This window comes from Haemaphysalis longicornis, unplaced genomic scaffold (assembly GCF_048455015.1).
Source record: "Haemaphysalis longicornis isolate Haplotype H1 unplaced genomic scaffold, Haemaphysalis longicornis Haplotype H1 scaffold_10, whole genome shotgun sequence".
In the NCBI taxonomy this organism is placed as follows: Eukaryota; Metazoa; Arthropoda; class Arachnida; order Ixodida; family Ixodidae; genus Haemaphysalis; species Haemaphysalis longicornis.
The window spans coordinates 39,360,629-39,648,986 of NW_027526204.1; the positions used below are offsets into that span (position 1 = coordinate 39,360,629).

General features: G+C 45.4%; 2 protein-coding genes and 1 long non-coding RNA gene across 9 annotated transcripts; all 3 read right to left on the bottom strand.

The window, feature by feature from the left end:
* Nucleotides 1-853: 853 nt before the first annotated feature.
* Nucleotides 854-164,992, bottom strand: LOC144158393 (ATP-binding cassette sub-family C member 2-like). Of its 2 annotated transcripts, none has more exons than XM_077689263.1 (27): nt 164,811-164,992; nt 140,723-140,885; nt 137,770-137,907; nt 135,212-135,352; nt 132,755-132,886; nt 127,183-127,250; nt 125,176-125,292; nt 122,923-123,051; nt 111,334-111,490; nt 108,183-108,440; nt 105,429-105,632; nt 104,315-104,461; nt 89,801-89,894; nt 86,803-86,996; nt 85,312-85,488; nt 80,325-80,492; nt 76,798-76,976; nt 67,355-67,430; nt 57,286-57,493; nt 35,022-35,332; nt 33,742-34,089; nt 23,379-23,480; nt 22,526-22,726; nt 18,950-19,108; nt 5,171-5,337; nt 2,363-2,557; nt 854-1,490 (listed from the first exon to the last, which is right to left on the bottom strand). In XM_077689263.1, the coding sequence occupies exons 2-27, from the start codon at nt 140,876-140,878 to the stop codon at nt 1,328-1,330; spliced, it is 4,389 nt and encodes a 1,462-aa protein (XP_077545389.1). In that variant the 5' UTR covers nt 140,879-140,885; nt 164,811-164,992; the 3' UTR covers nt 854-1,327. The 2 variants fall into 2 exon arrangements, with proteins under 2 accessions (XP_077545389.1, XP_077545388.1); XM_077689262.1 differs by lacking the exon at nt 164,811-164,992 and adding an exon at nt 144,447-144,611.
* Nucleotides 164,993-186,247: 21,255 nt separating this feature from the next.
* LOC144158395 (uncharacterized) lies at nt 186,248-197,403 on the bottom strand. Of its 5 annotated transcripts, XR_013320046.1 has the most exons (12): nt 196,172-196,217; nt 196,024-196,047; nt 194,840-194,857; nt 194,738-194,752; nt 193,921-193,941; nt 192,411-192,434; nt 191,445-191,465; nt 190,619-190,648; nt 190,503-190,517; nt 189,795-189,824; nt 189,306-189,320; nt 186,248-188,494 (listed from the first exon to the last, which is right to left on the bottom strand). It is a non-coding gene; the product is annotated as an uncharacterized LOC144158395 (long non-coding RNA). The 5 variants fall into 5 exon arrangements; XR_013320048.1 differs by lacking the exon at nt 190,503-190,517; XR_013320047.1 differs by lacking the exon at nt 189,306-189,320.
* A 152-nt stretch (nt 197,404-197,555) lies between these two features.
* On the bottom strand, nt 197,556-209,583 carry LOC144158394 (uncharacterized). Of its 2 annotated transcripts, XM_077689264.1 has the most exons (8): nt 209,415-209,580; nt 207,247-207,273; nt 205,002-205,088; nt 202,606-202,647; nt 200,562-200,588; nt 200,397-200,450; nt 199,268-199,300; nt 197,556-197,749 (listed from the first exon to the last, which is right to left on the bottom strand). In XM_077689264.1, the coding sequence occupies exons 1-8, from the start codon at nt 209,479-209,481 to the stop codon at nt 197,571-197,573; spliced, it is 516 nt and encodes a 171-aa protein (XP_077545390.1). In that variant the 5' UTR covers nt 209,482-209,580; the 3' UTR covers nt 197,556-197,570. The 2 variants fall into 2 exon arrangements, with proteins under 2 accessions (XP_077545390.1, XP_077545391.1); XM_077689265.1 differs by lacking the exon at nt 200,397-200,450 and having other exon boundaries at nt 209,415-209,583.
* Between the last annotated feature and the right edge of the window lie 78,775 nt (nt 209,584-288,358).

Sequence of the window (288,358 nt, forward strand, 5' to 3'; positions counted from 1 at the left end):
GTAAATTCCGGAAATATTTCGTGGCACGCTTTATTTGAACATTGCGCCAAAAGTACGCCAAGCGCGAACATGCAATAACCTTCCACCGTTTATAGAGGAAGCGTAGTGCACTTTTTTGATTCGGTAGTTTGCATAGAAAAAGCTATAACGTTAGGCACAAGGTTACTCTTCTTCGTCTACAGACGTCGCAAGGTACCCGCACCTTCCGGTAAAATTGCTTTGGCATCAATTGGCACATTTTTGTACTCAACGCTAAGGTATTTAAAGGTAAACCATTCAAGGTTCATAACACATACCCGCAACATAGTACTAGTCAATACTTACGCCTAGACCTTCAGTTTCAGTGAGTACCAACACGAACGGTTGTGGTATGGACTATAGGTGCCAGCGTTAAGCTAGGAGCAGGAGGATTCTTCGTCTTGTAGCAAACCGCAAGCAAAAAGGCCAATGCCTAATACCGTAATGTGGCTATCCTACGTTGATCTCCCAACTTGTTTACTGCCCATTCAAAATTAGGGTGAGGACAGTTTCGCAATTAGGGGTTTGTGTACACAGACTGCAAAATTGGGTGCTGCTCGTAGGAGTATATCAATAAGGCCGCAATTTTTGTAACACGGCCAATGCTAAATTCTTTCTGTATACTCTTCCTTTTTTGTTTTTTCGACGCGGATAAAAATGTCCCATCAACTTGAAATATCGAATTCTGATGCTGTATCAGGGCCTGTGTACGTTACGACGGAAGCAGCTGCTTTTTCGTTTTGTTGTGGTTTCTCTTTGTAGTGCTTTTAGTAAAGAAAGGGGTTCGCAAAGATCTGTCAACCGATAAAACATTTCCCAGTTTATTATAGAGAAATCGCGATATTTCTTCTCGTACAGAAGCGGGGAGATTAACACTGTTGTATCGTTTGTCCAACCTACGTGGCACATGCGTACCAATTACAGGATAAAAAGGCTTGTGTTTCCACATTAGCGCAGGTTGGGACAAGCTTAATACTCGATGAAGGAATGCCGATTTTCATCATCTTATCAAACTGTGACTAATAGGTGCTCGCAGGTACTAACCACCAGCATTTTGTAGCTGGTGAAGTTTCCGCTGAGCAAATGGAGCGTCACTGTGCTTGGTCGCTGTATAATAGTTTATTTCTTTCAAGTGACAGCACCTTCGCATTCGGAGGTGGGACAGGCCCTCAGTTCAGTGCTTCTTCGGTGGCTGCCAACCTGTGGGCTTAGTCCACCAAGTGTCGCTGATCCCCCTGTTCCCAGGTTTAGGTTTCATTGCTCGAGGGTTTGGGGAGCAGATAGTGTTCGTTGATGCGCTGCTGCGTCGTTACATTTTTGTGGTAGCTTCTGAGCAGTAACTCGCAGCTCTTGCAGTGCCGGACACGATTCCTGCCTTGAGAGCCATGTCGTAGAACGTCGAGCTACTGTTGTTTAGCAGCAGGTCCACTGGGCCATATTCTACCACAGTCCCGTCACCCATCACCAGGATTCTGCGACAATATAACAAAATAAATTCATCGACTTTACGTTTTCCAAGACACTAGAAATCTGTGAATAAGGCGTCATGATGGACTACGCCGTCACCTCTGTTTACATTACTCAGCTAGCTTTCTCGCTGTCATGAAGTCTTTAATGGTGTAGATGAGTGTTTGGGAAAAGGGCCGCTGATTTTTTTTTGTCGAGTGGTTTTGGCTGTTTGAACCAGCATGGATGTTTTCGTTACGCGAGATTTCGTTTCGATTTAATGAGCTGTCCACAACGGGCATTGCTTGTGTAGTACTGTTGCCCTTACCCAGCTTTTTTCAAAAATTTCACCAGAGCCGTTAACATTTAAAAATGGTACATAAACAATGCCTTCAGATTTATGGGTCATGGTTTGCTTCTCCAAGACGCTACACTCCAGGCGACGTATTTGGACCAGAAAATTTTAAATATTTACCCAAAACCTGTGATGCCTACTCGTTTCTCACTTTCACGCGCAATTATTTCCTCTTCGGTGTTTTAGTCATAACATAATTCCATCACTTAAAAAATTAAGAAACATCACTTGATGTACTCGTATGTGGCTCAAATGGCTTTAACACATCTACCTAAGAATGCAGCATTGATTGCGAAGAAAGCGATGACTTTGGTCACTACTAAAGATTTAACCTTGCCATGGAAATAGGTAACAGTGTCACAACGTCATACCTAATGAATGGCCCTTATAACGCTGATTACGTAAAAACGGAAGGTGTTGGGTTGCTTCGCCATCCCCATATCTGGTTTGGCGGGATATAAGCACTAAGAGCTAGCCGTATTTCTATTACGGCACCAGTCATAAGGCTACTATGGCCCAGTGAAGAGACAGAATCGCACTCACCGGTCGTAGTCTAGCACGGTGTGCAGCCTGTGGGCCACGGTGAGCAGTGTGAAGTTGGCGAAGCTCTCCCTCAGCGTGGCCTGTATGAGGCGGTCTGTGTCACCGTCCATCTGCGAGGTGGCCTCGTCCAGCACCAAGATTCGCGACCTTCGAAGAAGGGCTCGGGCGAGGCACACAAGCTGGCGTTGTCCCACACTGGTCATCATTAAAGAAGCAGGGTCGAGCAAAGTTAGTAGAGAAACCTGGCTTTATAAGGAAGTGGCACATATTGGTAAGGAACAAAGTGAAAGCTGCAAGATGTGGCCGTGCAAAACATACATCTATGCCTTAGATTGTTGACATTGGTGAAAGCTTTCGCAGAGAACGCGGGTGGTTCCTGAAAGTTCGTCTTTTCTGGCATGGAAGCGAATTGCTTCCCTTGCCCCAGCCTGAAAGTTGTTCGTGTTTGGGCTCGGACACAGAATCAGTGGAGCTCTACATGTAAAAAATTGCCAAAATTGGAACCCTTCCCCGTTGTACCTCGCCAGCATTATGCCCAGCTTTCCCGCTCGAAATTTCGAATTTCCCGCTTTCCGGCTCGAACCTAGTGGAACCATTGCAGGAAAGTGATATTTCGCATGAAGCAGGGAGTCGACTTGGGCATGAACACTGTGCTTATTCTATCGAGAACTCTAAATATTTTTTGCCTTACTCGCTGTCAAATGTGACCGCCCATTGATTTCAATGGGATAGTTTTTTGGCTCTGGAACATAGTAGAGTTGATCGCAAAACTTTAAGCTGCGCACTACGCCAGCTGTCGCCCTCAGTATTAGCAGCGTCAAAATTCTTTGAATTGCGCTAAATAACTGTACAGTAATTACTTCTGGAAGAATTGCAATGAGCTTGAAAGCTGCGCACACTGTAGGCCGGGGAAAATCCAGACGTTATCGCGAGCTGCGGAAGGCATTTCTACTGAGAAAAGCTATGCAGATATGTGTTAGGGACACTGCGGTGGTATTAACTAGTAAAGAATATTAGTTTTCATGTCTGTAGATTCATTTTTTTCCAGTTGGTCAAAGTGTGCGCGTTCGCGGGAAAAGTTTACAAATGTGGTGTTTTTTTTAACTATGGGCGTTTATGTGCGTTCTGTTTCTTGTTCACCGCCTTTTACTGCAAAGCAGTATATGTCTAACCCCCCCCATGTTTTCATTCCGGTGTCATCGACTTATTCGGCGCCGCTCTGGGGCTCCTCCTCACCACCGCTGACTCCTCTTTCACCGCTATTTTTCCACTCGCCTCCACCAAAGCCCATTCGGCAAGTTGCCCACTCGGTAGCTAACGGCGGTAGTCCGGTTATCAGAAGATTGCTAAAAATAAACAGAAGCACGGGTGGGCGCAAAAAAATGCACTGACGATTACTGCACTCCCTAAAATGAAATTTGTGCGCACTGCTAGCTGTAGTCTTCTCGGTCATGGCGCAATTCTGCTGCGTCTCAGGAAGTGTTCGCCCGCCTGATCAGCGAACGTACTGCGGCGTGCACTACTCTGCTGCTACCTCGCCGTGCGCCGCCGCCGTCAGCCAGCGTGTTGCAAATCGAGTTTGAGCCCGCCGCGCAATTGCCACGTGGTTTGGATTAGCCCCGCACAAGGAAGCACCTCTTGCGCAAACGTCACGTGGTTTGGATTAGCGGAGAACGGAACTGGGGAAGTGTCAGGGGGAGGGCGCTCCTTAGTGGCGCCGCATGAGACATGTGTGAGGGAAAGGCAGTGAGAGAGATGACGCCCTAGCCGCACGTGTCGTACTCCACTTCACCGTTCGCTAGACGCTTCTCTCCGTTTTCTTTCTTTCGTCGCTGCTACGTTCACTCACTCGGTTACGCAGATATAAACAGACGCCGCTCACGCGACGCCCAGGTGACGGCTGCCAAAGGGCTTCCCACTAAACGACGGAAACCCGCCATCGTGGTTTCGGCACAAATTCACTTCGCCAAGTAGCTGCCAATTCCCCTCCGCCCCTCATCCCCCCCCCCCCTCCACCCCTGTAGAAGAGAAAATTCCGCAGTTGTTACGCTGGCTTGAGCCCATATTTCTTTCGCAGCTTGGAAGGCCTTCCGAGCGATATTTTCGCTGGTGTCTTTCACTCCTGAGTATGCGCCATCACCTGTTGCCAGTTTATGAGCGTACGGTTTGCGGGTAGAAAAGGAGGGCGTGCACGCACAGCTGGGCTTCAATGCACTATAGATGAAATTCCGGTTGTGCTGGGGGGAGATGTATGTGTCGAAATTACGTGGCTCAATGCCGTTAGTCGGCTGTCCTCCTTAATCGAGTGGTTCGGGTGTGGGTTGATGCGCTACACAGACATCTTTCACACGCAGTAAGATGCAACGGAGGGGGAAGGAAAACGCACAGCCACATGTTTGTACGCGACCATAGAACTCGAGGGATTCTAGGTTTTAAATAGTTATGGGCTGGATGCATGCCGTTCGTTTGGAGGACGAAGAGCAAGAATTGAAGCATTGGCTCGAACACAAGCGCGAATGGGCGCAAAAACAACGGAAAGCTGCTGGCACCACCGTTACCGCCTCAAGCGCCACGTACCTTCTGTTGCGGCCAGAGAGTCGTGGGGTCGAAACCGGGCGCCGCCTATTTCTTTTTATAGCAGACTGCGCTGACGTCAGCCCAAACGCTGACGGGGCTGAAGAGACGCGCATGCGCAGTAGAGTGCGGATGCCGGAAAACGACAACGACGAGGGAGGGAAAGACACGGCCCCGAGCATGAGATGCTTCGCATCTAATATATTCCCCCAAAATGAGTGGTGGGTGCTTTACCTGAGGTTGCTGCCGCCATCCCCCGTGTCGAGTAGAAGTTTCAGATGCTGCTTGCCCACAAAGTTTGATAGGTGCGCCTGTCCCAGCACCTGCCAAAGCTCGTTGTCTGTATGCTGATTGGTTGTGTCCAGGTTAGCACGCAGAGTACCGCGAACAAGACTTGGATCCTGCGGAAGTGAGAGAAGGGGGTCAAATGCTTGCTACATCAAGAGTTTTTCTTTGAAAATTGCAATGAAAATCTAGCTGTACTTTTGATATAATTTAACGCATATCTGTTGACTTCGTAGATTTGGTTACCCTTCGGCCAAAAACAATTGCCTCCCTCTCTGGTTTTTCTTATAAATTAGATCACAGATTTTGGAGAGTCGGAATATTTGGGTAACGGTTTCTTTACTTGAGATGTTCCCCATTTCTGCTTTTGCCTACCCAGCATGAATTATTTAAGTGCGTTCTCTTCTTCTCCATAGCACAATTATAGACCCATCAGACAGGGTGCTCGGCTGGAAGAGGTTCAAGAAAATTTGTGATTTGCCAAGTGCAAGAAAGTGTAATCCTAGCAGTGAGCCACAACTACAAATAATTTCCTATGTATGTCAGAAACTGATAATACGCATTTTCCAGCAATTCTAGTGGAGTGCCCAAAAGCAAAAGTTACATTCGTCATATTATATTTTCATTGCACTAAGAACCACCTTCCTACGTATTGACAAGATATAAAGCCGTGTACCTTGTTGCTGAAGAAAGTAATACGCATACAATCTATATGGTGCTTCGCTGACCGCACAAGTAGTGCAAACTGTGAGATGTATTAGATAGCAACAAATATACACAGGATATTTAGATTATTGTGTACATATTTTGCGCATCCAGCAAGCGCACGCGTGCATAAACATACAAATAATCATATCACCACATACCCCTCCCATTCCTACGTGAAGGAAACCAGATTGTGGTGTTCAACGCGCCAAAGGTATGTCTTGGCTACAAGGCCCGCCGTATTGAAGAGCCCCGGATTAGTCTGGACAAACTGGGAATATTTCACGTGGGCCGAAGTCTCTACACGGGTGGGGGTGCTTTCGCTTTTCGCCTTTGCCTGAAAAGCAGCCACCGGCAGCCGGGAGCGTGCCCGCCTCCTTGTGCTCAGCAACACAAGCAGGCCTGCTCCAGACCACGTAGCTCCAACTCAAGCTCAACACTCCTCCACCCTGTCTACCCCATCCAATATTAGAGAACCTGCAACTTACGCTCCCACCCGGCAACAAGTATCCTGTGGTGTGGAAATGCCAACAATCCCCGTACTTTGCATCCAATTAAACCCCGTCCCACGTAGGACCAGTGAGTAGAGAGGCTGTTCACCTCGGACCTCTCAACTTAGCGCAGGGACCATTGCATCCCGAACTAGAAGACGCCCCCCCCCCCCCCCGCAGAGCTGCTGCTCTTACCCGCATTCCCCAGTGAGTTTGCAGTTAAAAATTATTAGTCTCTCTCTATTACTCTGTTATCGTCGAAAGAAAAACAGTTCTGCAAGTGCGGTTTCCATAATGAGAGTATGTAATTTGTTTTAGAAAAGCACTGCTTCTACCGCTCGCCGGACCATTATACGCGAAAGGGCAGTGTTCTGGGCATATTCAGTGCACGGAGTTTGATTGTGAACCGTGGGTTAATACAATGTCGCTGTTGTGTGTTTTATATTGTTTGAAGTAACATTGGCACCAATGCTTTCCTAGAGTACAGGGTAAATTGTGGGCACTCGATTCAGTCATTATGAGCGTCAGCGCAGAATATTGTCGCATATTTTCCTGTTCACCTGCAAAGTACATCAACAGACAGTACCCAACTTGCCGCGGTTCGGTAATATCATCGGCAAATTTTTTTTTCTAATTTAGTACTTCTCAGTGTCTCCAACAATGTTGATTGAATTTAAACTCTTGTTTAGTGGACACCACACCTTCACTATTAAAATATCGCTGGCTCCATGGCGCAAAACGTGACAAACTTTAGGGATGAGGGAAATTCTGTGGGATACTTGCATGTTTTTAAGCGAACCATCAGCACCACCGCCTCCAATCATGAAATGTGTGCGATATACTGCAGCCAGCCTTTCTCTGGGGGACGCCAGGATATACCACGTGATGATGTTGAGGGCACTCATTTGTCATTCCGCTTAAGAGCCTCAACCCATGTGTCATGCGCCAGAAGGTAGGTAGCACCCCACTTTTTTGACACCCTACCTGTCATTTAATCCTACCAGTGGCTGTTAATAACCTGTAGTGTGGTTATTTGATAGCAATGTGCACGGTTGACACCTCGGTCATAAACTCATGGGTTAGAAATCCCATCGCGGCAGTTGTAATTAAACTCGGGCAGACAATCGCTTCCTTTTGCTTCAAATGTCGTCTATTGAATATAACCAACCGGAACCCGACCACATAAGAGACACTATCTTTATTCATTTCCTTCCATCACTATCTTAGTCTCCTCGCTCGCTTCCCCCTCCCTGATAAATACAACGAAGGTTTGATTAACTCAATTTTCTACCAATAGCAGTGTTCAGGGCCCCCTGGTGGGAGATTCACTTTATATTGTGCTTAGAAAAGCTCGACCGGGCATGTCTCTGTTGAACTAATGTTATTTCAGTCCTTTGTTTGACACAGTTTAACTCGTTGATTTTCATTTTCTACCGCACAAAACACCTACCACACCTGCTGGTGAGCCCCTGAGTGCCATTATCAGGTTGGCATTTAGCATGTCTCTACTGGCCACGTTCTGGTCGTTTAGAAACTCAAAGTTGTTTTAGAGACTGATTTTAAACTTTTGCGATCTGGTTCTGACAGACACCATAAGGGATTTCTTATTTTTCGCGAGTTTCCTCCTTTCTCTTTTCAGGTACAGACTTAGCTTGCATCTAACCGTCCTATGATCACTGCTCCGAATCTTACCTAGCTCCTCTAGGTCTTCAACGGTACCTGGGTTGCTACTTAAAACCAAGTCAATTTCGTTTTTTGTTTTACCAGCGGGACATTTCTATGTCCAATTCCTATTCTTTCGTTTGCAAAAAAATGTGTTCATCAAACTCAGGTTAATTTTCTTTTTAAATCCCATTATCCTCCTCGACTACTGAGATTGTGTTTTCCAAAGTTTCCCACTGACGTTTTTCCCATTTGCTTCTTACCGACTTTTGAGTTAGTCTTCCATAACAATTGTGAACTGTGTTGTTGCCTTCTTCATTGCTTATCCATCGTCCTCATAGAAGCTCTAGCGGCCTTATCGTCATAGCTGGTTGTGGGCGTATTGGCTAGTCTAGCTTTAACCTGCATCGCTTGTTTAGCCCGATCACAACAGCCGCGGCTTTCTCACTAATGCCAAAAAAAAACTCATCCACGTTTTCTGCTGCTTCTCTGTGTAATACAAATCCCATCGTGTGTTCTTTTCTCTCGTGGGGTTCACTGTGGCACGGCATATTCCGGCTAGTGAGCTCCATGAAGCCGTGTCCTGTCCCTCTAACTTCGAATAAACCTATAATATCCCACCTGGTGTCCGAGAGCTCCTGTAGTAGTACAGCTAAGCTTCCATCGCTAGACAAGTTGCGTGCGTGGAAAATAACCAGGGTCACACAGATTCTTAGCCCCACTGTTGTACTGCTGTTATGACCTCGGCCGTGGTCAGGTGCTCTACAGCTGCTGCGGCTGAGGGCCGAGAGTTTAGTTGGTGAGTCATGGAAGGTGGCGGCTAACTACTACACCAGGATGGAAAGATCCTTCTCTGGTAAGGGAGTACTGTTTGTGTCCCTCAAAGCCTTCTTAGCAAGGTTGCACGTTCCTAGTGTAGCCCCTTAGGTACCTGAGATGGTGGTTACTTTCGGAGCGGGCCCATACCTGCATCCGTTGGGCAGAGGGCGACACGAGAGAGAGAGAGAGAGAGAGAGAGAGAGAGAGAGAGAGAGAGAAAGAGAGAGAGAGAGAGAGAGAGAGAGAGAGAGAGAGAGAGAGAGAGACAGAGAAGTTTCCAGCGAACGACGTTGCCGCTTACGCGTGCAGTTATACACAGCCAGCGTTTGTCGGTTGGGCTTTTCATGCGCGTGGTTCTGAAGGACTAAGCTGAAAGGCCGGCTTACTGATGAAGCGATTACCCGCAAACAGGATATCGCCACCCCTGCCTTAAAGTTCTTCGCCTTGGAACTGCTGTTCGAAAAATACAGGGCCCACACCCATCTATACACGGATGGGTCTGTGACAGCTAGCTCATCGGCTATAGGAATCTGGTTTCCGTCCTCCTGTACCGCCTTCAGCGCAACGCTTAGCCACAGGACGACATCCATGGTCACCGAACTTGCCGCTCTGCGGGCTGCTTTCGCCTACATCATCGAGCAACCAGCACGTCAGTGGGCAATCTTCACGGATTCTCGGGCGGCCCTTCAGTGCTTAAAATCGTACCCGAAAGAACAGCTTGTTTTAGACATCCATGCATTGCACTTACAAGCTCTAAATGCACACCATCATGTAGAGCTTCAGTGGATTCCTGCCCACTGCGGTATAACTGGAAACGTCAAGGCGGACACTGCGGCATCGATGGCGCATTATCTGCACGGGCCAGTGATACCGATACCGTTCTCCAGAAAAGACGCTTCTGCCCTTGCGTCCAAGGCTGCCTGGAGATTTCAGCGATCCATGTGGGCTGATGCGCCGCATAATTACGCGCCGCTTCACTCCATAGACCCGCACGGGACCTTCAGGATGCCTGAAGGACTCTCCAAGCATGACGAAGCGGTTATTCACCGTGTGCGGCTAAATGTCGCTTACACCAATTACTTTCGATTCAAGACGAAACAGGCCGCTTCCCCCTTGTGCACTCTTTGTGACGTGCGCGAGGACTTGAACCACGTGCTATGTGAGTGTACGCGGTATAGAGCCGCCAGAACGTCCCTTTTAGTGTCCTTGGGTCTTCCGCTGTCTAGAGGCCTAACTCTCAGTGACGTGCTAGGCCCTTGGACGAACTCTAAACGAGCATCTCGAGCGACAAAAGCTCTACTGTCTTTCCTGCGAAGCACAGGACTTGATCAGACTTTTTAAACAGGACTCTCTTATTGAGCGCGTCATCTTCATCACAGTCATTATCATCACCTCTTCATCGATTTCATTTTTTTTTAAACATCTGGTGTAGCAAGCTAGGCGCCTTGGCCATGCTAACCTCACCAGTATCATTAAAGACTATTCTCTCTCTCTCTCTGATATCGGTCCGTTGCAAAGCTAAGTCACTGCTATCCTTAAGTGTCTAGCGACAAAAATGGCTAGTTTGAAGCTCAGCTGGCCAAAACGGCCGCTAAAGTTGTATTAGCGTCTATATTTGCCTTTTGATTACTATTCTAGTGCGAAAATCTGTTTATCGCGCGTTCCGCCAACAACGGTCAGCTTTTGGCAGGAATGCGCAAACATAAGGCAACCCTGCACTTCCTAAAGTCCGGCAACGGTCGGACCACGACAGAGGTACAAAGACTCTATTTTCTTACATAACAAGCGATTGCATATCAAGGCAGCCATGCTCGGGCGGTTATGGCAAGTGGTTGTACTTTTCTGTGCGCACTAGGGTTGTCGAGTTATTCAAAATTTAGCTATGCTATCCCTGTCACGCAGGGCCGTATTGGTATTCCTAGCCCGGTATGGGCACGGCGTTTCTGGCGTAAAGCTGAACCTATTTGGAGCTTTTCCCCTACGTAACTTAGTGCCCGAAGATGTGGGAGATCTTCTTTAGCTTTGCGAGTTAGTCTTAGGCCCTTTCCTAGTAAAATATTTCCTTTTCTTAATTTAACACCGCCGCTTTGGCCGGTAAGCTTGTAAATACTGCGGGTCAATTGCTTACTGCGCGTTTCGCCAAGCCTTGTTATCATTCGACCTGTCCTGGTTAGTAAGTGGCTCCGTGATTCAGAGTAATGGTTTACCTATTTCTACTGTTTAAAGGACCCGTCGAGTGAATTATATACTTATTCTGCGATTTCCCACAATCGGCGCCGTGGTTAGGGCTACACTGACTGTTTTGTTTACTTTCGGGATTTCGCTGCAACTTTACGAAAAAGCCCCAGCGACCTCATTTCACGTGTCAAAATATTAGAACAGTCCCCGATAACGCAAGTATGGCCTTTAGTGGCCACCCTGTCATGGAAGGTAGCTAAATTTGTTTTACTAGCCTTGAAATCAGGTTTGACTCAACGGAAGCACCCCCGCACATAACAAGAAAGCGTTCATATCTGTGACGCTATTGGAGCTAGGAGGTTCAAATTTCGTACAAAGGTGCTCTAGAACTTTGTAAAACAGGGATGCAAAATGATTAGAACTTACACGTTAATTTTCGACAAACACTTGAAAATTAGCGCTGCTCCGTCCACCACATACACCAGGACGGAAGTTTCGAGGAAAAGTTTCGGTCTTGGTGGACGGAAAAATAACTAATTAGAGAAATAACCCAGACTCTAAAACTGGAAAACAAACTAAGAAAACGAAGAAAATAATTGCCAGACGTAAGAACATAAAAATTTCCCCGCATTTCCCCGAGGGGAAGAATGTGAAAGTGCGAATGCACGAGTTGAATTTGCGTGGTTCGGTAATGTTCGCGAAAGAGAGATCACACACACACACACACACACACACAACTACAAAGAAAGAAAGATGCATTTATTCACAGACACCTATTTGTGTTGTCGTTGTACTTGATTGCTAGAGCGGATCTCAGCTTTGAAATTTCGTGTCAGTACTCCTTTAAGCAGGTGCATTAGCCCTTCTCACGCCCGATTCTTGGCCAATCCCCCACGTGGGTATGTGCCATGTCAGCGGCCAGGCAGCGCGCGCCCATCTCCCCCCGTTGCCAAGCAAGACGAGGAGAATCCTGGCCAATCCCCCACGTGGGTATGTGCCATGTCAGCGGCCAGGCTGCGCGCGCCCATCTCCACGTGCGCGGACATCGCCGGTGGACGCAGGTTCAGGGTCGCTTAAGAAGTGCATTGCACTTAAAAGTGTTAAGTAGGGCGGATTTAATTTTACTAGCCGAGCTGTCGAAACTGGTTAACAGGAAGGAAAAGAAGGAAGTTCGTGCATGTAACATGGCAGACATGAGGAAACGCTGCAAATAGTGGGAGGCTTGAAAGCAACGAAAAGAACGCTAGCCATTGCCAAAGATAAGATCTATGCACTCAGAGACGAGCTGGGGAGCATGGTGCATAATTTGGATGAGACAGTTAAGGTAGCAGAACAATTCTACACGAGGCTTTATAACCACCACGTTTGATCAGGGGGAACTACTGAGAGTAGAAGGTCAACTTGCGATGTCAACGTTCGAAGACGGAGTAGGAAAGGCTCCCAACCACATCAAATTAAGAAAAGCTGCAGGTGACCCCTGTATAACCATGGATGTTTTGAAAGCGGGAGGATATATTGTGCAGTAGAACCTTGATAAACAAAAGTCGGGTTAAGGGAATTGCCGCCTAAACAAAAGCGTAGCCTGTAAGTTGGTTGGTGTTGTATTCAGATAACGTAAAAAAAAAGTTTCGGTAATCGGAACTAAAATTTCCGTGCTACCATGTATACGCAACTGAAAATCTAACTTCTTGTCAGACCTATTGCCTTGGGCATCAGCTACTGAGGATCCTAATCCTGAATATGAAGTTACAAGGGCTCGAACTAAAAATGATGCATTTTTAGTGCACAGTGTCTAATTTCTGCCAAATAACTTCGAGAATTGTGCGCATGAATCTTATACGCATAAATCTCATCTCCTACAGTCACCTTGAAGTGCTTAGACTTCCACAAAATGGTATTAAAAAGGGGTACGGAAATAAATTTTTACTATTTCCCATCTCTCGCGGTAAACAGAACTTTTCAATAGAAGTAATCTTTGCGGCACCTTGAAGTTCTGTTTGTCGAGAGTCTACTGTACTGGAAAAGCTTGCTGTACTATTTTCGGAATGCTTGAAGACTCAGAAAGAGCCCTTAGCCGCGCAAAACGCCAAATTTATTCTGATTGATAAGAAGGAAGATCCAACAGACTTTAGGAATTACCGACACATCAGCCCGATTTTAGTCGTTTACAACCGTTTTGCCAAACTTATAGTTAGCCACATAGGTGACAGTCTGGATTCCTAGTACCAGAGAGCACACTGGGTTTATGAAAGGGTACTCAACTATGGATCACATTTATGCCTTCCATCGACTGACAGAAGAATTCGCCAGAGTACAGTAAGCTCATTTGCATGGCATTTATAGATTATGGCAAAGCCTTTTATTCTGTTCACACCGGAGCCGTGCTAAAAAAAATTGGCCGCGTAACTGCTCCTTTCGTTGCAAATGCCGTCAAAAGACGATAGTCTTTATCGGCTTTTGCGAAGTAAATGCCTCCCTTCGCTTTCCCGCTCACCTCTCATGTTGTTCCTCTTGCGTCGCGCTCCTCCCAAGGTAAATACGCCAAATGTTTGCTTCAATCATTTTAAACTTCCCGCGCTCCACTGCTCCAAACCGGGTGTCTCGATGCGAATGCTGCCGTACGGTGAAGACGAGCGTTCATCGAGGCGCCCTACTTCAACGTTTATAGAACCGCGTTTCCCCACTCCATGTGCGTTGCAAGAAGAACGTGAAACCTATCTAGTGCAACCTTGCGTAACTGTTTCCGGTTGATTTCTTAAAATGGCGCCAGAAGCTGTAGTGGCGCGGGCGACAGCAGGCGACGGCGGAGTGAATTCTTTTTTTGCAGTTGCTGAAGTATTTATTTTTGCAAAAGTCAAGCATGTTTGATTTTTTATAAAGGAACACTGTAAATATCACTTGTGTATTGATTTGTTGTCTCATAATTGCGTAATGTCTTGTTCTACTTCAACAACGTTGACAAGTATGAGCATTACACCGGACATAGACGGGTATTTTTAGCTCTGACTATATAAGACTATTGCGCAGGCATTGTTTTGCTTTGGCCGGGTGGCTGAATCGAGTCACAGACAGACAGACGAACAGACATACAGACATACAGGGCTCAGGAAAAGATGTTCTAAAAAGAGTGAAACGAATGCCAGTACGTTCATCTGTTAAATCTTTCTTCTTTAAACTTCATAGCGGCACGCTTCCGGTAAAACCCTGGCTGCAGGGAAAAGGACTATATGTACACCCATGGACACTTAACTGTAGACTATGCAAAAAGCTGGAAACAATTGAGCACATCTTTCTGGACTGTTGGGATGCGGTGTTTCGCTGGGACATCCTCCAACGAACCCTGAAAAAAGACTTGCCATTAACGCCTTATGGCATTCGCTTTTTGCCCGTAAACAATGATGGAGGCGTGCCCTATGATATGTTCATGGCACTTAGTCTGCATTCTATGTGGAAAACTCGCATGGCGGTTCAAAATGCCGAAGAGGATGCTCGCACAGTGCGAGAGTACTTCATTGAAAGCGTTGCTTATATAAGAGAAGTTTATCGAGTGATGCCAGAAGAGCCTGAGTGGTTACCCATTCTGGATGTTCTAGCGCAATTTAAGATGTTTTAAGCCACTCCCTTCAGCCGATTGGTGGCTGGAGGTAGTAATTTGTGTACTGAACAGTGCGTGTTGTGTTGTCGCCAAGCAGGCAATAAAGAAAAAAAAAAGACAGACCAAAATTTCTGGGTTTAAGTAGCCCAAGAAAGATTATCGTCTTCACAACACTAGAAAAAGCAGAGAGACATCAGTAAGGTAAGGAATTGGGCTACTTTGTTTTCCATGTTCGTAGAGTGCGCCTGAGGTTACCGGGGACACAGTTTTCAAAGAATACAAACGGACGACATTGTGCTCTTACTGTCCACCTTGTCCGTTTCTGGTGCCGTCCACGTCGCCGTCCGTCGTCGACGTCGTCCGTCGTTCGTGCTTTCGACGTCATCCGTTTGTATTTTTTAATAGGTGTGTTCCTGTTAACCTCAAGCGCAGCGTACGAACATTAGAAGAGACCTACATAAGGCTTCTAAAACACATATATAAAAAAAATACACCATCTTCCCGTGGAGAACCCTGATGAGGATGCGAAGCATCGTGGCGGTTCCGTGTGGTTCCATTGTGTTGCCGTTATGTTGAGTGATCTGGTTTTTACTAGCGCCAGAGGTAATTCCGCGTCCGGGTCCACACCGCTGGCAAAGGCACGCAAGTGCTGTTGTGTTACGGGGAGTAGGCGGTGGTTCTCGAGGCGCCGAAACTCGTCCATCATGTTCTTGTCGTTGTTGTCGCTGTGGTAGAATCGGTAGTCACCGTCAGCTTTGGTGAGGTAAAGGTTGTTGACATTTGTGCACCGGCTGAGAGCAATGTACACGCCCTCCTCTTCACAGCTTTGTCTTCTCGTTCTTCTTCTTCTTCGGCGGTTCCCCTACGGGAAGATGACGACGGTGGTTGAACGCGAACCTATCTGGTGATGGATTCTTTGGTTGGCCAATCCCTAGGGGCATCCTGTCACAATCAGCATCAGAGGCGCTGCGGACGGGGCTGGTTGAACTGCAAGGCGCGTGGCGCTTCCCGCCACAGCTTTCCCACTGGAAATTCAGCATCCCCCTCTAAAGTTTTCAGTTCGTCGTTTCCGTTGACGTTCAGCTTCGCGTGCCTTCGTTGTATCAGTAGCTTCTTGACGTAGTTTCAATGAGTCAAGGACATAAGGCGCGTTCGTAGCACTTGCTCCTGTCCCGGATTTGTAGCGTAGTGGGAAGAGCACCGCGTATCTCCCGTTGCGGCCAGAGAGTCGTGGGATCAAAACCGGGCGCCGCTAACTATTTCTTTTTTTTATAGTGTAGTATCGAGGAGCTGTGGGGGTAAGGAGGAGAGTTGCGCATGCGCTGTGTGAGTGTGGACGGCGCCGCCATCAACGACGAAGGACCAGGCGAGTCTAAGAAATGCTCCGAATTTAAAATAAAGAAGCAGGATAACAATCCTCAAGCAAAGCTATAAATTTCCGATCCGAAAGGGAGTAAGAAAGGGCGACACCATATCGCCAGATCTAATCACAGCATGTCTGGAGGGGGTATTTAGAAATTCTGACAGGAAAAATGTAGTATTAAGGATAAACTGGGAATACTTTAACCATCTCAGGTTTGCGGAACACATAGTCTTGCCGAGTGAGACTGCCGGTCGCATGCAAAAAATGCTGGAAATGAAATTGAAACGACTTTATTTCCATAAAAGAAGTACAATTTATGGAGTATATTTAGGGAAAAAAGTTGCGGGAAGGCAACTCGACTAGACCTAAAATCCAAGTTGAGAGGCAGCATCAGGAAGTAAAATAAGAAAATCAGCAGGAGGAAACAAAATAAAAAAAACACAGCCTTGGGCTAAAAAAATAATATGAATAAACCTAAAGTAGTGAGGAATAAGAAAACGAAACCCTGGAAGAAGTAAAAATATATAACCTCGGGCGGATTGTTAGTGCTGACTCCAACCACGAGAAAGAAATACGGCGCAGAATAGGTATGGATTGAAGAGCACTCGGCTAGCAGTCCCAAATCATGAAACGTAAGCTACCTTTCTCACTCAAAAGGAAAATCTACAACCAGTGCATTCTGCCGGTGATGACATATGGAGCTGAAACTTGGCCCCTTAGTAAGCAACCAGAAAGCACCCTTAGGTGGGCTCAATGGGCCATAGAAAGAATAATATTAGAAATAATTCTCAGGGACAGGAAACGAGCTGCCTGGATAAGGGAACAAACTAGAATAGAAGATATCAAAATTCAAATAAAAAACAAATGGGCTTGAATTGGCCATTTAGCGACACAAACAAAAATAAATTGACTTCGGCTGGCCTTGTAGTAACACAAACCCACAACCGGTGGACAATTAGGCTAACAGGATGGACACCAAGAGATGGGTCTAGGTAAAGGGGAAGGCCATTAGCCCTATGGAGGGATGAAATACGGAAAGTTTCTGGGTAAAACTGTGAACTGAAGCAGCATAGGACAGCAGCAGCTGGATATCAATGCGAGATGACTTCGTCGCGCAGTGAAACTCAGTAGGCTTATGATGATGGTGACGACGACGATAATGATGATCGTACAAACCAATTCAACATGTATAGGACACATAACTGGAACAAAAGTTGGAGTTCATGTCGTGTACACGTACGTGCCATTCGGAGCAGCACCGGTTGCTTTTTACAAAGAAAATGCCGAAAGCAGGAGAATTGCGACTTGCACGTTAGAACACGAAAGGGAGAGGGTTTGACGGAACATTTTTACCTTAAAAACAAATACTGTAGAAAAGATCTGTGCACACTTCATTAGCACAGCTCGCACTAGTGGTGTAAGCCTGAAGAAACTGCACGGCTGGTGGCCCCTCTCCCAATCGTTGGAGGACCGGCTGTTGCAACCTGCCATTTATTTCCGAACTTGCCGCTGAATTTTCAACATGACTCGGACACCCGCACCATTTCGTTCCCCAGGCTTTCACGTCTTTTACAAAGTGTGGACCCCGTTAGCACGCCATGGAACCTGCGGCCAAATGCAAAGCCGACGACCGCGCTACGAACCCAAAGAAAGTGCTGAGCTCCCGGAATGCCATGACACCTGAATGGGATAGACACTGTTATTTTAACGCGAGGCACCTCCGTTCAAATCCGACCTCGGGAAGTGCTTTTGTTCTCTCCAATTGGCTGCACGTGTTATTTTTCCCGTCGCTGCTAACGCCGTACTCTTTGGGCCGGGCATTTTGGTGGCCCTGTGGTTAGGTTACCGGTTTAAGGTGCAAAGGTCATGGCTTCGTTTCCCGGGACACCCTAACCGCATTGTTTGCTTGAGGCTTCGAGATTGTTCTTCGAGAGAGAGTTCTGCCGTTAAAATATCTAAGCGAAATACTGCTTGATGATCAGCCTCTTTTTAAGAGACCAACCATAGCTATCATAAATAACACATTTGGTATGTTAGGCTAAGGCGTAGGGTTTTGTCGTTTTTCTTTTCATTTGGAATGATCCTCCTTGCGTCCAAGCGCGCTAAAACATTCACCCATGCCGGCGAGTACCATAGCCTACCGCGCCTATTTAATATTAACCGATATGTATACAAGAGACAGTCGCTAAAGTACATTTCACTAGCGCAATCGGCCTGAAGGGAAGGCGTCCGCTCTGATGCTTTACGCGTACATTCCCTACGCCTGCTCTCAGATGGCCATACCTCTTGAAAAAGCTAAGCCTGGGTTGTCAAGCGCGTCCAATTCAGACGGGAGATTTATGACCGGCTCATCCGTACGCCGCCATACCAAGATGTTGCCTTACTGTCGACGAATCTCTGGTAGAATATAAATGACAATGAGAGCACGCTTTCAGGAAGATGACAATGACCGATTAAGGCCGGGGCACCACCTGGTCTTGGGGTTTTTAATGTACTCCCAGATGTCACAAAAAATGAAATGGAAACGGCACTGAAAATCTCAGTTCTAGCTATGTACTTTTTCAGCACAGAAATCAAGGCTGGCACACAAGCCGAGAGATCTAGGAAACACGCCATCTTTCTGTAAAAACACTCCCCGTTACAGGAGAACACTCGTATTTTCCGTTATTAAGTTGTATTCTCTTTTATATATGTGTTATGATTCCTTTGCCATCAGTAACGTGTTCGCTTAAGAGCCACGTCTGCAGCTTTAGTTGTTGACGACGGTCCAGCCTAAATATTTTTTAAACTGTATTTTGGCCGGCAGGTTGAATTAAGTGACTTACAAACAGTGAAAGAAAAGTTACCTGTTTCTCATTTAGGTAGCCCTATAGGGCTGGTGCAATTTTCAGGAGTAGTTGAGCTTGTGCAATTACCTGCGGGATCACGGTGATGGCTGTTCGCAGTTTGGGCAGTGGTACAGAGGCAATGTCCACGCCATCGACGAGGATCCGTCCCCCGGTGCTTTTTAGTACACGAAGCAGCGCTAGAACGAGGGATGATTTCCCCGCTCCGGTTCGCCCCACGATGCCAATCTGGTGTTCAGAAGAATGAGGAAGATTTGGACACAGTCGACAATGACGAGTTTTCCCGTCTTGTTTGGCGTAAAAACAACATTGCATTGCGCAGTTACGTTCGCTACGAAGAACTTTTCCCCTAATTACACTCTTTATTCAAACTCGCTTTGTCAGATTCAAAAAAAAAAAAAAAACCACAAGGGCTAGAGCTTTGCGATACAGAAGGAAACAGTAAAACGGGACCCATCACAAAATTTGAGTCTAAGTCTTCTCCCAATCACTGCCTAAGCCATGCGCCGTCATGGTGAATAGTTGTACTTTAAAAAGAAGGTGAAAGAGTTTATTGAGGTGCGTTGGAAAAGTACATAAGTATAAAACGTTAAAGCCGTTCCTCTCAACGCGAAAGCTGACGGAAGTGCAGAGCAGTGTTTTTCCATAACGGTCGATAGCGCCGTTATCCGCTCACTGCTACCACCCAATGAAAATAAAATTTCCCGCCTTCGCAGTGGTCGCGCACTCCCTGCCTGGGACTGCGCCAGCGGGCGTTCTGTTCTTTTTCTGCTTGCTTTTACTCCCGCACGTGCGGGCGTTGCCACGCCACTTTTTTTCGCTTACTAACGTAAAATCAACCCAATAGGCGTTCCTAACTAAATAAACGCGGGCGGTGGCGGTTCATTACGTATATTTTGCCTCAAATGTGCATATGGTTCTTTTTTGTGCTAAGTAACGGTGCAGATGTAGAACAAGCGCCAGCGGATCACGAGTTTCGAACGCTTATGACATTAAACCGCTCGGTGTTCGAAGCCTCTCGGCCGCGACTCCAGCGGCTACAACGGGACGCCCTGTTGCTCTACTTGGGTCCACCGAGCGAGCGACGAAGACAAAGCGAGTGCCTAAACTGCTCTGCACTTAACACACTACAGACAAGGGTCCCAAAGTCAATGACTGTACAGGTACCCTCGAAGAGGTAATACGGAGGTAATAATTACAAAAGCATTAGCAGCAAGAGTGTAACAATAAGAGACGCTCCAAAAAATAATAAAAATAAAAACTTAAACTAAACAGTACTGAAGCACTGTAACCTAGTTCTGGCTACCTGAAAATTCCTTATTATTCGGTTATCCGCGGCATGTATGAAAAGCATTGACGGACTCTGCTTATACTAAACGCAAGCATATTTTCTTAACCGCAGAAAAGCATTGATTCACGTTATACACACAACACCTACGGAGCGTGCTCGTCTCAAGGGCGCAGGAAAAATGGTACAGGTAACAAATAACTCCTCAGAGAAGTGTCCTGATATTTGTTTGCTATTTGCGGCAAATACAATGGGCCGAAAAGTTTATTTACGTTGAAATTTTCTACTTGCAACTCTATGTTCCCCGTATACTATGCCACAAGTAGAAAACAACAAAGAAAGCTTGGGCATAAACTTTGGCGTAGATACTTCCGTTTGCGTCGGATTGAGATATCTTTGTCATAGCGCCAAATCGCGTTATCTTAAGGCGGCCGAGAGCACGGTCATTTTGCGATGATTGACTGTGTTTGGGTAGAAGCTGCGTATTTGCAGACTTCTTAGAATGTTTATTGCCTTGCTTTTGCGGAGAAGAAAAGATACCGTTTAAGCGATACATTTAAATTATTACCGTGAGAAACCCAGGCGACCAAAACCAATCGGCAGAAAGGAATTTAGGCGTTTTCCCGCCATGATAAATGCATTTTCCTGCCAAACCTCACCAAAGTGATTAAAACTCCTTAAAAATTAGTTTCACGTTTTCTAAAGCTATATCATTTTTGAATGAATGCCCAGTGTTTGTTTATTGAAGCGAAAAAAAATAAAAGTAGCCTTCAACGAGTTGGTCCTTAATAAATCAGTTGACTCTAAAAACTTGGAATTCTTCATGTGTTGGTTGTTAACACAAAGCGCCGTGGTTGGTTAGGGCTGTTTCTCAACGGAAACACGCACCGTGGTCCCGACTTTTGTTATTGCCTGTCGTCGGCCCTTGTGCGTTTATTTTTTGCTATTACGTATTAAAATCAAGTCGCCCAACTTTTTATTGTGTTATCGCTCTGTGTTATTTATACTAATCTGTGTAGTGGCTCCTCCGGTCTATTTTCTGTGCTTCGGAAATAAATGAAAAATAAAAATACAAATGTAAAGGTTAAACCCGCATTCCTTGTTCGGAGGCCATAGGTTCCGGTCACAGGGTCCGGTATTCTCCCTATATAAAAAAATAAAAATGGGTTGATTTATTCGTCATAGGAATCGGAAAAATATGAAAGTGTAATGTGCAGCGGAAGCTGCAGCGAAAGGAGGGTGATTTGCGGGTCGGCGACTGTCTTGTGGGTGTGCTTGCCGAGCGACGTCCTGCTAGCGGGTCGCTTCAACAAAGGTGCGATCACCGCGGTCCTGCTCCGTGGCGTGTACGGCAGACGGATGCGATGCGACGACCTAAACTGGTGGAACGTGAGACGTAGAATTACTAGCTAACTAGAAACTAACTAGAAAAACGCGTTCTCTTCCCGCTCGCGTTTCTCTTCGAACGAAATCGCTCAAGTTCGCGCTGTTCGCTCGTCGTCGTCGCTACGACGCAGCTTACGCCAACTGTCGGCACTCGTTAGCGTCATGATGCACTACTTCGGTTCACCTCTCCTAGACGGCAGCCCCATGTTCGTCAATAAAACTTTTTCTGGCGTTTCTCTCGTGTTCGTTATCCTGGCGTCATCTCCGTGACGAATATGACGTCAGTGGAATCTTGGTGTATCGCGGAATAAAACACTTTCGTGTTAATAAAATATTTTTGATGTTATCAGGAGTACGACATTTCAGTAAATGCCCCGTATGACCCATGAATAAGCTGTGAAAGGTATGGTTTCACGCTTTCTATACAAACGCATAAACAGACTCTTGAGGAGGCCTCGAAAAAATTAGCGTGTTAAAACACTTTCGTAACCGAACCATATTAAAAAAAGTTCCCAGTCTAAAGCGTACGCTTCAACACTCCAACCAAAGACGTAGACAGGGCGTTGTTGTTTCACCGTCAGAACGCCCGCAGAAATTTTCTGAGCGCCGCATCCCTCCCTCGCCTTTCCTTTCGCCCTTTTTCGCCTATGCTATTTTGCATACGAGTCGGCATTCCCTAATTAAAAAACAAAAATAGAAGGGGTGCCACTTTATCAAAGCCGAAAAATGACTCAAATTTATTGGAGCGCCAGATATCTTTCATTTTGTGTTGTTTTACGAGCGGCGTGCAACACCCCCGTAAAATTACTCTGGCTACGCCACTGACTTCAACTGTATCGAATACTCTATGACATGATTGGTCATTGGTGGCGCTCGTTGAAAAACAACGCCAAGAACTCCCTCCGGGCAGTTTTAGCCTAAACTGCCAGAACATTTCACTTTGGCATACGTTGAATTTCTTCCTGTCTCACCTTTTCCCTGGGGTAGACGGTGAAGGAAACGTTCTTTAGAGAGTTGTCAAGAACCTGTGGTCTATATGATGCGGAAAAGTTCTGGAACTCGACGCGACCTTCGGTGGGCCAGTCAAGCTGATGCAATGGTAGGGCTGAAGCAGCCTTGGAGCTTGGGCTTAAACCGGAAGTGTTTGTAGTGGGCGCTTTCTCGACTTCTTCCTGCCAAAAAATTGAACTTCAAGAGATCAAAATTGCTTCGCAGCAGCAGCTGTGGTTTGAATTTCCACCTGCCTACATGGATCTTTTGTTTTTCCGCCAACCCAACGTAATGGAGCTGTATCGGGTACGTGGCACAATAACAGTGAGACTGGAAATTTAGTTTACTGACAGCAACACACTGATAGGGTTTCTATTCCCTCACGCACGTAAATTGGGGGGTTGCTGAGGTCTGGATATGCTCGGTCGCACTGCGCGTGAGGACGTGTAATAGCCGCTAGGTCGTTCTGACATTCTTTGGGAAAGCGCCTTTTAATTCAGCCTACAACCTAAAATTAGAAGTAAGCGCTGGAGAAGTTATTGTGCTGGGCGTCGTCTCTTACGTTTCTCCTCTTGCACGTATGCAAATAAAATCTAAAAAAAAATGGTTTTAAGTTTCTGTTGGCGCGGCACGATGCTTGGCCGGAACTGTTTGGAACTAACAGTAACAACAAAATATCTGAGCGGTATTTCCTCGGATTTCTCCGTCACGCAAACTAGAAAGTACGCAAAACTACTTATAATGACCGATGGAATCCACACGCTGCACCAAAACGTTTGGAGCATTTATCATGCAGTGGCGCATCGTGCCAGCACGCTTTCATTGGCGACTCACCTCTTTCGGAAGTTCCGTGAACTCTATGTCTCTCTCTAATGAGACCATGAGCTGCACAATCCCCAGAAATGTGAAGCACAGCATCACCATTGACATTGGTATCTGTAATAAACAGGAGCATGAACTGGTTGTTTTCTCGTACTTTGGCGAGACCTCAAGTTTGTAATTTGTCTGCCCAGAACGTCTTCAGTTTGCAGCTCTATCTCATTGAAACTGTCCTCAAAATTCAATTCTGAATAATACGTAGGAGATGATACCAATATTGCGTGTTCCCAACTCTATAGAATAGTAAAAATAGCCCAGCTTCGCGGACGTAACGTCGCGGACGGTGATCTTAACTGCAAATCCGCCTGGCGGACCCTTATTGCAAGGCCAAGAAGAAAGGCTAAGCCGGGCTTCGAAGAAGTCAAAGCCAGCAGATCGATTTCAGTTTTTCAGTTTGCGCAAGTTTAATTTTTCCGGTTTCCACTGTTTGCGTCATCTACTGAAACCTTTTGTTCATTTTCAACTCTGAACACTTCAATGAGGAGGCACCACAAGCCTTTGTTTTTTGAGGGCAGAGGGGTATATTTATTTGCTATCGCAAAAATTTCGCGGCCACGTATTTTTTCGAAAAAAAACAATGCAGATGCCACTTTTGTATTGATATCTTGCCTGAAATATGCCTACTTTTTGCTCAACAAAGTTGACAAGTTTGTACATTGCCACCAGGTTTAGTCGTTTAGAAATGCTTTGCCTATATAAACGTCTCACTGAAGATTTCTATTAACTTGCTGCTCGTGTGCGCAGCGCTTGCTCTTGCCGTCGTTTGGCCACGCCCTGTCCCCATCGCTGCGCTCACATTCCAAAAATCATCCTATGAATGCCTCGTCTGAGAAGGGCTTCGCTTTCAGATGTCAATAGGGCACACAATTTTGATGCTATAAGTGTGGAGTGAGAGTGTAAACGTCAACAATCGAATGTCCTTAAACACCGTTGCTAAAAAAGGAAATATTTTCAGGTGCTGTCAAAGTTTGAAAGCTGCCTTTACAATCGCTGCATCAGCACGCACCTTGTCACTCGAGCTAACAAAGCAAGGACACATCGCTTGCTTTAGTCACCTAAAGAAAGCCCTTCACTTCAATGCTTTTACTGCATAATTTTTTTTCTGGGGAATAAGACAGTTGTAAAGGCGCGTTTTCTGCCCGCTGCCCGAAATATAATGACGCGTACCTATGGAACACAGCGCGACTACCTGATACTAATAATAATGTTAAGTTGTTCTCCTTCAGCGGCAAGGTAGTTTAGTAAGGTGCTGTCCTCTAAGCGATTCGGCAAAACATTTTACGGGGCTATTTGTGTACCAATGGCCACCGAGTTTGACTTATGGCAGGCCATGCGAAGCATGCCCATTACCAAGTCTCCTGGCCTGGATGGAATACGATTACGAGATCTTGTGTGCAATTTCAGTCATATTAAATTAGTACTACTTTCTATCATTAATGAAACCTTCAGAACGGGTAGAATACCCGAAGGGATGAAGATTACGGTGATACGGCCCCTATTAAAAAAGGGCTCAAGAAAAATTTTTGCAAATTACCGCCCTATAGCCATTCTGAAATCTTTAGCTTGTGTACTTGAGAAGATAGTTTCCAAAAATATGAATTCCTTTTGTCAGAAATACGATCTTTTCAGCTCTCATCAGTTTGGGTTTCGCAGCGGGTTAAGTACTATTCATCTGCTTGAAGAATTCAATGACCGTTTATGTAGTGAAATTGATAAAAATAACCTCGTGATAACATTGTTCATAGACTTGCAAAAAGCATTTGACACAATAGACCACTGTATATTACTTAATAAATTAAATGATTTTGGGTTTAGGGGTCCTTATCTTGCCTTTTTTAAAGATTACTTTTCCAAACGTTTTCAACGCGTCCGGGTAGGTGATTGTTATAGTAAGCCGGTACTAATGAAAACCGGGGTACCCCAAGGGTCAATCCTCGGGCCGCTGTTATTCAATATTTATGTTAATGATCTGGCCAGTATTTCCCTTGAATCCCATGTCTATATGTATGCCGATGATACTGCCGTAGTTTTCCCTTGCACAGCCTACAATGATGGTGGCCGTGTCTTTCAGAGAGACATTTGTACCATTTTAGACTGGCTGACGGATAATCATATCTATATAAATAAATCGAAGACAAATCTTATTTGCTTCCATAGCCCTTATAAGTCTTTTCAATCAGCTTACCCATTACACTTGCACGGCAGTAAATGCAATAACTGTTCTTGTTCCGTGCTAACACTTCAACATAACGTAAAATACTTGGGGTTATATTTTGACGACACACTTAATTGGAGCCTTCACATTGAATACGTTGCCAAACGTCTTAGAGCAGTGTGCGCTTCCTTGTATGCGCTGCGCTCTATTTGCAACACTTCAGTTAAAAAGCTTGTATATAAAAGTTTAGGAGAGTCCATTATCAAATACGGAATTACAATATATGGTCTCGCATCATCCTATAAGCTCAATATTCTGAGCACCATCCTCCATAAAATTGCACACAACCTCGCTTATAGTACAAAGCACCATGGTGAACCAATGGAAGATGTCATGAAACAATTTCATGTTTTACCTGTTCAAAAGCAATTTATGTTTGATGCTTTGTGCAAGCACTTTTATCAAAATGAATTCAAAGTTGTCAATGTTAAAGCTAGGCATTTGAGAAACGTTGAAAAGTTTGTATTGCCACGTGTGTACACTTATTATGGTAAAAGAACCCGTGCCTTTTATGTCCCACATTTATTTAACAGAATTAAAACCGAGCCAGTGGTTAATAATATGAAGCAGGTAAAAACATTTTTGATGTCATTTATTGCGGACATTGAATGAATGCATTGCGCTGTTTTGGATGTACCTAAAAAACCATTGTAACAATTTGAAGTGCGACTGACTGCTAAATGCCTTTCTCTTGTATGTAAGTAAAAAGTACCTTGGCGGTTTTTTTTTCCTGGGCATGGCAGTTGCTCAAGATATTTTCCTTGCGATTGTTGGGCTCCTTGAGCTTTCTACTCACGTTGTGTCCCAATTTGCGCCCTCCTGTGACTGCCCAGCGGCGCACACAAGCCATGCGGCTTATGCGGGCTTGATAATGTTCAGTATTTTGAAATGTGAATAAACATTATTATTATTAAAAAAAACTATTGGTCGGTCGTGTGGAAGAAGGAGTAAATTTTACTTGTACCAACAGTTAGCTAATTTTAGACACATGGCGTGGGGAGGTTTTTTGATCCTGAAGTCCCTGGGCGGTGGGAGCCTAATGCGCTCTTTCTAGATGCTTAGGCTTATCGCTGGAGTCTGGGCTGGCTAGCGTGCCTTCCCATTGTTAAGGCAGGCGCACAGAATAGGGACAAGAGAATGAGTGTAGGAAGCATTGTCCAGTCATTGGGTAGGGTGCACAGTGTTCGGGGAAAAATTCGTAGCTGGCGGAGAAAAAGCAGTGGTATGTGGCATGAGGGAGGGCCCGCGTGGGTATGTGTTCGCTTGAAGGAAGCAGTAGATGCTGGCCTCCTTACTATCTAACATGTCTTTGGCCGGGGGTATAGCGCGCGTTCGAAACGGTAGTGCTAAAGTATATGTTTGTTATATGCACAGAGTTGTAGTCTTTCGACGGCGACGGCGGAGTGCTGGAGGGAAATGCACGGTAGATATTCCCGCGGACCGCTGCGTGCGCCGCCTCATACCCCTCCATACGTGCATTTCCGGTTTTCCAGAGAATGCAGAGGTCAGGAGTATACGAACGGATCGTAGGTTCCAGAAGGCTTACGATGTGATGATGCCGCTGGTGTAACACCGACAAGCAGCTTCAGAGATGGTGAAAATGGTTGTGATATCTGGGGCAGTAGTGGCAGCAACTGCTCCAATTGCTATAGTTATTTTTCTCTCGTACTAGAATCAGATTTGTACATTTCCAGAGTTTAGATCTCTTCTTCGCTGCCTGAAGGGTTTAGCCGCGAAGGTTGGTTTGCAGTGGGGTTTGGCAGCGTCAAGGTACCGTATACCGTTGTGGGTTTACCTGAAGCACATTGCGTTGATGGATCCTTATCTGGCGAAATTTCAGAGTGGAAGTGGGAGATCTTTGCATGTTTATAGGCGTGGCGAATGATGGTGTCGAGTTTTGAATGTCGGTTTTCTGAGAGATGGGTCTGATTTTTACGCGGCTGACTAGTATGGCTTGAATAAGATACACGGGGCCGTTTTCTTTGAGAACTTGCCGACAATGAGTGATACGGTACAGGGGGTAGTGTGGAGGGCAGGTGACGAGGTGACGCGTTTGAGGAGGGTGGCTTTAGTATTTAGTAGATGGACGGGCAAGTGAGGCCTTGTCTTCTGGCCCAGCAATAGGGGGACAGATATTTCGAAGGACAGGAAGCGTTATTTTTTAAGAAGCACTTCTGCTGGACAAGGGGTGGGGAGATTGCCTGTGTACCTATAGGAAAGAAAAGGTCATGAACCGTGCGAGACTGTTTGAAAAGGCTAGCGCAGCTCTACCGGCACTTCAAAAATGTAGTAGCAGCGCTGTATCTTTGTTTGTAGGTTCGTCGGGACGGGAAAGTAGTATGTGGGTAGGTCTGAGTGGTGCGAGCAAGAATTGGCGGTGGCGCCTAGCAGAGTCGGCGACGGCATTCCTTGTTGCCCGTAGGGTGACGAAAGGCAGACAATTACCACTGCTGGTTGCAGGTGTGGTTCATGCCGAAATTCTACCCATGAAACGTCGAATAGATGCTTGTGTCGGTGTTCGTAGATACGTCGCGGCGGTTGCTGAGGTCGCTGCACAGGGTGCACAGCTGGATGGTGTGACGGGAAGTGCGGCAGTGGGTGAAGGTCCCGTAAGCGCGTATGCAGTCAGGGACGCATTTGCCGTCCAAAATAATGGCCGCCGGCCTGGTGGAGCCTAGGAGTCATGCACGCACGATTTGTGCATCGTTCGAGGTGAAAACCTTCGGAAGATGGGCGTTGGTGCTGATCTGTTAAATGCATGCATGTCACCGCAAACAGTGTGGTGTTGAAGTTTCAAGTGGGGCTGGAAGTGGAAGGTCACGTTGTTGAGATAGATGTGAGGTGTGTCTCTAACCGCAAGAACGCAGGCCTGGTTGGCTGTTCTTCATACCTTGAGGGCTTGCCGAGTCACGTTTGTCCAAACGCTTCGCTGCACAAGACCCAACGTGTGACATCTCTCTTCGCGTGACGCCGAGCGTAAATCAAGCGGGGTTATAGGGTGCACCCCGAACTTAAAGCGACCTAAAACGTACCAAATCACCTATATTGACAGCAACAACGGGGCAAATTTAGTTCAGAAACAGGTCGCCAAAAAATTTCAAAGTTCGACCCACTGGGGCTCGAACAAAGGTTGTCAATTCTTGTACCCAGAACTGTACCTAGCGGCCACAGCGCCCGAATGGCGGGCTACTCTTAACAGGAGCTCAATAGAATAGCGCGCGCAATGACATCCCACATGTCGCGTGGGGGCGCTGTGCAGTAAAGCTTTTGGAAACACTTTCGGGTCTGCTGTTTTAGGATGACTAGTTCTCCGAACATGTTTAGTTGGATGTTGGTAAGGCTTTGTAAGTAACTCGTGAATATGCAATTGGTAGAGGCTGAAAGATTCAGAGCAACTTGAGAGCAGTAGACAATTGATAGTTGTCTATCAATTGGTTAATTGACAATTAATAGTTGTCATCTCCGTCAGATGAGGTAGCGTGAGTGGCAGGAAGTGGTGATGTTGGGGAGTTCCGGGATGTGGAACCTTTTCAGTTTTGCGATATGAATTTTTTTTGTTGCCGCGGAGCCCATAGGGAAGATTTTACACCAGCTTTTCGTGGCGAATACCTGCTCAACTTGGTGCTCAGAGAATGTTAGGGGTGTTATTAACGATAGCGTTAGTCTGTGCAGCTTGACATGATACTAAGCTGAAACTCATGGGGGCAGGAGGGGGGACCTAGGAACATACAGCAGAAGGAAAGTATAACTAGAAGTATAAACAAAAGAAGTGTGTTTGCGCTACAAGGTTACACTCGTGTTTTCGTTCAGTCTGCATTGCTTGTACACGTGTGTGCTGTACTACAGGAAGAACGTCGTCCACAATACCTCCAGGCGACGCTACCACGAGGCAAAGTCGCGACAGTCAGTCATATTGTACAAATAGTGGCACCCACATAGAGCATCGCAAGTAACGTGGGTGTTCTAAAACAATAAGTCAGCCTAATACATTCACATCTGCAACTTCCAAACATTGTAGCTGGAATTTAACGTACGGTGCGCAACACCCTTGTCTATAACACCGAGTTCAACTTCAACTGGTTACTTCTCAAAACTGCGGCCTCAAACTTGTCACAAAAGACGTTGAGGTCAAAGTATATTGTCAAGACTTCAGAATGACACAATAGTGTTCCTGAAAAGTTTTTCGCTCGAGGCAAAATAAGGCTATAAGTACAAAACCTGTGTTATAGAAAAGGGTGTAGCCCTCTGCACCCCAAAACATCAGCAATTTCTTCAAGCCTATATATACGTAAGCCCTGCCTTCAAATTCAGTTGGAGGATAAACATCTTTATTTTTGGCAAAGTGAAGTAGTTTTAATTGAGTATTTACGAGGTGAGGTCTTCAGTCCAGATCCCCATATGCTTGCCAGACGCAACTTTCAAGAAGTCAGCGATATTTTTCCGGACTGCACCCAAGGTGCTCCAGCGTGTAAAAGTAGACACTGGCCATGAATGGGATTTTCTAACTATGCTGGTGCCACCCAAAGTAGCAAAGAGCATTACTTGAAATTTATGTGATACAAAGCGTCAGCTACTTCTTTGTAGCCGTATATACACAAGCCCTGGCGCGAAATAAAAACACTACACCTTACGTTTTCGTGCTCTGCCCAAAGATCTCAAGCATTTGAACGTGGGCATGGGGAACGAACATCACGCTCGAACAGAGATTGCACCCCCCCCCCCTAAACTACCAACAGTGCATTTTGAATTTAGTGTTACATAAAGCAATAACTCTTTGTTGCTATTTCCATAAGCCGTGCCCTCGAATTAAATAAGTCAGTCTTAATTTTTCCTCGCTCCGTGCAAAGGGCTAACGCGTGTTTAGCTGGACAGCTGCAACGAGCCGGACGTTTGAAAAAAAGATACCCCCCCCCCCCCCCCCTAAACTACCAAATAGTGTAGCTTCAATTCTGTGTTACACACATCATCGCCTACTTGTTGGCAACTACATATGTGCAAGCCCTGTCTTCAAAGAGCGTCAGAGAGCCTTATTGTTCCGTGCTCCCCAGGGAGTTCCAAGCGAGGGAATATGGAATGTGGGAAATACTGCGACTTCAAAACAAGATGGCGGCAGCCTAACTACAAAAACGTTTACTTGATTTTAAATTAAGGCAAAGCATAATGCCCTTGTTAATGGCCAAATATACGTAAGATCTGCCACAAGAATATTTACTATGCCTAATTTTCCCACATTTCGCCTAAACCGATTGGTTGCGGGGTTTAACGCACCGACGCAACGCAAGCGATGAGGCGCGCGCGACGTAGTGGAGGGCTCCAAATTAATTTGGACCACCTGGGGATCCTTAGCATGCGCCGAAATCTCGTACACATGGGCGTTTTCGCTTTCTGCCTCCATCAGAATAGCAGCCGCCGCGGCCGGGAATCTAAACCGGGTCCTCGTTCTCAGCAGCACGACTTCTAAGCCACTTAGCCACATCGGCGGGTGAATGAGTGTATTCTGCGGCTGGGAGTACGCCTTGGGCACAAATTTCAAAACCCACGGCTACATGATCACTATTGGTTGCATCCAGGATTGTTTCCCACCAAACTACCAGACCTGGTTCTGAAAGAGTCAAGTCCACAGCCGAGCAGGGTTGACCCCTCACGCAAGTTACCGCACCAGAGTTATAGCATGCCAAGTTTTCACCAATCCGTTCCCACAGCGTCCGACCGGATGCATCTGTTCGGAAGTTCCAGCACACGTGGTGAGAGTTGAAGTCCCCTGCTAGCAGGCTGTGCGGTGTACATGAAGCTAGAGCTGAATCCAATGGTCTCGTAGATATTCCCCCAGATAGAAAATATGCATTGGTCACAGACAAGCGAGAAGCATTCGGAAGACACAGGTCCACTCCGAGGATTTCGAAGTCGCTTGTCGATAGCGTGAACGAAATAGACGCCCTCTTGCAAAATGTGGCCAAAATTAATATAAGCAAACCTCCTCCCTTTTTTGGTGATCTGAGCGAAACTACCGGAAGTTACGTACAGCGAAAGATTTTGAAGGAGATAGCTACATATCCAGGAGTAGAATGATATCCGGGGATAGCTTAGAAATTTGCTACGAAAGATCAGGATACGCAGAGATTGCATAGCAACAATTCCATTGTAGGACCCGTATCTTTCCTATGGCAACTCGAGCTCTGAAGAAGCGATGGCCTGTTTCAAGATGTCTCCAGACTTCGAGGTCCGAATTATGCCCTTGTTGCTTTTGCATTTAGGACCCTTGGCTGTTTTAGCATCTGTGGGAGGGAGAGTGTTCTTTTTGTATTGAGAAGTTGCAATACTGAGTTCCATATCAGAAGAGCTATCATCGGAGGAGAGGGGAGCCTGGGGAACATTCGCGATGGAAGCAGGAAGCAGGATACACGCCTGCCACTCACTCGCCGTCGTCGTCCATGGTGTGCCATTGCGCCGTCGGACATTGTCGCCTATGTGCCGTCACATCAGTGATTAATGGATCTTGCTGGCAAACTAAGATTTTCAGTTTCGAATAAGTTGTTTAAACCCTTGTAAAACGCACTTCGGCGGGTGAGTGCGACTGGCTGGGCATTTCATACAACTCGACTTCAGAGTGTCTGTACACAACACTAAACAGTACAGAGTAAACAGTCCACAATGAGCACTTCCGGCACGCCGCCAAGTATCAGTTATTTACAGTCATACGCTACAGGTAATGTATAATTCTAATTTTGAGCAATTGTATACTGTTAATTTTGAACAAGTTATACATGAAGTGGTTTGACGTACTAAACAAACTACATGAAATAGAAAACATCAAGGCAACAGCGTCTTGTATGAAAAAGAACACTGATGGTGTTAGTGTCTTGCGAGAAGTGCCACTATTGGCCTTTTAGAAAACGAAATATTGCTTCGCGCCCAAAATATTCCACTTGATAGACCTAGTTCTTGAGCCCTGCCTCAGCGCTATTCTGCTGGCCGGATAGCAAAGGACGTTGAAAACAACCTGCCTGCTTAGGAAATAAAAATTTGTGTGGGAAACTTCGAATACTTCAAAACAAACCATAGTCCGCTATTACGATATTTCTCGCTTGCCTTCTAGTGCCCATATCTGGCAGCACCCACCATTACTATGTTTTGTGTTCAACATAGAAATATTTTCCATGCGATTAATACATTAGGTAAACATCGCACGTTTCTTTCGTTTAACGCGGTCAAAATGTTTTCCCTGGAACGCTGCTGCAGTGCTGAAACGGCTGTAACTTTCAGTATGGGGACTCCATTGTTAGTGCACACGAACTCCTGTACTCCACAGCTGTAGGAGTGAGAGTTTTTGATGAAGATAGCCTTCCTTGGGCTCCTTGGCCGCGGAATTTTAGGATACTTTTTCTTGGGATCTTTGGAAGCGGAAATTTTGGTCTGTCTGTCTGTCTGTCTGTCGGTCTGTCTCTGTGTCTGTCTTCTGTCTGTCTCTCTGTCGATTGAGCCACCAGGCCAGAGATAATGCGGTTGGTGAACGGGACGTTTGTATAGGAAAAACCATTTCTAGACTATAGGTCTGGTGAAGGTGCTCATATTTGTCAACATTGCCGAACTTTAACGATGACATGAGGCTCTGACCCTCTACGACGCTGTACGCAGCGGCTAGGTACAAATCCTCTTCAACTCATGTGCAGACGCCCAGGATGATATAACAGTGAGTCTTCACGGAAGAGGATGTCATACGCAAACTTATCACGCCGCGACTGTGATCCGCTTTAGAAATATTCGTTCATTAAAGGCTGCAACGGCTGAGACAAGAAAGAAGGTGTAATGAACATGGCTCCTCGGTTGTGCTCTTGAACCAGAATGACAACGCCTTTGGGGGAACCGGCCACCGAAGCATTGCTTCCTAACGGCGCCCTTCTGTTTACGCTGCCTCCTAACCATGACCTCAAGTAATCTAGGGTAGACCGTGTAGGTGCTTCATTTATTCTACAGGTGTAGAATACTTGTAGTGCGTTTTGAATAAATGCTACAACGCGAACATATCTTAAACTAGATATCGACATATGGGCTTCGCTTCGCGAAGATTACTAGGCTTAAGATCATATCAGTCGCCTCACTTACCCCTAGAGAGGAGCTGAGAGCGAGGCCGATGCTGCTGGATTGAGGCACTTGAGCTGCCTCATCCGAGCTCCCGACGGCTACAACAATGAAGACCAGTGTTGCCAGCACCACTGTTTGACTGCAGGCTATGGCGAACGTTCTTGTCAGGCGCTGGCACGCAACTGACGCGAGAGATGCCCGAAGAGTCTCGTTGGCTAGGCCACAGAAACGGCCGTAGAAGCGCTGAGTCATACCGAACACGCGTATGGTGGTCAGCGACTCAACTGTCTCGGTAGTGTGGTGTAGCAGGCGAGAGAAGCTCGTGCTTCGGATAAACCGCATGACGTTCACAGCGTGGATCAGCACTACCTGAAAATGGCGAAAAAATGAACACAGGTTAGGAATGAAGGAATAAATGGATGTCCACATGATAATAAAAAAAGTGGTTAGTATAGCGTAAATTCTGCGAAACTTCATGAATGTATTGGCTAATGCAATTCCAGTAGCTCCGTCCAAGAAAACATACACCGCGTGTTTAACTTAGTTTAATCAGCACTACTGCTTCACTTATCAGTCTTTGTGTAAAGTGGAGCAAATACAACACAACGTTTTCTAGAAAGAGGACCAGTATTGGTTATAAAATTCTTAAATCCTCCAAAAAGCAGTGCAGAAGAAAACACAGAAGAGGTACCTAGCACGCATGGACAGCGGTGAAGCGACATATCTAAAGTGTTGCATTATGTCCAACTCACTTTACTCCGGCTTAGGCTCACCACGAGAGACTTAAATGCAAACTAATTGCTGCAGCACTATCTCCTGGATATTTAAACGCACGCTGTGCAGTCAGGGCAAGAAAAAAACCCATTTACAACTTCCAAGAAAACCGAAACTCACGGTGATACCCTTTGCTATATTGCAGACTATATTCGCTGGCTATAAACTAGTCAGTAGAACAATAGGCTTCATATTTGGCCGATATTGCACTATCTCTGAATAAAATGAAGTAATGTACTTTCAGAATGCAAAATCTACCCGAAAGACCCAAAGGGAAGTTAAGACTTCTCGAAGAACGAAATATTAGAACCCGCCTGAGCTCTCCCGAAAAGGTTCGCGCTGTAGTAAACAATTTGGTACGCCCCATTTTATTACCAAATGTGGCGCGCGACTATAAATCTCTTTTCTGTCCGGTGAGGACTTTTAGCATAACAGTACTCCAGTAACCCGAGGTATCTTCTCTTAATTTGTTTCTTCCTTCGCCCTTAGCGCGTATGAACACCAAGAGATTATCCAAGTCGACGTACCAAGCCTACGACGAACACAATGAACACGAAAACTCCGATGCCAACCACCACGGGGCTCTCGCTTCCGATGACGGCGAGCCGGGATAGCGCCAAGAAACCACTCTGTATTGTCTGACGGCCCAAGCTGGCCATGCGGAAGTCAATATCACTGAGATCCGCAGTGAATCTGTTCAGAATGCGGCCACGTGGAGTGCAGTCGAAGAAGGACATCGGACTGAACAACACGTGTTCCAGCATCTTGTGGTGCAGCACTCTGGACATGCGGTTGATCGCGAACGCCAGAAGCACGTTCCCAGCCAGCCGAGTAGCCACTGCGAATTGAAAGGCGCACGGAAAACTAAGCAACATTTTATACGTTCTCTAACCATATGTACTAAGAACATAAATACAGCAAAAAAAAACCTGCGGCAACAAAATTCACGGAACGGCAAGATCTGGGCCACTGATAATTACCAGCCCGCAGTGCCAGAAGTACGGAGGCAGGAACCAACATTAGAATAATGAGGACGACAGTTGACAGAATCCCGTTGCTTTCCTCGACAGACGTGTTTTTGGCGCTGCTTTACGGCAATGCGTTTAATGGCTAGGGCTCTCTTCGGCAAGAAAAACTCTAACTTCTGTTAGTCCCTGCATCCTCCGGTTCCCCAGAGGTGGCCACAGTAGACGAACCTTGCACACGCCCTCGATGAGCTGCGTGCTTTCAAGCACAAGGCGTTAGATAGCGCGAGCCATTCTTGCGTGCGTATTTGTTCCTTTTTATGTTTCCTTGTATGCTTGCTTGAGAAAAAACTCTGCCGGCCGAGGACGCAAGAACAGCGCCTATCACTTTGCACGGTCTTTGCCGTGAATTTTCGAAGCAGTACAGTTCACCTGGTGCAGTACAGGATGCGCTCTCTCCCCGAATGCAACTACAGTAGGGGGAAAAACAACACGTGATTCCACCCTGTTAAGACTGGTGGCCAGCGAAGGTATTCAGTACGCCATTTCGATCCTAGCCGCTATGGGCGTTGCCTGATAGAGGCAGAAAACGCCCCTGTGCCGAGATTTTTCCCCCTTGAAAGTTCCCGGGAGATAAAAAAATTACACCATCTTCCTGTGGGGAAACCTGATGAGGATGCGAAGCATCATAGGGGTTCCGTGTGGTTCCATTGTGTTGCTGTTATGTTGAGTGCTCAGATGTTTAGTACCACCAGAGGGAATTCCGCGCCCGGGTCCACACCGGGGGCAAAGGCACGCAAGTACTGTTGTGTTACGGTGAGTAGGCGGTGGTTCTGGAGGCGCCGAAATTCGTCCATCATATTCTTGTCGATGTTGTCGTCTCTGTGGTATAATCGGTAGTCTCCGCCAGCGTTTGTGAGGTAAAGGTTGTTGACGTTGGTGAACCGGCTGAAAGCAACGTACACGCCCTCCTCATCACAGCTTGGTCTTCTTCTTCTTCAGCGGTTCCCATACGGGAAGAGGACGACGGTGGTTGAACACGAAGCTATCTCGTGATGATACTTTGGTTGGCCAATCCCTAGGGGCATCCTGCCACAATCATCATCAGAGGCACTGCGGACGGGGCAGGGACGCGGGACATCCCCCGGGCAAGAGATGCTTCGCATCTAAAAATACCCGGAGCCGGCACATGCACTACGGTATTACAGCACGTTCACTACGGGACGCTTTGTACCCCCGTGATACTTCCGCTTGTGAAACTTCTATAAATTGGCTTCAAATTTGGTTACCATTTAAGAAGATGCGGCACTATATAGGAGAAAAGTTAGAGCAAATTTTGTTTCTCTTCAAGGCGGGCATGTTCATAAGAAAGCAACATACGTGCCTACGCGTTTACTCTCAGCACGCTGATCATAAAAATGGTGCGTATTGAAAACTAATCAACAAAAATGCATATCAAAGGAAAGAGACGTATACGCGTCAGGCATAAATATTGATGTTTTGATCTTTCGAATGGTGCCCATGATACACCTATATACTTAATGGGCCCATAAAATTTATGAGACTACAAGCTTGGCATCCAATTCAGGTTTCGGATGGCGTGCGACTGGGGTTGTATCAGCATTCTAATGCCACACACAGCAGGACGTTAGATTTCTAACGCCTCGTGCTATAGATATGACAGACACGTAAAGCTTCAGGAGTTTTCGTTCGCGGACATAAAAATACATGAACCGCTAGCCATATTAGCTGCGTTCAAAATATTGTCTTGTCGCCTCAGTTGCCAGCTTTGTTCCAAATGATTTGCAACATGAGTTTTGTGTTCAGTTATGTGCAGCCTTACCCAACGTCGCACAAGAAATTGATAGCCCATATGCACTCGCAAGTTTAAAGGCAGGCTACACAATATAACGGGCACGGCGCGGCGCTCTACCAATTGTTATTTTTTTGTTTACATCTCTTTAAGATAGCAAACTCATCCTGGCGATTTTTTGGTCGGCTGAAAAAAATGCCTTGACGAACGGGGGATCTTTTTTTCAGATCCCCATGAACTCCTGCGAGTTGGACCATTCGTCAAAACTTCGGAGTAATCTGAACGAAACCAAAGTAAAAAAATTGGCCAACTCAGTTTTCACGATGAGCCCTACTTTCTATCTTAGCGCCATTTTATGCTGACATCTGCTAATCATAAGGAATAAGAAATGAAGATTGTTCTATCGAACCGAGGCCATTAAACCAAATCTCAGTTGTACTGCGAAAGCATTAGGAGCAATTAAAACGCTCTAGGTACTTTTGATCTTCTCGTTATGGCATTCAAAAGCGCGATGTGCTTTTTTAAGTTTCACTCTGCCAGTACTGAGTTCGAGTTTTGCTGCGTGTCAGTTTTTGAAAATTCGAGAATAAATTGATGCGGGTTCTTATTTAGAATTTCGACGTTTGCTTCTTGGTTGAATACCGGAGTAATCGGGACAATATAGGTAAGTGTCTGAAAGCGGGGCGGATTCTTGATCACCTGTCATAACGCATTACTGCAAATGCTCACTCGTAGATTACCAGCATATCTTTTTGTGATCAGTGGCGGGATCAGGTGCTATGGAACGACGCACTCATATACCTATTCTACCTTTTTATTCAGCTGTACTGTTTTTTGCTTTTCCAGTCTTGCAAACATGTTTCGTAACCACATACCCCCTCCCCCATGTATTGCACTGACAGCCACTGAGGGTACTGAAATCAATCAATAAATACGTTTAGGAGCCGCTTCGCGCTTATGACGCCATGTTTTTTCTCAATGAGTGACTGAAGGGTCTAGACATAGAGTATTCGTCGCAAAGGTGTGCGAACTTTACAAATGTGTAAACACTAAACACCTAGAAAGCAAACGTAGGTCGGCTCAACGGGCCATAGAACGAATTATGTTGCGAATAACACTCAGGGACAATAAACGAGCTGCCTTGATCAGATAAATAAGTAAAGTAGATGATATCATAGTTCAAATAAAAAAAGAAATGGACTTGGGCTTGCAATGTAGTGAGATGAACGGAGAACAGGTGGACAATTACAAGTATATTTACGGCTGAGGCACATGATATATTCATTACGCTCCAACATATAATACCAACAAAGACACAATTCATTATATACGCGCACTTATTGAGCGTTGTGGCAGCACTGCATTATGGAAAACCAAGTATGAACATTGTGCTGAACAGGTTAGTTAAAAAGATAATGGCAGCCTACTCATTCAAACAGCTCATAGTCGTGTGTTGGCTGCATGGACACAGTAGCATTCCAGGTAATGAACTCGCAGACAAGAGCGACGCTGTGGCAGCACTCCGCTGTGGCATCGACGTTCAGCAGCTTCCCTATCTTGACTGGAAACGATTCATTCGAAAGGCAATCCGACAACGCTGGCAGCAACACTGGCACACTCAGATAGATAAAACTCTCCACACTATAAAACCCCAATTAGGCAGCTATTGCACAGAAAAACACAACAGAACAACGGAAGTATACATGTGCAGATTACGAATAGGCCATACACACGCTACTTACTCCCACCTTTTTCAGCGAATACCACCGCCAGAATGCGACAGGTGCGGACATCGTCTATCAGTCACACATGTCTTAGTGGAGTGTGGGTACTTCCACAAGGCAAGGAAAAAGAACTTCCGGGAACTCTACACTCACACGATTTCACTTCATCCCTCGATGTTTTTAGCTGATCGACCCTTAATTCCAAGTAAACACCTTTTTGCTTACCTGGAAGTCATTGGATATCAAACCGCATATCATACCACGTGTAACCTCAGGGCGCCTCAAAGTGGGAGCAAGCTATGAGTGTCTATTTATTCTTTACATTCTTACCCTGCCATCCCAATTTCCCCAATTTTATTGTTGCGTTAAATGAGGGGCTGTACACACCCCCACATTAACCTCTTTTAATATCATCATATTTACAGCACCATTCTACTAAAACATCATTCGAAATGATCAACCATTGCGTTGGCGCTCTTTGGCCATCGTTGCTCTTGAGCTCTAAAACAAACAGATACCAGACAGCTGGACAATTGTGGTAACAGAGTGAATACCAAGAGTTGGGTCTAGGAATTCGGGAAGGCCAATAACAGGACGAAGGGATGAAATAAGGAACTTCGGAGGTAAATAGTGGACCCGAGAAACGCAGGACAGGAGTGGGTGGAGGTCACTGGAAGAGGACTTCGTTCTGCAGTGGACCTGAGCAGGCTCATGATGATGATTATAATGATCAATATCATGCCGGCGACAATGACGATGATGATGAACACCATATTTTTTGCGACAACCTTGTCGTCCCCTGGACACTGCCAAAGAGCATCAACACCGTACTTGAACCTCCCTCCCCGACATTTTTGGCACCCACGTGCCTAGAACGTTGACTACGAAAATGAATGGCTGCCTAAATAATACGTTTGACATGAATAGCAGCGTTCTCCATTTTGAAATTTCGTACCTCGATGGATCCACGCTGATGCAAGAATACGAATTCTTAAAACACGTTTGAAAGTAACACGCGATGAAAGTAGGTATGTGCGTGCAAGGAAAATTGCCTACATAGGGAGGCGAAGCTGCAGTTTGCCGGGCGAGGGCAGCGCTGATTCTATAGCGAAGCGGCGTCCTTTTCGTTTCGAGGGAGTCAGGGGAGTCCCTGCCGCCCTTTGTATGTGCTGGGGTAAGTGGATCGTGCGGCCGGCGGCCACATTGTTCGCATTCGAGAGTAGGAAGGTCGGATGTCTCAGGTGGTGCAGGAGGACAGAAATGGGTCCGGAAGTGCGACAGCGTGCACCCAGAGCTGCACGTGCACTTGTCAGACGAGACGGAGCAGGCCGGCGGGCGTCTACTTCCATTCGATACCGCCGAAAAGCCGTCCACCAAACACAGTCATTTCGCGATGTCTGAGGTGCGAAACTAAAAGCCTGTTGCCTGGTCGGCTGTCACAGCAGTAGCAAGAAGACGAAGGATAAGAATCAACTCATGAAATTCTACAGATTCCCTAGAAAAGCTTACGAAAAGGAAATACGGCAAGCATGGATCAGTGCGGTTCGAAGGGCCAAGTAGGTGGCACATTTTTTTTGTACTTCCAAACTTTCAGTTTAAAATTCCGTCTTTGAAAATGCCAACTAGTGTTCTCTAATTGTTTCCCGCTATATGAAGTGAACTTGGGAGTTGTTCAACTGTTGCCGTTCGATGGCGTCCATATATGACGAGCTGATTGCTGTTCGTGAGTTTGTTTTTTATTTTTCTGACATTTAGTAATAGTAATCAAAAGAGCTGTAAACTGCATTGCGACGATAGCGGGGACGTATTTGCCTACATCGTGACTCTCGGAAAGAGGCTCCCTCAAAATTCCTTCAATGACAAACAAAACGGAAATGCGGGTTTGTTCAAGGGTTAGAAATATTTCATTAACGGGAATCGATCACGTCTATATCTAATTTTTTTGTGAACCTCAATGTTCCTGTAATTCACAAAATCCTTATTTATTTATTTATTTATTTATTTATTTATTTATTGAAACACCCTCAAGGCCCAGAGGGCGTTACAGAGGGCGTGGGTAACAGTATTTTATAACACGCAAAGAAAACAAAGCGAATGAAATACAAGAAAAAAAGGAAGAAGCGAAAAGAACAACAATAGAAATAAACTACAAGAAGGATGGATATGTAAAAAAGCAAACAAGCAAACCAAACACAACAGAAAACGAACACTGCAGAAATTGTACAAAAAGTGCTGAGTAATGACATTTTTAAACAATAAAGGGTCTTGAATGGTTACGATGGAAGAGGGTAGGTGGTTCCACAAGTTCTGGGTAAAAAGGTAGCAAATAATTTTGTATGGAAAAAAGGAATGGCAACCTTATGCTGATGATGAATGCGTGATGAGCGGTATGATGGTTCTGAAATAAGGTTTCGCCTCATTGATGAGCTGTGAAATAATATCTTATGAAAAAGGTGAGGTCGTGCCAATTTCCTCCGGACAGTTAAATCTGGTAGTTCAAGGTTAGATTTCATTTGGGATACGCTCGCAGTACGGGAGTAATTAGAACAAATAAAACGAGCTGAACGGTTCTGAACAGATTCTAGCGTAGTGATTAGTGTGTGCTGCAGGGGATCCCAAATTGCTGAAGCGTACTCAAGTTTTGGGCGAATTAGTGACCGGTATAGTAGAATTTTGAGAGACAGCGAAGCATGACAAAAGTTGCGGCGCAAGTAACCCAGCGTTCGATTAGCATTATTACAGATGTAGGCGACTTGTGTGTGTCAAGATAGATTGATTGATTGATTGCGGGGTTTAACGCGCCGACGCAACGCAGGCGATGAGGCGCGCCGTAGTGGAGGGCTCCGGATTAATTTTGACCACCTGGGGATCTTTATCGTGCGCCGAAATCTCGTACACACGGGCGTTTTTGCTTTTCGCCTCCATCAGAAAAGCGGCCGCCGCAGCCGGGAATCGAACCCGCGACCTTGTGCTCAGCAGCGCAACGCCTTAGCCACTGAGCCACCGCGGCGGGTGTGTGTCAAGATAGGTTATTGGTAATGTACACGCCGAGGGACTTATATGAAGAGACATGCTGAGGGGGGGGGCACTGCGTTAATGGTATAAGTACAAGTCGTAGAAATATATCCCCGGGTTATTGTCATGAATTTAGATTTGTTAGAGTTGAGAGTCATAAGCCATTTATTGCACCAGGTGGAGACAGTCTCGAGGTCATCGTGTAGGAGTGTGTTATCTGATTCGGTCGTTATTTCGCGGTAAACGACACAACCATCGGCAAATTGCCATATAGAGGACTTGATACTGTCGGGGAAGTCCTTAATATATATCAGGAAAAGTAAAGGGCCTAGAACGGAACCTTGTGGGACGCTAGATGCTACTTGAGAAAGAGGTGAGTTAGAGTCATTAGTTTTTACAAACTGAATGCGATTAGTCAAAAGCACTCAATCTTTTTATGTATGTTTGGATCGATGTTTAACGTACTAATTTTCAGAAGAAGTCATTTGTGAGGAACTGTGGCAAAAGCTTTTTCAAAGTCAAGAAAAATACAGTGTACAAGTAAGCTGCGCTTTAGAGCTGATGCTATGTCATTGGTAAAATATAGAAGCTGGGTTTCACATGAGTAACGTTTTCGGAATCCGTGCTGGAAGGGAGTGAAGAAAGAGTTAGTTTCCAGAAATGAGACAAGAATTGAGTAAATTATATGTTCTAATAGTTTACAAGAGACACTTGATAAGGAAATTGGCCTGTAATTGAGAGGAGACTCTGCGTTACCCGATTTGTGCAAAGGGACCACCTTCAGGGACCACTTTCCAGTCAAGCGGCAAAGTGGAACACTGAATAGAATAAGAAAAAATTACGGACAAATGAATTGAATACACTTCAGTATTCAAAGTGCGAACACGTGAAGAAAGCACGGGTGGTGAAGAAAAATGCGCTTTGACAAGTTGCACATCTGTCGCCTGGACAACCAAAAGACGGCAGCCGACGACCACCCAAAGAGCACGTTGATCCTGTGAAACCGAAGGGGCACTCGGCCGTTCGACTGGCGCGTAGCAGGCGGCGCCTCTCTAGCAAACGACAAGACAAGCGCCGGTAAAAATTGAACCACTAGCTACTCTACGTGAAAACCGAACTTGCTAGACACGTGCTAACGTGCATGCTTTCATAAATCGAAAGAAACGTTTACCCGGACCACATCGTAGCGTTAGAAATACAGCAAGCCCGCAGCGAAAAAAGCACGCATCAAACCGGCAGCAGCCCCCGCGTGCTCCCGCGGAGAGTAGAGTTCCTCTACATAACTCCCGCAGGGAGCTAAGAGTTGCGCGATCCTTTTCCACGCGCCGCCGTGATGACGTAACTCCGTTTATCCATGCCACGCGGAGAAGCCCCCGCTACGGCTGGGCCGCAGCCGCCGACGCGGGCAGCACGGCGCCTTGCCCAGTAACAGCAACAGCAGCAGCAGCAGCAGCAGCAGCAGCGTGAGCGACATCGCAGGAATCCAGCGTACCCGCGCCACCGACCGAAGCGCCCCCCCCCCCTCCCCCCCCCACGCGGCACCTGAAGTTCAGGAACGCTGGACAAGCCTTACTGCGCATGCGTCAACTATACATCAAAAAACAAAGAAAGCGACCTTTTCTTTTTGCCGGATGTGACATGTCATGGTTAAAAAAATGGCAGTTGTTGTGCGGTTATTTCGCTACGCTCTTCTCGTCGTGGGTGTTTGGCTAGCGATTTTGATGAGGGCGCTGTCAAAGAACTTCTGGAGAGCACTTGCGGCGGTGTGCAACGTGTGATTGGGATGCTGAGTGTGTGCGACTGCCTAATTTGCGCGCAGTACGTTGCGACGGTGACCACGGCCGCTCTGCATCAGTTCTGCCGCTTCGATTTGCGAGAGTGATGGGTGCGTTACCGACGAATGTCTGCGCTGTGTTTTACTAGAGCGCCGTGTTCAGGCCGCTGGGCGTTTCGTCGCCTACGTGCCGTGGCGGGAGGCAGCAACGCCGGTTACACGAGAGCACTGGGACGGCGCATGACCACTCCCATCGTAACCAAGCTAGCCACTGCAAACGATTCTGCGCGCATAAGTTATTTCGCACCAGACTGCTACGTAGACTACAGGGCTGTGTTTTATAATAGAGTTAACGTGTGCTACGTAAGGCATAATTGTGTGCTCGTAGTCGTGAGGCAGACAGGTAATGTTCCCCATTGCGAAGGTGTTGTAATTACCATGCTGAATAATCTGTCTGCTAATCACTTTGTTGGTCTGAAACCTTAACCGAGCTGATAATAGGACATGCAGCCCGGTGGCAGGTAGGGCTGCGCACAACACAAACGTTTTTTGTTTTTGTTTTTGTTACCAGCTGTAGGAACCAAGCCTTAATATTACACATCAAGGCCACAAGTAGTGAATGAGAAAATGTTAACTAGTTCCGCTTAGCCCTGGTGCCAAGAATTTTTCTTTGTGTGGGCCCTCTCAAGTTACCATTTTTAAAATTATCCCTTCTGGGGCACGTTAAAGCTACTATAATACCATGAACTGTTCACGTGTGCTGTTACATGTCGCAGGATAATATTGGACTTCAGTTGGTACTTTTACCAACAGATCTTATGATGTGCAATGCTTTCAAATCCATTTATTCTGTGTTTAGCAAGACTGAGGATTTCTGTGCAGCAATCTTACCACAAATAAGTTATTGCTTGTATAACAGCACAAAAGTACTACGACAATTTAAAACTGAAATTAGGCAGCATGAGGCTTTGGTTGTCACTTTTCTCTCTCCAGCAGTAAAGGCAATGGAAGCTGTGTTTTTTGTTGGTACAAGGAGAGAGAGAGAGAGAACAACTTTTATTAGGAGCATTGATCGGAAGATCATGCGGGAGTGGTTCCCTAATCACCAGGATTCATTGGCCGTCTTGACCATATCTGCCCTCTCCTACTAAGCCTGTTCTCCTACTAAGCCTGTAGTGCTGAGTAATCTCTTGGAATGTAGTGAGTGGGATAGGCTCTACCGTACTCTCTAGGGCCCGGTTGATCGGTACGCGGGCCTGTTGGTGAGCAAATTCGTTGCGCTCTATGGAGGGGTGAGCAGGAGTCCACACAATTTGCACCTTTCGGTTGGGAGATTGACTTGGTAATATTCGATGTGCTAGAGGGGCCACCCATTCCAACTGGCAACTTCGGTACGCTTCTTGAGAGTCTATAATGATTGTACGGGTCTTCGCGAGCGCCAGCGAGGTGGCTAATTCTTTCGCTTCTTTCGTTGAACTTGTTTTTGCAGAAGTACTTGTGACCAGATCAGATCGTGCCTGGTCGTCACTACTGCTATCTTGGCCTTTCGTCCAGGGAGAGCTGCTGCGTCAGTATAGACCGTGTTTTGGTCTGCTCCCTATACCTTGTTCAAGGCTTTAGGTCTTGCGGCCCGCCAGCCTGTGTGGTGAACGGGGTGCATATTCCTGGGTAGAGGATGAAAAGTGGCTTGCGCTCTCCAATGGTCACGAAATTCTGATTCTTGGTTTGCAGTGCCGGAAGCCCTTTTTATTTTCTCGAGGACTTTTCTTCCCATTTCAGTCTTGGCTAGTATTGACTTTCGGCTTGAGAGATGACCTTCCACTAACTCGTCCAGTATATTGTGCAGGCCCATTCTGAGCAGCCTGTGGGTGGACGTGCTCATAGGAATGCTTAGGGTGTGCTTTGTTGCCTTGTGTATGAGGGTGTTAATTTTGTCGCCGTCTTTCTTGCTTAAAATCAAATACGGTATGTAGGTGATTCTCGAGAGCACAGATGCCTGAACAAGGCAAAGGCTGCCTGTTTTTTAGAGTCTCCCTTGTCTATTTGCAACTCTGTGTATCATGTGAAAGACCTGTTCAGTGGTTTTTGTCAGGCGTTGGATCGCGACATTACTTTTACCATCGGCTTGAATGTGGAGGCATTGGCAGGGCAAGATTGTATGTCCCTCCAAGACGACGTAGATGTCTTCGGGTTCCTTTTGTTCCTACAAGGCTGCGCAATCAATAGCTCAGACTTTTGGGGCGAGCAGGTGAGGCCGCACTTTTTCGCATATTGGCTGACGGCATCTGTTGCTTGTTGTGGTGTCTCCTGTATCCCTCCTATCGAGTCCCTGCCCGTTCAGACGATTATATCATCGGCAAAGAGGGCATGGTTTAGGTATACTGGCCGAGGAAGACCAATTAGGGCAATATTTAATAAAAAAGTGGATAAGACAGATCCTTGAGGCGTGCCGCAACTCCTTAGGATTACCGACTGGAGGTGATGTCAGCTATTTTAAGTGTTGCTGTGCGGTCTGAGGGAAAGTCGGTTTTATAGTCGTTAGTCCTCTGACCACACCCTGTGTCGTTGAGGTTCTTTAGGATGGTCTCGTGGGCAACGTTGTCGAACGCTCCTTTTAAGTCCAGAGCTAGTACCACTCCAGGGAGCATTGCATGGCTGGATTAAAACCTCCCCTTTGAGTTGCAGAACATCCTGAGTGTTGAAGTGTTTACGGAAGCTAAACATTGTGTCTGGAATTTGTTTTGGGTTTGACTGGGTACTTTTGCTTGAGTACTAATTCGTTCCATGATCTTCCCCACGTAGGATGTGAGAGAGATTGGTCGCAGGTTTCCGATATGAGGTGACTTGGCAGGTTTCGGGATGAATCTTACTTCCGCTGCCTTCCACTGGACGGGAGTGTCCCTGTGGCCCAAAATTTGTTGAAGTGCTGGAGTAGACTTTCGAGAGCTTGGTCACCTAGGTTGTAATGTAGTTTTAGGTGATGCCGTCCGGCCCCGATGCACTGTTTTCCTTCCTTTCGGCTGTTGCTGATCGTAGTTCATGAAGTTCAATAGGTTGGTCTAGAGTTGGGTTAGGTGTACAGTGCAAGGTGGAAGGTTTGGTCCGTTTTGAGATGTCTGGTCTGTAGGCCTTGTAGAAGCTGATCGGTGCTTCCTCTGTGGGTGTTGAGAGTGCGGGCCATGTTGCAGTTGGTCTCCCATCTTGCTAGTCAAGGGGTCGATGAGATGACGAAGGAGCGTCCAGGTCTTTCGGGTGGACAGGGTCCCCTGCAGGCCATCGCATAGCTTAATCTAATTCTCTTTACACAGTGACATAGCATACTCAGCTTCTTGCTTATTGATCTCCGCAGCTCTTTGTGTAGCTTTCGGTTATGTAGTCGCTTTTTTCATAGTTTCGTAAGGCTACGCCTGGCATCCCAAGCGTGTAGTAGGCGAGAGTCCGCCGAGGGAGTGGACTAGGTGGTTGCGATTGATTGAGTATGCCGTTTGAGGTCTTCCATTGTTTCTGTGACCCAGGTGTCATAGGGTGTCTCCGGATTAATTTCTTTTGCACCTTAAGCCTCCCTAAATCAGTCCCAGTCGACAAGTCTGGCCCAGCCGATATGGGTCTAGTTGCTTTGTCCGTTAATAGTTATTTGAAGGATGTCATGGTCTGAGCCAAGATTGGTGTTCGTATTGTCCCAAGTAACGTCGAGGAACCCAGCCAGTAGTGAGAGGTCTGGAGTTGTGTCGCCGTACTGGTGCCCAGACTGGTGTGGACATGGGGATAGTTTAGTAAAGCAATTTCATTCTGGTCCATGATGCGGGCTAACTGTTGTCCTCGCTTTGAATTGTACTTGTAGCCCCACATCTGATGAGGGGCATTAAAGTCCCGAAGGATGAGAACTGGTTGCTCCGTGGTTAGGTTTAGGATTTCTTTGATGGTGTCTGGTAGGCCGGTCTGTTTAGCGGAAGGTCGGCAATACACCTTCAAGATAAACAGATTGCGTTTTGTGTTGTAGAACGGGAGTGAATTTCAACCAATGTGTACTCACAGCCCTTCTGAGCCGTGAGATGTTGCGTTGCTGCTATATTATTCTTGATAAGGTGGCTCTTGCTCTTTCTCAAGGGTCTGCGTAGGTGATTTAGCCAGGAAGGTGAGTTTTGCCATTGATCTTCTGCAAAGTTATTATATCTGGTTGCGGGTCTAAAGTCCAGATATATTGCTGAAGTTCTCCCATCTTCGCCCTGAACTTATGGCAGTTCCATTGTAGGACTGTCGTCAGGTCTGTTTGATTATTGTGGGGTGCCATCTTGAGAAGAAGTTGGGTTGGGTGTCCAGACAGATATCTGAGTTGGTTTTAGCGTACGGGGTGGCACGGCGGGTTGAGCGTTGAGTTAGCAGAGCTTCGTTTATGTTGGCTTCCCACACGCAAACTCTAGCGGCTTGGTTATGTTTATCCTCCTGATTAGCTTTGGGAATTGCTTCTACGCTCTCAGAGATACGCATGATGGCTTCTTGAAGTTGTTTATTTATATCATGTTGTGCTGTGTTCTGTGCTGAGGTGAGATCTGAGAGCATACCTGTTTCCATGTCTTATTGATGCTGCGACTGATTGTTAGGAAGGGATGGCTGCTCCTCTTGGCCTTCTTAGCCTTTTTGCGCTTGCCGGAAGGGTCGCGTGGTTGCGCCTGCTCCACTGCCTCCAGGCGAGGACAACTTACCTTTTGTATATATATTTAGCGGTGTGTGATTATCAACTTGCTATTTCAATTATTTCAATTGAATACAAGAAGTTAAACTTGGCTGTGAATTGAATAAAATAGTTTTGAATACGAATAGTAAAAGCTGGCTGCGAATTGAATATTTTCAAACCACACTACCTTTGCTTTGGTGTTTCTATTGTGTATAAAACATAACTACATAAAAAAGACAGCTTAGGCACTCAGGACTAGACACATTTCAGGTACTTGTCCTTGACATGCCAAAAATTTAATATAACAGAGAAAATAAAAATACACATGCGAAGCAGTGCAACAAGAATTTTGCATACCTTGCCATAGAGAAATATGGATTCTTCAAAATACTGTGAACACAGTAGGCATATTAAGCATATTTAATATTGTCACGAAGCCAAGGACGACGCAGTTGTCTTGAAGGAGAAGCAAGTTTACTGGGGCGAACTTGTGCTCCCCTAACAACTCAAAAGAATACAGAGGCGGCGAAGCAGCGGTCAACAAAGTGACTTGCGTCGGCGTGCGTCGCAGTACAGTGTACACTGTAGGCGCAGAATCCAATGCCGCGGCGTCTGCTGTGCAGGCTTTTATCTTTCGGCGCGAGAGTTTCTGGAACCGTCGATTTACATCCAGAACATTGTGAATCACAGAAGATTATTCTGGGCTGGCGGCGTTAGGGCGAAACACTCTGCTTATCTGAATGAGATAGCCCGTGCGGCATAAAAATAAAGAATGGAACACGCGCTTCGCATGGGACATAGATAACAGATCCGGGCGCGACCGGGCATTGAAAACAAACAATAAATAAACAAACCCGTATATGGTTCGCGGCAATATGATTGGCAGCAGTCCCCCCGCCCACCCCTCAATCATTGAGAGGAGGCTGGGCATGAGACCTCACCAACAAGCCAGCAATGACACTTGATTTCTCACTCGTGCTATTATATATACAGGAAACCTATTTGTAATCATAAATTTTGCTCTCGTAGTGTTGCAATTGACCTAATATACACCGCAGTTAGCAAACACTTGTGTCACGTGTACGGATGGTGGGGTGGTCTTAACCAGCTCGGAGCAATGGACACAGGGAAGCCGTTGACTTGTTTAACAATATACATTTAATGCACACACAAAAAACACTCAGGCACAGCACTCAATATTTAAACTACACACAAACGATAAACACTCACATCGCTAACTAACAATCCCAACATACAATTCAACTCTAACCCAAAGGTCTCTACAATATAAAGTTCTGCACAACTCGTCCAAATCAAGTTATTCTATCACCCTCAAGGTGATCTCACTAAACCACAACTCCCTAGTTGTGTCCTAAGACTGCGTCCCTATTGGACTGGCTTACCCCGGTCGTCGGCGCTGACGTGTCGCACCCTTGCGTGGCCGTGACTCGGTGGTAGCCTCCCTCGTCTCGCTTCTTCGGTGCCGGCGTTCGATGCGCGCGGTCACTCGTTGGACGGCGTGGGTTCCGCGCGTTCTCACTTCTTTCCTCTGTGGCTACCCCCTGGTAGCCGCTCTCGCTGGAGGTCCTTGATGCCGGCGTTCGACGCGCGCGGTCATCCCTTCGGCGGCGTGCTTCCTCGGTGGCCTCCCCCTGGTAGCCGCTGCCGCTCGAGGTCTCAGGTAGGCTTGGCACAAACGTAGCCTTTCGGGGCCGTCGATACGAACCTCGACGGAGCGCGGACGCTGGCCGCTGGTGCCCGACCGATGCCGCTGGGGCCACGAAGACACACCTTCGTGGTGCACCTAGGATGAGGGTGCCGATGCGAAGTCGGCCCGCTCCCGCCCAGGTTCGGATGGCGTGGTCGATGGCCTGGCCGCGTCCCCCTGGCTCGTTCGTTAAAGCGCACGTGCTCCGGCCGCCTCCTGGTTTCTTCGGTTTCTTGCCTCCCTTTGTCTTGCCTCCCCTGATTGGCCGACCAGTGCGCTGCCACCTTTGCCCATGATTCCTTGGTGCGTCGGCGCTGGCACTTACTGATTGCCGCTTTCATGGCGCGCCCTTCAAAATTCTCGTTCCTTTGTTCGTTTCTTATATTTTTGGGGGGTTTTGATGCGTCCTCCTCTCAGGGGGTGCCCTGACACATGACAACTTGTTTGGTGCAAGGCTTCTACATTGGGCTTTTGGCACGGCTTCGGAGTCATGCAGAAAAACCAACCCGTAAGGTATTACTATGTAGTGAAGCTTGCAAGTCTTGCGAAAAAGCAAACATTCGTTGCTCAACCACTTGTAAATTTCAGATACGTGTTTGAAACAGAGCTGCAAATCAAATATCAAAAACTATTCACAAAGTATTCTAAGTGTGAATGTTCACACACCTTCAAATATACAGCCTGGTCACTTCAGTAGAAGTGTATATTAAGTGTATACAAATAATTTCATGAATTAAAGTTTAAAGTGCCGTAAGGTGTTCATTATTCAAGTTTGACGCATTTCTATAAAATCATTGATAAGCATTGGCTGCAGTCAATTGGATAGCTAACCCCTCCGTCTTGCGTGTACTATCCCCTTACTCCCTTTACAGGGTGGGCATTCATAACGGCACGAGTTCAGTAATATGTTGCGTTGTAGTATGCTTCGGTTTGTAGGCATCTGTATATCGTCTTTGGCCTTAGAGGTCGGTGAGCGAATCTGGCGGGTCTTTTCTGCTTTCTACGAAACCCTGGCTAGTACATTTGAGGGCAGCAGTGCATACCGCCTCATTCCCTTGTAGTTTAACAAGGTGTGATGTCCAGATGAGGTAGATGATCGCTAGCTTTTGTATGCGTCATAGTGTATTTGAGGTGTGCCGCATCCTTGTTGATAGTGGAGACAGGGTTACTGGGAAGCATGGTGATAGAGGTGAGTGTGGCAGGCATCAAGGGTTTCTTATGAGTCATTAATGGCAGACGTCCCTGGGTTCTGTGCCTAAATATGCATCAAAACAGTGAACTGAATGAAGATAGCTACGCAGGCTAGTTGGGACTTCATCGTGTAAATTTTGGTCAAATGTCAAGCATGCCTCAAGGAAAGGAGTAAAAAGCTTCTTCAAGGAAGCTTCATTTCCCTCTGAGAGTGATTACAAAGTAAACAAAACCCTCATGTGACACTGCTTTAACACCACATGTAAAAAGCAATTACAGCTGCGGCGCACTTCACACTAATCATTGAGTAATCTGCAGTGCATCTGTCTCCCATCTTTATCACATAAGCCTCAAAGATTTCTCGTTCCTGTTTTGTGCCATACAACTTCAGCACTCTCGTCATGTGAAATTCTGGCATGCAGCTACCTGGCGTGCATTGAGTCTTGGAGTGGAGCACCAAATCGGTTTCTGTTCCAGTTGTCAGCAATGCGGCAAGCTCCCACCAGCGCCTGTTAGGGCAGCGCCTTTTCTGCCCTATGTACCACAACATAGATTGAAATCCGAAAAACAAAGCACGTGACTTTCAGTACATGCCGTGCATCATGGTGACGGGCTGTGTAGCCACAGTAGGAACAAGTTACAAGAATTAGTGTCCAATCGTTTCTATGCAAATAGCATTTGACAGTGTTTATTTGGCCCAGTGCCGCATTTGGTGCGAGGTTTCGCTACGGATATCAAACTTTGTCGCTGTGTAGGATCAAGCAGAACACGACGAAGGCTGCTAGCAGAAGCACAAACGGGCACCAAATATGGTAGTGGGCGAAATCAATATTTTCACAGGCGGAACGGTGCCCTCTCAAAACCCACGTGCAAGTTGCTCTTACTGGAAGTACACAATAGCTTCGATAAACTGCACAAAGCTTATCATCACTCCCTCACCTCCCGCCTCAACCACCTACCAGACGACACACCCTTGAACTCCTCGGATGTCCAGTACCGACCAAAGAACAGCTAAAACGTGTGCCCCTCCACATCCGTCAACACATTTGTGCAGCTCGCATGCCGCGATATATGCATCAATACGCTCGTCAGGAAAGTAACACCCTGGAAACCAACGAATCTAGCGTGGATAATTAAAAACTTTTGATTTCTGCGCGCCAAGAGCCCTTTGCATTGATTTAATAAGAATATGCAGCAGGACCATGACCTCCTGAATATAATGTTCCGGAGCTCATGAGAGCACGCAGCGATTACAAGACACGGGTTTCGACGAACCAAAGCGACGCGCAGAAATCACCTTTCTAGGTCTCAATAGTCTTTTCTTGTTATTTCTTAGTCAACGACCGTGTGGTGTGCGACAAGAGTTTCGTGCGAACGATCGTTCGCGGCTGGTCACGATAGCAGCGCCGTTTCAAGACATACGCGCACTCGCACGTCAGGAACAAAGCGCCCAGCGTCCTCAACAAGCTTGGTGTTCTAATAAAACGCAGAGTGGAAGTTTGTCGCGAGCGCACTCATCACTTCCGCAAATCAAGGCGGCAGAACTGATGCAGAACGCCCGTGTTCGCCGTCGTAACGCACTACGCGCAAATTAGACGGCTGCGCACACTCAGCGTCCCAAGCACACGCTGCACATCACCATGAGTGCTCTCCAGAAGTTCTTCGAGAGCGCCCTTATCACAATCGCAAGCCGAACACCTATGCACCGCTGCAACGGCAGACAAAAATCACGGCGAAAAGAGCGCAGTGAGGTACCCGCAGTACCCGTACAACACGTGCCATTTTTTCTAAAACCGTGACGTCGCATCCGGCAAAAAAAGGTTGCTTTTTTGTTTTCTGATGTCTAGTTGGCGCATGCGTAGTAGGGCTCGTCCACCGTTCCTGAACGTCCGGTCCGCGCGTCGGCCGCCGTCGGAAGCGTGGCGGCACGGCTCCTACACGCGCAACGGGCGGCGCTCCCGCTGCAATCCGGATAAAAAGATGGCGGGCGGTCGCGCAACTCTTAGCTCCCTCCGGGAGCTATATAGAGGAACTCTAGCGGAGGGGAGAGTGCAGCGTCCTCCGGCGATCTTTCCGTAGCCAATAACGACCATCCGCACCACTCACTCCAAAAGTAGCTACACTTCCTTCTCCTTACTGACTCTCAAAAGAAACTCGTTACTCTACATTAAAATAACCGCCCCTGACAACACTCCTGCAGATTTTTGTTTAACTAATTTTAACCTACTGTATTAACCACTTCAAATTGACTTTTGTTAAAGGTGTCTATACATTAAGGGGGTGCTCGATCCAAAGCTTCCCCTTATGTTTTTGCGCTTTGTAGCCTTAGTATCACTGCTGTGAAGTGCCCAAAATAACAGCCCTTTGGTCTTGAGGAATTCAGTGTTAAGTAGGCGTAACCGCTTTTCACACAATCGAAGCATGCACAGGCAAAGTGATTTCGATTTCGGGGCATCGGTAGATGCACCTAAATGAGAGATTTCGTTCAGCGATTCCGTCATAGTGAGGTTTGAAGTGGCGTTATTTGTATTTTATGCGTTGTTGTCTGGATGTGACGGAGTACCATTATTTTTCAGTGCAAAGCCTTCTACCTTTATGTATTTTAGCACCCACGTTTTAAGGTACAGAAAAACGTTTGTACAAAAAATATTTAGGTTATGCTGCTGCACCTTCAAGCCACGCGGCGGAAGCCGGCATAGGAAAGCCGCACCGCCCAAACAAAGTACTATCTTGATAACAGTTGGAGTGAACATGGGAGCGCGTATCCTTCCGTGCGCGGGAGCCTCCTGGTGGCGCTCCGGGTAGCCTGGCACGCATGCGCAGTTCGTTTGCAACGAGGTTATGTGATGCGCGTGCGAAGTTACCTGGAACGCCGACGGGTTGCTCCCGCGCACGGAATGACACGCGCTCCCATGTTCACCCCAACTGTGATCAAGATAGTACGGCACGGCCGCACGTGCAATGCGAGTCCCCTTGACCGGACAAGGTAACGCAGGAGGTGAACACGACGCGTCTGGTGATGGCAAGCCAGCAGAACGAGCTCAGGAGTGGTCTGTCGAAGACCTAGTCAAGTGAGGACGGGTGCAACAACAAAGTTGAACATCAGGTCAAGGGATGATCCAAATAGGGGTTTGCCATCGCGTTATTGGAGGGTTTGAGCATCCCTTGTAACTTTTAAGGCGAAAGCCTGAAATGCACAATATTATAGCAAAAAACCGCCATTGCAATTTTTATCTGTAAACAGAAATAAAAACCACATTGCAGTCTTTATGGGATTTTATCCTGGACCTACTGGTTCGGAGCCGAGCTCTCAAAAATCGTTGTCACCGCATGTTGACAGCCGTGTTACAAAATTTATTGTATTCCTTTTTTCGTGGCACACTCTCACTTGGCAAATGGCAACGAATCGGGAATTTTAGTAGCTGATTGATTTGATTCATTGCAGGGTTTAATGGGCCGACGCAAAGCTGGAGATGAGGTGCGCTGTAGTGGAGGGCTCCGGATTAATTTCGACCACCTGCGGATCCTTAACGTGTGCGGAAATCTTGTACACACGGGCGCTTTCGCTTTTCGCCTACACCAGAGAACAGCCACCGAAGCCGGGAATCGAACCCGCGTCCTCGTGCTCAGCAGCACAACGCCTTAGCCACTGAGCCACCGCGGCGGGTAACACTAAGGGGCTGATGTGCCCGCTTAACAAAACTATGAATAGAAAAAGTAAAAGTGATAGAATAGTACTTCCGGCATGACACGAGAACGTGATGGCATGTGTCTAAAACAAGGGCACACAATCCGCGGAGAACACAGATTATAGAGAATCAATGGGTAGACCAGTCCGCTTTGTTATGTTTTTCACGCCAAAAGGGGAAAAACAGACAGGAATAAAGAAAAGCAAACATGGTGTTTCAGTAACCAAGCCTGTTGTAGTAATTCGCGGAAGAGGACAAAAAATGCAAGAGCAAATAAAGAAGCACAGATGCAATTTAGCATTTCAGAAGTCATTGACAACTACACACGGCTTTTCGCCTTCCAAGCACTTCAGGGTAATTAAGTGCCCCGCAGAATTTTCACTCACATTTAAAATGACTAGAAATGCGTTACTAGTTCTTTAAACGTAGGTTTCTTAAAGGTGTTGTGCCACCAAATTTGTTGCTTGTGCATTCTTTGTTGCAAACGTTTTATAATTCGTTAGAAAGCATGATACATGCTCTCACACGCACATATTCTGAGTGAAAAATTTATTATCGCACGATTCATGTGAACAGGATTCGGTTTCGGTTTCTGGGCGCCGATTCAAGCAGTGACGTCACAGTGTTTCGAGGAGGCTCTGCCACGGCGGCGCTGCGGTACGTTGCGACTTTACTCCGGCGTCTGCTCCCCCACATACCTGCTTCACCACGGAAGTAAACACGCCGACTCGTCACGTCAAGCCGCGACAGCTCCGACGCGGATTCTTTGTCTGCATCCTCGGATGCAGACAAATGAAAACCATGGATTTGCAAACCATAAAAATGCTAAAAAACGCTAAAAAAAAAAAAAGCTGCCCCCGCCGCGAATCGAACCGGCAACGTTGACCGGATGGGCGGAACGCGCGAGACCACTGAGCCAGCGAACAAACGATTCCACTCCGCGATATAGCCGGTGTACTAGATGGAGGCCCATCCTTGGAGTCGTACGTCGGTGTTTACTAGCTAATTTACAGAATTCCTGGCTTGTAAACTCACATTTTTTTAAATACCGCTTGCGCAGCAAGGTTCCGCGAAGCCCCCGCGACAGCTTATCGCCATCAACTCTGCTCTTCTGCGAAAGCGCTCGCAAAAATAAGTGTGCCCGGCTGCGACTGCGATTTTGCACTGAAGGGATAGTGCTTGCCGTAGTTTGGTTTTATGTTTTACGTTAAAAACCTTTGCCGATACTGATCTCTTATTACCCAAATTAATTTACGTAACTGTTCTTCTGCACGAAACTGACCTTATATTTTCTACAGGCGAGCCGATCGCACACGCATTCCGGGGTAGCGGCGTCGCCGAAGAGCACGGCCGAAGCGTCGAACGCCAAAATACGGATCGCATTAGCGCTAGTGTTGAGTTGTATGGGCTTCATGGAACTTACTGCGTTTATTACCCTCCAGAAACTAACAAAATAGAGCCGCGTTCATTGCGGCACGAATGTTGTCGGGGCGCAGTTTTCGCTTCTCGGTCGATTGACGACGCGTCGTGCGACCAGTCAGGCGACCGGTTTTGTTGGCGTCTTCGGTCGGCGAGTCAGTCACACTACGGCGACTTTCCATCGGCCGACGTGTTTGTGTCGCCGTCGGCGTGATGTGACAACGCGGTCTGGCAATTCGGCAGTTGGCCGATGTTTTAACAGTTTTAACGACTCGTCGGCGTCGCGTCGTCGTCGCCGTCGTATCGGTATAGTGTGTCGATACGACCAAGCGACCAAACAAACTGTGGTAACTGGAGTTCACGTTCACGTCGCTCGAGTCGCTAGCGTTGTATGACGTCACAAACTTTGCTGCGCTGGCAATTCACTGACGTCATGGTTAGTGGCGCTAGCGATGGGTCCCGATTTCCAGAAGAGCATTTAGGTAATTTTTAGAAGTGAATTAAAATATATATTAAGCGCTTGCTGTACCCAGCACTTCGTGTTGAGGGTCGTTGCATGCAGAGGAAGCCTACAGCAGGCTTTTTACAGACTTAAAATTTGGTGGCACAACACCTTTAAGACGTACCTTTAGTGTCGATTCGCCGTTAAAATTGAGTAAAGAGGAATCACGCGTTTATCGAAACCCACCACGTACATTTCGACGTCGCAGTTTTATGGAAGGGTCCAAGAATAAATGCAACTAATCGACAAAATTAGTTTTCGTGTTATCTTTTTCGCGCTCAAATTCGCAATAAAGACATTTGGTAACAATGCTCACCGGCTCCTAGAGTAAGCGCAGCAAGTCCGTACATCCAGATTGGGTCAAACGGGCTATGTCCACTCAATGGGTTGCTGGAGTCCGTCCACTGTTTGATCCAGACCAGTTGGCAGGATGTGGCTATGGCGCTTGCTGCTAGGCAGATCACACCCGGCCAAAGGCATGCACCGCACATCTTTGCAGTCGTCCAGAGCACTTCCCTAGTACCCTGCGAGGATATCCGGATATGTGAATAACTTCACTGGGTAATTAGAGACTTGAAGCAACGAATTTTCGGGTCATAATATCTGGTTAGCCAAGTGTGTTTTTTGTATCTGTCACAACAGAGACCATTTTCTGCGCTTCGAAGGTGGGAATAATCCTTCCTCGAACTTCCCCTCATGAGCCCCTCTGGTTCCCTTTATCTGGTGCGGTTCCCGTGGGCCACAAACAGTCAACAACGTTGCAGAATGCACTCCGAATCTTCTTAGGCTTTTCTTGTAGGTAGCATTTTCATCAACTTGCTTATATAACAGCATACTTAAAGCATTGCAACAAAAAAAATTACGCCCACCTCCCCTCGCGGGAACCCTGTGTAGATGCGACGCATCGTGGGTTTCCCTCGGTGCTTCCGTTGGGTTGATTCTCCCATCGCGTGAAACGGGCCGTGAACGCGTACGATGCATTTCCGTCTACTACGGAGTTGCCGCGAGGGGAGGTGGGCGTAATTTGTTGTTGTTAGTCTCCATTCAAAGCAGCGTTGGACATCGGAGCACCGGCGCTGGAACGACGGAGCGGAGCGGCGCAGGTACCGCGTTTTATACTGCCGCATAACGGTGAGGGGAATGAGAGAGAGCAGCGCATGCGCATGCGTTAATCGAGCGCTAGCCCACGCCGACGCACAGCTGGCATTGCGAGGAGCGAGCGCTAACCCGCAGATAACGCTGCGGTGAGAGCGGTGGAGAATGGGGGAGGGCGCGGACAACGACGACGCCGGATGAATGGAAGGATGCATGCATGCATGGACAAGGCGGGTGAATGAGATGCGTTGTATTTAAAAATGCTTTCGCATCTGTTGACACTACAGAGCGGCGCGCATTCGTAGAGCTGGCTTCAAATATTTCTCGATATCTCATTAAAAAGCAATCTGTCCTGATGACGCGGGGTAAATCCGCATAACCTCGTGTCTTTGCGGATTGAGATTGTTAAGCACCTTACTACTTGTGGATGCGCCAGTAATTTCAACTCTATGGTTCTGCTGCACAACGCGCATGTTGATAGCGGGATGTACTACAGTAGCCGACCGATTTCTCGGACCCAGGGGGGAACGAAAAATAGTCCGAATAAAAGAGCAGTCCCAACTATCCGCGAGACGCAAAAGCTAACTTTATTTCAGTTAAACAGCACTGAAGAAGTGGCGAATGGGTCTTTGGCTTAAACGCCTCCTTCGTGTGAGAACGTGTACTTGCATCTCTGCAAGCGTCACGTTTTCTGCGTAAACATTGACAACAATGCCAAAGCGTTGGCAATCTCTTGCGTTGGTGATTGCGGACGTTCGAGACCGTCTTCATCAGAATCAGAGTTGCTTTGCGGTAGCGCGGTCACTTTGCGCACGATTTCTTCGTCCGTCACCTGTGCTCAACACTATGCTGCTGTCCCATGCAGCAAACTCTCGAAATGTCGCCCAAGGTCAAAGGTTGCTACCCCAGTGGGAGTAAAGCCAATCTCTATTCAATCCGGAGCTAGCCTAGTGGTTAGGATTCAAAATGGCATCGTCCTTTAGTGGCACCATAGCTCTGTCCAAAAAATGTTTTTCAGAAAAATCTTAATTTTGGATATATTTATCCGAAATACCCATTGTTTTTATACATTCCTCCTGAAGAGCAACGGGGGGGTCCTCGGGAAATTCTGGAATATCCAGCAAGTCCGAATTTTTGCAGTCCGAAAAAACGGTCGGCTACTGTATACCTTCAATTCCTTCCACCAAATACATTAGAGAGGAAACCAAAAGCTTGGAATGGCGAGAAACTATTTGTATGCTTCTAAGCTTCAAGCGAGTTCTGTTAGACTCAAAAACTTCTCGGAAACCGGCTGTTTTTCTCCTGACGTAATTGTTGCAACTTGAACGCGCGCCTCCAATCCACCTCAGACACCGGGTGCGATTAGAACCCACTTCTTTAATTGCCGTGTCATTATGCAAGTTACGCCACAGCGCGGTCCTCCTAAAAAGCGGGAACGATTAACCCCGCCACTTTCAGTAGTCAGAACCTTTTTCCTCTCCAAAGGACATGTGACGGATTCGTAATTCTCAAGTCAGAATACAAACCCAGTCATAAATCATTCATACTCTTTTGCACAGCTTATACAGATTGTGTTGAGTTGTTATAGGATAATTGTTTTTCGATGATAATTATCCATGTCAAGCCCTTCGTCTGCACTGTATCTTCAACGTACCGACGAAATGCTTTTATTTCACCGGAAGCAACCAATATTCTTGAAAGCAGGTGAGCTGTACGGCCTTCCAAAGATTGTTCTTGATATCCTACGACATGCTCCTCGAGCACCATTGCACACTTTATGAAGTTAGTTGACACTTATTGACAGTTTATGTCAAGGTGCATGCTCCCTGTGCGCATTCTGCGATTTCTTTGCAACCAGAGACATTTGCTGCCTGCACTGCCTCGCTTGCATTGTTTGGACGCATAAAGGCGTCTTATAGGGAAACTTGGTAGGGAGGCTTTTCTTCGCAAAACACGATGCATCAGCGGTAATGCACCTCTTTTGGTTCATTGAAACAAAGCAGGAATAGTGCAATCCGCCACATAACATCTGTTTTATTGCCGCCGTTTGACTTGAATGTAAAGTCCAAACTTCTCAGACAGTTCCTTCCACTAAAAAAATCCGTGGACCATGACCTACGGCTAAATGCGACCGACACTACCACTACCCACCCCGTTAGGTTAGAAACACGTACAAGGAATGGAACATAATTGTTTTGTAGACTGTTGTACGTATTTAATTGTAATGATAGTGGTCTCATTTTAATATTCAGTATCCCGCAACCTATCCTGGACCAAAAGTAAGATACCACCAGCCTCCAATCCTACGCCGCTGTCGGATTTGTCTTCTGGCGACCCTCTTTGTCAGAATGAGATTCGCAGAACATTTTTCTCTTCCCCCTCCGCCGCAACAGAATTAAAATTTTCGGTGTTTTAAGTTATGAAGTGACAGCTGAGCTAGAAGGGACGCTGTGGGGCACCAGGATAGTTTTGACTATCTGGGACTCTTACAGGTTCCGGCCAAGTGATTTCATGCTGCCATTAGAAAAACAGCCGCCGCGGCCGAGGTCAACCCTGCGTACTTGGGCAACACCAAGGCCACAAAAAGTAAAGTGGCGTACCCCAGGCGGCGAAGAAAGTGTGTCCCAAGACCGGCCCGTCTATGGCCGCTTTCGGGCATGTCCGGCCAGCATCCAGGTTCTGGCCGCCACTGATCATACGATGAGCGGGCAACATTCCGCAGCCAGCGCTTCGGTATTTCTCCGGCCACCCGTGTTCAGACGCACAACGGCAGCTACCCGGCTGCCAGATATTCAGTTCAGTTTCGGCTGCCGATGTTGAGAAATTCCCCGCATTTCCCCGAGGAGAAGAATGTGAAAGTGCGAATGCAGGAGTTGAATTTGCGCGGTTCGGTAATGTTCGCGAAAGAGAGATCACACACACACACACAACTACAAAGAAAGAAAGATGCATTTATTCACAGACACCTATTTGTGTTGTCGTTGTACTTGATTGCTAGAGCGGATCTCAGCTTTGAAATTTCGTGTCAGTACTCCTTTAAGCGGGTGCATTAGCCCTTCTCACGCCCGATTCCTGGCCAATCCCCCACGTGGGTATGTGCCATGCACAGACACCTACCTATTTGTGTTGTCGTTGTACTTGATTGCTAGAGCGGATCTCAGCTTTGAAATTTCGTGTCAGTACTCCTTTAAGCGGGTGCATTAGCCCTTCTCACGCCCGATTCCTGGCCAATCGCCCTAAGTGGGTATGTGCTAAAGAAATTAGGAACTCTTCTTGGCCAATCACCCTAAGTGGGTATGTGGTGCGGACGGACGGACGGCGGTGGACGCGTGATTCAGATTACTTGGCCAATCGCCCTAAGTGGGTATGTGCTAAAGAAATTAGGAACTCTTCTTGGCCAATCGCCCTAAGTGGGTATGTGGTGCGGACGGACGGACGGCGGTGGACGCGTGATTCAGGGTCGCTTAAGAAGTGCATTCGCACTTAAAAAAGAACGGCCGAGGTACGGCTTCAGGGAATCCGTTTTTTCTTCGGGAAGCAATGTTCAGCCGAAGCACGGCAATCGACCAGCCACGTAATATCCGTATTTTTGTGGTAGTTCGTGTTCGAAAGGATACCGGCCGGAGCGCGACTGCCTCGCATTCGCTTTTTCAGTGGTGAACCGTGCATCCGGCGGCAGAATATTCGTTTTCTTCGGGCAACCGGTGTTATACAGGAGACCGGCCGACGCACGGCACCAGAATGCACATTTTTCATTCGGTTCACGGTCCTCGGCCGAATTACGGCAAGCGAACGGCCCAGAATTTTTGGCAACCGGTGTTCAAGAGGAGGCCAGCCTACGTAAGGTCTAAGGTTATACGACATTCTTTCGGTAAGCGGCGTACAGCCGAACAACGGCACTGGTCTGGGCGCCGAGAATTCATGCACAGACGTGTTTGGAAGGAGACCCGCCGGTGTAGGACCAGTTTTTCCCTGGGTGAAGAAAGAGCCGTTAGGGTGCCGAATGACGCAGACGCGCTTTTTATCCGCTTGGTGTTTCTACGTTTTAAATTAACGAACTTCGTTTGTGAAACGGTAATGAGTGTTCTTGGTGAACAAGCAAGGTGCAAGGACTCATTACCAGGGAACCTTTTAGGCCATCGGAATGCCATTTATTGCCACAAGAGGACTGTGCCACACCGACGGGTGAGCTAAGCCTCGCCAGCCATAGCAGCTTTGACGCCTCACCCACCGGCTTTGTCGACGCATCAGCTCGGGCTATTGGCCCCATCAAGAAATGGAGACCATTGGCTAAATCGACCCGGCAGAGATGTTCGACCCGAGGTGGCGGTGGTTCACCAGAATAAGTGGCCTTAAAGGGAGTCGAGCAAGCGCCCGCCACGCAGGAGCTCAGCCGGCGCCATGTCAAGTACTCCCCACCAAAGAAAGGCAAGGGCGCGCAAAAGCGCAAGTTTGCGGCTATTATTCTTACAAAATACTGCGAAAAACAATGTTGCACAATTTTGCTGGTGATAAAGCACAAAAGCGCAAGTTTGCGGCTATTATTCTTACAAAATACTGGGAAAAACAATGGTGCACAATTTTGTTGGACTTCCTGCCCTTCTTCATGCGATTTCATGGCTGTCTATTTAGAAACACGTGTTATTTTAAATTTGCCATAACAACCGAGCTTTGTGAATGACGAAGCCTGGATGTTAATTTAGTTGCGGTGTTTGAAGGTGAGCTTAGCTACACTTCAGAAATGACTCATTTGTTTAAACATAATCTCCAGCATCCTAGCAAACACGGATTTCATCGGGGTTTTCTTGCTCAGCAAAGCTGGTTGAGTTCACGCACGATTTGGCTCTAGCAATAGAGAAGCGTAAAGTAGCTGACGATATTTTTTGTACTGCAAAAAAGCATTTGCAGGTGTTCCATATCAGCTGCTGATTAGTACATTGCGGGCTATAAACTGAATGGTTCGGTCATTGCATGGATAGCCGAGTATATTTCTCTAAGACAGCATTCGGTCGCCCTCAATGGTTGTTCGTCCGGATATGTTCCCGTGACCTCAGGAATAAGTTTCGGGCCTTCTTTTGTTTCTGTTATATATAAATGTTATTACTATTGGCCTCAACTCTTTGTTCATAATGTTCGCCAATGACTCTGTAGTTTACAGGACTATAGCGAATGAACGTGATTCCGAATACCTGCAGCATGATACTAATTTAATAACATCCTGGTGTGGTGATACAGAAAATTCGTTTAATGTTAAAAAGTTTGTTAACTTCACCTTTACAAAAAAACCTTCCATTCCATCTGAATACATTTATCGTAACATACACTGCTTTAAGAACGGCCGGGATTATAAATAACTATAGAGTTTATATGACGAGAGGTTAGGGGTTAAATAGAAGCCTACGCATTCGAACTTGAACAATAAAATATTTTTTTGTTTTATTCGTTGCAGTATGATAGGTTTGCTGTATGAATACTAGCATTGCTATGGTAATGGTTTTAAAAAAATTTTGAAACTCTAGTCTTACGCCTTTCCTTGGGTGACAAGAGAGGGATACAAATGCCGCCACCTGAAGCAAGGCGTCATTCGCAACGCGTCTAGAATTTTTTTACCGTGGTACGACATTAGAGGAAAATTAAGTTATTTTGGGCTATTAAGTGTTGTGCACGTAACTCATGAAAACAACATAAAAAATTGAAAATGAAAGCACTTGTTCGATCACCCCTAGGATCAGCCCTGTGAAAGATCATCAGAAAAGTTGATCTAGTAGAAAATTTTCTTGCAAGAAAAATGGGCAAATACTGGACATACATTTTGTGTGAAGGAAATTATATTGAATGCTCTGCAGTTTTTGTGGAGTACCAAAACGCTTCGTAAAGACATTCCCGCCGGTTTTATATACAACAAAACTGGTCAAGCAAATGCTTTAAAAATAGGTGATTTAGTCAGAACATGAAAGTACTCAGGAAGATTGTGCTAAATGAAATTTCCTAAAAGCGCCACTTTCATCTTAGTGAAATTCAATACCCCCCCCCCCCCTTTTTTTTTCCCTGTTATTGCAGGTAATCCGCCCCACAGAAGATATCAGGACATAGATAATACATCTATTCCAGGTCTACAAAGAACCGAATATTTTGTGTATTCGACAGTAAAAGAGCCACAGCAATAAAAGGAACGACGATTTGTGAGCATTGTTTAATAAATGAGTTTTGGTGTCAATTGACCCTGATAATTAAGCACTGAAGGCTAGACGGCTGTTGGTTGCGCGTGGGCTCACATTGATGTGGCTGCATTGGACCCAAAATTCTGGGTTTGTGATCCTGCGCAGCGCGACTGAGGCATCTGCTTCGCGACATGCAGTGACCGGCCTCAGTACAAATGACGTACTGTGGCTGAACTCCAATGCCCTTAGCACGGCCGTATTTCCGGCAACTTCAGCCCGGCTGGATGCCGACGACCGCATCTCGGCTGTCATCCAGTGGCCGTACTTCGGACGTACACGGGTGGCTTTGGAATGACCGGAGGCCTACAGCTGGAATCTGGCCGTATGAACGTAAGCCGGTCGACTGGCCGACGGACAGTGTGTCCGTTGGACAGCCATGGGAGTACGGCCGTATACGGCCAAAAGGCCCACATTTGGACACGGGCCGAACATGGCTGCCAGAAAAAGGCCGGACAGAAAATCACCGGCCAGAGTACACCGGCTTGATTTAGGCCGAACAGTCCTGTGCAGCCTGGGACGTTTCTTCTTCCGCCTTATTGGTGAAGCATATTACAAACGGGAAAAGAAACGATGTTTTTCACTAAAGATTGGTATTTCTCTTTCATTGACTGTTCGAGGAAAAACTGCGTTATTCATTGTGATTCAGGGTTCTGGTTATTTACCTGTTACAGGAAGAAATCAACTGAATGCGAAATTTGCGCCGCAACCTATATATCTCCGGGTGGTCGAGAACACTACGGAGCCTACGAATCATAACCTATGTGTTCATTCGATTCGTAAAACTTTTAATATTTCTTTCTCTATGGTGTTTCATTCCTCGTTGTTTTAGATGCGACTGCATCTCATTCACTCGCCTTGTCCCTGCATCCGGCGCCGGCGTTGCTGTCCGTGTCCGCCCCTCCCCCATTCTCCTCGTCGCGTGAGCTGCGCTCTCCGCCGCTCACCCGCTCTCCTCTCCGATAGCGAACACTCTCTCGCGAGGGGCATTGGATTGGATTCGAATGGATTGGCTTGGCTTGGCTTGGCTTGGCTTGGCTTGGATTGGATTGGATTGGATTAAAGTGGATTGTGTTGGATTGTGTTGCGTCATAGCCCCGGTAGACGCACTGGCGCCGACGCGTCCCCTCACCGTTATGCGCGCTATAAAACGCGGTGCCTGCGCCGCTCCACTTCATCGTTCCAGCGCCGTTCCTCCGCTGTCCAACGCTGCAACGTCAACCCCCTATGCGTCGCATCTACACAGGGGTTCCCACGAGGGGAGGTGGGAGTTTTTTTCCGATTGACCTGCCTATGGGTGCCTCTATTTTCCCCACGCTGTCTTGTCACACACACGGAAACAGTCATGTGCACAAGGGAGTCTTCTTTCTCTTGGGCTGTGAACAACGCCAAAAGGAATGAGTTAAAATGCTCGGGTTTACGAGTACGTCCAGGAGAGTTTTCTATAGCAGACCATCAAAAACGCAATGACATTTATACTATCACGCTCTTTTGTCATCATGTGTTAAAAACGCGTTACTGGATCCGAGACACATGGTCTTTTGTAGTTGCTTCTTCTCTAAGAAAGTGATCGCATGACCGCGATAGCGTGAAGCGTCAACCATTTGGCACATTTCCAAGTACATCGGTGTACCTGCTGCAAACAATATTGTGAATTGACGTGGTCAGCAATACTTCAGCGCCGGCAACGTGTAACAGAATGCTAGGCTTGGTTTTTAAAAAGGCGCTGAACTAACCATTGAGCACCTCCAAGAGATAATAACGCAGCAGTAAATATATTTACAAAGCCATGAAAATTATGCGTATAGTGCATGGGCAGGTGTTGGTACATTTTGCGAATGATGTCTAGTGAAAACAATACGACACCAATAATATTTCTGCCAAATTTTAAGTCATGTCTGTACATTAAACAGCTACATCACGGCGTTCATTTCGGGAATTGTTGTCGGTAAAATGACAAGATAAATCTCATCCGCTCACTTTACACTTCCAATCGGCAATCTTCCCTTAACCCTTCATATACGGCCAAACACTGCCGTAATATTTGTTGCGGGTTCAGGAATATTTGGTTTATAATTTGAAAAGTTATGCTACTACCCGTTGTCTGTAACTTTTCCCTGAAGTTGTTTAAACCATTAGTGGTGTTGATTGTTTGACTGTAGGGTTTAACTCGCATACGCAACGCAGGCGATGAGGCGTTCCGTAGTGGAGGGCTCCGGATTAATTTGGACCACCTGGGGATCTTTAACGTGCGTTGAAATCTCTTACACATGGGCGTTTTTGCTTTTCGCCTCCAACAGAAAAGCGGCCGCCGCGGCCGAGAATCGAACCTGCGACCCCATGCTCAGCAGCGCAACGCCTTAGCCACTCAGCCAACGCGGTGGGTCATTTGTGGTTTTGTATGCGGGGTGATATTACGTTGTCCTTCCTGTTCGCTCAAGACAAATTTGTGTATGTTTAATCTAATTTACTTATGCGCAACATACTTTTTCGTCTGTATGGAAAAACTGAACCAGGTCACATTGCTGAGCTCATCTGGACACTTCAGATGGGAACTGTTGGTGTCGAGTTTGCAAGGACCTTTCGTGCTCATGGCTGTGTTTGGCACCCCTCAGTAAGCACATATTCCATAATGAGAGCACGCGCCTCCTAGGACCGTCCTATGGCAAGCACAGTTGATGCTAGGAAGGTAAAGGTGCTACTTGCTGGTCGGATCAAGTCTGCTGAATTGGGCGCATGCCTGAGTCAGCTGACTTGCATTCTGAAGAGCGAAGGTCTTTACTATCAGTATATTTGGTTATCCCCAAATAATGCGGCTTAGGTGAAAGCAATACTTATTTACGTGATTTTCACGCAAGGGTGGGTAAAGGGAAGTCCCAACCAGAAATGTGATCTCCTCTGAAGTTCACACATCTCTACTCGGAGGAATATAAATGAAAAGTACCGCTTTTTACAACTATGTGTGGCCGAAAGAGTAAGCGGAAAAACATCCTCATCACGTTAAAAGCTATGATGTTTGAAGAAAAGATGGTATTTCGAACGGATTTTTGAAGAATAATTTTTCTCTCTTACCTTAGTTGAAACGCTTTTTTCTTCTTTGACCGTCACACCTTTGCTGGGGTCGTTGTCGGCGCAAAAGGTGTCCGTACTAAAAAATATTACATGTAAATCAGAACGGCCATTTTGAACCAGAAATCAGAAACATTCAACGTTGTGCATCATGCAAGCCCATGTGCTGCAAGCAAACAGGAGTAAAGTTGTGAATTTGTGCGAGGGTAAAGAATAAAAGCTATATGCCTAATGCAAAAACACAGCCGTGGGAACAATTTAACGTTGCTTAAACTAGGATCCGGTAGAAAATGGGAGAGAAACGTTCCAGGAAAATTCACCTTTTTATCGAACCATGGGATATTAGCACAATGAAATACGTTGTGGTTATGCAGGAAATATCACGTGACATTTTTAACACGCTTTTCGCCGCTGTTAAATGCGGAGGTGCAACAATCTCCCTCCTGAAGGGAGAGACCAGAAATCGGCCGCTTACTTCGCTGAACGGCTCTTAGGTGTTCTTATCTATGTTTTTGGACATGTTTTTCTCACATAATTGTTCGTCGTTTTTTCTTTTGTAATAGCACCCGTAAGCATCCACCCTAAAATTTCAAACCTAACTTGTATACCTGGCGGCAAAGTGCATGCCATCCTACCCACATGCACGTCTGCTTAAAGTGATACTGAAGTGATTTGTAAACATTGCGGCATTAGTAGTGCAAATTCTAGTCCGGATTCCCCGGGCCCGGTTTCTACCACTGTGGGTGCGTTTACGTGAACTTATTTAGTAGAAAAATCAACTCGAAAATGCTATCCTTTTCTCTGCATCCTCGCCCATTTTGTGTCGCGTTTCCATGTGACGTCGGGAAAAAATGATTTGGCCCTGACTGCGTTACTACACGGCTCGCCGACCTTCCGACATAGTCAATCGGCCCAGCGTTTATTCCGCCAGCCGGCGACGGGTCGCCGCAATTCGTTCGCTCAGTTGAAACTAAGCCACGACACTTTTCGGAACGGAAGAACGTGCCTCTGTTTCGTTTGTTAGCTTCTACACTGTGTCAAGCCCCAGGTCCAGGTCACTCCACACAAGCGCTGCACAAGCGCACAGGTGACGCTTCACTGACTGGTACGCTATTAGAAAAGTCTAAGGCGAATTGAAGGCGAGGGAAGAGTCAGCGAAGGTAATTTAGGTACCAAGGAAATAAAATCAACCGAACGTTTTACCGTACAGCGTAAAACTGGAGTGCAGGAAACACTTTTTGCGATGGTTGAACAAGAACAGCGGTTCGTGGCACGACCATACATCTGCGAACGCTTTTCCACCTAAGAAATACAATTGCTGGACGGGAGATATTGTGGGAATTTCGGGGACGCTTCTTGCCCGAGCGCTATACAACAAAAAGTCACCTAAGCGGCTTGAAATGCTAAAACTCAGTAGTATTATAAACTGCTTATACATTATATACCTCATATTTCCATCTCTTGCAGCGCTGATACGTGGTCGAGGGGTTTGGACCGCTAAGTGTGTTATTTTGGAAGTCGCGAGTTCGAACCCCAAGAGTACATCCTTTTTTTTTTCAAGTTGATTTCGTGTTCGGCCGATGTTTTTGATACTGAATTCACCCTTTTAGGTTTTAGGGCCGTAGCATTCCTTGCTCCAAAAGCGAGTTCCCAGAACGCTCGCAGATTGACACTTGCGCGCTGGCGGGTTCTTATTGGCGTGCTGTTTCCATAATTACTGACATAAGTAGTGACACCGGCAAGAATCAGAAGACCCTTGGCCCGGTGCGAACACGATTTTTACGATACAGGCATGGGTGAGGCAAGTTTTAAAAATGGGGGGAAAAGCGCATGGCATTTCAGCGTCTGCGAGCCGCGGCGGGCGTTCATCTACTGCGTAGGCCTCGGCTAGTGATTGCTACGACTCCAAGCAGTCCTGGTAGGCTTATCCGAGGCATTTTACAGCCGACAATATGACAGAAGCGTGGTATGAGATATAGAAAATGCCCAACCAATGATAACGTTGGATGCGAAGCATGTTGTTTCACAGAACGGAAATCCAAAATTGTTTGAAGGCTTATCTTGGACACCGTCTAATCACGTAGCACGTTTACGTGACGTCACAGTTGTCAGTTAATACAGCCGCCACAAACTGCGCCTGATAATTTTTCTTCTTTCAGGCTTTATAAAATAAATACCGCCATATCAGATGGATAAACGATGAAAAGTGTTTTCAGTTGAGTCAGTCTACCAAGTGCAAGCAAAAACGGGAGCTTGACAAATTCTCTTCAGTGTTCCCTTTAAAAGGACGTGGGGCAATGTTTGAATGAACAATTCACCCAGAAGCAGCAGCTTGGTTGTATTTTTTTTTCTCTCCTCGCCTACCTCTAAGACGATCGTATTAGCCCGCTGTCCGGCTGCTGTATAGATTTTTCGGCCCGTCAAGTTGAAATGGACAAATGTTTTCCCCATGTCTGTCCAAAAACTTTGTTATATGCCTAATGGGAAATGAAGGCACTTCAAGGCTCTGGCAATAGTGATATTGTGCCTTCTGCACGCGTGCTAGACGGGAGTCCCTCAGTGCTTACACCACCGGGTTCATCGTAAACGTATGTGTTTCTTGGTGTTGCGCGGCGGGGCCATAGCGGGGTATGCCTTTTCGAAATATATATATATATATATATATATATATATATATATATATATATATATATATATATATAACACAGAAATAAGGGTTGGCAGTCGAGAAAACCTCGGAAAGCAAAGGGGAGGATGTGGTAGATCATTGAAACAGATTAAGAATTTGGAAAGAAAGAAAGAAAGTGAAGAAAAAATGCCCGCCAGGTGGGATCCGAACCCACGACCTCCAGCTGGTCGACCACTCTGGACATGTCGTAGACACTCGAGTCACGACCCGGGGGTTAAAAAGAAGGTCCCCTTCACCCCGATTAGTCCGAATGGCGCTGGCTACCACCCCCAAGCACAGGAAACAAATCTACCTAACATAAATACCCCAGAAAGTGAATAGGAAAATCGCCCCGCCGGTAGCGTAGTGGTTATCGCACCAGACCGGTATTCTGGAGGTCGTGGGTTCGGATCCCACCTGGCGGGCATTTTTTCTTCACTTTCTTTCTTTCTTTCCAAATTCTTAATCTGTTTCAATGATCTACCACATCCTCCCCTTTGCTTTCCGAGGTTTTCTCGACTGCCAACCCTTATTTCTGTGTTATTTTCAACGAGCCCCTCATTTCTTATTCTGATTCGCTACATATATATATATACATATATATATGAGATGACGCCCGGATGGCTGCGCCGCTCCTCCCTGGCGTCTCAATAGAAATACACGAGGCGATGTCTCAGTAGACGAACCAGCGGCCTTCTTTTACTTCTCTTTCTCTTTCCCCCTTTTACTCCACGAACTGATAAGAATTCTATCGTCTTGCTACCGATGATGGCCTTGTTTCTTGTTACTGAATCTGCCGCTTGAAAATCACGCACATCCACTATCAAAGAACCCAAGCGAAATGCATATCAATGCCAATAATTTTCGACAACTGCTCAAAAACATTTATGTCGCTTCTGTACATTTTATTCTTCAAAACCCTTGTACGTTTTTACAATATGGACCCCTACCTACGGCAACTTTACAAATTATTTATTCCTAAATGCATTGCTTGTGTTTATTGTTTTGTGTTCTGTCTTGGTATCGTTATTTTTTGTATAGTTATGCCCTACTGAAACGTTCCGTATATACCAAATAATGGGAGTATGGAGTTTACACGGTGTATAGCGCACCGAGTCGCAACTGAAGAATATATTATTTCCACTTACACCATACCTCGGCTATACTGTGCTCCACTGACTCACACTCACACAGAAAAATATATGTTTCCTCACGAACTTACTCACACTCATGCTCACCAGTCGCCCTCTCTACTCGCATTCACTTGTACTCACGCTCACTGCGCGCCCTCCACCACCCGCACCCACTCTCGCTCACCCACCGCTCTCGTCATCACCACTCGCACTCACTCGTGCTCACGCTCACAACCCGTCGTCTCCCATCGCATGCGAGTGTGTGCATCACACCCTCCAAGAGTCATGAAACCGAACAGTATTAGTGCACTACGGCGTCAGAATGCAATACAAACCATGTCCCCAAATCAACACGGTACCCTGGAAGGGTGCCCAATAGCAGGATCTCAGTGACGACATATTTCCGGAGAGTGGGGCTCGCACTCACTCGCGCTCATATTTGCCAGTCCAAAACGATGGTGAGGCTCACTCACCACTCCCTCATGAGTGGTGAGTGAGGTGTGGGTGACTGTACTTGGTAGTGAGCCTGCCGACCTGTGACACACAGTGGGATCAACTGATTTTGCACAATTCGAACGTTGAACTGGTTTTGTTTTTGTATATCCAGTAAATGGTCAAATGGGGCGCCGTATGTGTTTCGTGGATTCCGAATTTATACGGACAACGGTTTTTCGTTCCTGGCAGTCGTATAAAAGGAACGAAGTGTGTCGTATGTTATAACAATGTGTTAATTCTGTATAACAATGTATACCAATGTGTTCCTTAAAAATGACTCTCGTATTTACCGGCCTTCTGTGAAGCTTCATGAGAGCTTCGTGTTCCTATATTTCCGTGTATACGTAACGTTTCAGGGGAGTGTGAGAGCAGCGTGAAAAAGAAATAATGTTTATTTTGTTTGTGCATTTTATCATTGTCTCATTGCTCATTTATCTGTTTTTTCTTCCTTTAGAAATTTCCTTCGTGAAATGATCCCTGTTCAAAATTTTATAAAGCAAAACTACGCTGACTCCGCTAATTCTGCTTTTTTGGGCGCATGCAGCCTGTCAATTGTTTTAGCTCGTTCACAGGTTTCCTTCGTGCTCTGAATTGTACTTCGAGTAGTTATCCATTTTTCTTTTGTCTTCATTCTCACATGAGAGCAGTGTATCACGCTCGCAGTTTTCAATTAATGTTTACATTTTCCTAGATTTTATATTTTGTTTTGGCAAATCATGTGACTAATGAACTGAAATAACCCTATGATAAAAAATACGTGCGTGCACTCGACCAATTCTGCATTTTTGAGCAGATGCAGGCCGCTACGGGGTACGAGCTGGGGGGTAAGTGGCAAAAAATAGGCATGGTAAAGGGACACTGCAGTGCATTTTTCAAGCTCCCTGTTTTGCTTGAACTTCGTAGACTGGCTCAAATTAACACACTTGTCATCGTTTATGAGTTTGATATTTCGGTAAATATTTTGTAAAGCCCGAAAGAACAAAAACTTCCATGTGCGGTTTGCGGCGGCTGCACAAACTAGAGGCGGCGACTTCCAGAGAACGTGCACCGTGATTGGACTATCTCCAGGATTAGCATTCGAACAAGTTTCGGTTTCGGTTCTGTAAAACAACATGCTTGACATCCGACGGTATCGTTGGATGGATCGTCACACCGCGCTTCTGCTATGTTGTCGGCTCTTAAATGCCTAAGACAAGCCTCCCAGGACGGCTTGAAATCGTAGAAATCACTAGCCGAGGCCTACGCAGTGGATGAACACCCTCCGCGTCACCGGATTCACTCAAATGCCATGCGCTTTCTCCCCATAATTGGAGATTGACTCAGTCATGCCTGTTTCGTAAAAAGCGTCTTCGCACCCGGCGAAGGGTTTGCTGATTCTGGCCTGTGTCTACTGCCGCGAGCAGTCGGGGCTTATGGCAACAGCATGCCAAAGCGAATTCGCTAGCGCGTCAGTGTCAGTCTGCGCGCCTTCTGCGAACTAGCTCGGGGAGCAGGGAATGTTATGGACCAACAATGGTGACCTCAGTATATAAAATGTTGGCCGAAAACGAAAAAATCAACTTAACACCGAAAAGGAATGTACGCTAGGGGATTCCAACTTGCGTCTTTCAAAATAACATACCTAGCACCCCACACCACTCGGCCACAAGCCAGCGCTGCTCGTATTGGAAAAGTAAGGTATATAACCTACAACTAGTTTACACTATTATTTAGTTTTAGCATTGCAAGCAGCTTAGGTGACTATTTGTTGTATAGAGCTCGTGTAGAAAGCGTCCCCCGAAATTCCGCAATATCTCACGTCTACCAATTGCATTTCTTAGACGGAAAGGCGTTCGCAGATGTATGGTCGTGCTGCTGAACTCTGTGCTTTTTCACCCAGCGATGCTTCCTGCTCCTTAGTTTTCCGCTGTGTGGTAAAAGTTCCAGTTGATTTTATTTCCTTAGTACCTACATTGACTTCCCTGACTCTTCTCCCGCCTTCAAGTGGTCTTAGAGGTTTGCGTATCAGTCAGCGAAGCATCGCATATGCGTCTGTGCAGCGCTTTTGTGGAGCGACCTTGACTTGGAGCTAGATACAGTGTACAAACTAACCAAGTAAAGAAAGGCACATTCTTCCATTCACAAACGTGTCCTGGCTTTGTTTCAACTCAGCGAACGAATTGCGACGACCGTCGGCGGCCGCCGGACTAAACGCTCGGAGGCGAGCCGTGCAGTAGCGCAGTCAAGCAAGATATCTCCTCCTGGCATCACACGAAAACGCCACAGAAAATGTGCGAGGATGCAGAGAGGAGGACATCCTTTTCGAATTGATTTTTCTACTAAATAAATTCACGTAAACGTGCTCAAAGTGGTCGAAACATGGTCTATAGACTCCGGACTACAATTTTCGCTAGTAATCCCGCAATGTTGACAAATCACTTCAGTGTCCTTTACAGAGTACTGATAATGAGCCCATGTGAATCAATTGACAGAAGAGGCATTTTTTGCACTGACATTCTTCCACTGCATTTTTTTCTGCCGTCTTTGAGGAACGCGCTATATATAAAAAAAACTAGTAGCCGAATATATAGTTTACTAGTGGTAACTAAACTCGGATAATTGAAACTTTCGGTTAATTAACACAAATATCAAAATTTTGGTTGGCTTGCGATATTTTGAATGTGTTTTAAAGCTGCCTAAATGCAACTGCTAAATTTTTTAAATTTGGTTAATACGTTCTTCTTGGTCCTGGGTGAAAAATATCATTTGCATTTGTCCGCTCTAGTTGCGTGTTTGTTTGCTTGTAATACTAGTAGCCACAAATAAAGCCTGTATACACATATACACTTGTCAAAGTGAAACTGCGCACGCCAAGAATCGCGTGTGAATTTAGGAAAAAAAAAAAAGCTATAGATTCTCATGCAAAAACAAAGCAGCCATCAATTCGTGATTCTGGTTTCAAAATGGGAATAGCACTTCTCTATTTTGGGGTGATGTTGGGTTACTAAATATATGTGAATTTTCAATTGCAACACCAGGTGGTATGTTGCCCAAAGTCATGTATATGCGGACTTCTTATACTTCAAACAACATCCTTGCGTCCCTTCAAGTTAAAATCATCGGGAGTCTACTGTACTGAAATTTATTATTGCACCACGCTTAATAGGAGCCAGCCGAGAACAGAGAGAGGAATTGTTTGTTGCCTTTGTAACGGCTACAGATTTACGAGTATTGCTGTAAGACATGTGTCAGCAGCGAAGCTAATTGCTGAAAACTAGAATGAGGCATAACGCAAAAAAGATGATTAAGATGGACACAGTAGTAACCTTGTTTGTTTCTGTAAGAATTTACAAGTAAAGAATAGGTCCGAAGAACCAAAAAGATGGTTCGCTCTGGATACGCATAAAGCCTGTAGCTATATCGATATCAGATTTTACAAGTAATACTACGGAGGTATGCTGCTAGAAACTTCGCAAAGTTGAGCTAAAGGTGCAGTTCCTGGATCTTACCATAGGGCAGCGTTCGTCAAACGAAAGCGGACCCTAGGAGAAAATATCCGGCTGGGTTTCCGCTATTCAGATAGCGCCAAGTAATTTGATTTTCACAGGAGGTTAGGCATGCCGCTTTTTTTTCTGCTCTGCGCCCGCAAGCCACCCACGTTACTCAAGGACATTAAAATGGCCGCACAAGGCGTGTGCTACCAAAAAACATGGTACGTGGTGTGTGAATCGTGCAAACATAGTAGCTCACTTGCTTGTGCTTCCATGTGAACGAGTTACATTTGTCAAACCGGCCCCTGTTTAGATGACGCCTAAGGGAGCACACCTGTCAATCAAAACCAAAAACGTTGGTGTCTTTCCAAGACTGCATGGTGTGGGCACCGTCGCCATATCAGCCGCCCTTGATCCTACCACGTGTGCGGCGAGGGAGCCCTGAGAAGGTGGCCCATAAACATTATTCATAGGAATCGGGGGCACTCTCCCAAGTAAACTCGCATAGCGGTTGGCGGGAAACAAGTTTCGATTTCTAGATACTTCTGTGGCTTGACCGACGTACTCACTTTGGGGCTCCTGCGATGAGATGCTCCTTTAGTCCTGTTCCTACTGCAGTAAACTGTAATGTGGGCCTGTGCCCATCCTGCATATACGTTTGACTGCGGTAAGTGCTTTCAAGAGACAAAGACGAACGGCGGGGAACATCTATAAGCCAGGGAACTTACACAAGTCGTTCGTCTTCGTCTCTATTGAGCGCTGAGCGCAATCAGACCGACAGAAATCAGTACCAACCGGTACTCCTTTTACCGTTCCTATCTTCTGCTTAGCTCTGCCTAATAAGCTACATTCTCCGTTTTACCTGCAGCCGAAACTACACAAGCAATGTTCTGCGCTTCGTAGAATTTTAGACGGAGCCGCGGTAAAATCTTTCCTCATCGCGAAGATTCAAACCCTGGTAATCGCTAGGCTGCATAGAGCCGTCATGAGAAATAGTATAGCGCTGAGTGTTCATGTTTCCGCCTACAAGGTTCTGCGATTCAATTTTGTAGCAGCGCAAGTTATTCTGCTAGTTAGCGTAAAGTGACGCGTTCTTCGGTTCAACTAGCAGATTTGGAACGTCGCTGTTGTCGAGACGGGAGTGTCACTGGGTTTCTTTTTCTTACAACAATAGATGACACTGACCTCCTCCTTCGTGCGGGGCGGAGCCCTGGAAACGTTCCACACTTAGTGCATTAATTTCCTTCTCTGCGCTTGCAGCGGGAGTATCAACAGCCCGTTGGACAAACGGAACTCATTTGCAACGCGCCGCAACATGATTCAGACTGTGAATGTGTGCTTGCTCAAAGACCGTAGGCAAGCGTGCGACCGGTGGAGCTCCAAGCGGAACAACCCATTAAGAGTAAGGCCCTAATGCACGGTGCTTCGGCATCAAAGGCGAAGTAGTCAGCGTGCCGATGGAAGTGTACCACCGGGTCACGACCCTTAGGTGACGTTCTCGACTACGCAGAAATCTACCCACACCCCAAAAGCATGCAAGTGATGAAGACAGAGTACGAACAAAATAGTAAAGCTTTGCTTCACATCGATTCCTACCTCTGCACTTGACCCGCCCTTTTTTTGTTACATAGGGAACAAGAAAACTGTGTCGCTGAACCCTTAGGTATTCTCTCTCGTCACCTTTGTTCCCCTGCAGCGGACGTCGTACTTGTCAGCCCTAGCTGCAACGTGGTTGGGGCCCTTTTGTCGTTGAGAAGCTCCGAGAAGCGGCTGTAGGAGACTCCGGTTTTTCCGCACATCAGGTAGATAAGATCGCACTCCTTGAGCAGGTGTCCTTGATTTGTCACAAGAAGCCGTGTCTGCAATTGCCAACAAAGCGCACTTTACCCCGACGTCTACACAAACGCTTTTATTAAACGTGGTGTGCTACGCGGGAGTGACATGCAAATTCGCCGCATCCATTAGATGGTGGGCACGGCTTTTGGCGATAACGGATAGCAGAAAATGGAACAACTGGCCCTCTTCTCTTTTTCCGGATCAAAAGAGGCGTAGCATTCCTCAGCGCAATGTTGTTGCCGGTCTTAGATGATTTGTAAAGTTGAGAAGGCTTCGACTGCGCACTCGTCTATGTTGCGGGACTTCAGATGTGTAGAGCTAAACTGGGCGTTCGTAGCTTTACTATTGGTCTTGGAAAGCCGAGCGATTTATGATTCTTTAAATATAGAAGAATTAGAAGGTAGATACAGTCAAAACGTGATCTAACGAAACCCGTACCTTACGATTTTCTTGATCCAAACAACAAATAGGGATTCCCCCGCAGGTGCTGCCTACACGGCTCAATGCTTTGATAAACTCGAACTAGCGAAACAGATTCATCGCCATTAAAAATTTATCGAAATGTTTCGAGAAACAGACACACCTACAAAAGAAACAATTGCGAACTTGATTCTCGCGAACGCAATAAGGAATATTGCGCCACGCCAGGAAAAGAAGTCGCCATTAACTTTCGTTTTTATGGAGCTCTGCCTAACAAACTGAGAAGTTCCGGTCTCCAATCGTTTCCCACCTAACCAATATAGTTTTATTGTTATTATTTTCCCAGCGGACGTTTACGAATTGCTAAATTATCGGCAGGTCAGTGCTGCTGCCGCCGCAATTCTGATCTAATCGCAGCTGCTGGGATACACCTCCCTTTTTACGTCGAAGTTATGGAACTAACTTCTTGTCTGATGGCAGTCCCGATATAACGGAGTAATCCATTTAGTGAAACAATTTGCAGTTATAGGTAACTTAGATCAAGTTTTAGTTGTAACACTAGCCTTGGTTTTGAGAATAAAATTAGGCAGATTTATTTGTACGAAGGAACGCTTAGGTAACAGAGGACCTGAAAAGTAGACATGCCAAGGCACAGAGGACCCCTGTCACTTAGATAAACACGGCATTCAGATAAACACAGTTGCACGCGTTAGTTACCATTGTTGACCAGAATGAAGCAAACTTAATGTGTTATAGACTTTTCTCCTTGCAGCGGCAGTAAATTCAGTTGGAGGTTGCAAGCGCCCCTTTATAGCTGAAACTGACTTGAAAGAGGCATAGTGTGGCGTCTTTGCAACGCCGAGGTGTACGGATATTCATATAGCGCGATAAATTCTAAAGTAGGTTGTAGGAATGATCATAGTACGGAATTTATTGGCCTCTGTGCCCTGCACTCATACGATTGAATTGACATGCGCTGTAGTTATCCAACGTTCGTTCATATGGCTGTGCTTCCGTCGGTTAATCGTGACTGTTTCTTCGTCGGCCTTAGAAACATGTTTCATTCTTTTTTTTTCTTCCCTAGACTTTTCTCTCGATCTACACTCTCTCTCCAAGCCTGCGTCGTAAGCAGCTATACCCCACGACTGAGTAGAATTATATCCTCAAAGCTTTACCGATATTACTCTGTTTGGAATGAATAGACAATCTGCGTCTACTTCTACGTACTGTTACGGCTCAGCGCGTCGCTATTCTGATGATGATGATGATGATGATCATGATTGCTATTGGTTTCCCCTTTGTAGCGGGGTGATGACGTGTCATTTTATCAAAAAGAACTAATATACTTATGTTTTATACTCTTGGTTTAATACTAGCGCTGCTTAGTGCAGGCACAGAAAACGTATTAAGCACAAAATACTGTTTTTTCCCGGTTATAGGTGGTTACTGTCCTAGGCAATATTCCCTTCTCTGCTTTTCGTGCACTAGCATTCTAATTTTCTTTTCGGGGCCTCGACAGCCATAAAGGTAACTTCCTCTGTGCTATACTTAAATCCTAGGGCTTCTGGTAGCCGAATTTTTCCCTCATGTATATTTGGATGGATACCTTCGCATTCTAACACTATGTGCCTCAGAGTTTCTCTTTCTGTTCTGTCACTTTATGTCATAGATTCTATTCGCGCATACTGCAAGTTTCGTGCAGTGCTCCCGTGCGTTGTGGCAGGGCCTACACTCTGCATGCGCACCGGCCGCGCGGCGGTAGGCGGTGAGTTAAGCCGTTGTAGCTACAAAACACGAAGCCAACGGCTATTTATGTAAAAACATTTCCTTCAAAGCGGACGCCGCAGCCGAGATCTTCTCTCTCTTTTCTCGCAGACTCTCAGACTCAATAGGCGTCGCTACTGTCGGCCTCCGTACTCGGAGTGCTTTGTACGTCTGTACTGTTTTCGGCATCTGTGCACAGAAGCCCTGGGAAATCCGCGCGTCCGGCCCTGCTACTGCGCATAAAACCGCCCTCTCGGTGGATAGTTCGTTTCGTTTTGCAGCAGCGAATCCATGCGTTCGCTCTGTTCGAGCATTGCTGTAAGCTCGCCCGAAATAGTATTGTTCCAGAATTGCTTCGGGTCATTTCTCGTCCTGAAGGAAAATAGTTAAGTTTGCCGTCGGCATCTTGTCAACGTCAAAGCAGCAACCTTTGCTGGTCGCTCACCACCACGCAAAAACCCATGATGGACGCGACGGAGCCCGGTTCGGGGACGCCTTCCCAAAAATGTAACAATTGTCGCGCTGTGCGTTCAGAGAGCGAGTGCGATCGCTTTTATCTCACGATTTTCTGTGGCTCACGTAGTATTAACGTCAGCATGATTCAGCTATTCCCGGTATTGGCTTCTCTCGCGATTTTTGGTGTTCCCCTGTCAACAACGCACACAGTACAGAACGTCCTGTGGGACGTCGGTTCATTTGCAGCTTTGGAATTTATATATTATGGAAAGATTTCTTGGTAGCTTCACAATTTCTGCGGTAGGGTGAGACGTGCCTTGGTGCAAACGGCCGCAGTGTGAATTTAAATAATATGGCTCGTTTTTTGGCCACTGCACCTAACAGCGGACATAAACTACATCAGCGAAATGTCTGTAAATCATACAAAGCCTTGGGTATTATGTTATAAGCGGATAACACAGCGCAAGTTGTTTCTTGGCTGCAGTATTTGCAGTTTTGTTTGTGGGCTGTAAAAAAACAAATTGGGTCAGGTGACGGCTTCAGCTCGGAGTCTTCTCCATGACCATTATTACTTTCGGAAAGTACCAATTATTCCGCACATATAACAATAACCGTCTTTGGGTTCAAGTAGTTACCAAAAATTCGAATTTTGCTGTCATGGCACATGCTTTTATGGTGGTCTCTAAACTATCTCATCGCTGTAAAGGGGTAATGAGGGCGCAGTTACATACCTTGTCTTTAAGCAGCCCTTTGTTACCGATGAGCCTTGCGTAAACTCTGGAACCAACGGTCGTATCCAGGGCACTCAGCGGATCGTCCAGGACGTATATGCTGCACTCGTGGTAGGCCGCCCTTGCGAGGGACACGCGCTGCTTCTGACCCCCGCTCAAGTTGTGGCCCTGTGGTGTGGTGAGAGTGCTTCTTCTTAAAACAAACATCCTTTGACATCCTGGCTTTTCATATGCCGCAGCTGACATGCCACTTTCACCGTCATCGTTCGTACCATTGCAGTACACCGAAAAAAAACATCCGAAGTACGTGCTCGCGTCGCTACAACTGTCGTCGAAAGATGATAGTCTTTTCACGCCTTTGCCACGTATTGACCTCTGCTGTTTCATCCGCCTCCCCTTACCCGCTCTTCTCTTCCTCTCACGTTGTACTGTATATAGGTTTCATGAATTGAATTCTCTGGTGTTTGCATTCCTGCCGCGCCATCTGTTAGGACTGTTCGGAGTTGGCGCTGAAGGCCCGAGCATGATCCACAGGCACCAGCCTTTTCTTCTCTTTTGTAAAGAAAACATTGTTTTCAACCAATTTTTTTTTGCTTTGGTATCGCAAAAATCGAGCCTGCCTACATTTTAATTAAAAACGCAGGAAGTGACAGTTATGTATCAGGGCTTCTATCCAAAGGACCTAAATACAATCTTTTTTTCCGAACAATGGCGACAAATATGAAACATGTTTCTACATTCAGTGGATTAAAAGTGTTTTGGCTCTAAAACGTATCGCTCAAAACTTATTTTACTTTGGCGGGCGCCTGAATCGATGGACGGAGAGAGACAGACAGACATAAAAGGAACAAAATTTTCGCCTTTCAGTTGCCCAAGAAAGGCTATCACGGGTACAAATCGAAGCGAAAACGGTATTGCCGTCTGTAGCGGCTGTCATGCGCTTCAAGACGCGAGACAAGCCCAGCGAGCAAATAACGCGGTCCATTTTGAGTGAAGGGCTTGCACTGCCCGCGTTAATAAAGGGACAACGGATGTGTCAGCCCTCTGTAAGCTAATCCGAGTCGAGAGTTTAGGCGACGTGGTTGTCTTGTCTTTTCTTTAAGAAATGATCCAGCGAATCTAAGTGGGCAATTTCGGGGGAGGTGACTTGAATTGCATTGAATTTACGTCGTGCCTTTGAACCGAAAGGGTAATAGCGGCCCAGAATCACTCTCTCGCTGTAGACGTTGGGCTATGTTTTGGAGGCGTGCGGTGAAGCCTTACGATGAGCAAGACGAAGGGCGCAGTGCTAATGCTTCCGTTACTGTACAAGCCTACAGACGAGCCTAACTTAAGCATAACTTAATTTAACCTAACTTAACACGCCTAACGAAAGGCTCAGGCCTGGCAATACCCAACAGTTTCTAACCAATATGTAGCTGAACACGGCAAGAAGTACATTTGAACAACCTTACTAACGGCTCCGCTGTGCGGCCGTTTGTTGGTATATCAAATCAAACTCCTTTTCTTAAAACTACATTTTTTCCACAAGTTCCTTATGAGTAGACACTACAAAAACGCCCGATTTTTTTTAAAAACTAGGGATGGATACGTGCCCTGTCATCCTCTTTGTTTTTCTCTGTGTTTTATTGAGGAAGCAGTTCTATGTAGCTCTTCCCTGTAATCTGATAGTTCGTCAGTGGTCCAGCACATCATGACGCGTAATTACTCGTGGAACTATAAAAAATGTAGTGGCCTTTTTATGCGAGAACCGTTGATCACAAACCTATCCTCTGCCTTATGTTCGTAAGAAGCCACACGACGGGTTCCCAAAATGAACGACGGCCTTGTTCTTCGCACGAATAACCGGTCCGTACGCGGAATAGCGCCAGCGCCCATGGCGTTATATGAAAGCGAGATTCGCTCAATTTTTGTGACGTTGTGGCGCAGGATGAAGGTGAGTGCGCAGTGGCACGTTTGTTTGACTTGTGATTCCTTCAAAGAGAAAGCAGGCATGCATGACAAGAGGGGCGTTATACGTAAACACATACCTCCACAAACGAAGTGTATGTTGAGAAATTAGCCGCTGGAAAAAATTCTTCCGGTGATACGGAAGATGCAAATGCAATGTTGCGTTTTTTTTCTGCCACTTATCATTATGACTAAACCTTCTCCATTTGTTATTTCAAAAGCTTCTCGGTAGGTATATTCTTTTTAGTGACTTTTTTCTAGTGTTACTGCAAGTATATGTATTCTCATAAAGACATAAATATAATAGACATACAACTAACTTCCCCACAAAGTTTTCATGAGAGCGGTGGTATATTGGGGTTTCTCGGGTGTATTTGTGCGATTTTGCAGTGTACCTAAGTATGCTGCTGCTGCTGCTGATAGTACAAACGCGCTGATTTGGCCTTATAAACCACGCATTGACAACTTCGTTCATGTGGTCAGAATACCGAAGCCGCGCGAAGCAGTGTGCGAAGTTTGAGTTAGAACAAAGCTTGATATCGATTATGCAGGTCCTTTGTGTACTTGCTTGCACAAAGCAATTGAGTTGTCAGCCAGCCACAACGCGTGTCAAGGAGGTAAACTAAGCGCGATCGAAAACACAGCAAAATCTGCATCGTTTTGCCTCCGTCCTTGTCCTTGTAGCGCTCGTTTTTGTAACCCGTATCCACTCGTAATGTTTTTGTCAGTACTAAGAAGCTTCTCGACGACTGTACTACAACAGTCCCAATTTTGTGGTGCTCTGAGTGTGACAACGTCCGAAAAATGTTTCTTGATGTGTGCCGAAAGCTTTCATAATTTTATATGTGCTTCACCTATTGATGCAGCAATGATGTCAGTTGCAGCGCAATCAGAGGTATCTTCCTTAGAATACCGCAGCTCGTGGAACTGTGGGCAGAGGACCCGAGGAGGCATCATAGCTATAAGTACAACTGCCCCGGCAGCGATCACACTTAACGTATGTAAAACTCCGGGAGTTTGCAAACACAATGAATCTCTGCAACAGTTCTTATTGGCCGATCTAAACTCCTTTGATAATAAGAGAATCAGCCCACAAGCTTTATTCCGGTTATTTTTTATTTATATGCTTATTGTCAACCCCTTATGTCAGTACAAAAGTTCGGTTCCTATGTTAGGCACAGTTCGTGCTGTGAAAAAGTTTCCTATATGACTACGAAACCGTGCGGGTGTTGTTCCTGGAATAAAATTTCTAGAGTAAGTATCTGGTTACTCAGCTTGCTTTTCTCTCTGCAGAGCGGCGCACTACTTCCCGTGATTTGCAGATAGAGACTTGGGCTCTCTGTTTTTCACCATGTTAGCGTTGTTGAAACGGTATCGTCTCACGTTCGCCTGCTTTTTGTGCGGAAAGGAATGCGGCCCAGCTAGTACTGTTATTGGGAATGGGGGCCTCATTTGATTTCGACCCACAGGCGTAAGCCACACCCTCAAACGCCGCCAGAAGATACATCAAGCCACTACAGAATCACCGAAGCATGGTGGAAACATGTGGAGTGCATTGCGCCCAATTGAATGCAGACAGCTCAATCGAATGCAAGTACCCCAGCGTAATATCTTCACCTCCCTTCAACAGTAGCCAGAGATACATGGTCTGTGGAGTTTCTGAGCTTGTACCTCCTTTAGGAGATCAGAGCTGCGCGTACATTCGGCATTTTGAGATCCAAGTTCATGAAGGAAAGCCTACCCTCCGACTAACCAGTGAAACTTCTTCGGACTCCCCTGCGCAAGATCTCACACATCAGCGGAAAAATGAAGCCTTCAGTTTTACTTACATCGCTTTTCGCTCACTCATCGTAAAGTGGCGATGAAGACGCCAACAAAACTTTCGCTTTGATGGAGTGGCCACGCGCTCATAAACAGTGGATTGGGTCCTTTCTCGTATTCGTCCTTTGCGCAGTTACATCTTAACAGGGGACCCTTAAAAAAACTACCAAAAAATACCGAGCGCTCGTGAGCGAGTGCCTCGAAACGATCGCTGAGCGTACCCACCACGTGGGGTGGCTTTACCAAAAAAACACTGCCGAAAACCCGACCAGTGAGAAAAAGCCAAGCGCGTGCGAGCGCGTGCCTCGCAGCGACCTCCGAGTCCCCGGCTCGCACAGTGGCTTTAGCAAAACAAATACTCAAGCGCAAATACTTAAAGATGAAAAGACAGACTGCTTGGGAGACGCAAGCGCGACCGGTGCATTCCCTAGAAGCCATTATGGCTGATTGGAGACATGGCAACGAGTGTGCCCGTCCTTTCCGAGGCGACTTGCAGATGCCGCCACGGCTGCCTGGAGTCGATGGCGAAGAGCTGCTGGAAGTCTACAATGCTACGGATTGCTTCACATCCATCAGTCTCCGCGAAGAAGACGACACCTCTTCGTTGCATATGACGACGATTACTAGCACCACAACTAGGCAAGTAAACAATGATAGTGATACCTAACTTTCGTTCCGGCAATGCTTACCTACAACAGCTTCACTATTGAATTCTTGCGCGTGAGTGCAATTTTCTGTGAATTATTTTACACCATGAACTCGTTTGAACTCGCCCAACTGTCTTTGATTCTAGCCTCCCCGCTGTATGAGATAAATGTGTTTCATAAATACCGATTGCATGACCGCGCCTGATGTGTGAAACAAGAATATTTTTTTTCTTGGAAGGCTAGCCGGGGTAGCCCCCTCTTGATTCGAGGGTTATTTCTAAAGGTCGCTTGAAGTAGCATGTTCTTGTCTCTTTTGCCTGGAAAACACTTCGTGGGTAAATAATGTTTTGGAAGAACTTTGAACGAACATAACCAATCGAAGAGGCGCGGGGCCTCATCATTCAGATATTGCACGCACTGTCGAAACTATAACACCCGGAGAAGTGTTCCCCATACTATGTGCAAGATAATTCGAAACCCTCTTGCCACAAGAACGAGACTCTTCATCTAGCAAGACTCGTCTACATAGCTTCTTACACTCGTTTAGTAGGCAATGTAAGCTCGCTCACCTTCTCACCAATCTCCGTCATGTCACCGGCCGGGAGCGTGGCGATGTCTTTTAACAGTTCGCAAGCATCGAGTACTCGTCTGTACAGCCCCGGGTCGTATCGTTTTCCAAAAAGGATGTTGTCACGCAGCGTGGCGTTGAACACTGTCGCTACTTGAGGCACGTAGCCGATGCTTCCCTGTGGGTACAAATAATTTTAATGCTTCGTCAAAGTTTCACACAATGAAGAGCAGGGCATGGAAAATTTGGCTTGGCTTAGTAACGTTTCCGAGTCAACACCCCGGAGACGGGAGTTTTGTTGTTTTTTTCTACGTATTTTGTTCGAGGGTACGCAAGTTTGTGGCGAATGATTTGCGCGAAACTCCTTTGCTGATACTGGCAATTACGTAATTGGCTTCGCACGATGCTGTGTAGCGCTGAATTATTGGAAATAAAATTGACGCTATGGGCTTCAAATTTCACTTCTGTGCGATTTCGCCCAGGAATGCAACCGGGTTTAGACAGCCTTGTCGTAGGAGAAAATATAAACATGAGTAAAACCGGAGGAGTGCTAAGTCAAAATATTCAAAGCGCCCTCTTTAACGGTAGGCACTAAAGTTTTAGTCGAGGTAGGTGAACATGACTCTCTTGGATAAGCATTCAGTTATGATCACTTTAACGAACGAAAATATTGAGCAAACAGTCCTGCGTATTCTACGGTACGCAGGCAGGGTCCCTCTGACAAAAATAATGTATGCAACCACTACGTAGTTCCAGTGATGACGAATTCTGCACAATGTTTTGGGAAATTCCAACGAACCTGAAAGACAACTTAGTTCGGCAAAACAAACCAGATACAGGTAGCGCTTGAGGACAGCGAGAAACTGGCTTGAATAAAGCCGAAAACTTAGATTGACGATGCCGTAGCTAAAATCGATATTAAGAAGTGCACTTGAGCCCGACTGGCATTGCGGCGAACTTACACTTGTACCCAGAAGTTCACCGGCTTCGAACGGCCCGGAAGTCAAGACCGCAAATGCAGAAATATGGTAACTCGTGGTGGGGGTTAAGAAAAAAATCTGATGCAAATAATGATTTCCGATTGCTTAAAGCAGAGTTGTTAGAAGTCAACAGGGGAGGCCTTAAATCTGCGGCGGACATACAAACAGGCATGCGATCATGATAGAGGAGGATATCTCGAGATCAAAATAGCAAGAACCAGAAGTTACCTATGAAGCGCGCCAGAGAACACAGCTGTCATGAATGGCGATGGGATTGGTCACCGACTCTGTCATAATGCTCGTAGCTAAACACCAAGGGGTAGGCAAACAGCATAGACATGCACGCATCCAGCCTTTCAAACACATGCAAAGGGACCTGTAAAACGAAACTTTTACGTCATATGTTGCTGCGCCGGTTTTGAAAAATCTACTCTATGTGGTAAATCATACGCATAAAGGACGCGGTGCAGTGACGTATTGAGAAAATATGAATTAGTGCGTTCGGCACTCACACGGATGCGGAACGTGCCGTCAGTACGGTGTAAGTCTCCCAAGATGGCGGCGAGTAGCGTGGATTTGCCGCTTCCCACAAAACCGACAATTGCCACAAGAGAGCCTGAAGGCACCCTGAGATTTATTCCTTTGAGGGCCGGAGCGCCATCAGCATTCGACCTCGTGAATGTGCAATCTTGCATGAACACTTCACCTGGACAGAAATACAGGTTAATTACAACAGACGAACTATAGTGTATCAAGTGACACGGTTTTTGTTGTGTTTAGGGGACTCGAAGTCGGGCTATAGCCTGCCTGAAATGTCTAAATGAACCATTACTTTGATGATGCTTATTATTAGCTGAAAGTTGTAATATTTGTATCAAAATATAAAAACCCCTAGTTTGAGGTTCAAGCAAAATTGAAATAACTATTTAAAATTTGCTGTAGTATAAAACCACTAAACGCTTCACTCTGTAGCGACAACTGTGAAGTTGAAAGCACATACTGAAAAGCCCATTTGTTCAAACGTTATGTAATCGGACGTGAGAAATTACATCCTTTCGTTGCTGGTCTGCGTCTGTCGTATTTGTGCCGCAACACGAGCTTTCTGACTCGGTCAAGGTGGTCTTCCAAGTGTATTTACCAGGGAAAGGAGCACGCGTACTTTGAAAATAGAAGCGATATTACAAGACTAAACTTAGAAATGTCAAGATTAGCGGTTACCTAAGGAGCGCTTTGAGAGACCGCATGGTGTAGAACTTTATTTAATGTGTATTTATTGATTCTGCAGGCCAGGATGCTGGCCCTTCCAGGAAGGGCAATGATAACAAACCAGTAATGTATAAACAGCGCACAAACATGTTACGACTGGGTGCAAATGCTAGCCTTAATACAACAATCACAACAGATGAACAGCACGGATGAATTCACAGTGGTAAAAAGTGCCGTGCCCCAACAAGAAGCTGTGACAACATAAAAAGCAAGGCAATGTTATACAAAGTAAAATGTTGCCGTAACAATCATTTAGATTAGCCTAATTAGCGAATCTTGAGCGTCGTTTCTCGATTTTAAAAACTGAAGGGAGATAGAAATTCACTCGTCGAGAGTACGCACATAAAAGCTCTTCTTCCTTAGATTTTGTTTTGTCAAATATTGGCGCAAGGGAGAAGCAGTGTCAAGGTAATGTTCTTCCTGGAATAAGTGTCCTTTCGTTCTACTTTTATCCTTAATTCTTTTGTAGGCATTGTCAATGCTTTTTACTTTTTTGATGTGAGGTATCTTTTATTTCAATTTATCGTTGTTACATCGAAGGCTTATGATAAAAGCTGCATAGAAGCTGCTTGACAAGCCCGTCAGCCCAATTCAAACGTCAGCAGCAGACGGCAAAAATGCATGCTGTACAGGTTTTACAGTAATAAACACAAAACACACCAAAGTATCGCATTCCTATTGCGATAACAAAGACATGCAAAGTAAAAAAATATATATATGCACGCTAACAACTAAACAAAGAAACGATATTGTATTCGAAAAACATGAGAATGCTACAGGAAAATCATATTTTTGCTGAGAAAAAAGACAAACAAGAAAAAGAGAAACGACGAGGCACATACTGAAACATACAAAATGCAAATAGTGTCAGTTTCCAAAAAAATGCACCTGTAAACAAAAAGTGATAAAGAAGTATACATATGAGCTACTGCATACAACAGAACCGGAATAAGCACTTCAAGAAAAATGGTTACACCAATCAGGGCATTACGCACAGTGAGATGTATAATGCATTAAAACGTTACACATAGGAAAAACAGTAATGCTAATTATTGAAGGCCCGAAAAATTGGAGTAGCAAAGAAGAGAAAGAATTAGAGGAAGGCCCGCAACGAAGTGTTTTGCAAGGCCGCATTGATGGGTGCTAGCTTGCTTACTTACTTTACTAGCTAGCTTACTTTATTTGCTCAGCCCAATTTTGGTAACGTGCGTGCTGCAGCTAGTGCGAGAACACTGGAATTGTTGACGATAACACTTAAGGACATAAAGGAGGAACTAACTTCAGAACTAGTGGGGTAAACAGGTAAACAGTCATAAAGTGAGAAACGCCCGCCAAATCAGTGAACGCTACTTTGGAGGAGGTTAAGAAAAATTCGTAGGGCAGTACAATCTCAAGAATGCAATTCACCCTTCATGGCCGTCCATCTGGCTGAACAGATTATAGTGAATTAAGAAATTAAGACTGTCTGTTGACAACACGGTCCGTGTTTATTTTTACTGAAACATTTTGGCATATCTAAAAATATTGCAGGCTACTTCGGATACAGGAAGCTCTGTCAAAGGTTGCAGCACTGAATTTAGAGGGATGTAACTTGATCTGCAGCTTTACTGGGGGTGCGTTTAGATTACTTCAATTTATGTCTGTCCACGCTAAATAAATGATAAATTATGTACCCTAAAGCCGAGCAATTGAGATAATGAAGTCAGGTCTTCTTTGCTTTTCATATAAAGCAGGTGCTATAACGACAGTATGGCAGGTTTGAGCCCGGGCAGTATTTAAACAAATGTCGTTCAATGAATGTTCGTTTTGGTGGGCTGCACATATAGGCTCTATGTACCAGGCAAGTATCCAGGAAAAGAAAGGGCAGCAGTGACTCAGAACACCACCAATACTAGCGTAGCAAATAATTGTTTTGAAAAGTTTTGTGCAACAAAATTTCTTAACCTTGTTCGTGAAAACTGTAATGCTTAGTTCTTTACCACAAACAAGAGCTTGCTAAATTTATCCTCTTTTATTGGGGACCGAGCTCGCCATTTATCAGCGGTTTATTGAAATACTTTTCAGATCAGTGTGTTTAGGTCACGCTACATACAGTTATAACCGCTGTCGTAACCATCTACAAAAAACTAACCCTGGGGGAAACTCCAGAAGGCACTGCCGAACCTCTCAGCGAAAAAATGAGCGTTATCACGTTTTGGCAATAGCTAAATAGGTGACACAGAAAAATCGACTTGGCACACGTACCTTTTTTAGTGGAAGGATCAGTCATTGAGGATTTGGTTTCGACAGCTTCCTCAGCTGTACACAGGGTTATTATTTTGTTGGCTGATACTCCCATCTAGCAGAGAGTAAGCAAACCATTCAGGAACAAGCACAGTCAATTAGCGACTACACGTTTCACGGGGCACTTACGTCCGCTTAAAGGGGCCCTGAAAAGCGTTTTGAGCACACCAAATGAACCAGCGCAATCATTAGGTTGGGTGGTCAAGGTCATCTGGGCCAAGTATAACATTTGTAAGCGCAGCGGAAAGCTCACTCTTTCTTTGCAAAGTATGTTCCCGCGTTAACACCCTTTCTTGCATTTTTTGGGGGGTCTGCCATCGTCCCGCATTTGCATGATCGATTCTTTCATGTGCGTCCCGAAGCAAAAATCTTGCAATTGGACTGCAACCAACGCTTCTGCCCTTCGCTTTGGCGACAGTTCGTTTCCCGGACTTGCGTGCAGCATACTCGTGCGCAACCAGAAACGCCTGTAGAAATTATAACCTCAGTTAAGAGCGGAACAGGAGATATTTCAGGTTTGTAAGGTTATAAAGAATCAATATCGGCCAAAGGTTTTAGCGAAAAGCGTAAAGCAAAAGCACGGCGAGCACTACATCCGCATGGCGAAACAGCAGTCGCCGCCGACACAGTGTTGTTGCTGGATTTCAGCTACAGCGGGAACTTTTTGGAACCTTACTGCGACTGTTACTCAAAAAAGTTAAGTTAACCAGCCAGAAATTCTCGGAATCAGGTAGACAACGTTGATGGGACACCGACGATGGGTCTCAATGTAGTATAGAAGTTATTTTCAATCTCCAGTTATTTTGTGGCGCTATGGCCGAAAGCCTTCCGCCTGCCCAATCAAAGTGGCGGGTTGAAATCGCGGCACAGTGTTGCTTTATCATTTTTTTCTGCCTTCTAAGTAGCGTGGTCTGACAATCCTGTTTGTGAATTGAAAACAAAACTTGATGGTTGAACTGTGGACCTACCATGCAATGTCAATGGATCGTTGAGGTTACGTATATAAAAACAGGCAATTGTACTTTGCGGGGACAAAATACTTATGAGTGTATTTTGTTAACTCGGTATGTCTTTATAGAGAGAAACATAGTTTCCTCCCACCGACTTCAGCAAGACGCAAGGTAGGCTTGCGGTGGGGGGGGGGGGGGTTAGAGCGGGACGGCAAATACAGTGCCACGGCCTGCCACCAAACCCTCCGCATATGGGAATTGGCAACACTCAGCAACTGAAAATTGAACGAACATCCTTTGCATAGGGTAAAGGAGCTTGAGGACATCAGGAGAAAAGGCGAAGATGGGATAATTTTTTTGTGCAGTCTCATGCACAGTCGAACATAGAGGCAGGTGCACACGGCCTCACAACTCGCAGTACTCTTTCGACACCACTCGTAATATCTTCACGGTGTACTTGTCTAGTAGTTTATGAACACAGGGTCGCGTAAGATTTTCTCGGAGAGTAATTGGGAAGGAAGGAAATGGAATGCACGACCCAACCCCAAAAAAAGTCCCTGTCCCGTACCGTGCAACCAATCATCTGTTTTTTTGGGGGGGGGGGTTATATATGTTTAGAAAGGCGACATGAAGGACTTGAAAAATTACAGGCCGATCAGCTTACTGTCAGTCGTCTACAAGGTATTTACCAAGGTAATCGCTAACCGAATCTCTGCAACCTTAGATTTCAGTCAACCTAAAGACCAAGCAGGGTTCCGTAAAGGTTATTCAACAATGGACCACATTAACACGATCAATCAGGTGATAGAGAAGTGCGCTGAGTATACTGAACCCCTATGTACAGCCTTCATAGAATATGAGAAAGCATTTGACTCGGTCGAAACCCTAGCAGTCATTCAGGCATTACGGAACCAGGGGGTAGATGAGCATTATGTAAGAATACTAGAGGATATCTACAATGGGTCTACAGCTACCATCATCCTCCATAGGGAGAGCAGTAAAATACCTATAAGGAAGGGTGTCAGACAAGGAGACACAATCTCTACAATGTTATTCACAGCATGCTTACAAGAAGTATTCAGAACGTCGGATTGGGAACAGGTGGGAGTAGGGGTTAATGGAGAATACCTCAGTAACCTCAGATTTGCTGATGACGTTGCCTTGCTAAGTAACTGGGGGAGGAATTGCAAAGCATGCTTTCCGCACTGGGCGAACAGAGTAGAACTGTGGGCCTGAAAATTAATATGCAGAAAACTAAAGTAATGATCAATAACCTCGGGACAGCACAGCAGTTTGAGATAGGTGACGAGGCAGTGGAAGTGGTAAGCGAATATATCTACTTAGGACAAGTTGTGACCCCAGATCCCAACCATGAGGCAGATATAATTAGAAGGATCAGAATGGGGTGGTGTGCATATGGCAGACATTCTCAGATAATGAATAGCAGCCTACCATTGCCGCTGAAGAAGAAAGTGTATGACAGCTACATCTTACCGGTACTCAGCTACGGGGCAGAAACGTGGAGGCTCACTAAGAGGGTTCAACTTAAATTGAGAACGACTCAGCGGGCAATGGAGCGGAAAATGATCGGTGTAACATTAAGGGACAAGAATAGAGCGGAGTGGGTCAGGGAGCAAACTGGTGTTAAAGACATATTAGTAGAAATTAAGAAGAAGAAATGGACGTGGGCAGGGCATGTAATGCGAAGGCAAGATAACCGCTGGTCATTAAGGGTAACAGAGTGGATCCCTAGAGAAGGCAAGCGTTGCAGGGGGCGGCAGAAAGTTAGATGGGCGGATGAGATCAAGAAGTTTGCGGGGATAAATTGGTCACCGTTGGCACAGGACCGAGGTAATTGGAGAATAATGGGAGAGGCCTTTGCCCTGCAGTGGGCGTAGATAGGCTGGTGATGATGATGATATATGTTTAGAAGCAATCCGAATAACGAAATATAACACCTCAACTGCCTGTGTGCGCTAGTGCATGGCGTCACCACAACACGACCAAGTTCGACATTGGCGCAAACGAGCGGCCAATTAAGCAATGTATAAACCAACGTCAGTTCGGAATGCACGTACGTGCTCACTCTAACGAAAGTTGATGTGATTTTTTAGTCATTCGCTCAGATGTTTAACGCTCACATATGTATCAAGACAAGTCGTCACTACGAACGCGTGGCGACAGGATCGTGCTCTTTTCGCGCGATCTTTCGGAGTGGTGTGGAAACTTAAACGTCCCGCCCCGCTCCTTGCATCAGCTTTTCCAGCCGTGAGCAGAATGCAAGATTCAGATGCGAAATGATAAAAAAGCTGCCCAAACGGAACGCAAAAAGTCAGATGGCCCTGCCCCCGAGCGATGCTGCGCCAAAAAATATCGCAGTTGCAGACACCGCCCGCAAGCGGATGATCTTGCATACGTAACCGAGAACCGAGGCATAATGGGCAGTCCCGCACGCGCGGGGCGAGGAGATGGACGAAGCGAGGAAGAATCGCGGCGTGGGCGAATACCCGATGTTTTGATTTCCAATAACTTCACTAATACGCATCAGTTTAAAAAAAATTCTTGAGGAGGTTGATTTAGGACATTGATTTACCAGAAAATGCCAGCACCCATGTGTCGGGAACCCTCTTAACTCCTTTTAAGGCGTTAAGTTCTTTGAAGGCGAGAGCTACCGTATTGTTCTGACGGGCCCCTTTTAACAACACGCGAACCTGTCTAAAGCGCAGCTACGCTTTTTTACCGTCGTTAGTGAACCATGTTACCGCGCCTAATATATTGTAATCCACTTTAATTTGTTGCTTTGCATCTAGTTCAGCTTGTTATTGTCATTCCACCATAATCTATTCGTATCCAACGTTGTCAGAGATGGAGAGGTATTGCCTGGGTTTGTGATTTTTATTTCATAGGTCCCAGTTTAATATTTTCGAACATATGGCCTCAGATATAGTATCAGCAACATCAGGAGTGCCTTAGGGCTTTGTGCTTGGGTTCTTGGTATTTTTCATGCAGAATAATGCTATTCCCACTAATCAAAATAAATATATTGCTATTTTCAGATGAATGAATTGATAAAAGGAAACCGCAACACCAGCACTCACTTCACAAATCCCTTCGTACGATTATATGATCTGTGTACTTTTTTCTAGTACCCAGAGGTATATAAACAAAGCAGAAACAGTATAAAGCAAGGCCATACAAGTTTCCAGAACAAATTTAAACGTACAGTCTCCCCCACAAATCTTCCTGATCTTTCTAGGCTTCTTACGTGAGAACCACAAGCGAAACAGGCACTTCTAAACTGTTCACTAACTCCTGCATAATTATTAAAAAATGGACATGCCAAAGTACTTTTCTATTTACTGGAACGGAGTACCTGGCACAACAAAAAACCTTTAGTAGAGTATATACATCTACAACAGAGTCTATGAAGTACTCTGTTTTTCAGACTGTCATTTGCGAATGAGCTATGTTAACGCCTTTCACAACGAGAACCGAAGTAGCGCGTGGTTTTGCAGCAAAAATTGGAAACACCTCTTAGCATCTTTTAACGGCCCCTGCTACTACTGAATCTCTAAAACCTGAACATGTGTGTAGTGGTGAAAGTTATGTTCCTAAATTAAATATTGTATCAGGAAACTAACCTCTACTTGTGCTTTCTGCATTATGTATATGATGCAATTCGATATTGTTGGAAGTACAAAGTTGATGCTATTCAGTTTAGACAGTTTTTCATGACTGACGTGCTAACGGTTTTTGCATTTGTATACTGTGGCCAACATCTAAGGTCTCAGAGCAGACTGCCGTTAATAGAAATGAATTTATTATTATTAACAAATAAGTTAATAAACAAATAAATACTTCGCCGCAATCTATCCAACTTTGCTTTTATTTGGGATAATCTACACCTGAATTCAAGGATATTGTCACAAACTCGGGCGTACGACGTCTAAAAGTACCTTATAAATTTTCCATTTCATTGTACAGCGCCTAATTCTTCTTGCAGTCGTTCGATTCATTCAGTTCGGTTCCATTCGCCCCTAGACAATATGGAGCTTTCTCGAACGAAGAGACGGTAACACGATCACTCGCCGTCTCGCCGGCGAGAAAAACAACAAAAACAAAACCTCCGCCACTCCGGTTTCGTCGAAGCTTCCAGTACTTTCGAGGAGCTGCGCGTGGCCTTGCCAGTGCTTAAGAGCGTCGATGATTCTAGAAGGGAGAAGAGGGAAGTTATTCACTGACGGCGGCGGGCGAATTGTGTGTTGTGCTCTCCCTCTCCGCACCGGCGCGCCTATAAAAAGGGTAGCCGCGCCTAAGCAAACCAGCTACGTTTGGACGTCGTGATTGACAACGGCACCTGCCAGTTTGTACATCACACCATCGGCGCCCCGCGCCCTGGAGGACTCCAACGTACTCCCGGGCCTCGAAGCACCGTGATCGTCTCGGACGGCCTGGCCTACAGCGAAGCCACGCTTCCCAGGTAGCCGAATCGCCTCCGACAGCGGTGCATCGTCCGGCCCGGTCGGTGAATATGCTGGGACTCCGTCTCTCATATGCATCGAACTGTTCGTTTCTTTTTTAGTTATCTGCTCCGATTCGTAATATTCATTTGTTAGCGCTCCTGTTTGTATAATTTTGTCGAATTGGACTGTTTCTTGTATTTGAATTCCATCTAAGTTGTCTGTAATTATCGATCCGTTACCTCGTGCTTGTGTTTGTAACTTGCCTGTCTAAATATAAGTCTTTGTGCTGTTTTCCGATCAAGACTCTTGCTCATTCTTGCCGCTCTAGTCGGCGAAAGCCGCACATCAGACGGCCACCCCCTTTGTCACCTGTGCCCTGTAGATTCGGTGGGGTTTGTTGGCTCTTTTGAGTCGACTCCCCATATCTTCTGACAGTGCACCCTAATTTAAGGAAGCGGGTGACAATTTCTGGCGTCCGCGACAGGACGTCTGATGTGAGCGGTAGGGAGGAGAAAGAGCCTGGAACATTTTTGGCATAGGTTGCTACTGCCTTTATAAGCGGGTGCTCTTGTTCACTTTCTCTGCGTAGGCATACCTAGCTAGAGGCTAGGGTATTGTGACTAGATTGCGATACCTTTGCAATCATGGATTTAGAGAAAATCGTAGCGTTGGGCTGCAAGCTAGGCCTGTCAGGGGCCGAACTACGAAAGTGGGTTGCGCAGAAAGAAAAAGAAAAAAACGAGAAAGCTGAGAGAGCAAGACAGGCAGCACGAGAAGAAGCTGAGAGGGCTGAAAGAGAAAGGGAGAAAGAATTTCAGAGACAACTTCAGTTGGAGCGAGAGAAAGCGGAGCGACAAGAGAAATCCCGCCAGGCAGAGGCAGAAATGGAGCGAGTTAAAGCGGAGCGCGAAGAGAAAGCACGCAAAGCTGAACTCGAGATTCTAAAAAGGCGACTCGAGATACAACGGTTGAAGGCGGAATCCTCATCAGATGAGGAAAATGCGAGAGAAGGGTATAGTGGCCTAAGTGCTAACTCTGAATCGATAAAGGAACGCCCGGGTATCTCTAGAAGCAAACAGGCGTCATCCGCGATCCGCAAGGAGGAAACCCCTCCAGAATTGTGCGAAAGTGCACCACTTCAGACCTGGAAGGACGATGATCCTACAGGTGATGAGGAGCTTGAGGATGAAGATAACATCCCGGTTGTAGATGCCATCACGACGTCGGGGCCGAACCCTCTAGACGAAGGGGTACCCGATATTACGGGGAGAGTGCCCGAGAAAACCCTTGTCTTTCCGAAAGACACGGGTGGTTGCACGTTCGTTGTGCAGGAAGACCCAGTTCGAGACTACGAATTCGCTGGGCAGACTAGCGTCGCTTTCGAAACTGACAGCTCGAGGAGCAAAGAGAGTGACTCTAAGGTCAAGTTTGAAACCCCCGTGCGAAGTGGAGCCGCACTCCGCGGAGGGAACTCGCCGTACATAGGCGTCGGCGACGATCCAGTGACTTCAGCGGTGGGAGAGAAACCACCCGCTGTTTCGAAAGAAGAACCCCGATTCGATGCCTTGGATCGAGGCGAAGCCTTGCCCGTCGCAACTCGAGCACCGGCAAAACCGAGGCCAGCACGGTTCCGGCTCTCAAAATCTGCGGCCCCTGCGACGGTGCCGCTTAGAAGAGAAAGGAGTGCCGAAGGGCCTGTAAAAAGCAAGTCAATGAAAACCGGCCTCCCAAAACTCGGCAAGCAGCTGAGCTGCCGAAACAAAGAGTGCAGGTTTGGGCTCAAGAGTAAGAGAAAACATCTCTACTGCCATTTGTCCCGACGGACAGGTGGGAAGAAGCGCCAAGCCGTTATTAGCCACTCGCTCGTTCACCAGGTGAAGGACCAGGCAGTGAAACATTTTCGTCAGCCCGGTATCACGGCGGTCACGGAAGAGTTCGTCGTTTCGCGCGACCTTTGGGAAATAACTTCTCCGCAGAGAAGAATTCCGCAGGCCGAGTTATGCAAGCGCCCAATAGACACGGGCTAAGCATGAAGAATGCAAATTTAGATATGCACGTGGGATATGAGTGGAATTGTGTAAGACAGAGTTGTATTTTCACGTAGAGTACTGTATACTTGAACGCTGTATTCATTGTTTCTCTGTCGTACTGCACGCGAAACTTGTACTTATTTTGTCACTCTGGCTGTACAGTGTATATTCACGTACAAGTCCCGTTTTGCGTAAACTTTACTTTCTCTGTTAACAGTACACTTGTTGTGTATTATTGACGTTACTAGTGGTGACATTCGTGAACTTTGCGGTTGCATGTTATTGTTTGTGAACAACATATTAGTTACGTTTCTTATGAGTTCCATTGCACCAGTGTATTGTATGTATTTCTGTGTACTGACGTACACTCACTGTATTTGAGACTACGAGACCTTCGCACTGGAGCGCACGATGTATTTTCATGGGTTTCGCACTTGTAATGACTACTGGCAAGACATTTATTATGGGCACTGGCTTAATTCGAATGCCAGAACTTTATTGTTCTCAAACTTATGAATTGTCCCTAGGATGTGTATTTGTTGAGAAATCTGCGCCAAACCGCTGTTCTGTACGCGAATTCTGTACCTGTCATTATTCTTATGAAGAAAATTGGGCTGTACTTGATTTTGGGTTAGTAGGCACAGCCTCTTTTGTTCACTAAGTGTGAACGACGCCTACGCACGACTTTGTAAGTTTTGGGAATATTATTGCATATTATTCTGAAACTGGGGGGCTGTGTCACAAACTCGGGCGTACGACGTCTAAAAGTACCTTATAAATTTTCCATTTCATTGTACAGCGCCTAATTCTTCTTCCAGTCGTTCGATTCATTCAGTTCGGTTCCATTCGCCCCTAGACAATGTGGAGCTTTCTCGAACGAAGAGACGGTAACACGATCACTCGCCGTCTCGCCGGCGAGAAAAACAACAAAAACAAAACCTCCGCCGCTCCGGTTTCGTCGAAGCTTCCAGTACTTTCGAGGAGGTGCGCGTGGCCTTGCCAGTGCTTAAGAGCGTCGATGATTCTAGAAGGGAGAAGAGGGAAGTTATTCACTGACGGCGGCAGGCGAATTGTGTGTTGTGCTCTCCCTCTCCGCACCGGCGCGCCTATAAAAAGAGTATCCACGCCTAAGCAAACCAGCTACGTTTGGACGTCGTGATTGACAACGGCACCTGCCAGTTTGTACATCACACCATCGGCGACCCGCGCCCTGGAGGACTCCAACGTACTCCCGGGCCTCGAAGCACCGTGGTCGTCTCGGACGGCCTGGCCTACAGCGAAGCCACGTTTCCCAGGTAGCCGAATCGCCTCCGACAGCGGTGCATCGTCCGGCCCGGTCGGTGAATATGCTGGGACTCCGTCTCTCATATGCATCGAACTGTTCGTTTCTTTTTTAGTTATCTGCTCCGATTCGTAATATTCATTTGTTAGCGCTCCTGTTTGTATAATTTTGTCGAATTGGACTGTTTCTTGTATTTGAATTCCATCTAAGATGTCTGTAATTATCGATCCGTTACCTCGTGCTTGCGTTTGTAACTTGCCTGTCTAAATATAAGTCTTTGTGCTGTTTTCCGATCAAGACTCTTGCTCATTCTTGCCGCTCTAGTCGGCGAAAGCCGCACATCAGACGGCCACCCCCTTTCTCACCTGTGCCCTGTAGATTCGGTGGGGTTTGTTGGCTCTCTTGAGTCGACTCCCCATATCTTCTGACAGTGCACCCTAATTTAAGGAAGTGGGTGACAGATATACACCTATATCCTCATTTATCATAATTCAACTAAACCCAGCATTTCTATAGCTATTATGCACTGTAAATCAAGAGTTTATTATTATTGAGCTCATTTTACCTGTTGCCTACTTAATCCATTTTATTTCGATTTAATGCCACTAAAATCTAACCTTTTTTATAATTGTTATCAATCACTAATCAATAGGTATTATGCTTGGTCATCGATGTTCATGCAGACTGCTGGCCGGCTTTGGCACGCTTCCGGCATTCTTGTTTTTTTGTACCGTTTGTGTCGATGCCGGGTTATTCAATATCACAACCCAATGACCTTTTATAACACATCAAACATAGAGGGCGTATCGGGCCCTTGTATCGCATGTTCCCTGCGCTTTGGCTCCTAATCATTCTAAGAATGTGGCAGTGCACTTCTATGCAATAGCACTAATTCTTACGGGGACCGCCTTGGTACCTAAATGTTAACAAGTTGGTTTTAAGTTGGTGTATAGAGAACGCACAACGTAGGTATGCTTAGCATCGTTGTGGACCATCATAATAAAGGCCTGTCAAATGTGCAGTACCAAAGCTTATTCCCTCTTAATTTATATCGACGCTTCTTTCCTTCCTGATTCCTGAAACTGAACTTCTTGTTGAACAAATTCGCTGATCTCAGCTCTGCACTTGCCCTCTCGCCTGAAGAGTTTCCTCGTGTCGTTCCTATTACAATTACCAGGCAGCTAATTCACTTCAAATTATGCAATATTCTTGATCCTTGCATCGTTTCTCACAGAAGCTCTAAATTGCGCTTTTGTTTAGAGAATTGTAATGTAAATGCATCCAAGGACTGGCATCTTTGATTTAAAATACCCAATTACGATTCGTTATTGCGTGTAGACACAGCCATATAGGTACAACAGAGAATGCGGAAAACCTAGAAACCCGAACTCACCCCAGCGAATCTTAACTTGTTCTTTGCAAGGTAAACACCTAGGCTCACCATGTTGTGTGGCAATGCCGCAAATAATACGCAGACAAACCAATTTCAGACCTAAAATTGAATGCGTGGAGCACTTCTAAACAAGAGGGGGTGGGGGCGCAGTAGTTAATCGGTTTTTCTTGTTTCTGGCAGTCCGGTCCAGTAATAATGCGCGATCCTATATGATGATACTGCTACTATGACTCGAGACCTCACCGGTTTAATTAAATGGCGATAAGTCCAGGAAAAAAGTATTTCGTGCAAAACGTTTCCTTTTTATTTTGCGCAGATGTATACTAGGCTGCGCGCCACAGTAGCGGTAGCCTGTCTGCATTCGTGCAGACCAGCGACAAAATGCTAGCAACAAAAGGGAGCAGGTGTTTCAGAGATGATACACGTCTCTCAAACTTCAGTGGAAGTCCAAGAAGTCTATCGAGCAAAAAAATCTATGGATGACAAAATGCTGGGCAATACCTGCACTAAACTGTGCGTTCACTAAAGCAGCTTGTATAGGGAATCTGCTGCTACACGGGGGCCCGCCACGGTGGCTCAGTAGTAAGGCACTGTGCCGCTGAGTCCAAGGATGCGAGATCAACTCCCGGCCAAGGCGGGCGCTTTTCTGATGGAGGCGAAAAGCGAAAACGCTTATGTGTTCGATATTTCTGTGCAGGTTAAATTAATCCGGAGCCCTCCACTACAGCGTCCCTCATCGCCTGTGTTGCGTCGGCGCGTCAAACCTTATAAGCAACCTACAACATGGGGATGCAGTTCGACACGCCACAGTGGACTGGATCATAGAGATGTACAGCAGTCCGTGGAATCAGTGTATCAACAATGACGGAGCCTTTCGCAATATCGGGTACCAATTCTTAAGTTGTCAGCTGTGCAAATGAGATCTGAATTCGAAATTGAGATCGAAGTCGGCAATTTCGTTACGACCACCCTTTCGAAACTAGCACAATAACTAATTGAGCATTTGGTTTAGGTGCATGTGGAGTTTTACTCATGTTTCCCACTAGCAGCACCGCATTAAAACAATACAGTTTTTTTTAAATAAAAATTTCCAACAGGAGCTACCAATTTGTAGGCCAATTTCATCTCAAAAACCTGTTCACAAAATAGATAAAGCAGTGCTGACATCACCAGCCACGTTCTCGACAAATCCTTAGGACGCCACATGGCCTAACGCGAGCGGAACCTTCTGGCTTAAGATACTCCGAAAACATGAGTATGCAATTTCAGTGTTGCCTCAAATTCTCTTTGATCAAGCTCCTAATGCGCTAATCATAGCTTGTTCTTACACTTCCTTCCCTTTGATTCGCGGCTGACTTTCTGTATCATAAAACTTGAATTTTTAAAAATCAATCTTAACTTTTTGAATTCCGTTGATAAACATTTATAGTGCTGGAATGAAGTTGAAAGATTTATCAAAAGCTACAAACTAAACAGGACAAGGTTGTATTTTGTTTTCATTGTACGTATAAAGAAGCATAAACTAAAGTATTAGGATCCCAATCGGTGTAGTAGTGCGTAAAATAACGTTCACGTTTTTGCGAATGGGTTTGGGGGAATATTGAGGAAATCATGTGAAACAAAATACGCACGTCACTATTTGTGGTCAAACCAGGCCACCTCGGGGGCACAATACGGGGGTACATCCCGTGTAACATGATTCCATCGGTTATAAGAAAATATTTCTAGAATTGTCTGGTTATGGGGCTAAAAAGCTGGGGGTTTTTTATGTCGGTTGGTACAATTTGCACAAATCAATCCGTAACACAATAGAGGTACGGGCCGCTACTGCAAACAGCCACAAGTATACATAATTTTATATAACAACATCCAGCCGAACGCCTGAGACGCTTTGCTTTTACATCGCGTTCTTGGTGGGATTCGCCCTCTCGCCGGTTGAGAAGATTTGCTAGGCCAACTGCTTCCGCCTTACGCTTTTGAATGACTTCGATCTGTCACCTACTCTTTTCACCCCTGGTCGTTCCTATTACCAGGTGTGGGCAGTTTATGACGATAGCAGACTGCGCTCCCGGCCGGCCCGCTCGTTCCGTTGCATATTTCCGCTCACTGACTTAATCTGCTGCGTACTGGCGTAGGTCGCTCCCTTTCGTTACTGCAGAGTTTAGGCGTGTTTTATGCTGTGTCGTCCGTACGGAGCGCTTCAAAAACAAGCTGTCTAAAAGTTTCTAGGCTAGTGCACACGCCGACGCGAGCTAATTGAGTTTGGGCTACGTGGACCTTTATTTCAGAATTATTGGTCAAGCCCAAAGCACGTCTTGAGGAAATAATAAGGACAGCAAAGAGGTACTGATAAAATCTGGGTACTGAAATTGTACGGCGAAAAACAAGAGCGTTAGATTTTCGAGGACAACGTAATAAGAAAGGTGGGTGATAGATTATAAGCAAGCCTTTGTGGACCTATAGTCCAGAGAATAAGATTAAGTAGATGGTTAATGTAAACTGCGTTGCGGTTGTCGTCGGGTTTGAAACTAGTGTCACATGGTGCTGTTCGTTGCTTAGTATTAAGCGCCTCTTCCCTGTTCTTGACACTTTACCCATTTTCCCACGAGAAAGTCGTAGCTACCGCGCATAGACACCTTGATTCAGCCTATTTATTGGTGCCGCATGCCAACTATTACCCGAAACGTGTACTAGTGCGCCGATTAGAGAAAGCTTTCTCAGTGCTCGTCAGCTTCGACATGGGTTGGAGTGGTCGGCTGTCTTCAACACGTGTTGACCTTAGTTACACCACTGAGCAAAAGTGTTCTAAGATCATTTTTGGGATCCTTAGTAATGCACTGGCATTGACACGTACAGTGCGCAACACACTGAGTTCAACTTGAACTGGTTACCTCCCAAAACTGCAGACTCAAACTTATCACAACGAACGGTTATGTCAAAATACATGGTCAAGACTTCGTAATGACACAATTGTTTCCTTCAAATGTTTTTCGGCCGAGGCAAAATAAGGCTTTAAGTACAAAACCTGTGTTATAAACAAGGCTGTTGCCCTGTGTACACCTTACTCTCGCTCCCGACCCACCACGCTTACTCCATGGCTGAGGTGTTGCGCTGCTGAACCTAAGGTTGCAGGTTTTATACAGGCTGCTGTGATCGTTTAGGGGCGAAAATCAAAAACGCCCAAGTGTCTAGATTTTGGCACACGTTAAAGATCTTCAGGTGGTGAAGATTGAGCCGGAGCCCTTCAATACGGCACACGCCATCGCCCAATTGTTTCTTAAGCGCGTTATAACCTACAATTTTATACTCTTGCTCCAGGAGTCCGCAATTGAACCTTTCAGGCACGCTGTTGAAGTATTGATTCCGTTCACAGCACAAAGTATGCGTGGCAGTGTTCCGCAGTCTTAGAGCACTTGCGGCGGCACTGAGTGTTTAGCGTATCTTACGTTGTTGACTTTTCAGGCAGCTGCAACTCTTGTCACAATTGAAAATGTTGTTTCCTTTTTTGCCATCACCCAAGTGCTAATGCAGCCAACATTGCATCGGACACGCTACAATTCCAGACAACGCCGACGACTGTGCTTGATGTCATCCCCCTTCTGACTCCGCCAATCTGCAGCCGTGTGTCATCCCGTGAACAACAAAAGTTTTTGCTAACACGTTCTTATTAGTGCTCACGCAATGATAAATTGGCGCTGATTTCGCGCGAAGGCTGGCGATTCCGAAATCGTAAACACCGGCTGCAACTGTCATGGCTGGAAGCTATTTTGTGCAGGGTTATCATTTGCGACCCCAATGATATGTTTTTGACGGAGGAGCTGTGCAACCCTGATTCTGTTTGATCGTGCGGTCCAGAAAGGGAGATGTTTAACGTGTACGTACGAGATCAGCCCTCTGGCACGATGGTAAACAGCACGAAAGCGGTACCAGCGCCGAAATAAAAGAAGCGTGCACATGAGCACTCGTTAGTACTCAAGATGACTGGGTGTTTCGAAACTGTGTAGCATTCTTCAGCCCGGTACTACAACGTATGATGCGACGTCGTGATTTAAATATTAGACCAAAATCAACAATTGAGCCACTTTTACTATTCATCAGTCTTCTGCAACTCAATGGCTTTAAGCTTCCCAGGAGAAAAAGAAACTTCTTTTTCGCTGGCGCCGCGGAGCCACCGCGAAGGGCTGCACATTTGTGGACAGGGAGGACGAGTTCTGGGTTATACTTCAACTGCCGTGAAGTTTTCTTTTATAGTAAGTTTTTCCGTACGAACTCACGCACGCACCTAAAAACATCCGCTACTTGGTGGTGTAAAGCTCAAGGTGCTGCCTAGGCATACATTTTGAATGCCAGTACTTACCGCATTCGCTGTTCTCATCAGCACATTGAGGTTGGCGCAAAAGGATTCAATAAACGAAAGCAGGTACACGCTTGAAAAAGATTCAGACGCAGATAGGATTCTCGTTGGATTCACGAGTGCCAGTGTCCCGTACATCACGATGATCAACTGTAAAACAGCGCATGCCTTTTGAAGCAGCCAGTGCTAAAATTGAGAGAGCAAAATGTCTTTCCCAGCGGAAGGATCCCTGAACCGCAACAGCTATGACTTAAAAAGTGAGTGGTGCTTTGGAAGTTGATACACGTTTCTACCACTCCGGTGTGGTAGCAGTTCTGGAAAGCATAGGATTTTATTTGCTGGTGCTACGTGGTTTAACGTTTAGCTATCTGAAGGCACTGGTGCAGTAATTTTTTTATCAACTACGATAGTATGTGTTTTGCAATAGTTGCGGTCTGTACCGGGCATTGAAAATTTCTTCTTTGAAGCCTCAAAGTCAGCAGCCGACAATCGTGCTATTAATAACTCAGTGCTGTCTAGCCTGCGTCCTAATCAAAAGCACAGCAAACGGAAAGCTGGAGAGTGAAAAATGAATTCGTTATTTGCTAGTCTCTAGAAAGTTCGGCCGACCATCTGTTACCGTTGACTCAATGCTCTGGCAACTGGTATCGCAGCTGTGACGACAAATACTATATGAAGGGTTAGTTAGACCTCCTCCACTGCACACAGTAAAAGTACAGCAGTACGCGATTACTGCACGGCCTTAATAACAGGTTTCGCAGAAAGAAAAGTCAAGAGTGAGAACAATGTAGACGGAAGTATAGTTACCCGCTGGCGTTGAAACAAGCGCAAAACTGCGTTGAATTAATTTATTCTGAGGAATTTAGCGTGAACCTAATTAGCTAAAAGCGTCGAGTGATTTTTGTTGCACCTTTCGCTTCTGCAGTTAAGTATTCTTTTATGAGAAGATTCAGTCATGGGACAGTCGTTATGAATGTTTGTGTTTGTTGTTGGGTCAGAACTTCGACAATACACAATTCAAGTTTTATGTTTACGCTGAAGTAAGTTAAGTTTACTGAATGTGTAAGCGGCTAGTATTGGGAATTTTTTTGAAAATGAAAACATTCAGGTGCGTTACCAGTGAGCTGACGGCACTGTAAAAGGCTTCAAGAGTCCCGCTGACAACGTTCACTTTCAGCACATATCTGAGCTCTTGTTCTCTATTTTGCTTCAGGCTCTCCAGGTGGTTCACTTCCCAGGCGTACATTTTTACCGTGCGTATGCAATTAAGAAGATCTAGCATCCGGTTCAGTCGTTCATCTCGCATCTCCATGCTCCGCTTCTGCGCAAGGTTAAACAACAAGCAAAATACATATAAAAACTTAGATTTTCAGGGCTCGCGTAAAAACAGCACTTGTGCTTGTTTGATAACTTTGGCACCGCTATCTCGCGCTTTATTTTCGACACACGCAAGTTTTTTTTCCCGCGAGCATAACCAAGGAACAAAAGTTGTGAACTGAAAATATACTTTCAAATATTTTTGACAGGATACGGGGTTTAACACACGGACGCTACCCCTGGGATATAAGGTGAGCCGTTCTAGAGGGCTGCGGATTGATTTTGACCACCTTAGTATATAAACGTGCGAGGACGTCTCGGCACGCGGGCGCTTTTGCTTTACGCCTACATCAGAAAAGTGGCCACCGTTGCCGGCAAAGAACCCGTGTCCTTGTGTTCAGCATAACGCAGTAAGGCTGACCTCTGGGGTAGTTGGTTCAGCATGGTTTCGTTGGTTCAACAGGTATCGTGTACCATATTCTTCTTCATGTGGAAAGTGCTAAGTAGGCCAGAGCGGCCGATGCCTAAATGACCGCTTGCCGGAACACGATTGCAATGTGAAATGGGGGCTGACAGGGCACTTGGCAGCGCATTGTCGGAATCACAAGTGCGTACCGAAGTTTCAAGTGTGTACGGTGTTGAGCAGAAGTGACAATTAGACCACAAGAGAGATAATCGAAGGAGAAGAGATTGTACGGTTGGGGGACGACTGCACCAGTGTTCCTCCAATCTCATTAATGGCAAAGGAAATGGCTTATTTACACGAGGCACGTGTTGGCACTGGACGGGAACGGCGGGCACATAAAGTGTAGTGCATTTATTATCTTGTTTATCTTGTTTATCTTGTTTATCTGCTTTTATGCTGTAGTGTCACTATATCTTAAATGTGTAAATGTTTCCCGTGTCAATAAAGTATCAGTTCGAAGTCAGCGCTGCGTATGTCCCTTACTTATCCTTGTGTGTTGCTTAATTGAGCTGTAAATTTAACAGCATAACGCCTTAGCCACTTGCCTACCGCAGCAAAACTTTTAAATATTTTAATACACAATTTTAAATGAAAGCACGAACTGGCTACCCAAGTTGGAATGAATTGTCAGATATAGTGGAGGAGAAAAGCAGAAATTCACATTGTTCAAAACTTGAGACGTAACAAAATCATTCGTCCTTAAAAAAGCGATAAATAGCAACTAGGCTTAAGATAAATAATGCGGATGCTTTAGATAATATTTTAGGCGCATATTGTAATAATTGTGGAATAAATGAAATATATGTAACCTGGATAACTCTGTAGAAAGTTGAATGCTGTTCTTGGTGTTGGCTGTTTTTTATGTAAAAATTTGTTTTTGTCGAAAGACTATTTTGTTTCCCCTATTTCAGTTATTTTTATTTGCTGTTAACCTCCTGTAGTTTTGCTGGAGCGCGTTCAGCGGGAACACTGAATAAATAAAGGAATCAATGATAACTTCCATATTACAGAATCTTCCCACTCGTTGGCACAATGCACTTGTCTACAGCGTTTCTAATTTGGCTCTACCTGCAGATGTCCAAAGGATTTTGACATTGTTTTGTGTTACAGTTTAAGTTCTTTCGCTGATAGCGTTCGAGTGTCAACTGGACAAAGGTATAAAGCGAGCCCTTCCTAGAGAGTGGGTAATGCTTCTACAAGGCAGAAATTATTGAAGAATTCTATTACCCCCGATTGTTGCATCATGCGGCGCTTTCAACAAAATGTTCACAGCTTTAGGCACGTAGTTACTCGTCACCATAGCTCTGTCATTTATCAACAACTTGTATCCCTGCTTTAGGAATCACGAAAAAATAGAAATAAGGTGATGACTTTGGTTTGGAACTTTGTTGATTGCTGGATATTTTTGTTGTTTTATTTCGTAAAAAGATTGTGTTCATTGCTGTGGAAAGCTGATGCTCCTGTGTTTATTGACGACTTCTTAAATTATAGTGCGTAAAAATACATTTTACATCGAATAAACTTAGCAAGAAATTTTAAACGCCTGCAATCCATGTGGGATTTCTTTCCAAATGTGTATGCATACGAACTCTGTCAACTTCAACTTGTTATATTTGTTCTGGTCAGTTTGCTGTTCGACTGTGCTGTGCTATCCGCTGCCCCTTATTCACGATTCAGTGGTGCTATTCTGTGTGTGGACATCCTTCTGTTAAAAAAAGTTCCTTAAGTGGGAAGAGCGCTGGGTTTTCTTCAATTTTCCGCACGATGTCGGTACGACGAGCTTGAACTTCACATATCCCTTTGTGCCTCGTTTTACGAGAAAAACACATTAAATTAACACTGCCTCCTGTGTAATCGTTCCTAAAGATTTTTCTTAAGTTCAGTAACCCTAAACACGTAGAAGCGCACCATTAGCTACACAGCTAGGTGCAGAACCTAACGGAAGGTGGATTCGTTATGTCTGGGCTATAAATTTTATAAGCGTCGTGCCTACATTCTGGGTATGCCTGTTTAGGGTGACCTCAGCGGCATTAAATGCACGCAGATTTGCTGTATAAGAGCAAATTTCTACAACTAACCCCTACTCACCTGCATAGTGTGGTATCCTGCGACTGCAATGCAGAAGCCAGTCAGAGCTAGCAACACTAGCGACCCACATCCCAGCCCCGGCCAGAGACCCACACGTAGAGTCAGCATGTAGAGCACGAGTGGCATGGTAAGTAGCCCGGCAACAGGCACCAAGACAAGCTGGGCACAAAAACCAAGGGTGGTGCAGTCCACGCCCATTACGGACACGATGTAACCCGTGGTTATTGAAGCGCGCGCTGCTACAGAGTACGCCATCACCTGCGTATACAGCAAAAAGACATGAGAAAAGACAGAGAAAAAGTTGTTGAGCGGAGCTTGTAGAAGTATTTGCACATCCTTCAGACCAGGGCATTACTACGAATTTCTTTGTTAATATTTGTAACACTTTCAGCTCTTTCGTGGACAAATGTAGCCTTGCCGTCTCGAATGCAACCAAATTACACGTGCTGTCGTCGTCAATGTGGTATCTTTACATTCAATATTCCTGTTTTCCCCAACACAACCTTCTCAATAACCTTCTTGAATCTGGTTTTTCCGGATATACCCTGCGCTGAAGCACTTTTTTTTCTATAAAGCCAAACCACTGTCTGGCCACTGTGAACCTATATTTTGAGCCCTACTGCACTTGGTTTACCATGTGCGGAATGCCTTTCCCGTAAGTTGTTATTATCGAATAAATGATTTTCAAACCGTGACGATTTGCTTCAGTCTTTTCTGGGCTCAGGCTCAGCACCATGGTCTCTCCCTCACAGTACAAAACATAAAAAAACATCGCATTCATACACTCTTTTGCGCAAGCACGAGTGTGAAGTGGTTAAAAGCAAAACGAGAAAACCAGAGCAGCTTGATATGTTTTAACGAAGTATTTTGCCCAGGTAGACATCTACTTTTCTCCTATGATCTATCATTAAACGGTAGCTGCGGAAAAGACGGCTTTCGGTGCCCTTGCATTACAAAACATGCTCCAATATGCATTGAACGGTCACAGTGATAGTATAAATTTCTCTGCCTTCATATGGTTCCGGAATAGGCCCACAACTGAAAGCTTCCTTCTTTAGGCGTGAAGGTCTTCACGCCTAAGAATTTTGTTAGTAAAAAAATTTTTAGGCGTCAACCTCTGGATTATGACGAACGTGGGATACCTGGTTTTGATGTATCCGTATACCCGAGGTATGTTGCTTGAGGTAACCGAATGTTCTGCTCTTGAGCTACCTAGTAAAGATGTGCGGTTATTCCCAGATACCTCCATACGGGCTCGTTTGTCGATTCTACTTATACAACCTGTGGAAAATATATGTTCTCGGAGCAGAGATTTGAACACGATTTGGTGCGTATTTCCTGTTTTTGCTCTATCTGAGACATCTTTTCGCATATTTGAATCAACAAATGCTGATATAGTTGATACATGGCCTATTATAACCATGTGTACAATCTTACGGGGTCAATAGCCAACACATAATTTTCCAATGCCATAATGAGGGCATAAAGACAATAGAGTATTTGCTTAAGTATTTTGCCGGAGGAAAATATAAGAATTGGCTTTGAAACCTCAAAGCAAAGTTGCTGCGCATGCGTGGTTTTTTGAAGTTCAACGCAAGGTGAAAAAAAATGCACGATGTCGTTTTCTTGTACTAAACTAGTGAACTTAAACTGGACCCTTCTCTGTGAATATTTTTTAAATAACTACCTTGCAAACATATCATCCTTTCTAGGTTTATCCAGATACTCATCCCCGTAACTTAATACCTTCTCAACCCCGCAGAAAGCCTGAGTTGCAGCACGAAGTTAAATTTACAAAGAAACCAATTGCCTACAGCTGTTGGAATCCTTGATCCACTACGCACAGCAGACACCAAAAAAGAGCAGTCTTCAATCAGCCTTTCAAAGGTTCATCACACACAAAACCAGCAGAAGCACACTTGACTGCTCCATCCTAAAGACGTTTCGGAGCTTACTTAGTGAAAAAATAGTCGCTCTGCTGAGAATCTTCTGGTTAACGCAGAGAGCACTGCAACAGCACTCGAACAATGCTCTAAAAACACCAACTCTTACTTTTAATCTGTCTTTACTTTTGAATCTGACCACAACACATCCACTTTGCCAACATTACAAGATAGAAAAATTACCCTATCAAAATAAAACAGAATGCATCATAAAACTGACGAATAACATACAGCAGTGTAGTGCTCCCGGCCCTGACGATATGCCTGCTAAAACAAAGTTACAAACGTGCGTTGGAGGCGATTTCTCAAATTATTTTCACTTAGTGTATGTTTCGAGGCAATAATCCCAACGATGGCAAAAACAGCATAGCAGTGCCAGTATTCGAAACCAGCAAGAAAGGTTGCCAATCTAACTATCCCGCCATCGCACCAACCTGCATCGCGTTCAAGCTACTATGGCAAAACGTTTGTTCACACACCGAAGCTCACTTCGATAATTTCAACTTCTTCTTTTAACCCCAGAACAAATTCTCTTGTGGTATTTTGTGTGAAGCGCAACTTCTCAATATGACTACAGACCTTAATCCTAATCCCGACTCTTCTTTCTACGGCGATGTTACTTTTATAGAGTTTTCAAAAGCAGTCTTCAGCGTCCCTCACAAAAGAACATTAGAAAGCTTTCGTGCCCCTGCCTGCATCCGCTGTTTGCCGGCTAACGAGCCTGTTTATCTATGATTTTGAAATAAACGCGGCACTGTGAGTTATCAAACTGACAAACCACCATAAACTATAGTAAACGCCTGAACAAATCCAAGCACGTCTACCTTCAACGCGGGTTGCCTTTAAGTATATTCCAAGGTAGTGCGCTGTAGTCCAAGGTACTTTATTTAGCACTTTTTAGAAGAGAAGCGTCTGAAGAGAAGTGTTGACGCATTAGGACACTTACAGCACTGGCAAGCTTCAGTAAAATTGAAATCGGCTGAGGATGTTAATAGCACAGCAGGGCTGTTCATGCAACGCTGTTCTCATTTTTTTAGTTTTTAGAATCTCAGCATTATGCCTTGACAAAACAGATTTCTTCATTTCTAGTACGAGAACGTCCTCTTCCCCTCATCAAATGGTGAGCCGAAGTACTCTAAGGGAAAGTACGCGTAGTTAGGCAATGCAATACAAAAATTTTTTGATGCACGGTGCAAGCACTACCTTACCTTTTTCATAACTGCTCCTTGACAGAGTACTTGAACTCGCTCAGCAAAACGTTGGCAGCAGTGGTTCATGTAGCACATGAAGGCTGCTTCCCCAACGCATGTCAGCGCAAAGAGAAGCACCATGGGCGCCATACTAGAAGTTCCGGCGATCAGTGCCCTACAAAAGTGTTCACACCTCTTAAACATCACTGCTCACCTGCAGCTTGGCCGGGTGCATATCAGGCATTTTTTTCAAATCGCAGCAGGACTGCACACCAGTTAATTGTGCCTTTTTATGAATGTGTACAAGCAGATCAGTCCAAACAGCTTCTCTGGGTAACCTGTTCACATACGAATCGTACGGCTCACCAATTTTTCTTCCATGTACAAAGACAACGAAGGTTATGATGTTATTATGAGGTCATGGTGATCAGCTAATAAACAACCAATCTATCCACGGTACGGTGAGTTCTGGTTCACTCGCTATGCCCATGCCCTCCATGCCCCTACACATCTTTCGACGTTTCCAGTATGACCGACGCCAACGAAAAAGAATAAACAGTTGTCACGACCCTTACAACATCCATAGAAACAACCCAATAGGCTGCTATCGCCATATTCACCACAATTTGCGAAGAATATACAGTTATACTAAACGATGAGCAAGTTGCATGCCGCGAATTTTTGATCGTACCAGTATCCATGCAAGAATTGGCTGCTCTAAAACACATTAAAACAAATCACAAAACTACAGATCTTATGGTCACCTGGGCACGAATCACCCAAGCAAATGAGTCTGTACACGCCGCTTCCCGCGTCCATACACACCGGGTCCTTTCCAAATAGAGATTTGACTTACAAGATGAAGGCGTTTCAAGCCTACGCCATCGCGATAATACATCGACATGCTGACCAACTACTAGCACGGGTGCCAACAATACCCGTCGCCCCAACCACACCTCACCGGAACCGAAGCTGCCAGAACCCACCCCCTTCCAATACTGTGCTCGACTCCATATACCCAATTTATACACCGCCTATTGATAATACTTGATAATTGATTCGTCCGCAGCCACCGCGACCGAGGCAGCTGACGTCTCTGAGACTGCGCAGCTCGGCACGACATCGGCGCGGGATAAAAGTGGACTGTGCTGCGGCGACGGGACCAGTTCGGCAGCGGTGCTTCTAGAGCGAACAACTGAAGTAGCCTTGCTGTATTTTTCACGCAGCTTCCTCTGACCCATGCATCGCCGTTCCTGATACGAGCATCCCGTCGACTGGAGCACCTTTCGTCCGCAGCCACCGCGACCGAGGCAGCTGACGTCTCTGAGACTGCGCAGCTCGGCACGACATCGGCGCGGGATAAAAGTGGACTGTGCTGCGGCGACGGGACCAGTTCGGCAGCGGTGCTTCTAGAGCGAACAACTGAAGTAGCCTTGCTGTATTTTTCACGCAGGTGAGCTTCCTTTTCTGGTAAAAAAAAATATATTGCCTGCTGCACCGCTGCCGAACACTTCAAGTGCCCCTTCTTTTTTGCTTTGTTGTTGTTCGCTTGTTACTTTTTTGATGACATTTTGATTTAACCATGCCAAAGGGGAACAACGAGATGGCAAAGCTGTTGGAAGAGTTTAAGAGTGAACTCCGTCAGGATATTCGCACTCTTACGGAGAGCGTTAAATATTGCTCAGATACATGTGACGGTGTAAATGAAATCCAAAAGGACATGAAGGAGCTGAAGCTGGAAATCAGGAGGCTTGTCGATAAAAACCTTGATCTCGAAAAGCAAAACAAGAACCTTCGTGACCGGTTAGACGAACTTGAACAACACCACAGGCTAAACAATCTTGAAATTAAAGGGCTGCCTGTAGATTGCGACGAAGTAGAAATTGTGAAAGAGATTGGCAAAAAGTTAGGGGAGGAAATTGTCGATACTGACATCGACATCTGCCACAGGGTTGACATACCGCACTCGAAAGACAGAAATGTAATTGTTCGTTTCACACGTAGAAGCAAGCGCAACGCGGTACTTGCCAAGGCAAGAAAAATGCGCCTAACTACCGAAGCCCTTGGCTTTGAAGGAGCGAGTAAGCCGGTATTCCTGAATGAACACCTGACCCAGAAGAATAAGCGATTGCTCGGGGCGGCTATCGCAAAAAAGAAATCAGTTGCCTGGAAGTTTGTCTGGACCAGCAATGGAAAAGTTTTGGCACGCCGAGGCGAATCGACGCCGATTCTGCGCATTTCCACGATGTCCGATGTCGAACGCATGAATGCGCAATCGCCTGCGGCATCTTTATCAGAATGATAGCGCCGAGCACGTCAACCTCTCATGCATTCAGTTAAACTGTTCGCCTTGAAACTTTATTATTTTTTCTCGCACAGTTTGCAGCGAGTTCATGAGTAGTACCAGGTTTGATTTCGATAGCTTCAATGAATTAATAGCTAACAATAAATGGTCACGCAAGTCTGTGTCGTTATTTCACTTAAATGCTAGAAGCCTCCGTAACAAAGGTGAACAACTTGATGTTTATTTCGAGCAACTGTCTCTAAAATTTGATTTTTTGTGCTTTACGGAAACCTGGTACGCAGATGCCAGCGATGTGTATTTGTTTGATGGCTATTCCCATGTCGGCTTGTTTAGAGCAGAAAAGCGAGGTGGTGGTGTTTCAGTTTACGCCAAAGCTGGGTTAAAATGTGACCGAATAGATGAGTATTCTGCCATCACTAGTGATTTTGAAGTGATCACGATACGCTGCTGTAGCGTTTGTATAGTGCTCATGTACAGGCCCCCGTCTGGCAAAGTAGGACATTTTCTAGACTATTTGGATAAAACATTAGCCCATGTATCTTCTTCAGGTCTATGTGCGATACTTGTAGGTGACGTAAATATTGATCTATTAGCACGTAGTAATGCCCAATGTGAATTTTTTTCGACTGTGTACTGTTATGATTTTCAAAATCTTGTGAATTGTGCTACTAGAGTCACTGCAACATCCGAAACTTTACTTGATGTTTGTTTTACGAACTATCGTACTGGAAGAGTGATTTCTGGTGGGCTTTGTGCGGACGTGAGTGACCACTTGGCTGTGTTTTGTGCTCTAGAAATTCATGTTGGTAGAACGAAAGCACCTACTTACAAAACAAGGGTAATAAATGATACTACTGTAGAAGCGTTTGTGGAACATGTTAGACAGGCAGATTGGTCCGATGTTATGAACGAGGAGAGTTCGAGTACAAGCTTCACAATGTTCTATAGTAAAATTAAAGACTTATACTATAAGGCTTTTCCGGAGTATTCTCTGCGGAAACACAAAAAAGCGAGAAAGCCTTGGATATGTGCCACACTTTATAAGAAAATTCAAGAAAGAAATCGTTTATTTCAGCTTTGCCTGAAGCTCAGAGATGATACCAAATTTAAGGAATTTCGAGCTCTTCGTAATAAAGTAAATGCGGAAATAAAAAGAGCGAGGGATATGTACTACCGGCGTAAGTTTGAACAAGTTGATCAACCACATAAATTTTGGAGAGTCTTCAATGAGTTAAGCAATAAAAAACCGAGTCACGTTTTTTCCAGATTTTTTAGATATAAATGGTGAGCCTGTTTCCGGAACTAAACTGTGTGAGCGCTTGAATGAGCATTTCGTCTCTTGTGTTACAAGTCGGAAAAAATCTTGCCTAGTAGCTCCTGACCCAATCAAATATCTAAAACCGGGTTCGTCAGGTACAATTTTCATTTCCCCGACTGATGAGCCTGAAATTATGACTACTATCCTTTCATTGAAAACTAGCAGTGCTGCTGGTCCAGATGGTATAAAAGCGTGGCCAATCAAGTTAATCGCCCCCTTCATAGCAGTACCTTTGGCTCACGTATGCAATCGTGTGTTTCATGATGGTCTATATCCCAGTGAGCTTAAAATTGGTCGGGTAACCGTAGTGCACAAGGGTGGGGCAAAAAATGATTTCAACAACTACCGGCCAATTTCCGTCTTAAGCATTTTTTCAAAGGTTTTCGAATCATTAATTCTTAAAAGATTCACCGATTATGTAAACCGCTTAAAAATAATTACACCAAAACAATTCGGCTTTGTAAAGGGAAAGTCTACGAAACTGGCCCTACTTACAATCAAGGAAAAGCTTATTGAAAACATCGAAAAAAAGATTTACACAATTGGAATATTCCTTGATATAAAAAAGGCATTTGATTCCGTAAATCACCGTATATTATTGAAAAAGTTAGACAGCTATGGAATAAGGGGAAATGCGCATAGCCTCATTGAAAGTTATCTTAATAATCGTAAACAGTATGTAATGCTCGGTGAATATGCATCACAATATCAAAATATCACGAAAGGTGTCCCACAGGGTTCCATTTTAGGACCTCTCCTTTTTTTACTATATATAAATGACATACGCAATATACCGCAAACGCAAGATATTATACTATATGCCGACGACACTAACGTGTTTTTTACTGGTGATAACATGGGAGATCTTGAAATAGTAGCGAACGATTGGCTTAAGGAACTCTCCGCTTGGCTATTGACAAATGATCTGGAGCTAAATACAAAAAAAACCAAGTGCGTAATTTTCAGAGCTAGAAACACTCCTTTAGATAAGAATCCTGAACTCTATTTTTCAAATGAAGGTATTAAATCTGTGAACAGTATCAAATTTCTTGGCGTATATTTTGATGAATTTCTTACGTGGAACGAGCATACTAATCAACTATTACTGAAGCTATCTAAGGTTACTGGCGCACTATGGAAACTCCGTGATAAAATTCCCAAGAGTTTCAGACTAACTGTGTAATATGCAATGTTCCAATCACAATTAAATTACTGCCTTTTAGTCTGGGGCTTAACAAATCGTTCTAATATTTTAAAGCTAACCATAACGCAGAAAAAAGCTATTCGGGCTCTAGAAAATCTAGGTTCCCGACAGAGTACCAGACAGTTCAGAGAAGCACATGAAATACTCAATATACAACAGCTACATATGTACAACTTAGCATTATATGTCTATAAGGAAATGCGCATAAATCGTCATGAATTTCAGCAAACATATCTATCAATGAACGATAGTTTTCAATTCAGAAAAATAAACTACAGGTTACCCCGTATTAGAACAAACTATGGCTTAAAGACCATGCACTATCTCATTCCTAAATTCCTAAATGATAATGCAGATATCGGTGAGATTATCGAAACATGTCCTCCAAATTCCTTTAAACGAATATTACGAGAATACTGTTTTGCAAGATCTCTATTTTGACTTATTTTATAAGTAAATTTAGCTATTGGCATCCTGTGTTGTATATGTACCTCTCTTTTTTTTGTATAAATAATTCCCATTGAAGTTCCGTTCTTTGTAAGTTTATATATATGTTATTTTGTGATGATATGTTGTGTTATGCTCACACTGTTACGCGAAGTGTTGCGAGTACTTGAAAATTTGTTGTTTTTTTGTTTGCTCGGTTACCAGTTGTACTGAATTTTTATTTTTTTTTCTCTCGTCTTGTAACTTTGTACAGCTGCTGATGTCTCAAAGGGAGCAGGGACCCAGTCAGGTACTTCTGTGTACCTTTTGTCCCCGTACCCTTAGTCTTTGTTTATGAAAAATAAAGAGTTTTTACATTTTACATTGAAATACTGCCCCCACCTTAGCTACCTAGACCATCTGGTACGGGGTGTGAACAAACCCCGTCTTTTGCTCTAATTATCAATCCAGGTACGCGCAGTGGGTAGCACAGCTGACCTGAGTGTGTGTGTGTCTGTGTTGAGCATAGCTGCTATGGTAACGCTGAATTTTTGATAACCTTAAACGAGAATAACCTTAAAACGAGCTGAATTTTTGATCGATAACCTTAAACGAGAATTGCGGAAGGAGATAAGGGAACTGAAAAACAGCGTTGAATTTGTAAGTAAGGAGTACGATAAGCTCAAGAAGGAATGTCTTGGTGTAAAAACGGAAAACGTGGCACTGAAAGCCTCCCAAGAAAAAATGGCACAAGAACTCGAATGCTTGAGACGCACTGTACGCGAAAGCAACATGCGTCTTACCGCTCAAGAACAATACTCTAGGGGAAAAAATGTGGAAATCAAGGGAATTCCACAAGAGACGCATGAAAACCTTGTGGACGTGCTTGCCAAGGTCGGGGCTGCTCTTGAGATACCCATCAAGGCTGACGATATAGAGGTTTGTCCCGAGTTCCTACACGGCAAAATGCTACTAACGCAAATGAAGGTGATGGTTCGGAACAGAATATTGTAATAGTCTTCAAACACCAGACCAAACGGGATGCAGTCATGTTGAAAGCACGGACAATTAGGATCGCAACCGATGAACTGGGGTACGCCGTAAAACGACATGTGTATGTGAACGAACATCTTTGCCCACAACTGAAGAAACTGCTCGGCATGACTATTGCAAGGAAGCGAGAACTGAACTGGCACTACGCATGGGCAATCGGTGGAAAAGTATATGCCCGGCAGGCGGAAAAGTCACCCGCCATCCAGATTACTTGCGAAGCTGACCTGGCAAAGATGCGCAGTGCCATTCCCGCCACTTAGCGCATATGTAATCAGCAGTACAGCCACAGCCATTGTTTTCTAAGATGGCAGTCCCTAACGATATTACGCAACCTCTCGATGGTAGCTATTTAGCGTTTCTACACTGCAACGCGCAGTCCGCTCGAAACAAATGTGACGCGTGAACGACGCTCTTCAGTGAAATATGCTGCCCATTTCAAGTGATAATGATAACGGAGACGTGGTACACGTGTGAAGAGGAAGTGCTAAGACTTCCAGGCTCCCGAACATATTTCTTAAACAGATTAAATTGGCGTGGTGGTGGTGTGCTTCAGTTGGTGTCTGACGAAATTGCTTGTAGCATTGTCACAGACTTTTCAGTAGTAACACCAGACGTCGAAGTTCTAACACTAGCATACAAGAATCGTCTGTTTGTTAACATTTACCGTCCACAGGACGGAAAAATTGATAAGTTCATTGACTTTTTGGAACAGATACTCAGCCACGTAAGCTCTGAAAACCTCGATGTTATTATAGGTGGAGACTTCAATATCAAGATACTCAAGAACACTGCCACAACCCGGGGATTTGAGCTTTGCCTGAAATCGTTCTGTTGCGAAAATTTAATAAAAGAACCTACGCCCATAAGCGGCGACTCTCAAAGCCTTCTAGATTTATTTGTTACAAACAACCAGACTAAGCGAAAAATCTGGCACAATTATTACTGACCTAAGTGATCACCTTCCGATTTACATGTTCTACAAGCATTCTGTAAAGTATGTAAGTTCTGCAGGTCCTCCTCAGTCACACAGTGTACAAGATATCACTTCAAAAACTCTAGCTGCCTTCCGAAATCAAATTGAATGTACTGACTGGCGCCCTGTATTCCAATGCACTAGCTCTGACAGTTCCTATGACATGTTCATAGATATAATGAAAAAAACTTACCATAATTGCTTTAAGTGGAAAACTAATAAAACGTCAAAAAAGATACGGAAACCATGGCTTACCAATGACTGCCTTAAAATGATACAAAAAAGGGACTCTCAATATTGTAGGTTATTAAAATCTAAGACCCCCAGTGATCTTACAGCATTTAAAAAGTACAGGAACTATGTTACAAAATGTCTGCGTAATGCGAAGAATGCCTATTTTGAGGACATGTTCAGTGGCTCTAAATTTCGAAGTGCATAGTGTGGCGTGAGATCAATAAGCTCTTAAACAATGGTATCTCTCAAGACGACGATATCCAAATAACGCTTGAAAATAAAACATATTCTGGAAAGGAGCTAGCGGACAAGTTCAACAACTATTTCACAAATTTAGTGTCTGGAGTTTCAAACGTTTGCGGCGACATAGACAAGAGTACTTTCGGCCCACCCAATGCAAATATGGCTTTCTTTGAGGCTATAACCCCAGGTGAAATTTACTCAACCTTCATGTCCCTAAAAAACACTAACGCAAGAGACATTGATGAGCTTCAAATAAAGCCAATCAAATTTGTTATTGATCTTTTGGTGCCGGTCCTCTCGCACACATTCAACCTTTGCTTATCCACAGGCCAATTTCCGCAGAACATGCAGCTTGCAAAAGTCAGTGTTCTGTTTAAGTCTGGCGACAGAAATGAATTTTCAAATTATCGGCCTATCTCTATACTCCCTGTAATATCTAAGAGACTAGAAAAAGTTATATGCAGAAGAATAACATCTTTTTGTGAAATGTTCTCCATCATATCGCCACAACAATTTGGTTTCCGCAGGGGGATGTCAACAGAACTAGCATTACTAACGCAAAAAGAATTGATACTGAACGGGTTTGAAAACAAAAATGTGACGTTAAGCATTTTTATTGATTTGTCAAAAGCGTTCGACCGTATAAATCACGAAACTTTATTTTGTAAGCTGGAACATTACGGTTTCCGAGGCGTCCCACTAGATCTCATTAAATCGCATTTAAAATATCGAAAACAATGGGTATTGCTAACCACAGCACGATCGTCTATACTAAATGTGAGAGCAGGGCTGCCACAGGGTAGTATATTGGGGCCCGTTCTATTCAACATTTACATAAATGATATAACAAGAATTGATGAACACGCTCAATATGTAGTATACGCAGACGACACTAGCCTTTTTTTCCAGTCAGACAGTATTACCGAACTCGCGAATTCAGCCAACACAGCTTTACGTAAGCTTCTTTCGTGGAGCATTGAAAACTCGCTCCAAATTAATGTTAAGAAAACGAAGGCAATATTGTTTTCCCCTCTGCAAAAGGTAATCGATCGTAACGTTGAAATAAAATTTGGATCTGAGAAAATTGAACTTGCAAAGGAAGTCAGGACATTAGGGGTAATTTTCAATCAAAATTTAACTTGGGATGCACACTTCGAACGGGCTGCTGTAAACCTGGCTAGGGCTTGTGGCGTACTTTCCAGGTTCAGGCAGGCAATGCCACCGAAAGTGAAGCTTTGCATTTACAACGCAATTTTCTCTTCCCATTTAAGTTATTGCAACCTTGTTTGGGGGCATGCACCTCAAACCCATATTCAGAGGTTGTTTTTATTCCAGAAAAGAGCAATTCGTCATATTGCGAACGTTGAATATAGGGACCACATGAAAGAGCTGTTTGCCGCCTTCAATGTTGTTCCTGTCACGCAAATGTACAAAATACAACAAATACCTAAATCTTAACAACAACTGCTTCTTCAAATTATGCAATCTCCGGACACCCGCCCAAGTCCGTTATGATATAAGACAAAAAGAGAATTGGCTTGTACCCTTTTCCAGAACAAACCACGGTATGCGCCGAATAGAGTATGCTATGCCTAGTTTTTTAAGCTACCTAGAAAACATGAACGTTAATAGAAATACTCGTTCTAAGCGTAAGTGGAAAAAATATTTTATCAACTTCCCATTGACTGTGTCCTAAATTGCCGACACTTGTACATTTATAATATGCCGACGTGTATGTACTGTTCATTTGCTCATTTTTATCGCACATGTGTTTGTATGTATCCACCGTTTTATTTTCGATTGTATTCTTGTTCTTGCATACCCGCACATCAAGTTTGTGTTTTAGGACAAACCAAAAGGTATCATGTTTTAAATATGTGTTAAGTGTATGTTATGAAAGTGTATGATGAGGTTCCCTCTCGCTGTTTCCGATGACAATTGTGGGGCAGAAACCCCGTCAAGCTACTTTTTGTGGCTTTTTGTTTCTGTCCTGGAATTGTTTTTATGAATGTAAAAATAATGCTGAATAAACTGAATTGAATTTTTTTTTTAATGTGCCGCGTTCCCGTGAGGCTACTCCGCGGTCTCAGAACTCTGTTTAACTTGAAGCGAACATTTCCTCGGGTATACTTAAACATTTCTTTTTATACGGAAGTACTGAACTTGATTGCGACTCCAATTCTCACCATACCTTTTTTCTTATTTTTCCATATGTCTTTATTTCCTTCTTACTTTTCTTTTTCTTTTCTAGTTTTATTCGTTTTCACTCGTTTCAGTTTTCACTTGACGTAGCATGTCATGCTCCTTGCTTGACAAGCCTCGTCAGTATCAATAAACCATTCTCTCTCTCTCTCTCTCTCTCTCTCTCTCTCTCTCTCTCTCTCTCTCTCTCTCTCTCTGAACAGGCCTGCTCCGACCTCTCCTCACAGCGTAGCCTAGTGGAGAGGGCCCGGGTGGCCACCGCAGATCAGGGTTTCCAAAAAAAAAAAAAGAATCCACCCCCCGGGCGGGTGGCCAGGCTTCAGCCTATGAGGGTTGCGTTAATAAAGTTTATTCCTCGCCATCTATTTCATACTGAAAACCGGACTATATTTACACCTATATTGATTTAATGTAGTGTTTATAACGCGCCGACGCAACGCAGGTGATGAGGCGCGCCGTAGTGTAGGGCTCCGGAATAATTTTGACCTACTGGGGATCTTCACGTGCGCCGAAATCTCGTACAGACGGGCGTTTTTGCTTTTCGCCTCCACTAAACCTAGATCATACAGCATCTGTGGCTTTTATGGTTACAGAACAATTACTTGAACACTGTCTGTGCACAGAGTTTCTGAGCCGTTTCTTTTCCTTCCATACTTAGGTTGTCACATTGTTGCTCCCATAGTCCCCATTTCGCCGTCGCGGACAACGGTAGTGGTTCGAACACGACATTTCTTCTTAACATTCTCTTGCATGAATTCTTAGCGGATATGTTTCCTAATGCGCCAGTTAAACTCTGTTTTTAGCTGTTCAAGCAGTAACCTTCTTTTATTCAGGGAATTAATAGACATCGAATTGTAGGCAGATGTCCGTTTTGCTTCCTGCGCTCCTATAGTCAGATTTTGACAATCAACCAATAATGAGAGCTCAAGCAGAGCTTTTATGGTGATTGTATAATGCCCAGAAATACCTATAGAGGCGTTTATGATAAATGTTCCTAAATGCATATAAATGCCCATTTTCAATATCAGCGCCTTTATGAAGACTATCTCTCCTCAAGTTTTCCTTTCGACTGCGGTTTCATTATATTATAATAAGCAATGTTTTTCGTTCTGGGCAATACAAACTACAACACGAGTGCGGACAGGAGGAAAAAAGGTGTCCTTTGCAGCTTGAGCACCCCTTGCGACGCAGTTTACCAGGACACTAAGGGTGAGACATTGTTTAAAATGATACCTTCTGGAAGGAGATGAGGTTACACCTAAAATCGTTCGGAACGCTGCAATGATCCCTTCTAAAAAGAAACGCCGGTTGTAATGCTATTAGGGACATTTCTCTAACAACTGGTTAGCAGGCGCTGCGCGATCGGCATATACTTTAGGTATATGTGACAGAAGGTAGCACGAAGGCGAATACACAGGAAAAAACACATACTGGTGAGCTGGTGGTGCGCGCTGGGAGTTTCGCTAGCGGAAAAGGTAATAAAGTCCTCTTTTTGGCCTTCGTCGGCCTTTTCAATTAAAACGGCGACACAAACAGCCCTGAACAACTTGTAGGCACGAGTCGTCACATCCTGGGAACTTGCCCAATCCGGTGGAATTTTAAGTGAACTGATAGTGATGTCTTGTTAAAAGCGAGGCTAGCATACTTACCCCAGAACGGGTGCCCTGGAGATCATGCAGAGATTCAAGGCCAAGCAAGTGGCTATCACCCAAAAAAAGTCGGCCCACAGTACACTTAAAAGGGCGCAGATGAAGCGCTGCTTGCTTCCAGAATAAGGCCTGCGTCGGTAAAATAAAAATACATTTCTGTCTATATGTGGCGCCAAATACCCACAGAGTAATGTCGTACGTACGCACATGGTAGCACAACATGGGAGATTGGTGTGCGGGTGTGAAGCATTCACCTCCTCAAAGTCACCTTACCACGCCGCCGCCATGATACTGCTTGCGCATACACCATCCTCTCGATAGCACAGACCGCCCCAAAGTCATTGCTCCGCAGCGTACCTAGGCGATGTTTACGACACTGACTGCGACCAAAAGCCCACTTCATTCAACTAATATCATTTTTGCATACACGGTGATGTGAATTTCCCTGTCTAGCGACGGAAATGGACCTCTACCATCTCTTTCAGTCGAGGCTTGCACGGCGATGGTTTCATTTGCTTTTCGTGACCAAGAACTAATTATCTTTTAAGCGCGGAGGCTTTTGTAGAGCGAGGCGTTGGTAAAAAAACTTCTCGGAATGCGTAGTGCTGCCACGCGGTTCACTGTTAGAGCTTGCTGTTCCCGACGGCTAGAATTTCAGTTTCAGTTCGACCCGCAAGCTTAACGTTAGATCAGTGAAATATGCGTCTTTGGTATAGAATATTTACTAATTCCACTGTTTTCAACAAGAAAACATGATTTAGTCCTCGTGGCATAAGGTTCATCTTTTGTATATTCATTTTAGTCAAATAAGTTAGCAATAGGCCTGATATGTGAGATTAGTGGTCAACACAGAAGTGTAAACGTGTATTTATATCTCTCAGGGATGACGGGTGCCTACTCTAAATAGAAACAGAATATGCTGTTTGACCTAAATTCCCCGTCAGCTCTATGTGGTGGCTTCTCTAGATATTCACCTTTACAGAGCAGAATAGCGCAGGAGTTTATAGCATACATGCTTAATATACGTTCCAAAACATGTCACGTGCCCAGCACCTTCGGTGAAATCCTAACGCAAGTTCGCAAACAACTCTTCCTTAACAAATTGGTGTTTCTATATTTTAAGTGTGATGCAAGCTTAAGACTTCTTAACCGTTTGATGCCTAATTCGCGTTAGCGTCACTCCTGGACGCTAGCTGGGTTCCTAAGACTGCTGCTCCGGACATCTACACCCGTTGTAAAGAGAAATGACTGACGTTACCCCTCGGAAGGCTCTTGCAGCATACTCTTCATACTGAACCATCATCTATCTTTTGATTATTTTGATGATGATGAATAAAATGTTTAGGCTTATATTAGCAGAACGCACCAAATGTAGGCTGCTCGCTTGGGGTGAATGCCTTTCAAAGATAAACTGTGGGGTATATTGTTCTGGTGGCTTTCGAAGTGGTTGTGTGGACAGTATTACAAGGGCAATACCGCAGAACATTGCCCGCAACCAGCGATAGGGAATAAAAAAATCGTCTATAACTAATAATAAAGAACTTGTTATGCCTCTTTCATTTGACCAACGTAAATCTCCTTGTGACACGGTCGTTCCGCACCGTGCCTAGAAATGATGCAGTGTACCAGTTGATTATCAAGGGTGATCCGCGCAGGGGCAACGCGCAGTCTCTTAATCACAGTTTCTATTGTTGTATGTCTTCGAGAAAATGTCCTTCTTCAATTGGACCAAATACCCCACATGTGCCGACCCCAACGGTTGTCGTTCTTGAAATCCGTTGCTAAGCCGACTTATGCCGAATTTATACTGGGTTGTCGCCGTTGCAAAGCGATTGGGATGTTATATTTTGTTTTATCTAGGAGCCTGCACTAATGTTCACACGAGTTTTACGCGAAGTGCTTACGCTAATGGCTGTGCCGGTGTACTGTCGGGTCACAAGATATGTGTCCCACGCAGGGGCTTGAAACCTCCTACTAGCCATACAATTCCCAACACAACCAATTTTTCCTCCCTGATGTCTAACACGAATAAAAAATTTCATCCTACCACTTGAAAAAAAGTTAAGGGGGCCGAGTTTATATTTTTTTTAATGAAAGTTCCTGTTTTTTTATGTTTACAGTTATTCATGGCTTCAAATGCCATATAAAGCATTTGCTCGCCACTACCTTTTGAATTGCAAATTTTAAAGAGTTCCCAGACCTAACACCAGGACTGTTGCTTAACCATGGCTGCCTCCAAAATGGTACACCTACCGTTTTCCATATTTCCGGTATAGCTTCCGGACCATTCGTGCGCATTGAATGTGGAGGCTGGGCTTTACGAAGAGGCGAATGTCGGCTGGGGAACCGATGAAGATGTTTTTAAGGTTTCTGAAAGAAAACGTAATTTTTATTCTAGACAAACGTTTGATTATACGCATGCATATAATTAATTTATATAAGTGTGAATTTTACGCTACGGATTTGTTGTGGCTTGGGCAAGCAGAAATGGGCGACCGGTAGAACGCGAAAATATTTTTAAGCTCTTGGTGATTTTTACTAGAGTGCTTGTAAGTACTGTGAACATCACTCCGTAAGTAACAATGTATTAACACGAGGGACATAAAAGCTTCGTTAATCAAAGCAAGTGACTTGAGGGCACGCATGTGACAATTCAATAATGTGGGTTGCTGAAGCAACAAATTACGCCGAAAAAGTAGGCAAAAAGCATGTTAATAAACTTCTTGATGAGGTCGCGAACTGCACATTAGGCACACTTGAGGCCTTATCGTTCACGACAAACCGGCACCTCGCTTCTTCTCATCGCCCTCCACAATTTTAGCTGAAACAGATATTGCTGAATGGGTTTAGCACGGAGATGAACCTGAACGCAACCTTTCAAGTTGTTTTTATAACCTAGAGCCATTTTGTGACCGCACTACCCTGAGAGAGCGTAGTCTAGGATCCTAGTTGCGGGAGTTTGCTGAACTGTTTCAGTGTGGGCATTCAACCACGTAAGGGCTTCCAACGCAATATGGAAGAGAGGAACAACGCAGCACAGACGAAACACAAGAAGAAGAAAGTGACAACAATGATCACTAGTGTTTCGCCGGTGTTGCGCTGTTCCCCTCTTTGAGATTATGCACCAACTCCCCCAAATATTATTCATGCCTGCATTGAACACAGTGCGAAAAATTCCAGCAGGTGAGACCCTTCTCAAAATGAATCAACGTTAATAATAAAAAACTGCAACAAACTTTGTTAAACAACAGAATAGGGAAACAAATTATCAGCAAGCAAGGGGCAAACATCGTACTTGCCTCTGCAATAATGTGGCGGCACTTCAATACCCGGCTGAGTGAGATTATTATTTTTCGTAGAACCCATGACCCAGATGCATATGTATTGCTTGGAATCTCTTACATCTAAAAAAACTTGCAGTGATTCCGTGAGAGGTACTTCAGTGACTACCATTGATACTTTGCCCTAATGGGTTGTTGTGTTCATGTAACCGGCATTGATATTGCGAGGATTGTCACTTTTTCTAGGTAGAGCAGCATGTTTCGTTTGTCCAGTTTTTAGGTCGAAGACGTCAACGCAATCCCCGGGTCTAGAGCCAAACAGCTTGACTAGTTCAGCAGTTCTGTTTCCGACTCCCATGCCGGAAGCTCTTGATTCCAATGTCATCGAGATGAAACTTTTTTGTAATTTTGCTTCTAGCTGAAAGAATGTATTTTTATTAGCACTTCACCATCTCTGATTTGACGAGCAGCTTCTTTGTTATGATTTCCCGCTTCATTTGACACTAGCGGTTTCTAGCTGACCGTTTTCGACGGTTCGCTACGGTGCAGGCGACCAGCACAGTGCCACCGGGGCCAATGCCATTTGCGGCAAACCGCGCCACGCATGCGCAATATCGCTTTCGTCTGCTAGCAGAGCGAAGCGGACCGGAAAAAATGGTGCCTAAAACCTTCTAGCCACTGCTTTTGCAAAATATGATTTAAATGAGGACCCGCAAGCGCCCTGCACTGCGTTAAAGGCACAGAGGAGGCGTTCCTGATAACTGACGTACATCTCCTACCGCCGTTTCGGTCATCACAGTCAAATTCATGTATTTCGTTATTATAACTGATGACTTTACGCTCTGTGCCCAAGCAGGGGCCTGACACAAGTGTCAAAATAGAGGGAAAGGTAGAGAATTTGTGGTAAAACTTGGATCCATGAGTATTAATCAGACAAAGGAACCACCGCCATGACCAATGCGAAACCTATATGGCTCACCTGTGTACAGGAGCACAGAAAAAAACGGCCAAAGGTGACCACGACTCTTCTTCTCCGGTGTACTTGAACTGTCAGAAATAAAACCGGGCAACATCAATAAAGTGGTTACTGGGACTCCTCCACAGAGAGATGTGGAGGAGTCCCAGAACACGCACACGCACATGCTCACACACACGAGCACGCGCGCAAACACAAACACACACGCACCCGCACGCACTCACGCACTCACGCACACGCACACACACACGCGCTCGCTCGCACGCTCGCACGCACGGGCACACACACTCATTCACACTCACACTCACACTCACACACACACAAACACGCGCGCATGGGCATGCGCACAACACGCAAACGCGCACACATACACATACACACACACACAAACACACACACACATAAACACACACACACACATACATAAACATCATCAGTACCATACCGAGGGAAGCAATGCGCGGACCCGACTTCCCGCCGCGCAATTAAACTTGTGATACTAAGGCAGCTATGGACTGGCTGAAAGAGAAACGGGCTGCTAGTTGAGACCAAGCAACAACAATTCTGAACGAGGCGACGACGCAATCTAGAGCGGCGCCACTGACAGAAAGCCGTTCATGGAGGTCTTGGACAATCGTCGCAAGCCTCGAAGATCTGTGCTGATATGGAGAACGCGATTCTTGTCAAGATCTAGAAAGGGCCGACGAGCCTCCGGCCCACTGCAATTAGCGGAGACTTGAGGCTCTGAATCGCCTCGATTACCACATCGAGTACCTCAGCGCTGGCAGCAAGGTGATGGGTGGCGGCTCCTCGATCGCGATCAATACGCCACTTGGACTAACGACGGCTACGTCTCAGATATTGACACCTTGTTTCTCAATGCTCACCTCGACACCTTTTCTGTGGACGTGTGTCAATGCAAGTCGTTGTGGGAGCTATTTAAAAGGGGAGTCCACATAAACGAGACTCACCGGACAACTCACGAATTTTTCTACCTTCACAACTACCTGCAGCGCAAGCGGCAGCTTCCATTGCCGGACTTCCAACAACTGGGGCGTGCTATGAGGGTTCTACATAATAAAACAGCACAAAGGGCAAGACACAATATTAAACGTGCAACGACCCTTTTTATTCACCAAAAAATTCTATTAAAAGAAACTGCGATATATATGGAGAAATGTGGTAGGAGACCGAAATTTAAATGGAGCAACCTGGCAGGAGCGCGAAATTTATATTGAGCAATCTGACCTGAGGAGAAATCTGGCAACACGGCTGCTCACCACAGCTTCACCGGGCCTGGATTGCGAGCAGATACCCGCAACAACGCTCAAGTGAAGTTTCGGGGGCGTTCGCAATTTACCAATAGTGAAGCATGCTTGTGTTAGCATGCCATCATGCGCACTTTATTCAAAAGAGACAACCTATTTAGGTAGCCTGGCTGTCGTCTGTAAAACCTCTAAGTAGCAATGTTATTCCTACCATACTGTTTTTTTCTTGTTTCTTATTACACGCCCTTAAATCCCATATATGTATTTGGCTGTTCTTTTCGCTAAAATTTAGTGGACAGTAAGCGTCCCTCCTTATCTCTGTTTAATTGTGGCGTGTCCTTCACGCTATTTTATTCATGAATCTATAATGGCGCCAAGTTTGGTGCTCGTGTTCAGTTCTACACAGCTGCTCAAAGAGAGGTTAGGGACCAATGGTCGTATTATACAGCGGCATTTCCGAATGCTTCGAGAACTACAGGACGACACACCTCCATCGGATACAAAGGAGCTCGGCAGGCTTTAAGACTGCGTCCATGTGAACGTCCGCTGCCTCAACATTCTGAATATCACGGCGAGCAGGTTCTTGGCGATGTTATGCAATGACTTTCGTCTTGAAGTTTTGCCGGATGAGACCGTCGTAGCTTTTCACCGACTCTTCCGCCGCGACGAGAAAGTACCGTGCACGGCATATTGCCTTTCTGGGAAAGAAAAATGGATCGCCTACCGCACACTAGAGCAACGCTTGCGGTACACGCAGATGACGCTCGAGGCAAGAGACCGATGTGCTTCAGTACAAACTACTGCGGATTAAAGCGACCTTGATGGCTAATTGACATCAGTGTTACATGACTCGCAAATGCCTGAACGTATCGAGTGCGTTTTCAGCTAATTGGAAAAACACACCACCGAGGCATGCAGAGCTTTATTGAGCATCGCAGACAAAAAGAACCGGCTTGCACAGCAGAATTGATATTTCTGAATGCACGATTGTGAGCCGTCGATGAAAGGACTTACGCTGAAATATATCGTCCAGGATACGCAAGGGCAGACATGTGACTATCATGTGTAACCCAGTCTACAAGACAAGGCGAAATGACACAAAAATTTAAACCACCTGCGATTTTGCAGTGCGAAAGCAGGCCACCAAGTCCTCGTTTGCCGCCTTCACGAGTTTTATTCCTTACGAAATTCGTTCGAATGACGCAAGCTATATACGACGCATTTTAACAGTGGCAGCCCTTGAACATTTATCAAGGAAGACCTCGCGGTGAACTTAGGTTTAAACGTCGCGGGAGAGACGAGCCTAGCTGTCAGTTTGTTTGCGTCGGTCGTGCAATCTCAAATACGAAGGTACAAAATGGTTAATCGGCGACTTGACAGTCATTTCGACAACTCACAGTAAGAGATCAAGGCGTTCACCATAGCCACAATTTGTCCAAACGTCGCGGTTAAGGATGTAAACGCTGCTTTTGCTGCACGAGTAAGAAAGTGACACCTTCGGCTCGCAGACGAGAGCACGGTTCCAGAGATTTGCGAGGAGCCAGGCAAAATGGTTCTTGTAGGCTGTAACCAATGCGGAGGATAGAGACCGGGGACAGGGTTCGTTTAAACAAAGTCTGCAGTTTAGTTGCTCTAAAAGCTACGTTTGGGTGGACTCCGCAATGTCCAGCTAAGAATCATACTAAGATATCTACCTCCCAGCAAGACGAGACTGGCGTTCTCCAGACTCAAGATCTTTGAAGAGCGGACACTGATGCTAGCATTCGTAACGCTTGCATCAGGAACGTGGACATGACCCACAACAAACCTGTGGGGGCACTTCTGGAACGGCTGTGTTCGGTGCAAGATAACGAAAAAGACACTCAAGAGGAATTCGGAGTAGGAACGGGTATTCAAGGCTTTAAAGCCAGTGTTTCGGAAAACCCATACATACGTGAGGGCGTCCAGTCACAAAACCTTCGACAGAGGTCAGACTAGAGTGCATCTATCGAGCGGGAGAGTCACACATTTGGGCGGTCCTGGTCAAGGGATCCAGAGGTCAAGCTTCACGAGCCGTTAGAAGATGACGCTCGAAAGTAGAGACTAAAAGATTCAAACAGCCTTAAGGACGGTCGCAGAGACAATCTGCTCGGAGCCGCCCTATATATTGTGTTTTCATACAGAAGAATGGTTTTCGCCGGTAGCTTTTTCTCAGATTTTTATGTTTTATCCGCAACCGCTTTGTGGTCATGAGTATTTTGCGAATTGTAAAGGAAGATGCATCTCCTGGAACTTAACGCACCAGTATCATCATATCTGCATTGTTCTCATTCGTCGCCATTAAAGGGGTTCGATGGCGGGTCTCGAGGCTCTGTATTCTGTCTGCTCCACTTTTACTAGTTTTGCGTCCCGCGACACCCGTTTCAGTACACTGCGAGATTAGTTAGGCCTGCTGAGCGTTGGCCTGCGCCATATACTTGACTAATCGAAATCAGGTGTTGGTGGTACTTCATATGATCGTGCCAACAGCCACAACAGCTCCGCCAGGCAATCTGTCTTAGTGGGAGACGACATTTTTTTCGAAAATGTCCGAGAACCAGGCTGAGCTACCAATTGTCCTCCACAAACAACTCTTCAAGGCACGGCGGGGGGCGCGTAAAATAAAACACCAACTGTGCACACTGCCACGATTGCGAAATCCAGTGCCCCAGACATCTGAAACCGCCTCGTCATATAACAATCGTTCTCCGGCTGTGGAGCTGTCTCGTGCTAGCCTTGCTGACCCTGACTGTACTTGCGAACCGTATTCAACACCAAGTGGGTTTTCCACCAAACGGCAAAAACAGTGTGCGTGCAAGCCAGCTTCATTGTTGTCTCCACCGTGCTTTAAGCACGAGCTCCAAATATGATAATATTGTACACCCTCAAATCCAAGGAAAAAGGTGTAACGTGACGACACACGTGCCGGAGCGAGAGAAAAAGTCCACAGGCGTTATCTCAATTATCAGAGACGCAGCAAAGAATCGCCCGCAAAGCATCTCCAACTGCGGCCTCCAACTGCATTTTCCCGACTTTCCCGGACTCATGGTCTCAACACAACCAACATGATGCAGATCGCAACTCCACGTTTCATGTGGGGTTGAATACCGCGCTTCTGCATACCTTTGTGAACCTATGGGCAATTGTACGGAACCCTGACCACAATCTGGAGCATCTGCCAGAGACAGGCTCTTTGGCTTTGGCCAAAAGTGATCACAAAATATGCCGGGTGGGGTGCGATCCACAGCTTGCGGGAGCAACAATGAATGCCGAGGTGAATCGTCTGTGGGAGAAACCATATGTGTCCGGTTTCTAGCATTGAGTTCGGCTCCGCAATACCTATACCAAGGTAAGCTCCACTTGCTAAATAACGACCGATACCGCTACTACCCCGACAAGGGAAGCCGAAACCAGTTAAGCAAGTTGTTGAAGAGAAATAACATTGAGCCGACCTGGCCACATTGAGCAATGCCCCTGACACCACGAATGGCAGGCAGCACGTGGGCAGCCTTCACTTGCCTATTCCTGCTCAGACGTACAGTAACTCAGTCCGACGTAACTTCTGCAAATCTCATTGCAGGCGTTTTTGAGAATGACACATTATTGGGCCTGAACTCATTTCACTTAAATCTTAACACTCAAACCGCTACCACTAGAAAGCATGTCTATCAAAGCCTACACGCTAAAGGCGATTGTCATTCCGAACAAAGTAGCAATCCAGGATCTTCAGGAACGAAACACACGATGCACGCGCAACGCAATGAAAAAATGTCCGCTTTTTTCGTCTTCTTTGGAGCCGTAATACAAAGCAGGTAGTCTTCGTCCCCACGTAGCTTTTTCTTAATTGTAATAAAACACAAGCAGGCTGAAGCTATCTGAAGCTTCAGTAAGCTGAAGTTTACTGAAGCTATCATCAACGGTAGACCTGGCTGCGTGGTACTTGATAGATTACCAATAGGAAGCTAAGAGATATAGGTTACAACTTTGGATGTTCGCCTTTTAATTACTATAAAATGCACAGAAGTTCCGGTGGTTAGCAAGACGGTTGCGCTTTTAAATGGGATTTAACTACTTGCTGCACCTGCGTCGCATGCCTAAACGCGATTGTCTACGTATGGCCACTGGCACCCACATAAAGAAGGTGGCGACCATCCCAAAGATGTGTTAGGGCTTTTTCTGTTTGAGCCGCTAGAAGTGAGCTAAAACATTTTGAAATGCCAACATTGAGCTTAGTCGTTGTTGGGGAGCTCCTTACTGGATGTGAAAAAGACTGCAGAATCTCTTCGTACCATTTTTGAGCTGCGGCTGTACACAAGGGTATCTCTCAGGCTGAAGATAATCATGTTCCCAGTTGCAAGAAGCAAGGCCACGGTGTTGAGGATGAAAAGGCTTCTCTTGAAGTCGTCGCCAACCTCGAATATCTATAAAAGAGACGACCAGTTGTTCGCCACTGTTAACGATAAAACTGTTCGTTGAGAGGCCTAAGCATGCCGAACATAAGTGCTGGTAACCACCGTTAATCCTTGTCTTGAACATGTCACTAAGCGAGTTGTGATTCCAGCCGAACAGTTTACTGGTTAATTGGTGATTGAAACGCAATGTCAATACACCGTGAAATAGGCACCTAACCTTATTACGGCCTCATACAAAGTAGACATATTGTTTCGCATAATTTATTTATATTTTAGTTTTTTGTTTCATATTTTAGGTGTATTGAATCGCACAAAAACTGAAACCGCGATCGTCGGGATTTATTCAGCGGTAATTTGGTACTGGGCCAGAAGGGCATACAACTTTTACGACTTTCTACGTGGCAAATGGCCTCTCGTCGCTGTCGATCACATTCCTGTTTTGTGGCCAGCATATAGGAAAGTGTGGGTCTAAACTTAAGACTGCCAAGAGTAATATTCTTCTGAGAGTTCAGCGATTCCAAAGCGTTCTTATCGAACTCCGTAAAAGTGAATTACTATGTAAGGCTTCACGTCTCTACAAAAATATAAATGACGAAGTTTGCGCATTTTTTTCCAATCGTGTAACTAAAAAAAGTGGTTGAACAAATTTTTATAGAGCAAAAGAAACAATAAAAGCAAAAAAGAGAGTGGCGTGACCAAAATAAGGACACCCATATTATACACCGGCCTCCTCTGAATAATGCGAAAAAAAAGCCGGAGATGAAACAGCAGAGAAATTGATTGAAAAGTTCAACCGTGCGACTCCCTAAATTTTCACTAAATTGCGTTAATGGCGTAGTGACGCATTTAAACACTATGAGAGCATAACTGAAGTGTATGTTTGCCAGAAAAAAAAAACAATTTCAACTGAAACAAAGCTTAGAGTAATGAAATTACTAACTTTCTTGCTCTTTACCACGTTAGGGCAATATGAAGTACCAAATAAAGTAACCAAACCTAAAATAAATAAGAGAAATAAATTCCCAAAAGTTAAACATTTTGTGTATGCACAACATGCATAAATGTCGACGTTTATATGTGAATTGTTATAACTGTCAATGTGCATCTCTTGTAAAAGAAATATGACGCGCCAATTCGTCCAATACGGCAGAATGCACCCCACGGCGTAGAGAGACTAAGAAAAGTGCTCCAAATTTGCGACTGTACAAAATCTGCCTGCATAAAAAACGAGCAGTGAAATCTTCACAGTTAAAAACTCACCGTGACTATTTTCAGCATTTCTATAGATTTTTTTTTGCATAAGCTGTAACCTCATCCTTTAAAGGGGCATTACAGACAAAACAAGTTTGGTTCATTCAAAAGATTGCCGCGTTAGAATCATACTGAGACTACTTTTAACGCACACTTCACTCAAATAGGCTATATAATTAGGAAAGAAGGGAATGGCTATGCGACCTACTAGTTCATTTCGCGCCACAGAATCTATGATGTCAAATGCGCAGCTGTGCGATTGGCTATGGTCGGAAAAAGCAAATTCAAATTAGCCAGGGCTTATAGGCTTGCCCTACAAGATATTCGCGCTTAAATGTAATGCCTATTCATTTTGTAGCAGTAAGAATCGTGGCGTAAACAATGAAAGTTGCGAAAATACAGGCAAACGAAGAAGTGCCGGTGCGCACTGCTGTTGGTACTGGGCGGACTAGGCTTGTTTTAACTGCACAGCAGTCAGCAGCTTTCGAGTTGTCTTACACGACGCTGGACGAGTGGCGTAGGCGACGGTGTCTTACGTGACCCTGTTTGTCGGGCATACCTCATGTTTCACGAAACGATTACTTTGTACCGTAACAAATACGAGCCAGTGCAAATGTGGTTAAAAACAAAGCAAGGGCGGCCAACGGTACGCAGCTCAATATGGCAGCGTCATCTGGGAGGACTGACGGTAAGCGTGGCTGCAGAACGTAATGACGCACTGGAAGTTTGTTTCAATACCGGCCCTTCTGACTTCATGGCCGACGTGACGAAAATACGATTTGGCGCGAGAATCAAAATTGACTAATTTCTCCGTGAATACGGTATCGTTTGCTGTCGTACAAGCGCTCGGGCCACTGTACAACACAAAATTTTTCATTTTGCGGGTTAATTTGGTAAATAACCTGAGTTAGACTGCAAAGAAACCCGTTGCAAAGCAGCGCCATTATTTCTCCGGTGCTTCGCTGTCATTATCTTGACTACGGCCATTGGTCGTGTAAGTTCAACGCTATTCTTTTATACTACCGGGGAGATAAAGGTCTTTAGAGGACACAGTTTGGGAAAGGAATATTGAAAGTTGCTCACCATGTCACCAGAAAGTTGGCTTCGAGAGGTAAAAAGGTCCATTGCGGAAGCCGTGAATATCAGGCACAAGACAAAAAGGAAGAATGACGAGGTGTACTGGGCTTTAAAAAAGCGATGTATGGACAATACGGTGGTGGTCGCCTGGTGTAAAGAATAAATATGATCGGGAAGTAAACACACCCGTTAATCGCATGGTAAAAGTTTTAACCCCACATATTTCCACTGCTTTCTTAAATCGGAGTCGAAACATGAATAAATAAACCGATCCAATGACGGTTCCAAGACAGTGACTACTATTTCCTGTTCTGCGATTCACGATGCCAATTTGTTGAGTTAAAAGCAGTGAATATTAAATAGAATGTTGTCGTTAAATGCCTCATTATTATTGGTAGGGCGCGGCTTTTGCTTGCAGAACTAGTGAGAAGCTTTGTTTACTGTTTCCATGCTACGTACAACACATTACAAACAGGAAAGCTCAGTTTACAAGAAACAATCCACTTCCTTGTAGTGTTGCGACGTATAGGAATGTATTGGAAATGTTCCTGCTGCAGGAAGCCACAGTGCTTTACAGTGCTCACGGCACAAAATGATGGTGTCGTGGGTTAACGTATTGCCACTATCACCATAAAATTTGTTGTTTGATCTTCTATACACTTAGGAGTTGCCACATTTCCGGTCACAGCAATGCCACTGATTCTATGTAATCACAGCCACAATTGTTTGTCTCCACGTGTAAACCTGGCCAAAACTTTTACTGAAAGCGAAAGGCGAAACAACTATATAACCCCGCTGTTTCAATGATCAATAAAAACACTGCACACTTTAAATAACGAGGTTTTTGTAGCAGAGTCACATCTAATAAATGTTCATTTGACGACAAGCTTATACGGCACCTTTTTTCAAACATGTCGTGTACGTTGCTTCTTAGGTGATTTCTTTTCAATACGCTTATCTCCGCATTGGTTTTGTCTTCTTCAGACTGTTTTTTGAGGTCACACTGTACGAAGTGTTCAGGTGTAATCTCGAAGCTTTGCTCTCTGGGATTTCTTACACTAGAATTTGTTTTTGCATATACGCACACCTTTACGCACACATACGCAATGCTTTTCGTTGGAATAAACTGTTTGAATGTTGTCAACCGTTGGTCTGTTCATGAAACGCTCTGTATAAAGAAAGAAACGAAAACTCGGCCGCCCGTTAAGCCGTTTTTCTTCTTCTGAGTTTTGTACGAGGTTTTTTAGGTGGCAGTGCATGTTCTGACTTCAGCTGCGCAACGACATTTGCTTTATACTGTATGATTGCGTAGTTAGTTTAAATAATGCTCACTCCCGCCTTTTACGAAAATAAACCTGTATGCTGGTTTCGTAGGCCCAGTAGGGTTGATATTCTGTAAGAATTCTTTTCCTTGCTGTCGTCAAATTACGTATTAAAAAAATACAAAGAGAAAAACAAAAACCGTCACCTTTTAAGAAGCTTTCATATTAACCTCCACGCTTTACACCGCTAGGGAATCTAGTTGGTTAAACATTTATTTCAGTCTTAAAACTTGTTAAACAAAAATTAGCCTAATTGAGCACAACTACAGAATTTCCTGCGGCGGTGCAATTGCCCAACTAGAAAAGAGAGTATGTGCCGCGACTGTATTGGCGTTTTTGAGCTAACGTAAATGACATTGACTGGTCAGCATGCGCTTCAAATATTCCGATGTGTGCCTTTCATATTGCACATTTATGTGAACGTGCGGAACCTATCTGCGAAATACTAGTGCAATGCATTTTAAACGTGTCTTTTTGATTGTTTTATACCTAAGATGCTGGGTGCATAATATTGAAAATACAGGAGAGAGATATATATGGTCCCACACATTACGTGAAGGACACGGGGTGAACCCCGTATTTGGGGCTCAGGCAAAAACCCTGAAACTACGGATGTGGGGCATGTATCGAAGTAGCTTTAATTTGGACATATTTTCTTGAGTTAGGGAGCGAAAGGCAAAGGGAACTGAACAAAAGGTACCAATATTTGCAATTGTTTATACGGTCGACAAAACCAATAATATTGTTCCAACGTCCCTCTCCACAGTAGGGGGAACTCTAGAATTCGCTCGTATTGCAATATGATGAGTATCAAATACCAATGCCAAAAGTTTGTAAATCAAGAGAATCTTTCTGCTTCCCGCTCAAGTGGTCGCTGGGTGGGCGTAAAACACTTTACTCTTCACTGTGTCTTTAAGACTTCAAATATTGCGCGAAAGTTTCAAGAGAATAAAATAAAAAAACAGCGTCAAACATCAGGTCAACTCTGTTATAAGTTATCAGGCACGCGACATGTGTAGATGCAGTTTAGAAGTGCTTCAAGCGTCTACTTCCAACTAAAAAAAAAGGCCGAAATAAAATGATTTTGGTAAAAGTCTTCCCGGTGATCTGACAATGCCAGGACGAAGTTGGCATCACGAGATATTCATTAATCACACGCCAATTGATACGGTTGCAAAGATTATGAGCTGAATACAAGAGAGACGTATCAAACCCGTAACTACAGTAAATTGTCATGCTTACGACAGCAATGGCGGCGAAAAAATCGGTAATAGCGGCATCCCGCAAGGCTGCTCTTTCCCAGGCAACGTCTCTAACTTGTAACCGCAAAGCACCATAAGCCTTGCCGCTGTAGAGGACGACCATGACTAGGGTTAACACCTGCAAGAAAGAGCAAAAAATCACGTCGGACGAACTTTATTCGCAACACGAACAAGCAAATCAGCTTTGCACTTGCTTCAGTTTTGTCCAGGGGTATTCCAGTGATAAAATTCTGAATACGTGAGCTAATGTTACTGTTGTGTTAATTAATTGTAGCATTAGTTGGTGCAGTTGGAGGCATTTTGTGTTTGGGAGGGGCGAAAGGGCAGCTGACGGACAATGAACGCAGCTTTGACAATTATTCCTCCCAAAAATGCAAATAAATAATTTGTCCAAAAATGAGCTCGTTGCTTTGATAACCCTAAATTGTGCTGGTCAAGGCGTTACATGCCCTTTACGTAAACTTGTGTACGCCTGCATTTCTGTTCCGACTGTTGGTCTCGTGGAATAAAAATAACTACGGGCAAATTTTCATAGGGGTGAGTATGATACTCTTATAGCCAAAAGGCCATGTCCCCACGCGCAGTTTATAGAGCTCATGATGATTCACATTGAACATGACTCGTGTAATTTAAGTAACACGTACAGCAAATACGGTTTTCTGTCATCGGGCGACCGTTTTCTCTGCACGAGTCTTTATGACGTTGCTTCTAGACCAACTTAAACTGTTCAGTCACTTATGAATGCAGACCTGCTATGGTTAACTATTGTATCGCACCCATGGGCTTTCCGTAAAGAGCTATTTGCTTCTGCCTATAATTTGAATGGTTATATCGCAACAATCTTCCAGATCAGAATTCGTGCAGATGTTTGATTCCATACCCTCCACACAGCACTCAACAGTCGAGCCTTCGTGCACGTAGATGAATATATGCGGGTTACCCACGCTCCGGAGGCAAGACTGTGTTCGTACACAACAAAGTTTTAATGCTTGAGGCTTACAATGGGGAAATAACATGGTCAAAACAATAAGCTAGATTCTGTAGGTCTCCTGGGCGCCGAATCAAATATTTGGTTTGTCCTAATGCATTCTAAATCTTGTTTTTTGTATGTGAAATGCCATGACTGTAAGATAATGACGCTGATTTGTACTTTTGGTTCTTCTTAAATCGGTGGGCCAGCACTTTGTGAAGAATCACAAGTTATGAATCACCGCCAGCTGGCTATATATTTTGTTTCTTTACTTGCTTCTTGGCGGTTTTCATTGGTCTGAATTTGTGAAAAGCCATTAATTTTTTTGTGAATGTATCGCTGTATACAGGTGCATTAGCTAGGAGTTTCATAGGAAAATACTGATTGTGTGACATATAAAAATATGTGAAGGAATAGCAGGTAAGTTGGCTACTGCCAATAAAACAAACATTCATTTCGGCAGAGACAAAAAACCATATACAAATCGCTAGCAGGATTGAACTGCAAAAGGCTGCGAGTGATCTATTTCTTAAAATTGAGATTTTCTGCACCATCTCTACACAACCGTTGAGCTTGGAAATATTCTGCCTGATTAGGAATGTTCAACAAGGGCTTTCTTAGGACATAATAATCACAAATATAGCCTCTGGGGTTGGGGCTAAAACACACTACGTTCTGCCATGAACCAATGTGTAAGTCGATAAGCCAGGGTGGCGTGTTGTACACTTTCCGCCTTGAGATCATTACACACTGCCGGGGCCGACTGAAATGTTGTGAGAGAGCGGCAGACGAATTTATGCTTAGCTTGAAAATATTGGTACACGATTCTGCTCGCACTTAAGCAAAACTTTTACAATTATGAAAGCTGTGCTAGCTAGCTTACTAGCAGACTTTATACAGGGTGACCCAGCTAACATGCTCCAAAATTTTAAAAACGAGCAATGGCCTTACTCGAAGGAAACGTAGTGCATAATGTTTCAGTACTGTGGAGAAGGGCAAAGTAATTTTTTTGTTAATGAGGCTTCACTAAATAATTGTAATTAATTATCTAACTGAAGAATTACTGTCCTAATCCCTGAAGTGTTAATGAGGCATTTGTAGGTACCCACGAGGGGCATCTAACTGCGGTATTTTCAGCGACGAACTAATTGCGTACTCATTCATTCTGACCGATAAAGAAAACCCGCCAAATGCGAATAATACCACGTGACGGCGCTTCCGCCCGCATTGTAAAACAGCGAGCCCGAATAAGCTGACTAAAAGCAACTCCTTCGCCAGTAACCCGCCCGAAGAGACAGCGCATCACCTTGATAATGGCAAGCATGGAAGGAGAAGCAACAGCAAGATTCGCGGGGTGCATGTGCAGATAAGGCACAAACTCGGTCACGATTTCTTCTGTTTCGTTTGTTTATTTCATTCTTGCTACCTCAGAGGCAGCCTGTTTGAGGGCATTGCTTTACGATGCGCGCGGAGCCTCTGTCACGTGGTATTTTTCATATTTCCCAGGTTTTCTTTATAAGTCAGAATTAATGTGTACGCGATTAGTTCATCGCTGAAAATACCGCAGTTAGATGCCCCTTGCGGGTACCTACAAGTGCCCCTTAAACACTTTAGTGATTAGGACAGTACTTCGCGAGTTAGAAAATTAATTACAATTAAATAGGTAAGTCACACTAACGAAAAAATGCTGCCCGCTTCTCCACAGTACTGCAAAAATTATGCACTCGGTTTTCTTTGAGTAAGGCCATTACTATTTTCTAAAATCTTGGTGCATGATAGCTGGGACACCCTGTATATTTTGTGAAGTGTAGAAGGTAGAAGACCATAGATGCCTTAAAAAATAAATGCTAAACCGCTATAAATGTCAGACCAGCGCTCAATTCTAATCGTTTTGAATACTGCCTCTTCCGTCCACTTGGCGCTGTTTTATGAAATAAAAAAAATTTAATCTAGAAACTCTTACCAGATGAGCAACGTCCAATAACGTGAGAGCACGTGTCCGGCCACAGATCTTTGTTTTTCTTTGTTTTAATTCTGGCCAGCCGAAGAATATCAGCGTCGCTAGGGCCGCTGCCTTCAGGACTGCAGATGCATTTGTCGAATTCAGCTCCATGGGCATTTTGTTTCTGAATAAAACAAAAAAATGTCACGCTTAGCACAAGTAAACCTGGTTATCACCAGCAAAAGGTTACAGAAAATTTAGGCTACTGGATGCTTGGATTCATCCTGTAGCTTCCACTGGAGTCCACACTCAGATAGCGCAGCGGGTGCACCATCGATAGCTTGGCAGTGTGAGCAAGCACCGGCAACGCACCATTCACACTCGTCTATTCACGTGGTACCGCAACACAGAGTCTTCGTGGAGCACAGCTTCAATACCTCCCCGCATCAAATTACGCGGGGTGATGTTACACCGACCACACTTGTGCCCTGGCTGTTCAAAACCACTGTGACGAGACGAACAACTTTGCGACATGTGGCGTAGTACAGCAGTCGCTCAAGAAACCTACCCGGCCCCTCGGGCAGAGTGTCTGTTGGACTCTGGGCAATTATGGTGTCTTGGACCTCTTAGCACAAACAAATTCAACACAACACTTGCAACCATTTATTTGGGGCTTGCTCCGGTTTATTATAGCAGTTTCCATCATTCAGAGTGTTGACATTGCAGTAATATTCGACAGTGTACGTAACAGTACTCGTTATTACCGTGTATTTCATCAATGTCTTTACTCAGGAAAACCAATTGATTTCTCACTGCAGCCTGCTGATCAAGGAACCCCGTTAAGCACAGCCAGAACCTAACAAAAATCGCCGACATGTGTGTTTTGTTCAATCCTTAAAACTCATAGTAATCCCCCTAGCTTACACTGCCAATCAGTAGCTCATATTTTAATGCTCCTCAATTGCTATCAACATTGATTTCAGATCTAAGTTTAGTAGAGTATAATCTCTGCCGTTTGACAGGTTTCAATGGAGCAGGCTCACTCTCAGTGCTGGCGAATTTATGTTATGCGCCTAGTCTTGCGAAAGGGTGAAAGCGTAGGCGAGTGGGCGATTCGTTGTAGACGCGACTTAAAAATGCAAGAACAGAAGACTGAAGGAAAGACACTCTGCTCACGCGGCCTGTGAGAACATGAGAACAGGCAGTGAATTAAATTCGGAATAAACCGGTAATTGGTACTCAAATGTGAACAGGTGATAAGGCTTCCATTCAGATGTAGTGCTGGCATGTTGGGGACATTGACTTCCCCTTTTAAATGCAGAGCATTTCAGTAACTCACGATGTCACCCGCGTAGACGTCCGTAGTCCGCATCGCCCCCCCCCCCCCTACACTATATCAAAAAATAATACTTACCGGCGCCAGGTTTCGATCACACGACTCTGCGGGCGGAACGCAAGGTACATGGTGCTCTACCCACTGCGCCACAAAGCCGACACAGAATGGAAGCTTACGAACGCGTCTTATATCCTTGACTCATTCAACCGTCGGCCACACGTGCGCCCTCTCCCCCCGCGTCCTCCTCGCCTTTTCTCCGCTCGGAACACCCTCTCTCGCCGCGTTGGTTTCGCGCTGAGCAACAGTCGGTTCGCGCGCAAGAACAGGTGGGGGCGCTCGTATCACGCTCTCTCGCCGCGGTCGGTTCGCGCTTAAACCACATATGTCGTTCGCGCGCGCTCCGGTCGCTAACATCTGTGGCGCGATCGTGACGTCAACATCACGCGTTCGTGTGGTGGCGCGATGTCGGCGCTATAACACTCTCGCGAGGGGAATTGGATTCGATTCGATTGGATTGGCTTGGCTTGGCTTGGTTTGGATTTGGATTGTATTGGATTAAAGTGGATTGTGTTGGATTGTGTTGCGTCATAGCCGCACCACGTTGCGTCATAGCCACTCCACGCTGCGTCATAGCCGCAGCAGGGGGTTCACGGCACGTTTCACGTTTCACCATCGACTTCATCGACAATGTCTACGCTGGAAGACAACAATTACAACAACAACAACCAATGCGTAATCCATACGACTTGCAGGCGCGCCCCCCGCGGAAATGCTCTGCATTTGATCGTGCCCCTCGCGAGGGGGATGTTTCGGTCACCGTACCCTTAGTGAGTTGTAATGCGTCAAGACGCGATTGAAGGGCTGACGTAACTGATTTTTAAACTACGTCGAGTTTCCTCACCTCTGTGCCCTACCTGTACAGTTCGCGAAGACCTGAAACACGTTCTCTGCGCATGTCCTCGCTACGAACTTGAGCGTACCACGGCAAAGCTTTCTCTGGGCCTGCCCGCGTCCGCCCAGATCTCTTCGAGTCACCTCCTTGGGCCCTGGCTTACAACCGGCATGGCAAGTCGCGCAACAATAGTGCTCCTAACGTTCCTCCGGAGCACTGGACTTGTCAGTGAGCTATGAACTCTCAGGCAAATGAATAAATCGCCTGATTGTGTGTGTGCTTTTTGTGTGCGTCTGTGTATTTGAGTATTCATGTGTAAGTGAGAGTTTTCATTAATCTTCATCACACCTTCACCCCCATTTGGTGTAGCAAGTCGGGCGCCCCGCCTGGCTGACCTCACTTGTTCATAAAGATGTTTCTCCCTCTCTCACAATCACCTCGCCAAAAAAATACAAACAAAATAAATACAAAATAATGTCAAAATAAAAAGAAAATACTTTTACGAAATTTTTGTGCTTGTCTAACCTCTTTGTTCGCATGTCTTCCCAGATTGTTCTCTGCTCTTTTCGCACCAACATTCTAACCTTCTTTTACTAACCTTTACTGCTGTCCAGTTCACTTTGCCGCTAACCTTAAAGCCAAGGGTTTCCGCAAGCTGGATGGCTCCATCACTGAGGACTGGACGGATACTTTTGCACTCCGTTACAATATGTCGCATGGTTTCTGGCTCATTTCCGCAGCCTGCGCATAGTTCTTCCTGTGCCGGCTCTCGGATAAGCGTTTTCGTGCCTTTGAGTTTACGCTTGGCGCGTATAACATTTGGAGGTGTAGAGATCGACTGGTAGTGTTAGCACTGAGATATGCAAGGCGTAGTGTCATGGTGTGGCTTTGGCACGAGGTTTTCTATTCAGTCTTCACCTCGCGAGAGTGCCTGGGAATAGAATAGCTGTCGCACCAATACAAGAAAACTGGCCGCGTTACCGCCTGTTCTATAAATAACAGCGCAGGATTCAGGACCATAACATTTGTTCTAAAGCCGTAGCGCATGTCCGGCATGAAAACAGACCCTGCACGAGGGTGTTTCTATCAAAACAAAAGTTCATGGTCAATACGTTGGGTTTTCTGAACGACAACACAGCTGGACTACAATACACGCCACCGTATTTGTCATTCCACAGTTGCATTGTGTACCACGACCCACAGACAATCCGCGACCAAGGCGCAGTATTCAACTTCCAGCGCTGTAACGATGCACTGGACGTAGTAACCTGGCGGGACCACCTACCGCCATGAAAAAATTATCTAGTGAAACATGACCAGAGGCACATATTCCTGATACTTTGGTACCTTTTTGTAGAGAGTGGTTTGAGTTAAGAGTGCATTGATTCTGAGATTGGATTAGTGTTCGTTCTTGGCGTTTATCGGGGCTTTACCGAACGTTGCAACCTCATAAAATCCGCACGAGCCCTTGCGAACTCCTTAGAAATATGTATTTATGCCACGTCATCGTTACATACCTTGTGTCGAAGCTTGTTCCGGAATTTCGGATGATCGGATATTGAAAACCAATTAGCTAATTCAGTTTAACGCATTTAAATAGAAATTTTGTAGACCCGCGATGCCACATCCAGAGCTTCACAAACCCAACATCATCGGGCTCTTTTCCCTGTTTCCGTTCTTCCACTAGGCTCCCTTACCAATCATAAAAAATCTCGCGGCGCGTGCATTGGATATTTGCTAAATTTTAAAAACAGCACCACACTTGTTTTATTTCTCTGCATATGCTCTTTGTCGAACAGCTGGCACAAGTGGGGAACTATGAAGATGCGCTCATTGTTTTCCTTTCCTTTCAGTTCATATGCAGTGCCAATCTGCGTCACTTCCGTATTTGCCTTAGTTCAAGCGTTCTTTTCTGTTGTGACTAGTCGTACCAGAACAACTTATTTTCAAAAGGTCTGCTTCTGGCCCAGCCGATGAAGCAGAACTAGCAAAGCAAATTACTAACTAAATCACAAAGAATGTCTGAAAAACCCAAAGCAGTACCTAGGAATTCCGTCATCAGCACTTGCAGCTCATGTCGGCAGTAATCATATCAGAGAGCAACTTTTCGCATGCTGCCACTGCACCTCCCGCACACGACGACGCTTCGTAGCTCGCGCAGCTGCTTTCATTTCTATTGTTGCTACCGTTGACATCTTATAGGGCAATTTCGCAGTGACTGAACGCTGTTTTCGGGCTACGAGTAATTATTATTTGACCCACTAAATCATATATCTAGCAGGGAACCAGTCCTCTTGCTCCCTCTTTTGCATTAAAGCCTGATGTTCCCAAGCTTGTGTGATTAGACGACCAAAATGATTTCGCTTTGTAAACGGCGAAGACAATCTTAATTGCCAAGACCCCTTCATATTATTTGGTATTGCTCTGTCTGCAAAGCGACAACTGAGTCAACAACGTAACAGACCATAGTGAATGTTGGCTCGGAACAACTTACCAACAGCTGATACTGGAACAAACACCGCAAGCACAGCTACAAAGACTTCGGAGGCATTGCACGTGTATGGGCGCATCTGGCACTGATTGAATAAAAATCTCAAGTAACCAACCCCCCAACTGCTTGCAAAACGTGTAGCAAAAAGTGCTAATTTTGCGGTAATAAAAACGCGATGCTGGCAGTCAGTGAGTACTGCTCAAGGCAACCACGTATAACAGCGAACTCGATCCTCGGTCACTTTGAAGTGGTTATAAAGTTGTCTCGAGTGTACAATCACCATCAGTGACCCTTCGAACACGGGTACAGTCACGGACAAGCTAAATGCGAATCCAAAAAAAATAAAAACTTGAACACACCTATTGGAAAAGTACTGTTGATTGAAGGCGCAAGGGCATACGTTTGGTCTATTTGGAATGGCACATTTCCCAACTTTGTTATTATAACTAGGCAATGCGTCAATTAGACGTGCATGCGGAGAAATTGCGCTTATTGTGTGTTTTGGTTCATATTTCAGTGTTCGCATTGAATTTGTTCATGACTGAAGAAAGGTTTTCCCGCTGTAATTATTCTAGTCCGTAGGAGGTAAGATTGGCCCTATTGTTAATCCGAAAGGAATAGTTTATTAGACAGGTTTAAAATCCCAAGTTACCGTCAGCGTAACCAGTGATTGACATACAAAATGACGTCGAGGGTAAGGGGAATATAATAAAGTAACAATGTTAAAAAGAAAAGGCGACCAAAGCTGTGCCATGGGATTGCATTGTGGCCTCCGACTTGAAAACTTACGTTTAAGAATTGCATTAAAACATAAAGGGGAAGTATGGGCGTGTTAGTTATACAAGAAGAAAAGTACGTATAGGCTAATAGCGTTTAGGTTTTCATAACATTAGCGTCGGGTGCGACTTCTCAGTGATGTAACAGAGAGAAAAAGAGAAAATAACTTTATCCTGTGATGGCCAGTACTCCTAGACGTTGGCCAAGAGCCCTACGGCTATAACATCCTCTTCGACAAGACGAGTGGCCCAGGCTTGATCTTCTAAATTAGAGCTGAACAGACAAAAAATATCAGAAGCCACTACACTCTGTGTTGGTGTATATCCAGCGAAGAGGTACCACATCAAATCAGATTGAAGAAGTACACAAGCATTTATTTTATTTGGCGGACCCGAAGGGTAGTGACGATGGCTCGGCGATCTGCGCCGTGCACTCATTCACTTAGTTGATGCGGCACGGACCGAAGATTTGTGTTGGCAGGGAGCACCGCCAAGTAAAGCCGCGGACGGCGCGGTCAGCTCGTCGTTTTCCCATGTCTTAACGTACGCCCGTGTTCCAGACCTTCCGTGCGTTATCATGCAAAAAGATTCCAGCGTAAAACCAAACTCTGCGCCAATGGAACATGTGACATCATTTGAGACTACGCCATTCACTCAAGACTCCGCCTGAACCAGGCTCCGAGCTGAAGTGCCTGATTCTGACGCAAGTTATATATGCATGTAGAGTCATGGAAAAATGAAACCCGATCACAAAAACAAAACCCAGAACACAAATAGCGCGATTTCTTCCCATTCAAGGCAAATTCACGCGTGGACTAATTTAATTAGAGTAACTAAGTTTGGAAATTAGTCTTTTGAAATATACGAGTAGCGGGTCATTATTGGGATTCCACGAAGAGTATTTTTCTGTATGGCCTGTTCTAGTTATTTTTTTGTGTTCGCCTTTTGTTTGTCTATGACCATACAAGATGAAGATTGGTCCGGCCGGCTGGTTGCCATAACCGTTCTGCAAATTTTCCGCGTTGTTGTATTTGCTGCGGTTTCAGTGCCATCCTCCATCGCACTTTGTACTCCTAACCTTCCAGCGATCACCAGGAGGTGGTCTCACCGCATCAAGAGGCTGTGAGGTGACGCGCTCGTTTCGACGCAAGCGCGGGCACATGACCGTGCCGGGATCGCCCTCATCCTGACGTGGCGAAGAAAAAGAAGCGGCAAGTCACACGAGGGGAGGACGTGGACCAATGAGAGGCTGCCACAACCCAAGAGCTAGGGATGCCAGCGGAGAACAGAGCAGAACGTGTGGTGGAGTAGAAGAGGAAGGTTCGAGGAGAGCCGTGTCCAGGCGAGAGGTCGAGAGCGCGCCGCGTTTCTGGGACCCGAGCTCTCGAGAGATCTACCTGACGCCCTGCCTCACTGCGGCCCCTGTTCGGTCCTCCGGAGTCCTGTCCCGCGGCAGGCGCAAGAAGCCACGGCGTGCCTCGTTCATAGCCCGCTGTTTCCTCAGCGTCGACACTTGCCTGCTTCCCGCGGCCTGCTGCCGCTGGGTAACTGTTCGTGACCGGGTGTCGAGAACTATAGTAAGACGGGTTGAACTCGGCGAGAACCTTGCACGCCGGACGCAGCCATCGGACCCCGTCGCGCCCCACAGCGCTCTGCATCGCATCACATCGCCGCATCGAGCACCGACCCCCTGACAACACCGCTCAGTCATGAGGAACTTTTTGTATGACCATTTATTGCCACTATTTATTTATTTATTTATTTATTTATTTATTTATTTATTTATTTATTTATTTATTTATTTATTTATTTATTTATTTATTACAATACTATCCAGGCTTCGGAGGGCGTTACGGAGAGGAGTGGGTAAGGTTTATACCAAGTTTACAATGGCCGTCTTGAACGATGATGGGTCAGGGTTGCTGGCGATGGAGGCGGGAAGGTGGTTCCAGTCGGTGGCTGTCCTTGGTAAGAATGAATTGAAGTGCACGTTTGTTCTAGAGCTCGGCACGCTAACTTTAAATCTGTGATCAATACGTTCGGAGATATAAGCAGGTGGTGAGAGAAGGTCGTGTTTAATATCAGGATTGGTGAAGTAGATTTTGTGGAAGAGGCAGATGCGAGATACTTTTCTTCTGATAGATAGGTCAGGAAGCCCAAGGTTAGATTTAATAATGGATACGCTAGCGGTGCGGGAGTAGTTAGAAACAATAAAACGAGCTGACCGGGTTTGGATCGATTCAATTATTTTTACATTGTGTATTTCGTGGTGTGTGAGGTCTTTAGCTTGTTCTGCCATTGTTTCGTTTTCAGCTGGTCCTTCGTCTGCGTCGTGCGGCATATAAGAATACATGTTCACCCATATCTCTTCCAAGCGCCCTCGCCCATTTTTTGCGCTCTGGCAAGTCCTAGTCGCCCCTGAATTCTTGAAAAAAAAACCTGCGAGGGATTTCCTCCTCACAGAGGCTAGCTTGGACCAGTGATCGGTCCCTGAGGATGAGCGGGTTACCGCCATCACCTGTGCTTTATGCCGAAATAATGAAAAACCTCGACTGAAGCGTGCCGCACCAGCCTCCACCTGTTGTGCCATGCGACTCCTCTGTGGACCTGCCGTGCTCGCCAGCCCCGAAAAAGCGTGCCGTCGACCATGCTCCCTAGGACTCTGCTAGTTCTGGTGATGACGTGGTTGAAATGGACCATTTGCCATTCACGGCTGTCACGTACAAGATAAAGCGAACCGCCGGAATCCCGACTGCGTTTCAACCGATAGCAGCAGGATGCTCGTTCTGGAATGTCAACCCCGACCTCTTGCTTTAGAGGTCGTGGGCACCGCACAGAAAAAAGTCCTAGCGTATCGGTTGAACATGGACGGCCGCCCTATGGTCACCGTAATGAACTCTTACTGCTTGGAGCCGTCTTCTCTAGCTCTCCAGCTTTGCTGGTATAATCATTGACGCTCGTGTACCACAACCCTTCACAAGCCATAAGCCCTTATTATTATAACTGTGGTTTGCCTGAAACTGTTAAACAAATCTTATTAGAGTGTCCGGCATACAGCCAGGAAAGGAGCCACCTCGCCAAGAAGATCGAGTGCATCAAAAATGGACGCATATCATTGAAAGCTTTTTTTGGATTGTAGTCATCTTCATCATTCCAAAAAAAAAGTATTAGATGCAGTTTTTAATTATTTACACGACATCGGCGTCGGGAGACAATCCTCAACCTGTGGGATCACCTGGACTTTTACGCAATCCACAAAGCCCTCCATGTTGCCTTATTTTTGCCTTTCCCCTCTTTTTCGCCAGCTTCTTTTAGGGCCTTTATTCCCTTCACCCCATCCCCGCAGAGTAGCATGTAGGCGAACAGACCCCAGCAAACCTCTCTGCTTTCTTCTAATAAAGAGCTCTCCCTCTCTACACACTTTCAGTTAGGCTTTGGGGCGTTAAACCAGTGTGGGGCAGCAACATGGCGTACGCTTTTTAGGACGTGTCCATAAATATTTTTTTAGTACATTCTTGCGTACTCTAATTAGTGCTGTCCTACCTGTTAAACAATTGTGAATTACCCCAGTTGCTATTGCACGTCACTATCCGAGCCAAGCAATATGTCACGGGTACGAGATTTCTTTCTTAAGGCCAATGCCTTAGCAATTCCTTTGTATCTTCCATTTTCGAACTTAGGGTAAAAAGATCTCTCAGTTATTACTACATACACGTCGTACGGTTTTTCTCAGCCATACCAAAGCAATGTTTTGAAGCAAGAACAGGCAGTGCACTGCGTACTTGTTATATTCAGCACTCAAATAGGCCGGACTATGCAGCAATTACTCAGCGTGGCAGGTGAGGCGAATGCGACGCCCAAGAATAAATAGCATATAGCCTAGAAAGGCGATGTAGCGATCCACCTTATTTGGGTTTCACGAAGTATGAGGAATTCCTGTTGCACATTTCATCTAATTTGTGGGTCTAACTGCTAGCTGAGCGCGTTCACACGGGTAGAAAAGACTCTCGGCTCGCAACAGAATGGGAAACACAGGAGGTTAAATTTTCGAGCTCTCCGAAATCAGGCCTCTCTAACAAAACATCACGCGCGTACCAAGGACGCTATATCGCCGTATTCACCGCCACCTGCTTCGGAGCCATCCGGGTTCACCTTGGATGGTCATTTCTTTGTTATATGCCTGTTGAAATGGAGCCACCGTAGCCACTGGGAAATGTACGAGGCCATAAGCGCTTTCAACCGTTTCACCGCCGCTCTCGCGTTCGGGCATGCGCTCGGGAGTTGGCGCTGCCATTTTGAAAGCTGCGTTCTCCTCGCGTCGTGGTCCCGCGAGAGTGAACCAGACACGTTCACGGATACCCGCTCGTAGCCGTTGCGTGATTACACACGCCTTCCCGAGGTGGATGCGTAGCGTTGTACGCATAGGCAGGCTCCACACGCATTTCTGCGACGTAGGTCCTTCTGTAGCGTACACCGAACTAAAAGGCTTTATTAAACACAACAGTCTTCTCGGGCTTCTTCAGCGCCAAAAATTGTTCTCTGTCTGTCTGTCTGTCTGTCCGTCGCTCTGTCTGTCCGTCTGTACGTCTGTCTGTCCGTCTCGCCGTCCGTCTGTCTGTCTGTCTGTCTGTCTGTCTGTCTGTCTGTCTGTCGGTCCATATGAACGGGCCCCAACTAACGGTTAAAAGAATTTTTAACGACACCTTTACATGAGCAAAACATTTTCGAAATCCTAAACCTGGTTGCAGTGTTAATATTTGTGAATACAAGTCGGGCAAAAAGAAAACTGTAGGGATATATTAGCCAAGATCTAAATACATAACTAGGTGTATTTTCAGTGCTCTTTTAATAAAAAACCCTGTCTGCCAGAGTTTGCGACCGCAAATAAAATTTACGCCTTAGAATGCGTTTAATCAATAGTAAAAAACGCTCGCGCGCGACACTAGCGCTCCTGGCGGCACTCCAAGTCCGACAGTTGCGAAAGGTTCTAGAAGATGGCGCACGAGCAGAGAAAACACTAAAATTCAATTGAAGACAGCAAACCTCCACTGTATTTATTGTCGGACGAGCGTGAGGGGACCGGTGCAGCGTGAGATATTTGCGAGGGAGAAAAAAGAGGAATGTACGTGGCAGAGGCAGGAGGCGACTGTCGTCTTTCGACGACATTTGCACCGCAGTGAACAGATATGGGCCAATTTTTAAAAGCCCTTCGCGAGGAATCTGGGCAAGTACATGATGACAGTAACACACATTCTGGTGATGTTTATTGTTACGCGTTTACATAGGCAAACGCCTGATGTCTACCGCCAGCTCCCTGCTTGTTCACGTGGTTACATAGCTCAGAAGTGTGTTGGTTGCCCTCATTTACCTTGTTTACATATTACCTTGTTACATGTTACATGTTTACTTTGTTAGCGATTACTTTGTTACATATTGAACAAAACTGAAGAAGGGGGAGGAGAGGGGGGGGGGCAAGAAGCAGATGTTACCCACTACTTCGGTAAAAAGTTGCAACTAGACTGTGCCGTGGCAAACCAGTTTTCGCAAGAGTAGAGGCTATTACCACACACCCAGAAGCAGTACGCGCCTAATGACATCGGCTCAATTTCGAAGCCCGTAAGGTTTTAATACGCACAGTAGGTGAGACCGATGCTAAAATTCTCGCTTACGAAATCCTTAAAAAGGCGCTCACAGGGTTACCAAACTAGCCAACGGCTTCATAGCATACTGCCGTTTTCTTCTTGCTGATAGTTCTTCCTAAGATGTTCCAGGAGTGTTGGAAACTCATCTGAAGCTGTACCAACCAAACGCAGCGTCCCACCATAGTGGAAACCTCACCTATTCTCCTGACTCTTGCTCATAGTCTCTTTACACTCGAAACAAATATGTAAGTGCGCAGAAAGAAATGCACCTTTTGCAGACATTTTTTTATTCTTATAAACACGTTCATAAAAGAGGAGCTGCACGTGTGGGGTATAAAATTGTACATCAACATCCGGTCTACCGTACGTGAGGCTAGACAGACAGGTCTCGAAACGGGCACAAAGTCTGTTGCCACTCGAGCTGCAGGTTAAGGTAAAGGAGTGTGCCGGGGTAGAAAGTTTCAGATATTTGCAACTGTCTCGCGACCCGTATTTCTGCCGCCGACCTGTGTGGCTCTACTCACCGAAGCATCAGTAGCAGGTGACGAAGAGGCTCCACATGGTCTAGCTTAGCATTTTAGTGCGAACACTGTATTGGACAACCCCACACGATTTCGCCTAAACTCACTCGCTCGTGGAAGGCTCATTTGCGACGCCTCATCCAAACAATCTAACCGGGTAAATACCCTGACACACTGAAGTTATGTCTAGTGCATTTGTAATCCACTGCCAGTTTCAAGCACTCGCGGAAGTTCCACGGCTTCCGCACTAATACAGATTTGCATCTTTAAAGAAGCTTCATGGGCTAGACACAATTATCATCGCGCGTAGATTGCCAAGATTCGTGTCAAAGACTTTGGATTCGGCAGTGTAGTTAAACTGTGGCGGTTGAGCATTGTTTAGTGCGCACCGCGAGAACTTTGATCATGTTTTGACGGCCTACACTATGATTATGAAACACTTTTTTAAAATGACCGGTAGCCAACGTGCGTGTCGAAATGACAAGATGCGCCTGTGAAACTTCGAAATTACACGCTGGTGCCCACGAAATTATCCGCCGAAAGAGGCAATTGATTCCCGCTTCTCACTAGAAGAATTTGCTATTAGGTTTTTGTATCTTTGCTTAACACAGGCGGCATTTGTCTGCGTGACGGAAACAGGTGACCGGCTGAAGGACTTCTACAAATCAAAAATTACGCTGTAGAGGGAAAACAGTGCATAATTAGCCGCTTTTGTCATCTGCAAATTAATCTTTTTGTTTTTAGGAGACGCTGCAGCTCACCAGAGAGAGAGCAGCTTTCTTTACATGGATAGATTCTATGCACGTCTAGTGGCCGATCAATAATTCTCTCAATCCATTGCCCCAATTGTAACAAGAAATCATCGCATACCTCAGCCTAAATCAGATTGCCCTACAGGGGCCACTCCGGTGGTCGTTGCTGAGCAGCTTCCATCGAGTCTAATAAGGTTTTATGTTGGGCTAGTTGGTCCACTTAATGGGATGTACAGTAATGTACAAATGAGCCACGAATACGAAAATATGAACCAAGCACTAAAATGGCGTAATTTTTGTGGTACAAGGGAAATTGTCGCGTGGCCTCATGACAGTAACAAACATTGAAAATGTGTCTGCCCAAATAGACAACTAGCTAGCCATTATTTTAGCTCCACTATCCATATTCTTTGATTATGGTTGACATTTTTGTGTTTTCATTACCTTTGTGTATAACTGTGCAGCGCCACATAATACGAAGAACAGTAACCATGCACAAGGACAGCGAACTAGCTTTCTACTACTAGTTTATTGATGAGAGCACTGCGAACATCAAGCTATAAAAAGAAGCAAACCAAGCGACACGGACAAAAGCAACTAAAAGTAAAGTTCATACACCACAACAAGTCGGAGACAGACGCATCGGTCGAGCATCGATTGCTTTATGGCCGAGATTGCAGATTTGCAAGTCCGTGGCTCGTGAAAGGGACGATAACAGCTTGTAGTGGTGTATCAAATTTACTTTTCCTTGCTTTGATTTGTGTCGCTTGGTTTGTTTATTTTGGTGTACCTCGATGTGATAAGTAAGTGCTTTCTTCAATAACCTAGTAGTTGATAGTTAGCAGCTTGTCCTTGTGCCTCCTTAAAGACCTTAATCTTATGTTGCGCTGTACATACCCTTAGCTTATATGCAGTTCGTAAAATCAGCTGAATTTGTTTTGTGAAGACCCGCAACACCAGCAGACCAGAAGGCCCCAATTCTTCGAAATATTCCGCCCCAGATGGCGCATATAAACGCATACCACCACAAATGCAAACCTCGAATCTCATCACCAGCCAGTTTGTGAGAACCTTGCATCTAGACATAAGGTAGGTATTCGAAGATCAATATCAGAAGAAGGGTCTAATGGTGGACAAATATTTTCAGTAAAAAAAGGCGTAGGCGCCTACTGCCACCATCTGAGTATATGTGTTCGTCGCATCCAAAGTTTTTGACTTCTCTGGCAACCATCCCGTTCGCTATCGTTGTGGGCTGGAAACGTGCAGTGAGCAATGATTACCCGAATAAAAGATTTGTACAATTTTCTCTTGTGTTTTGTGGCTATAGAATACATGCTGAGCCCCCGAAGAGACAATAATATCAAATTCGCAATGATGCAAAGTGCTACCACCGACGCTATGATTATTCTTCAGCTTAGAATGTTAACGCCTACTACCGGTCATTTATAGTCTCTTCAACAGTTTTCTAAACTAAAGAAACACGGGAAAACCCTGCGCGGTAACTCAGGTAAATGGCTGGCGGAAAGACGGCACAATGATTATTTATTGTGGCATGCACCGAAGATTGGTGTTAGCAAAGGGCGCCACCACCCTAGGTTGACGGGCCGGCCAGACAGCCTTCGTCGCATGTCATAACGCTCACCCGTGCTCCAAACCTGCCGTGCATTATCGTGCGATGAAGTGTACGGCGTACAAATCAAAACCCGCATCAGAGGAACACGTGGGACCACCCAAGAACGCCATTCACTCAAGACTCCGCCCGAATCTGTTTTCGAGCTGAGTTCCATATCTAACGCTTTGCATATGATGTATATGTCTATTAGGCACTTTTAAATTGTCTTTTTGGGTGTTAACCCATTGCATTTCGTAAAACGTAGTGTACGCTCACCACGACCTGCCCTTGCATATTTTTAATGTAAAGTTCTTTGTATTACCTGGCAACTTGCTTTACCTCTTAAATAATTGCCAAGTACCCAAGTTGTTATTGCACGTCCATATCCAAGCAAAGCAATATGTGACTGGTAAGCGAGTTTTTTTATTCAAGACAAAGGCGTTAGCCATGGTTTTATCAGAAATTTTTGAACAAGGAACAAACGTAACCTCCTACCTTTATTCATTCTTAGAGGGAGACACCACATACCCGTCGTGAGTATTTTGCTCAACGACCCCACACCAATGTTTTGAAGCAGAAACAGGCACACTCTTTTTATTGGGTATCGCAATAAGCCTGACTATGCAACAATTACTGGCCGTAAAATAGCTAGTTGGGCAAGTTGGTACGCAAAAGACAAGATACAAAAGAAAGGGACACAGGACCAAGGCAGGCAGTGCTTGTCCTGTGTTCCTTAATTCTTTATCTGGTCTTTTGCGCTATCGTTCTACCATGAACTCTTGAGCATGGAATGTGACCCGAACACGACGCGGAAAATTAAATAGCGGATATCTTGGCAAGTATATACACCGATTCACACCACCCGGGTGTCTCAACTCCACAGATGATGAGGCAATCCTATTGCTAACTTGCTCTACTTTATGGGGCTCCAATACTAGCCGAGCATGGTGACACGGTTAGCACAACACTGTCTGCTTGCACCCGAAGGTTCCACAACGGGACAGGTCCTCCACAGACAAAACACCAGTCGCGTATTACCTCCGTCACATGCCCCTGTTCACCGCCACCTGCTTCGAAAGCAATCCGGGTTGACCTTGGATGTTCATTTGTATGTTGTATGCCTGTTTGAATAAACGGCCGTCACTAGTGGGAAATGCACATGGCGGACGTGCATTCAATCGGACCAGCATCGCTGTCGCCTTCAAGTTTGCGTTCGGAAACTGGTGCTGCCATTTTGAAAGCAGCCTTCCCCCGGGCCGAGATCTACCAATAGTAGGCCACAAATGTTCGCGGATACACTCTCCTAGCTGTTGCGTGCCTACAACCACATCGCCAAGGTGGATGCATAGCATGCTGCGCACAAGCATCCTACACTTACATCAGTCCGTCCATCCGCATCCTCCACCCGCATAATCTGTCCGTCTGTAGCATACGCACGCGTAACCAAAATCCTTAAACACGATTGCCTTTGTAGGGCCAGTTCAACGTGAGAATATTAGTCTGTCTGTCTGTCTGTCTGTCTGTCTGCCCGTCCGTTCGTCCGTCCGTCCGTCCTCCGGTATGTCCCTTGGACCAGCAACCCGGCCAAAGGTGAAAAGAGTTATCGGGGGCAACGTCTACATCAACGTAAAACATTTCGAAACCCCTAAATCTCGTGAAAATCTTTGTATATGTCCACATTGTTGAGCAAAAAAAAACATAAGGACATGAAAGGCAAAACTTCGATTAATAGGTTAATTTTATTGGGTATGTGAACTAAACATACATGATGGCTTGGTTTTCGTAATAGGAAATAAAAATGACGCATTAAAAAATGTTTTGATCGAAAAATACAAAAAGCCCTCGACAGCGACACCAGCCTTCGTTGCGGCATCCCAAGGTTCCCAACAGTAACAAAAGCAGCTACTAGATGGCGAAGGAGCAATACAACGCGGTAAAGACTTTTTGATTTCAGAAAACCTCTACCGCATCTCTTCTTGGAGTAGAGTGAGGTGAGGGGAAGAGCGTGAAAGGTGACCGGGAGAGAGAAAAGAATTACATGGCAGGGGCGATAGACGCGCGACAATATCATTCCCAGTCTAAAAACACAACAGGAATTTCTGTCGCACAACAGAAATTTCTGTCGCACGACCGGGATTTCTGTTGGGACTACAGGATGGTCTGTCGTGCGACAGGAATTTCTGCAGTACAACTACAGAAAATCTGTCGTAAGACAGGCATTTCTGTCGCACGACAGGAATTTCTGTTGGGACTACAGGGTGGCCTGTCGTGCGACAGGAATTTCTGTAGTACAACTACATAAAATATGTCGTACGACAGGCATTTCTGTCGCACAACAGGAATTTCTGTTGGGAATGCAGGAGGGTCTGTTGTGAGACAGGAATCTCTGCAGAATGACGACAGAATGTCTGTCGTACCACAGAAATTTATGTAGTACAACAGACATATCTATCATGCGACAGACATTCTGTAGTCCCCACTACAAAAACCTTTGTAATAGAACTACAAAATGTCTGTCGCATGAGACATTTCTACTGTACTACAGAACTTTCTATTGAGCAACACTCTGTAGGCGCTACACAAACTTCTGTTGGCCCACAGACTGTCCTTCAGCCACTACATTCAGCATTCCATGATTACTATGATTATCTGCTATACGACAGATCATTTTGCAGTCCCAGCAGATTTTTATAGTGTGAAAGAGAGTTTTAGATTCATTGCAAAAGTGTCACATGACCGACCGTTCAGTATTGCTACAAAATCGCTTGCTTACCCTGTCGGAAAACCCCGCGTTTTCCAGCATTAGGAGAACGATGGAATAGGCCGGAAAGAACGGAATACACAGAAAACATCCCCCTCGCGAGGGGCACGATCAAATGCAGAGCATTTCTACGGGGGGGCGCGCCTGCAAGTCGTATGGATTACGTATTGGTTGTTGTTGTTGTAATTGTTGTCTTCCAGCGTAGACATTGTCGATGAAGTCGATGGTGAAACGTGCCGTGAACCCCCTGCCGCGGCTATGACGCAACGTGGAGCGGCTATGACGCAACGTGGCGCGGCTATGACGCAACACAATCCAACACAATCCACTTTAATCCAATCCAATTCAAATCCAAGCCAATCCATCCAATCCAATCGAATCCAATCCAATGCCCCTCGCGAGAGAGTGTTATAGCGCCGAAATCGCCACCACGCGAACGCGTGATGCTGACGTCACGACCACGCCACAGATGTTAGCGACCGCAGCGCGCGCGAACGACATATGTGGTTTAAGCGCGAACCGACCGCGGCGAGAGAGCGCAATGCGAGCGCCCCACCTGTTCTTGCGCGTGAACGTAACGCGGCGAGAGAGGGTGTTGCGCACGTCCCCACCTGTTGTGCGCCCGAACCGAACGCGGCGAGAGAGGGCGTTGCGAGCGGAGAGAAGGCGAGGAGGACGCGGGGGAGAGGGCGCACCTCTGGCCGACGGTTGAATTAGTCAAGGATATAAGGCACGTTCGTAACCTTCCGTTCTGTGTCGGGTTTGTGGCTCAGTTGGTAGAGTACCGTACACCTTGCGTTCCGCCCGCAGAGTCGTAGGATCGAAACCTGGCGCCGGCAAGTGTTTATATAGTGTAGGGGGAGCGATGCGGACGCGGACTACGGACGCCAACGCGGGTGACATCGTGAGTTACTAAAATGCTCTGCATTTAAAAACGCCGCGCTGAACGACAGCAACGCGGGGAGGTTGCTGGAGAGCATCGAATAACACGGGGACATTGCCTTTGGGGACAGGGCTTCAGCCAGGGCGGACGGGATAGCACGAACTGGATAGTGCGGGGTAGCATGGTGCCGCTGCTTGGCTGGACACGGGAATGCCGCGCGCCGGTTAAGGGGTGGACTGGTTGTACTCCAGCACCGCGATCGGCCATCATGCTCCGAAACTTGGTGTTTGCGGCCAGTGCGGTGCCACGAAATCCCACTTTTTTAGCGTCCGCTGCACGGAAACAATGCTGCGTGCGAGTGACGGTCATCTGGTTCAATTGCATTGCAAGCGTCTGTTGTAATGAACGTTTGTTGCATTGCTGCCATTAGCATTCCGGCCGTGTTTGAAATAACCTTCACTACAAATTTGCAATTAACAACGCAACTTAGCACAAATCACACTAATGTTGGAGCATCTAAGCGCAGCCCCATAATCAAAGAAATGGATACATACAGAACTTCGCAAATTCCTTGGGTTCTTTGAGTGAATTGCAATTGCATATATTGTACTGTGGACAATCCTTGATAAAAGAATCAGGCAACAAGGCTAGCCCGTCGGCAAAACGGATGCATAAAGGGCAAGCAAGACGCGCTTTTTGAAGACGTGGTGTAATAATTGCTGTGCACATTCTGACATGTATTTCTGGGTGTCTTTGAGAGCCCCATTGTTTCGATCTGCGTGCTGTTTTTTTAGCGAGCAATTTGTTTATTTTAACGCGAGCCATGTTCCCAATCAAGCCTAAATAGTTAAAATAGGATTTGAAAACCACAAACCAGTTGTCGCTACCTGTGTGAAAAGAAAAAGAAACCACGCCAGTGAACCTGTTGCATTACCAAGATGTGTTAAAAAAAGAATAAATGTAGAAAGAAAGAAAACACGCCTTCGCTTTACCCCTGCCCTTCGGAGGAAGTTCGGGGAAGCATCGTCAACACTGAAGGCATGTCGCGCGACAGCACTCGCGGGTAGGGTGCCTCGATGCCCACCCTACTCGCAGGGCGGGGAGACCACAATAAGATGAAATGAGAAGGGTAAGGAGGGGTCGCAAAACAAGTTCTCGTGTTCGGCCGGTTCCCTCCTTACCCTTCCTTTGTTCCCTCCTGCTTTTCGTCTTTCGGTCAACATTTGGCGGTGGCTGCGTGGCTGAGTGGCTCGTTCAGATTTCACATCGGCGCTGTGCCTAGTTGAAGTTACGCGTAACTATTTGTTTGTAAAAACGTGCATCTTATGTCTCCGCGAAGTGTCAGCAGCAACATTTGAAGCTTCAAAAGCTGTGGTACAAGAAAAATCAGTGGTCCGGATTTCAAGCATCTCGAAGTGAGGACTTCTCTATCGACGACTAACCATGGTGCTTGGGATTATTGGCTCTTTGATGCGAGTGAATGCGACGAATCTCGCATTCAGTGTGATTTGGAATACGTGCGATGTGCTTCGACAATCGACTGAACTTGCAATTATCCCTGCGTGACTTCGGCAGGTATCGTGCGTGCGTACTCTTCGAGATAGTGCAGCACCACAAAAACGTGCGGTTTTCGCCACAGGATACCCTTCCACGCCTTTCTGTGCGAATGCATTGTCAACGGATCAAGGTTCACCAAGGCAAGCATTCCAGTTAAAGATTGACTTTCCATTGTAATTTTATCACGTTCTCGCACGTTTTGCAGTATAAAAGAAATATTTCTTCACTTGTGTTTTAATGGCCCTAACTGATATAACGAACAAATTTTCGAACGGTTATTGTCGATGCTCGTTTAATATTTTTTTTCTATCCGGGAGAATAAATTTGCTTTTATGAACAGATTGAGTGTCATTGACGGAACATGATGACGGGACGCGATTTGGCCCTTCTTCCGAAGCACGGCCACATCAGCTGAAAAGTGCCCAAATGAGTCTGGGTAAATGTTGTAGCGCTACTGAGGTTTTCCTGAAGGAATGACTTCTGTATTTCTTGTTAACAGCTACGCGGGTTTGTAATTACACGGCTATTAAAGAAAAAGGCCTAGCGCGAGCATCGGCCACGCTATTTGCTGGAGGCGGCGTGGTCTCCGGCGTGTTCCAGCGTTACGTTCCAGCGGCGGCCGGATCCACGAGTTTTCGCGTCCGACGTGTACCAGCATCCAGGTTCCCGTGAGTTTGCAGCAGGCGCAGTTTCGCATGACGTGCGGTTGAAAGCTGTTTTCTACCAAAAGAAATTGTAGTCGGTAGTTAATCCTGTCCTGTAGTCTGTAGTAAATCCTGCCCTGTAGTCTGTAGTAAATCCTGTACTGTAGTCTGTATAAATCCTGTTCTGTAGTCTGTAGTAAATCCTGTCATGTCGGTTTTCCTAGTAAATCCTGTCATGTCTCGAATTTCAACTCGTTTTGCATAAGACATTTACTTCCCGTGATGTTTTTTTTTATTAAGTACCCGAAGTATGCAGGATATGCATAACAATTTTAATAAAAATATGACCAACAAACATAAGCATTTGGGGTCATCTTTCCTTTCTGGTACAAGCTTAAAATTTTCTTCAGTGAATAACTCATTTCAGAAAGCTGTACCAAAAGGCAATGTAAGCAATGCAACAAGTGGTACGTTCATGCAAGCAATTCAAAAGTTTGATGTTACGAAGACTGCACATGCCTGATCACTGTCCGAAAAATAAGCAGTTTGCGGTGCTTATCCAGTTTATTTTCCTGTTTTTACAAGACTGTTCCTGGGCACTGCCATGGCATCACTTGCCATGGCTTCACTTTTTGTCATGGAGAGGCTTGTACTGCCCTCTAATGTTGCTGATACACCAAACAAATAATTTTTAATTCATTGCCAAATATAAAAACAAAATATGGCGCGTTATTTGTATGCTCCATGATCGTGCTGACTTGTGAACGGTCAGAACTATAACTTCTTTTGGTAGAAAACAGCATTCAACCGCACGTCATGCGAAACTGCGCCTGCTGCAAATTCACGGGAACCTGGACGCTGGTACACGTCGGACGCGAAAACTCGTGGATCCGGCAGCCGCTGGAACGTAACGCTGGAACACGACGGAGACCACGCCGCCTCCAGCAAATGGCGTGGCCGATGCTCGCTCTAGGCCTTTTTCTTTAATAGCCGTGTAATTACAAACCCGCGTAGCTGTTAACAAGAAATACAGAAGTCATTCCTTCAAAGAAACCTCAGTAGCGCTAAAACATTTACCCAGACTCATTTGGGCACTTTTCAGCTGATGTGGCCGTGCTTCGGAAGCAGGGCCAAATCGCGTCCCATCACCGCGTTCCGTCAATGACGCTCAATCTGTTCATAAAAGCAAATTTATTCTCCCGAATAGAAAAAAAAATATTAAACTAGCATCGACAATAACCGTTCGAAAATTTGTTCGTTATATCAGTTAGGGCCATTAAAACACAAGTGAAGAAATATTTCTTTTATACTGCAAAACGTGCGAGAACGTGATAAAATTACAATGGAAAGTCAATCTTTAACTCGAATGCTTGCCTTGGTGAACCTTGATCCGTTGACAATGCATTCGCACAGAAAGGCGTGGAAGGGTATCCTGTGGCGAAAACCGCACGTCTTTGTGGTGCTGCACTATCTCGAAGAGTACGCACGCACGATACCTGCCGAAGTCACGCAGGGATCCTTGCAAGTTGAGTCGATTGTCGAAGCACATCGCACGTATTCCAAATCACACTGAATGCGAGATTCGTCGCATTCACTCGCATCAAAGAGCCAATAATCCCAAGCTCCACGGTTAGTCGTCGATAGAGGAGTCCTCACTTCGAGATGCTTGAAATCCGGACCACTGATTTTGCTTTTACCACAGCTTCTGAAGCTTCAAATGTTGCTGCTGACACTTCGCGGAGACATAAGATGCACGTTTTTACAAACAAATAGTTACGCGTAACTTCAACTAGGCACAGCGCCGATGTGAAATCTGAACGAGCCACGCAGCCTCCGCCAAATTTTTACCGAAAGACGAAAAGCAGGAGGGAACAAAGGAAGCGTAAGTACGGAACCGGCCGAACACGAGAACTTGTTTTGCGACCCCTTCTTACCCTTCTCATTTCTTCTTATCGTGGTCTCCCCGCCCTGCGAGTAGGGTGCGCATCGAGGCACCCTACCCGCGAGTGCTGTCGCGCGACATGCCTTCAGTGTTGACGATGCTTCCCTGAACTTCCTCCGAAGGGCCGGGGTAGAGCGAAGGTGTGTTTTCTTTCATTCTACATTTATTCTTTTTTTAACACATCTTGGTAATGCAACAGGTTCACTGCGGCGGTTTCTTTTTCTTTTCACACAGGTAGCGACAACTGGTTTGTGGTTTTCAAATCCTATTTTAACTATTTAGGCTTGATTGGGAACATGGCTCGCGTTAAAATAAACAAATTGCTCGCTAAAAAAAACAGCACGCAGATTGAAACAATGGGGCTCTCAAAGACACCCAGAAATACATGTCAGAATGTGCACTGCAATTATTACACCACGTCTTCAAAAAGCGCGTCTTGCTTGCCCTTTATGCGTCCGTTTTGCAGACGGGCTAGCCTTGTTGCCTGATTCTTTTATCAAGGATTGTCCACAGTACAATATATGCAATTGCAATTCACTCAAAGAACCCAAGGAATTTGCGAAGTTCTTTATGTATCCATTTCTTTGATTATGGGGCTACGCTTAGATGCGCCAACATTAGTATGATTTGTGCTATGTTGCGTTGTTAATTGCAAATTTGTAGTGAAGGTTATTTCAAACACGGCCGGAATGCTAATGGCAGCAATGCAACAAACGTTCATTACAACAGACGCTTGCAATGCCATTGAACCAGATGACCGTCACTCGCCCGCAGCATTATTTCCGTGCAGCGCATGCTAAATTAGTGGGATTTTGTGGCACCGCACGGGCCGCAAACACCAAGTTTCGGAGCATCAGAGCCGATCGCGCCGCTGGAGTGCAACCAGTCCACCCCTTAACCGGCGCGCGGCATTCCCGTGTCCAGCCAAGCAGCGGCACCATGCTATCCCGTACTATCCCGTTCGTGCTATCCCGTTCGCCCTGGCTTAAACCCTGTCCCCAAAGGCAATGTCCCCGTGTTATTCGATGCTCTCCAGCAACCTCCCCGCGTTGCTGTCGTTCAGCGCGGCGTTTTTCTGTGTATTCCGTTCTTTCCGGCCTATTCCATCGCTCTCCTAATGCTGGAAAACGCGGGGTTTTCCGACAGGGTAAGCAAGAGATTTTGTAGCAATACTGAACGGTCTGTCATGTGACACTTTTGCAATGAATCTAAAACTCTCTTTCTCACTATAAAAATCTGCTGGGACTACAAAATGATCTGTCGTATGGCAGATAATCATAGTAATCACGGAATGCTGAATGTAGTGGCTGAAGGACAGTCTGTGGGCCAACAGAAGTTTGTGTAGCGCCTACAGAGTGTTGCTCAATAGAAAGTTCTGTAGTACAGTAGAAATGTCTCATGCGACAGACATTTTGTAGTTCTATTACAAAGGTTTTTGTAGTGGGGACTACAGAATGTCTGTCGCATGATAGATATGTCTGTTGTACTACATAAATTTCTGTCATACGACAAACATTCTGTCGTCATTCTGCAGAGATTCCTGTCTCACAACAGACCCTTCTCCATTCCCAACAGAAATTCCTGTTGTGCGACAGAAATGCCTGTCGTACGACCGATTTTATGTAGTTGTACTACAGAAATTCCTGTCGCACGACAGGCCACCCTGTAGTCCCAACAGAAATTCCTGTCGTGCGACAGAAATGCCTGTCTTACGACAGATTTTCTGTAGTTGTACTACAGAAATTCCTGTCGCACGACAGACCATCCTGTAGTTCCAACAGAAATCCCTGTCGTGCGACAGAAATTTCTGTTGTGCGACAATAATTCCTGTTGTGTTTTTCGACTGGGCGAGCGCAACACGCGGATGTTACCTATTGCATTGGTAAAAAGTTGCATTTGGACTTGGCAAACCATTTTATGCAAGATTAGAGGCTAGTACCCCATGTACTACCGGCGTCACATAAAACGCGAACACGAAAATTTGAGCCTCAATGCACAAATAGCGCGGTTTCTTTCCATGCAAGCCAAAATGACGCGTGGTTTAGTTACAAAAACAAAGTTGTGGAAAGTGGATTTTTAAATATACCAATAGCTCTAGGAACTCTACGAACAATATTTTCAATTTTGCTCAAAACTGGTTCATATTTTCGTGTTCGCGTTTCATTTGATGCCGATAGTACAGACGCACTAAGCGGATAATCGCCTACATTCAAATGCGGAGGCCGCAAGATTTCATTATGCAAAATAGGTAAGACCTGCGCTGAAATTGTGGTGTATGAATTCTTTAAAAAGACACTCACAGGTCGCCAAAAAGTGCCAACTGCTCCTTAGTTTCCTTCCGTCGTCTTTTTCCCGGTGGCTCTACTTAATGGGTTCCAGAAACGTTGGACACTCATCTGTAAATCCGTACTGAACATACGCAACGACACACTATAGTCGAAACCTCAACTACTTTCCTCGCATTTGTTCTAGTCTCTTTACACTCGCAACAAAAAGGCAGGTGTGCGGAATTGAAACCACTTTTTACAGAAGCTGTTTTTTTTCTAAAAAGCGTGTCCATGAAAGGGGCTGCACGTGTAGGCAATAATATGGTACGTCATTCTCCGGCCTACCACACGTGAGGCTGCAAAGAGAGGGCTCGAACGGGAGCCGGCCCTGTTGAAATGCCAGCTGCAGGGTCAGGCCAAGGACTGCGCAAGGGTAGAAACTTTCCGATACTTGCAACTCTGTCTACTTCTACCCGCCTCGGAGCAGTGTGACTCTGCTTATGGGAGCATCCGTAGTAGTGAATAAATAAGCTTCGAAAGCCACACATTCTAGGTTAGCATTTTTAGTGGGCAGACACTATCAGCGCTGACACAATTTCGCGTAATCTCGCTCGCTCGTTGAAGCCTCATTCGTGACGTCTTATTCGTGAAGCCTCCTTATTTCCCGGTTTAAAAGAGGCTCTCGCAAAGGCTGATGCGACACGGCATCAGAGGGTCACGCGGTATGCTATTGTACGATGTTCGTCCTGGCGTCACGCTTTGAGATCAACGTCGGCACCCGGTACCAGCAGCTCGGCAAGTCATCAGCATGGCCTTGTTTTGCATGTAGTATGACACCAGTTGAAGGTCACGTGCAGTTTGAAGTTTTCCCAATAGTCGCACTTAAATGTCTAACATTTTATCTCTGTACCGCTTAAAATATAGCCCTAATGCTCATTCTAGTTTAAGCTCAGCCTACCGGTTAATGTCGCAAGGCCTCAGGACACAACGTTTGGCATAAGTTCCGGCGCTTTCCAGAAAGTTGCTACTGGTAATTTACCGCAGTGGTAAATTACCGCTGCACTTTATCAAAAGAAATGTATGCTGCCGCTAAGCACGTAGCCACAGACGCTGGCACTCCAGGTTTATGGTAGAGCATGCAACAAGCAATCAATGAATTATCTATGGCACACACGCTTCCGAAGTGGCAAAAAGAAATTGTGTCCCTGAAGGAATTCTGGGTTCCCAATGTCAGCCTTATTTGGGTGCTATAAAGCCGCCAAGTAGACCGTACCCCGCGGAAAGCCTGGCTTAAGATTTGTCCGCAGCAATTTATACTGCTTTCACTCAATATTTTGTCATTCTCGCAGCGAAAATATCGATAATTTTTAATATGAGCAATGCTTGCCTGCCGTAAATTCTTTTGCATATCCAAATGCCCAAATATCATCACCGGAGTTTGAATCCGTTTTACTTTCTTCTTTTTAGAGCGAAAACTCAACTATGCCAAGTCTCCAAAGATACATTTATCGTGCGGCAATGCCCTTGAGCCGCCGGAGCGCAAGTGTAGTAATGCGGTGTCATGCCACGTGACTAGGAAAGGGCTCTCCGGATGCTTTTCATGTGGTTTGGTTGCTTCATCTTGTCATGGATTGCACGCTGGCACCATAGCGCAAGTTTGTTTAGAGTGAGCGAACTTTCATGAAACACTGTGTTGTGGGTATCCTACGCAATGTCATGCCAAAATCACGTCATAACTAGGTTGACACGTCTTTAACCTCACCAATTCTTTACACAAAAGGAGCGGTAAATATTGATAATTTACTATGAGTTGCAACACATTATCAAAAAGCCGCGTTTTCTAAGCTCAGCTTTTGTCGGTAATTTCGATGTGAGTGCAGTTATCTACCACCAATGCCGTTATTCTTACAAAAAAAGGGAAACAATTATGAGCGTTGATCCCGAAACACGAGATGGCACATAACAGTGAACAACAAAAGTAAAAAGTAATTGTCTTGATCTGCAATCATCGTGACGAAAGGTGATGAATTTTTGCCGCGTCCTTTGCCTGACGGGCACATAATGTGCTCGCAATAAGAAGTTTTTGTAACGCCATGCCTATGAAACATTAGCGTTCAATAAATTCAAGCAGATCGACACAGTGCAACAGTTGATAAAGAGAACACGCTGAAAAACATTTCGCAAAACCCAAGCTTAGCCTCCTTCACGAGGACTACCCATGGCGGTTATGTCACATCCGTTATACCAAGATCGCTTTTTTGGCGTACCGTACTTTCGCCTCCAATTATATGTGCCACGTCACGAGAGGTCGGTTTTCATCAAGTTTCGCTTAGGCGTTTTGCTGTTCAGTGACTACCGGCAGCGCAGGGAGTGCTAACTAGCATTGTCGTTTCGGAATTCGAGTTCGCAGCAGAGCAAAAATAACATATTCCGTGTCCTTAAAGCCAGGTGTTCTTTCCGTTTGAACAAGCATACGAACTGCGCAGTTGGTCGGAAATCGAATCCGCGGTAGTGACGACACGGCGGGGGATGGCGTGTGTCGCGTGTATAAATACTTTAGAGTCAACAGGAATTGTGAAACTCTCCGCCTCCGCTCGTCTCCCCACTTAACGCCTGGGTGGTTTCAAGTGCCAAGGGCACGGCTTTTGCGGCGGGCTTTTGGAATGTATCTTGAAAGCATGAAGTATGTTTGTGGAACCAAGAGTGGGCGATAAGAGTGATACGTTAGTTTACGGGAATATTGCGAACCCGCAGAGGGGGGGAAAAACACAAGGCTAAGCAAAAAGTATATAAAACAAGCAAGCACAACAACATTATTAACACCAAAAAACACACACTGAAAGCAGCAGTGCGAACTCGGAATAAGCATGGCGACGGTAAAGTTCTTCGATATCCTCCCAATTGGCAGTGAGCTGACAGAAAGGAAACCACCTGTAATGATACTAAATTGAGTGCTATGGTTTTTGACGTCACGGAGGACATCTTGCGTTAGAGAACCCTTATCCGGAATCCGGAAGCTGAAAATAAAAAAAGTACTCTGCGGAAGACAATCTGAAACAACGAGACATATTCTAATCAAGTGCAAAGGTACCAAATCAGTCCTCAACATTCAGCTTCAGGTGGCTCTGCAGCTTAAGGGTGAAGATGGAAATTTGAAAGCCACTAAACTTTGTGAAGGCATTTATACTGAGGTTGAAAAAAAAGCCTGGAAGAAGTGATAAATTCTTATACAAATCATAAACAGAAGCTTAAAAGTGTGATATACAATCATTTATTTAATGTCTGAACATGAGATGAATTTAACTGCTGCAGCTTTGCCAGTAAGGTTCATTTACACTCCTACCCGACTACAAGAGGAAAGTCATTATCATCAACATCATCATCATCAACATCGATGTCTTTATAATTACCACTTCAAAGCACTCACCTTTCACCGGTCGGTTGTTCCCCCCTCCCCCCACTTAATATTTGCGGACAACATTGTGAAAAGCTGGCAAGACACTGTTTATGTTGGGTCTCGTGTCCACTGCTGCTTAGTACGAGCGTGCGCGTGAAATAATATTGCTACGGAAAAACCGGCACGTCTGGGCAAGGCGCAATGCCTAATGAGGTGAATTTAACTCGGCCAATGGCACAGACCACACCAATAAATATCATGGTTTGCCAGTTGATCTGTCGATACAGAAAAAGAGAGAGGATAGAAGTGCCAAGTGAACTTCATTATTCTTTACTAAGGAAGCAAGGGAGGAACAGGCCTTGTACATATCCGCGCTATCACCGATTATGTGACTTACTTGTATTTGTGGCGTCGTCCTACAAAGATCGTTGGTGCAGGGCATTGAATTTTTTGCGTGTGCAGTGTCGTCGGTGTAAGAGATTTATTTGTTGTGGGATACGGTAGCTCGTAATTTATTCGGAGGTTTTCAATTCCATAGGTCCAATCTCCGACCGAACAAAAGATGCTCCATAGACCAACAATTCTTCGCCTGTTTTCAAATTCGCAGTGCTTTACCTTGACACAGAAATTGCAGGCCAAGGCAAACTCTCATAGCTCAGTAACAAGACCTGCGCTACAAAAACAAACTTTCTCCTCAAATACGCCAGCTCGCGCACCTACGCCAACACACCTACGGTCATAAAGGGTTCAAGCCCGGTACAACAATGCCGCGCTTATAAGAGCAGCTAGTATCCTTTTACGGCCATGGCGTTAGAGAAAGGGTTTTTTATAATATCTTCTAAAACATTTCCTAAGTACACGCTTACGAAAAAGATGCTGCAATAACGTGCAAATTTTCCCAAGCACTTCCAATCCAATCACCCAATACGATCCAATCACTTGTTAAACCACTTATTAAACTATAGGGAATGAATATTGGCTCGAAATTACGATACTCCCTAATGCTATAATTGGGCGCAGCTGTTTAGCTGTTTTGACCGTGCAAAATAATGTTTAGCCAAAGAATTTTATTACGACATATTTCTATGGTTAAAGAAACCTTGTCTTTGCAGTGGCTGACGAAGAACCTGCGCCGGTTGCCTCGCTCATTATTCAGCACTCACTCGGTGTTCTGGCGTCGGTGGGGCTGGGCCTCCGTTCTGGCAGCTCGTTTAGCTGCAGCGGCTGAAGAAGCCCACGATTGATTGCTTCACTAGCAGTTGAGAACTCTCTCCTGAGGCTGCAGTGCACTGAGGCTGCACTGACTCGTGGTGTCTCTCGGCGGCCGCTATGGTGAGCCTCTGCGTCGACGTGAAGGGCCTCTCAGGAAGGGACCGCGAACTGAGTCTTAAGCGAACGCACATCATCGTCACGCGCACGCCCCTTTCACGTTTACGCCAAGCGTCGCGCAGTCGAGCACAGCATACCGCCCCCCCCCCCCCTCCCCCAGCACACTTTCGAAGAAGCGTCCCGCGCCGCCACGGAGAACCACCCTCCCTTCCCAATTTCGCGACAGCCTCCTTCTTTGCTTGCTTTCACTCTTCGGTCTTGCCATCGTTATCTCAGTAACGACGACGGCGACGCGGCCCTGGCCAGCGACGGCCGCCGAAGGGCTCGCCCTAAAAAGTATCAATGTTAGAATTATGAAACTTGCCCTCTACAAGTCTTAATCCGGAATTTATTTTTGCCTGGGTTCGATTGATTGATTGATTGATTGATTGTAGGGTTTAACGCGCCGACGCAACGCAGGCGATGAGGCGCGCCGTAGTGGAGGGCTCCGGATTAATTTTGACCACCAGGGGATCTTTAAAGTGCGCCGAAATCTCGTACACACGGGCGTTTTTGCTTTTCGCCTCCATTAGAACAGCGGCCGCCGCGGCTGGGAAACGAACCCGCGACCTCGTGCTCAGCAGCGCAACGCCTTAGCCAGTGAGCCACCGCGGCGGGTGGCTCAGTGCCTGGGTTCCCTCTCATGGTTACTGTATTTCTGGGCCACGTCCAATTCGTATTGTTTGGCGTATATACTATTAGCTTAAAATAAGTTCTCGCAAAGTGAACCTCACGGCTTGCGAAACCACGTCTAACACGTTGTATGTCAAAGTTGAAGCTCTGCTTGATGGCCTCCGATCTTACAGGTGAAATGACAGGCGGTATCCATTCGCATTCGCACTTCGTTGAACCACGGCCTCCGCGATCGGCTGCCGGCGGCGCGCCATTGCTCCGGCCGTCCCATTCGGCCGGAGAGAGCGTAATTTCGAAGGGGCCGTTTCGGCGCTTTCCGCCGCACCGCGGCGCGCGGAGCCGATGGTTGAAAGCAACAGCCGTCCGTGCTGCGTCGGTCCGGGAAATGGCTTTTGACAGGTTTTGCGCTCCATATGGCAAAAATAAACGGCCATAGCTAGTTTTAGGAATGGAAAGTAATATTAAAGCACCTGGTGATGCCTTTATGTCAGCTACGGTGGCGAGAAGACGGGGTTATTTCACATGCGCTGTCCCGCACTACGCTCCACAGAACCGACTATGCCTTTCCGATAATACCGCGGTAGCGAAAATTCCCGCGTTTAAATGATGTTCAGATCAGAAACAGGTATTGCTATTTCTTATGCTGGCGTACGGTCTTAATTCAATTCTGTACAGCCAAGGCTATTAACTTGAGACAACAGGTGGCCGCAGTTTTTTCTGGCATTCGAATCAATCTTTATAGGTCGTAATACCGGTTGAGACTGAAAAACGCTGGAAGTGAATTATGTTGAGGGATTCCTGAGCGACGTCGTAATCTCCGTGGCACATCTGCGTTATGCTATTACGTTTTCGTTTTCAGCGGCAGCAAACGGAGCTTAACTTCCATGTACTCCGTTTTTATTTCGTTCTTAAAGGTATCTCGGTGCCTACTGGGAAGCGCAATAAGCACTGTGAGTGGTTTGAATACCTAAAATACATGAACTTTTCGTTACTGATTTCAGGTCTAATCTGAGAAGTAACTTAGCTTTTATATGTTTGGTTTGAATGTTAGCAATTTCTGTTCACCCTAAACAGTTACCTACCACAGCGCACAAGCGAGTCCAGGGGCCGCATGGCTTTTTTACATCATCACTGCGAAAGCATTAAATACTCAATTACGCAAAAATATGGAGTTGGGGGTCAGTGCGAGCGAGATATGGTTCCAAAAATTACACGCCTCGCAAAGAAAATAAAATGGAAGAAAACACGGTGTATTTGGATCAGGAAATGAAATTCGGAGCCGACGGAGTGCCAACTGTCAAACACGCAATACGCCTGCAAAATGGCCAGTGAGTGCGCTGTGGCCTTAAAGACCGGTACTCAGGTCCACAGTTCTCAGCGGGAGCTGTGAAACGCGGGCGACCACGGGAGAGAGAGGGGGGGGGGGGGGGGGGGCTCGCAAGAAGATGCAAACGAACAAAAAATTAGGCAAGGCGTACAAAGACGCAAGTTCTCGCTGCCGCTAGAACGATTCCTAATCGACGCCTCCTCAACCGTTACGACACGTAGATTATACGCCAGATGTATCCCTGTGATGACTAAGACATTATCGAAATAGGAGGTGACACAACCGCGACGGACCTACAGTGAGGATCGCACAGCTTATAATAAAATGCATTCGCATTCCTGCAAATAAGCAAAGTGTCTCTGTGAACGTTTTTAAGGGGTAGTGTTACAGGCTAGGTTCCGATCAGTAGCTGCGAACGTCGACAGGGTGCGTAGAAAAAGTCGCGTTGACAGCATCTGTCTTGCGGCAAAGCCAGCTTTCTGGCGTTTGCTCTGTATATGTCGATCTCATCTCGGTCCTAAAAAAATCATAAAGAAATTGGTCGCCAGGGTGGTTGCATCATTACGCTGTGCTTTATTTAATTGTCATAATTAGTTTACAGTGACGTTATAAATGTTACAAAAATCCTGTCTGCTCTACATGGCCCTGTGGAGAGTGTATGGATACAAAAAACGGCTGTAACTTTTGTTTTATCAAAACTATCGCGAAACAAATACGACAATTATTAGCGGAAACGACTCGAACATTACGCCAGGTTTTATCTGCTTTTCACCACTAAGTAGTTCACAGCTGAAGTTCGAATTCCCGTCTGCAGTTAATACATTTACGTAAGGGAAACGAACAGCTTCATATGGTTGTCCAGTTTCATTAAACAAATTAACTATGGAGTATACCGTATACGTTCAATCACAAGTTACAAATAATGTTTGTTTCATGCCCTTCTTCGATTGCACCCTGCTGGTCTGGCCGCTGGTCAGATTTCACACAGAACGGCAGTAAATTTTTTTTTTATATATACGCAGTATTTTTATTCACAAATGTAGGATCTCAAAGCGTGTGCCTGACACAAGCAGAAAATATTTCAGTGCGGTAAAAAATTTCATATATATGCTTATAATTTCAAATCACGTTGCAGTGCCCTGGACGTTAGTTTCTTGCGAGATGGGTCCTGGTAGGTGACCGTTGCAACAACATGGAACGCCAACTGCAAACTCGTTCTCATCACCCCAAATAACTATTTATAATAGCTCTATAAATGACCTCCGAGAAAGTACTGCGTACCACTCCGCATGCTCGCTCCACGCTTGAAACATGGTCAACCTTTCGTTGATCGCTGGCCCACTTTAGCTCCATTTAAATAAGTTTCTCTAAGCTGCTGAGACAAGCCGACTTCATAAAATCATTGTCAAGTCTTATTTCATCTAAACAAAACTCCCGCAGGGGAGCCAAGAGGAATTACGACAGCCAAGACACCCCGCCGCGCAATCTCCGCCAAGCCATTCAGAGGAGCCGGTGCAAGCGGCCGAACCATCGGCTAACACCGCCACCTCACGGCACATTGCGGAGTGAGCCGCATTACATTTTTTTGCTGGGGGACGCGCCGAATGGGACGGCCCGAGCAACGGCGCGCCGCCGGCAGCCGATCGCGGAGGCCGTGGTTGAACGCTCCTGTTGGAGCTCCAATGAGTGACCGTCGGTTTCGGTGGGCATAGCGTGATGGCGCTACAAACGTCAAACCGGCGAATTCCAGCTTTGCGTTCACATAGCCACGCAAAGAGGACATACAGAGGGAACGTAGTTTGGTGCTTGCCTCATTGCTTGTTTCTTTATATTCACAACTAAGTTACATACTTAGGTCTCAGTACGCGTGTTTAGCATATGTTTCTATGTTAAAGGCCTAATTTCAAGCATGCGCAATAGAGCTGCAGTGGTGTTACTGATCCGTACTCGACCGGCTGCCGCCGGCGTTTCGATCAATGTTCATCATCGATTCACATACCGCATGCAGATACTTCATAATTTGTCGCATCTCTCAACCCGCCCTGTACATTCATCGTCAAGTAAAAAGAGTACCAGTACCTAATATCATCTGATCACCCCGCCACCAATCCATCCCAGGGAACGAAGCGGTACACACCACTACCCGTGCTCATAGACACCGCGCCGTTACCTCAGGGGGAGAAAACAACGAACGAACTACCTCAAAGCTAGCACCAATCCACACATACACCGAAGTCTTAGCGCACTACAAAAACGACCGCCGTCGCTTCCCACCACCTCATTCACAATTAACACGCAACGAAGAAACTACTTTCCGGTGCCTAGAAACTAATTCGCATCCCCATGCCACCCTACTAACACTATGCACCCCACCCAATACCCTGGCACCGTAACGTCTTCCCTGTTGCTGGCACCCTACTCCAGGTGGAATGGAGTGCCAACAGACCCCCAGCTCCGAGCTTTCGGACCATCGCCGATTGGTGGAACGGGCGCAGACGGCCACCCAGCACCAAGGCATCTTCGAATGAGGATGCCTCTCACTGGGTGGAGGCCCTGTGAAGTTCCTCCTGCTCACCAGTAAATGAATGTTTTTTTCTCTCTCGGTCTCTCATTAAGACCCGGTTTTACAAAAATGTTCTTCAAATCAAATATTGTTTCTTTTTTTGCGCAGTCAGCAGTTATGTCTGCTGTCGCTAGGTTTCTCCATATGTTCTACGAAAGAGTGAGCTAATGCTTTCACAATATTATACCAACATTTCAAAGGGCAACCCCCATTGACAAACGCGCTATAAAGCTTTCCTTTACTCGCTTCCACAATGGAACTCCTGTTTTTCAAGCCTCAGTGCTCCTTGCTTTCTTATTCGGAAAGTAGTACGGCGAAGTTTAGTTGGCCTCAGGGGTGGTGCAGGTCGCATCGAAAACGCACTGCAGAAAAGTCGACTTTTGATGACGACGAAGATTATCTTGGGTGAAGTGAAAGAAAAAATGCTACCCGTGGTCGGAATGAAACCTGGGTCGCCCGCGTTATGAAGGTGACGTCTTTCGGATTGCGCCCTTATTTTTTTCTTTATTGACTTTTTTCGCTCACAATACAAGTCCCGGATAGATTGAAACCATCGGCAGATGTTCGGCTGACGAAAAAACGTAAACATCAAGCGTACGCAGTTCTAGAATAGGTAGCGATTTCAGATCCGGCGTCTACAAACTTGCGCACTTTAACGTGCAAACTAATACGTCGTACGAAATATCTGAGCGCAGTCAGGCCATGAGAGTCACCATGACGCACCGCCATCCTTGACCTCCAAATGGTGTGCAAGCCTAGAGCCATGATGAGGTCATATGGCACACTGTTGTCACTAGATATGTAAAGAAATCGTATACCTGGTGGCGAAACCGGCAGGCCTATATTAAAAGTTCCCTGCTACACATCCCACAAAAAGATGGCGTCCCAGCAATAACTGTGCCATTCCACATGGTCGAAGCAGCTTGGCTTTGGAGAAGTGCGTCGGTGCGCAAAATTAAACAGAAAAATTATGCCCCCCGCAGCCTAACACCGATGATGGTTCAACGCGAAGCATTCTTTTTACGAGATGAAATGGCGCAGGGTCAAAGTCAAGGCCACTGCAATCGGGTTTCCAAACTTCATGCGAGTCAAAGCCCAAGCGCATACTACAACCAAGTTATACCCTATGAGAAAGCTTTGCGTTAAGCCATCGTCGTGGTTTTGCGGAGGGGTGCGTAATTATTCTGAACGTGATTTTCCTTTACTGCTTTGTCGCTTTGGTTTGTTTCAGGAACGATTGTGGCAGTTGAGCAGATGGAGAGGGAAGAAAGGGATGGCTGCTTTAAAGAAGCAGTCTATCTGAAACTAATTTAATGCATGATAGTCTAATATCAGCAATTTGTGGTAGCTGTGATATTTTTTTAAGCGGCACGTTGCGCCTGTCCCAAGCCACTCGAATCTTGCGCGGAAGTAATGCATAACACTTCGTGTAAATAGATGGACGTGGACGTATGGCGAGAAAGAACTCGCTCCCACCAAGCCAGGAAAGCAGGTTTGACCATGTCTTTGCGTATCCAGATCTACGGAAGCTGTGACGGCCTTCTATGTTTAGTAAGCCGCAGCTCGGGGATGGGTAGGTGATTGGACCCTTCGGGTAGGTGGATAGCATTGGTAGGTGTGTAGACACTAGATTCTGGCAACGATTTATGCTCCGCAATGTCATGTGTGGCGGGTAATATAGCCCCAAAAGCAAGGATATAGAAATGACGTTGTATCCAATGATTTGCAACTTTCTAACACCAGTTTTCTAGGATAAATTAGAAGTGAAATAATATATTTTGGGGAAATTCAATATCAGTTATTGAAGCTCGAGATAAATTTTAGGTTTGTTGTCAAGGCATCATGAAGGCATGTATTTCATGTTTTTTCGCTATAGCTTTCAGAGTTTTAAGCCTTCTGTCATTGTTGGAAAATTTTACCGCTTTGTAATTGTTTGCGAAAACTGTTTTCGTTAAACATATCGATTTCGCTTGTATTTCTAACTACTTTGAATAGCACTAGTCTTGTAAATGTTTCAACGTAGGCTGGCAAAAGGGGCCAACACACAACAGTTCGATAAACTAAAAGATTTTCCGAATAAGTGGTTAGTATAAGTAGTAAGTATAAGTAAATAGTTAGTACAAGTATTTAGTATACCCTGCATGTCAAAATGAATTTAAAACGCACACCTTCATCTCAAACAGAAAAAAGTTTTATTTCAAAAAACATGACATAGATATTCCAAAACACTTTGTAGAAAGAACTAGCATGCAAAAGTAGTTCTGACAGAAAAAAATACATCCAGGATACCTCAACCTTCCATGAGTTGTAAGTGCGAATGCGTGCTTGTCCCTTGTAATGTCGGAAATTGCTGAGTGCTCATTATAGCGCGGTGCTGCCTGTACACATTTGTAGTATTGCCGTGTGGTACGTTGGTCAGTTTTACAAACATACAGGCGCATGTTACGCTTCAGAGTACTTACTCCAGTATTGACTGTACATTGGTATGATTTCGACAGTATCTCCGGGCTTTAAAGTGCGTTTTTTACGGGTTCGATACTGTAACACCTCTGAAGAGATGTATTCCTCCGATGTCTTCTTTTGAAGTCACTATATCATCATGGATCTAAGGGTGCAACTTCAGGCTCCATTCTGGCACGACTGACAGGCACTGCTGCTTAGCATTCACCAGGCTCGCGTTAGACTAATAACAGCAGAATGCACTGCGCATAGCATAGATACCGTCGCTATGGAACCCTTCGTTGCTCAGCAGTGCACGGATTTTTGGGTTGCGAACTTGCATAGCGCATTGGTTAATACATCTATGCGTGCCTGTGCTATGCCTGGTACATAATGGGCGGTAAGGTATGTGCTATCTCATGTGGTTGTTTGCACGTCTTTGCTGAATGGGATTTGGCTTAGGTTGGGAGCTTCCGACGGCGCTTGTTACTCTCATTTGATATTCCCCAGTTTAACGAAAAGGGGATTGACGAAACGGCTGCATTCTTCCAATTGCAGCAGTCATCATCCAAGACGAAGACGAAGTGTAGCTCTGTTCTGCCAGCTTACTCGTCTTACTTTTTCATTTCCCTCTCGGTTAGACTACTGACCACGGATCTTAAGTCTTCAACATTACCTTGTTCACGATGGTGGGCGCGACACCGCAAGGGTTGCTGCCTTTCTTTCTACCAATCTAAAATACGTTCCCGCTTCCAGTTCCTGGAGGGTTTCATGCCACCCGAGTTGCTGTGCGAACCGACTTTCTGTCACCTTCTGGATACCCATAAGGACCCCCATCCGCGAAGTTAAATTTCAAAGGTGAATCGGTCAGCCGATAGTAGAAGATCGCTGATTCGACAAAGCGACGAATGGCTCAAACGGTGACTCGCTGGCTCGTTGGCCGACGGCACATAGTCGACGACGGCCTACTCCAAGTAAACTAAAAATGTACAATATGTACACTTTATTTACACTACCTATTTACAACATTCAAGGCTCATGATCGCATAAAAGAGGTGGGCAAGGCCCGCGCCCAGCGGGGTCGCAGCTCTCCACTTTCCTCTCCTGTTCCTCTCTATCCGTCCCCAAAAACCTCAAACTCCTCGGTTTTACCAACAATACCCCGCCCACAAAGGGACGTCACAACTTGAGAGTGAGAAGGGTTCATTATTAGCCCACACTAGACCACTGAGTGGCCACCGTGACAAACAAAGCTAGGTGGCTTCAAAATAGTCACGTGAACCACCTCTCTCCCTCTTATACCGAACCATAAGGTATTCCGCAAAACACAAAAATAACAGAAATGACAACCAACCAACTAAAAGCAGATCTAACGGCGGGAAAAGGCTCTCGGATATTGTCGATACCATGCGCGCCTATGTTAGTGCACCACGCCGCCCAAATTCCTTTCCTTTGTAGAAACGTTGAGCGCCTAACAAAGCCTGGTCGCCTACCTAATGACGCATCCCATCCGCCAAGTCGCCAGGTTAAGACGTGTGACGAACTGAAACTTCGCCCAGTGCTGAAAGTGAAACTTTGAGCAGTGCAACTGTGACAGACAGAACGTCTGGTGACCTCTCCCCATGTTTGACCCAAGGTTTGACCCTTTGACAGACCTTCAGCTCCCGTCTGCTTCGGGGACTCTCGTGGCGGTAATCGCGGTCGTTAAAATGTCAACGGTCCCCCTCCGCCGGCTTCTCAAACGAACGCAAGGAAATCTTCCTTCGAAAGTTTACATCGCTTTCAGCTATTATGGGGTGACAGACGCGTTTGTATGCGTCGTATCCGGGCCCGCTCGCCGGGTGGATACAAAAGCGCGGCAATTGCCAAAGAACCCTCCCCAAGTCAACTCGGCCGGCGTGAAAACAAACACTGTACAGGTAAACCAGCCAACCACAGCGAAACATATCTAGTTGCCGGGCAGTTTTAATTAAAAAGTGAAAGACCTAATTTTAACACGCGACGACCATGCTTTCGATGTACTAGCTTCAAAGTCTCAAGCCAACTCTTGCATGACCAGCTCGGCTAATGTGCAAGCTACACAGTGAGGACGTGTTCTGTGACATACGTTTGTCTTCTACATCTTCTACAGTCATCTACAATCATGCCGAGCTCGAAATGGGTGATTAAAACGATATTTTTGGATTCCTGCTTCCTTCAAAGCGCGGTCGTAGCACAAACCGCTCGCAACTTGCTTTTCACTGACAACCACTTGTAAGGGCCTCAAAGCAGAACCTAACCATCAATATTAAGCCAGTGAATGGCAAGAACGCATGCAGAAAATAAAATCTCAGGAGGGAACGTCACGTGACAATCGTGAACGCTAGTCATAAAAAATAAAAAGGAAAACCTCCTGGGAGCTCCCCTATCACACGACAGGCAAGCGGTAGTTCTTTGGGCCTCATGCGGCCGTCCGCCCGGGCTGCGTGTGTGCGTTTGTCCGTTCGGTTGCCGGGCCGTCCGGGTATTCAGATTTCGGCGACGACTCGCTGTCCATGCGTTATGCGCAGAGCTGCCTGCAACGCGAAAAGCATAGCGGGCTGATCATGTGGGCAAGTTGTCAGACGGGGAGACATAAAACATCTTTATTTATTGAGCTTTCGGATCCGTCGAAGTTCGCAGCGCAATCGAAGTGTTGTGTGCCGCCGCCGTGCAAAAGTGGGGATGACAGAGTATGACCTCAGTGCCTCACATTTTATAAACCCAAGCGCACCACACTATCTTGGTTCTGATCATTTTATCTTTTCAACTTTGTCGCTGAGGCCCCATTCTAGGTAATTCACGGTTTATTGTGAAGGCTACTCAGACCAGAACTCACCACGGTCTCTCCCAGGTATAATCTAGCCTTCGCTTTCCCCATATACCTCTAGCACGGATTGTATAGTCCTAGGACAATTAGCCCGCGTACTGTCTGCGACGTGAGGTGTAAAATGATCCGCCCTTCCCGTGTAATCCCCCCCCCAATCAGTAGTTCTACAACCTTTCCTTTCCAATGCATGCGCACTGGAGGAGACAGCAACGCACCACAAACCTCATCGCGACAATTTTGGAACTTGCAACGTGCCACCATGCCGGAGCACCGGTAAAGCGAACGTATGCAAATACGCACGCGAGCGGAAGCACCCAGAAGCGGTTTACCAGAAGCAAGGATTTTAAATGCAGAGCATTTCTTAGCCTCGCCTCTTCCTGCGTCGGACGGCGTCCACAGCTCCGCGTCCGCAGCAGGTGCGCCTCTCCTGCTTCCCTCCTCTCTCTCAACAGCAGCTGGCGCGCGCATGCGTCGTAGTCAGCCCGTTTGCTCCGTCGCGGTCTCGGTGTAACAGGTGCGTGATAGTAGTGCGGTGGGGCGTGGAAGGGCGCGCGCTGCTTCCGCAAGCGCGCTCTCCTCCCCGTACTGCTTTCCCTCTACAGCGCGCGCTGAAAATATCAAGCGGCTAGCGGTCGCTCGTGCTTCAGTCACTGCGTTGCTCCTTCCTTCCTTGGTTTACGCTCGCTCCACCCTAACGCGACTTTACTCTCCTTTCTCTACCCCAAACCAACACCAACGCAACTACGACCCAACTACCCACCCTAACGCGACTTTACGCGGCGTTAACGACCCCCAATGCTCTGCATTTACCCGTGTTCCCCTCGCGGGAAGGCGCGGGATTTTTTTTCACCACCTCTCAGCTGATAGAACACTAGTTACAGCCCTATGATGTAAAGAGAAGGTGCTCCGATAAGTTCCAGCAGAATTCCAGGCACAATCGTCACAGAATGTCAGGCAAACACCACACAGCCGTACGCCGCTCCGTGCTTGTGAATGTTTGCGGCCGCGCGTTCGAGCAAGGCCGGTCGTGGTTCTAGCGATAAACGTCAGAAGTCAAATTTGGCTGGCACATCGTGAGAATGCATCTATAGCATATGATCTACGTCGCGTGTCGCTTCAAATAGCGACACTACCTCCACTCATACGAGGGTGGGAGCTCAACGCTGGCGAAAAATCTCGTACGGCCCCTATCGGTGACGCCCCTCGGCTCCACCTCCAGCGGCAGCCAGCCGGAGCCGGAGCCACTAAATGCTACCGCGGGCCTGATAGGGGGGGATCTTCTTCCATGGTGCATCGCGCGGGAGGAGCGCGAGGAGAGGAGAATGCGGCATCAGAGGAGATTGGCTTGCAAAGCTGGGCCACCTGACGTCACGCTCCCTCCTAAAACTTTCCGTCCTGCTTGAACAAGCGCCATCAACCATTTGAACCCGCTAACATTCTAAGGTGCCTTTGAGAAAGCTCTACCGGACAGTGTAGTTAGGGTTATACCCAATCACTACAAAAACCTCCTTGCTTTGGACACACCAAATGCTGTCGTTACGGAATGCTTGTTTAAAGTATCGACTATAGGGGCATTCCTGTTAGGGCTTATGAAACCCGCCCCAAGTGTGGAGTTGGGGTGATCAAGGAAGTTCCCGTAGACATGTAAAATTCTGAAATCCTTGAAGCAATGCGGTAGAGAGTCCCTGCTACGCCAGCTCGGCGCTTAAGAGAAAAATTTAAGAATGGGCGCATTATGTTCTGTACAGAGACCACTTCGGAACATATAATCTTGGGCTATACCCGGTACCAAGTGCACGAGTACAACAACAATCCCCGACAGGGCGCCAAGCGAAAGTGTTACGGTGTTGTGGCCGTCGTCTACAGGCTTTCGCAGCGAAGTTGCGGTACGGATAATGACCGTGCTTCCTTCGTGAATGAGGACCTCCGCTGCCCAAATCATGTACGGACGCTTGAACAGAAAGATTGTCATTGCTTTGTGCGGCAAAAGGTGAAAGCCATCTACAAGCTGAATATCTCAGAAAACATGGTGCAAAAGCAGCATTTCGAAAACCGCGTGATTTTCTCCGCAAGGATGCGTCAGCTGCTGCTAGAAAGGTGAGCAAGCAGACTATAGTCAACGCCATGCCTCCAAAGCTAGATGTTGGTTGTAGATATCAGGCTGAACAATACTATATGTGTGATGCCATCAATTCTTGGGCATTGTCATTGATAGGTAAATGCCGTGGACAGATCATATTCGGTGCCTGAAAAACAACCTACTGTCTACAGTAACTGCGTGGGTTGATTCGCTGCTGCGGCTCTACGAGGCACTATTTATTGGTCTGCTTCGCCACAGCCTCCCTGCCTTGAGTGCACTGCCTAAGAGCAGCGTCAAGCAACTACAGGCTCTACAGGCACAAGCTCTGCGTATTTGCCTGAAACTCTCTAAGTGCACTACAACGAACGTAAGGTTTTGTAAATCGAGGTGCCTCTCGCGCACTGTACCATAAGACAAGAAAATACCCGTGTTTGCCTCCGCCATGTTGGCTGTTTGTTTGTCCATCCTTTGGCCAATAGCTCCACTACTCATGTTCAGTAATTCCTGCCTTATAGTGTGAGCGCCCTATTAAGCCAGAGTTAACGCCTTGGCAGTTTTTGACGTGGCCCTCAAGATGCACGCCTATATATCAGGCCGGATAAGAGTTGTTAGTTTCGGTAGCCGAAATGTTGCTCAAGGAACAGACCCGCCGCTGTGGCTCAGTGGATAAGGCGTTGCGCTGCTGAGCACTAGGTCGCGGGTTCGATTCCCAAACACGGCGGCTGTTCTTCTGATTAAGGCGAAGAGCAAAAATGCCCTGTGTACGACATTTCGGCGCCCTTTAAAGATCCTCAGGTGGCCAAAATAATCCGGAGACCCCCCCCCCCCCGCCCCCTCCACCCCCCGTCGCCTGCGTTGCGTCGGCGTGTTAATCAATGCGCAAGGAACAGAAAAAAGGTGGCAATGGCGAGATCGCGGCAACACCCATAGGAAAGCAAGAAACTTTCCTACAATTTCAAAAAGATAGCCGAGCGGTCGAAGGTAAGGGTGGTCTTTTCGGCTCCAAACAAAATGGGCAAGCTGTGCAGGTTGACACATCCTAGCCTTCGTACTGAATCGACGTGCAACAAAAAACACAAAAACCACTTCGCTGCATGCCGAGAGGCCTTGTTTGCAGCCTTCCGTTGGAATGTGGGAAAATGTACATAGGCCAAAGAGGGCGGTGCCTCAATGATCGTCTCCGTGAGCACAGGAATACCGTAAAGAACAACACCGAGGAATGGCTTGCGTCACACTGCAAGCAGCTTGGTTGCAAGCTCGTATTCGAAAAGTGCGCAGTTGTTGCCAAGCAAAAGATCCAGCTAACGCAAGAGATACTGGAAGCTCATATGATAACAAAAGCTGATTATTAGTGCGTTAGTACTGCGTCTGTCGTCTCACCAAAAAGAGTGATTTTTCGAGTTGTGTGTGACATGATAAAGTGGTACTATGACGTGGGCCAGCGTTCATGTATCTATATGAGGCATTTTTTTCGAAATGAGCCGGATCCAGAAACCGAAACTGAGTTGGATAAAGCTGAAGTGATAAGAAAAACTCGGCAACTTCACCCTAAAAAAGTGGTCGCAAGAAAATAGTTGAGATAACGCCCTGAAAGCGCGTACGGAGATCGTACTTCGTATAAAAATTAACCAGATCCTGCTGTTTAACTGATGAAAATGAGCTTAATGCATTTCCCCAATGGTAGCTTGGTTTTCGGGTTGAGTGTTCAGATTGTTTCATGGGTGTTTCCGGAAGTTTTTTTTTTTTTTTTCGTTGCCGGACGGGCTTATTATGAATTCATATAGCAATCACGAGATCTGCGAATGCTTTGTCCGCAGATGCCAACGACGAATTTAACGGAAGAAATTGAAAGAGATGAGAAACGACAGTTTCATTTTGTCCCCAACGTTCCAGCGAAATAACTCTGGTTTTGTTTATTTGTTTTTATTCCCATATTTACCATTTCAGTGCTTTACTAAACAGCGGCCGCTTACAAGCACTGTCAAATCCCCCCACCCGCTCTTTCTGAGAGTACGAACCACTTCATTCAGGCGGACAAATAAAATACGAGCCGCTTTCCTGTGAAACGTATTGGAAATTCATGACGAAGCAATGGAGAGTTTACTTGCTTTGTTATGCGTTGTGGCGTGCCCAAGATAAGTATCTTAAGAAAAAACTCAAAAAGAGCAGCTAATGGTGAAAAGAGGACACACCTGCCCTCCATGTATATTTCTACTGATCTTGATGCCCTGTTGCATATGTTTTTAATGTCTTTTCCACCAAAACTCAATCGCACAATGGTTAAATGTCAATGTAAGTAAAGTTTTTATACGAATGCCGCATCAACTTTAGTGTTTCAATTCAATACGAGCAAAATCCAAACTTTTCACACCAACATTGCTCAAATTTTTGGTATATTGCCTAATTACTTGTGGCCATCAACTTCATCCAGCTGACATGTAAAATATATCATGTAATAGTTTTGACGACGCTGCATTTGGGTGCGTTAACAAGCTTCCGTTTGTTTTTCAAATTCGCGTTAAGTGGACATGGCTCATTTCGAAAAAACGCCTCATATGTGTATTCTTCTGCTAATAAAACTGTTGGAAGTAGCGCCTTGAATGTGTCGACTCGCTTGTCCTTTTGTCCTAGCGCTTCAATTCATTGAAAAGGGGCCAAGAAACACCACAGTCATGTGTCTTGTGGGTGGCTTAATGGAGTTCTTAGGAAGACGTAAGGTCAGGTTGAAATATTGAATGGCAGAAGTAGTAAAAAAAATTACGCCATCTTTCCGTAGGGGAACTCTGAGTAGTATGCGAAGAAGCTATGGGGTCGATTCAAATGCCGATTAGTTTTTAGTTCGTCGTTTCCGTTAGGTTGAGGTACGTTGTTACTGTTATAGTTACCGTTTGGTTTCCATGGTAAATACCAAACTTTTCACTTACCAGAACTACGAAATGGGAAATTGCGTTCACCCCATGGCTGCCTCGCATACTACTTAGGGTTCCGTTACGGGAAGATGGTGTAACGTTATTTAAGGGGGGGGGGTGTTAGAGTGGAGAGGCATTAAATAGAGAGGGAGAGAGACACATTGTACGTGGTATGAGTTTGTCTTTATTTAGGCGTTATCATCATTATGTTCAACGTGGGTGACGTCGAGCTGTGGTTGGCGTTCCGCTTTGATCATGACCGCCTTATGGTCTGTGAAATGTAAAGTCAAGGGCTGTTGTTGTGGATGAACCCTAAAGTTGCTGAAGATGAGGTCGATGCACGTTCCCCGAATGGTTGTGGGCTGCTTGTAATGGGCTGTGGGCTGCTCGCACGGCCCGCCGAGACTCGCCGACGCACGCCGCCGCCGACGACGATGAAACGTCGACGGCGCGTGAAGCGTGCTCGTCTCGTGCCGGCCCAAGAAGGCACCGGCAACACTGTCGCTCCAGGAGCCATTAAAGGGTAAGACACTACCGGGCGTTCAGCAAGCCGAGCATGCGCAGTGGGGGTGTGGACGCCACACGGCAGAGGGACAATGAGATGCTTCGCATCTAAAAAGTGGTAGTTTATTGGAGCAAATGGAAAAGGGAAGAAGGTGGTGGTTAAGCGTCTCTTGTCCACGATGTCTCTTAATCAGGCCGACTTGATGGCTGGAGAAACCAAGGCTGTCTGGCGTGCCAGGTCCGGGCTGGTCAGCTCAGTATTCGAGTGCTCCGGAGTGGGGAATGGGGGGGTGGGGGTTAGGGGAGTAGTAATAGGAGTTTACCAGGTGGGATGTGGTGCGTGGGGTGTCGCGCTGTTGGCATTGAAGGGGGAAGATAGTGGGCGCAATCTCGTGAAGGATTACGTGATGGTAGAAGGTACCTGTCTGGAGGCGACGATAGATGATGGCTTTCTGGTTGGTTACCGTGGGGTGTGTAAGGGATATACGGATCGGGTAAGTGTGCAGTGAGATACAATAGCGTTGTACGCATTATCGAGGGAAACTCGAAGGTCGGGCGCGTTCGTGCGAGGAGGTGGGAGCCCCTCATCGTCGGTGGAGAATTATCCGGAGTGTACAGCTCCGGCTATGTTTTCCTTAAACCTAGCCTAAGTTTTTAAAGTTGAGCTGAATATTGCGCCACGTGTATTGAAAAAAAATGCAGCATTTTAAATGAACGAAATTGTATCTAAGTTATATGGTGCATTTGAAGTAAAAAGCTTCGCTAATATTTCAGCTCTGAATGGCTGCGTGACCCTGGTCAAGCTTTATTATTTATTCAAGCTTCATTATTTAGTCGAACGGAAACTGAAGCGGAACGAAAAAAATTTCTCTGAACCCTAACTGTAACCAAACCGATATGTTTCCTTGTTCGGCACACCGGCGGTAACCTAACGAACTCTGGAATGAGAACAGTGGCGTACACGCTTTTCCTGTAAGTTTATGGTCGGTTTAGTGGCTTACGCAATGGGCGGCTCATTATGACTGCTAGAAGGAATTAATGTATTCGTCGAGCCATGTTGATGGTCTTCGAAGGTTACACGTGACTACCAGATTTGGGGGGAGACGTGTTTTTTTGTAAAAATTGTTGTCGGCAGAAAAATCGGTTAGTAAGTTTTTATCTAGGAATGAATACCTGTAGCTTCAACTATTTTTTGTTTTAAAAACTGTACAATAAAATGTATATTGGTGGCCGTGTAATGCGCACACCGTGTGTAAAATCAATGCCCCTATCACTGTCAAATGTCCTGCATACAAATTGTTTGAGTGAACTCTTACATCTATTAAGATGATAGCCAAATAACACACGTCACCGGGACAAAAAAATTTAAGCCTATGTCTAATGAGAGAGAGATTGGGGCGTATTTCAGAAACAGTTTCGGCGTAAAACATTTTATTGTTTGCACACGATTCAAAATAACTATTATTGTCATGCAATCCAGCAGGTCTTCCAGTTTCAGAAGGTTCACCGACCGTAAGGCTGAAAGGCAAGGGCAGAATGATTAGGAGGAAAGAAGACAGGAGAGGCTTTGACGTCTGGTCTACTAAAACCGGTAACGGCATTTTCTTCCGGGCCCTATTTTGCGTATATTTTAGTCACAACTGCCACCTCCGCGACTTTTGCTCGCTCCACTGTGGTCTGCTCCGTCTGACCTTGTCCACCATTGTGTATCGGCGGGGCCTCACAGTGATGTAGCAACCTGCTGCTCGGGCCTTCTCCGCGGTGGCTACATCACGCTTGCCAGTAACCAATCAGAGAGGCTGAAAAAGCCACGTGACTTTTTTCACACCCCTCCCAATGCCTCAGTGGCCAGCTGGGCCTCTCCTCAACTTTTTCATTCCTGCGCCAAATACTAAGAATGCTGAATGTTTTATGGTGCAGTCTGTTGCATAGTAGTGTGATTTTGCACGGGTACTATATCGTGTACCAGTGGACTAACAATTGTAACTACGAAAGTTGCAATACCTAGGTTTTGCGACTCAATAGAGGAGATTTGGTTCAAACGTTTTCATGCAAGGCGTTCTCTTTTTTCTTTTTTTGTGGGACACGCCATGGATATTTATTCATACCATTAATATCTTTATATTCGTACAAGAGAAATTATCAACACCGAAATAATTTAATAGAATTTAATGATACTATTCAGCAGGGTTCACCAAAGTTGCAGTTTTTTATGACCTCAAATAAGCTATTATGCAGAGCTTCTATGTTTTCGTATAGAAATGTTGATTGCATTTTATTCACATAAGAGAAATACATTCCAGAACGCCACTTGTTGTGCAGCCTTTTTGTAAAAATTGTTGAGAGAAAAATTTTGTAAGCGGCATTAACGTTTATAACACTAACACTTTTAACACGCCTAACCCGGCTCCTGTGATTGATTCGTATTCGAGTTTTTTAAGCAAAACTTGTGTTGACTGGCTTGTGTAGCCAAGCGCTTGATGGTGTTCCAAGATCCAAGGTGCTCAAAAACCGTTTCTCGTGGTCGGAATCAAAGCTAGGTCCTTGTGTTATGAAGGCGGCGTCTATCAGATTGACCTGAAAACGGCATTTGTTTGCAAAGCCTGGCGCTGCGTCATTGCCAAGGGCTTGGGCGTTTCTAGGCAGCACTGCACACTGGGGGACCAGCGGCTAATTTGAAATGGGTGCGCTGCAGACTCATACCCCTGTCTACCGCCGCGCTGTTGCCACGGGCACTGCCGTTGACTGGCAGCGCTGCGTGCCGGGAGACGAGCGGGTGATTTGAATGTTGCCGAGATACTACAGCGTGACAGCAGACGCGTGAACGGAAGTGAATTTGTATGTGTTAGGTGATTATATGATGTGAAGTGATTCTTTATCCGGTGTGTGTCTGTGGTATGGTTTTCGTTTTGGATCGGGTTAAGCCCAGCCAGTGGGTTGGGTGGTGTTTGGCTGCGTTCGGTAAGAGGTTGCGTTGGGGTTGACTGGTTGGGTTTCGGTAAGCGTTGGTTTGGTTTATACTGACTTGCTAGAAGTTTCTCGCGCGCCCTAGTTTTCTTTAGGGGAGGGGTTGGTTAGTTTTTATAAAGAAATTTACTTACCCTAGGTTCTGTGAAAAAATAACGCGCATCCAAAGTTGATTAAACATATTTTTTTTATATTTCGTCACTGATTTTTGTAATCAAAAACATTTTTCACAGAATAAAGAGCACAATTTTTTGCCCATGCAATATTGATTACACACACATACATATCTTTTTTATATTTCGTCACTGATTTTCGTAATCTAAAACTCTTTGCATATAATAGGGAGCACAATTTCTTGCCCATGCAGGACGCTAAAAAGGTATTGTCATTTGGGTGTTTTTTTTTACAGCTTTACATTTGAACAACAGCGCTTAAACGGAACAAGAGATTGACAGGACAGCGCGCTGTCCTTAGTGCTCTGTCCTGTCAATCTCTTGTCCCGTTTAAGCGCAAGCGCTGTTGTTCAATTTTGAAGTATGTACCAACAAGCCGGCACTACCACGCTTTTCCACAGCTGCCAAGGCGTCTGCTTGACTACTTATTTGTAACAAGAAAAACTATGATAGTCATACCAGCATGCCACACAGAGGATACTCACGGTGGTGTCCGTGCTTTGGGGGATCTGTTAGGACAAGTAAAAAAGCTAGGCTTCAATTACAGCGAAGTAGCTGTACATCTCTTCGGCAAAGTAGGTATAATTCTTTAGAATATTTTATTTATGGGATGCGAAATTTCTTTTTTATGCCCCTTGGTATATTTGCAACCACCTTTCACGTGTGGAGTTCAATCTAAAGCACCATATGTATAATAAGTTCTGGTAAAAATAGGTGATAAACGAAGTTTGTCTGCGCTCCGTGCAACATTAGGAACGTTTTAGACATTGTACCTTACATTGTTGTGCAATTTGATGAAATAAAAAGAGCTTTGACGGGAACCTTTATTTTGGTGATACAATCGCGCCGTGCTACCAAGGTAACCATCGCAACTCATTCTGGAAATGTAACATGTGCAAAATATATGTTATCGGCAACAGATAAAGAAATGTGATCAAATTAGGTAAGTCATTCTGTCTCGCACTTCAATTTACGTAGCGGTAACATCTCCATTGTTTTTCCTCTGTGCTATTTATAATGATTGTTGCACCGGACATGACAGGTGTTTGTGCTTTCTGCTGCAATTATATTGTTTGATAGAAAGCAAAATATGCAACCCATTCTTGTTTCTTAAAAAATGTTGTATAGCTGAAAAAGGAGTACTTAACTCCAACGCGAGATTGATTATTCCCGTAAAGAGCTTAGAATATTATTGCAACGAAACATGCCGGAAATGGGCGTCTGTTTTACGTTCCCGGATTATTGCATTTTCAACGCGCAGTAAACTGAATTTCAACAACATTTTAAAAATGAGGTGTGCTCAAGCGTGTGTCAACTTACGGTGGTAGACGGGACCTGAAGAAAAAAAGACATGGATATGAGGGCGTTGCTTGTTATGCGTTACCAGCTAAGGAACATTTTGTATGTATCTAAAAGTCCGTTATTTTATGGGGAGCTCCAGAACTTTTATGTAGCCCACATGCAAATACAGCCCCAAAAATGGAAACATGAACATCTTGGGAGCACTATCCAGGCCTCGCCATTTTAACACATCAACCAATTTTTTAAGGAGTATAATCTCCACAGCACAGGGCGCTTTTCTTGTTTAAAGAATGCGATTGTATTGACAAAGGTTCGCAGGACATATTTTGAAACGAAGCATCTTTTTTTTCGCACGTAAACGGTGTAACGATAGCCACTCAACTAACCATCGCCGCAATATTATCCGCATACGTCTCTCGCGTTTTCAGAAGGAATTTCTGGGGAGGTAAGCATCCAATACTTTCAAGAGGTAACTGCTGAAGAGTTTTACATCAAAGTATAACTTACGTGGTGGAGGGGCGTGATACACGCGAGGCTCTGAAATTGCAAAGGACGTTTTTGAACGTCAGGTATTTTGGGTCAAACAGGCGTGTGTCTTATCCTGAAGGTATGCCGCCGGGTTCGTACAACTAACGTACTTCTGCAACAACAGCTATACTTTGTGACAGTTACACCTGTACTCATTGTGACAGTTATACCAGCAACAGTTATAACTGTGCGCATTATATGTCCATGGTTGGAAAAGCGCTTATTTTGTGACATAAGGGACAAACGTAGAGCGAAGAAAACCAGACAGAACGAATGAAGCGCCTCATTCGTTCTGTCTGGTTTTCTTCGCTCTACGTTTGTCCCTTGTGTCACAAAATAAGCGCTTTTCCAACCATGTACCGATACCAACTAGCCCAACAACAAGCCTTACTGAGCATTATATGTCCCTGTCTTAAAATCTGCTTTGGCTACGGTTCTACCTGTGGGCTCCCAACTGTGCAATCTAAGCAGTATCAAACTTGAATTCTTCGATCTATCGAGGCACCAGGCTCCGGCGTTATGCTTCTAACTAAGAAAGCCCGATATTTCCCAAGAGTCTACGTTGCAATATCACAAAGAAATATCGCGCGAGACGTATTTCTTGCGGATAACTTTTCCCCATGTTACGATAACCGTTCAGACAACTGTATACGTATCTATAAAGTGTTCAAGTCAGTTTCTACTTACGCTGGTATACAGGACCTGCGGAAGAAAAGTGAATGGGTGTGGGAGCATTGTGCCTTGTGTAATAAATGATTAGGAACATTCAGTTTGATTATGAGATGGTAGGACTAGAAACTCACGTGGTGGTGGTGCATGGTAGACTGGTTGTTCTGAAACATCAAAGCGAGGACGTGCGGTTCGGAACTAATATTCAAGAAAACATGAATTGGTTCACCTGTAAGCTGAAGACGGTGGAGAAGCATGCCTCCGTAACATTTATTTGATGACCATTTGTTTTTCGATTGATAAGAAAGTTTAACACGCCGATGCTACACAGGCGATAAGGTGCGCCTTTGTGGGGGCTTTGGAATAATTATTACCACCAAGGAATATTTAACGTGCGCCGAAATCTCAGACGAACGGGTGTTTCCGCTTTCGCCGCCGTCATAAAAGCAGCCGCCGCGGCGGGGAATAGAACCCGCGTCCTTGGGCTCTGCACCATCATGCCCTAGCTACTGCGGAACATTTCTCATTTTATAAATTTGTAGCCCTTCCTTTATTCCTGAGCAAACAACTTCACACGAATTGCTAAAAGATACGGTGCCTGCATATCTCTTGATGGCAGAGTTTTAAAACAAGAATTGGGGTTTTGTTTCCGACGTATCCAACCACTTCATATTCTTTACAGACGTGAGATTTTGGAGATACTTATGGGGTCAGGGCGAAATGTATGCTCTAAAATAGCACGTTTCCCCCTTGATGCGTTGCAATAACATTGAAATTGGTATGTGTTTCTAAGCGTAATTATTGAGGAGTAGGAAATAAGTAGGGACGTAAAAGTGAACGCGAGTTCTTGAGGTACGCCAAGGATAATGGCCCAACCGCTACATTTAGTTATTCGGTAGCCAAACTTTAGGGCACCATTCCAGGTTCCTTTCAAATTCAAAGACTAGGTGCGGTACTTACGAACGTATACCGGGTAGGGCACTGGAAAATAGAAAGAAGCAAGTCAACCCGAGATGTACATGTTATAAGCCGTGATCAGCGGCGCAGCTGTTGTGACAAGCATGTGAAGGCGCCTTGAAGGCGCGTGCAATGAGGCTAAAGTGTCATTGCGCAACAATGGGCTTGTCTTCTTAGTGAGCACTTTTCTACATTATTGCAGACTCACTTTGTAAAGCAACACTTACGGACCACCGCACGTACCGCATCTTTAAGAGAGAATATCATCCAGCAAGAAAGAACCAAACTCGCATCAAATATCTTGAGCGACAATAAATACATTCTGATGTGCCTTAACAGCCCGTACTATTGTACAATTATAGAAAAATAAAACAAAAAAACATCAGGTATTCGCTTTGGTCTAATCACCAAATTAGAAACCTCAGCTCAACATGGTGTGACGTTTTTCTTTTACTCTGATTCGACTAAAAAAGAGTTCCCTCGTTTATGACGTGGTATCTCGTATTTCTACACTTAATGTCGCGGTTCTTGAATTAATAAAAGGAGGGGCGTTTTCGGTGAAATGCGTAGTTTTGCAGCAATCATCAGTGCCGTTCTTTTTGATGACGCATTTGCGTATTTGACACGTATATTAAGCCTTTACAAAGCTTTCGGCATGATCCCGGAGTTCAGAGAAAAGTACTATTTTCACAGTCTTAACTGAAACACATTTTGCAGGTACCGGTTGAACAACACTTGCTGATCGAGTTTTTGAGGTTAGGAACAATCTGAAAATAACTTTATACACCGGGACCAATGTAGGTGAAAGTAAAATCCCATTGCCTCTACAAAAATTCACAATTTTCTGCCTTCAGGCATTCGTTTTTTAGCGCCCCATGTTTTGCTTCTCTGGTGCCATTTTGCTCTGGTGAGGTTTAAATATTCGTATGGCAAAATGGCAAAATGGGATATGTAAAACGAACTGCTCACCTTTGTGATGCACAGGCACTTTATCTGAAAATATGGCGTAGTAGAACGCATGAAACGTGTGAGATAAACCGCAGGCAAGGAAATTGCAGAATTGGAAGTATTTGTTTTTTACAGATGGTGAAGTACTTTGCGGTGACTGGATTTGGTGGCAAAGGCTAGAAATTATTCATTATTCTTAAACGACATGTCATACCACGTCTTTGTTACGATCTTTTGTGTTACGTTGTTCCTGCACTGCGTCGTGTTCACCATTCCTGACAATCCCATTAGTACTATCCTGATAAGTTGAATAACATGCGCGTTGTTTTCAGCGCATGCTGCGCTCCCTGGCGAAGGGCCGTGTATGCACCGCAGGCATAAGGCTGGGAAAGACCTCTGGTGTCTTATTCTTACTGCGCAGGCATAGCTCCCGGCTTATAATGCGGATCGTATACTTAAAATCACGCGCGCCGTTGTTCGTATTTCACTTTATGCCGATAGTACAAGTGCAAGCGTATCTCTGGAGAAGATGTAGCTTCGACTACGCTCTTTTTTAAGATATACCGTGAAACAAACGGTGAGATGTAAAGAGGCGCAAATTGTAGTAAAACTAAAGATAAGAAAACAAAACAGCTGTAACTGATTACTTCAGGTCATGCCCACTACATTCTTCTGGTCTGGGACTACGACCTAAATTATATTTGGTGGACGTGGTCGAAATACCCAAACATGTACACCTACTGAAAAGGGGAAAAAAGACGGAAATAGCGACAAGGATTGAGCAGAGTGCACAGGTCTGTAAAGACAAAACAGCGAACGTATATTTTTGAGGTTTATTTGTAGGACAAAAAAGATATATATAACCTATTGCGTAAAAGGGGACGTCATGAGTCATTATTGATTTTTTTTCTTTTCAGATAACTGGCTGCTTTGTCCGCGGCTACCGCTCTTTTTTCTCTCTCAGGTATTCCTATTGGATCGCATGGTTCTATCTCTGCTTGTCCAAATAGCGTCCGCGCTCACTACCTTGAGCAGTTCTGAAGGAAATCGAGCGTTCTTTTCTATCGAAAGATGCAGGTACACAAATCATCACCGCCTTAAAACTTAGTGCGCGCATATAGATAACATTTTGTTTCGAAACAGTGTGTAAAATGGCTCATGGTTGTCATAATAACATATCTCGACATGTCTAAAGTATAAGAACCAACACCCCAATCCCCTACCCTTAAATTGGTTGACGATTGCCGCATCCCCATTTTACGGACTGTTTGGGTGAAAGCACAATGATCTAGGACCCCCCACGTTTGGTCTCGTTGAAGTAGTTACCTAAAATGATATTTTGTTTTTCTTAGTGAATATGCGCCGCGTGCCGTCTACTCATAGGCATAATAATGCTCTACAAAATTATGAGGAACCATTACTTGCAGTTCCATAACAAGGATATCATTCGGAATCGTGCCGTCATTTATTTGAAAATATTCACAACTTTGTACGCGTCAACCAAAATAAAATACATGTTTTGTTTACGTACGAATACGGTCCTGGTACACCGCTGCAAAAAAAAGAATAAGGCATCAATTTATAGCCTCAGGATGTACGTGATGCTGAGAAAAAATTGTCACGTGAAAGTATGGCGGCGCAAGTGCCGTGTCGCATAAATATGATTAATGCCACTAAACAGAACCGCCACAAATCCATCCTTCACCTAGTTCTTCAGGTCTGCCAACGTAAGTGCCATACAATACTGGCTTTCTTGGGGATGTCTCAGCGATCGTGAATTTTGGACAGCAGTGAAAGCCCAAACGGATTGTCAAATACTTTTTTCTATAAATCAGAACATATACCATTATAAATAAAGGTAGCAGTTATGCGCGAAACCCAAGTGTTCATCAGCTCTTGATTGCACTCGAGACTGGTCAGGTATGTAAAAAACTGTAGCGCAATAAAAATTTTGCTTTGATTAGAGGTTCTTTTAAAACAGCCACTATTGATTAACGGTAAGGTTGCAAGAGCGTGACTAAAGAAAGACTGATTTGAATGAAAACTTCATTTACATGATGCACCTTCTTTGGTGTAGTAATTTTGCCCGAATGTGAATACCAGTGGAAGTGGCAGGCATTTATTTAAAGTTTACCTGCAATATATATCGTAAACAGTATATCTGAGGATAGGAAACAGGTCTGCACAACTTAACAATGCTTTCGTTAGACAATTGTTCGCATTGCTATCAAAAACACTAATCTTGTTGGAGGGCCATCGACTAGCATTACGTAGTTGTCAACTGCCGGCAATGCTGTGTGTATGCACTACAACATAAAGACAACATTGAATAAAAAGTTGATACTCACGGTAGTACACGGGCACTGTCGGAAAGAAAAGAAAGTTGATATGTTCAAACCCCTATGATGTACAAGAAAATTTGCAAAAGATATTTCAAAAACGACACTTACCCTTAACCACTTCTTTCTCTGAAATGGCGAGATCAAAGTAGCAAACGCGTTATTGCATTATTAATCCAAGCAAGCAAGAAAAGGGTCACTGCGCTCATACTGCAAAAGGTGCCTTTTGCTACTCGCGGTCCCTAACTTTTCCCACCATCCTGCTGAAACAAGTATTTTATTTAAAAATTGCTTTATTACGTAAGCCTAAATTTTCATTTAAAACGTGCATTTAACTTACGTGTGTGCTTTGGAACCAACTATTGATTAAAATTTTTAGTAGTGTTAGCAACATGACCGCAGTCTTAAGTTTTTTGCCAAGAATGAGTAAAAAGTTTCTTGGAGCATATACCATTTCCTAAACGCACCAAAGAAAGCTCAGCTTGCATTTAGCCTTCAGCACCAACAGGTGTTAGAAACAGCAACTTATGGGTGTAAAGCGACGAAGTTGGATAGTTGGTGGCCGCCAGCTTGTAGGATTATATCACCTAGAACAACTTCTGTGCACATGTGCCTTGAGAATATCACAGGAGCGACCACACCTACTACAAAGAGGGAGCTCAAGCTTTCCATTCTAATGTAAAATTATATATCTAAATACCACGAAGACACGCGGGACGCTTTTTGTTTCCGGCTGACAGCGCAAAAATTATACGTCCTGTAAACACAACGCTGTGTGTTCTTTGCTGTATGGGCACCCGTAAATGCGAGAATTCAGTCTTACTTATGCCGTCAAGCCTGTTTGTAATAATTGAATTCAGCATTCGTTTTATGCACGGAGATAATTGTGTGAAGTCATTGCGTTGTCTGTATCAATTCTTGGTTAAGTGATAGATTACTAGCAGGCCCAGTATACTATCAAGTTTTAAAAGCTGATTAGTGATTTACATCACATGTCTTTAGGTTATGTACGACTTTGGTGATTTCCACCCAGACAGGACTTACCTCAATATTGCAGTTCAACAAAACGTTTAAATTCAGGAACAATTATAGGAATCGAGCCCATTTTTTCACTTTCCGAAATTGTTCCCAATTCACTTCTGCACAAACAATCTTCTATGCAATATTTCATCAAAGATAACAAGCTTCATTTAGTGAAAGAAATGAGTCAACGTCATGTCACTTCGTTTCATTTTATTTATTTTTGTTCTAGAGAACCAAAGGCATTACATCCGTAAGTCAGTATGTGGACTTACTCTGGTGTGGCTTTTGGTTTACAACTGAAAGGAATAAAAAGGCAGTAAGATCGCAGGAATGTAAAACAATGTGTGGGGCATCAAACCGATGATCGAATAAACGGTTCTACGATTGAACCACATAATTTTAGTTGGTGATAAGTGTTACCTTTGATGTGGAGATCTGAAAGGAACGTCATTGTACATGATTATCCAACGTGCTTATATTTATAAAATGAATGTATGCGTTTAGAAGAAGAGAGGTGAAACTCACTTATTGGGCGAACTGAAATACAAAGAAAGAAGAAACGAGCGGTATAATTTCCAGGTATGTACATTCAAAGCAACGTTTATCTATTCAGCAAGCAGCATGCTCAGCTTTGTTCTGAAAATAGTGTATGCTGTGGAATCTCACGGTTGTCGCCTTAAAACCACTCTTCTAAAATCCCACAAGTTTTAGTGGGCTCGGATCGTGTTTTATCCTTGCAGCCCATCTGCCACCATAAGAGCTACAAGGTATCGCGTTTACCGTTTAGTATCACGCCGGCATTTTCTGCGTTTCAAAAGTGGAATTCAACCTTTTATGTTTTTTTACGCCAGTTTGTATCCAGCACTATTGTGGCCCAAACTTACACGAAAGAAAGTGCCCCGCACGCGAAGCTAGGTGATTTAAAACGAACGGAACAGTAATCGCCATCATTTTTTTTGTTGCTCCACACTAACAAGTTCCAAATCAGCATCTCCTAGTATATTACGGCCGAAGCGCTTTCCCCAAAAACTTCTTTTTGTGCGTGTTGCTGAACACATTAGTTGTAGTTTATAGTATGATCGTTATTGCGGTCGGCCTCGTCACTCCAATGTCAAAGTTCTTCGTGACTAGCCTGTACAAATAGGGATATATAAGTGAATAAATAGCACAGGGCGCTACTACTAGTGGAACAATGCCGAACGGCGACCGCAGAGGCGAATTAGTGACGGAAGAGTGTGTAAGAACGGGGCAGAAGAGTTACCGGAGGGCCAGGAAAAGTTTCTACATGCGTGCACTGCAGAAAAAAAACACATTGAAGCGAATGCCAAGGTGTGCAGCGGCTATGACAATGGGCCAGAGCGTCACCCCATCGCAAATTTCTGACGTCTGTATTCAGCAACTCGTAATAATTTTGCCCTCACATCACAAACTTGTTTCCTTACATAGTTACCCTGTCAGCGGTCGCACCACACTCCGCTGAAATCTATATGTGCTGCACAACACACGACCCACTAGCCACAGCGATCGCCTCAAGGTTGTTGCCTCCAGGTGTCGCAAAATAAGAACGCCAAAATTTCGCACCATGCGCTATTGTCGTCGGTTATAATTACGAGGCCATACTCAACTTTGTTATTTTTATGAATTACCCAATGTTTGGTATTTTAGAACGCCTTTGGACTTTTTCATTCTTTGGGTGAATCCCGCAGGGTGAACGTGCCTTTTTTCACAGGCGACGTCTATACCGATAATATTTCAATTGGGCTAGGAATACTTTCAGTGGTGATCAAACAATGCTGTTACGTTTGTTGTGTTTGATCTTTCACATCCTTCTTTTAAATGTGTGTTCCTGCGTAGTAATCGCCTGATAAACAATTTTTTTCTCGCATGAGTTTGCGTCTGCCAAAAAAAGAAGACTGCCACACTCACCTTTCTTTTCTTTTGGAGGTTGGTAGTACACAGGTCGCCGGTACTCTTGGTACGATGTGTGGACGTGCTTGGCTGAAGCAAATGAATTGTTATTGCCAATGTTCCTTGCGAAATTTTCAAATGCTCTTTTGGTTGGCCTGGCAAAAGTAGCGCTATATTTGAATTTACTTAGGCGCACTTGTAGACAGCACGCTGTTGGCCACGTTCGTGGCTATGCCAATTGTTACAATAGCTCCAAAAATATACCTTTCCTTGTACGGTCTTCCATTCTAATATTTGTGTACGATCACAAAAACATTTGACTTGACGTTTTATTTACGCCTATTCCTTTGGAATTAGGTAATTGCTTTATTCGTTGTAAAATTTCCTGCCAAATACTCCATACACTGCTCCCATTAGCCGGTTAGCTGGAAGAACGCTTATGTTTAGACAAGAACTAACAGGACGCCCAATTTTTCAGTAGCACCCACTAATTGCGCAGGTTTAAAGACAAACAAAAGTCTACCGGTACCAAAATATAGCTGAGCGAAGCTTTTATAAAACAATACGTGCTATACTTCTTTCCCTATGAAACCCATTTCCTCCGGAATATATTTAATCAGTAAAATTCCGTTCACACTCTGCGTAATTTATTGGAATTATTGTGTACAACGAGCAAGTCTGGCATCAATCTTTATGGGACTTGTTTGTTATAGCCTTTAAACTTTATCCAATCTTGTTGGATCCGGACAAAACATCGTATAATTTTTTTTCCCGCTTGTGGTCATTTGTGTTTAGGGTTCACGATCGTAGCATGCACTCAAGAAATCATCCCTGACATTGCTCAACGTCATAAACACCATTCAAAATTCTCAACCCACCTGAGAAAAAATAGGCGGAGGTCGGCCTCAAAAAAAAAAAGCGCTGTCATTTAAAGTGAAAGGTGCTTTAAAGGTGTTCAACTTCATTGCCCACAATGGCTTGCATACTGACCATCAGCCAGTCGTCCAGTAAAAGCGCAGGTTTGAAAGAGAATTAAGGATTTGCTTTTAAGGCCCGAAGTGCCCGAACTGCAATGGCTTCCAGCAAATATTTGCTAATTCATAAGTTTTTAAAACTTGCCATCAGATTACGAGAAATTGGACAGTGTCTGATAGCGCTTCCCCCCTCCTCTGACAAAGACAAAAATGTGCATCACACGCAGCCTGACTGGTACTGCGATGGCCACTTCTACAGAGTTCACATCGCCTTGTAAAATGCTCAGCATCTGCGATGCCTCGTGTCACCTTCATCCGGCCGCCCCGTAACAATAATAAACTGCATTTATCCGATATTTTCGCGTGACTGGTAAGGTTAGTCGAAGTGAACAATCCTCTATTACTCTTTTCCTTTTTAGGTTCACCTGCTTTCGTCACACACATTCAGGCTCAGAAAGGTGCCTGTTGTTATCAATCCAAGTACAAGAATAAAGAGAACACACGCACTATGGAAGTAGCATTTAGCATACATTGGCCCAGTATTTATTGCGACCTGTCTTTATTGCGACAAAGAAAGGCTGCGAGCTGCGCTTCAGGTTAGCTTCCGAAGAGAGGGGAAAAGTTTAATACACACTTTTCCTCGGTCGTGATGGAACGTAGTAATCATCTGCGGAAAGAAAGTTGAACATTATCACACTGTGCAATTTTCACAGTACGGAAATAGCAGCTAGACCTTCTCACCAGCCGCATTAAGCACGCTTTCCTCAAGTATAAAAAGCTTTTAAACAAGAAGGCTCGACAAACACCTTTCAAAATTCCTATTATCGACTTTATATTTAGTTCTTAGCTGTTTCCACGGTTACTACTCAACACAAACATATTTTTTACTATTTCGCGAGTAACCTGTAATATGTTTCTGCTAAGTCTAGTTACCACATAGAAATGAACAGTTCGTTGTGAGCAATCAACCTGCAAAATTTCTCCTAATCTTTGCCTTTTACAGCGAGGGCAAGGAATGCGCGTTACCCATTAAGAAATCTCGGATACGAAATCAAAGTAACGCCAATTTTTTAAGTCCCTTTTTTATTTAGGCTGGCGCAGCGCGCCACGAGGCTTCCGTGCCCATGCTACAACGCAGCTGTTTAACGGTGGCATGAACAGAGCAAAAAAATTCGCTTGAGGCGCTCTTTTACATCCTAAGCTTTTTTATCCTAATTTTTTATCCTAAGCTTTTGGCGATGAGTGTTTGGAGTGGTGCACTTTTTCAGGCTACAGACAGGAATGCCCGCAACAATTTTTTCGCTGTCGGAATAAACGCGGTTTAAACTTTAGCACAAACACATTGAATAACGGCTTCCCATTAGGGGTATTGTTAAAAACTCGCATCGGGCGATATCGAGAACCTCACATCACATCGAGTGCCCGAAGAATTCACTTTTTCGCCTCCGTAGAGTGAACGCCAACCATTGGTAATGTTCAAAGCTTTGATCTGTCGCTCAGTTGTTGGAGGTATCAGCTTATATACCGCGGTAGCTAAGAAATATTGATAGCTAAATCCTTCTAAATTTGTTTCAAAGCAGTTTTACTTTGTTTGACTTGACATATGCTTTACCGAACTGGAACAAACATGCCTAACAGGTACTGGGAAGACGTTCTGTAAATAGTTTGGCCAAAAGACCCTGTTCCGATTTGTAGACAGTTAGAAAAACAGCATTTGCGTCAGGCACGAGTGTAGCGCGAAAGAGAGTAATCTCCGTAGTCACCGTAATCTCCGTAGTCGTAGCTGTAGTATGGCCGGGGTCTCTCGATAAAGTGCACTGGATCGAACAAGGACGAAATTTATATACAATGAGCATTCTGCTTGTAAAATCCTGCGCAGCAACATCCATGTAAAATATCCCGTAAAACTAAAAAGTGTTTCTGCTCACCTTGTTGCTTCTTGTGATGCTTTGACTCTGCAAAAGACCAAGGTGCGGGAAACATTATTGCACTTGCCTTAAAAGTGTCTCACCTTCCTTACCCCTCAATCTGTTTGTGGTTTCTGGTCACAGACACGGCAACAGACATGCTGCTACAGTGAAAAAACAATTGCCTAGCTTGCTACGTACGGCTATTGTTGGGCGTTACAGACGGTGTTTCAAACTTTACGTAAGAAACAATTTTTGCCACCCTTATGATGTAGAAATTACCCACTTGTTTACTTTCGAAAATACAAGCCGCAATTCTAGCGAGTCCACCTTCCACAAAAAAATGGGCAATATACTTCAAGCAGTGGGACTCTTAAGTGAGAATTTAAAGTGTAAAAGGTCCATTGTTTATTTTTGCATCATTATTATGGGCTGTGTGGTCAATATCAGTAAGTTGCCGATAATTTTTGTACTGTTTTGGCTGTACTGATGTTGGGCACTACGCTTAGACACCAGACTTTTCATACGGTTTACTGCATGCAGTCCACTGCTTTGCAAAGATGAGCGTTCAGTTGAGCTACCGTGGCATTAGAGTGCCCGCAAGTTTACACTAAAATTACGTGTCCGGATCAATTCGCTTTATTAGACTGCTACTAAAGTACTAATATACCAGATGCAGTAGCCACCAAACGTGACAGCTGAGGAAGAGCTTTTCTTTTACATCGCCTTAGTCAGAAAAAATCATTTGGTAAGAGCCATAAAAACCCGGATACGCGAGTTAATCGTAACAGGTTCCAAAAAGTATTTTAAAGGCGATAACACGAACAACTGCTTCCTCACAACACTTTAATGTTGTTACAGAGCACAGAGCTCCTGCTGAATATTTCACAAATTCTTTCATAAACTCTATGCCGTTCTTGTATTCATCTAGATAGGAACTATTAGGGCAGACATTTGGTTTTTCTGCATTTGATGTTCAAACAGTAAGAAAGAAATTCGACATGAAGCACACTGCCGGCGTCCTGTGATATTACTTCTCAACAAAAGCCATTCCTAGCTTGGAATAAGTGCCGAAACTGCCGTCAGAGTTTAGGTGGATTTGCATGCAATAAATAAATAATCAATGCGGCAAAGCTTCCCTTTGTATTCACTAGCGTACTAATTTTTGTATTGTATTCGACTGCACCTATTTGACTAATGGAATAAACCATCAAACGTAAAACTTTTTGCTTCGGATAACCTAGCTGATTTATTCAAGCAATAAGCTCCTCGGCCAAAGATAAATCATAAGGCGCACTGTTTAATACAAGTAGGCTTGCGCATCAATTCATTGTTGCTTTTCTAGAAAAACTTGATATTGGCGCTTTTCACTTGTTTTTGTCGCATAAAAAAGCAAATATATGTTTGACATGCTTTATTGTAGGGGCTGAAAGGTAAAATGTCAGCCAGTTTTTTGTACAGAACTATTTTTTGTTGAATTACTCAACCTAATTTTCTTCTTCAAAGATATTACAACCCAAACACAATCTACACTGTTAAAACTTATATTTTCTCTGCCAAACAGCATCAGAAACGTATTAGGCGTAGTTCTAGAACAATACGATAAAGCAAAGCTAGAGGTACATTTACGATTGCAATGTCACGTTTATTGGCGATGGTTGGTGCTGGTCGGCAACGGCCAATCACATGTTTTGTGTTTTAAAGGCACTTGGCGGAAAATTGGCTGGCGTGTCACCACTGTTTGATGTGTTGTCCTTTATATTGTGAATATCATTCTATTGTAAAAAGACTGGTAATATATTTTAGGGACAAAACCGTTGTTAGAATTATTCCTTGTATTACGCTTTCTGGCCGATTTGACGTAATCATAAATTATTGCAACTACAATGCAGGCATTTTTAACACTCTAGTTCTATTTTTTACCTTGCTGTTGCTTTAAAACATATTTGTTCATGCTGCCCATCTCTTTAGTCCTTTTCTTATCACTTTTATGGTATTTTATGAGGATTATAAGTTTATTAGGTTTGTACGGGGTGCACATCACACAAATGTTCCTTTCACTCACTTTTTGAATGCGACACGTGCACAGGATACTCCACGTAATTACCTGCAAAAAATAATTGCGAAGGTACTGCAGTAACGCAATTCAAATGTTCCTCGATGGAAAGAGAATACATTGAAATAAACCATAAATAAAACTACGGTAAAGAAATTGCGACCGTAGTTGACAGTGTTATTCACGCCACCGATAGAGGCCGCCGAGATACGTTGTGGCTCCCAGCAAGTCATTAAACAAAGGATAATATCCGGATGATTTTGTGAAAAAGAAATGTCCAGGGAATTGGTCCGCCTTTTCATTTTCTTGGAGCGCTATTTCTTGGCTGCCAGGGAAAAAATTAGCCGAAATTGTAATTTTTAAAGAAAAGTGCTGCCCACAAGAAAAGGAAAGATGGTAATTTTTTATTCGTGAAGGCACGGGACTAAAAATCAGGCTAAAGTAACTCTAAAAACAAACAGCAGTTTTCGAAGAAAATACTAAGAACCAGTTTTTGTTTATTTCTTCCAAGATTAAAAATTGTAGTGCCAAAATTGTATTTGGTGAATGCGATGCAAATATTACTGAACGAAGACATTTCTAAGGCTTCTTTCTAGTGAAGACATTAATGTCTTCAGAAACCAGTGTATTCTTGTAAGACCGCAAATCATACCCAGAAACGCGTGCTTACAAAGCAAGTAGTTTACCATGGCGGTAACGTTCTTTGAATTTACATCATCAACGCTGCCTCAAGTACGCGGAGTGGCACACAGACAACTTAGTTCTAGTTGTCTTTTAATGAAGGATAACATACATAAAGAGGATTGCTTTAAGAGCAATAAAATGTTGTTTAGCAATAAAAACCTAATGACAGGAGAAAAATCACATCTGTCAGATTACCAAACAATGACTAGGATAGCGCTCGCGTCGTCAGGTGCTTTAGTTATTAGTCGGGTTAACAGTGCAAACATATGAACGCTGGTCGTATCGTCCTTGATAATGTTATTAACTCCCAAATTATCAACAAAATCCGTCCGGAACCAGTAAAATCAGCAAACCATGTCGGGTTTTACACTTGATGTTAATAGCTACGTTGGATTCTCAAATGAGTGGCGTACGAGACAGTAATCGCTTGCAACCGTTAATTCGAAACCACAATGTTCAGTAATTTCTGTAAAAGGTTCCTCGGGGCCCCTCTGCGAGGTTTCAGGCCAAAAGCATTACGTCTTCCCGCTTGTTATACCTCAGGTAGAATTATTCATTCCTCGATGGCATGTGCGCCTCCCTCTTCGCTTTTCCTTTTCACCTTTTGGCGTGAATTACTTCGACAAGCAGACTAGCGGGAGTTCACGCCAGGGCTTCCACAGAATTACAGCTCTCAGCGCCGTTGCGTTCCCCTGTCACCCGCTGTCATGTCAGCTCTGCATGCACCAGGCTATCTCTTGTCTTGCAGCTGCAAAGTGCCGAGGTAGTTCGGGAGTGATCCGCGCCTACGATGCAGGCGCAAGTTACAGCGTAGGCTTCAGCGGGTTACAAGATACCCAGTTTCAGCCCGGGTTACGCGGTAAACACGTAGGCACGGGTTTAGTTTTTGTTTTAGGTGACGCACATTTTCACTTTTTATAACGGGCGGCGTTTTCTCCACTCGCTGACAACAACAGCGCTGGTGCTTTCCACAAAGGGATACGTGAGGCAGAAGCCCTGAAACTCCCCGGTCGTTCTGTCAGTGGGAACCAATGAATGCAGTGGCTGAATAATTACTAACGAAACGTTGTTATTAATGGCAACGAATGTTTCGGGAAGGAGAGGCAACGTTGAAGTTCAGCCCGGTGCACTCTGGACACAGTATCATTGCATAAGCTTTTTTACAACTGCAACTCCTTACGAATGCTTAGGGAGGTTTATTTCAGGATGACCTACGAACGTCGATCTCGGGCCGTTAACTGTACTTAACTGCATTAAGCAGTTAAGGTAGTTAAGTCTAGTTTGCGTAAGGTAAACACTGGAAGCAAAAACACGTAAGTAAAAACATGTTTGTTTAAATTGCACAGCTGTACCAAAGAACGGCAAAATAAGCCAAGTGAAAATAGACCAAAATAGCGTACGGTGAACTACTGTTTTCTTCACTCCGGCTCGCCCACAAGTACCACACTTTCGCTAGCTCGTAATAAAAAATGTTTGCGTATATTCCCTCACTACCTTCAGAAACGTGGCCAATTTATTGTGTACCGGAGCAATTATCAGTCTGTGATAGGGCATTATTACCTTCGTTCAACAGTTTCCTCGAACAAAGCTGTCATTACAATTCATAAAATTCCACAAAAAATTACGTTAACACCGCAATCATAAAAATGCATTGAAAAGGTCATCGTTGAAAAGGTCTATATAGAAACTGAAAACTAACGCTTCAAATGTGTGGTACTTACTGTACGACGGTGCATAGTCGTACGAAGGTCGGCGGACTGGGTAATCGTAGACTGGTTGTCGCTGCGGGTATGACTCGACCAGCACAACTGCAAATTTCCAAATAATTTAAAGTGATTGAGACGGAAGCTGGGCGCTTCTCTGAATGAAATGTCCTACCAGCCGTTTGTTTTGCAATCTGGAGGATATTTGCAATAAACTAAAGGACGAATTCGCCTTTGCTTCAAAAACTTTACGTTTGAAAACAATCAAAACGGAAAAGGTGAAGAGCCACCCCTAAAGTCTGATTTGCAAGCTGCGCGGTGTTCGTTGAGCCTGTAGCTTAAGGGCATTTCGTAGTATTGTTAAGCGACATCAGCATTCTTCTTAATTAAATCAATAAATTTCAGGTTTTGTTAATGCATTTTATGCCCACAGCAATCAAAGCGTAACTTGCTCGTTTTACTTTCTACTGTCTTTTTCGCTACTATACTATGCGGTTTACACAGCTGCGTAAGTGTGACATGTTAAATATTTTTGTGATGAATAGATTCCTCGGAGAACTTTCTATAATTTATTTTTACCAGCTGAAATCTTTTGATCAGGCTACCTCAAAAGGCACTTTTGTAGTTTAATTGTAATATTGTTATGCGTGTATGTCGACTTTTGACTAGGGGTATGATGTTTCGAGCAACGACAACCACGAAACTTCTCCCTTTGCCATTGTGTGCTGGCTAGTTGCCCGCGAAAAATCAGTTTACGGTCCAAGCAATTGATTAGTGTTAAGGGTTAATGCTGAATTATTTTAAACGTTTTAAAAATTCAATGTTCCTTCATAAAACGTCCCGTAGATGCGGAATTAATCGAATACAACGGTTTTACTAATAATGACACGCTGCAGGAATAAAAACACGGATACGGGTCCGAAACTTATGAAAAGAATGTAGAGCATTGCCCTAAAAACCTCACGCCCGTTTTATCTCTCTACAACCGCCAGAAACGTCAAATCATGGTCGTATGAATTTCCTTTAAATGGATCATATGAAACACATACAAAAAACGTCGTGCTCTGGTGCCGTATCCCGCGCTTTAATTGAAACATAAAAACCAGCACTGTTTTAAACGTTTATATCCCCACAACTCACTTGAGTACTTCGTTTTTGGAAAAATTAGGTACATTAGTTACGCCTGGGAGCGTAATACTCCATGTCAATTTGGTATTCTCATAATGGGGAGTTTTAGCTTACCGTAACGTGTTAACGGTAGCGTCTAGTGTGATTACGGATGTTGACTGCGTGTGCGCGAGCACGTAACGCGAACGGTAACTTACAGGCGCAGCTATTACTGTCGCCACCGTGTTTCCTGAAAAGACCGAGTTTCCTGCCACCGAGATTCCTTGCGTCTTGGTTACAGTAAAGGCTTTGCGCTCGACGCCTAATGCTTGGTGCAGCCAATAAATTTACCTGTGTTTATGATGTTTACAACGTTATTGTATCTCGATGAAGCTCAGGAGTACGACAAACGTCGAATTTTCGGCGATGGGTGGGCAATATGGCCACCCCTACTTGCGCAAAGCCCCGCTCAACTCAAATAATTGGGACAATTTACTGAGCCTGCAAAGCATCTCAAAAATTGCACTGGACGGGCAAATGTAGGTCCTTGAGTGAAATCAGAATATATCTTATTTATTTTGAGGCTAGATATTTAGCGTTGCAGGCTATTCAAGGTCAACGTTATCTGATGCCAAATATGCCCAGAATATGGCGGCACCGCCATCATGTTATCAGTTTTCACGCTGCGCGGGTGTTGTCTGCAATATAAGGAAAATGAATAACTGTACTTTGAATGTATAATAAAAAAGCCACAGGTTCAAGCTATATTAAACGAATGTGAATAGTTCTGAGCAACAAAGATTTGTGTCATTTATTTTAGACTGATTCGCCATATGTCGGCACGCCCATTATGGCAGCCGGTAAGCAGGACTACGGAAACTGCAAACGGTCTGCAAAAACATGCCTACCGTTTTCTGCGGTGACCGGAAACTTCGCCTTCCGGTGACACAGTACACAATTACGTAAAGACTTTAACGGTATACTGAAGCTCCATAATCAACATATACGGGACTTTTCACAAGGATTCTCATTTCTTCGTACAAGTTATGGTTTTTCGAAGTAATGATCTCCTCGGATGTAATTATTCACATGAACCCCAAACAACCTTTCATAATAACGTTGTGAGTGGGGGATAATAAAATGTTTACTGTAATACCTTCTTGGCCCTTGGACTTGCCGCCTTCTGCAAAGAAAATAAGGCATTCAAGGTTATTCTACTTATTATCGTCTAGACTGATTTTTATATAACCAACCAGAGCACAGTGCGGAGCTGGTTAACATCCTTACTTCATCAAAACTGAGCACGATAAGATACAAAGAATACAACGGCACCCTAGGGTAAAATTAGGTCGGATTCACAAACTGATTAAACAAAAAAAAATGTTTAACATTAGGCGTACCATCTTTAACCAATGTCAGGATATAAGCTGCGTTATTATTTCTTTCTCTTACAAATTAAAAGCACAATTTAACAATAATGATAGAATATTTATGTGGATCAGAATATCAAAGGTTTCCTATTAAATGAGAACCGAGAACTAGGAACAATGTGCGTAAAGCGGGTTTTGTGTCGAGAAAAAATTGCCTGTGCTATTTCTGAACTTTTTAAAATTTATAGTATTGAACCCAATTTTCCGGAAACAATTTTAATAATGTAAGTAAGCCCTAAAGAACAGAAAGTTTGGGCCTCCAGTCACCATAATAATACTTGTCGTACCAGTCACCTGTCGCAACTTATGTCTTGGCAATAGTACAGTTTAAATAGTACACCTGCTTAAAATACACCTCAGACTCCTCAAAATTGGAGCTATTTAATACCCATTCAGTATGTACTCAGCCTGTCATTTCCTACGAAGTCTATCTGCATATTTGATCATCGTCATAGGCACCATCATTATTATCATTATCGCCGTATTTTCTCAATTTGTTTTAAACGCAGGGAGACGGCATCTCCAATACATGTCCTACCCATCCTATCTTGCCCCGTCAAAGCTTCTTTCTTGCCATCGCGGCTTGTCATCTTATTCATTCATCGTGTAATCTATTTTCTCCTCATTTTACGTCTTTTCCTGTAGCCATTTCGTTACATGAATAATCCATCGAGTGCAGCTTGTCATGTCCTAGAGGTTTTGGGCCAAAGTACCAGCCACGCATACGCAATACTTAGTTTCACTATTTCTGGGCACTTAGCCACGCATATCCCTGTAGCCTCAATTTATTTCTTTTAGAAAGTTACCGGGTGAGTGATAAATGACCAGAACAAAAATTGTGAGAGTGCACGGTGCACTCCCACAAATATTTTTTTTGTTGTAGTCTCGTTTCTTACTATTCTTTTTTTGGAGAAACGTCCCGCACCGACCAGCTTATCTCAGTTTATTTGTCCAAAGACAAAATTTTGGTGACCGTTCCTAGTGGCTAGCTCAGTGATCCAAGCTTCTAGTACAATCGTATCAACCTTCTCATATTGCGTATACTTCGTGAGGAATTTTTATTTCGCTATTTTATATTTATGATCTCAGGAATATACGCAGTGCGAATCCCGTTCACAAATAGTATACCTTTGAAATGAATGTTATTTTGCTATGGCATACATATAAACGTTATTCTGCAATTGAAGCTGAATGCTAAAACTACACTGTGATTTGCAGCGCACGCTGACTCTCGACACGCGAGCGCTAAGGCTTCAACTATTATCTGGCAAATCTTCCCCGTTTCTACAATCAATTCTGTGACATTGTGCTCAGTATCGCTAAAAACAACCAATTGCAAATTGTGGCTGTTAAATCGCAAGCATCTGGGTGCATTCTAGGCTTCATCCTGCACGAACACTGAAAACATAGGCGTGTGTACTACAGTGTCATGCACTGATGTTGAATCTGGAAGCTCTCATAGTAAAAATAATCTGAAATTCTATTCGAAGAACGGATAGCATTTATCGCAGCCACACGAATGCCTCTTTTTCCTCCGAATTGAAACAAATACGACGACTCGTCGAACTGACCTTTGATTCCTTTAATGGTCAAAGTAAAATATTTCTCTGCAGGTTAAAAGGGGAAAACTGTGGGCGGCTAAAAACGCAGGTATTAGTTTTCGAGAAAACTAGGAAAAACGTAGCGAGCTTATCTTCCGAAAGTGCCTGTACTAACAATGGCCTTTCTAGAACAGTTGCGAATTTTGCGTGCTAGCTGACAGTAGATAACAACACTCCAGAATTGCTTCATTAAGTGCAATTTTTCTGCTTCCCCTTTACATTGCCAACAAGAAGCTCTGTTATCAAAATTTTACAATAGCCTACAACTTTCCTAGCTTTAACCACGCACTTACTGTTCTTGTGAGCCGTCGCCAACACGGCCACGGCGGCCACGATCGTCACGGTCAACAGGAGCTTCATCGCGGCCGTAAGTGTCCGTCCTTGCTTCCACAACTGTCTTCCGCTGCTGTTACGGTCGAACAGTTGCGATCCACTGAACACGCTCGGGTTTGTACTCCGGAAGGGGCTCCTTTTAAACTCCTCGCGATCCTTCAGGACAGAATCCCTTGTGGACCCGAAACAAAAGCAGGGCTCGGTGGCGTCGGGAGACTTACGACCGCCGGGCAGCAGTCTGTGCGACGTGTGCAGCCATTGTTTCGGTGAACCAACAGCGCTTGTTGAGCCTGGTGCTTTGCGTTAGTTACATCTCGGCTAGGTTACCCGTGGAGAACGAACACAATGAAACCACAGTAAAACAAATGTGGGGTCAGTGGCATGCCCTTGGCTGCTTTCGGCCGGCCACCAGGAAACCATTCGTTCCAGAAGACACTATAACGCTTCCCTTGTTGTTTCAAAATGCAAATGTTTTAAAACGAAACAAAATCTAGCGTTTGGAGATTGGTGTTAGTTTTTGCTCTTAGATTTGGTTCTATAATCACCTGCGACACCCAAAAAATTTCAATGACCAGAACTGAAGCTACTACTTGAGGCTGGCAGTTCTGAGAAGCTCCCATTGACTGTGGTGGAAGAAAACTGTGCTGCCTTCTGCAGTTTCACAATATCAAATCGGAATCTTAAGATGTGCTGAAAATTGGAACAGAGGTAGCAAATTGTGCTTCTAGTTCTCTTTGGGTGAAAGCCGATGCGAATAGTCCGGTATATATACACTTTATTGGTCACGGGATGATGGAAAGTAATCAGCAGCTTCTGTCTAGGTCACCGCTGAGGGTTTTAATAATGTGAGCCGCAAGTTACCGTTGCTCTTGGAGATTCGCCGCAACAGCGAGCTACTCTCTGATGTAAATGTGGGATTGTGCAAAGTTGTGGCGGCAGTCCCAAAGAGGGTGGTCCTGTGTGAATGAAGTGAAGGGTACCCAGTGGGACAGGGGCGCGTGGCGAGCATTGAAATAAATGGATCCGTGCGGGTATTGTGTAATGTAGAAATTTTCGCCGGCCAAATAAATTCTTGCTCGCGACGGGTAACACCAACGTGGTATTGTGAGGGTAAGAGGCTTTTCATTACGGAGGAGAATGTAGACGGCTTTACCGACATGTGTTGGCCGACATTCTCTCTGCGAGGAGGGGGAGAAGGAAGGAGAGAGTTGGTTAGTAGTAAGGGGAAGGGTAGCAGGGAGAAGCAGAAAAAAGTGTCGACGGAGTGGTGTTTGAGGGCATGGACTAGAACGCAAACAGTCTCCACTAAGCGAATACCAATACTGTCTTGGCGATGTCAGTGTCCTCAATGTAGTGACATGGAACCACTAGGAGTTTCCGCTAAGATGAGGCAGACCGCCACGGTCAAAGTATCAGGCCTAGCGCAATAGGTTCAGGGTGAATCTTTCAGTCCTCTAAAGCAAACGGCACTTTCTTTCGGTGCAAGCGCAGCTTTTTATTCGTAAATGTTCAACGGTATCCAGGGGGTCACAGTTGTCGCAACATGAAATTGATGTCCTGGCCATGCGGTGTAACTATGGGTTCATGATGCTGCATTAAGCCGCAGTTGATGCAGCAAATTGTACATTCGGTGGAATAGTCGTTCTGGCAGCCTAATTTTTGCGCGTTGGTCAATGCAGCATAGAAACTTACGATGATCCCCCAGCAGGGATTAATAAAATGTTTGTATCAACATAATGCCTTTTTCATAGCTGATGCTTGAATTTTTGTGAAGAAAATCTTTTTGCTCCTCACTTTCGGGTCCCAGCGATCAGCGTCATCCGCTGTCTGGTTTCTCATTGTGTCCGGAGCCACTGAACGGTTACACTATGGCCAGTGATATTTGCAAGAAGACACAGATAGTTGACATCGCGATTTGTGTTTTCTTAAATGCCCATGTACTTAGTACTTCTCAGTTTGTAGAGGGCGGTTGTTTAGAACATGCGAATGATCCACTGCACCAGTGGCTAGCGAGACATGTACCGAATGGCTCCTTTGATCCCACAAAGCTGATCTAACGTCGACGAAGTCGCTCACGCATGCCAATTTGACACCGGTCTGTTAACTTACGGAGAAAATTCCTGACTTGCAGGATTGCACTGCTGCTGACCCATATTCGGGAATAGAGGCACTTGAGAGTGAACTTGGCTAATTTGCGTGTCACCTCAAGTAGGGCAATTCTTGGCGCTCGCTGTTTTAGAAACAATCTCAGGAACGAAACCTTTTATTCCCAGAGCCGCTCTGTCCAGGGCGAGAGCTTGAGAGACATTATCTGCGGTGCTTTATTTCATAACTGAGGCACTAATTGTAGTTATTCGTTGTACGAAGTTACAGTTTTGTCTTGATCTGCTATGTGGGCAGCAAAAATGGTTGTTGCATGTCACCTGTGCTTGAAATGGAAGCGTAGTGTTTTTGTAGCCGTAACATGTCCAAGGCCGCGCACCCATCACCCGCAATGGTCACACAACATGATGAACCACAGGCCGTGGCACGTCCTAAGCCAATTGTTCCTTGCTCTTCCAGCGGCCTTTTGCTCGTCGCGGGCAGTAACTGCAGTGAGGGAATGCTGTAGCGCAATAGCCGCCAACTTAAGCCCTGAAAATGTGCACCGGGCTGCAAAAATTATTACTGCCTCACAGAGATATTCAAAATTTTTTGTAATAGTGTGGATATTCATGTGCGTCATCCTTTACCTTTCGACGTCAGGAGAGCTTCTTTCTACTATGATACCAAGGTATCTTTTGGTCCTTAGATAATTCAGAGGATGGCTACTGATGACTAGAAGATATCGATGTATGCTTTATGGTAAATGCCAATCCAGCACATTTTTGTCAGGAAACCAAAGCCCGGGAAATTACCACATGAACTTCGTAACTTGCGCCCAATTGCCTTGACATCTACGCTGCGCAAGCTGTTAGAGCGGATGCTTGCCACGCGTCTTCAGTGGTGGCTTGATACTTTTCAGTGGTATCGCCCGGCGCAAATCGGATTCAGGCCTCATCTTGGTACTCAGGATGGCTTGGAATACCTGTAATCTATGATTTTGGTTGGATGCCATTCTCGCCGTGTGAGGACTGTGCTAGCTATGGACATATGCATGGCGTATGACAATGTTAACCATGCTGCCATCTTAGAGGTACTAAGTTGTCTCCGCCTCCCAGACAAAGTCTGTGTCTTTGTCCGGCAGTTACTACAACACCGCTCTTTTTCCGTACGCATCAACGATGGACGTTTCGGCTACTTTACACCACTGCGCGGTGTGCCACAAGGGTCTGTTCTGTCTCCGTTACTTTTTAACATCGTCTTGTTGCCGCTAGCCTGGCACCTGGCCACTATTCAAGACCTGTATTTCCTCATGTACGCGGATGACATCACTGTATGGTCAGTCCATCCAGACCTGCCATGACAAGCCGAGTGCCTCCAGCAAGCGTTAACAGACTGCCAGAAATAATGCGAGTATGTGGGCCTCACCCTCTCTCAAGAGAAGACTGCTGCACTTACAGTCGCGAACGCTTCGGGCTGTCGCTCCCTTGCAGTATCGCCGATAGTCCTACAACTGAATGGTACCACCATTCCCATTGTCGGACACCTTCAGGTTCTGGGCTTACAGATATCGGCTTTAGGGTCGGCAGCTCAGTGGATACGATCTGATCGACAGAAAGCCGGACAACTGCTCCACCTTGTTCACCACATCTCCCAGAAGTCTGGCGGGGCATGCTGGATGATGACTCGTCTTCTCCTAGTGCGTTCTGTACTACAGCCAAGGCTCGTGTACCAGGAAAAGTTCCAGCACGTGACGCAAGGGGACTGGAACCGGCTTGAGGCTATTAAGAGGGCCGCCATGCGCACTATTACTGGACTCCCCCGCCCAACACCAATTCCCCATCTCCAAGCATAAGCCCAGCTAAACACGCTTGATGAACTCATTCATCAGCGTCATTCCGCACGCCTGCTGAAACGTGGATTGTTTCCAGAGGCAGCAGCTCTCGCCGCGTACATGGGCCAGCCGCCGAATACGATGCCATCCTTTTCCTCCACAAGGCCGCCCGGGCTGTTCCATCAGGTGACGGACAACAAGCCTCTGACAAGGCTACACCCCCGTACCTCGGGCCTTTACCAGCCTCCAGATGCCGTCTATGTTCCTGACTGGACGCCTGAGACGCAACCGCTGGTTGTCCAGGCTTTTGTGGACGCCGGGGCATACGACTGCTTCGTCACCACGGCATTGACGCGTCCCTCCTACCCTGCCCTAAGACAAAGCTGCGCGTATGAGTCACTCCGTGCACTCCCAAGCCTGCTAGCAGGCGTTTGCATCGACTTTGACTACTGGGGACAAGCTGGAACTTTACACAGACTCAACGACAGCGATTCGGGATTTGCGTCGCGTTGCGCGTTGCACAAGCCTGGCCGCACGCATTCACGAGAATATGGACACTTATCCATGCCCTGTCCGCGTTTCATGGATTCGCCGGGACACGCTTCCTGCCCACACTGTGGCATATCGCGCCTGCCACCGAAAAGACCTACCACGGCCACTACCACTACTTCGAGTATCCAGCCTAGAAGAACTGCTGGTGGAAAAAGAGAACCTCCGCCGCGCCACGCGTGCTTTACTTCCACGGCATGGAACTGACCTCCCCAGTAGGCTCGCTCGCTGGGAGGAGGCCTTGCTGCGGAGGCTTCGAGTTGGGGTGGCGTTATCCCCAGTAGTTACTCACGCTTGGCCTGCCCTATACCACGCTCCGTTTGCGAACACCTGCCCCTTCTGTGTGACTCCTGCGCCAGAAGCTGACGTTGAACACCTGTTGTGGACTTGTTCAGGTCGTAGAAACGCCAGAACCCAACACCTCTGAGGCACAAGGCTCCATCCTGAGAGACCCCCCGATCTTAACCGTTGGATATGGGGACCCCAGTACCGGTCTCTTCTTGGCTTTCTGTGCGCAACTGGTGCAATGTTGTACCTATAAACCTCTCTGTTATGCCGAAGGGCAATCTATCGCATTAAAAAAACATCAAGTCGCTCAGGCGTTAGGTGTGCAGTTAATTTTGTACCCGCGTTATAAAGCTTCTGTTTCAGCAGCGGATGGGATGTGGACGCACTGTCCGAGTAGATATCATCCGCATTCAAAGCTCTCTTGACGCGACCGGGCGATCGCACTTCAGGCATAGAGTTTCATACAAATAACTAGAGGGGAAACTAGCGCTAGTGTCAACGCGAACATGGCAGCGGCGCTTGCGCTCCAGTGGGAATGATGGGTAGTTCTGGAACTGGACTGCGTAGGATCGAAACGGGCCTATGGCCTGGCAAATGGTGTTTTTTGAAAAAAAAAATCTTATTGCCCGGTTCTTCGTTCGTAAATGACATGACAAACAAGGAAGATAGTGACCAAAAACTGGTTTTGTACGAAAGAAAACCGCGCGTTTAAATAAACAGCAGACGCGTAGTTGAGGAGGTTTGTGGAGCAGGTTTGCCCTTTGCCGCCAACTACAGCAGAACTCGGACTTCTTTAAAAACTATTTGTAAAAGTTTCGGCGCTTGCAGTTTGTAATACTAAGAAAAGTTTTGTGCTTATAAAAAAAAGCAACCGATTACCTTTGGAGAAGTTATTCTTGCCTGAATTAGTGACATTCATCAAGATGCGTTCGTACCACCCGCCGGTGCTGCTGTTCTGCGCCGCAGGAGCTGGCGTTCGCATGAAAGGTGTGGCTGTTCGAAGCGACTCGCAACCGTCGTCAGCTTTGACAATACATTGCTCCGCCGAATGAGCAGCACCGCAACTCCTTATTCGCAGACAACTTCGCCGCACAGAGCGCCGTCATTTGTGTTTTCGTGCTCGCTGTGCGGCAATCAATTGGTAACCAACCAAATTCGCAACTTTGGCTATAAAACATTCCACTCAGGGTGGCGGCAGTGCACTCGAGGCATGCGGTTCAAGGAGAAACACATTTTTGATCGCTTTTCCCAACACCCCGAGTAGGCAAACGCGTTCATGTAAATCAAAAACGAAAACGAAACTGTCTGCAATTCATAGCAACTTCTACAAGCCATCGAGCGCCAATCCGAATCCAGAACTACCCATCACGTCCATTGAGGCGTACGATCGCAGCGCCAGATTCCTCTCTAGTTGTTATTGTATGAAACTCTATGACTTAAGGTGCATAAGTATGAGAATAATAGCAACGGACTGAAGACAGCTCCTTGAGGCAGCACTCTTTATGAATCCTTGGAACGTCGGCTCAAAACATCGAAGTGAACGTCCTTCATTAAGGCAGCTTAAAATTCAAGAATATGGCCTTGCCACTGACTCAACAGCGATTAGCTATGTCAGGATATCATCGTGATAAAAAGAGCCAATTCTTACTTGATGCCCTAAGGTAGTTCATTCAGGATTTGTCCAGAATTTACTTCTTCAAAGGACAGCTATGTTGTCAATAGCCTTTCGGTTCAGCGGACATTAATTTGAGGTAGGTGAGGCTTTTCATTCCGGCAAACCCATTCATCATTTCGCAGATAATGATTTCCCATTTTTATACAAGAAGTCAACGCCGCCTTTTGCGTCATCAAGAAATTCCTGTTGTGAGAAAAGTCCTTCCGAGGGTATTTCCTTTCCAGTCCACCCCACACCACAGATTCCAAATTGTGCAGTATTACAAAGATACCTGGTTGCATAGTGCAGTTGCTTCCGTGTGGGATATAGCGAATGATATCCCCATCCAAAAGCCTCGAAAACCACGGAAGTGCAATGACTCATTTTTAGCGATCCCTTTACTCAGCTGTGTAGGAAAATCAACGACGATCAATTGGTTGAACAGTCGACTAGTCAAAAGTTAAGCGGCGTTTACAGTATGGGGATTGATCTAAAAATCAGAGCAACGACTGGGTAAAAGCGGATCTTCATGGAGCGTTGAGGAGGGTTTAAGATGAATAAAAATAAAATGCTGAAACTGCCACCCTTCTTTGTCAATTCTTTTTCCGCAGGCTTGTGAGTACCTAGGTGAACCGAGAGTCACGGCGCCTCTCTATTAAAGCCCGGCATTTTCATCGACGCGGCCATGCGATACCAGAGTGCACGTATCTAACGCCGGTCCAGTTTCGTTCATTGCAATGGCTGCTAACTAGGATAAAAAAATCAAGCGTCACAAAGGAATGCTGTCGCCGTTGTTCGTCCATTTCTCCGAAACATACGTGTGCATTTTTATTGACCTTTATGCAATATTCATCAATATCACTAGTCGGCGTACTTTTGTGTGAAACTAACTGTAATGTACCCTCGCACCCAGACGAAATTCCGCCTCACTCTCCACTTCCTTATCCTGTGCGATGAGTGTTTCCAGAAATTAATCACCCAGATCCCCATCGTAACTTTAAAGGGAAGCTGAAGCGCTTTCCAAAAAAACGGAGTTAGATTAACAGTTATATAGTTTCTTGCGCGGCGATTTCGAATATCACATTGAAATTTATCGTACATGAGTCCAAGTGGCATTTATCTTGCAAAAAGCGCGGCCCCATTTGAAAGACGTGCGCTTTTCCTCTTTTGGCGCCCCTGATTGGTTGCGCCCGTCATGACGTCAAAGGAGGACACCCTTCGGCCGAGCGGGTTGTCGTAAGCATTGCGAACGATCGCACGGTTACCTTCGCGCAATTTAGCTTGCAGTTTAATTTTCGCACATGACTGGAAGTTTGTTTTATAATTTCCCGTGCTGTTGGTTGAATTATCTTGGAGCTTAAATTTGCTTTACACGACAGAGAACCCCAAAGCAGTGACTGTGACGTCGACTAGTGGGTTCCATCAAAATATTTTTGAATTAGGCAACCAGCATGGGGGGATTTTATACCTTATGTTAATAATAATTACTGCCTTAACTGTTTCTTATTATACACAAAACCATTTATGCCGAAGATTAATGGCCGTTTTATAAACAATCTACCAGCGAAAAGCACGTACGTGCACTGCGCGAAAAAATAGCGTTCATGCGCTGTAAACGTATATGCGAGACACATCTTGCCGGTACACGCATAAACCAACAAGCAGACTCTGCTTCCGCATTTCCTTTGTTCGTTGTCGACCACCCCAGCCCCGTTACTCATCTCCGTACACAGACGCACACGCGCGCGCCATTTCGGCAGCGGCGCTACGGCGCCTCCGCGATTGCTAGCTGCACTTCGATGAGTGGCGTCTTACTGCTTCACATGCATTTATTCTGAAAACACTGCAGCATACTAGTGGCTGCTCAGCATTATTGGCTGTAGTAGGGCTTGATTTTCGCTTGTGCGTTGCGCATTATGCTACAATATTACGGCCACCTCGTTATAATTAATAGACCAGTCGGACAAGGCAGTTACGTTGTAGTTACCTTACTTTAGGTAACAATCACCAAACGTTTGTGATAATGAATCTTTGGCCTGTTTCAGCATTTCTAGATTTAAGCATTTACCGCGCTAGTCGGACAGAGGCCGTATATTTACTCTTCGCTCGTAATTTTTTTTAGTATCATCATTATATATATCACCGACTATCACTGGAGCACACTTGAGGTTCAGTGACAACAAGTGCTTGCCAGGTTATAGTATGCAGCCACACGGAATCTTGGGCAAAAAATTAGGCCCCCGCAGTCAACACAAATTATGGCACGGTGGTGGTTCGGAGTGGTGTTTTTTTTTTATATTCCAGACAAACATCACCTTATCGTGACATGTATACTTGCAAAATAAGTAATCTGGTTGTCTTGGTTCTTTTACTTTGTAGGAATACTGTTTACCTCTTAGCCGGGAGAGAACTTCTATCAGGATTGACCCTTTGTTTTAGTTTCGCCAAAAAAATGTTTTTTTGAACACTGTCCTGAGCCCATAGAGAAAGAAAACCGACGCGTTTAGCGAAAGATGTATTTCCTAAACAAATGTGACTTGGTTTCTGGAATAGAACGAAACATCCCCGGCCAAAGTACAGCAGTATTCCCCATCCTTCCTAAATCTAGAATCTAATGTGAACATTCGCGTCCGTCGCATAAAAAAAAACCCGCATTGGAGTGGTTTACAAAGTATTTAACGTAGAGTACTATATTCTCTGTCATCAAGCACAGCCATCTCGGCTGTCGCTTCCGTGTGTTTTTTTTTATTAAATTGTCGCTTCCGTATGTTATCAAGCATCCCGGCGTGGCATTATTCTGCTTATGAATACGGCATAATAACGTATGCCTCGTTTGGCGTTCGTGCATACTTTTTTAACACGAAAATTGTACAAATGAGTGCTATCAACCACAACAACAACAAGTATCATTCCCAAGGAAACACAGCGAAAAGAGCATGGCCGAGGCGGCCGATCCGGCCGGAAGTCCAGGTATGACGTTTTTCAGCCGGTTTTCGCCCGCGCTCTTTGGTCTTCCGGCATCGCGCGGCGAGATGGGGGCGGGGCATCGGGCCACTTTTGTTTGCTCATTGCGCCGCTTCTATTGCGTGTATTGCGAAAATATTTCGTACACATGAACTATTCAATGTGTACTTGCTGCTAGTCAACTTCTCTTTTAATTCTAAAACCGCTTCACCTTTCCTTTAACTGCTGTACCGTCTATTTTAAGAACCACTTGAAGTTCACATAACCTGCAAAACCCACAACCGGGCCCCCCGCTCCTTGCGCCTTAACAGGTCCGCGTCTTTGCCTTTAGATTACCATGTGGTCGGCAATGCGGAACGGCTGATACTACAAGCTAGGATTGTGGTCGGCAAAGAGAAAATTCGCGCATTGGAGACCGACGCCTTCTTCGCCCGTCGTCGCCTGAAATACCAGCACCCCAACGAGCTCACGCGTATCCAGCGGACCATGAACAAGAACAGAGCTCCAGCACCAGAGAAGGGGGCTTTCTCATGACGATGAGCTGCCCAGCTTTTTCGCTTTACAGTTCGTGAAAAGCTGGACGCATAGAAATGACATTATGGCGAACTTCTCACCATACAGGCCACGTAGAGATGAGGGAAGCGTTCTCAAGCGAACCTTGAGTTTCAACCTAGGACCGGCACCGGACAAGAAAAAGCTCTTATGTACCATTGAGAATGCTATCAGCCTTTTCCAAAACACTCGCCGCGAAGAGGCCTGTACCCGCGTGGTTGGAGTCTTTAGAGCCGTTCAGCGCGGACTTTCCTGCTCAGCGTTGTCCTGAAGGGAACGCGAAGCAATCAGGAGCCTTTTTAGCAGCCGAAAAGCCGCAGATAGTGTTCCACTTGGTAAAGCCGAAAACGGGCGGAAGACGCTGCTTCTTCTCGAAGACAATAATATGTATGTCCTCTTCAAAAAGGACCCAAAGCTGAAGTCGGAAAGACATTTTAAAAAGCTGCTGCCTCCTGTATTAATGGCCGTTTATCTTAACCACGAAGCGCTCTGCTACAAGCTGCTCAGACACGGCAGATCCGCACCCGCCTTGCATAGTTTGCCAAACATTCATAAGCCAAGCGTTAAATTGCGCCCCAGTGTCGACTACACGCGGTCGACCATGCAGAACCTGTTTAAATTCCTGCCATGGCTTCACTCGTCGTTCACTCATGTGCGCAATTCATTTGATTTTGTGAGCAGACTCATAGCACCGTAATCGAGAAAGACAATTTGATGGTGTCATGCGACGTGAAGTTCCTGTGAACACCGCTGCTTCCGAGGGTGACGAAACGTTGCCCCGAAAATCCCCTATATGTGCAGCGGACCGGCGAAGCCTCTTAAATGTATGCCTAAATAAAACGTATTTTGTGTTGACGGACTACTTCTACAAACAAAACACGAGACCACCATGGGCGCGGCTCTTTCGTTGACGGCGGCTTACCTCACCATAAAAGCGCTAGAAGACCGGGTGTTATCCCCTTTTGCCACCTCCCGGAAATTGTTCCTCCGCTACGCAGACGATTGCTTCATCGTTCGAAAAGGCGCGGTATGCAAGTTCCTCTCCCCCGTGAACAGTTAGGAGACGCCATTCAGTTCACTTTAAAAGAGGAGGTGGATAGGAAACTTCCTTTCTTTGACGTCTTGTTTTCAAGGCGGGCCAGGAGCTAACGTTCAGTGTGTAACGAAAGGATACGCACACAGGTCGCTACCTGAACTTCAGCTCTGCCCACCCCCCGCCTAGAATAGGGATGGTCTTGAGATTGACCTCAAAGCCCGAGATTGAGCTCAAAGCCCAAGCGAGCGGCTGTGAACACGGCAAAGGTACGGCACGAGCTCCCCACGGCGGACACCCTAAGCACTTACCTAATCAGCGTAACAGAACGCCAGCTGTTACGACGAAGACAACCGGGCGTCTCTTCTCCCCCCTTGCGCCTAAAAAAGAAGCTCATGTTCCATACATTTCGGTAGCAAACGAATGTCAGGCACGTGTCCAGCTGGAGTATAACGTACAGGTGGCAAACGCTCCAGCCATAAAGATGCGCCATTCGTTGGTGCAGCGAAGGACGCTTGTCGAAGGAGCGTTTACCAGGAATTTTCTGCAAAATACCTTCGACAGACTGCAATGGTGTTTATATCTTGGTATCCCGATAATCCAAGCAACAACTGCAGCGCGATGGTCGTGACGTTAGGAATAAGAGCGTCCGGCACAACGATTTAGCGGAACACGAGCTCATGAATGACCACACGATTCATTGGGAATGCACGAATCGCCGCGACGGGAAAAATGACAAAATCACGCCTATATCTGGAGTCAGTAATCATTCAGACCACATCTAACACAGTAAATCGCAACGACGAAAACATAAATTAGGTCTACGCTTGCTCTTAGCGGCGGTCACTCAACCCTATTAAAGTTAACTATATCTGGTGTTTTCTTCATTGTATATTTCTTTTCTTATATTTCTTTCCTTCAGGAAATGTCTTCATTGTAAAAGGAAATATATATTTCCTTTTGGATGAAGTTATAGTTTACAAACGTACCCGCCGCAGTGGCCCAGTGGCTACGGCGTGGTGCTCCTAAGCCCAAGGACACGGGTTCTATTCCCGGCCGTGGCGGCCCCTTTTCTAATGGCGGCGAAAATAAAAAATGGCCGAGTGTTCGATATTTCGGTGAACTTTGAAGATTCCAAGGTGGTCAAAATTAATGCGGATCTCTCCACTACAGCGCGCCTCATCGCCTGTTAGCGTCGGTGCGTTGAAACACTCAAGCAGTCAAGTGTATGCAAACGCGCAGGGCACGCGCAGTGACGCGAATGCCTTCCCCGTCGAGGAAGACACAATAATTGCTAGCTAAAAGGCCTTCTGCTGCTGACGCTCTGGTTGCGCTGTACGGGCCGTAAACGCGGAGCTGTTCGTCAAAAATGGTCATCTAAAAGCCTCTATTGCGACATTATCTGGTCGCGCTCGCGCACCAACCGCCATGGGCCGCTTCCCTTCCTCTATATTCTTGCTGCGTGTCCTCGAGTAAGGTCTGCAAGTAAAAAGAGTTTCCTTATCGCCTCGCGGTAGCCTACATAAACGCAAGACGCTCAAGCCATAGAGTTTCTTACTATGTAGAGAGCAATGTGGTGCCAGCGTCTATGTGGCTCACATCAAGGCCGTCTGTGTCGTCATGGGTCGCCTTCACAATAGACTCTCGATAAACGGAACTTCAAGGGGCCGGAAAAATTAGTTCCGTAAAACAGGAGTTCCGTTTACTGAGAGAGATGTTCTAAGGTGCAAATTTACGTGCGTACACACTTCTAAGGGCATTTCATAGAACTCTAACCACTAGAAAGTGACTGTAGCTGATAGTTTTCAGAAAGCAAGAAAACTACAAGAAGCGTAAGCACAGAATTCACAAAGTTGATTTGGCAATGATGAGTCGCTGTGCAAAAAAAAAAATGCGTCAATTATTTTTTTTGAGTCCTGGCAACTGCATCTTCACGGAGGCTAGAGGCATCAACTTCGCGAGTGCTTACGAGCCACCGAATTTAGAAGACGGCAACGCGGTAATGGAGGACGAATAGCACAACGATGGCACGAACGAGGCGACAGGAGGTGAGCCCTGTAGCCTCGGCGTCTAGAATCGAGACCGAATGACTGGAACAAGAACTGCGATGTTGCATTCGTTGCGCTGACACGGCTAACCACTTCCGAGACGTGGATAACGAGGCCAACAAGGCTAAAAAACCATGCAGGAAGAAAAAAACAAGAATGAAACAGCCGGAACCGTAAAAAGGTGATTCTCATGCCAATGGATTTCACCAGAAGTTACATTTCTGGTTCCGTTTGCACGGTGGAGCAGAAATTTTAGTTCCGATTACCGGCAGTTTTTTTACGTTATCTGAATACAAAATCAACCAAATTCCAGGCAACTGTTTCGTTTAAGCGGCAATTCCATTTAAGCGATTTCCGTTTATCGAGATTTTACTGTATACCATGCGCTCGCCTTAATTTCATTACTGACGCCCGTGTGTGCGAGATTCCGGCGCACGTTAAAGATCCCCAGGCGGTAAAAATTAATCCGGAGCCCTCCAATACCCCGCGCCTCATCGCCTGCGTTGCGTCGGCGCGTTAAACAATACAATCAATCACTTTCATCACTGGCTAAAATTGAAACGTTTAGTGGCTGTATATTTGAACACAGTGCCACAAAAACCCAAATAATGGTGCGTATTATATAACTGGAAAATAAACAGGCGGTTTTAAAGGTAAGAAAAAAGGAAGCAAAGCATATTTTTGCCGGAATGGTCGTGCCTATTATTCTGCAGGTCAATCTGGTAGTTTACAGCAATGTTAATATTTTTAGAGAAACTCAATAAAGACTCTCATTTTATTTTTTACCATTAAATAAAATATTAAGTTGTTTCAAAACCCATAAAAATGTTTTTCAGCATGCCTATGAAAGCGTCGCTTTCGTGGTGAACCGGTAACAAAACTTGCCGCTGAGCGAGTCGCTTCATACTTGAAGAAAAGGGAAAATTTGCGTTAAACCATCGTGAGCGAAGACAAGATATGGGCGGCCGCAGCCTCCGTTATCTGTCGTATCTGGTATTCATCGAAGTACATTTGGTTTCTTTTTTTTTGTTCGTCAGCTATAACTTTCGCGGCGGCATATTACCCGCTCAGTCATACGTTTCTTTGACTCCGGCATGACCAACGTGAGGTACGATCACGTACTACCTGCTCTGTTACCGAACGCGCAGTTGCAACGGCTCACTGCTACCACAGGACAGGGAGCATTATTACTGCTTTGTAGCTTGTTGACGTGTGAATAGATAGTAAACAAAGAAAATCCTAAAAAAATTGCCCCCACCTCCCCGAAGGGAATCGTGAGGAAGTGCGAATGCATTTCTTGCGCCGAGAGTACACGGCGTAGTAATTCTGCCATCGCCTTGAGAGGCGCAGTACCGGCGAGGGGGAGCTGTCAGGCGAGGGGAGAGGCGCGCGCCGAAGGTGAGTGCAAACCTAACGGGGGGAGAGGCGCGCCAGCTGCAGAGCATGTGACGTCACGACGCGAGGAGAGGGGGAGCAGACGCAAAGGCGCCAGCGCGCGGTCACGTGGGAGTGTGACGTCACGGCGCGAGGAGCGGTGCGGGAGCCGGCGCGGGCGCGCGCAGCCACGGCGCGGGAGGCGGAGCGCGCGCGGGTCACGTGGGGTGTGACGTCGCTGCGCCGTTGCTACAGACGCTCCTCTCCGCTCCTCGCGCCGTTGCTAGGGGAGAGGAGGAGGAGCGCGGATGACGGCGGATTCAGGCTCACTTATAAAGTGCATCGCACTTAAAAACGCTGAATAATCCAACTGTCATGCGCAGCCCAAGACAGAAGGATGGGCCCTCCCATAACGCCCCATGACGACAATGATTCCCAGGTGCTGTTTCCTCTCTAGTATACTTACTAAAACCTCTATGGCTCCAGCGTTTAAGTTATCCGCGGACGCTATTGCTTGCTGCCATGCACGCTCGCTGCGCCGAACAACTCTCGCTCGATTCGGGATGGCAAACGAGCGCCTGTAACTTTTGTTATAGCAAGAGCGCCATGGGCAGCACTGGGCGACCCCTTTGTTCTTCATTGTCGTCAAATCTGGCGAGGCCGCTTCAAGGCGCTGGCAGAAAGTACCACAGTTTATTCAGAACATCGGTGCCTGGCACTGAATATTCTAACTGAATCATCCCCGGCGAAGAATACCTCCAGCTCTGCCGAAAGAGTGAGACGCATCCAAGTATAGCGATGAAAAAAAACAGAGAAAGACTTTGCCTAATCGGTGCCGCCCTCACTACCGGTGGAAAGGTTAAAACGAGTTAAGGCGGCTATGTTTACCTTTTTTATGTATTCAAATATACAGTTTTTTGGAAACCTTCTCACATAGTTAGAACAGTCAGTCTTCTTTTCGGCTACCTCGAACAGAAGGTCATGGAGGCTTCATTAAACCCATGAATTTTTGTGACAAAGATGAGTCGCAATAGCAATTTGGATCATCGACAAGTGTGCAAAGGACAGCGAACGCAAATGACAGCGCAGGCACTCATATCTGAGCATGTTCGAAAATATGACCGTCCTTTTTTACCACGACCCCTTCCATCTGTAAAATTTTGAACTCTAAAGTGTTGACGCCATCACTTTCTGCAAATTCCTGTGTATTGTGCCTAAGGGATAAGGGGGCACCTGCAGCACCAGAAGATTACTGCTCTGAATCTTTGAGTGAGGTGTGAAACAGAGGTTTATGGCCTAAGGACAATGAGCAGCTGCGTCGAAATATCGCATCAGGGAGTATCACAATCGCCAGCCAATTTTTTTTATCATTTTGCTTATGAAATCCGCGCTCCACTCATGGCTGTAAAAGCTGATGGAAGGAATAGGGCGGGGCTTAACACACTTCCAGAACAGCCCAATGATCACGCGAAGAAACAAAGACCCTATCACTACACGTTCGCGGCGTCGACACGTCTTGGTACGTATGGGAGTCTAAAATATGTAAGTGAATGACTAAAGAATCACCTAAAGATTTGTCTGAGTGAACGCGTACATGCGTTCGTAACCGACTTTGGTTAATATATAGCTTAATTGGCCGGTAGTTGGGGCCAATGGCGGGCTTCGTCATGCTGTGGGGACGTCATGCACGCGCGTGCATAAGCAGTTGTACGTACAGTTGCACCTGGTTATCACGAAGTTGACAAAAGTTCCCAATTTTTCGTTACATGCAGGTTATGAGTTTAGGCTTGTGTGAAGGTAGCAGAAGTGAAATCATAATGCTAGTCATCAGTGACCTTCGTGAACTCACCCTTGAAGGATTTATTTCGCAGCGGAAAAATGCCTCATTTGCGCATGCTGTTTTCACACAAGCTTAGATACTACATGGCACTCTAAATAAGCAAGGTCACTCCCCCCCCGTATTTACAAACGCAACTTAAGTATCACTTTTGCCTTTTAGCATTTTCCGTTGTCCTAATCCCCTCCAAATAGCAAAGGTAGCTTGAAAGGGCGCCTTTTCACGAACTCGATGCTCTTTTCTGCCCTTAAACCGGTGAGAGGATGCTAGCCGGGAGACTGTACCGTATGGCGACTTTCGTCTTTCTCGCCGGTGGAAACGGCGTTTAAAATTGCGCGCTTGTCTTGAAAAGGCAAACAAATTTGTTTTCTGGTAGCACTACTCAACACTCACGAATCGACACCAAAGATAACAGAGGGGACGCACACGGGCTAAAGGCCGACAAGCAGGCCTAGCACCTAACCATCACGCACTCGCACGTGGAAACGCCCTGTAGGTCCCGATGTGGGTGAAATTCGCTCAATCAGTGCATCTCTACCCACAATTATTCTGAAAAAGAGCAAAAAATCATGATTTATCAGCGTGGCGAATTCGATAGATCAGGGTTAACCGTCGCAAAGTCTTCGTTATCTAGAGCTCGCAAACACATGGGCTTCAATGGGGCTAGCAATAAGGAGAAGAAGGAGGAAAAACTTTATCCCATTCGTTGAGTGCAGTCACTCCAGACTAGTGAGGGGTGTCCTCAGTCAAGTACTCCCTTGCTGAAGCCGGCCTTCCGTGCCCTATTCACCAGCCGAAGCTGGGAGCAGGGATCAGAGCTCGTCAACGCCGCTAGCCACGGTGAAGGGGTAGGGTTGGGATTGAGAGGGAGGTCTGGGATGTTCGGGCATGCCCACACTATGTGGTATAGTGTTCCTGGTGTGGTGCAGAAGATGCACTGAGGGGAGTATTGGGTGGGAAATATTTTGTGCCAAAGCGTGTTGTGGGGGAAGGTGTTATTTTGGAGCTGGCAAAGCATAACTCCCTCCTCTTTCGTGAGTTGCTTATGTGGGGGAAAAAAGTGTTGGTGGGATTGTCGGTAGTGAGACAGGATGTCGTTGTATGTTAGCAGGGGTTGGGGCGTATAGTTAGTGGGGGTGGTTGGCAGAGGGTTGTGGCTGTCTGCAATGGCCCGGTGTACTGCTTCTCGAACCGCAGTATGTGCCGCTTCATTGTCGACTATGCCTGAATGACTTGGTGCCCAGATAATGCAGAGAGCAGGTAGGTAAGCCTTGTTTTCGAGAATAGGGAGGGCTGCTGGGGAGAGAGTGCCGTGCAGGAAGTTGCGACAAGCCTCTTGAGAATCTGTCAGTAGGGTAACGTAGTCGCTCTGTGTTGTGGTGGCTGCCATGGCTATTGCTGCTTCCTCTGCAATAGCTGTGTCCATGGTGAGGACAGTGGCTGTGGCTATGGTCTGAAGTTTATTATTGACCACTGAAATCGCAAAGGCGTTTTTGGTTACGTTGGGAGAGGCATCTGTGTACAGCACATCCTTTTGATTTTGAAATTGTGTGTACAGCACATCCTTTTGATTTTGAAATTGTGCCTGAAGATAGTTTGCGCGGGCCATTCGTCTTCCAATGTGATTGGTAGGGTGCATATTTCTAGGAATTGGGGTAACGCGGATGTGTTTTCATATACACAGTGGAACACGTATTCTGCATCTCGAGACCGGAGGCAATGAATATCCGAGGCGCACCAGGGTCGCGCGTCCAGCATTAGCGAGTTGGAGCCGTTGGAGTTGTGAAGTGCGTTGCGCCTCACAGAGCTCTTCCCAGGTGTTCTGTAAGCCCCGTTGCAACAGCTTGGCGTTCGATGTGCGTGTAGAAAGTCCGAGGGCCGTCTTGCATCTTTGTCGGATAAGAATACTTAGCTTTCGCCGTTCGGCTGGCTTGAGGGACAATTAAGGCGTACTGTACGTAATACGGCTGATAAGCAAGGCCTGAATGAGTAGGATGAGCTCTGGTCCCTTCAGTCCGGTCCGCTTGTGCGTGATACGGCGAATTAATTGGGTTAGCTGAGTCATGGTGCGTTGAAGTTGTAGGATTGTAGTTGAGCATGATTCGTTGGAAGTGGGTAACAGTTGGAAGAGAAAAGTTTTGTTGAATATAGAGTTTAGGGTCTGGTACTGGAGAGATTCTTCTGTCCTTCGTACGCTGTTGAAGGGTAAGGAGGGCCGATTTTTCAGGTGCGCATGTAAGACCGCGTTCCTGTAAGTATTTGCATGTGCAATCAACAGCTATTTCTAGGGCTTCTTGCTGGTCTCCAATGAATCCTGTGGTTTTCCATAAAGTTATGTCATCTGCGTACAAAGCATGGTTCTGGTCGGGTATGCTAGAGATGTGCGTAGATAGATCTTTGATAGCGATGTTGAAAAGGAGTGCGGAAATGACAGACCCCTGTGGGGTACCACGTGGAATAGCGGTAAACGCAGGTGAGCGTAGTTGTCCAAGTACCACTGTCGCAGTCCGCTCACTTAGAAACTATTTAACGTAGTTGTAGGTGTTCGAACCGGGGTTGAGTGTGGCGAGGCCGTGTAGGATGACGTCGTGAGTGATATTATCGAAGGCTCCTTTGATATCTATAGCAAGAATGCAGTAATTGTGGTTTTTGGGAATAGGAAGGATGATGTCTTCCTTTATTCGAAGTAGAATGTATTGAGTGGAAAGGTGTGGTCTAAACCGTACATGGTATTTGGCAGTAATGCGCTGTGTTCTATATAGTCAGTCAATCGAGTGTGAACCAAATGTTCCATGAGGTTACCGACGCCCGAGGTGAGAGAAATAGGACGCAGGTTTGAAAGGGAGACGGATTTCTGAGGTTTTGGAATAAGTGTTCTGTCGGCATGGCGCCACTTTGGTGGGATAGTGCCGCGGAATTGGAAAACTTCGTCAAATTTAGGAATTTGTTACATAGAGGTTTGTTAAATCCAGGTTTAACTGTTTTCCTTTCCGTTATTCCTTTCGGTGCTAAACCTTTATAACCGCAGCAAAAACAATCCAAAGGGTTGCTTGGTACGGAATGGGGACTATTTTTAGAGTGTTTCGGGCATTGCATTTCCCCCCCCCCCTCTGCTTTCCGGGAAACTTCTACGTCACCCTGCGTTTATCAACTACTTCAAATGTACATTACACCGTAACCGATATTACGAGCGGTATGGGAGGGGTAGCGTGAGTTTCGGGGCCGCGCGTGCCTGCCTCGTTAGGTGACTGTGCATATGATTACATGAAGCAATTATTCCACCCTTGCTCTTTCAATAAACTCTGTTTGTTCATTTTGGTGTCTGCTCAGTGGGGCCAATTGTGGTATGCGGAGGCTTTGGATTCCTGCCGTGGCCCTATATCCCCCTTCTCCTCGACCCCACCACCCAAGCCTTCCTTGTGTCTCGTTTAAGAGGATGGGCGGAAACAATGTTTACTCTTTATAAAGAAATACCCATTTTTGCAAAATGCACCATCAGTATTTCGCCCTCTGAAAGTACAACTGCCTTTTCATACATACAGAACACGATCGAGTTTAACACTGAGCAAATCCTTCGTATGACTCAACCAATGCGTTGTCGCTTGAATGGTAGTTCCACAGCTCGACCAAAAAGTTTTGTTTTCAATACGCGAATGCGATACGCAAACCATACCACTTCAAAGCCAGGAAAAAAAGAAAGAGCGACAACCTGCCGGGATCTGAACCGTTCATAGCGTTCAGCGGGGCAGGAAGGGCTAATTAACCAAAGCTGCCTCCGCTCTCTTTCACGCTGAGAAGACAAATCTTCTCTTCGGCGGAAGTGCGATAAAAAGCCGTCCAACTGCAAGATTTCTCCTTCGTGACGCACGTGAGAGAATCGATGACTTACGTGCGGGAAGATGGCGGAGCCCCAAAAGAAGCAGGAAAGGCTGGGAAGGCGGCAACAAACTTTGCAACCAAAGTGTGTGCTTTCCGCTGCACGTAAAAATCTTACGCTTGGTACAGATGACGTTGAACAACTAACCGAACGATTGCGCTAGTTCGTTTAGTGTGCCCAAAATGTTGTTCAGGGCCCCTTCAAGGAGCTATCTATAACACACCACAGCTACAAACTCTTGCGGACAAAAGTTATCTCAATGGTGCGTACAGCAGTGACATAATAAGAACGGGAGTACGGGGTGGTCAACGCACCGGTAGTAAGCTGATGACCCCTAATAGTTACACAGTGAAGCACATGGCTGGCGTTTCTGGAAAGGTATGGTCGAGTGGCTGATACGTTTCCCGTTATCGAACGCGCCTTATTTCCTCCTTTAAAGCCGAAGAAAAAAGGTCGCATACAGGGATCTTTCAAGGAGGAAAAAACCAGGCGTAGAAACAAAAGCACGCATTTTGATTTCACAGAAGACTATCGCCGTTCCTTGCCACTTGGAATTTTCTTTACAAGAGGATAATTCGTAGCACTTCAAAAAAATTCTGCGCTATGCATGCGAAAAAGTGTTATTGAGGCAGGCTTGCCTGAAATACTTGCCCCCTCTAACAGCGCCCTCAAGTTTGACCTTTCACAGACGACTGCTTTCGTGAAAGGGGCAAGCGAGGTCATGTGTCTTAGCCTTGTGTTTGAAGACATTGCCTTCACATTAGGTGAATAATAATGGCAACGTCCGCCTCCGCGAAAATGGCGTGTCTTTTGGCATTCGGAATGCAACATTTACACTTCACTTTGTTCAAAGAAGGTATGCTGTGTTCCTGCCTACTGAAGCAAATATTTTTTTTTAGATATGCTATCACGCTTAGCTAGTACAGGCCTAATATTTGAACAACGCCACTGTTCACACATCATCACATTTGCGGTGCCAACTTTATGGCCTTTACTTGTCCAGAACCACTAAACAAAACGCAGAATATGTTTCACCAATCGTAAGTTTTTGCGGAATACCTTCAGTGTGTTCCTGATGTTTGCGTTTATTTTATCCCTCCGCAGATTTTCACAGTCGATTGAGAAAGATAATGAAGCTATTAAGATGGTCAGCTTGCATTGTTTGATTATTTGGGCAGTGAATATTTTTACGGGTACTTCAGAGCACAGCAAAGCACAACACAAATATAATGTTCAAGGGTGTTCATGGCTTTGGTGTAAAGCGCGGCTTTAGTGCGTTGCGCTGGGGAGTGAAGACCGAGTTGTGGCAGATGTGATTTGTGATGACTGTGAGTGTATCTTATAGACGCTAAAGGAAAAATCCATTATTTCTTGGTGATACCTAATTCCAATTGGAGTACGACGAAGAATTGTCTGCATGTCAACGTCAAATGAAGGAAATAAAATCATTTACAGCTGCATATCCTCAACATAAAATTTTAAGATTTTATGGTATAAATAGGGGTTCACCTAATTCATTTATCAAATTAGTGGGTGCCAAGTTAATGGGGATAAAATCAGTGTTTGAAAAATCCTTAAATACTGCCGTCTTGGATCAGCCGGGGGTAGAATGTTTTTGGTTGTTTTACTTTTTCATTCGCTTGTTTTAGATTTCTTTTGCCCGGGATGTGGTAATACGAACTTTGTTTAGAGTTTATAAGTTTCTTTAGAATTTTTATTTATTTAGCCTCCTAAATGTGTCGTCAGCAGCGGTGAAAAACTCGTGTTTGTTTCGGCCTCTGTTACCGGCGCTTTTTGGTTGATATAGTAACTGTTAAAGTTCTTTACAATTTTAATTACGTTTTGCACAGTAGCCAACAAGGACGTGTCACTTGTAGAAACGTCTCTTGTCTTTTGCTAGTGATACGGCCAATATATATATCAGTCAATGATGGCAATAACTCGCATATGTGGCTGGCCTTTAGGCGTGTCAGTTTAACACACACCTTATTCGCACTAAATGAAGTCATCAAGTTCTTTCCAAGGATCATGCCGCATACTATCAAAATGAACTACAGAAAAGTGAGAGAAATAAACAAAACAAAATTGCTTGCAAATGCTATTGACTTTAGAATGTTGTTTACGAACGAGTGGAAGCATGTTAAAAATCACCCGCAAACGATTTCAAAATCCTCAATGAAAGGCCGAGGAAATACGTTCGGATATTTGTTACGGTGAACCACCTTTTTTAAAAGCTACCGTGTGCACGAGGAAAAAGTTGCAGAAGTGTACCACTGAAAACAGCGCGAATCAAAAAGGTAGTCATATTTCGTGGGGAAGAAATAAATGCTACGACAAACACGGCCGCGATCATCAACCGGCTGCCATTTTCCCGAATGCTTGCAGAATTTATGAATATTGATAACAGTAGAGCTTCGAACTACTTTTGTAGCTTCCCACTGGGCGCAGGGTTATCAGGGAGCATGTGTAGCTGCAACAGACTAAAAAAGGTCGGTTGTAGGCGTGTCCTCTTTAAGTAAGACCTTAGGCAGCTTTATTTTTAAACACGTTAGGACCCCTTCTTTTCCAGATGTGCACCTTATAGCGCAGAGCCACGCACTGCTCTGTAGTTATATTTAAACTACAATGAATGTCAAGTGCAATTTCTTTATGGTTACAGCAGTGCTGTGTTTGGAATTCTCGAGTGGTGAGTTAGCCATGCCTTCGCACGCATATCTAGCTTTTATACCTTCTAATAAAATCAGGTGCCCCTCCGCCTACAGACGACGATGATTGAACGCAAAGCTTTTTTTTTCAGTTTTCTTGGTTGACGTCTACCTTTTTACTTTGACTCGCATACTGACTGGACTTTGACTAGCAGACCTTTGAAGTTGACCCGTATGCAGTGTGGGGTTGACCGTAGCGTCCTTCGCCTTGAACTTGTGCCATTCGGTTTTGCACGAACAAATCTCCGCGTTCAACCATCATTGTAGTTAGACAGCAAGCAACATAAAATTCATGTTTAATTTCTTCCGTCCATTCAACCCTCTCCAAATTCAAACTGTTTCCCGCGTGCCGGAAATGCGTCTATGCTGGAGAACTCCGGCTGACGCATCTGTATTTGAGGCAACTAGTCATCCCGTTATTACAGCCTTTTGCGAAGTGAATCTTGTTGATGTTCTCCTCGGTATTATTGTTTCTGATATATTTTTCTCAGAAACATATTTGTGGGGATTCATGCATGAGATGTGTTCTTGCGTCAGATTGTTGCTGGCTTGCTCCACCGAATATTAATTTACGGTGCCTCGCAAGACGATTTAAAGACAGATAATATCAATGCAATTTTCCGCACTCCTCCGTAAATCTCTTTAGGATGGTATACCCGGGCATGATGTGCCTAAGCGAGTTTGTAAAATACCTCTTTCTTTTTGTACAAAATCTATCTCTTTCAAGGTTCATATGGAAACCTTGCCCGTTAAAACATGGCTGCGTAGATGGGCATTCGTGTATCCTGCTAATTATCGCGTTTGCGATGCTCCGGAAACAACTTAACACTATTTCATTTACTGCGAAGACGTTGTATTGTTCTGGGAAGGGCTTCAACGAACGCTGCAAAAGTAATTTATATTACGACTCCACAGGGCGCGATACCAAGTTCGGTGCAATGATTTGTCTTATAACCATTTTTTTACGGCTCAACACAGTTTATGAAAAACGCTTATGTGAGACAAAAACGCCGAAATGAGGATGTCTTTCTAGTTGCACATTAGTCATATTTTAATGAAGCTAAAAGAGTAGTATGACCAAAGGTATTTTACACCCGATTGGTACCTTGTTTTGCATTGGAATGTATCGCTGCCCACTAACAAGCGGGAATTGTTGTCAATGTTTGTTCACATATTTCCAGATTACCTATTTCACTTTGTATACTAAGCTTCATGGTTTGTAAACTTCTTTTATATCTGCTTCTCCACATTTGATTAAATATCATGAAAGAAAGAAAAGGAATGACGCAAATGGGTAGACAACGACTTCATAACACGGGAAACGCCGGTTCAATTTCTACCACAAAAAGCGTTTTCTTTTTTCTTTCACTTCATTTACGATAACGAACATCGTCAGAAAAAGTCTGGTTTCCTCCGGTGCGTTTTTTATGTGATGGACGCCATCAGCGAGGCAGAGGAAGCTTTGTTTTAACCGGATTTTCATTTTGATTGGTACCGTTTGCAATGGGTGTGTATCACTGTCACCTTGCTAGCGAGATTTGTAGTCAATGTTTAGTTCGCCAAATTCCAGATTACCTACCTCGCTTTGTATATGTAGGGTCATAAATTGTAAATGTATCTTGCAAAGATGCTCCTCAAACTTTTAAATAAATGAACTGGAAGAAAGAAACGGAATGGGGCTTTATGGCGCGAGGTACCAAGATTCGACTAGTACCACGGGAAGCGTTTTTATTCTTTCACTTCAGCCGCTATAATCATCATCGTAGGAAATTCGACTTTCCTGTCGTGCGTTTTCCATACAACCTACGCCGATAGTTGGACATGGGGAGCTTCCATTTCAAATTATTTGAAACTTGATTGGAATCCTGTTTTGCACCGGTGAGTTTGATTGCCCCCTTACAGGGGGAACTGCTGACAATGATTCGTTCGCCGAATTACAGAATACTGTTCCGCCAGTTATACGAAGTGCCATGATTTGTAAACAGTTCTTCTATATATGTTCTTTTATATTCAAAATAAATACATTGGAAGAAAGAAAACCAGTGGCCCGGTCGGATAGACATCGGACTCATCGCGCGAGGGACCCAGGTTAGATTCCTACCACGGGAAGCGTTTTTTAAAGATGATAGTCTTTATTGGGCGGCTTAAACGCAGATATTTTGGTCTGTAACTCTATTCAGCCACCCGGTCAAAGTGAACCTGAAGCTGCGCAATAGCCTTATATGCCCACAACCGAATCTAAACGTGTAAGTCCGGTGTTAGTGTTCATACTTGTCAACAGTGTTGACCAGGAACAAGACATTGCGCAAATGTGAGGCAGAAAATCAATGAATAAGTGATATTTGCAGTATGCCTTATCAAAAAATTCATAGATGCTTGGTTTTTGCGATAGCAAATGAAATGCTGCATCAACTGCAGAAAACTGTCGCCTCCTGTTTCCATCTCTACTACAGCTCCTGACAGCATTTAAGAAATCAAACGGCAAACGCAGCGAAAGGCTTCACTAGATAGGCTCCACATTCTGCTAGGCGGCCTCGTGGTATTGGGCGACGTGGTTTTATACACGTTCTTGTAGGGTTAATCTATTCATGTCCGTCTCCCCCGTACGCCAGCGCCGCCATCGAGGCACCCGACGTGGAGGCGTGGGACGCCGTAAATTTAAATTCACTTGAGAATACCTCTAGCGTGTTATCGTGTCAGTAACAAGACGGGTGATGGACAGCAGGAGAGGTGAGCAGAAACGAGAAGGGAGGCGTTTACTTGGCAGGGGCGCCAGTCGGCTATCATCTTTCGCCGACATTTGCAATAAGACGGACACATACGCGGCCATTTTTCTTTAACTTCATCCCCGATAATCGCCATCGTCAGAAAAAGTTCGATTTCCTGCAGTGCGTGTTCTACGTGAACTGCGCCCTCAGTGAGACATAGAAAGTTTTGCATTAATTTAGACTAATGGCCTAGCAGAACTCCATATTTTAGGCTTACACCTTTCGGCAAGTTGACTAACAGTCGGTTTATATTTTCTCGAAGGAATATCATAGTGAGAAGCAGCTAGATGTTCTCCGTTTTTTTGTTTCTAAAACCTTTCCCCAGACACAGTGCAGGAAGGTTTTGCTAACAGGGTTTGTGTTACTGCTTTAAGCTTTCGCGACGAACCGATAATCTTTGGTGCGAAATCAATTTTCCGAAACCTAAACTTGATTTGACTAAGTTTGATAGCTGGTTCAGTTCGGTCATAGCTTTTGAAGAGAGAACCAGTGGTCAAGACCATGCACAACTGCGGAAAAATACGCACAGACCAGCACTTGTAGGTACGTAATTTTATGTAGGCGGAAATATCCAAAGAGACTTCAAACGGCTGAGTAATTGAGCATTCCGGATTGTATTATACAAAATAAACTTAGCGCCACTTAACAACCGATTGTATGCTACATTTTAAGCTTTAGGTGAAATATTGACTGATGTATGCTAGAAATTTGTAGCTCCCATCGTTCTAAATTGCCTTTAAAACTACCTAGCAAATTTCCAGCAACCTTAATAATGGTATGCCTAAAGAAGCTGGTCGTGTACTACGTTATTGCTATGGATACAGGTAAGGTGGCTCACTGAACTATAATGCGTCTTTCACTATCGGCCTAATAGCACGGCGGTGCCACTTTTTCTTCAGGCGAGCGCAATGCGTAATGTTACAAACAAGGACTTTAGTACAGGCAAATGGCTGCCTCTTAACTGAGGTAATTTATAGTGAAATAGCACAAGAACAGCCTTCCGCAGCTCAACGCGCCCATCCACTTAGGCGCTGTGTGTATTGAAATTCCCGCTAACCACATCTTTCTATTGAAAAAGTCCTTGTAGTTGCGGCAGTGCCTCTGGATCGTTGACACATCGGCCACTATATTCAGTTCCAAAGTGCTTACTGTCTTTTCATAATTGCACTTTGCGAATAGCAGTGTCCCATTGCACCGATGGTGTAGTAGTTTGGTCGTTAGCCATTCTTTCTAAGCTTCTATACGCGAAAAAGTAAGGAGATTCGGGGTGATCACTGCAAAGCTGCGCGCTGTGCAACCTTTTGTTTAGGGTTAAAATTGTCGCCTGCAAACAGTGAAAATGTGTATGCTGGAAATAAACAGAGAAGACGAAACAACAAACACTGATGAGGATTTTCGGAGTGTGCACCCGCCACAACTAACGTTCATTTGACTCAAGGGTAACTTCCAGCTTTTCGGGTTTCGATGCAGACGCCGAGCCGTTGCTGGTACTTTTTGCTCGTAGGACACGTTCTTTCGCCTACTTTGACTGCACCACTGTGGCAAGGAGTCAGCGACTGGTGCATCACTTAATTTATTTTCGTTCTCGGCAATGCCCGAGGGGTCATACAGTGGCTTTTCATACGTATGCACCATAGCATCCAGACATGAACATACGTAAGCGTACGTACACATAAATATTTTAGATAAAAAACAGTAATATCAACCGATACGAAAAATTATTTATATTCCACCGGGAGTTTTCGTATGCAATTTTAGTTCTCAAAATATTGCGTCATCTAAGGATTCTCACTGAAAAGGCGGGTGAAAAGGACGCCACAGAAGAAGCTGTGATGTCTGTTGAATTTCTTTTAATGTCTTTGAAACCATATAACCCTTCCAAGCCAGTTTTAACATTATGGCTGCAAGGCATACTTGACACACCGCTTTCTGTGAAACAAGAAGCTACAGCAAATATCTCTTTTTGCGTAGAAAGTCATTCTATGCTCCATAACCTTAACACGTCTACTTACAAGTTCTGTATGTTGTTACTAATCAACCGTAAAAACCACTTGTTTTAAAGGCACATAGCAAAGTTCGTGCTCCAGAAGGAGTGTATATTATTTGTTGTGAAATATGAATTTGGGGCGTAGATAAAGCCAACATTTTTTTATGCACTACCATCCGTGAACTGGGTTAATATGAACGCATTTTAAATGAGGAAGAGAGAAAGAGAAAAATTTGCCATCTTTTTAGTAGCAAGAGGCACTGCAAAAAACACGAAAATGAGTGAAAATGAGCGCTCATCTTTGTGTCTATTGCTTAGTCCCGTGTAATGCATACAAAGATTTACCGCCATGAATTACAATCAACTAGCCTGCCTTACCGTGGTATTGAAACAAAAAAGTTGGAATACACGAAGGGTTTGATGTCAATGCCACATTTTGACATTTTCGGTGGGCTTATTTCTGTTTTGGAAAGTAGACTGCTTTCATTTACTTTAGTGGCACGTCTCACAGCGTGACGAAACAGAATTTTGCTTTGAGAAGGTTGGATTAGATTTTAATGCCTTATGCCCCGTGCACGGGCTTCTCTAGCACGTTTTTCACTTGATATTTTCTTGATAATGCAAGCAGCTTCCATTTTTATTAGTTTGATTTGCTCATTCAGCCAACCAAGCCACCGCTTAGCTGAATGACTGAATACAAAGAAAGAGTATAGGGGATTAAGTAGTCTGTATCTGGACAAGCCGCCTTGCAAATTTGAACATCGCAATGTTCAACACGTCCACTATGCCCAGCAAGGGTTAGCTTAGCTGTGCGGATACATGAGCTTGAATTCTTTAACTGCCATAACGCTGGAATAAACGAGGTTAGAAACACCCGCTATGGCTTCTGGGAGTTGCTTGTCTACCCCGTGGGACACGCCTGCACATACGGGAAGCGAACTGCGCGCCACCTAGAACTACTTTAGCTACAGTCGCAGGTGACCTTTTGGGGCACTCAGCGTGGTTCCAAGGGCGTGGTGAAACCTACCGGGTATGGCACAGCGCACGTTTTCATCGAGGGCATCCATCATCCTGCGCAGTTTTCTGCATCATCACGATGCCGCATCAACTACTTCTACGATGGCGTTTTGCATCTTCTGCATCTGCAGTAATGCCTTGTCGCCAGTCTTTTGTTCACGTGGCTGATACTGACCTTGCCATGGTAGAGGATACGCCAGAGCGACGGTTGACGAAGGCAATTGACTTCGTTCCAGAAAAAAGCAGAAATTACTTATTACCGCAGCGTCCAGGAATATCATGACAAAGACGGGCTCATTGTGACAGTTGGAAATTTTGCGGTGAAAGGGGCAGTGGTGCCTCCCTGTATTGGTAGCACAAAAATCATCACACATGATCGAAACGTCATTACACTATTGGCTGCAGGCAAAATACGTAGTACCTCTGAGAATGGCTCTGGTCTGTGCTAGTTGGTACATCTGCGGTGGGAATCAGATGGAATAAAACTAACACGAAAGGAAGAGGGAGTAACACGACACACTGCTGAAGACGACCAGTACCACGACCAGCAGTTTGTCGTGTTACTCCCCCTTCCTTTTGTGTTCGTTTATTCAAGGTGATTCCCTTTCAGAAATTGCCGCTTCCGCAATGAAACGTGTTCACGACACGACATTACAGGGATACCCGGACGCGAGAGTCTAGCAGTAAGCAAAAGAAACAAAGTGGCACGGGAACTCACATACCATACTCGTTTCGACAATGGCTGCAACATACTTTCTCTGCAAATTACAGAGAACGTCTCCCCATCCTACGTCTAAGGGCACGACTATTCACCGTGACACAGCCGCGACTTAACTGCGCAGAAAAGCCGACCCTGCGCCGGACAAAAGAAGACGTACGTCTAGAAATCTAGATGGGGAAGATATATGTTGGGAAAGTTCAGAAACTAACATAAAGCTACGCTAAATAGGACGGGCCACTCTCTCCAACGCTCCGTTGCCGTACCTTATAAAATGAATACCTTAAATTTCATATTTTACTTCTACCAAGACAAGGGAAGCACTGAGCTGATTGAGGGGCAAGGGAAGCAGGGGATGCATCTTGGGCCCTGCCGTCCAGTTCTACCCTTGAGCTTCCTACATTCGTCTACCCTTATTCAGAAACTTCGCTATTTCTTATTCAATAAATGTGCATTTCCATCTCTTTCTCAGCAAAAACGCAAAACGTTCCCTCACCCCAATACATAGGAGATCGAACACTTTGAAACACCAAACTTTTACCTTGTGTCTCAAGCTAACCAACACCCTGCAGCCGCAGTCATTTAGCGCCACATCTTAACACGAGCGTTGATGACTTCCGTCGTTCTTCTGCCACAATAAGTAAAATTCCTTGTGGATAATCTTGCTCTCTTTACTCACTTTCAGTGCGCGGAAAGCACAAATGGTACATGCAGCAACTATGTTCCGATTTGATCCCTCCGCGTTAGATGTAGATGTAGATCGGCCTGAGATGTGAGATGTAGATGACATCTGCAACTTCGCAACACAGCACATTACTGGGAAAACTGGGTACTACTTCCGCAGCACATTGTATACGTCAAAGGGAGCGTTTGAAAATCTATTTCAAAGGGCAGGCTGTCGGGCGCTATTGTATTGATGCTGTAAGTATACACTACGTATTTCCAGCTTGGATGCACATTTGTAAGCCTGCTCCCGCAAGCTAACGTGTGATTCCTGCTTTCAAGGTTTTACTTGATATCGTCGAGATGTTTTACACTGTTTCTGTCATCCCTGCTGGCCGTTTTAAAGCTAATTTCAACAAAATTTCCGGCCACCCAAATACGCTCTTTGCCAGTAGTATTGCTTTAAAATGTGCTTTAAATTACTTTAAAATCTGGAGGCCCAGATATGCGTAGCTGTTTTGCAAACGACGATCAAAAATTCCTGTCTTGCAATCCGACACTGGGGAAAAAGGGCTGCCTTTACGGCCGACCGGAAGTCACGTTCCAGTCAGTAATCTAGTGCGCCTGGGAGAAGACGGCACACATTCGATGTGTTTCGGCCCGCCTGTCTCTTCAAAACCTCCAAATATGCGGAAAAAGGGGTTGGGAAGTCCGTGCAACATTATTGCGCCACTGCGAAGGGCTCAAACGCAACTATAGTCGTCCGGTAAAACGTAAGCACAGGCATGACGAGACGTGGGACTAGGAAGTAGCCGTACACAAAACGCAGTGTTGAGCGCTAGATGGGCGCTGCTACCGGGCATATTGGCAGTGCTGATTGAATCACCCTCCGTGTGTAAGAGAGAAAAAACAAAAAAAACCCACTGTGGCAGGAAAGCGCCGAAACATGCTAGCTAGCGTGTTAGAATTGAGTTTCGCCGCATTTTATCAAAGTTCAATTCCAAAATTTTATGATTATTTTTGTGTACACGGACGGTATTTTTTTCCTGTTAGCAGGGTGCCAGCACCAAATCTTTGGGCAATAATGCCCGCATTTTTAATGAAATATTGCCCATCCACTCTGTGAAGAAGGATGACCTGCGAATCTGGACACAGTCCACGGAGTGGCTGAAGGAAAACACGTTTGTTTGTAATTTCCGATTAAGCATACTTTCGAGCCAAATAGCTCACCTAAACTCGGGAGGACTAGAGCTTTAATCTAGAGGACAAACATGGAGCTGTCTCTTTCCCTCCCGTGTCATGAGAATCGCACTGTCTTTATAAGCCATCTATCCAATCCGCTCGACAACTGAGGACACCGGCCAGGTCGCATTGGGCCATTTGCCGTCTACGTTTAAACCTCCCGCCAGCACAACGTACATATCATCAGTAAAAACATGAAGCGTACAGCTGCGCGTGCACGTCCCAACTTCCCTCCACTTCCAACCTTTGCACACATGGACTGGAAACTGGTTATGGATGCGTGCTTAGAAGTGAAAAACACCGTCGAAATTGTCTATATTATATCCCTTTATGCTGAACAAATAATATTGAATCACGTAGGCGTTCCAAGCTGGCACGTCGCTGTTCATCCGGTGAGGTTTCGTAGCTACCCGTCGAGGTTAAACTTGACGCGGCGACGGCAGCGGCTTTCCCTGGTTTGCTCGTTTCTGTTCGCCCCACGCTTCTTCAATTCCCGCTTTTCTTCCACAAAGCGAGCGACATGCGTCCGTCCCACAGCAAGTTGATACCTGGAAGCTTTATTATAGTGGACAAACATGTGGCCGTCGGTTTCGGTCCCCCGTCGCAGGCATCTTACAGTTTGTATGTCACTCCGAAAAGGGGATAGAGTCATAGAGTCACGCTACATATTAGGTGGGTTCAAGCAGAGTTGAGGGGAAAGGACGCAACATACGCTTGGCTATATACATAGTTTAATTAACGATGAAGTTGTGCTGGTGCAGACGCGCTCACCGGGCGAGATGCTGTGACTTGAAGGAGCGGGTCAGGAAGGCGGCTGGCGCAGGAACTCCGGGACACGACCTCTCGTTTCGGAGCTGGCGTTCACTGGGTGTGCTTGCTCTGTTGGCCTCGGAAAGTGGGGACTCCTGCTCCGTGGTGCCGTGATATCCGTGCACACTTCAGAGATGCGGGGGCGAACTCAGGTAACGCTGGGGAGGGCTGTTCTGCGAAGCGGGCCACAAGGAAGGCGGAGGTATCATTGTCTCGATCTCGGACGGAATGCGGGAACGTGTCCTCAGATGGCTCCTACGGTGGCTCTGTCGACGGCAAGTGGAGGCAAAAGGTGGAGTTCAAGAGGTGAGAGAGAGAGAGAGAGAGCGATCTCTAATGAAGTCTGGCGATGTTAGCTGGGCTAAAATGCCTAACTTGCTACGCCAGTTGATGACGTGATGAAGATGATGGCGATGATGTTCAAGAAGTTGATGCGTACAGATACGGCGAGTTATTTACAGCGACTGGTCTAGACCTGTGTGTTGCAGGTACTCTATCAGAGCTTTGGTAGCCATTAAAGCACGTTTGGGACAAGCCCATGGTCCTAAAACGTCCTTTAGCTGCATGTCCACGGAAAGCGGCAGTCCCAAAGTCACTGCGAGGGATACTCTTTGAGCACTGAATCGAGCACATTCACAGAGCAGGTGCTGCAGGGTTTCTCGCACATCACAGTGTGGGCAGAGTGGCGACGTAACCTGTTTTATCTTGAAGAGGAAGTTGCGCGTGTATGCGACATTCAGCCGCATGCGATGTAGAATTCTTTGTACCCGCTTGGGGAGTCCTGGTGGCATTTTAAATTTGCAGTTGGGATCTATGAAATATAACGGCGCGTAATGACGTGATACGTCATCCCAGGCTGCACTCTGCATATTCCATGCCACGCTGGATGCAAGTATAGATGCATCTTTCCTAGAGAATGGTATAGCTATTGCCGATCCATTATGGTTATGCGCAACGGATGCAGCAATGTCCGCCTTCACATTGCCAGTTATCCCACAATGGGCTGGAATCCACTGAAGTGCAATATGATGGTGCGCTTGGAGAGCTTGGAGATTTAAAGCGTGTATGTCACACACAAGCTGGTCTTTTGGAAAAGATGCTAGACATTGAAGGGCAGCCCTTGAGTGTGTGAAAATGGCCCACTCTCGAGCGGGTTGCTTGACGATATGAGCGAAAGCCACCCTCAGAGCTGCAAGTTCGGTAGCCGTAGTTGACGTTCTGTGGCTGAGCATGACACTGATGGTAGTACGGGATGACGGTATCCACACCCCGATAGTGGATGATGTTGACGACACCGACCCATCAGTGTACACATGAGTGTGGTTTCTGTATATCCGCGACATGTAGTCCAGGGCGAGGAACTTTAGTGCGGGAGCCGGAATATACTCCTTCCTCGTGATACCGGGCACAGTAGTCGTGACTGGTATGGGCGGGAACATCCAGGGCGGGTGCTCAGGAAGAGAAGGCTCTTGATACACCTTCGGCAGAAATTCACGCACTTCTTTGGCCCAGCTTGTCGCTAGAGGATGGCCCCGCTGTCTTGCCACAATCCGCAGACGCGTACGAAGCAACTCCTGCGTGCTTAGAGCGAGTGGTGAGAGCTGCCTGCATTCTGCCAGCGTTCCGATGGTAGAGGTTGTCTTTGGAACGCCAATGCAGACCCGCAGGACTTGTGCTTGCATGCTCTCTAGCGCTTTGACAGTTCCTTTTGATAGAGGGACCAAAGCAGGGTTGCTGTAACTCATCAGGCCAACGCAAAGCGCTTTGTATACCCGTAGAAGAGAATTGACTGAACAACCGCCAGTGTTGGTGGAGAGCATGCGGAATATGCGGGCGAACGAAGTAATCTTGTCCTTGATGTGGCGAACCTGAGGCGACCAGGTGAGATTACTATCAAATGTCACTCCCAAGAACTTGTGGGTCCGGACGTATGGAATTGCGATCCCTCCAACAGTGAGGCCGTAGCGCGTAAGGTCACGCTTTGTGAAGGCCATCGCAGCACACTTATTCCCTGAAATCACTAGTCCTCTAGTTGCCAGAAATGCCGCAATAGAGTCAATTGCCCGCTGCAGTCTTGACCGTAACACTCGCCTATTGCGGCCAGAACTCCATATGCAGATGTCGTCGGCGTACAGGGAGATTTCTACCGACTTTGGCACGCATTTCTCCAGGCCAACTATGGCAATGTTGAAGAGTGTAGGGCTCAGCACCCCACCCTGGGGAACACCTCGGGTCACCTGATGTAGCGATGAGTCGCCCATGTCGGTAGACATGTACACATACCTATCGGAGAGGTAGTCCGATAGCCATGCGTACATGCGGCCCCTAATGCCTAAAGACTTCAGCGCAGAGCGGATGGCTTCATGCTCGACGCAGTCATACGCTGACTTGATGTCGAGGAACACGGCAACAGCAATGTTCCGCCGACACTTTGCTTCTCTTATGCTATTTACAAGGGCGATGACGTTGTCGAGGCTGCTACGACCCTTGCGGAAACCAGACATCTGTGCCGGGTATATATTTCGGATGGTCAAATCCCAGTCCAAGCGGAGCAGCACCATCTTTTCCATCAGTTTCCCGACACAACTCAGGAGCGCTATGGGTCGGTAAGACTCGATGGCGGTTGGAACTTTACCTGGCTTTAGGACTGGGACAAGGCGAGCGTGTTTCCACCTTGGCTCTAGACGACCAGTTTCCCACGAAAGATTGAAGGCATGCAGGAGGCAACTTCTTCCCTTTTCACCTAGATGCGAGATGGTTGTGTAGGTGATGTCATCCGGGCCTGGGCAGCTGGATTTCTTGACAGAAGCCAGTGCAGCGAGCAACTCTGCCATGGAGAATGGCTCGTCCATTGGGGACACCGGGCCTGAGCATCCCTCGTTGGTGGGAGAGTGTGGCGGAAGAAGAGCTGTTGGCGCTGCAGTAATTCTCCTGCAGAAGGCGTCAGCGACTTGGAGGTCACTGGTGTTCGTGCTCAGTGAGATGGATTTGAACGGGTGCAGTTGAATTTGCGGGGTCCGCAAACTTCGGAGCAAGAGCCATATTCTGGAGAGCGGCTTCCGGGGGTCCAGCTTGGAGCAGAAAGATTCCCACTCACGCTTGGCGAGCTTAATCATATGCCTTCGAATTGCCTTCTGGGCTCGTCTTGACGCACGGATATCTTCAGGTGCTTGTGTCCGGCGCGCTCGTCTTTCTGCTCTTCGACGCACTGCGCGAACCCTCTCATACTCTGATTCGGCGGCGGTGTATTTATGCGGAAGGCGCAGGACTTTGCTGCTTGACTTTCGAGCTCTTGACATCGTGTCCACGAAGGCTTCATATGAGCTCACCGAGTCCACGGCTTCCTCCACCACAGTCCTAAATGCCTCCCAGTCAGAGGAGCGAATCACACGCTGTGAACGAGAGCCCGAGAGACCATCTACTGCAATATAAGTCGGCGCATGATCGCTGCCATGCAGTTCAATGTCCACTGCCCAGCTCGTCCTAGGGAGGAGTTGTGACGAAACAAACGTGACGTCGAGGGCGCTGGACATCTTTCCCCGGTAGAAGGTGGGCTCTCCAGAATTGACAACGCACATACCCTGCCGGTGAGCAATGTCCAGAAGGTGCCTCCCTTTAGCCGTCGTTTTCCTACTTCCCCAGATGGGATGATGGGCGTTGAAGTCACCGGTCAAGATGTGCGGGGCTGGTTTAGTATTGATGATGCCTTCTAAGCGATTTAAGTCCAGTGCTACACGAGGTGGAATATACGCGGCGATTATGGTGAAGGACAACCCAGCGCCGCGAACTGTAGCTGCCACGTATTCGTTTCGTGCATCCGGTGATAGACCATGCTCTATTATGGTGAGGTCATTTCTAACGGCCATTAAAACTCTTGACATTTCTATGCCAGTCAGCGACCGCAGAACTGTGTATCCCGAAAGGCGTATGTCTTCCATCAGCCGAGATTTAGAAATAGCGATCACGGGAAAACGATGTTTGCGTGTGAATTGGCGTAGGTCCGAAAGACGCTGCTTGAGTCCGCAGGCGTTCCACTGTAAGATTGTAGCTTTATCTCGAATTTCTTGTACTCTGGGAACGGTGATTGCACCAGCAGTTGCAGTTAACGCCATTGCATAAGTATAGGTGAAACATAGTCCAGGAGTGTCAAGATAGCCACGGCTACCGGTGATGAAAGGGGGGCGAGGAAGAGGCGCACCGCCTCCACTACAGCTGATATCACAGAACGCAAGCCCCCGGAGCTCTGGTGATCCTTTGGCTCACGCTGCTCTCTCAGAGATGTTCGACGAGCAGGCTTCGAAGTTCGTACAGCTGGAGTTGGAGTCTCGTCTGATGGCCGAGCAGGCGCAGCTGTCGATGCAGGCGGGGCGGCATCTTTTGAGGGGGAGTCAACCATTGCTGCGGTAGCTCGTACTGGCAGAGCTGCAGTAGGGGGATGCTTCTGCTGCGATGCGCGATGGAGGACTGGCAGAGCTGGGAAATCATCCTCATTGTTGTTGAACCCGAGAGCCGCAGATGTGTACTCTTGCTTTCTCCCGTGTTCCTTATGTCCAGCCTTACGGCGTTCCAGTAGAGCGTATTTCGCTGACTTGTAGTCAGTGTTGTTTCTAGCCTTGATTTTGAAAATAGCCTTTTCATCACGGCGGACAGAACAATGAACAAACGTCGACTCATGCTTTTTGCTGCAGTTTGGGCATTTAGGATTTTGAACTGAGCAGGATTCTCGGTCGTGAGTGCCACCGCACCGTGAACACCGGAGCGGGAGTTTGCACATGTTCGCCACGTGCCCGAATCGCTGGCAGTTTTTGCATTGTATCGGTGTCTCTATGTAATCATACACGCGATAGCGCGTGTAACCGATGACTACATTCTCTGGTACAGTTTCTGTGGCGAACACAATCTGCACACTCTCTGATGATTTTCCCAGTCTCCTGGCGGATTTGACAGGCGCTCTGGCTCGTAACGCACTAAGGATTTCAGGGTCGGAGAGCTCCTTAGCTACTCCCCTGATCACGCCCACTCCGCAATTGCTCGGTCGTGGTTCATAGGCCTGGACTTTCACTCCAGCAATAGAGGAGATTTTCAGGAGACGCTCGGTGGCATCAGCGTTGCGAGTGTCAATGGCGAGCAGGTTGAGGCGATAATTTGGGCGTACTTGTAGCACGCCATCTGGAGCCAGAATCTCTAATCCTTCCTTTACAGCAATGGGGTTGTAGCGAGGGATATCCTTCGAGAAGACGAAGACGAAGAGCCAACGGCTGGCTCACCTCGATCGTCTCTTATTGTGTTAATTTTCTTCTTGCTGTGTTTCAGTCGAATCAGATCTCTGGTTATCTAGTGCTTTGAGCGCCAGAGATGCTCCCCGCGACGGCCGCGGCCCCGGCTTGCCGCCCCCCACGCCGTGCATCGGTCAACCGCCTGATCAACCGCCAGGCCCTGTCATGGAGCCGGAACCTCCGGCCGCCCCGCTGTTCGTAGCCTCTTCAGGCCCATCGCAAGCTACCGGTCACCCCTGTTCTGATCTTGGGTCCTCCGGGTCGTCGCTTCCGCCGGGTCAAATGAGTCCGATGGTGATACCATCCGAGCAACCTCTGCCAGATGACGCAGACGACATGTCTGATCTTTCCGACTCATCATCTGCAACGGTCATCTACGCAAATGAAACCATTCTTTCACCTGAGAAGTCTAAGCCATTTGAGCCTGTGACTCCTGCAAAGCGCTGCCGTGGCTCTAAGCGTGTCTACAGGCCACTTGATGTCAGCACAATCCAAGTCCCCTGAGACATGGCGTCGTTGTGGTGATCAAACCTGTCGACTCCTCGAAGAGGTGAGGGTCTTAGTATTTCCTTCGCGGTTTCGGGGAGAAAAGGCGCAGCGGATTTCGGGAACAAAGGGGCTTGGCCGGTCATTGCACGCTGCAGGCGCTCACGCGACTTCGGGAGTTGGGAGGACTTGATTCTTTGAGCCCGGAAAGAGAAGAGTCTTGGGCTCTGGAAGGAGGGCCCGACTCCTAGGACAATCCAGACACCTCCTTTTTTTCTCGTAATAAACGTTTTTTTTTCTCTCTCACTCTCAACTGGGCGCCTGGAGGTCAGTGTGGGGGCAAGTCCTAAGGACAGCCATTGCTCGGAGCAGGGGTGGTACGCACGTCGGCTCTTTCGTGATTCTGTCCACGCAGTCAGCAGCCGGTGGCAACGTGCGATCCGCAGGGTGTACCACGCTAACCCAGGCCCAACCAGCTCGATTGCGGAGGACAGCTGACACGGCGCATTAAACCATGAGGCTTCCAGGCTTAAATCTCCCCCCAACACCACGGGCGTGTCCTTGGTAGCGGCCCGAAATCCTGTTGTACGTGCATTCACCTCTCCCTCAACCCCCAAACCATGCACGCATAAATCGGTGACGGGCGCACACTCGGGTGTGCAATACCCGGAGAAGATGACGCTCGAAAAGCCTTCCCTGCTGAACAATTATGGGCCCACACCGGAGTTCCAAACCGGCAAGTTGTCCGTCAACAGAAAAGGACCCGCAGCTAATCGGTGAAGCGGAATTTTAGGCAGCCAAAGCGGCGGCGGTTTTCGTTTTCGGTAGTTTTTACGACCGTTCTCGCATCTGCTCATTATCTGCAGTCATTCGATAATGGCGTTACCGCCGTTGTCAGCCCGTTGCGCAACTTGTGAAAGAGGCATCGGTGGTGGCGAGGGCGATATAATTGCGAAAGACGGGTCGACGGTCGCAAGGAGGGGGCCAGGAGCGGCGCCGCATAAAATGGCTTCACTGGTATGAAAACTGGGGGTGGGGCGGTGTGGGCTAGACATATACTGCCTCACAGTAAAAAGCCATGCAGAGACGAAATCACTGCAGTGCCAGTGACACTGGAGGTGCAGCGTGGCTGGCACCTCAATGTAGCCAGCCTTGTTATTAGCGATTTAGCCAAATGTGGCCCCCTTTCTTTCCTTTGTTTTCCTGATAGATGTGCAGAATTGGTCCAACAGCGGCAAGTCTTTATTAATTTTTTGACGGAGATGTTTGTACCGAATCAATTTCGTGCAGGGCGCTGTGTAGCTTCTGCACCTGTTTGCGTCCCGAGTGGCCTCGACAAGGGTAACAGTGTTAAGCAACCTTACCAGCATATCGCCTCGCGTCGGCCGTAATCATGAATCGCGCTCTGGTTCCTATGGTAGAGTCAACCGTCCGCGCTTGTGCAGTGCGTCAAACAGCCGCAGGACTCTTTCGCGCCCCGACCTGTCGCAACAGCTTATTGTCTCGCATTGGCTATTATTGCAGCTCGCGTGCTCGCATAATTTAACGAGTCTTCTTTTGATAATAATTTTGTATAATAATCTTATTTCGAAATATCGTTGGCATAAGGGCTACAAACGCTAGTTGTATAAACAGCGTGTTTTTTAGTTTGCAGTGGTCTAGCTTTTTATTAAAAAAATTCTTGAGTATCATTCTGCGAGACAATCCAGATTCTTCTGCAACTCCTATTCATTCGCACCGTCATTGTACCACAAAACGTTAGACCACGTGCAACGACCATGTTTTCGCTTCAGCTTAATGTTTCCGAAATATCTATAGTCTTGCTGTTACTCTCACCGGAACAGTTAGATTCTGGGTTTTAGGTGGGAGAGGGGGAAGGAAGATGGGGGAGGCTACCTGTAACGTTGCTGTTCCTCGTAAGTTTTGAGCTTTATTCGACATTTTGATTAATACCAGGAGGAAGGGATACCGTTGCAGCGGCTTTTGATGTATGGAAAGGAGACATGCATATATCTACGTTAATGATCCACAATGAACATTATATATGAGAAACGATTTTGGGTTTATTGGAATCTTGACACTCAACAGTAAAATGTACTGCGGGGCCCAGACATTTTTTGCGTTTTTGTTTAATAAAGCGAAGCTCCAGTGTCCTCACTGACACCGTTGTACACTAATACGCCCTGCAGGAAAGCCAACTTTCTCTCACGATGATTATGAATGATCGTGGGTGCACCGAAAGAAAAAAAAACCTTCCCGTGGCCGGAATCGAACCTGACCGGACGTTATGAAGCAGGCGTCTATCTAATTGCTCCATTTCGACTTTTTTTTTCTTTATTGTTGCTCATTAAAAAAAAGTCGAAATGGAGCAAGTTATTTATTTTTTCTTTATTGTTGCTCGAAGGCGAAAAGCAAAAACGCCCGTGTGTACGAGATTTCGGCGCACGTTAAAGATCCCCAGGTGGTCGAAATTAATCCGGAGCCCTCCACTACGGCGTGCCTCATCGCCTGCGTTGCGTCGGCGCGTCAAACCCTACAATCAAGCAATATTGTTGCTCGACTCTGACGACAACTACAGAATCCGTCACGAGAACAATGGCATTGCTCTGCGTGCCGTGGGGCTGTTAGCTGTAAGGCCTTAGGCCTAACTTCGTATTTTAAGGTTTGGGACCCCAGGCGTAACTTCACTTCTTGGGGTTTAACACCTATAACCGGCACCCACTCAATAAATTGCTCACTGAGCGCCAAGCAGTAGTTACCGATTCACGACGCACACCCAAAGCCGAAACGTTAAAACTACGGAGTAGACACCCGAGAGTTGCTGTGGGTATTCTACAAAAGTGGTGCGTACCTCCAGAGCAGCAGCAGAGAATCCATCTCGAGTAAGCTTCGCGTTCAATTCAACCATCGTCGTTGTTAGATAGAGGGGTGCATGACTTTATATTTATGTTTCATTTATTTGTTCACACATCTTCCCTGCCACCTAAATTAATTAGAGATTTCATTACAGATTATATGGTTTTATGATTTCAGCGCTAACATCAGCTCTGTAATTGCAAGGAATACGAGCATATACTGGCGATAACTGTGGCCCCTGTCGTGCAGACAATGCCGGTATCTCAACCGAACAGTTGAAACAGTCGCGTTTATTCGTTTGTCTCTCGCCGTTTTCTATACATACCTTGGTGGAACGTTGTAAGTAGTTTCCTGCCGAGAGAGAGAGAGAGGGAGAGTGTAAGTGCGTGTGTGTGTGTGCGTGTGTGTGCATGTGCATGTGCGTGTGCGTGTGCGTGTCTGTGCGTGCCTGTGCGTGGGCGTGGGTGCGTGTGTGTAAATATGTACAGGAAATGGGTTTAATAATAATGGGTTTAATAATAATAGGTTTTTTTCTTGTGTTTGTGTGTATGACGAGATGCGTACATATTTGAGCATACGCGGGTGATATCAAAGAGGGTATATATGTGTTGAGCGATGAATAAACTTTCAGTTGTTAGTCTCCGCTGGTCTTCGTGTCTCTGTTTAGTCCTCGTTTTTTGTGTGCGCAAAAGTTACAGCTATGAATGGTCACCAACTAGCCCGCCTTTCAGTGTTATTGTAATAATAAGGGATTAATAAATCCTGACGGTGTCCGCCACAGCTGCCCTTGTACTCGTGAACTTTTATTTCAGCTATAATTATAGTTCTCATTTTCTTCGCGGAACAGCAGTTATCGTATATCCCACCATTGTACAAGGAAAAGGAGACGGCGGAGAAAAGAAGCTGCTCATAGATCTCCATCACTCGTTGGACATGGAAGCGGTCACAATTCTCGGAGAAAGCTACTTGAGGACAATTCCACAGAACGGGGCATTCATAACTGCAATGGTGAGTTCGCATTAAATTTCAAGAGGTTTCGATGTCCTCTACGACGTAGAAAGGTGTATGTCGTTCAAACCAAAACAAAAAGCGCAAGTTTTCTAGTTAAACCACATGATGCAACCTGTCGGAAGGGAAGCAGCAGAGCAACATCGACATGCTGTACAGGTACATAAAGACTGCTTTCCTTCTACGTGGGGTCTTAGAAACGCACCTGCATAAAATACCAAATAATGTATGAACAAATGACGAAGGGCGTTTGCATGAAGTGACCACCAGTGGCGAAAAGCGCGCAACTTGAAACGCTCTGCACCGTAAACTGCAGCATACCATAGAAGACGATGTACTCGCAGCATGTCTAAGGTCCTTTTAGTATCTCCTATCATTTTCGCGCAAATAAAATGCATTCTGCAGTCATGTTGATTTGAGCAAACTGAAGGAGCTTGAAATAAATGGGTGTATACCTGTTGCCCGATATTCATCGTCGGCTCAGCTGGATTGCGTAACATCCACTGCATTATGACTAACAGGGCAAAAACTGGACGAAAACACGAAAAAGGGGAAAACACAAACACCGGCTGTTTGTGTCACCCATTTTTCGTGTTGTCGTTCAGTTTTTTGCTCTGTTAGCCGTCATGAAACCGTACCAACGAGCCCATCTCACAGCACTCATCCACTACATTAATTCATGTCCTTCGGAGCTTAGATCGGTTGAGAAGGGTCAGTTACGGGACAAGGCAGCTTTTGTGACAGCTGACGGACTTCAGAATTGAATGAAGGGTTTGGCTTTTGAGTTATGCTCACCCGTAGCCACTACTATAAGAGGGGTCATAACTAAAGGGGCGAAGGGGTTTGGTATAACTGGTCCACGTGATGCCGCTTATGTGTGCCTTCGAGGCAGTCTGATTCGCCAGGCATACGCTAAAATTTATGAAACCTTATATCTTAGGCAATGGGAACCTGCTGTTTTTAGTTATATTGTGCTCAGTGCAAGCTTTATTCGAAGGTCATTTGGTTGATTTTCACAAATACGTGAGCATCACGAGATTCGCTCTTGTCACCTTGAGCTTCATGTGCTGCGGACTGGTTTTCTCCGACTTAAAAATTCCTCAACGCTGTGGTTATCGCCAGTCTATCTTGTACCGTGCTTAGCCCTCTAACCATGTCAGCGGTTACTTCTGCTGGTTTCAGAAGTAGCATCACGTGTATGTCGCTCCTTTGGTTGCCCACCAGGTAGACAGCACTGCGGCTTGATTTTTGCCTCTGTTTTTTGCCTGTCCACAGGCTTTAAACTTCGTTCCAAACTGCGGGGAAGTACTGTTCATTCACGGGAGCCGTTGAGACAACTTGCGACCGGCGTGTCAGCAGTCATCTGGCGAGCCGCTCTTTCACTTCACGCCCCGTGGCAACGTTTGAAGTGTAACGAAGGCAGCTGTCCCCACGTGCTTTTCTGCTATAGTTTTCTTTTTTCTAATTTGATTGATCGTGATGTTTAAGGAGCCCAAACTACACAGGTTATGAAGCACGTTGTAGTGGAAGGCTCCTGGCTAGTTTGGACCACTTAGGCATCTTTAACGTGCGGCGAAATCTCTAACACACAGGCATTTTAGCTTTTCGTCTCCACCAGAAAGGCAGCCCCGTGGCCGGAAATCAAACCCGCGGCCGTCGGCTCAGCACCGCAACGTCTTAGCCTCTGAGCCACAGCGATGGGTTCCATCTTTTCCTCACGCAATAAAAAATAGGAGGAGTACTAACTGAAGCTGCACTTGTAGTCAAGGAAATACCAGAGCTAAGACAGTGTCGTCTTCACGGATGTCTCCAAAAACAAGGAAACGACCCGAGCAGGCGTGGTGGTGACAACCAGGGGCGAGCTGCTGACAAGGGCATCGTTTTAAATCAGAGAGGTTGAAGAAGCAGAAGAGTTGACAATTGCCCTTATCCATAGCGAGCAATGGGAGATCTTGCTGTCCAGCCCGGCCTTGGAGGATTAAATACGGCTCTCTACCAGGCGCCAGGTGGTGAAGGCAGCATATAGAATCCTGTGAAGAGGAATACTCTCATCCAGCGCGTTTAGCACTGACATGCTTTGCAATAAAAGTTTTTCCTCCTCTTCCTACAAAAAGACGGAACTGTCTGTACGGAGATTGTTAGTTTCCCTTCCACAAAAAACAGTTCCGCGACCCGAATTAAATCCGCATCCTTGAATTCATAGACAAAACGCCGTAGCCGCTTACCGCCCGCGGAAGTTTAAGTTCCAGACGGTCGCAATGCTCTCAAAGTCTGCCTACAAGATAAGCATGTGACCGTAAATTCGTGGTGTTTTTGTCCTATTACAGATAAACCTGAATATAACGAAGTTGACAAAAATTTGCAATTTTTCCTTACATGCACGTTTCAATTTAACGCTCGCGTGAATGAAGCAGAAACGAAACCACAAGGATTGACTTAAGTCATGATGTGCTGGCCCTTAAGCGATTTATTTCACAGTGCAAAAGTGCGTGATTTGCGGCCCCTGCTTTCTCAAGAACTTAGTCACTACAACGCGCTCCTTAAAAGCAAGGTGACTACCCCCGTATTCAGAAACGTGACTTAAGTATCACTCTTGCCTTTTGACGCTTTTCTGCGCCTCAACCCGTTTCAAGGACAGAGCGTCAGTTTAAAGGGCGCCTTTTTGCGAACTTGAAGCTCTTTACCGTACTCAAAATTGTTGGGAGTGGGCTAGCTTGGATACTGTACTTGGTTGCGACGTTCTCCTTTCTCGGCGGTGGAGGCGGCATTTAAACTTCATAACTTCTCTTGAAAAGACAAAACTTTTCGTTTTCTGGCAGCATAACTCATAACCGACGAACCGACACGACAGATAGCAGTGAAGGCGCGCGACCTTACCCCGACAAGCAGGCCTAGCAGCTTAGCGACACCGCACTCACACTGGAAACCACGGTACTTGCGCGGTCCCGCTGAAGCTCTCTAAATTAGTACATTTCCCCAGCAAATTTTTCGTAAAAAGTCCAAAAGCAATGGCTCATAAGCGCTAGCAAATTCGTTACATCAACGTAACTGTCGCAACACCTTCGTTCCATGGAGGTCGCAAACACATGGATTTCAATGGGGCTACCAATGGGGAATGAAAAACTTCTTTAAATCCAAGAATTTGTTATATACAGGTTTGCTACATCCAGTGTTAACTGTGCCAGCATTTTGTTCACAACTTTACTCATTTTGCGGCCCCGCACCAGCGTCGTACACGCCTGATAATGTCGTACTCGTCAAGGTGGGCGTGCCACAATGTTGGCCATATTTTTATTGTCACCCATTTATCGTGGAGTGACATAAACATTTTTGATGCTATTTGAACAATAAATATCACAATGGGCGTTTGCAGGAAGGCCGTTCCGTCTTCAAGAATTCGCAGCCACCCTAGTGTTGGAGTATCTCCTCACACATGCCTATCACCAGTTGCGCCTTCGTCAGCGGATCATGAGGACGATGGTGACGCGTTTTGGGGTGCATTCTACACAATCACAACGCCATGAAAACAGTTGACAGGCTTTAGGCATCAGTCAAGGATTGATTTCTTCCCAGGGCTTGTTTTGAGGATGCCTAGGTTGTTGTCTAGGAGCTGCCATGGGTCTGTTTACGTGTTGACCGTCTGTAGAACTCTCTAACCGTGCCGCCTCGAAACAAGGTTTTCAGCCTTGCTATAATGAGGTGCCTGTGAGGGGCTTCGGTTATTCCCGTACCCTGTCTACAAATGGGCAGATGTTCAGCCGGGCAAAGCTTTCCGGGGCTGTTCGACATTACGTGCGCGATCACGCTACCACTCCGCTGTTACGTTTGCAAGTGCACGAAGACTGCGTTGCCCAAAGGCAAGTGCGGATGTTAATAAATTGTGCCTAACACTAAAACACCAGTTCTAGATACCACTGCGTAGACCTTCACAAAAAGCTGACATATGGTCTCGTCTTTACTCCGTTGAGTTGTAACTTGAGAAGGCTGAGCTAACGAATTGCGCATATTAAGAGTTATAAAACATACGAAACAGAAGAATTCGTTTAGGGTAATAGCCGAATACAAACTATGACATTTAAAGGCACAAGGTTATATTTTTCTCAATAGGATGTGAAAAGTAAGTGTGGCTTTACATTTGCTGACGGCATTATTTTTTTACATTAAGGGTGAGGTTGTTAACAAGAACGATCTTGTAATCGTGTTAGTAAATTTGGTTGTATTACAATGTCGGCATGCCAAGATCGATAACGGGTGTTGCAAAACGACTGATCTACTTTAAAATAAAAAAGGATGTCGGCTAAACTTGGGAACTGTGCAAATAATAAGCACTATTACTTGTGAAAATAACTCCCTTGTTGCTACAACACACTGAGTATTTGGAAATATACCAATACTACATCGCGCCTTCTATGATTCAGTTCAATGAAAAGATAAAAATCAAGGTCTGAAAGCAGTCAACGTTTATAAAGAATACCATTTAATAACGCCGATGTTACCGCATTTGTGTGATATTCGCCTCGTGCAGAATATTTGAATCTTCACAATTAGGCACCATATCTTTTCGAAGTAACAACTACCCTTTGAGCTTCGCAATGCCAATTACAGGTACTAAAACACGTTTAAGTAGAGGGTGTCAGTAAACGGACGTTTACATCTTTGTGTGAAAACAATCGAGCGTATACCTGTGGAACTTCCCGCCTTAAATTTTGTTTTTGTGTGTATTTTTTTTTCTGGGCACAAATTACCCCTTCTTTTGAAGAGTTGCGCATTTTAAATTTTGTAATTTTTACATTAATTCAAATTAGGCTGAATAAGCAGTGCCTGTATATCTACGAACTATCATGATAGAGTCCGATTCTTTCCCTGACTTTGTTTACGCATCTTTTGTTATCTCCACCAATACAGTTCGACTCATCCGAAGTCCAACGTAATATGTTTCAATGCCGCCGTAATATGGCCACCTACACGATTGATGAAAAACCTGGCGGTGGAATCCTTGTGGTAAGTTTATGATGTCTGCAAGCGAAAAACGGGAAGGGGCTAATAAGTGCAGGTTATTTTTAGATACACCCTGAATGAACAATAACTAGAAAAGCAGAACATTAAACACGCACGCGCATTGACAACAAAACCCCGTTGTGTATGTTTCACGTTGTGGGTTCTTGACGCCAATTAACCATTTTTTATGCTCTACAGAACACTTGGAACTGGCAAAATCATCCTTATAACGTATACTGCACTGGGAAAGGCTCCCTCTTAACCAGTGCATTCGCTTCGTGCTCTTTCTAAAAGTGGCTGCAACTTAGCTTGGCGAGGCCCTGTTACGCTCGCTCTTGTCGCATATTTGGTATAGCATATGCAGCCGCAGCGTTCCTAATACCGCTGAAAGAATTCCATATCCTGCTTTTTAATTTACTTTAAACCCAACCTGGAAAAGCCAGGTTCAGGTATCGACTTTGACTTCGACTTCAGCTATCGACTCCAAAAAAAAAATACTGACAACTTCTCACATTTTTTTTTGTTTAGATTACATATCGCATCCAAACGACAAGACCACAGCTTGAAAACTTGTATGTAAAATATTGAGCTGTACCAAAGCTTTTAAATAATTGTTCCAGCTTCACTCTGCAGTTATAAGGTATAGGATGCCAAGTGCTCTGCTTTACTGTGCCTGTGCTTTTAGGAAACGTATGTCTGATCTGCAGTAAGGTATATCTTGGTAATTTATTTCCAATTGCAAAGCTTGGCTTTTCACTCGCTGTAGATAGACCTCTACTTGTATACTTCCTCCCAGCTGTATGCAAATAGATTGAAATACTCATAAGCAGACAAGTTCTAGAAGACCTCCCTTTCATTCAGAGCACGTCGTGTTGGAAGTAAGTGAACAAAGCTGTTTCAGCAGCTACCAAACTTGCATATACTTTTAGCATAGTGCGTGGGAACTACATTAAATGTGTTTGTTTGATACGGCCGCGTTTACAAGATGGCGGCCGGAATTTAGATCTGGTTTCTGCTTTCATCGAAATCTTGTGGCGTTCAAATTGTGGTACTCACCACTAAACTGGCGAGATAGTGGGGTTGCCTCCGTTCCGTATCCTACTCTGGTATCTATACCTTAATTTGTTTTACTGCACCCCATTGCAGTTGCACTGCCTCGTACCCACCTGCGGGTTGAGTTGAAGTCGTGATACTGACGTGCTTCCCCGTCTTGTGACACACCAGATGTGAAACCTTTAGCAGGCGGAAATCGCACAACATGGTATTTAATTTAGGGCTACAAAAGCCGACTTATCCGTTTGTTCAACCTCCTAAGTGTAGTGGTACTTCTGTATGTTTTGTTCACAGGCATTAATGCTGCCCAGTTTACCGTGAACATTTCTGCGTAGCATATCACAACCGTACTTCGGAAACGCACTGCACATCTGACCTTCCACCAGCCTTAGCTACCTACACGCACAGAAACAAGGGATGGTGAACGCGCATACCATCCAGCGTGTGAGCAATGACTTTGCTTCTAGAAAAGGGCACGAGGTCGCGGGTTCGATTCCCGGCCACGGCGCCCGCTTTTCTGATGGAGGCGAAAAGCAAAAATGCCCGTGTGTACCATATTTCGGCGCACGTTAAAGATCCTCAGGTGTTCAGAGTTAAACCGCAGTCCTCCACTACGGTGCGCCTCATCGCCTGCGTTACGTCGGCCAGCTAAAACCAACAAGCAATCAATCAATTCGAGAAAATGACCCAAGCTGACGGCTTCAATCGCGCGCTACTCTGGTAGAGGGGTCACGTACACACGCGAAGCCAGTGGTGACCGGCCAAGCTCCCTTTGTTTTCTAACGAGTTCTCCCGTTCCGTGACGCAACTAACGCAGGGTATAAGACGGCGTGAGAAGAAGCTCTACCATTGCCCTCTCCACCTGTCGCCTACTAATCCTGCAGAACGACGAAGCCGCCGTAGGAGCCACCTGGCAGTGTACTCCCGCATTGCGGCCCGAGATCTAAATGAGCGGATCGCCGCCCCTTGAATCTCCTACTCACGCGAATCCGCAAGCCCGCGGCTGTACTTCGAATGTCACTTCCACGGCCTGCAGAGTATGCGCACCTCGGCACGAGATTTCCGACCACGAAGGCCCAACTGCGTACGTGCGCCTCCCCGCTAACACCGGCGTAAGAGTTGCGGCTTTCACAGGCCAGCCGAGAAAGAGCACCCTGTGCATCCCATTGCAGGTACGAGAGTTCTCGCCTTGACGGTCCAGCACCAAGCGCAGACCTGACCCTCTTCTACCGAGTCACAACATCTCGCCGGCGGAGCCCATCGGAACCAATACAAATTTATTTGCTATTGCATTGTTTAACTAAGTATGTGTTGCATCATTCTCTCAATCTCGGTGTGGACCCATCCAGGTGGTAGCAAGACGCTAACCCCCTTCCGGGTGTCCCATCACTGACGAGCATGTGGTGTGTCATGCGGTCATATTTCATTTCAATTTCTCCAGACAGGCTGGCAATACATTTGACAGCAGCGAGGGAGTTTGCTTCGGGAAAGGGAGCGTGTATGGGGCAGAGTGTGATGCATATCGGGATTGGTTGTATGTATACAATATCCCCACTTATCTAGCACTAAACTGTTTGGAAGGGATAACGGATGACCTTACTAGTACTAGGCCGCAAATCGTCAAGACATCGAGTGTGAACTTGCTTTCTATGAGTCGTTGAAGACCACTGAAGCATGCTGATTTTTCCGTCTGTTTGCTAGTGTTCGTGGTGATTTTTTTGCGATGGCTCCGTAGAGGAACTTGACTACATATTCACCAAGAATACGTTTCAGTGTGGATGCAAAGTTCGTGCTCACTGGCGGCATGTCACAGAAAAAAACTGTTGCTGTCTATAAAACTTCCTTAGGCACCATAGGGTGCACAATTTTCATGGAAGATTGTGCAGGAAGGCCATGCTCTTTGAGGGCATCTTTCCCTTATTTAGAGACCACCGTGCTGTAAACAGCCATGCGATATTCGTCTTGTTTATACAAGTAGGCTTTCTCTGACATCTTTAAATGCTTCATCGTCGTATTCAAGAAAATTTCTGACAACCCTCCCGGAGAAAGGTTTTTCCCAGAGGCATAATCTGAACCGGAGGAAATCGTATTTCTGAACCGGCAGCAATCTTTGTGCAATAAATTCAGTCAATAATTGGTTTGCGAGCTGTAATAAATAATTTTTGGCGGCGTTCAAATCGCGTTAAAAGCTGTCTGAAATCATCTAATCTTTAGTCATGCGTTCCTTCTGAATTTTGACCCGTATTTCTTTATACAGTCAACATTAGGCGATGAGTCAGACCCATATTTTACCACATAGAATAGAACCATAAGCGAGCTGACATCGGAAATCTTTTATCGAGCTCATTTGTTTGCACCAATATATTTGCATTGTTTGCTGAGAACCGCTTCGTTAACAGACGCATTGATGCCTCACCCAGGTTTCTCCTTCCATGTATGCTTCTCCTAACACCGTTGCCTGCCTCATTCGGGTCTTCATTGAATGTTCTTACAATCTAATCAAACTTTCGTAGGTAAATGTTCACACATTAATTTTGTTGTTATCTGCGGTTGTTATACCACGGACATAACAAATTTCTGTGCGCCCTTCACATTGTCCCCTTTAATGAATATGCCTAGCTACCGTTTATGTTGATGCCTTTTTGCTACAAATTATGACAGCACAATATATGCTCCAACTTTGCACAAAATTGTCTAGGTTTGAGTTTTTGTGAAGCAATTAGTATCCTCCTTCGCGCGAGTTTCATGCCATCGCATGTATTGCCGAATATACCGACTGGCGACTGAGCAATTCGCGTTTTTGCCGTAACAGTGCAAATTTCCAGGCGTAATGGTGCCGTTGGCAACATGTCTGTTAGAGATAGGGTAGCAGTCATTGCGGCACGTCATTTATTAGGCCTATTTGCGGAAGTAGTGCCGTAAAAGGTTTAGCTCACTGTCAATTTATAGCTTGAAATTAACTAGCTCAGTTTTTTATTTATTAGTGATCTCGGCATGCGCGACATCACCAGTGGCCTTTTAAGTTTGTGCCCTCTATTTTCTAATTGTAAATGGCTTTTGATGACGGGGAGGACCTGTGCACCTTTTTGAGTGCATCATTTATGACAAAACATCAGCATTTCTTAAGAAGGTGAGTGCCAGCAAGAGATCGAGCTTGAATCTGGCTCCCTTTGGCCCCTACAAGGATCCTGCAACTCCTCGGATAAGCGCTTTTACTCTTTTCTTCCCGTCTGGAACCACTGCGAAAGCTGTTGTTCTTGCCAGCGCGGAGCAGCATGCGTAATGTGCGCGTCTCCCCAGATAGGCCTTCTATTTCTGCTTTGTTTTTGTGGCTTCTTTTTAGTTGTTATCGAAAAGCGTCCATTGCTGCAACTGAAAGAAAACCGGCCAGCAGCCGCTACATGGCATGAGTGACGTAATCCGAGCTGTTGAAGAACCTTCAAGACCAGGAAAGAGAGAAAAATCTTTTTAGCCACTTTACAGGTTATCTGACAGGCATAGAGCAGTAATTTTTGGTGAGGTACTTTGCGACCCCCTAATTTAAGTACTGGGTGTGTTGGTTGATTACGTTCTGCAAACATTTAGATTTCAAAAGAAGTTGACAAAAGTGTTGCAGGGTTCCATTAACCAATGACGTGAGAGTTGTCCGGGAAACAATTTTGAACAAACCTTCGGCTTGTGTGCGTAAGCAGACGCGAAAAGATGACATCCACCGAAAGTGTAGCTGTGCACCTCCTGAATTGGAGCCGTACGGCTGCACTTCCGGTGGATGTAACTTGTATCAGTTTTCCTTCCCCAAATAGTGTTGCGTTTTGGGTAGACTTCAAATTGTTCCGCCGCAGAAACTTTCTCCTGCATGGGTGCTTCCCTTAAAGTGGTCGCCATACGTCGGCGTTAGCCGTGAATACGGGCAGCGTTGCGATGATTCGCTGATAGCAGGAGTGACGTCAGAATCAACCCATTATAAAAGCCCAGTTGAATCAGTGACACGCTTTGGGGAACTTCAACCAGTGTCATTTTTGTTTCAGGAGGGCATTGTTAACAGTACCCACGGCATAAAACCCCTACGCCAACAAACAAAAGTTCTAACAAGGGCGCCGCACATGCTCTTCCGAATTAACTCAACTGACGACGACCATGCCTACAGTCTTATTACTGGTATGCTATACATTTCTCATCTCACTATTTACTTGCGTTGAGATAATGACTATAATTAAGTTCGTTATCGCACTACAACCCGGATCGCACGCATTCTTAGGCGGTCAACTAATTTGAACTACAAGATGCTCTTCCGTGCAGATGTGCCAATCTAGCTGCTGCACTCAACTTTGTTCGGTGGCTTTTCTTTCAAATAATTATTTTATTTTGCGCATTTGTAAAGAGAAAACATTGGTGTGAAAATCTCGTGGGTCCTGCGCATAGCTAGTGGGCCCATGGATATTTTAAATCCACAAAAAACGACTCCCGTTATGAGACACAAAATATATGTACCTTTTTCGAATTCCGAGAGTTTGCTCTGCCGCATAAAACGGTAGGGGAAAGTGAGTCTAAATGTACCGAAAAAGGTAGTTTTCAGTGAGGAAGTCTAACAGCTACGGGTGATACCGCCCAAAGTACCAACGTCTGTAGTCGGGCAGCCGTCCAGGGTTGAGTCCCACACCATTTATTACTTGCTGTCGGGAACGCTGGCTACCGAGGTAAGTCTACAGAAGATGGTGAGTGTCGGTGATCGATGCCGACGTGGATACAAAATGGCCGTGTCTGCTCAAACGGAGCCCGTCGATCCTGCAGGGCGAGTTGTGGGTGAAATCTGGTGTAAGCAAGGCATCGACGCAAATCCTTTGTAGCGCAACCTCCTAGGAGCGGGTGAGCCAGCCAGGGAGGTTTTATCCACATGGTGGGATAAGTGCGCGCTTCGAGCACTGAAGGTATTGTTGGTCGGTGGTCACTTTGAGTTTGCGACAACTGGAAATAAAGATAGTGGATGAGCCGTAGGAGGTATACGATACGATTCACCCCATGCCCCTGTTGCGTCCAGGAGTCGACGTCTTCTGGGCCCAAGTAATCTTCACTTTCAAGCTAAGAGTCGCAACCTTCCCGTGGATACCTTGGAATATAGTTACATGGTGGAGTGGCTTCCAAAAGTCATGAAGACCTTGCATTAAGTCTGCTAAAATAACGACAGGTTTTGCTTGGGCTGGCCAAAGCCGCTTATAGTCGTGAAGATGTTGGAAATTGCTTTGAGTTCAGCCACTGTTGACGGGGGCCTATGAGTACCGTAGTAGTGGCAGGTTTGACACAACTGCATGCCAGTGCTCACGACTGCTTAGGTGATGAGGCTCCCTGAAACCCTGAAGTAGACGGCAAATGTATCTTGTCCCGCACTGGGTGCAAGGTCTTGTGCAACACAGCTTCACCGGCCCACAGGCTTGCAGTCAGTGAGTAATGTACGGGTGTTAAGAGGGGGCTCTAGAAAGGGGACTGTCGTAGTGTTAGTGTGGAGGCCCATGTTCGACCTTAAGGCAGCCACAGATGAGTACAACTTCGCTTACACCTTTCGGGTCTGGTGTCCTATATTTACGGCATTAACCAAAATTCTTCCACCCATTTGAGAACAAAGCCCATCCCGCCAACTTTCTGCGAAATAGTTTTTCGAGGATGGCCTTTTCGATAGATATCACAACTGTTACCTTTTCCCTATGGCTGAATACTAGAGAGAGGAAGACCTTGCAGTGAAGTCCAGACTGATATCGAGGTGAGCGCGAGGACAAAGTTTTGGTTTGATTACATGGTTGTAAATCGAAAAATACTTTCAGTACCAGCCTTATTTTTGTGTGTTGGCTGAAGGGTTTTCAAAATTTCTGAAAACAAGCAAAAATTTATTTTGGAATGTAAACTTTTAATTCCTTAGTGACTTAATTAGATAGCATGCCTCTAAATCGTTACTTACTTGCACCACAAGCTGAATTTTTTGTTTGTAATCTTATCTCAATAATAAGGAAAACACACACAAACAAGCGTTTTGCTAGAAATAAAAAATCAGGGCCGACAAAGGTAAGAGAGCGTGCCTGTCAGCAATAGTGAAAAAACTTGTCTATATTGTTAAGGCTATGGATTCTTCATGTAGGGTAGAGATGGGTGTTAAGCGAGGAAGGCCGGTAATCGCCCTCATCGTTTCTCTATTTATAATCTCTAGATGATCACCACACTCCACCCTTGTCACGTTCTGGAACAGCCTGATACATGATACGCGGCTGCAGGATTGCACCTACGAGAAGCATAGCCATTTTTCTGTGAACTCCGCCTGATTTCATGGAAATCCGGCTCACTAGACAAAACAGTTAAAGGGTGCGCCGGCGAGCACCCCGGAACCATGGCGTAGCTGAGCCGGAGGCCACAATGTCTAGGCCAAGAATGCGGCAACAAGTAACTTCCGTTACTGGTTCGCCAGTCAGCAAAAAATTGAACTTCGGCTGAACAAGCACCCGTTCCTACTGCTGTGCACCTATTATTGGGAGTATCGCAATGCGACTTTATTCTGAAGCGGAAAAAAAGGGCGATCCGGACAATATATCACTGGTGCTACCAGAGAAAATATGACAGGTCTGCGCAATTTTTTCCAGTTTTCTTTTCTGCAATTGCTGGAGCTGCCGCCACTATAAGGTCGGTGTGAGCCTACGCCGTCTGTGATCATGGAATGCGTGAATTCAACGTAAAGCATCTATAGACCCGTCGCGGTGGCTCAGTGGCTAAGGCGTTGTGCTGCTGAGCATGACGACGCGGGTTCGATTCCCTGCCGCAGAGACCGCTCTTCTGATGAAGGCGACAAGGTAAAAATCCTGTGCCTTCGAGATTTAGGCGCGTGTTAATGATCCTCAGGTGGTCAACATTAATCCGGACCCCCCACTACACCGCGCCTTATCGCCTGTGAAGCGTTGGCGCGTTGAACTCTACAATAATCAAACATAAAGTATACGCTGTCTGACCAGGCGTACTTTCATTTCGGCGGAACAGCTCTGGTTTCTCGTGGACGCGACGTTCATTGAACTTTAAGAGAAAATGTTTACCTTAATAGCAGACGACAGAAGGTGAAAAGGAACTTCTTAAGAAAGCCTAATCAAAACATAGCCATTATTAAGTGCAGAACACTTTAGGGGCACGCCTTGTCGTTGTGGCTCACTCGCTGGACCACAAGTAGACCCACACGGCGTTCTATCGTCGTGGCTTAACCCAGAGGCTTCGAAGGCCAAGCTGTTTATTTGAGTCATAAACGTTCGAAACTTGTGAACCGCTGGCGCTTGTCGTACATCTCCCCTTAGTTTAGCGCAAAAAAACTGTAGGCACATTTGACGAAAACTATACGTAATTAATCGGCAACGCCCGCGTTCATTTACTTAGGAATGCTCGATGGATTGGTTTTTGCGATAGTACGCGAAAGAAAGTGCAGTGCAACGCCGGCACGTGCGGGAGGAAAAGCAAGCACAAAAAGTACAAAACTCCCGCTGGCGCAGTTTCCGGCAGGGGGCGCGCAAGCACTGCGAAGGTGGGAAATTTGAATTGCAATGGGTGGTAGCAGTGAGCGGAATGTGTGGCGAATCACTTGTCTGCACTTCTGACAGCTTTCCCATTGAGTGCAACGGCTTTAATTTTTTTCTATTGCAGCAGTGAAAGGGTATTCTGATAAAAAGGTGTAAAGGTAGGTGCAACCACCTTTCGTTCCTTATTGATGGACCGGAATTAGCCCGCCACGTCTCCATTCCTTTGTGACTGATTTGTAGTACGCTCGCAGTCTTCTTCATGTGTACCGCGTATTTAGGACCAACCTGCCAACGCGAACCATCATACGTTATCTTAAAGGGCGGAAGTTGCAAAGAGACCTTCAACAGACCATGCTACAAGCCTTCGCTGTCTTGCAAGATTCTACTTTATTTTAACAAACACACTTTATTGAACAGCTAATAAAAACAGTACACGTAAAAACTGAAGGCTGGCCACATCACTGATCCTACAGCAAAAAAAATCTATTTGCTTTTGTATCATTCCTAGTGCCGATAAGTTCCGGTAGTCTGAAATTCTCGTACATGACGCGAATGCTTTTTTGTCTATCTTCCCTCTTTATGACGAGCAGATTATCTCTCTAACCGGGCTCTCCAAGTTGATGGGAAAAAAGCTGAGCGCTTCACAAACAACGAACAAAAACTTCATCCTAGCCCGATTGGACACATTGAAAGCCGCGCTAATAAGTTTCCGGGTAAGTGAAAATGTGTGACCTCTTATAAATGCCTCACAAAAAGTCCCCAATCAACAAGCTTGCGTGCAACGATGACACCCCTTCCCACCCCCCACTTTTCGTTTTTGTTATTGCCTCACTAAGGTATGTAGTTCAGGTACATAGAAAGAAGCTTAGCGTTCAAAGCGACCCTGTGTATGGGTAGGGTTCTAACTTTTCGTGTCAATGCACAAATCTTGGTCTGTGAAAAAGCCATGCACCAAAATAAACGCTACCATAAATTCTCAGAAGAAATCGGCTGTCACACGTTTAGCTGAAGCAATGTATGCCGAACTATTGCATTTTGAGCTATTTATCTCCCTCCATCAATAAATGAAACCCTGTTACAGTGCGGACAGCAATCATTGTAGATCACGCGCTTTGTCAGATCACAACAGCAAACACAGCGCAAAAAATTTATTGTTGTATTCGCTGATGTTACTTTGTCAATTTTTTTTGTGCAAGGAAGTTGCGAGTTGTTTGTGCATACTCGACTGCATTTTCGTTTGTAAAATTGCGATTGTAACTAGACCCTCCTGCACTGTCATTGGCCCTTCGGGCATGACTAGCAAGTAAACGAACAACACATTGCCTCCTACACAATGGCACATACCGAGAAATCTGTGCAGATCCTTAATGTGGTTCCTGGACGAATGCAGGGTTGCTTCAGTCCCCCTGCTGCTTATCTGTTAGGGTCGCAAAAATTTGTGATCCTAACAGACAAGCAGCACTCTTTTTAGCAGGCATTGGGTGTAGCGGCGAATAAACACGGAAAGATAAACATCAAAGTGCGTCAGTCTTGTCGTGCCTCAAGTCAGTTTTTCTAGACGTATGTCTGATTACGAACACGTTCGTTACCGATGTTTTTTGAAACCCCGGTGTCCGAGAATCACAAAATGACTCAGCGATGGTACACAAATGTCACAAAGGAAAACATGCTGCAAGTGAATGCTCATGATTACGCCGAAGCTACCAGGGAAGCCCCTATGGACAAGGTGACTCTATCTTGATGAAAGAAAATCGGGCAAATTTTGCGCTGGCTGGGCTGCAAACGAGGGTCCCCCTGAATGCGTTACGGGCAGGGAAGCCCCTTACCACAACTGCTGGGTAATTTGGCTGAATAGGTGGGAGCTCGTTGAACGGGTTATAGCCTCCCTCTTGGGAACATTTTCTAGAGAAAGAGGGAAAGAACGAGTACTGGAGGGGAGTCAAGGATATTAAACAGGAAGCTCCAGCTGGCTACCATACATTTGGGAATGGAGATGCGAGAATTGGAAGGGAAAGAAAGGGTCCCGGTCTACATTCCTAGAGAGAAAATGAGAAAAAAGTACAGAAAATGAAATACAAAGCATGGAAATGGAAATTAGAAAGAGAGAAGGGCACACAAAAAAGGCCAAAAGTTGTTCAGGTTTAGCAAACGGAGGACGCTGAGCGATAGTAACGTCCCTATAGACATCTACTCAGTACTAAAAGAGGAGTCAAAGCACGGTAACGGCAGAAGAAGTAATGAGATGAGTACTAATATCGTTACCACTAATAGAACAAGCGAATGCGTACGTATGGAATAAAAACTGCTTGTTTATTTAGACGACACTCTCGAGCTTCAATGAACTGCTCCATTAATCGGCCAAGAAACGTTGTTTTCAGCTGCGACGTAAACATATCTGGAAGGAAATACAGAAGCGTGTACCTTTCTTTGAAAAAAGAAATGCAATGACCCGGTAAATTATGCAACTTTATTCCGGACACAAAGAACATATCTTTCACATTGATATGATATTTTGAAAATATTTAATATGGATGATTTTATTTAGGCAAGCCCCACCAGTGACCCCATGGTAGAAAACGCCAAACAGAGTTATCAATTTGTTAATTGCAATGACAAACAATTGGCATGATAACATAAAGCTAGAGGCAAGTTTAATGTCACAAACCCAAGCTTCTTGGGGGTAGCTTTGTCAGCAAGTCTTCGTGACGTAGGTGCTATGGTCAAGGCAGAAAATTGCATCTGAGAGCCAAATTTTTTGCGAATTCTGAGCGGAAAGCTCTTATAGCTGACTGTATCTTCCTTAGTATGACCTCCATAGACACTCAAGAGAAATAAAATTTACTTATTGCTTTAACACAAAATTGTAAATTACTAGCTCTGCTAGTAATTTACTTTCACTGAACGGAATGGCTCATTATTGTTTCCTATTATAAAAATTAAGTGTTTGAACCGACATGCTTTACAAAGGCATGAATGTTACTTCTCATATTCCAACGTTTCTAATGATCGAAACTGTTGTAATGATCGGAACTATAATGATGGGAACTGTTTTCTTGCTTGCTCTAGGGACTGTCGGTCACAAAATAAATTGGACCAAGGGAGCGGTGTGGGATAACTATCGGCCTGTTGCCTTCCGGATGAGCGCCTGCTGTCAAGGTAGGTGAGGGCGCATGCGCGTTCTAGTCTTGTCAATGCGTGCCAGTTTTCTCGAACGCGGCCGCACCGCTTCTTTTCTCTTGAATGTAGCACCCCGAGGTGTCTTCCGCGGAGCTCCGACCGACCAGCATGATTTGTGCCGGCGACCGAAAGCGTGTAATATGCGTTACCCCACACAACGGCACCAATCATGCTTATGTGTTGTCTGGCGCTATTTTTATTTTCAACTTATTGCCTGTAAAGAAAATTGGCATTTACGCATGTCTGCGATAAAGAACCAGTGCTGGTTATTCGACGAACGTTCAGTTCATATGAAGAACAGAAAACAGCCATGGTGGTATATTCGCTTCCTAAGAGACATTGGCGATCTGACACAGCGAGTGCTTTACTACAAGCGGGTTGGGTGCAAAGTAGCCGTAATGATTGATTACTCCATGAATGCGTCGGAAAAGCGACAGGTAAAGAGAGTTTACAATTTCTGGACGGGAGTGAAGGTGTATCAAAACCTCTCTGACTGCACTCCACAACTGGTCAGTCCTGCGGCCGCAGTCATTTGTTTTGGCGAGGTGCATTTTCAATATTCCCCCGACATTATCGGTGGGGTTCAGGTATGCCCCGCACGGAGGGAACCGCAGGTGACGCACCGCGTGGCCCTCCAGGATCTACTTCACTGTTCGTGCTGTGTGGACAGGGCTTGAAAAAACTGAAACACCTCATGGCTTTTAAATAGCACTTTCTTGATTTCAACATAATTGTGTATTTGGTGTGTTTTCCCCAGCGTAATAACCGTCGCGGTTGCTTACAGTGCTTGATATCAACAGCATGCTCGTCACATAACCAGCACAGACTCTGTCATGTGTGAATGTTTTTCGCACACTTGATTGAGCGCCAGTTTTCTTTATAGTCATTCACATGGCAATAAAAGGAGCGCCGGGCAATATATCGCAAAGAAGCATGAACGGCACTGTTGCGCGCGTTAAGCGCCTGCCACGCGCTTGGGCCGCTGCCACAAACCGTGCCGCTCTCTCGGATCACCGCGCAAGGCGCCGCCGGGTGCCACATTCGAGAGGAATGAAGCGGTGCGGGCGTAATCGAGAAAACTGCCATGCATTGACGAGACTAAAACGCGCATGCACCCTCGGCTATCTCGACAGTAGGCGCTCCACCGGAAGGCGTCACGCCGATAGTTTTCGCGCACCTCTCCCTTGGTCCGTTTTTTTTTTGTGATTGACAGTACATATAATTCCTGAGCTCTAATACATCGCTAACGCTTATCAGCATTTTAAAGCACCTGAATTAAATAAAAAAATTTCAACTAGGCTGATTCGGCATGGCAGTTGTTGGAGTTATGTGAGTGTCGTGAGATAACTCCGCCAAACCTCGATTTAAAACACCGTGGCGTCACCAAGAGTGATCGTTTTAGTCACACTTGCAAAGCCTCGCCATTGACCGGCATGTTCGATGGGGAAATGATTTGGGGCTATGCCAGGTGGCATGGTAGAGATGTGTAGGTACGCAGTGAAGTCCATAGGAGAATAAGGTTTTTGTTAGAGAACTGACAACCTGCCAAAGTTCTCGTGTGATTTTAGGCCTATACTAATATTTCGGTAATAAGCATTTCGGCTGTCGTGTTGAGGACGGAGGGCATGTAAGTGGTGGCCTAGTGTGAGTTGTGGCCGCACTTTATTGGACATCGAGCCTTTCTTCTATCAAATAAGCGCAATGCCGTGAAGAGCACGGCATGAGAATGGAAAGCACGAGGAACGTGGGTAAGCGCACAGGCAAAGCAAACAATTTTGAAATAGAAATACCTCTGACGTTGCCGCCTGGGCCCTCTGATTCTCAGTCGATGATGCTTCACGGCTTACATTGCAATCCCTCCGAACATAGGGGCCATGGGTGAAGGGTTCATTGATTCTCCTCGTAATTTTTTAGTTAATTAACGTGTTGGTAATAGTTCGCGCAGCTGATGTATTGTTTGCAACGAGTGTGCGAGGATAGGTACGCCATGGGGATTCAGTATAACCACTAATACATGAGGACGTAGTTCGTCAACTTTGGCAGAAGTTAGGTTCGGGAGTGAAATGTATCGCATAACAAGTGTTACTCGCGTTTTATGGGAGGGCACACGGGATATATGTGGAGTTTTTGTACGGGTCGGTTGATACGAGCGTCCATAAAATTTCAGTTTTATTGAGGTGTTCAGTTTTGGATAGGCAGGCGGCTTATTGCTTGTAACATTCAAAGGAGCCCCTAGTACTCGTTCTAGACGTTAGATTTATTTAGGCAAGCTTCAAGGCGGTAGGAGACCAATAAGCTGCGGAGGTGGTTGCCATTGCCGCTAACCCAATTTTGAGAGTTGTGTGACTCGGTGTACGTGTGCTGTCGTTTGTAGCTGGCTTCCCGAAATGGTTTGTTAGTAATGACTTCAGTGGGTAGTGGGCGTACAGCAGCTGTAGTCGCTGGATTGTCTATGATGATGTAGCCTGCGAAATACGTGTGCAAGTGTTGCGATAACGGATGCCCAGGGTACAAGTGTGCGTGCCTTTTACTGTGTGCGCTAAAACAGTAGAGGTGCGGGAAATCAGAGCGTGAGCTCGAGCCAGGATTTTAGTGGCCTTATGATTGGCTTTAACGTATTTGTGGAGAATTCGTGTAATCCTATGCTGCGTACATCACATTTTTTTAGTTTTTGAAGCGATGTAAGTGGGCTCTTTCCGTGCGCAGTAGGGATGCTGGACACCCGAGTAATGCAGTTAGTCATGCGGCCCACGCATGCTGCAGATTGACTGGTAATTATTAAAGAATGGGCATCACGTGCTATGAAGGTGGACGCGGTTGCTTGCTTTCGGGTTTTGAAGGTGGCTGAATTTCTCTTAGTAATAATTATTTCGTCTCTTCGTGAACTTGACAACGTAATAAGGGAAGCTTCCATCTGTGTATTAAAACATGGTAATAATTAAAATATATTTCTTTATTTACCATCAATAAGAATATTTCTATGGTGAAATTAATATCTGACAACGCAACGAGCTTCATTTGCATATTGTCCTTCCTAACATCCGGTGCATATTACGATGTTGACTACCTCAGATATAATTTTTTATGTTCTGCTTCATTTCTGCACCTGCATCTTTGTCTGCATCTTTCTAGCACGTCAGTACCCCCAATCGCATTCAGTACCGCACACATGCTTTTATACCATTTCTCAACAGTCAAGACGGTTTTTTAGACTATTTATTTTTCTATACTATCTGGCTTCAAATAGGTACACGCAGGACTCCTGTGAAGAAGGTAGTGCCGCGAAATCAACGTTTTGAAATCGAGGTTCATGTCCTGCTTGACAACGCATTTGTAGAAACTTTTGAATCTACATCAAAGATGATGCATTACGTCGTCGCTCTTATGAACATTGTAAGTAAGCCTGTTGTGTCCCATTTTGTCTCAAGGTGTGCGACACAAACGAACCTTTATTCTCAACTTTTTTGTCAAGAGCCTTTGAGTTTACATTGTAATGTTGTTGACCAAAGGAAGAAAGTTGGTTGCTGTGTGAAACTAACGTTCACACCAAATGGTTGATGGAGGATTGTAGAGGACGATACCTTTTGTGACTTTGGTCACTACAGTTGATAACTGTGAGCGACAGATGAAACAGCGAGAAATACAAGGTATAAAAACAATACCTGACAATCGCTCTTTTACGACGTAATATCGACGTAAACACTGCTTTCTTACGCGACGGAACAACTTCAGCGGTCTTTGTGATGGCGATTGGCGCCACCCCGCATCCAAATTCCCCTACATAAGCTGTTCCGAACCATGTTAATGGGTTGACAGGTGTAGCGTCAAAAAGCACAAGCAATGTCCGTTGCAGCGTTGGTCAAGCTCCAGCCCTGTTTGTCCACCAGGGTCGTACACTTTCTCCAAGGCAATGAGGCTAGCCGGGAATTCTATCGGAGAATTCCTTTTTTGACGTATCGTAACTGACAAAATGTGGTAAAAATAAACTACTAGCGGTCTCTTCTTTAATATGCTGCATGCGCCCACCATGGGCTGCTGCTTTCATAGTTAGCAGCGCGTGACCTCGCCATTGAGGACGAGCCACGCTGAAGAGAACACCACTGCTTCAGTGCTGCTCGGCCCAAACCTGCGGGCGCTCCTTTATTCGTGGGCCCCAGCTGCCATTAAATTTCGTCTGGAAATACCATGTACACCCTGCCGCACAACCATATCGGCGCCTACATATTTCTGTTGGTATCGAGTCACATCTTCGAATAAATGTAGGCCCCGTTGCACAACTCCATCAGCGCCCACAAACTCTAGTATCTGCAAAATGTAGAAATGCATACAAAGAGTAAGCGGCAAAATTTTAAGTACCTAAAGCCAAGAAAGTAAATGTAGCATAAGCTTTTGACGTCCGTGTTTTTTTTTGTTTCGTTTAGGCAAAGCTCAAAATAGAAACCATAAAAGTGGTTAATATGACACTTCGGCTTTCCAGCGTCCAATACATGACGGTAAGTGTCCAAATGGAACAACCACTGCTCGTCACCTACAAAATATCTCCGCAGTTAGCTAGCAACATCTATTGCGTGCTGCAATCATGCAAGTTCTCGTTGCTTCTTTCAAGCGCCCTTCGTGTTTGTGACGCGAAAAAGTTGGTCACAAAACAAGTTTAGTATACTAGTTTTAATTATTTTTACAAAAACTCAAGAGCTGCGGACAGCGCCCTGCAAACTTGCAAGCATGCCAGCCATGATCAATTCACTGCCCATGAGCAAAGTAAAGCTTCAGCTTCTGTGAACGTGCGTTTTCCGATATATACCTATGATGCCACTCGTCTTCGACATCTCAGTAGACACCTCTTCCAGAAGTAATGTACTCCTTGGAATAAATTATGAACGACAGGCCACGTGGAAGTAACGTCCAAAATTACTCGCCTCATGCTGGTCCTGATGTTAAAAAGAATGCCTGCAGCCACTTACTGCTACCCAAAAATTCCATAATTTAGTTTTATTTTAAGTCTTGGAAAAACTGGTCAGAAACGACTTGTCTGGTATCTTGAGGAACGAGACGATTATCCCTCTGAGATATCGGGGTGAAAGAAGGCACAAGTGGCACGGAAAAGCCATTCCTTTGGCGAATAATATTGTTGTTATTTATTTTATTTTATTGTTGTTATTTATTTTATTTATTTACTTTATTTATTTAATGCCCTTGAACCGTAGGGTATTACGGAAGGAAGTGGTTTACAAACAGAACATAAAACAGGAGTAGCGCATTATAAGATACACAACAATTTCTTGGTTGTAGAATAACAGCTGAGGTGTTTTTAAATAGTTGGTGATCTTGGATGGTGGCCGTACGTGCGGGAAGGTAGTCCTATTCAGGAAATGTACGAGGTATATACGACTAAAAAAACTGTTGGTTCGGCATGATGGCACGACTAAGTGAACGTCATCTAAACGAGGAGATGTGTACTGTGGGGGCAAAATGAGGTCATCACTTGGGATTGGATATTGAAATAATTTATGAAACGGGCTGAGGTGAAGGATTTTGCATCGGTATGATAAAGATGTCAGGGTAAGGACAGATTTCATTGCTGTTATACTGTCTGTTCGATTATAGTTAGCAGAAAACGGACGGAGTTTTTTTGGATAATTTCAAGGGAATGTTGGTTATGTTGGGCTGGATCCTAAACGAAGCAGGTGTATCCTAGTTCCGGATGAATTAGTGCTCAGGTAGGAGTTTTAATGAGGAAGGGGCTTTAGGTAAATTCAGGTCGAAGTAACTGAACATCCTGTTAGCATTTTAATGACTTAATCAATGTGAAAACCCCAGGCCTGATAGGATGTTTAATAAATGCCTAAATATTTATTATGGTTAACAGTATATAAAGCAACGTTAATAAGGAAGTAAGAAAGCAAAGCCTTACAATTTGTGGATACTCGCATGATTTTATGTTTGCTAGTGTTTAGTTGCATTGCATTTATATCCATGCATTGCATGCTAGGGTTTAGTTGCATTACATAAGAAAGACATAGTATTAAGGTCTGCTTGGAGGGCGGTTACCTCATCATTAGAAGTTATTTCGCAAAAAAACCGCAATTGTCGGCAAACGAATGCATGTGAGAAGACATTTGAGACGCTAGGTCGTTTATATTGAGAAGAAACATAAAAAGACCAAGTACCGAACCTTGCGGTACCCATGAACGAACGGGTCTTTGCAGGGAAAAGTATTGTTAGCTGACACTTACTGGAAACGATTATTTAGAAATATTTCGAGCCGAGTTAGAACTTTGGAGTCCAGATTTAGTTGCTGAAGTTTAGACAGCAATACCCTGCGGCAAAATTTATCGAACGCTTTCGAGAAATCAAGAAATATGCAGTCAGATATTGAAGAACGGAAAAGGATGATGCTGAGATGGCGTGTGAAACATACCAGTTGTAAAAATATCACAATTGCTGTTTTTGTCTTTATAAAGGCAGTGCAAACTGCGTTGCTGAATTCTGTTTTGAAGGGTGAGAACGTCGGTAGAGCTGCAAGGTCAATGCCACAGTTGGTTCTACATGAGCCAGCTGTGCCATTGGCAACAATGAAGACACCACGGTATGAACTTACGCAAAGAGAACCACAAGGCGCCGCTTTGGTTCCCACCTCATGCAGACCTTTCCTCAAACCTCAAACCGACTGGCAACGCCGCGCCGTCCGCTCCGGTAGCGAAGGTACTGGTGAAGCCATTGTTGCTTGCTAGCTCTTTTTTCTGTTGGTTGCCGGTGTTGCTGTCCACCTGTGCACGTGCTTCCTAGCGATTGATACAGTTTTTGTGTTTTAGATGAGGCTCTTTATGCCATATACCTCTGCCTGCTGCACAGGGCAGCACTGCGATGCATACGGAGGTCACCAGAAAAAAACGGAATGGAATCGACCCACGTTTCTCGAAGAAAACGTGAAAGCGGGACACCCTATGAATGTTGTTCGGGCAGATTTCTGCGGAATTCGCGGTGCGGGCCAAGAAAAGTGCGGATGGAATTTGCGTTTACAGCATTGATTTCATGAGGACCCGGAATTGAAGCAGCGTCGGCACATGCTAAAGACCCCAGGGTGGTCAAAATGAATCCGGAGCCCTCCACTACGGCGTAGCTCATCGCCTGCGTTGCGTCGGCGCGTTAAATCTTACAATAAATCAATTTAGGGCAGCGTTCGTCTCATGCAATATAGTGTAAATATTTTCCGTCAACAGAATCGTCTCAGCCGCGCTCCAAACACTCCAAACACAACCCCGTGCCGATTCTTCGCATCGGAGTGTGTTGCGCGGCGTAAATTTTCCTGTTACTAAACACCACAAATTTTCCGCACGAGCTACATCCCCAATCATTAGATGTGTACGCAATTATGCGCCTTGGAAGATTTGCACTTCTCATAATCTAGACGCCACAGACTTTGGTCTGGATGAAATAGTACAGCACATGTGCTGCTCACACGCAGGGACAGTGACTAATGCCGTTCATCTAGGAATTAATCGCATCGGGATGAATGTATATTTTAGGCTCCCTAGAAAAAACCGTGCAGAAGAAGAGAAAAATTGATGATTTCAAACAGCCCCGTGGTTTTTACGGACAAACAGCACCCGAAAAAAACCATTGCTAATGCTTTCTACGACATGGCTTCTTCCGTTCAATCCTCAGAGGATAACAACACAAAATGCAAAAACCCAGTAATGGGCACGATGATAGGCTGTTTACAACAAACGGAGCGAAACCCGCAGCCAACAAAAAAACACGACATGTAAACATTTAATGTCGGCACCTAATAACTGATCGCAACTATCTTGCATGGGTTTTTTTTTAGAACAGATTGACTGTCGACGGATTTAACGTTGGTTGGTAAAAAAAATGAACGACACGATAACCTATATATGTGAACAATAATCAAATTGCTACTGAAGATCGCCACTGGGACACTCTAAACAAATTTCATCGACCCTACGAATTGCTTTATCAGTTACAAAAACATGAGTTCAATCAGTTCGTAGCCAACTATGCCAGTCACGGCCTGCGTGCCTATGTAACCGACTGAATTTGCGTGCGACATGCTTGACCAAGCTCTCCCCGGGCCCGCTCATGCTTGGAGAACAAGATTCACGAGCACACCCAAATTTCAATACCAAAGAGAAGCTAACTCCCCACGGAGTTAGCTGCTATTGGGGCGGCACTGCTTGCAAGAAAGAAGATATAAGACCAGTCTTCTTGCTTGGGCTTAATAAAGTTTTTTCTCTCTCTCTCTTCACATAGCCGATACTCCTGCTCAGCAATGGGTAATCTTCCTAAACACACGCCAAAGGATGCCAACATATTGCAGCACTCCTGGAATGTTGTCGACTATGCAGCTGCGAAAGACGAGCAGTCTGAATGAGTCTGCTGGAAGACCGTAATTCAAACAAAGCGGGAGTGCTGCTCTATCTGACCTGAGGGCGAGGTTGCAGCCAAAAGCTTTACGGTAGCCTGTGAAGAGCCATGCCTCCGCATTTAATGGTGGACTTGCAATACTATTTTCCATGTAGGTGATGCCTACCAAAACAAACTGGAATTGTCCTTCAGTTATTACGCCTGAATACTACATTCATTGCTGTCTTCGTGTTTGAAATATTTATTTATTTATTTATTTATTTATTTATTTATTTAAAAAATACTTGCAAGCCATAGAAAATGGCCCCAGCAGGAGTGGGAGGGGGTACAACGATAATGATATGACCAATGACATAGTCGTGCAGGTGTAGAGAAAGACAGAAAAAAGAAAAAAAGAAAAAAACAGACAGGTACACAAAATATTCCCAAGTAGCATAAATCACATTTCAAAGTAATTTTCCAGAGTTTTTAGTACATTTCCAGACTCCAAAATATGGTGATTCTGGAGGATTCTGGAGGATTCCACATTGTTTTTGGCGTGTCGTGCTAAGAAAGGCAAGAGGCAGTCTTCTAGTTCTTCGTGCCCTATGCTACACAACGAGAACCAGGGAAAGGAGCAGCGGTGAACTGCGTCTAGCAAACGCCCTAAAACGTATGACCTTCTTGAGCTATGGCATCATCATGCTGAAGCGGCGCTGGCGATAAAAGCTCTCCTGATTTTCCTAAGTGATTTATTGCTGGCCGAGATTCATCAACCTCCAGGGCTGAAAGGCCAACTGCGCTGAAATGTTTGACAGCGTAAAAATAATGCCACCTAATAGTACCCATAAAAAAAGTGCGAAATGCAAAATACTAGGTTTCAAACATGAACGCGAGGGACGCAAACATAACACGACATAAGCGTTTGCGGAACCGAAACTGAATAGAAAAGGCGGCCATTACCGATGACCGGACGTGACGTACGTGATGGAAAGAAAGCGGCCGCGGTAGAACCGGCGGCCACTCAGAGCCGCCTTCAAATGCGCGTGGTAGCGTCGCGTTTCGCGCAGTTGTTTCCGCAGAAGAGCTCCCACTAACGTTTGCCCGGAATAATGGAGTTATGCGCAATTCCGATCAATCGAAACAAAGTAGACCGTACCACCTTTATTTATCTATTAGAATAACTGCCGTTGTAGCAATCCTTGACATTGCGAGTAAAAAAGCGGGCCGTGATTTACAAAGCCAGTCGCTCGTACAATATCGAAAAGCAGCTTTCGTTAGTCGGTGCTTCGGCTGTCACATCGCTCTATTTGAAGGGAGTTATAAAAAAAGATTTGAAACCATAAGCCGGCTTGCACAGCTAAATGATGCCCTAACACACGAAAAAAGTGACCTATCTACCGCTGTTTTCTACTTTCACCACTGACATGTGCTGTTGAAAACGTTTTGATTTCAATAAAACTGAATCTAGCACTCTACAGAAGTAAATACTTCATTGGGGAGTTTAAAAAAATCAAGTTAATTATTGTTTATGAGAGGAGCAGTTTTGCAAGTTTCGCACTTCGCGAATACGGCGGTCGATATGTGTGCGGATGCATTTGTTACCACGAGGAATGCTGATTTTGGTTCACCCAGCGAGTAAGGCAAAGTCACACAAATGTTTATACCCGCGTATACAACTTTAGTGTGGCCTTAAAACTTTGGACGGGTCTACGGGATGGAGGTGGCGTTGGCCCAGCTCAAATATTGCAAATATTGGAAGCTGAAGTGCAACTAGTCAAGAATATAAAAAAGATACCTTTTTTCTGTCTTAGGTGCAATAGGAATGACGAATGTAATGCAAGGGTGCGTGTCGCGCTATTTTTAGTAGAAATATTAAGTAAAAAAAGGGTTTTCTAGCTCCAAAACGTCCGAAAGCGCGCGTATAATTTGTAGGCTTTAATATCCTTCATTGCCCTAAATAACGGATATTGCTACCTATGCGGTTGCTTTGAAACGTGTTGACGGCGGCGGTACAACGCGCTTGTGTAGCAGCGAAACCCGGGCGAACGCATCCCCGCGCCCGGCGAACCGCCGTGCAAGTCGCCGGAGAAGCGCGAGCTCCACGGGACAGGTTCTCCAACTTCCGTCATAGGCCGCTCGGAACTTGTTTCGGCGGCTCTCCGTCAGGTGCCAACGTCGTCTGCACGGAGCTACTTTGAAAGACGGTACGCAGTTTGCTGTGTGCTTACGAAGCTTAGGATTTCGCCAAGGTGACATTAGGAGCTTAGACTGCTTATTGGGATCAAATGTCGAGAAAGAGAACTTCCAGTGCAGTTGGCGTTTAAGTTTTTTTTTCTCCTAATACTACATTTGTTTAGATTTTCTAAACTCATACTTGCTTTAATCTATGTTTTCTCCTAATAATTGTCTTAGCACTTTTTCCCATTTCCCGTTCTCGCATCACTACATTCTTTACCGTGCTAAGTAGCCAGTTTCGCCATTAGTGGTAATAGCTTCTTCAGGATTGACTGAAGTTTTCTCTTTCTCTCTCTCTCTTTCTCTCGCTATACAGCCTCGCCAGACATGAACTTCAAACTATAGATCTTTCGGGGCCAGGTATAGAAAGGGTGTTATCGTTTTCAGCTAGGTCCATTGTATGGTATATTTTGAAAACATTTCTAGCAGAATAAGGGCAAAAGTATTAGTACGTGAGAGCGGTAGTGCCGTTTGTTGCGGGCCATTTATAAAACATGCTGAGTTCATATTCCCGAGTTGTGCTAGTCGTCTTGCCACAAACTGTTTGCTAAAATCGATTTTGAAACGTTTTTCGCGTGTCCCTGCAGACGAAAGAAATGGAGAATGGCGTAATCTTTACCAAAAATGGAATCCTCGACATTAAAAAAACACTGGATGCCTTCGCCAATCATACCAAAACAAATCAATTGCTGAAGCAAGCTGACCTTGGAATCTTGCTCACAGGGTTGGTACATACAATTTCTGTATCTCGGCATCCAACGACGTATTTTATTTTGAGTTGTTTGCGATTCCTGAAAGAAAAAAACTAGTGCGTGAAAAATCTTTTCTCCACATTGCAAGACAAAAAAACTTTTTAAAAATATTCTAGAAATTCCAAATAGTAAGGGAGCAAAACTTCCAAAACCACAGACTAAACGTATAACTCACAATAGGAGAAAGCAGAGCCCGACGAGTAGAAACTGATTTGAGCGGGAATAGAGGTGCCATCGAGCATACAGAGAGAAGCACATTGTACCCACAATTACGCTTGAAGCTTGCTGTCAGTGTGGTTGGCTGAAATGCAGGTGTGCTTCTCTGACTTATCACACGGAAACTTTTAAGATCCACGTATTTGACAAAGTGGACGGATCCCGGAGAAAGCATTTTTTAGTATACAGCGCGGTGTTTATATAAAAGCCTATTTGAGACATTCACAATATATGCATCATATCTGCAAAAATGAAAAGTCTGAAATAAGCAAACAAATCAAGGTCCTCCGAAAATGTGCAGTACTTGTGTTTCTGTGGTCCTCCGTAAACACAAATAATACGAATAAAAATTCATTAACGAAGTTATAGCATATATATGAACAGCGAAGTACCGCAGAGTGCTACACATCAGCAGTAGCCATGACGAGTCGAAGACTGAAGTGTGAACTTTATCTGTACGACCAAGAAGGTGGGGTACTGGAGCTGCAAAGATAACTTCAAAACAAGAAAATTGCAGGACATAAAGAGCAAGCTAATTTGAGACGACGAAACCGAATCTCGACGAAACAACAATAACAACAAAAATTGAGTAAAGTCGGGAGATATGGGCAGAAATGGTTGCAGCACCTGAAAGCCGTGCGCTTTCCAGGCACCGTATACTGGCTTATGGAAGGTATTCTGATAATAAAGAGAAACGTGTGGGCAGGCAATGTTTCTCAACAGTAGTCCAAGGTGCTGAAGTGTATTGAATAAAGCAGTGCGTCAAATCAAGGAACAATATCGGTTCGGCTACGGTTCGGGTCCGGCTTAATTGCTTCATTCCCGTTAAGTTCCTGTTAGAGTCAATCACGTACCGAACCGGTTTGCAAACCGGTTCAGAATTTTAAACAGTCTCGCGATCCCGCTGGATGAGTTGAATTATCTGCGAAGTGAGGAAAAAAATGTTTAGCAGTTTAGAGTGACCATAAAAATTAATCCCCCAAAAATCAAAATGCTGCTTTTTCCGAATACAGAGATGCAATTTATTTATTTATTTATTTATTTATTTATTTATTTATTTATTTATTTATTTATTTATTTATTTATTTATTTATTCGTAGTACCTTACAGACCCAGCAGGGCATTGGGTAAGGGGGGCTTGTAGAGGAAATGACACCATAATAACAATCAAAAGTTGTACAATAACTAGTCATACATACAGACATCAACAAGTCAAGTAGGCAGTTCAAAAAGAACAGCACATTATCATCACAACGGCGAGAGAATTATACAAGAAATAAAATGCGCGACTACAAACGAACCGATCCGAACGAAATAATTCCTGTTTATTCTGGAAAATGGATCTGCAAGTGATGACGGATACTTCCGGGTTAGTCAGCAACGCGGTGGTATCAAGAAGATCGTTCCACAAGCCGATAGCAAGTGGAAGAGCGGATGATTTAAATGCGTTCGTGGTGCAGTATATGCGTGCGAAGCTACGTTGGTTTAATAGTCTGCGTGATGTGGAAGCAGGGGCTATAGTTCGCAATGAATAATATCTTGTGTAATGAATGTATTTGTGAACAATGCACAGGAGAGCGATTTCGTTCCCGTCTAGGACAAATTAATGTTGTCCCGTCAAGGGCAACTTTAAAATCTAAGCCAGATATTACGGATAAGTGAAGAAGGAAATGAAAAAAAATTCCCCGCATTTCCTCGAGGGGAAGAATGTGAAAGTGCGAATGCACCAGTTGAATTTCCGCGGTTCGGTAATGTTCGCGAAAGAGAGATCACACACACACACACAACTACAAAGAAAGAAAGATGCATTTATTTACAGACACCTATTTGTGTTGTCGTTGTACTTGATTGCTAGAGCGGATCTCAGCTTTGAAATTTCGTGTCAGTACTCCTTTAAGCGGGTGCATTAGCCCTTCTCACGCCCGATTCTTGGCCAATCCCCCACGTGGGTATGTGCCATGTCAGCGGCCTGGCAGCGCGCGCCCATCTCCCCCCGTTGCCAAGGAAGACGAGGAGATTCCTGGCCAATCCCCCACGTGGGTATGTGCCATGTCAGCGGCCAGGCAGCGCGCGCCCATCTCCCCCCGTTGCCAAGGAAGACGAGGAGCGCGCGCACCCGCAGCTGTTGCTATGCGGACGGCGGCGGACGCTACAGGCTCGCTTAAGAAGTGCATTCGCACTTAAAAAAGGTCAGTTCGAAACTTCAGTATAGCCAATTGCGACAGTCGAGAAGGTACACTGGTGGGATTTGCAGAGAAATTACCAGAGGTTGATGAACGCCTTCTTTTACAAACGAAAGAATAGGAAATATACGTCGAAACGTCCCAATAATACAACAAAAACGGAATTGTTTTTGGTTTACGTGACAACCCAGGTATTGTGCACGTGGAGACGCTCACTGAGATTCAAAGCAGCAATCATAGGATGGTTATGGTAGGAAGGTAATGATGAATCACAAAATACAAAGAAGAAAAGCCGTTAAAACCTAGTAGCCCCCAAGGCGTCAGTGAGGGCCAGACGGCAGGTACCTAAAATAATTACTTAAAACAAATTTGCGCTTCTAGATCAGCAGAAGAAGGCAAGTGTAGGCAGGCTAAATAAAAAACCAACAATGGCTGTCAGTGAATCAGCAGCAGCAATGGGAGAAATAACATGCAGGAAACAAACAAACTTAAAAACTAAAAAAGGAGTATTTGTCAAATGAAAAAACATAAAAGTGTGAAGTACGGCAGACCAGACTGAATTAGCCGAGCTGTCGAAACTGATTAACAGAAGCAATACAAACGACATTCAAGCATATAACATGGAAGTGATCGAGGAAACGCTGCAAATGGGGGGAAACTTGAAAGCAACAAAGAGAACGCTACACATCGGCAAAGACAGGTTGTACGGACTCAAAGGCGAGCAGGGTGACATTACGCACAACTTCAACCAAATAAAATGTATCAGAACGATTCTACACCAGGCTGTATGCCAGCGACGTTAGCCCAGGGAACCCTACTGAGAGTACAAGCGCAAGTTGCGATGTATCCGTAGTAACTAAACCGGAAGTAGGAAAGGCTACCAAAGGCATGAAAAAAAGAAAGGTGACGATGACATAACTATAGATCTTTTGAAGGAGGAAGGAGATATGTACTGGAAAAGCTTGCTGTACAATTTCTTGATTGATTGAAGACTCAACAAGTGCCCATAGCCTGAAAAAACACCGACATTCTTCTGATTCATAGGAAGGGAGAGCCCAGGGACCTAAAAAATTAGACCCATCAGCCTACTCTCAGTTGTTTACTAGCTGTTTACCAAAGTTACAGTTAGCCGCAAAGGTGACAGCCTGGATTTCCAACAACACAGAGAGAAGGCTACGCTTATGAGAGGGCACTCAACCATGAATTACATCCATGTTGTCAATAAAGTTATAAAAAGATGCGAAGAATACCATAAACCCCCTACATGGCATTTAAAGACTATGATAAAGCTTTTGATTGCGTGCTCACCAGAACCTTGCTAGGAGCAGTAAAAGACCAGGGAAGCTTGAAAACCTACATAAGACTTCTAGAAGGCATATATAGGAGTACGGGCAGGATAACCTTCCACAAACAAAGCAATAAATTCCCGATCCAAAAGGGAGTACAACAGGGAAATACAATCTCGCAAAAGCTATTCAAAATATGTCTGGAAGGGGTAGATAGAAAGCTTGAACGCGAAAACATAACAATAACGATAAACGGAGAATACCTGAGACATGTGAGGTTTGAGGACGACATAGTCTTGCTGAGTGAGACTGTAGAACCCCTGCAAGAAATGCATGAGTAACAACAAGCATAAAGCACGGCCGCTAGGCTAAAAATAAATATGAATAGATTTAAAGTAATGCGTCGTAAGTATTCCTGAAACCCCTCTTCAGCTTAGGAAACGAAACGCTAGAAGTAGTTAAAGAATATAACTACGTTGTTAGTGCTGACAGAGGGTTAGTGCTAACCCCGAGAGAGAAATCCGGCCCAAAATAGGAATCGACTCGGGAGCACTCGGCAAGCACTTCCAAATAATGAAAAGTAAGCTACCTATGTCACTGAAAAGGAAAATCTACAACCAGTGCATACTGCCAGTTATGACATGCGGAGTAGAAACTTGGCGCCTTACTAAACAATATAAGGCCAACTTAGGTTGGCTCAACGGGCCATGGATCGAAAAATGTTACGTGTAGCACTCAGGGCAGGAAGTAAGCTATACCACAATCAGAGAACGAACTAGAGTAGAAGGTTTACCTAAGATAAAGAAAGGGAATGGACTTGGGCTGCCATGTAGTGTGACGAACCGACAACCGGTGGACAATTAAGGTAACAGAGTGGATGCCAAGGGATGGGTCCAGAAGAAGGGGAAGGCCATTAATCCGATGGAGGGATGAAATACAAAAATTGGGGTTAGACTATGGACCCGAGCAGCGTAGGACCGATTGAAGTTCAATTGGAGAGGCCTTTCTGCAGCGGACCTGAGAAAGATGATGATGATGATGATGATGATCGTGGCGATGGTGATGAAGAAGTAGTGGTGGCGATTCACCAGCCCCTTCCTCACCCCAACCCTTGAGTCTTCCTAGGGACTACTTTGGGGTGTTTGCAGAACATATTGGGACATTTATCATTTGGACGAAAAACACATAGACTTCCTTGTGCGCAACATTTAAGATATATCAGCTTGTTTTGCAGGAAAACAAATATCACAAATGCATCCCCATGTTGTCCTTCATCACACGCTTCAAAAACATGTTCTTTTATACGCGAAGTTTTGTAGCTGTAAAGCACAAAATATGAGCTTTCTAGTTACTTTCAGGTGGCATACTACAGTGTCTTTTAACAAACTTTTGTCTTTCACCTAACACGAGACATTGCCCTGACTAACTTGTATGCTCTACCAGTCCTGAGCAACTAACCATTATACCGGGCCCGATGGCTGCTCGTTGCCTTCGCAGTGATGACCAGTTTTATTATGTGAAAGGTTGTCCAAAATAGCGACTTTCAGAGAAAAATCGTACTCTTGGTTTTGGGCTTGATGGATGGCTGAATACAGCGAAAAACAACAAGTGTTATGCGTGTTTGAACTCTGCGTGGAATACTATAAATCAAAGTGTTGGACCTATTTTATTAATTTTCGCAGAAACAGATTTTGCGAAACATGTTGGCTCCTGCGAAGCCCCGGAGGTCTCTCTGTACTGTGAGAACACCGTAACCGCCGGGCAGAAGAAACATTTTCGCCGCTGAAGAATCTTTACAAGCGTCGAAGTATCCGCACCTATATAGGTTTTCGTTTTTAATCTACATCAGAAAAACGGCCACCGTCGGGTGGTGATCGAGCATGCATCACTGCCAGCGGTTTGTTAGCCATTGAACTAATCCTGCGGATGACGCTTGTTAAGTTTTTGCACTTTCTACGTGTGTGACCTCTTTTAGACAAATATAAAATACAACTCCTGTTTAGAGTATAGGCCTTCGTTGCTGTCCCACGCAGCAATTTTTGAATGTAATTGCCGCTGAACCGGCGCAGCGAAGAAAGGCAAGGTGGCTGTTTCGTGCAGCCTACAAGATGCGAAACTGTGTCATTCCTTTCGCTAAGCCTCGCAAGCTCAGCATCATGTCATTGCATAATTTTGCGGAAACCTTTTCTTATGCGGCGACCACATATGGAGTGTTTACAGTGTTGAGTGCTTCGCAGGCTAAAAATTGCGTGACATGTTACTAAGGTGATTTGGCATGAAAAAGAAAAGCCCCGAATGTCATTTACTTCGCACTAACAACATGTTGTCGAACCGTTAATCGTAAACCGGTAAACATTATTTACTTTTTCGGTTCAGCTCCGGATTGGGTTCAGCGGGCTAAAAAATAATGGTTCGGGTATCCGGTTCAGTTCGGGAAAAATAGCGGTTTGGCTACAACTTTCTGTTCTGTTCGGTTCTTGGGGCAACTCCCCGAAATAATGGTATGTTGTAGTTATATAATAAATACATTTTTGGGCTTGGGGCAGTTTGAATGAACGTTAGTTATAATAAAAATATGCAAGGTTCAATTCAGAAACAGTTCTTTCATGCATAGCACAGTTTATATTTTTAGTACACATGAATAAACTTTGTCGTTTTTATATCACACAATAAAGCTTTTTTTACCGGCGAAACTAGGATATTTGCTTCCCTTGCAAGCGAGGCCCTCGCATTGAGGGCTTGCGCTATCACGTCATTTATTTCGCATTTTTTCAGTGCATGCCAAACGAAACCATTTGGAACCTGAAATGTTCCAGTTTTGGGATGTGCATTTTTAGAATGAATGGTGCCGTTTTCAAAAACACCGTTTTTATTCCCGCAACTATTTTTGGCAACAATATCATTATAACAAAAGTGGCATATCCAGGTTTAGCCGAGAAAGGGTAGTTAAAATGTCGATATATGATTGTCTTAGTTAACTATGTTGGTCGAAAATACAGCTTCCTGGCACTGAAAATACCCGACGAATGTACACAAAATCACAGCCTAGAGGCAAGCAAATGGCTCAATACTCTGAGGGTAAAAACCGGTAAGTGATTGTGCACAATGGCGCTTCGTTTTTTAAGATAGCTTCTATAAACTAGTGAGGAATTCAGTTGAAAAGAACGTTTAGTAAATTTTCCGCTGGGAAGAATTTGAGTCAGATATTTTGGTATGCGAGACAAGCACGTAACCCCTGGAGTTTCCCAGCCCTATAGTTCTGCCTGACAAAACATGAACCAATGAATGGGTTGTGGCGTTAGAATTTATAGCGTGCGTTGTAGACTTGTACTAAAAGTAATAGGATAGATTGAAACATGGCACTTCTAGAAGAAATAAATAGCTCACTACGTCGACATGTTCCAGGCGGCAGAATATATGTAGGGCCAACAAAGGGCGACTGACCAAGCCTCTAAATCATAGTAGTCAGAACGTAAAAAAAATTTGCGACGGAAAAAGTGGCCGTGATAATGATACGACACATGTTCACCTCCGGAAACTTGTCGCGGTGGGCACCACGTCATTTTGGTGCGTATCTTGTGCTCCGATGCGGACCTTCCTCAAATTTTATCGCTTCGGTGTACGTGGCGAAGGAGTACGAATCATTATCATAGACACCAGATGTTGTGAAAAATGAGATGAACCTTGCTTTTGGGTTAGATGTGACATCTAGCCTGTGAAAACTCTGCATTACTTATAGCTTTTCAAATACGGCCTTTTACGGGAAGGATACTATACACAAACGGAGAGATGGGATCGTTTGTGTCCATGCATGTGTGTGCGTGTGTCATCTGCTTCCTTCGGATGCCGTCTTTGTAAACCTAAGCACCGCTGTTTCTTCACAGTTATGGTTCAAAACATGGAAGCGCGCACTATATCGGCCTGTGTTTTACGCAATTAAGCTCTGATGCTTTCAATCCACAATATATTAGCAGCGTTTTGTTGACCTACAATATTTTAACGGATCAAAGAGAACAGTGGTATGGCCAATTGTTTTTGCAGAAATTATAAGAAAACACTCCCTTCAAAACTTCCTTCCGGCCCTAATTCGAAATATTTTTTTGAGCGATCGTGTACCACGAAAAAACAACAGCTTGCAGTCAAAGCGAAAGGAAAATCTGAAATACCCAAAGCAACAACAATTTTATACCAAGCGAAGAGTATAATCAGTATTTCAGCTACCAGTAGGTGCGCTCCTTAATGAGCAGTTTAATCGCTAAGTGTGCAGAGCACGCACATTATCGTACTTTGATTCCGCATTGCTGGTACCCGATGCCAAAGCTGTTATTTATATACTAGGAAATAAAGTTGTCGTTTATTCAAAGTATGGCAAACCTTACAAGAAGTCATACTTGTATTTTATTAGAAGCGACAGTGGGAAAGAAGCAGAAAGTAAAATATTTGTAACTCTTCTTCGCTGTCCCTCCAACTGAAAGAGCAAAGCTGATGATACAGCCACTACTCTTCACGTACCAGTCGCCGTTAGGCTATCTTATCCACTTTTTCTTTTACCTGTCCACCGTGTTAGCGTGGCATCGGACCATAGGAGTGTTGCACTGAAATACGTTAGCGGATATTGCTTGTCATAGTAACCTAGGCACGTTTCTAGTAACTGTTTGCTTTTTCACATGTGACGTTGGAGTAAACAGTTACTTATACACACACCAACTTCAATAGAGAATTGCGGGATGATTCTTGTGAATAAAGGCTAACAGCAAGCTGTACACTTTTCCCATCAGGCGATTGGCAGCCATGTATAGAAATGGCAAGGCATTACCTGTGTCAGGCAAGTAAAAATGTTTTTAATTTTCTTTTCTATGCAATAGTATTTCTTTTGAAAATATATTTCGCATTGCCGCAATTGCTCTGGGTGCAGTTTTTTTTAGTATGGAAGAAGTGCAGCTTGGAACTTCAGCTTAGAACAAATATGGTGTGGTAGGGTCTGACGATGCATATTTGTTCTATGAAGTCACCTTCTGTCCAGAAAACAGCACACAGTCCGCGGAAACGAGAAATTGTTTTGAATCTGTTTTTCATCCAACAATACGCATTATTCACGTAGCGCCAACGCCCGCTTTACAAACAGCTTTATCTTTCACACTAACTAGAAACGTAAGTTGTTTACTTGTCTTCCGTAAATGTAAAGCTAACGTCACTGGCGGAAGCCAATCGACATCAACGTTTTGAGGATCCTTCTCTCCACCCTTCCGCAACGCGATGTGGGCTTTTTAGCCGCTTGCTTGGCGCCTGGTTCTGTTGCATCTGTTCACAGAGTACTGCCTCAAAAAATATTTATTAAATGTACCTTCAGCACATAAAGGATTGACATGAAGTCCGGATAAAAAAAGAATACAAAACATGTACAACTGGCACAGAGCAAAGTAATTTAACCTGCCTAAACAGCGCCTCTGGTCATCGTTCTTTAGAGAGTG

Excerpts from the sequence above, each read along its gene's own strand:
- LOC144158393 (XM_077689263.1), bottom strand. The coding sequence starts at position 140,878 with ATGCCCATGGAGCTGAATTCGACAAATGCATCTGCAGTCCTGAAGGCA. Across the intron at positions 67,431-76,797 it reads TCCGCTGCAGGGGAACAAAG|TACGGACACCTTTTGCGCCG; the intron begins GTGACGAGAGAG and ends AATATTTTTTAG. Across the intron at positions 1,491-2,362 it reads ACCGTGCTAGACTACGACCG|AATCCTGGTGATGGGTGACG; the intron begins GTGAGTGCGATT and ends ATATTGTCGCAG.
- LOC144158394 (XM_077689264.1), bottom strand. The coding sequence starts at position 209,481 with ATGAAGCTCCTGTTGACCGTGACGATCGTGGCCGCCGTGGCCGTGTTG. Across the intron at positions 202,648-205,001 it reads CGACTATGCACCGTCGTACA|GTAATTACGTGGAGTATCCT; the intron begins GTAAGTACCACA and ends TATTTTTTGCAG. Across the intron at positions 200,451-200,561 it reads GCATCACAAGAAGCAACAAG|TGCACTTTATCGAGAGACCC; the intron begins GTGAGCAGAAAC and ends TGTTCGATCCAG.